The sequence below is a fragment of the Corvus kubaryi genome, unplaced genomic scaffold, assembly GCF_017639235.1.
Source record: "Corvus kubaryi isolate FWS band 111438036 unplaced genomic scaffold, C.kubaryi_AGA036_p1.0 37391, whole genome shotgun sequence".
Lineage (NCBI taxonomy): Eukaryota > Metazoa > Chordata > Aves > Passeriformes > Corvidae > Corvus > Corvus kubaryi.
In genome coordinates this window covers 1,419,763-1,708,120 of record NW_024581130.1, presented here as the reverse complement: position 1 = coordinate 1,708,120, position 288,358 = coordinate 1,419,763, and the positions used below count along the sequence as shown (strand labels likewise).

The 288,358-nt window shown below is 39.7% G+C and overlaps 4 protein-coding genes, 1 long non-coding RNA gene and 1 pseudogene across 8 annotated transcripts in view; 2 read left to right on the top strand and 4 right to left on the bottom strand.

Moving 5' to 3' along the window:
* ROBO2 (roundabout guidance receptor 2) overlaps positions 1–55,124 on the bottom strand; it is a 1,044,190-nt gene extending 989,066 nt beyond the window's left edge. Inside the window, exons 1-2 of the mRNA XM_042038141.1 lie at positions 54,906–55,124; positions 40,576–40,692 (exon numbers count right to left, since the gene is read on the bottom strand). Of these exons, the coding sequence (XP_041894075.1) occupies positions 40,576–40,678 (103 nt within the window). The 5' untranslated portion in view covers positions 40,679–40,692; positions 54,906–55,124. The remainder of the gene's footprint in view (positions 1–40,575; positions 40,693–54,905) is intronic.
* A 33,502-nt stretch (positions 55,125–88,626) lies between these two features.
* LIPI (lipase I) lies at positions 88,627–105,919 on the bottom strand. 2 transcript variants are annotated; one of them, XM_042038097.1, is made up of 10 exons: positions 105,650–105,919; positions 101,775–102,151; positions 100,116–100,224; positions 99,360–99,461; positions 98,245–98,334; positions 97,000–97,167; positions 95,495–95,587; positions 93,469–93,580; positions 92,941–93,114; positions 88,627–89,445 (listed from the first exon to the last, which is right to left on the bottom strand). In XM_042038097.1, the coding sequence occupies exons 1-10, from the start codon at positions 105,696–105,698 to the stop codon at positions 89,358–89,360; spliced, it is 1,362 nt and encodes a 453-aa protein (XP_041894031.1). In that variant the 5' UTR covers positions 105,699–105,919; the 3' UTR covers positions 88,627–89,357. The 2 variants fall into 2 exon arrangements, with proteins under 2 accessions (XP_041894031.1, XP_041894032.1); XM_042038098.1 differs by lacking the exon at positions 98,245–98,334.
* Positions 105,920–109,775: 3,856 nt separating this feature from the next.
* LOC121669226 lies at positions 109,776–137,029 on the top strand (annotated as a pseudogene).
* A 1,859-nt stretch (positions 137,030–138,888) lies between these two features.
* HSPA13 (heat shock protein family A (Hsp70) member 13) lies at positions 138,889–147,681 on the bottom strand. Its single transcript, XM_042037915.1, has 5 exons — positions 147,616–147,681; positions 145,840–146,180; positions 143,935–144,148; positions 143,188–143,355; positions 138,889–142,281 (listed from the first exon to the last, which is right to left on the bottom strand). Exons 1-5 carry the CDS (start codon positions 147,638–147,640, stop codon positions 141,611–141,613), a joined length of 1,419 nt encoding a protein of 472 aa, XP_041893849.1. The 5' UTR covers positions 147,641–147,681; the 3' UTR covers positions 138,889–141,610.
* A 672-nt stretch (positions 147,682–148,353) lies between these two features.
* On the top strand, positions 148,354–179,159 carry LOC121669291. Its single transcript, XR_006017695.1, has 2 exons — positions 148,354–148,635; positions 178,421–179,159. It is a non-coding gene; the product is annotated as an uncharacterized LOC121669291 (long non-coding RNA).
* On the bottom strand, positions 176,935–259,544 carry LOC121669290 (SAM domain-containing protein SAMSN-1-like). Of its 3 annotated transcripts, XM_042038030.1 has the most exons (16): positions 259,420–259,544; positions 250,189–250,326; positions 243,927–243,967; positions 241,436–241,473; positions 239,911–239,997; positions 236,051–236,118; positions 232,538–232,606; positions 228,855–228,978; positions 227,332–227,708; positions 194,602–194,673; positions 193,860–194,015; positions 191,760–191,880; positions 190,197–190,348; positions 187,872–188,078; positions 186,704–186,854; positions 176,935–178,184 (listed from the first exon to the last, which is right to left on the bottom strand). In XM_042038030.1, the coding sequence occupies exons 1-16, from the start codon at positions 259,441–259,443 to the stop codon at positions 177,979–177,981; spliced, it is 2,031 nt and encodes a 676-aa protein (XP_041893964.1). In that variant the 5' UTR covers positions 259,444–259,544; the 3' UTR covers positions 176,935–177,978. The 3 variants fall into 3 exon arrangements, with proteins under 3 accessions (XP_041893964.1, XP_041893965.1, XP_041893966.1); XM_042038031.1 differs by lacking the exons at positions 236,051–236,118; positions 239,911–239,997; positions 241,436–241,473; positions 243,927–243,967; XM_042038032.1 differs by lacking the exons at positions 227,332–227,708; positions 228,855–228,978; positions 232,538–232,606; ... (4 more) ...; positions 250,189–250,326; positions 259,420–259,544 and adding an exon at positions 210,587–210,829.
* Between the last annotated feature and the right edge of the window lie 28,814 nt (positions 259,545–288,358).

Below are 288,358 nucleotides of genomic sequence, written 5' to 3'. Positions count from 1 at the left end.
TGGTCACATTAAGTTATTTACTGTTATTACAGACTATCTTGCTGTTGCAAGTATTACTTTTCAGCTACTTGTTGAGATTCCTGAGTACAACAAGATGGAGGGTAAAAACATCCCACAAAACCTGACGCCCAAAGCTCACTCCAATAGCAGTGTACACACCCGGAATCAGCTAAACCAGCAACATCCCGTCTACCTTCCTCCTGATCTCCCTAAAAGGTCCAATGCAGGAAGCTGATTTCAATAGTTTTATTTTTCTCTTTTGTATTTTTGAAGCCTTCAAGTGTAGTCGTTAGGAAAATGAGCTCCCTGACAGCTAGTACACTCCTCCTAAGCATGGGAGCAGAAACAGCCCTAAAACACCCACTATGGTCCCTTCCAACCTGACCCATTCTGGGATTCTGTTTTTCTCTGAAATTTGTAGCTGTATACCACCATGTCAGGACTAAGTTCTTTGGGGGGTTGTGAAAAGGAAAGCTGATACTCACATACTCCACACAAACAGATTTATTTCAGCCTGGCTCAACATGGTAATTTTTAAAGTTCTCTGTCTACCCTGCTGAACTGAAGGGTGAATCTCTTACAGTCTTACACTCCATGAATATTCTCTGCTGGTTCCATTGTCACAAGTTCTACAGAGTGAAGTGAATGATAGTCTGCCATATTTAATTTGTAAATCTCTATATAAGGATGTAGATCATTGAGTGAAAAGATCAAATGTCAGATACTTCCCTTTCTTCATTAACACAAAAAATACCTGATTCCATCTGCATAGCCAGACCAAATGAGCATCCTACATTTTTCAACATCAAGAGTTCACGTAATTTTAGGAAATTTGCATAGAAAGAAGAATGCAGTGAGCTTTTCACAAATCAGAAGGACTCTTAATATTACAAAAGCCATAGCAGATTTCTTTTTAGCTGAAATCAGGTTAATAACTGGCTCTCCTCTCATGCATTTTTATCAACTGTAAGTTTTTAAATATCTTCCTAATCCCCTAGTCATCATGAAGGTGCACTGACCCTCAGCTTTACCAAGCTGTAACTTCAATTACACTAGTCTGTGACAAAGTTAATTAGAATATACTTCCATAGCAGTAGAATATAAGTGGCAATATAAATGAGAACATAGAAAAAGGAGTTAGAAAAAAGAGACAGCAAAAAGGACTTTAAGAATTAATTAATCTGAAAACCACACAAAACAATCCATCATTGTTACAATATCAAATCCTTAACATTTCCATCACTTATTTCTGTAATGTCACCAGTAAACAGCCTCCTGGGTACTCAAACTCAGCCGTGTCTTGGAATGCAGCACGTTGCATTCATATAAGCCATTCTTTATTTCTACCTATTTATCAGCCCTTCTCACTGATCTAAAATAGAAACCCTCATTCGAAACATTAACAAAGGATACCTATCATGTGTGGCTGATTAAGCTGATTGCTGAATCCAAATGAACAGCCAGCCAAGGCTCTGCTCCACCTAACTGGATGAATTGGATAGACTGGGAAAAAGGGGGTGCACAAGTAAAAGCTTTGGGGATTTGAGCCTCTGGACTCAGATGGTCTAAATTCAGTTGTGTTGCCAGCAGATTACAGACAACAGAGCCTAGAAATAATGGTTAGTCACAGATTTAGCAAAAAATATTAGCTATTCCTGAAACACTATAGCTACAGACTTCTACGAAATATTACCTATGTTGCAGAAAATACCATGTAATTTACAGAACTCCAAAAGTGTGCTTTAATAGTAATTTCACAAATTTTGACAACAGGTAATTGCAGTCATTTTATTCCCCCTCTTCCCCCTTTTTTTCTGAAATTTTTTTTCTACTCTCATAACAGTACATTTGTCTCAGGGTAACACTACTTTCACAAAATAACACTGCATTCTATAAATTAACTTTTTTCATTGATTTATGTTTTTGCAACTGTATATATACAGTACACAGTAATATGACTGATATTCCTATCTGGAACCCAGCTATATTATTAGATGTACACCATGTTGATATCACAAACTTTGGAGCAAACAGGCAGCTAAAAGCAAAATGGAAGAAAAAAGGAGAAAAAAGTATCTGGTGGAATGAGCAGGCAATGAGACAAATGATAGAAGTTTAGGGTTCCCAGCAAAAATATTTTAAAAGAATGCTATCAAATTGAATTGTTACTTCACCAAGGAGAGGAGAAAGGCAAAGGACACTTGGTGAACATTAGCAAAAAAGCTGGCTTTAGTGGTGGACGACAGTGATCTACAGTTCTGCATAATAGGCTCCTTGCTCTATAAATCTGCTCCACTCCATAGCACTTCCCCAAGTAGGTGATATATTTCTAAAAAGTTCCATCTAAATGTCACCCTGAAAGCTTGCCACACTGAGGACCATTCTAAATGTCAGAACAGTCTCATGCGACCTATGACAGAACTTAGGATTAGTCTGTGCCACATCTTCCTAAAATGAATTTCTAAGACTAAGTTATGCCTTTGGAATTTGGATTCTGATCTGTGCTGTTACTCAGTCTCCTTGCCTTCAAAAGTACAGACTTTCAGTTTATCTCAGTTTTCAAGGCTCAATACACTTGGAAAAAGCAATGAGGAATGTTACTGTAGAACACATTCTTCTGACATCCTTTGAAAGAATTAATGTGAATCATGGCTGCACTTTGGATTTTAATCTTTGCACAAATATCAATTCTTTTACAGCATGCACAAAAAAGTAAATTCCATTAGCTCCACTGTACACAGAATTGAACATGAAGAGATACAAAAAGGATGGATCCCTACAGCTCTCATAACACAGAATCAGTCAGAATCTTTAAACACCTTTAAAGAAAAAAGTGAGTGGAATTCATTAGATATCTAAACTTGACCTAACCAAAATAAAGAGGCATTAAAATGAAGGCACAAGTATATAAAAGGGAAAAAAAAGCTACAGAAAATAAGTATGAAATTAAAAACTTTCACAGTTCATAGTCACATGAAGGAGATTCATGCATTAATTTATAGGACACCACCACCTGATTTTCAATGGATTTATAAAATGATTCACATTATATTCACATTTTAGGACTCCATTATCATTTGCACCCATTTACTCTTTAGTGTCAACTCATTTTATGTTACTAATTGGAAAACCAAAGCAGGGAGAACCATTGACAGAGGAATGATTCATGGTGCATGTATAGGATACAAACACTAAATGTTTTCTGTGGTTTGGTGCATTCAAATATATTTCTTGATTAATTCTGTGGATTTTAGTAAGATGTAAGCTTTGGCTGAAGCTTCACCTTGGAGAAAATTGATGCTCTTTTACAAAAATATTTTCACATAGCTTGTAAGACACTCACAGCAAAAGTACCATTACCCAGAATGACAATCGAAGTTTAAAAGAAAAAAAGTTTCATTAATGAAGCTGACAGATTTAAAAAAATGCCTTCTGAGCCACATTGCACAAACATTTATATAGACTACATGAATGTTTTATTACAGAATATACGACCAATTAATCCAAGAGTAAATCTTGCATACCTCAAGGAGCACAGTTGGAGACTGCAATAGGCAGCTTCAGCTGCAGCAGCATCTGGCTCACAGCTACCAAAGTACACGAATATAAAGCACTTGGTTTTCTGAAGTGCTGTTCTTTCCTTGGAAAAAGTTGTTCCAACTGGACAAAACTAATACAATAATCTACTCTGAGCTTAATTATTGTACAAGATTTGCTAAATAAAATATCAAGCTCAGGCTTAAGTAGTACTTGAGGGAATCATAAGCCATGTGCTGGTCCTCTGGACCAAAATTGATTTCATCTTAAAGACTATATAGGTCATTGTCATAACAGTCTGGATGAGAAAATTAAATTAAGGGGGCAGTATTCATCTCATACTGCTAATAGTAGTGCTTACCACTTATTACTGCAATAAAAAGTAGCCCACAAACTAGAGAGGGTATATGAAAGAGGTTAATAGCACAATCATCTAAATGTACAGTTAGTACTCCGCCAAATTCACTGCATCAGATTTTATTTAGTGTTACTCTACTGCATCCTGCATTACCAAGTGTAAAATAAATTGCACTTTTATAGCACACTGTAACTACTTTATGACTTCTATTTATTAGGAATACTTTTACTGTTTTCAGATGAAACAAATACTCAAAAAATGCCTATGTGTCTTACTTTTGTTATCAAATACTTAACACATACTTTGAAAATCTTGAGAATTTGCTTTGCTTGTTCTGTTGCACACCTGCACTGGGTAAAAGTGTTAGGTAATTCCACAAATTTTACCTGGAAATTTCATTGTGTTACTACAGAAATGCTGCCTGTGGTGTTTCACAAAGCCTTCAAGATTTCATTTCCATACTAAACCATCGAGTAGCTGTTCCTTATACACTGTCACACAGTCAGCATACCTGATGGATTAACAAACTCCACCATCAGAACTCACGTTAAACACATGAAGCTTTAAGAGAAGCTGAAAGCAGCATTCATGTTTATGCTGAAAAAACACCACAAGGACAACTCAGTGGCTGGTCACAGCCTGCACAGATTCATAAGAGGAAAGTCCTTCTTAAAAAAAACCTAATTTCCTTTTATGACAAGGTAACCCACCCAGCTGATCAAGGGAAGACAGCTGATGGGATCTTTCTGGATTTCACTAAAGCTTTTGATACTGTCTCTCCCAGGATCCTTCTGAACGAAATGTCCATCCCCCAGCTGGATAAACACATCATGGGATGGGTGAGCAACTGGCTCACGGGTCGGGCACAAAGGGTTACAGTGACTGGGGTGACATCAGACTGGTGACCTGTCACTAGGGGGGTTCCACAGGGCTCCATCCTCAGTCCTGCACTCTTCAACATCTTCATGAATGACCTGGACTCAGGACAGGAAAGGACACTAAGTTTGCCAAAGATACCAAATTGGGAGGAGCTGTTGAATCCCTCAACAAAGACAAGTGCTGGATTCTGCTCCTGGGATGGGACAAGCCTGGATTTGCATCCACACTGAGGAAGGAAAGGCTGGAAAGCCATGCTGTGGGGAAAGGGCCAAGGGCAAGTGGAATCTGAGTTAGCAGTGCCCTGGCAGCTGTGTCTGGGGCCTTCTATCTACTGCTTTGATTTCTGGCAAATCTCAGCCATCACACTCCAGCAACCCTTTTCAGTAAGGGGGTGGACCCATGCAGAAATAGAGGGAGGGCAGGTTGCAACAGGAGCAGCCAGCATCCCACTGATTCCTATGCTTTCCTCTCCTGGACCTCTTAAAGTCCCAATCTGCATTTCTTCTAGGATACTGTTGGCATAGGCACCTACACATTAACAAGGCTACAATCAAATGGGAGGGAGAATAAATCTTTGTGTCTTTGCTCTTATTAACAGTGTCACAAACTAATTCTAGAAGCACAGAACTACAGCCATGAAAAAGCACATAGAAAGTGAGACGCTAAAAAAAATGCTCTCAAAAAAATTGACGTAAAGCTTGTACAGACTTTCACTGGGATTAGTTCATTTTCAGATATTACTTGACCCTCCTGATGCTCTCTGGGTGTTATGTGACAAGACACGCACAGAACTGCTCTAACCTGTCAAGTTTAAGTTGGGAAGATGTTACTGAAATGTCCCTGCTCATCAATCCATGGCATTCATCTACCTGGGGACCCAAAGTCTGAGAGTTACAGGTCACATTACTATACACGAGCACATGATCCATGCAATAGAAAGTGTGCAGCCAAACCTACCAATGTGCACACTGGAAAATAACCTACTCCCACCACCAAGAAAAAAACTCTGAACAAGTGACAGATGACTGACAGTCCAGATCATGTACCATATATTTAATACACCTTTTTTTTGTTGGATCAGCATGCAGCTTCCAAGTACTTGCAGGTAAAATCTTAAATACTTTTGAAAGCAAATAGCTAAAAAATAGGAATCCTTACAAGGTAAATTTTCAGTATCATACTGGATGTCTAACAGGAGCTGTATAACAACTGATCTAGGGTCACCCTAAACTGTCTTTTTTTTAGCACTATAAAAACAGAACACAAACACACACACACCAGGTGACTGCACACTTCGGTTCAAAGCAGCAACTTCAACCTCACTGCCCCAACACAAGCCACACTGGTCAAGCTATGGGCTGTAGTCTGGTACTTTCCCCCCTACACCGCTCCCCAAGCTTCTCCTGTGAAAAACCTAGCTTGCTCTAGTGAGGAAGTAGCCTTTTTAAAACATACTGATTCACACCAAAAGGTTTTTCATTACTAAACCTCTGTATTTTCTATTGATCTTTAAGTTTCCAGCTGGTTCGGGGGCAGAGGGGTACATTTGAACTAGGTACTTTTGATTTGCAGGAAAATATTTGAATGCTAAATTAAGGATGGGCTTTGGAAGAGCTGGTTTTGTTGGGTTTTTACCCTGCAGGAGCTGCCAAGACTTGGAGAGACAGAAGACTCAGCTCAGGTCTATACTTCATCATCTGTTTTTAAATCCAAGGAACTCCAGTACTTAGTTAGGAGGAATATTTTTACTGGAGAACAAAGGAGAAAATCCATGCTGTTTTCAACCAAGGAAGCAGAAAATCCTCTTTAGCAGAGGCTGATGGCTGAAGAGTAGTAACTGCATTTTCTTGAGAGGTTAATACTGCCTGCTGGCCATGTTCCTGACAAAGTAGCAACTCCAGCTTACTCAAGAAAAAACCCAAACTGTGCCAAGATACCAATAATTGCAAAACGGAGATAACTAAAGTGAGGGGGGATGTTTCTCCATCAGCAGTAATGGGAAGACCAGAGAGATGAAGCAAAGCCTGGGAGAGGGAGCTTACCGCTCATTTCCCTGCAGGACATGGCTGCTCCCATCCCTGGCTCCCTGGTGGGCAGGGCCGGCCTCAGTGGGCACCCCAGCACCCTCACACTGGGGCACCCCAGGCCCATCTCAGCCTGCTGGGCACCCCCATGGCACAGCAAGCTACCTTTGGAACCTGTCTGCACTCATGTGAAGCAGAGATGCTGTCACCACCACCATCACCTCTCCCTGCACTTCAGGATTTCCCAGGAGAGAAAAGCACCTTTTCTACCTGCATAAAAAGTAATTTCATCTCAAACTCTTCCTTTAAAAGTAAGTGTAATATTTAAAATCTGTCTTTTCTTTTCTCATCAATTTTTATATTCCCTTAACTTCTTTCTATATTCCTCCCAGGCTTTTCTTGAATCTTTTCATGACACAGTTTTTTCCCCTCTTATCAGCATCACATTTTTCACTTACTTGTTCATCCACCTTGGCCTTTTTTCACCTGCCTTTCTACCCATACTGTAGTTACAGCCCCATGGCACACAGCACCAGTGAGCAGCCATTAACTCATCTGTCAGTGCTTTGTTTCCTTCTGTGTTCCTTCTCTATGTTATGTTTCCCCCTTTAATTTTACCCAGCTCTGCAAATATCCATTCAGCATTTCCTCTCAAACTTCATCTGTCTAGTTCTTTATATTACTAAATGAAAAGCAAAACAGGTTTTGGTTACCTCTCCTGTGCATTCCCTGTCCTACAAAACATTGGTGTGACATTTCACTGTGCTCACCAGTCAGCTCTGTGCTCACTGCCTGGGCAGGATGCCTTCAGGAGCAAACTTCTCTCCACCATCCCTTGCAACACAAAGAAAATACTACACTGGCAAGTAAAAGCACAAGAAAGCAAAGAAAGGAAAATGTAGAACAGTAAATATAAAGAACAAAATGGAAGGGCAAGAAATACAGAGAGGTAACAGGCTCAGCAATATTATCCTACAAATAGGACACACTTCTACCTTAAAGCAAAAACAAACAAAACCCCCCACACAAAACCCAAAAGAACCCACACAACCTCAACTATGTATGAAAAAGCAAAGCCTAAAGAAAATTCACTGTAGAAATTCATGATTCAAAAACATTTTCTATTTTAAAATTTGGTTATAACACCACTGAATATGTGTCATGCCAAGCTACTACAGTACCTCATGCTAATGACAACTGGGTCTTTACACCTCATTCTATGTTATGGACTTCTTACACTCTGCCAGCTTTTCCCAAGGGACACCTCTGACCAACAAGGGGCTCTGGCCTCTCTGGGCACCAGCCTGGAGCATCACCACAGCTGTCACCTACCATAGCAGCTGTGCTGACCCCACCACCATGTGCAACTCCCCAGCAGCCAAAGAGTCAAAGCCAATCAGCTCTGTCTCTCCTTTTAAGTGCTGTGAGAACTATATTTTTACACTTCTAAAGAGAGTCTTTTATACCAATTCATACATTGTCTGTGTGGGTAGAGCTTGGTCATATGCTCAGATACTAACCAAGCTTCCAGTGTCTAGCAGCTCATACTTGATTCCTACTGTTGAGGCAGGGAGGAGCAATGAAAAACTGAATATTCCATCAAATCAATTAGATAAGTACTCTGGTTTTGCTTCTCTCTACTTCTAATTATCCCAGTCTGCCAATGTTGTCAGTGTCAGCACAGTATCACATACGAGATCATGATAATTAGCAGCACAAACTTCTGATCTCTGATGTAGGAATTTCCACCAATTAACAAGTTAACAGTTAATTAGGCTTAAGCCAAAAAAAAATCTCATCTGGTGCTTGTGCAGTCTGAAATTCTCAATTACACTGTGGTAGCTCAGTTGCAAGGAGCAAGGCAGGTGAGGAGCTATGAAGCCAGGCAGATTGGGAACTCCAGCATCTGGGAGATACTGTGAAACAAAAGGCAGGTGCTGGCATTACAGCTGATAATGCTACCACAGAACTAATTTTCCCTTTCCTTAAAGGAAAGCTCCATCCAGGATTAGCATCCAAGTCATATTCTGTGTTTTGTTATATTTATTAAATCAACATCCATCTAAAGGAACAAGCCATCTGAACCAGAAGTCACTTAAGACAACTCTTCACAACCAGAAGTTATCTAGCTGGAGATACCTCAAAACACCAAGTAACTGTAGTGACATGTTTAAGGTGCTATGCATTTTTGCAGTAGAAGTCAGGGTAGGCTAAATGAATGCAAATGGCAAACATAAAAAGGCTAATTATCAGAAAAAATAAGATGCTTTTGGTTTTACTTATAACTTGAATAGTCACATTTATCAAATATTCAAAAAACAAGGGAATTTTTTTAGTTTGTGAAATCTATCCTCTTTAAAAAAAAAAATCAGTTACAAGACCACTTCTAAGGTGAGTGGAGAAAAACAGCTCCACTACCAGCTCACACCCAAGTCACAATAAAGGAGACAAAGCAGCAGGCTTAGTCAATTCAGCTTGGGAAACAGCTGTTCTCTGTTGGGTTTTAGCAATCTGAAAAGTAAGACAAAAACAATGGAGCAAATAATTTGCTCTAACTAATTATTTCTTTCCTTCATTAAGAAATTTAGACATGTCTTTCCCTGATAATGACTGATTTCCTCCAAATTCAGAAGGCTGCCTCTCAGGCACCCTTTCCTTCCCTTTCAGAAGAAATAATGGGTTTACATATTTAGCCTAACCTTGGTATCACTTTACAAATTTGGTAACTCCATAACACAAGCAGAATTTTAGTAGTTCACATGCAGATCCCTAGAGCCACCACGCTGACAAACCCCTGCACCATCTGCAAAGGGTCCTCAGCTTCACCAGGACTGCAGTCACCTACCTGAACTTCTGTCTGTGCTCCTTAAGTCCTCTTGCTGTGTTGCTAGAAAGCCTATGAGCACTCCTACATTTTCAGAGTCTGTTTTGCCAGTGCTTGACAAGTACACTTAAGTATAACGTATACATAAACAAGTATAACCCACCGGAAAAAAAAAACCAACATGTTCATATTGTATGGTATATTTAATGCCCGTTTCTCTCCTTAAATAAAGAGCTAAGTATCACATGATTTACAAGGTACTACAGGCATTAAGGCTTTGTTCCTTAGGACAAAAGAGGAGGGAAGATCTCTGCATGTCACCCTGCTCCATGCCAGCTGCTAACCACCCATGAATATGGTCTCCCCTCCATAACACCTCTTGACACACATGTGAGACAAATGAATATTTCAGGACTCCAGTGTGAGTACACGGAGCTTGGGTTGCAATGAGATCTGCCTGCTGTCACTGCCTAGGGGACGATGCCATAATGAGTTTCTATTACCATAGTTTCATTTCCAAGAGTGGCAAAAGGGTCTGTTTTACCACAATACACATGAATTTATGATTTTTATTTTAGCAAATGCCTTGTTAGCAAATTATAAAAGTAGCTTTCTAGTGTAAACCTTTCCAGCTATCACCACACAAAGTATCTTGGTAAGGATCTGAAATTATACAAATCTGTAAAAGTTTCCAAATACAGGAACTAATTCTTTGCATGCAAACTGCTGATCAACTAAAATGTTCATCTCCGGAGGTCCCACAGTATTATGACAGCAGCTATCATGTCCATCCAATCAAAATAAAAGGCAAGAGAAAATAAACCCCATAATCTTAGCTCCAAATTAACTTTCAACTTCATTTGGAGGGGGGGGGGGGAAAAGGGAAGAACTACTCCCTTAATTACAGACTGACTTTCTAATTAACCAGAATAATTGAAGCATGACTTCTTAAAAGCCTTTTGCCTAGCATCTCCCACAGTGGAAGCTTTTTGCTATCTGCCAAACAGTATTAAGTCTTGAAAAACTTCTGGCTGGATAATCTGCTGGCTAATACTACTGCACAGGGTACACAGTATCTTAAAAGCCCTCATGACTTCAAAAAGTATAATTAAAGTTCTGTTTGTTTTTCAACTCTGAGTCTTCCAAATAGAATAACTACAGATTGCAAAAGAGAAAATATCCTCTCTTGGTAATTTGAGATTATAGAAGTACTATTTTAAATCTGCTCTCTTTATGGCTTTTATACTTTTTTTTAAAAAATCAAACATTGATGGTAATGCCATTATTTAATAAAAGGGATTTTTTAGGAACACATATTTCAGTCTCGGCATGGTTTTGCATCATCCTGTTAAGTAAAATGTAATAGTTCCATCCAGTGGTCTTGCCCAGCATTGCAGAACTAAGATCAGAAAATAAAGTGAAGACATCTTTGCACCAAACAAATTGCAAAAATGCCCTAACATCAATGGGAAAGGCAGAAGTGACTTGCTGAACTCACACAGTAAGTGCTTGCTAGTGTAGCAGCATGATCAGATCAGTTATAAAACAGCTTTCTATTTGTACAACACAACTGAAAGCGGATTTACCTGGTAACAAGTATTTTGAAATAGTAATGCAAAATAAAAATTTTACTTAATTTCTTAATTAGTCTAAAAATTCCTACTTCCATAGTGTGAGATTATAAGTAAATCTGAATGTCAAAAACCTGGCTTCCCTTTTTTAATTTTCATAATATTCAGCATCCAGAGGATCCAATACAGAGCTTACTATGCTAAAAAATACAACAGCACAGACAAAGAGACTCTCTCCTAGGAGCTCTCAGCATTGTTTATGCCCCCCAAATGTTTCAGCTGGAAGTGTCAGTTCCAGATGTATTGGTCACAGATGACTGACAGCAACTTCTGTATCACAGATACAACTGGGAAAAATAAAAATCCAAACTTTTTTTATCGTCGCTCTGACCCACTGTTCCTTCAGCACTTGGGAAAAAAATAATGAACAGACATGTCAGTGGAGTCCATTTGGCATCTTAAATGACAGGGAAAATGTTTGTCATGTGTGTGCGCACACAAGGGTCACAGAAAATACCAATGAATTCTGCCAAATTGCCCACGAATTAAAAAGGCAGAGCAGGAGCTGACGATGAGGTTCAGGTAGCACGCTGCACATTTTGGTGTTGTGTTAGCAACTTTCACCACTGCATTCATAAATATTAGATTCTGTTAACTCTTCCTGGTGTTCTGGATAACCTTCCTCTGACAGCGACAGTTTCTGCTTGCCCTGTTCCAGGTCATTAAGATCAGTCAAATTCACAAGACAGATCTTGACCTTGTCAAATCCAGTCATTCAAAAGACAGCTTCAGTTTGTGAAAAAGCAGAATGTGAGCTGCTATTTTCACGTTGCCTGTGCACTGCAGAGACACAGTGTCTTTGTTACTAAATAAGCATAATGCTCCCCACCCACAACTGGGCTTCTCTATTCCAGCAACCCATATGGTGCCGCTCATCTTTCCTCCCTCTCCTCTCCTTTTGTGCTGTTTCCAAATCCGTAAGATCCAAGCACAGAATGCATTATGAACAAAGCTTCCTTCACACTCCTTTCTCCATGTAAGTCCTGCCACTAACTTAGAAGCCATTTCTGTATTCAAACATCAGCAAAGTTCCCCAGACAGCCTAACCCTGCTCGTGCTCCTGCTTTCATACCAGCACCTCAACGTGGAGCAGTGACAGCAGCTGCTTGGCTTACAGGGCTGGAAACACTTCTCTTTCAGAAGAGAACCATCAAATGAACAGCACAGTCTGCCCCTGGCTGCTCACTATGTCTCTGAGGCTTGCCACCATCCTAGATTTTACACTAGGGGGTACAGCAGACCAAAGCAAGGAAATATTCAAGGCTGCTTAAAGTTCAGTGCAAGTTTTTAGCTTGAGAATCTAGATTTGCCAAGTTCAGCCACTGGGAGGAGTGTGTCAGTGCAGGCTGGAGCAGCAGGGAGACGGAGAGAGAGGCTGAACTGCTAAAGGAACAAAATTGTACCACAAAAGCCATTAAAAAAATTACCAGTTATTGTCTCCTCTAGAGTGAGTGGCTTATTAGGATTTGAACAAAAAGCTATACACCTATACCAACAAATCCTTATCAACAAGCTGAGGCAGGTGGATTCTTGAAATTCAGAATTGGAGGAAGATCACCTTAGGACCTAAATTGTCCTACCAGTAGCACACCCCTATAGGAGTAGCTTCTCATGGCCCAAAACTCCAATTCTTAGTTCATTCCAAACTCCCGAGGGGGGTCCCACAGCTCTGGGATCCAGGTGTACCAAGCAGCCTTTGCATTTCTCATCTTTGTGCACTGCATCCCCAGCCCAGCAGCTGGGCATTTTACCATCTCACAACTACCTGTGACAGAAATACCTCTACCAAGCAGAGTATGAGGCACAGAGATGTTAAAGTGACATCCACAAGGGGCACATTCATTAAAATGCTCAGATCTGACAAGTCTAAGTGTTTTAAGCACATAGACACAGCACTGAAATGAGAGATGGTCAAAAAGCAACACAGACTTCAGCAATCAGTAGTCTGAGCAGGACTTTACCAGATATAGCTGATAGGAACCTCTAGTACGTGTGTTTGAGCCCTCCAGATGTTAGCTTGCACATCTATTTCTGCAATACTGACCTACAGAAGCGAACCATGGACCTGTCTCTGAAAAAAGGCACATAAACACTTCAAAAGCTTAAAAAGCATGAAGCCTTTAAACACAAATCTGGGGGAAGAAAGGGGACACATAGACTTGTTAAATGCTACCACTATCACTGGAAGCAATCCAATAAAAATGAACTAAACATGGGACTAAACTTGAAACAGGGACTGAAGCTGAGTATTTCCCAATATGAAAAAGCCCCAAGCCATAAAGCTTACTATCTTTACTCAATCTCACAGCCCAATAAATATTTTCAAATTCCTTTTTATATTAAGCAGAACAGCTTCCATAGGCCTAACAGAGGGGTTAGCCAAAGAGTCCACCTGAAGCAGCACCCTGTGAGGGGAGTAATTTTTGGTGCACATGAGTAATACAGGGGAAGTAAACTCTGGGCCCCAGCTGACAAGATGGTGAACTTCAACCAAGCTTGAAGCTTTACCACCTATGATGTTGCCTATAAATGTTTATGGTTTCATTTTAAATTTAACTTGGTACATTTTGGTAAATGCATAGCTTGTCCAAAGGCTTCCAAATATGATTTTTATTGGTAAATCAGTAATGACTCAGCTCTGTAAGGCAAAAAGCTGGATTTATCAGGCAATGAGCTTCACACAGGAAGGTTCCATCTTATCCAGGGCAGAACAGGTATTCCGAGATGCTTCTGGAATTCAGTGGGTTGAGTAGTTAACCTTTCTGTAACAAGCACCATAATTTAATTTGCTTCCTTGGATTAAAAACAAAATCCTTCTGTCAACATCATGAAAAGCATTTTTGTAACAAATGCTTCCTCTGTAGTCAGGACTTCTTTTAGACAGTTGCTCTAGCTATGACACTGAAAATTAATTTCTGTTCATACTGATGCTTTGTGTTCACTCTAATTATTTGATTTAACTGGTTCAGAGACAAATTACATGTTCCACAGATCAGTTTTTACCTTCTTATCAAAACCTGAGTGAACAGCCTACAAATAGTTAGAAATTGGCAGTGTGCGGTATTATAAATATATTGGCATATAAATATCCACAAATTCATAACCTACTTGAATTGGGGAGCACTCATTTTTATTTCCTTAGAAAATGTGAAATTCTAGATTATTTTATTCTTTAAACAAATATGATTTAACTAGTGTTAATAAATCCAAACAATAGTACACCAAAGACTATTACTTTAACTTGAGTTTAACCTCTCCCCACCATATAAATAAACACTAAAATTTGGAAATAAAGGTCCAAAATTTAATAGTTTGTACCTAAAAAGAAACTTAAAAAAGTGACCATCCTGACCATGTCTTGGATGTCTCAGACTTGGCACTCTGAAAAGAGAGGGGATATTTCATCTTGATCTCACTCTTCCTTTATTGCTAGCTTGTAAAAATAGATAAAACTTGCACAGCTCAAGGGTGTTGTGAAGGTAAATTAATTATTTTGAGAGAAGCTATTCAGATATTACAGTGATGAACATCATGAAAATCCCCTGAGGAAAAGAATCATTTTGACTTCATGGTAAGGGTCTGAATATAATGCAGGAAATGAGGCCTGAGGCCACATGTTGTACAAAATAGTGAACATCTGTTCATTAAACAAACTCTGTCCATCCAAAAATCTGAATAAGGCAAGAATAGTTTGGAACAAAAATAGCACAGGATAACATAATTAAGGATTACTGTACAGCATACAACTGGAGGCAAACTTCTGTTGCAAGACTCATTAACCATACTTAGACTAAACTCCTCATTTTTCTGTGAGCAGTATTTTTACTGCATGCAACACCTTTGTTTACTTCTTCAGAATTAAAACCAAATTCCACTTCTTTCACAACCAGTTTGCCCACTTATATTGTGTACAATATAAATAGACCTATTCCCCTTGAGCTGGGCGAGTAAATGGTAGGAGTTGTTACCCTGTGGGTTTTCAGGGATAGAATTGGCCAGAACAATTTCACACACTGGCTGACAGAGTCAAGAACATGAAGCATCGCTGTGGGCTCTGGAAGCCCACGCACTCTTGTGGCTACAGACTTGTCAAACTACTCAACTCTCCCAAATAAAACTACCTTCTATCACAAATCTGTATCGGTCCTGTGTTGTTTTTTTCCCCCTTCTCAAATCTCAGTTTTCCAACTCTCTGCTTCCAATTAAAAGTTCAGGATCCCCTTCTAGTCTAACTCCATCCCCACTCTTTTGACCTACACCACCTAGCTCTCCTGTGAGATTCTTAGTTCCCTCTCCTGCGTTTCTCAGGCTAGACACCTTGTATCCATCATTTTAACCTCCAGCAGTATCTGTTCTTTTTTCGTAGGCACTAGCTTGCTCTGAGGATCAACACTCCAAACCTCAGTCACTCAAGGGCTTCCATTTATCCATGTTGAAATCAAGACACATTTCTGGTTTTCCCCCCCAACTCCTGTGCCTGCATTACACCTCCTTATCCCAGATATCTGACCATGCCATCTGGCTGCCACTGTTTATGGACATGTCAGATCTAATTCAGAGTCCATTACAAATTCCTTTCCAACTCAGCTGTCCTTCTCCTTTCTCTAGATCTGTTTTCTGTAGTCTTTATTTATATGGAGATCTCACACACTGTGAGGTGATTAAAGATAAACATCTTCCACCTAAGTACTGAAGTCAACTATTAGCTCACTACCTTCAGTATTTAACAAAATATTTAACTTCATCTCTGAACTAAAAAAAAGGCAAACATTTAAAGATATAAAATTAAGCTAAGAAGTGAACATATTTCCATTGTGGAAGCTTAAAATGCATGGGACTGTTTCACCTATACATACAAAACCTGAATTTTACTGATAATTTTCAATTCATGAAGTGATGTTATCCCAAATTATCTGGAAATGTTAGAGCAGTCGAATTCACAATACTTCATCATTTCATGATGCTAAACCAGGCCTCAGAAGGAAGATGCTGCCTCAAAAACAATGCTGCAGCATCTCCTCAGGTGTGCATTGCTTTCACTGAACACCTGACCTTGTGAAAGGTGTCTCAAGCAGGTTCATGGGAACACCCAGCCCAGGTGAAAGGACTGTGCACTGCCTGAATATGAACAGGCACAAGACAGTGTGCCAGGACCTTTTGCTTAAGGACAAAACTCAGTGCTAAAAGCTGGTAGGAGCAAGGGGAAGCAGGTTTTGAACTCAGCAGGCAGTGGGAAGGTCCTGAGAGGTCACAGCCCCACACTGGCCTTCCCCCTGACCATCCTTCACTTCCTCAATGCCTAAAGCCCATTTTCCAAGTTAAACACCTCATCCCTTCAAGTGGAAAACCCTCAAGAATCCACTCGAGGAGACAGCTATGCCTTCTCCATGCCCCGGCCTGGGGCAGAGGGAAATTCCTGCTGTTCATCACTGTCATACAGCTGTGACAGCCAGAAGCTCCCAAACAGAGCCCTGGGGAAAATCAAAGCTCCTGAAGGATCTTCAGACAGTGCAGCAGAGGAGTGTTGATAGGGCATATCAACACCAGCTGCTGTACTGCAGAGGCAATAGCAAGTACTACCTCCAGGAAACTCCTTCAGCTCTTCCTGGGGATTCCTGAATTTCAGAGGACTTAATTCACAGTAGAGTCAGGCATGACCAAATCAGATTAATATTGTGTTTCAGAGCATTCTAGCATCTTGCAAACAGACTTTACGCCTTTTAAAACAAGAACCTGAATAATTTAGAAGTTATTTAAAGCAGAACTTGGTACAGAAAACCAAGCCAAAGACAGGAGATTTTACATTCTACAACTCATACAATGATGTCAGCAGTTTCTCTCTAATTTATATGAAGAATTTAGTTTTAGAACTCAGATACATTAACCCCACATTTCTTTTCAGGTTCTCAAGCCAAAACCTTGTAAAGTACTGGTTTGTACCTATGGAAACCTACAGCTTCAAGTGGCCAAGTATTTTTGGTCAAGCATTTAACATGACAGTGTGAAATCTAGGCAGATAGAGAAAAATTTCAGTAAGAAAAATTAAGAAGAAAGACTGGGCTCACACTTGTACTCAAAGTTCACAGAGACTTCTTTTATCACAAAATTAGTCCCCTTGAAAAATTTGAACCTCAATTTATATAGCACATTTTTTACAGCAAACACCTTAATTTTCACAACCCCAGACTTTGGTAGGTTTGGTCTTTTTCCCCTCTTCCTTGAGAAGTATTCCTTTTTAAAAAAACTGGCTGAGAAGGCTGTCCTAATTAATATTCAGTTCAGTGATTAAGCACTCTCCCAAGTGACCTATATGTGTAATAGCATCAAGTACCACCTGCTCAAACTGTTGTTTCGCAGCGAAATATTAATCCCTTGTACCTTCTGTTACCAAGCTTGGATGCCATCTGAAACTCAAATGGGAATGATTCATTGCAGATGCTTTGTAAACTCACTGAAATTTATACAAAAATGTAGCAATTATGGACAAATAATTTGAAATAATGCAGTTCAAAAGGCAGGTTACAGAATTTTAGATAATTTCTCCCATTTGAAGTTCATTTCATATCATGTGATGTATAAAGTACAAGCAATTTTTAAATGGAAAACGATTTTTTCAGTTTTTTCTTTTAAGTAATCATTCCATATTTTCTGCAAACAAGTGTAAGGAATATAGTTCACTCCAATTGCTTGTCTCTGTTTTAAAATGTGTCAAGATAATATTTCATAAAAACCTATTGTTTCAAGAGTGCCGGTATGGAAAGATGCACTTTACACATTTGAATTGGTACCCAGAACAAAATACATTAATAACTACAGCATTTTTTCTATATACACTGTGAGTAGAAAAAGCATTATATTTCTGCCGACATTATACCTCTCATGCAAGCAAAATTGCACACTTCAGGCATGTTTGTGCTCTCGATGGCACACAAGTACAAGGCAGAAAAGAAACAGATTCAGATAATTGGCAGCTTAACAAATCCAAAGGTCAACATCTGACTTCACTGACTTCAAGTGAGAGGCTTCCTATTTCACACAAGTGTTTATTTAAAAACAAAAAAAATCTTCACATGCTTTCTGTCTTTTGTCTACATATCTAAGGGACCTCTAGAATTCAGCTTCAGTAAATGTTGGTAAGCAACAGATCATACAGAAGATCTGACAGCAGAAAGCGAAACAGTTACGAGTACAAAGGAAATTTTGCAAGCAACCTAAGGAGTTCATAATGTAGAGAAAAAAATACTGTAACTTCTTTGAAAGTGTTCTCAATGTATTCATAAATATTTGTGCAACAACAAAGCTTTCCCTTGTCCTGTGTAAGCTGGGGGTCAAACAGAGGTAAATTAACTGTACATAAATTATACATAAACAGAATTTTAAAGACCTCAAGTTATTTGAGCCTGAACAAACTAGCAGCATAAAGCAACATATTCTACAGTAAGAGAACATTTATTGCAATTAAATAACAAATTAAAAAGTAATCCAACCTTTGAAATAGTCCCATTGTTTTTAAGATGACTCTTAATATGATGAGAGGAGGCTACAGGGCTCAAAAAGAAAACCAGACTGTCCAGGGCAACTTGCAAGTGGGCTCAGTTTTGGGCTTAGCACTGCCAACAGCATCAGTGTACCACAGTACAGAAGACAGGCCTCTAAAACCTGTACCAATATCACTTCAATTACTCAGCTCTCCTCTGTAAAATGGGTTGTACTGTACTTTGCCACCTTATGGGACAAAACCTTAAATGTTTGTGGTGGATTCTGGCATTGCAGCAATGCATGCAGTATAAGCACCTGAGCCTTGCTGTATAAATGCCATATACAGAGGACATGTTTTCTTCTTACAGCTTTATCTCTTAACAGCTCACCTTTGAGAATTGCTGATGAAAGCCAAAATCTTGAAAAGCAGAACAAAAAAAAGCAAAGATTCTATGAGTGCCTTAACTAACATTATCTTCCCACCATCCAACTAATGTATATTGACTTGCGTGTTCATAGGGCTCTAAATTTACATGATTTTATAGAGGAAAATTGCAGGCTGGTTGCAAAACACCTGAAAAATAAAACTGCCCAACAGATTTTTAGACCCACGCATTTAAACACATTCTTATCATTTTGAATAGAAGCAACTGAATCAAATTATTGAGATGTAAAAAGACTTCTTTTTAAAATACATAAATGAGAATTACATAGACAGCTCTCAAAGATTAATTGCAGCTGAATCCTTAACTATTTTGCCTTTCCTGAGCTGTGAATGGTGGTGACTGTACATTTCCACAAACTAAATGTATAAGGAAAGCAAAGGCTCTGCCCTGCTACCATGGCAGAGAAGACTGGTGGGGTGAATTCTCCCAGCCATCCCCACTCTTTGCTGAGCAAATGGACAAACAGCTCATTAAACAACCCTCTCATTTTGACTTTTGCTTATACCTCAAATATTCAAGGTAAATCATACCAGCTTCAGTTCAGCTAAATAGTATGTTTTAAACCATGAAGGTTGAGACAATACAATCCCTTACTGCCCACAGTAATTCCAGCAGAAGGGACAGTGAGACCCAAATTTGTTCCAAGATTCACTAAAACACTGATTTAGGAGTGTATTTCTTGTCATCTCAACATGGACTCATTTTTGTAGAATTTTTTTTTGCCCCTGAATAGTAGCAATGTCCTCCAGCTACATAAATAGTAGACATTCTGATTTCTGCATTAATAGCTAGGCAAGCTTATTTTCCACGTAAATAACACCACAATATTTGAAGTCTCCAGGCAGTACTGGCTTACGGAAGAGGAGAAAGTTTTGATCCGAAGAAGCCTCCAAACAAATTAGTATTAAAATAGACTTTATCAATTGCTTACCATTATGGACTGAAACTAAAATCTAAGATAAATAAAAGTATGTATTAAGTATGTATTTAGTCAATGGGTAAAAATTAATTTTCTTCCCAAGATACGTAAAATATGTACTCTGGACTTCCAAACTTATTTTAGTAAAAACTTGTAGTGGGTTGAACCTGAGTTGATGGACAGTCTTTTAGACTAATGACGCTTCTCACAATTTACATACTTAAACCGCACAGAAAGGCAGGATTTCCCTTTTGTTGGAGCTCGCCTGCTGGAAGGTGGGGGGGCTCTGAGCCTCCCGGCCCCGCCGGGCCAGGCCGGGGCCACTGCCCCTTTCCCCCTTTCCCATCACTGCGGCACGGACCCTGGGTCACTGCAGGGAGACTGTCCCAGAGCCGCAGGCAGCTAAAACCAGCCATGGACTGCTCACAGCTAAACCCATCCAGCGCGGCTTCTGGGGACAGGCGGGTCCCTCTCCTCTCCATGCGGAGCCGGCGGAGTCAACGGGAGCCGGCAGAGCCTCCTGTCTGCAGCCAGCACACTTCGTGCTGAACTGAAGAGGACACCATGCAGCCAGCAGCACAGAGGGAGCGAGGCTTTCCCCACCGTAAAGCCCGAACAAGAACACTCTTCAACATGGTGGCTTCAGAGTCAGAGAGAAAGAGAAGTGAGTCACGTGGGATGGAGCTGAGCATGGCGACGGGAGAAAAGAGGGCAGTGCCGCGATTGTGGCGCACAGCTTAAAAAGCTTCTTGCATGCTGTGGTAAGAAACTGTAATACCACAAACTGTTTGTCTCTTTAATCCATTTGAAGTACATGGGGGGATGGAGAATCCACGTGTGGCCTGTGAAGATTGTGAAGAATGCCTATGCCAGGCTATATAGAAGTAGTAAGAGGCTGTTAGAGACTTGTGGCGAAGAAAAGCCTTTGTGTGCAGGCCAAAATAACTTATCCTTAAAAAGATTAATAACCCCATGTGATGGTCCATGTTTGGCAGTGTGAAGGAACTGTGAGATTTTTCATGGGAGAGATGTTCTACACACAGCAGATTGTTTGTTTCCGGGTGGATCTGCTGTTAGTGGCAGTTTGGGAACCACGTGCAACTGAAGGAAAACCCTTTTTTCCTTAAGCATAAGAGAGAGACTTTTCAAGAACTGGAACACTGACTAACATCCCATGTTCTGTTACCCTTTGTGCAAGTTGGGTAAAAGGAGAGAAGTGCTGGAAAGGGGGGTGGGGGAGATTTGCTTTAATTTCTTGTGATTTCTCTTTACTTTTAATTCTATTAGTAATAAAACTCTTTCATTGTACTGCAACTGTTTAAGGTTTGTGCCTGCTTTGCTTTCTCCTAATTCTTATCTCACAGAAGGAAAATAAGTAAGTAATGAATATTTTGAACCAAAACCACTACACTTAATTAGTGTTTCCACCCGGTTTCAAACTCAACCCGCTACGAAACTAGAACTTGCAAAGTACATATTTGCTAGAACAAGATGAAAAGAGATGGGAAAGAAAAAGATCAGTTCTTATGTATTAGCTCATGCTGCATTCGAGTTTTGTCTGAAAAACTTGTTACAACTCATACTTGTTAGCTATCTGCTAGTTTTTATGAATACTAATTCAAGCAAAAGGCTTTACTTTCAATTAAATTTTCCCTTCTCTGTATATTTCAAAGAGCCAAAATACAAATAGTTCCGTTTTCTAATAAAATTGGATGCTAGAATGGAAGTTTCTGGAATATCTTGCCAATGCTGATAACAAGACAGTTCTGTTCAAATAGTTCTAGTAGCTCACCAGTTGTCACCCAGGTGTATAAAAACCATGGCAGTCATTTAAACAGGTATTACCTTATTCCTGTCCAATGCAGCTATTTATATATTTGCATTATCCACTGCAAAGGCACAGGACTATCTTAGGGATAGCTCTAAATATATCAGACTATACAACCAATTTTACCATTCAAAAGTTTGCTATGTTCATATTTCAGTTTTAGCAATGACTGAGGTAGAAGTATTTTCTGTGATTGAGTCTGTTCTAATGCTAGTGTCAACCTTTCCCATCCAGTAGTGAAATCTGAGCAAAACACTCAGTAATGAAGTAGGAAAAAGGCTTTTCCTCACTCTCTGGCTTTCGTGGAATGCTGCAAACATTTTAGGAGAAATAAGCATTATCATAAGAGAATTACCCACATGCAACCTGACACTACAGAGCTGTATCAAGCCCTACTGTGACTGACTTGAATAAAAGCTGAAACTTCTTCAAAGAAGTCTACATTAGGAAAGGGGGGGGGGGAAGTCTGACAGTCACTATCTGCTGTGTAGATATTACAAACATCATGTAGGAGACAAGCTTAGAAGCACTGAAGAATGGTCTCTTCCCTACAGTTAATGCCTGACAGCTTTCTGTCCTTTTTACCTTAAACCACAGCACAGATTGGATCCATAGGATATATAGAGCTTCACAAAGATGGATAGACTAATATTCCTCCTATTCCTAGTGCCTCACAATAAAGACTATAAAGTTTAGATATGTATACTTACATAATATTTTCCTGTATGGAAAATATATCCAATAAGAGGGCTTGAATTTTTAAAAAAAAAAAAATATATATATATATATATATATATATAATTATTTCCCTGCAAAAAAGATCCATACCTCAGGAACGCTCACCCTACCACAGGGTACGTGCTTTAGTGTCACTGACATGGGGGTCAACCAAAAAGCTGGTTGCTGTATTTCATCTATAAGCCTGTAATTTGAATTCATTTTATGCTGATAAATCCTAAGTCTTATTATGCTAAATCACATACATTAAATGCAAGAGAAGTCACTGTGACAATCTGCCAAAATTCTTTAAAATCAAGGCCACAAAGGTAACCCCATTTTCATACTTTAATAATTTTATAGTGACTCTAAGTGACTATTAACTGAGTGAAGTCAACAAAAAGATTCAGCTTAACTACATGGGATGTTTCCATACCTGACAGAGAATCGTTAGACTCTTTCAATTAAAGTGGTTATCCCTTATTCCCTCCCCTTTGTAAAGATAGGTCTTGAAAATAAAGATGACCCCATCAGTCACTCAGTTTTGTGACTATACTCTAAATAAAGATGATCAAGTTCAAATTAAAATAATAAACTTACAGAAAAAGATTTTGGCATGAAAACATATTTTTTGAGTTTTCCCTCCAGTTCTTCACCACTTTGTAACAGGCCATTTTCATAACACTTTGTACTTTCCAAGCACTTGAACACATATAATTATGACAAAAAATGAAGGTAAAAAAAGGATGTGTTCAGCACTGCTTTTTCCACCAGAAACACACCAGACCACAAAGAGAAGAGGTAACTTCAAGACAGGTATATTCACCCAGTAACCCACAGTATTAGATGGCATCTGCCAGTTAATAGGACCTCCCTCCCTGCCTTATTACATCACCACATTCACTACTGAAGTCCACATTTAATTCAGTAACTGAAGGCACCAAATAATGCATCACCTTTCCTTGCTTACAATCACTTTTCATTTTCCAAATCAACTGGACCACTTGCTGTCCAGTGAATGCTGAACTTGTCTGTTTTCCCTCTTTCTGCAAAGGAAGCAAAAAACTCCAACTTCCTCCAAAATTAGGAGGAACCAGTGCATCATAACATTGAGCTGCTACAGATCACTTTTGCATTCATCCCTCAATTATCAAGTGTCAGGAGAAAAGTATTTGCCTGAAACAGGAGAACTAATTCAAACCAGCATAAGCCATTTTACAATCAATTAGCCTGCACAGTTGGATTTATGTAGCTATTCCTCTCAAGGCTTCTCAACATTTTCCCATCACTTCAGTCTGAACACCTGCCACCTATAAAAATCAACAACTGAGCAGTGCAGGAGTCCCAGAGCCACATTCACTGCATGACTATTATGGACCAGCCACCCATTCAGAGATAGTGAGCTGTGCTCATCGTGTTTACTGTTAGTAACACAATTTGGTTTGACTTCACTGTCTCCAGAGCAGGTCAAAGCAGATGGTGTATAAACTTCCCAGCACTGAAGGTGATCTTCAGAGGACGTGTCTTTAAATTGCAAAGTATTTTGATCACAACACACACTAAATGGAACAAGTTTTAGCATTCCTAAAGCAACTCTTGAACATCACTCACTACAGTCATAAAGACCCATTTTCTACTTCAATCTAAAATTCCAGACAATGCACATATTAGAAGTGCATTAAAATGCTCTTAACCTGATTGGATTTTTCAAGGGGGTGAAAGGTGAATAAATGGGTAAAACATATTACAGAGAAGTCTGAAAATTGAAATTCCAAATTTTGAATTATTTATGGGAAGTAGCATAGCAAATAAGTTGAGTAGCATTTCTTTCTAACTTGCAAAATTAATCTTGTTGGCAGTGTTCACAACTCAAGTCCAAGCCTACGTTTCCATCAAAGCAACTTCTCACACAAACTTCCCACAGCTCCGATGCTAAACAAAGAACAATAGCTCACAAAAAACAATGTCCTTTTGTTTGGCATTAGAGTTGGATACAGATCCTTGATGGGGAAAGATTCCCCCACGTTACAACCAAGGCCAGAGGATACCTCACAGCACAGCCACCAAAAGAGCAAACCCCAAGAGGTATCAGGCCACTGGGGGAGACAAATGCCCTAAAAATCCTTGGGGGTTTATATCAGGTGCAATAGTTTCTAGCAGAACCTTCAGGGCCCCCACTTGCACTGCTGATGAAAATTAAGAATAACTAATACTAGAAATTATTTCAACCTTTTCCAAAAACTGGATCTTTCTATTTCTGAAATAGTATTTCTTATGTAACACCCTCTAGGAAAACATTTTCAAGGAACTTGCTACCTAAAAATACCCTTATTCATTTAAAGAAAAAACAGGCCTTACTTAAAATGTACTGTGTAACACTGTACTTAGTTTTTATTGAGAAAAAATGTTGTAAGGCTCTTTATCTGGAAAAGTAGGCACACCATCTAAGTTCTGCATTTTGCTTCCACGACTTGTAAAGCCTTTCTTTGCAAAAAGGATACATTAATAAAAGCCTGTGTTAATTTTTTCATCAAGTAATACCACAAACTCTGTATAAGCTACATTCAAATCCAAGTACAATTAGGTCCTTAGACACTTAAGATTTTTCTTTAAGTTCACTACAGCCATATTCTGAATTGATCATAAATGAGTCAAGTCCTTTTCTGTTAGATTCTGCCATCAGCTCCAGTCATGTAAGAGCATATTGTAACTATTAAATCAAGCTTTACATAGCATGATTCATCAAGAGATAATGTGCGGAAAGAGAATAACTGAGAAAATAATACAAGATATGTGATATATGGATTCAATTCTCCTCAACAATAGTTTTTGTTCTACTCAAAGATAAGAAACTCCACTCAACTGCTTTATTGTGGACCTGAATGTATGAAGACCATTTTCTACTGTATTTCAAACAGAAAGGAAGTATCTATAGACACACATCCACAGCAAGAAAGAGAGGACACCCAAGGGAAATGCTTTAGAAATGAATGGGTATTATCAGCTAGTGCAACAAGCTAAGTAAAAGCTGAGTTAAATAAATGGATTTTCAATATTTGTGGCTAGAGGCTTCTGAATTAGAATACCTCAGTAATTAGCTCAGATGAAATTTAATTACTCCTAGAATTACCAATGTCTTCATTAGTAACTGGCCCTTTGGTATGGATTATCACATAAATCTTTTTCCATACCATCTCTAATTGAATGTAAACAAACCAAAGCCTGGTGTAAACCCAGTCAACATACACAAATTAAGCCAGTATTTATGCTAGATCTTATTTTCTCTGAACTCCAATACCCATTTAGAGTGCCTAATAAAGAATCAAATGCGACAGTAATGCTTAGCTGGTCCCCTGCCAAAACGCTTGATGGTGAGTCCCTGCCTAACTCAAGGATATAAATTGATACAGCAGATCCTCCAGCTCCAAACCTGAGGCAGCTACTTGGCCCCCTAATCGCAAGCTTTGTGTTACGAATTAAACATCAAGACATTTTCGAGATGTGCATGTGAGCAAAAGAGCTAAGGAAGCTCCAGGGTGGCGAGGGGAGCAGTGGTGCCACGGGATGCAAGGTGTCACACTGCCCTACAGTGCCAGCAGCCCTGTGCTATCCCAAGGGAAAGCCCATGCACAGGGAGATGTCCTGTCGGGAAGGTGGTCACACTGGCAGCTGCAGCAGGAGCTAAGCCACTGCCACACCAAGAGCCTTGGTCTCCTCAGGGAGAGGAGCTTCAGACTGCTGACGGATGCTGCTGTACTTGGGCAAAAAATCTTCAGAAGTTTTGCACCTCTCTGTTCCCCCAAAATAAACACGAAACCCACACAGGGAAGAAAGGAGTGCAGTCCCATGCAATGGCTGGAGATGCCAGGTACAGGGAGCAACAGTGACATCCCAGTCTTAGGTACCACAGAAGGCAGCCAGCAAGGTCCTTCTGCTCCAGGAGATGGTACTAAACACCCAAGGCCAGGAGTCACTACTTTCAGACTGATTTGGTTTGAGGGCCTGGGGAGGAACAAATGCTGTGCCTTATTCATAACTTGGCCAAGTTGTTAAAACAGCAACTTAGGCAATAGCATTGCCCCAGGCTCTTCTAATACTGTGCGTTTAGGAGACAGGACACAGCACTTTGCATCCTCCCACAAATACAAAATCATTTCTAGGACTCTAACTTCCTTAAGAAGCAAACATACTTCCTTACCTTTCTATTGTAATAATATGCAAATCCTGTCCACTGCATCCTACACATTGCACATTAACGGAGGAAGACAGACACATAGAAAATTTACCTTAAGATTATTTAAATAATGAAATTCTTCCTGTTCCTGGAGCTGTCTACCATTTATAGCACCTGTGCAATGCAATAAAATGAATTTTGTTTTATTATATGTGGGATTTCTCAGCATGATACAAGGAAAAGTTCCCCTGAAGAGGGGGCCTGCAGCCAATCTCAAAATAGAGCCATAGAATGGTTTGGGTTCAAGGGGCCTTAAAGATCACCCAGTTCCAACCCCCCTTTCATGGACAGGGACACCTTTCACTAGACCCAGTTGCCAGAGCCCACCCAGCCAGGCCTTGAACACTTCCAGGGATGGGGCATCAGTGATTTCTCTTGGGAATTTATGCCACTACTTATTTCAGTTTATAATCCAAACATTACTCTTAAGGCAAACCATATTACCATAGTTACAGAATTCCTTTTGCCCTCTAAAGAAAGGAAAATCCCCAAGCAGTACCTTGTACATCATGGAGGAGTGCTGTATAATGATGTGATGTTAGCACAACACACCGGTTGCCTCCATCCACATGGAAGTAAAATTTGTGTACTTCCACAAGGAAATTTCTAAGATGTGAGAAAAAAGTTTTAAAATACCCATCCCCATCCTTTATATGTACTTCTACTACAAATCTGACTAACTTATGTCTTGATATACTTACAAAGTACTTGCAGCTTCCTTTGATAATAATTTGATTCCTTGTCTGCCTCCTCATCCTTGGAGCAAAGTCATTATTACCTCTCAACAAGCTAAGCTAACCTAATACAAGTGCTCTAATGGAAATATCTGTTTTAACCTATGACAGTTATTACTGTGAAAACAAGAAGAATTAGAACCATTTGTTTTCATGCTTTTACAGTGAGAGGAGACTGCTGCCTTCAGCAAGCTTGTAAAGCGTCCTCACTGAAATGCTTTCTGGATTTTTCTGTGGAATTCAATTAGAATGCATTACTTCCCAGCACCACCTCAGCAAGAGCCACCTCTTCTAACAACTGCTTAGTAACATTTTCACAGTATTAATGTATTTAGATGATCTGTATCCAAGTTAAGCAAAAAATCACACACTGGAAGTTCCATACACTTTAAAATACAGACTCTGTTGAAGAAGTGTCCTAGAAGCTAATAATTTTATGCTGATTCTAGAAGTGTTCCCTGTGTCAGATCTAGAAAACACTGAGGAATATGCAGAATTTCTTCTTTTTAAGAGGAAAAATAATTCAAACATATGCAAACTGTTATCAGAAAGTCACAGGCCTTTTCAGTGGCTGGCCTTGTAAAGTACAAAGGACTCTATTAGACAGGATTCAAAAATGGTAAAATTTATGAGCCAGCTGGGTGGACAACATAAATCGCTACTTTCCCTCAGAGCTGATGTGATGACTGTGCACAACAGAGGGCCCAAAAGTGGTCAAATGCTTTGCTATTGAATTACAATCTCAGAATTGTAGCCAACTTTACACATTTAGGCTCTATTAATAAAAGTGTAGCTGTCCATCTTATTTGAGGGCTTACAAAGTTAAATCTTGCAGGTGCTCACTTACATATAGCCTGTGTTCACAACACCCTTCATCATATTCCCTGCATGTCACCCAGTTGCAGCTTGAAAACAGTAATGAAATTAGCTCTTTAGAAGGGTTTAGGTGAAGGAAAGCAGAATTTCTCAGGTAAAAATATACCACCACAAATAAAGCAGACAAAATGATAAAGCAATTTTCCATAGAATAAACAGATGCACCAACTGCACACAAGCGCCTGTTGAAGGCAGATTTAATACTTATACTATGAAAAACAGAAACAACACAAAGTCACACACAATAAATAGAGAAGATAAAGAGACCTTTTGCATACAATTTAATTTTTTTGACTTGTGGTTGTAAAGCTTTTTTTGACCAAGCTAAAATTCCATCAGATAGGGTGCCAATCTGGCCAAATATTCATGCCTACAGAGATTTGAACTGAGCTAGAACACCTAACTTGCCTGTTTTGCTGAGCAGGGGAAGGCTGTATGTGCTATGAATTCAGAATGTCTAAGCACACTGGAAGCTAAAACAAAGGATTCCTCACAACAAACACCTTACTCCACACACAGGGTCTATAAAGACAACAATTTGGAGGAGTGGGGGATTCTAAAGCTTCCACTGCATTTCAAGTCGGAGATAATGACAGTGACCTGCCAGATGAAGTTAGCAGTTTCACAGGAAGCCTGTCATGCTTGTGTTTATTTTTCTTAACAGACATTTATGAGCCCATGCTGTGTACAGTGGCACTTCAAGCACAGCATCTGCCTCCTGATTTGTACAAGAATGAACGTATTTGTTAAGCTCATTCTCCTGCTGATGGACAGCCCAGTGAAACAATCACAGTTTGCCTGTCACACACATGCATAAATTAATATGCAAAATTACATTTAGAATTACAAATGCCCTCCCCCTCATATTTTTAAGGTAGTCTACGGAGCAATAATAATTCTACATCTCCCAATTATTTGTATTGCAGAGGTGTCTGTACATGTTCCTGGGTTCCCTCTGCTAACTGAGCCTCCTTTGAGCAGGGAGGTTGGCACAGATGACCTTTACAACCTCAGTCATTCTGAGAACACCTGACCACTTTCTATACACTGCTCAACATCATCTTTGCTGCTTCAGCTGAGAATTAAAAAAAAATGTGAAACGACTTTACACAGGACACTTGAACCCTTAGACTCAAGTGGACAGTGCTAAGTACAAACATTGTGAAACCTGAAGCCCCATGTTTCTCAAAATTCTCCTGGGAACTTTATACTAGTCTAAAGCAAAACATCTAAAAGTTTTATAGCATGTGATTTATGAGTCTTACCAGTGAAGACAAATTTTCAAAGTGCACTTCACTAACAGATCCCTCATGTAAATGGGATTACGCATTCATTTCAAATTAATAAATAATAAAATCTTGCAGCAAATCAAACAAGCAGGAAAGTGCTTGGCACATACACATGTATCTGCAATCTTACAATATACATGAAAAAGAATTTCCCTAGGCTACTTCTCTATAATAGAGAAATATCATAGGATTTATTACTGGCAATGATCAATGCCAGAGTTTTTTTAAAGAAACAGATTGCAGATAGATCATGAAGAGCATGGCATGCTTTGGACTCAAAATATGCAACACAGTATTTCTTTTCAGCAAAATAAAACTTCAGTTCTTCTCAGTAAGGTTTTGCTTTTAACTTATATGGTTGAAACATTTCTGTATTATTTGCCTGAACTTAGCAACAACAACAACAAAAAAATCTATCACATGGTATTATCCCCTGCTTTTAACACAGACTGAGAAAATTGAGAATATTCACTTTCATAGCGATAGGTTTAAACAGATAAGAAATAATCTGCATTTTCTACTACATATTAAATAATGGAAACAACATTCTTCCCCATGTATTTTTAATGATATGACCCTACAACTATGAAGCATAGGCACAAAGCAGTGAAACATCATTTAGCAAGATGAGAAAGCTGTGACTTATTTTATCTGATCCAGAAATGAGCTGTCAAAGTTAAATTGTTATGTAATTAATTGTGCATTTGCTGGCAATTTTTAAACTGTGAATGAAAGACTGTTCTGAAATTGCAAATCACTGAACACTTTCATCTAATGCATGAGATAACTCTTTGAAGACCACTTTCCCTGAACTGAGTGTTAATGAGAACTTCCTCACTTTAATAAAATGTCACCCAATAAGTATAACCAAACAATTTTCTTTTATAAAAAAATAGTATTTCTTAGACAGCCTTCACTGGATGGATTCCAGAACTGGTGTTGAGGTACAGAAAGATTCAAGACCTCCAGATAATTCCCCTCCAGGGTGAGCACTGAAATGGCCTACTTAGTTCTAGGCACAAATTGCAATTAACCGATTCACATGCAAGGCACTGCATAGGACACTCTGCCTTTATAGTCCTACAGACCTGCCATTAAATAGTCTTTGGTTGCTCTCAATTTTCTTCAAAGCAGAGCTAGAAGGGCTAAGTGATGACCTTTTATCTTTGCTTCACTCTTCATGAAGAGGATGCCACTTTCCACTTCTCCTGCTCTCTGCCCCTCCTTTATCCTCACATGATTCAGTAGTTACTGACCATCACTTGTTCTCATACATTTTGACAGTTCTCCCCAGCTTTTCTCTTCTGGAAGGTGAGATTTGATGTCCCAAATACCAAAAGTGAAGTCAGCTTAAGATGACTTTTATTGGCTTTCTTCCAGCGAAGATTTGCCATTCCAAAACCTTTGCTGGGATTTATTTCTCTTGGAGAAGTGAGGATCTAAACAGAACAGCAAGTGGCAGCAGGAAAAAAAATGAGTATCTGTTCCCAAACATCAACCACAGGAGCTGAAAGATGGGAAAAGGTTGCATTTGTAGGAAAGTAGCCATTAATGCTGGAACCCAGGCTGGGCATCCTCACTCTAATAAACCTTTCATAGCACTTGCTTATGGAGGGATCTGTTTTTAAAAAGGCTGAAATGAATTTGCTGTTGGGTTTGTTTGGATCTTTTTTTGTTTTGTTGTTGTTGAAAGAAATGAACCCCAAACAGCAACTGAAGAATAAAGGAAAACTTGGCTAAAAGCAAATATATTTCAGCTACCAAAGATACCAAAAAAGCCTGTTTGAACTATGAGCTTCCTGCAATATCCTTTTAGAGGTTAATTTTAAGTCACCAAGATCTGACAGTTAATGGTTATGGTAACTTTTACAAATAAGTGTATAAAAAAATGGACAAAAAGACAACTGAATCCTAAAATACTTTCATTTAAAATGCAACATAAATAAAACTCCAAGCTCTATCTCAATAAATATACATTAGGACACTTAGTACTTGTACACATTCCAGGATAAAGTGTTTTATACTACATGCATTGTATCATTCTCCTTACTGCCAATTCTTATTATTTTTCATGAAGCTTACTACCACAGCAACTGCCAAGAACGTTTTTGAAGCCTCATACATTCTGTTAAAACATCAAGAACACCGTATTTTCCAAAATGAAAGACTTTAAATTATATAAAATGAAACATTTTAAATTGTATCACGTGGTGGTTTTATTCATATCCTGTCAACTAATAAGTAAATTTGCTCTTTGGAAAGGAAAATAAAAATTGTGTTTGAGTTTAATGATAGGATAATTATTAATTCCTACACAATGGGAAGTGAGTCCTGGTCCATCTGGAAGAAAAGTTGCCACAGCAGCACCACCAATTATCTGCATCATCAAAGCTTGTTTCCAGGTGATGATATCTGGGGGTCTCAACTACACACACATTCATTAGAAAGTTCTCATTATTCAAAACTAAAGCTTCCTGGAAAGCCGTTCTTAAGGATTTAAACTTGCAAATTGTAAACACTGAACTTTCTACCTAAAACAAACTAACCACATAAAGCACACACCTGATCTCAGAAACATTCTTCCTATATAGCTATTTATGGCCCAGTAAATAGCATGATGTTAAAAAACTTTATCCATCTTGAATTGCATTAGGCCATTAATTCAAATGTTCAACATTGAGATTGTCTCAGTTTGTCTTAATTTTCCATGTAATAGAAACAGAACATCTACTTTTGCAACTCAAGTTCTACTAAGAATGTAAAACTACACTCAGTACCTGCTCTCATTCTTTTCACTGATTTCTGGTTTGCCAAGCTATGAGAACTGAAGGCTAACAAGAGTTACCTGTGCTCTTTGTGTATGGAAGAGGAGACCTTTTATTATTCAGACATTCATCTCCTACATCAGGTCTAATTTCCTATGCATTGCTCCCCAATACGGAACAAATCATTTCCTGCTCCCCACAGAACCTCTTCAGCAAAAGGTTTTTCACCTCTCAAAGATGCAGACTAACAATCCTGGGGGAAAACAGCTACAGAAAGCACAATCCACAGAAGAGAGATACTTTTCAGGTCATAAGAGAGTCATGTAAATAACCTCAGGCAAATTAATGCAAATTACTCATGAGGAAAACCTAAATTTATTCTTAGATAGTTCACATTTTTTCATGAGAATTCTCAAGCCCTTTTATCACTTTCTACCAAAAATTTCACAGGTTTTTGTCACCTCAGTAATAAGAACCATTTTTCCTTGGCTGCTTAGCACTATTACCACCAATTTTTTACTTCCTCATTAATAATAGGTACTCTGCTTAAGTTATCTCCTCCTGTACTTAATGCTAAAAGTAATCTTACTGTCTGTTGCATGATTTCTGAGAATAACATTGCAGTGAAATCTGTAATGATGAGGTCTTATATTTAATTGTTTACTGTTTGAGTTACCTTGGCTCTCTCTGAAATAGGCAAGACACAACATATTTTTTGATCATTGGCCACAAAGAGCAAAGTCTGCATGCTTAATAACTTATATTTTTTGTGAAAATCCATGAAGATAAATTCTAAAGAAAAACGCAGTATTTGTAGGTTGCATTAACTGTGCAGTGTCTTTGCCTGCAAGAAGGATTTATGACAAATGGAAATATAATTGATTGAAAGTAAAGCATGCTTTGTGATCGAATTTACATCCCATAGCCCATGCAGAAGTTCGGCTGCATTACAAGGTGGTATGTGCAGTGGCCTTTTTTCAGATTTCACTTTTCAATTAGCCAGTACCTGTGGCAGGTACACGCACAAGGAGAGAATACCCAAAAGAAACACTCTCCTGGTTTCTTTCCCATCAAGAGTTTCTGCAAAGGGTGTTGCCTACACAAATTAAGACCTCTTTTAAAAAAATGTAATCTATTATTGATTAACAGCCTATTTTTTTAAAGCTACTTGCCAATTTTAAAGTGGCTACTATTAACCATTCCATTAAAAACAAAACAAATCCTCCCTTTGAAATACAGTGTTGCTATCCATTAGCAAAGCTGCATAATGTATAAGAGAGAAAGGTTAAGTACTAAATCATGTTCAATTGCTATAAAAAACTACTGGTACTTTGGTAGGGTAAAGGTACAGGCTGATACTGTGCTTTCAAATGTATTTTGAGAACATTATGATGAGACAAGCAGCAGTCACTTTGCATTAAGGCTGATGTTTCTTTCACTAAAGCTGAAGCCCTCCACTACAGGCTGCTGAACCAGAAATAAGACTTTGTTTTGCAGTTTGAATTTTTTTATCATGCACAGGTATAGACACAAACCACCTTTCCACCTATAAAATGTAGCATCCAATTTGCATGGGCAGAAGTGAGAACATGAGTTTTAGGTGTGCCATTCACACACATCTCCTGTTCCTTCCAGCACAGTACATCTTGGTCTCAAGAACAAAAGTTTTGGGCTTGGTGTTTCCAAGAACTCACTCAAATGTCTCTAAACGCCTTCACACACCTACAGTGAGGATACAGACACAGGTCTAGCCCCATCATTACTCAGCTTCTTCATCACTTAACTCAAATATCCACTAGAATTCCACAGTGAGGAAGCATCAAGATAGAAGGAATAACTGCAATGTAACATAACCTGCCTGGAAAGCTTGGGTTGTTCTATCCCGAATTATTCTTACTATACCACCTGAACTTAAAATAGCTGACAGTGTGCAAGCAAAGACTGTTTAAACTTCTCATTTAAGTTTAATCTAGATTTGGATCCAAGCACAAGTCTGTCAAAGACTCAACGCAGGGGACCAAATGAGTGCTCACCAGCTCTCTGCAATAGAATCCTTCACAGGAGAACAGTACTGCTAAGTTTCATTTTGCTGGAATGAGCTTTGTTTTCATTCACAGGATATGAACTGATTACCTTAAAACAATTTCATATATTCTGCAACACATCCTGATAATCTTTGTAGAGACATTAAAAGTACTTATGTATTTCATTAGTATCTTCTTACCTAAAAGGAGATATGAATAGTAGGAGATTGTTTCCTTTAAATTGGAATATTACAGTATACTTAAATAGCATTGGGGTGTGATTAGACGGAGGTGTAGAAATGGGTACAGGAGTTTCTTCCAGAAATACCTTCTCCGCAGTTCTCATATCCCAAATGCTTGCTTTCAAGAGAAGAATTTTTTCCAGCATAAATAACAGAACACAATATTAGGGCTCCCACCTTGCCGTGGCTGTTGTGGGTACTGACTGGCTCCACAAATTTTTTCTTCTTGTGATAGCCTCATTTATACCAGATTATTCACAGGACACCTGCCCTAGTACACACATTCTCCAAAATGTGACATTTTTAAAATACATATCACATATGCACGGAAGATGTGTTCAAATATGCCAGCAAATGCATGTATCATTTTTAATGAACAATTGCAACTTTTCTTACTTATACTGCCAGGCCAAAAATATGAAATATTGTTTAATATTTCAGGGTGCCAGCATAGAGAGATACTCAGACTAGGAATGGAACTTTAACTTGGTCTGGTCCAGGAAGTCCACAAACCTATTCTGACTTTTTTAAATGTTTTTATCCCCCAGTTTCTGACGGTGTTTATCTTGTATTTGCTGCTCCTAATGAGAGGAAGTGAGGCTATTTAGAGATTCAAGAGGAATCACAACAGAGCCTTTTTTTGCCTTTCCCCTTCCCCATTTTGCCCAACAACAGTAGTGCATTGCCTTCTCACTGCAGTGCCACAGAGGGATCAGGAGACCAGCTTCAGGGTCAGCTGCTCTTGTGTGTGTTATGTACAATCTACTGCTACTCCAGCCCCACTGAGAGCAGAAATTCCAACCAACTTTTCATCTCAGAAAATTCTGAATGGGATTTCACATGGGATACACACATGCACAGTCTGAGAAAATGCCAAATCTCAAATGTCTGCTAGAAATAGTCAAGGTGGGACAATTCTTTCTGGGGAAGATGTTGAGCAACGCTAAGTATAAACTTGCCCAGCAGCTGATGTTCTAATCTGATGACTTGCCTGTAAATTGCAAAAAACAAACAAAAAAAAAGTTTCTGCTTAAACATAAATGAAAAGGTAGCTTCTTCCAGGGAGTTACTGGGCTAAGATTTTACTGAATTTAGTGTAGTTGATGGGAGTTGCATTATATTGGTGGAATGTTAGGAAGCATATAATTTATCTTTTTTTTTAAAGGGGCAATTTTTCTGTAGTTAAACATTTTCATATCATCATGGAAAATGTTCAGGTTGGAAGGGAGCTCTGAAGGCTCCCAACCTCCTGCTCAAAGCTGGGCCATCTTCCATTGTACTCTTTTTAAAGCATTCATACATTACCTGCAGCTTTGCACATTTATTTATTTAAAGGTGAGTTCAAAAGATTGATGCAAGACAAGAGGACTGATTTTCAGATAGCAGAAATCACCATTAAAACAAAAGCCTGCAAGTCAGCTCGTATCAGACACCCAGAACAGATCTCAGCTTTCTTCCCCTGAGCATGAAAACCCATCCGACCCTGCTGGGCTATGCCACAGGCTCTGGATGGGCTCAGTGACCTGGAAGCCGGATGTGCACAAGGCTGGTCTGGGCAGCATCTCTGAGGCAGCAGTGCCACCTGGATCCCATTCCACGTCACCATGGGGCTGCTCCTCTTCCCATTGGGAGTCACAAGCCAGGTTACACACATGCACTTGGCAGATTTGGCAGTGCTGGATGCAAATCATGGCACCACAGCACCCATGTACCATTTCAGGATTAGCTGAGGGGTGAAATTTGGAACCAGTTCTAAGACTCCATTTCTACAGCCAGTTTTTATTTCTCTGGTGTTTTACATTTTTTAATGCCAAAATCACTGCCAGTCATTTAGTATCATAAACAACTGTATATGTGCACACATACACACTCTATATATACAAAATACTTTCCTTTACCTTGTCAGAGAGACAGCTGAGCTAGAGAAAGACACACAGCTGCTTTAGCCCACAGCAAAGTACACTAGCTGAAAATAGATACCACAGCTTAGTATTCATAGCCAAAACATGTCACTAAGGATGGGTTCAGGAAGAAATCTCCGGTATCCTCAATCTGCCTTCCTTCCCACTACTAGCAAGCCACAATAATCTCAGGATTTCAGGACTGAGTGAAGACATTGTTATTCATTGCTTTTGGAGTATGCTTTGGGGAACATTTGGGTTTTCTCAGCAGCACAGACAAAAGAAGGTGAAATTGAGGCAATTTGAATGCTTGTTCTCAACTATAAGCTGCCACCTGACTCTGAAATCCAGCAAAGACTCCCTTTTTCTGTTCCTGAAGGTATATTGACATACACTCCTGTATATTCCAAGTTAGCCATAATTCTGGCTGAGCATGACCTACTTTACCATTGGTTAAAGTTACAAATATGCAAAAAGAAACCAAAAATATTACATACTTACATACAATACTGTTTAAATTCAAACATGTTTAAATTCTTACTAATACATACAACATGTTTAAGTTTTTCCCCCATTAGGCCTGTGTTGGGGGGAATAAAGTTCCTGCAGGCAGGGGGTCAGAGCTTGGCTAGCCAGCAACACCCACTGCTTTCTAGCACATTGTTTGAAGTCTCTTGGCTGTAGCACATTGTACAGCCTTTATGCTTGATCATTAAATAAAGCAACCTGTCAACACTGTACCCTGACAGCTCTGGGAAGAAAAAAAAAAAAAAGAAAAAAAAAAAAAAAAAAAAAAAAAAGATTTGAAAGGCTCTTCTTGGGCAGGAAGCATGCATCCAAGAACACCAGCATTACTGCCATGTTCTTCAGAGAGCAGACACTCTTTTATCCAGCAACTCCAGAGCTTCAAAGAGAGCACCTGCTTCATCTATACAGCAGTGAAATTCCAGATATTAAGCAACATCCACTTCTTTTACAAGTCTGAACATTATTAGATTCCAGGACTCCTTATTCATCTTCTGTCTTAAATATCAATACTAACACTATTTGTGGATATCACTGAACAGTAATTGCCTGCTTTTTGTTCAAGTAACTTCAGACTTCCAGATATATGATTTCTCCAAGTTCACCAAGAGAAACAAGTCTGTTTCAAAATACCCTTTAAACTACTCATGGCTCAATGTTAAAGAGGCAAGTATTTTTCTAAAGTTACTTATGTCTACAAAATATAGCCAACATATATTTACTCCTCTGAATACAGAGGAGTAAACCTGCAACATTCAGGTAAGTGAGAAAAGCAGAATGGATGCAAAACTCTAAAAATTACACATTTCTCTGTTGTGCAAGAGCGCAAAATAAATTAAAACAGTTTCTTCCTTACTCCAGTCTCTACTGGACACTTACACTGGGTAGACTGAAGTATCTAGTCCTAAGCTACACATGAATAGAGCAAGGTGCAGCCCCACAGAGAATTCTTCCAGAACCAGAGAATTCTTGGGTTGGGTTAATGTGTACAAAGAGACAGATAGAAAGAGCTGTTGAAAACAAAGGGTTTTCAATCTGAGTTTACTATTCAGATTGGAAACGGAGGTGGAACAAATGTTGATTTCTTTCTAACTTCCATAGCAACCCACTCACGCTGAAGTTACGTGACTCAGAAGCTGTTTGCTTTAAATGCAGCCATATGGCTTTCAAACACTTTTGGTTTTATGCCCAGACACAGAATCATTATTTCTTCATTTTATTGTCCTGATAGACTCCAAATAACCAAACTTTATAATTAATATTAATTTTACTCAAATTAAGCAGAAATTACATTTCTCACGTTCCTGCAAGGCATGGCCAAAGGGCTTTACTTTTTACTTTAGAAAAATAAGGTGTTAACAGAAACCCACAGCAAAATTACAGCTGTATCCAGAAACCTAGAGGTTCTGCATTTTTTTAATACCCTGCATATATAATTATGCCAAAAAATACTTGTTCCTTGTAATAATAAGAAAGCAGTAGATTATAAACAAGTTCACATTTCTCAAGTGAAGGTTCAAACAGTGCACAGCAGTTGCAATAAGTGTATGCTCAAAAATCAACACTACACATCCATCAGAGTAGAGTACAAAGTCTATCAAGACTGAAACACAGCCAGTTTTATTACACTAGACTTGCTTAGAGGTATTTAATATTCAAAAGCTTCATTACAACCTAGCAAAATTATTTAAAATTAAAGCAAAATAACATGATGGTGGTTCATATCCCTTTTCCACTAAGGATTACTGCTAATTTTAGGAAGACATTTTGCATTATAGAATGGTTTGTTTTACTAGTTTCATTTTTCTACAATCACGTAGTTATTAGGTAGTTATAATTTGGTAATTATTAGAAAACAGAAACACACAGAACTACTTGACTAAAGGTCAGTTCACAGATCAAGACTATCTTGTCATCAGCCAGGAATTCACAAAGGGTTTACAACCACATAAAGAATATTTCACAGCACAAGTGCCCTCACATCACCCACTTTGAAAACAAACTCTTTCAAGATGCTGTATCTGTGTTTCTTTCCAGTGCCATTCACCAGTATTTCATAAAACTGAAATTTACCACACCCATCACATTTTAGCACAATACCACAAAATAGTCAGCCTTCAAATGTATCTGGTTTTCCAATTCAAAGACCATAGTATCAAAATGGACACTTTAGAAAAGCAGCACCCCTTTTTGTACAAATACAACTTATATCACAGAACAGCTGGTGACTACCTGCAAAACACTCAATTCCCTGCTCAAGTCCTATACGGGCTGCCAGGTTGGCTTTGAGGATCTGTGGCATCAACACACAGCATTTCCACAGAAGTTTCCAGCAGAATTGCAGTGCACAATTTACAACCAATTCCTACCTCTAAAACTGCACCAAGCAAGAGTGAACACCATTATCCTTCCAACAGCCAAGAACTCTTCCTGCAGCCCAAACTTCCTGAGAAAATGGACCTAGCACAGGCTGCACACACTAACCAACATCATGCTTGTAGCCAGTGACTGGACTAAGTGGGAACAGACAGGCTGTAGCTGAAAAACATACATCATTTCCCCCACTTGAGAAGTAAATTAGGATGTGGAAATCTCAGCTCACATGTAACATGCATTTCCTGAAGGCCTGATAAAGGAATTACTCAAAAAGGAATGCCTATCCACTTCCCTTTAATTCAGTGCCTCAAAATTTTCAATGAGATTTTTCCCCCTTCCCAGTTTGACACAACACACAAGCGTCTGTCATTCTAGATATATATTAAAAACTACAACAGCCTGGTTTTACCTCTCTTGTTAGCAGCCCTCAGATACAGCCTTCAGATCAGAAACATGCAATAATGCTTCATTTTTCAAAATTGAAAACCCAAGAAGACTTTTTCTTTTGCCTGTCTGCATCCCTAAAGCTGTTATTATGCACCACCATCAGTGAGTGAGACAGGAATGCAACAGGGAGATTATTTATAGCATGGCCACAAAAGCCTTTATGAATATTGCAGGTTCACTGCAGATATCACAGCCAAACAGCACAAAGCATCCGTGCCTATAATCTCTTGAACAACTACTTCTCCACACCTGGAGAGCCAACAACAAATACAAAAGGAACACTTATTTCAAGGCACACTTCAATCACTGAGCACATGAAAACAGATTCAAGCACCTGGATAATCCCTGAAGGCATCAAGACATCATTTTCCAAACAGCATTTGACTTCTCAACTGAAGTACTTCAGATTTTTATAATTTCTCATCAGCTGTTCACAGAAGTTCAGCACTTGATCACACACCCTTGTTCCTCCAACCAATACTCTGCCAATGGCAAACTGCAGTAAAAGATCTTCACTTACCTTGTCCTTGTCCACTGATCTGGTGACCCCACAGCATCAGAATTATTGCTAATATCCAGTGCATCCAGCCAACTACTCCGCCACTTCCTTGTCTTCCAGCCATTGCATTATTGGATGCTACACAAAGAAATATTATTTAATGTTTCAGTTATACCTCTTGGGAAATATACTTTTGGATGAAGGAAAGCAAAAAATTGCCATAAATTTCCTCAGTACACATCTTCTATAACTCTACTTTAATAAATACTCATTGGCAAAAATGCTTTTTCATTCAGATCCTCCCTGACTGTTTGCTCAAGACTGTCACCTCATAGGCTACTACAAAATCAAAATAAGCTGCTTTGAAATGTTTGAACTTTTCTTTCATACAGAAAGCCCAAACTTCACCAAAAAAAAAAAAAAAAAAAAAAAAACAAATCCAGCCAGGTCTAGAAGTCCTGAACAAGCAGCACTTCACTGAATCTCTTAGAAGTCTTATTGCATAGCACAGAAAATTTCCTGAGGCAAAACCCCACAATTAACTTAAAACTTGATTTTATTAAAATCTTGGAGTTTACAACATTGAGATGTGTTATCAGTTGCTTTTAATTGTGGGTTTTTAGGGACCAACTGTGTCTTCCAGTTACCACATTTTTCACATTATAGAATGATTTGGGTTGGAAGGGACCTCAAAGCCCATCCCTTTCCACCCCCCTGCCATGGGAAGGGACACCTTCCACTATCCCAGGTTCCTTAGAGCTCCGTCCAACCTGGCCTTGAACACTTCCAGGGATGGGGAATCCACAGCTTCTCTGGGCATCGTCACTGGCATCAGCAACATTTACCTATTTATTACTCCCCAGAACACCTCCCCTTATAGCACTCTGACTCAGACCTGCTCCTTCAGAAGATCTGTTTAATCAAATACAGATTTGGCACAACTGTACCAATTACACAGGACTGAATGGAAAAAATAGAATGTCATTTCTAGTCTAAAGGCAACTGTCACAGAAATTAGTATATGAATATTTGGGAAATTCATCCAACATGTGAGAAATCTTGCATCAATAAGTAGTTTTTAAAAAGATGGTATTGTAAAAACTTCTTGTGCTTTTCTCCATTATAAAGAGCCATAAAATTCTTGTCGATAGAACAATTTTTTAAAAAATCAACATAAAAAAAGAAAGGGAAAACACTACATAAACAGAAGTATATATTTACATATTGGCTGATTAAGCATACTTTCAATATTGCTATTACAGTAACTTTTCTTTTTAGAAAAGCTATTTTCCAAACTCATGGATGCAGCACCCATCCATAACAAAAGGTTCAACTGAAATTATAATTCTCAATTCTGATTGATAATCTCCAGTGAAAAATATCTCTGCTTTGTGAAACCTAAAACCCCAGTATTATTTACAGAATAAAAACCTAAGGAATGCTACAAAAGCAGACATGTAGAATACTATACTTCAGTTTCTCCCTTTCTCACGTACCCCTCCCCCCCCCATGGAAGGAAGGCAGGCAGTGGAAGCTCCTACAAGAAGGGGCTTTGGTTGATTGGTTAAAGGGGAGGGGTAATTTTTCCTGTTTGCTGTGACTCTCAAACCTCCACTTTTGCATTTAATCAGTGCTCTAACCACCAGCCCAGATCACAAAATAGCTGCCCATGCACTTCTGCAGCTGCTCAGAATGAAAATCTTCCTTTGCTTCAAAACTGGGTGTGGAGGATAACCCTTTTGCACAGGGGAACCTCTCCATTGTTACAAACACCTTGATTTTCTTGTGAAGAGCTTGGTGGAGGCCCCCTAGAGCAGCTGTTATTTCAGCAAAACAGTGCCCTCCCCATCCAGCACACACAGTTCCTCCCTGTCCCCTCTCAGGCATCTGGAGGGAAGAAAGGAAAGGATGATAAAAAGCTTTATTTGTTTTTGCCTTGTCTATTTTTGACTATTTAACCCCCAGAGGAAAGGAGAAGCAAACAACTGAATATGGGAACTCTAAAGCAAAAATGTAGAACGACAAATACAAATAAATGCCCTAAAAATATATGGACATTACCACTGCAAGGTCAAAGAAATAATTTTGTAGAATCAGGATCTTGGAAAAGAGATATTCTGTTTCATGAATATTCTTTCCTCAAACTAACAGACACATCCTTGATTCTCAGCCCAAGCAAACAGATGGTATTCAATTAGTTATTTACCTACTTTACAATTAATTAAAATGTCCAAAATAATTTTTGTTTTGACTGTGTCTACAGAAAGCTAGAGTTCCACAAAGAGCTGGCATTTGTAACTACAGCCCTACTAGCTGTAATATAAATATTACAACTAAGAAGGCATTAAGATGCTTTCCAGTACCTAAAGGTTTTTTCCAAGGGCACGTAAGGATAGAACAAGGGGGAATGGCCTCAGTGATGCCATGTGATTTTTTGTCTTTTCTTTTATACTCTTTTTATAACTTCTGTATTCTTAGTGTTTTTTAGCCTACATTCTTAGACTTGTTTGTCCAAGACTTGTTTAGGAGACTAAACATTTTAGAAGCTTTGTAGTTAGGGATCAGTGTGCCCCAGACACCATGGTCCTCTCCAGAACACATTCTGTAAACTAAGATAGAACCATCCAGGGGAAGATTCCTTGGGGAGAGGGCTCACTCAAGCCTCTCATTGGGGAATCTTTGATAGACATGCTAATTAGCAACACCTATAATGTTATACTCAATCTATTGTGTGGTGTGCATTGAGGTGCATTCAACCTGGACATGGTGCACCTAAGGATCCTTAAAATAAATACAAAGGTAAAATCTTTTTTTCCTTTCTAACCGTGTTTGATTCTTGATTTTAAGACCCAGACTGTAAGAGAGCAGGTTTAGATTAGATATTAGGAAGAAATTCTTTACTTTGAGGCTCTTGAGGCCCTGGCACAGGCTGCCCAGAGAAGCTGTGGCTGCCCCATCATCGGAAGTGTCCAAGGCCAGGTTGGATGAGGCTCTGAGTAACCTGGTCTAGTGGAAGGTGTCCCTGCCCATGGCAGGGGGGTGGAACAAGATGATCTTTAAGGTCTCTTCCAACCCAGACCATTCTGTGAGAACATCAGAACCTCACCAGGAAATGTGTACATTTTAAAAAAGCCTTTTTGGCTTGAAAGTTCATAACTAGTAGACAGAAGCAAACAGCCATCTTACTAGGAGGGAGCCTAGACACCATATCCATAGTATTCCAATTGAAAACAAAAGAAGCAAGAAGTGTAAGGTTTTATTTTGGATCCAGGAGCCATTTTCTTCTCAACACAGGAACCATCCCTGAAAGAAAGAGTGAGGCAGAAGAGGCTGCAGGGACTGGGTGAAAGCAGTGCGCTTCACAACACAAAACTGCAAAGAGAGTGGGGGAATATAAGCTTTATAGATATTATTCCTGTCATAGTTCTTGTCTTTTATTTGATAATTTGTAAAGGAAAAGAAGCAAAGAACAGTAACTGACACATATGTAACTGAAAGCTCAAACTACAGCTTCCATTTCCCAAAGAAAATTCAACAGGAGTCTTTCATTATAGAAGCAGAAAACTGCCTTGGATTCAAAACCATTAATCCCCTCTGAATCCTCAGCCTCACTTTTCACACAGGTGCAGGCAAACAGGTTTATCTCAAACAAACACATTTTTTAATTAAAGAACACTTCTTTTAATAGAGACTACATCACAGTAAAAAAGCTTAACTATCAAGTCTGTAATTAACCTTTACAGCAGTTGGGTTTACACCAGTGCTGCTTCAGCCCCTCAAACAGAAGAATAAAATGACCAAGGACAGAATCAAGCCATAAGTATGTCAAAGCAATAGGAACAGCAGGTGAAACAGGTCAGGAGACACAGAGGACAGGAAAAAGTCCTTTTCTTTTTCACCATTTTCCTTCAGTTATCTTTTGAAGAGGTGAATAGAAATTACAATTATACAAAAAATAATTTTAAAAGCAAGTTTTTGGTGTTGCAAGGCCTCTTGAAGGAAAAGCAAGATGCACAAATAACAATCTCAAATAGCACAAAAAAATTTATTAATTACTCTAACTCCATAGAGAAGAGATTATTTTTATATTACCCTCCAAAGCTGCTACAAGAGAGAAAAACACCAGGCTAACAGGGAAATAAAAACTCACCTGGAAGGCTTTCTCTCTCTTCCTTCTACACCAACAATTCTCCCTACACAAGTAGAAGAAAAGCCCAGGCCACCTCCCTCACCCTTTATAGCCCATCGAACCAGGCCTCAGCTGAATTAAATAACATCTCAACCTTACTGCAGCTGTGCTCACACATATCCTGCACCAAGACACACATGGGGAAAAAAAATAATAAAACAATTACCATCGCCTTCTATTTTACTCTTTTCTTTCTCCTCTAAACTTGCATGTATAACTCCACCTGATAAATAGCCATGAGACTCACTAGCTTCACAGCCAAAAGAAAATGGCAAGAGGACCTTCTTCACATTTATTGACAATTAACTGTAAGTAATTTAGAGTGAACCAGGTGCAGTCAGTTGGCAGGAAATCAGGGAACATGGATAAATCTGTCATATAAAGGACTATAACAAAGTCTGAAGTTTGTTTTAGATGAGACTTCTGTTGAAGTAGTGTTGGCATGAAAAGCTGGGAGGCTTTCAGCTGTATTTCCAGAGATTTGTTGCCATCTCAATGGCACAATCCACTAAAACTCATGGCTTTGCAGAATTTGTTTTGGGGGTGGCAACAACTTACATGTTTTTTGCTTTCCTTCTGTTACTGCCTGGGTTATTTTATATGCTTTTGTCTTGTTTGAATCACTGAGTACATCAACTATGTAGACTTAAGTATCCTTTTTAGTATAATCAATTTATAAGTTTCTCTACAAAGATGTATTTTTAAAAAATAGTATTTATTCTATGCAAACATACACTCCATAAATCTTTAGCAAATGACAAAAAAAATATGCCAGCTTCCTGGCAAATCATGGGAATGTCACTTGCCTCATAAAAGTGGAAGTTACCATTGCAGATGAAGTAGAATTTAGCCACTTAGCTCTATATTTAAAGAACAGCTTTCCTTTCCACACAGCACCTATGAAATACCTGGTATAGACAGTAGGAAGCGATAAATGGCTTCTCTGGCCATTGTTAATGCCGCCAGCCTCACATATCAGCTGGATCTATCTCTCTGAAATGGCAACATGATACAAGAGTTTTAGCAGGTACATAAAATGTTTGGAGTTTCACAGTTGTGAAAAGAAAGGGGGAAAAAATCAAACCCCAAAATACTGTTTAAAAATCACCAAACTCAAAAAATATCCTATAAGTATTTTGAATGTTGATGTCTAAGGAAAGTCCGAGGACAGACTAAATTTTTCTAATACAGATTATAGTCTAAAGTGGATGTATTTTTACATCCCTGAGACAAGATTCTTGTGGAAGGTATCTTTTCAGCTTTATACCGGCTAGCGCTTGTATTTCAATGCCTTAGAAAGCCTCGAGCAGCCTTGAGAGGTAGCAAGGGCGATCTAGCACTTTAGTAGCTCTAAAATTGGTACCTGAATCAGCTGCAGAGCAAATACCATCAGCAGAAGCAAAGACGGAGAAATATAGCTCCCTGCTCGCTCAGTTCCCTGCAGTTAGAAGCTTTCAAATGAGACAGACAACCAGAGATGTTCACAGGAAAGGGGCTGAGCTGAGAGAGAGCGTTTGCCTCCCCTTGACCATCTTTATTAGGAGAAGGGGAAAGGGGAGGACTGGGGGCGGACCCGGGGTGACCGGCCAATCAGACACTGCAAAAGAGTTTGAGTTACATTTGGCTTTGCCCGCGCTTGGAACAAAGGAGCTCGGAGCACATGGGCAGGAGCACGTGTCTTTGGGAGGGGGAGGGGAAGCTCAGAGCAGGCAGCAACAGATTCTGACATTCCTTGCATGCACAAAAGTCTGTGGTACCAGCAGGCCTGTTTATATCCACGTAACTGAAATCAGAGCCTGGTCTGATGCATTTAAAATAATTGAATTTATCGCTGATGTCTTACTTTGCCTGTTACAAATACTGTATTTTTTAACCTCCTTTCTGTTAGTACATTACCAACGACTTATGAATACAAGCTCCCTCAGAGGGCTATCTGTGGAACCAGATACTATGTGATAGGACTTCCCAGCAGTATCAGGATTGTTTACACAATGTAATGATAAAATTTTGCCTGCTTAAATTCAGAGCCAGTACAAGAACAGCTTAACAAGGTCCATACCACACCAGAGGTTTCCAGTGCTGCCCTCGCTGGGCCAAAGTACTCCTGCTCCTCAATCCAAGCGGCCAGACACAACCTTTGTGCATAGAAGGTGAAAAGCCATGAACTCCCATGCAGAGCTGAACAGATAGCCGAGGACATCTGTCAGCTTGGAGGCATCCATAGCTCAACTGAGATGGCAAATCCATTGCTGGAACACAGATTCTTGTGACATTAGAAGGGAGGCCTCTGCAATTCGTGGAATCATAGAACCTTAGAAGGGTTTGGGGTGGAAGGGACCTGCCATGGGCAGGGACATCTTCCACCAAACCACATTGCTCACAGCCCCATCCAACCTGGCCTTGACCACTTCCAGGGATGGGGCAGCCACAGCTTTTCCTGTGCCAGTGCCTCACCAAGCTCACAGCAAAGAATTTCTTCCTAATATCTAATCTAAACCTACTCTCTGTCAGTTTGAAGCCATTCCCCTTGTCCTGTCACTCCAGGCCCTTGTAAATAGTCTCTCTCCATCTTGCAGGCTGCCTGCAGGTACTGGAAAGCTGCAATTAGGTCACCCCAAAGCCTTCTTTTTTCCAGGCTGAACAACCCCAGTTCTCTCAGCCTTTCCTCATGGCAGAGCTGCTCCATCCCTCTGATCACCTTGGTGGCCTCCTCTGGGCTGGCTCCAGCAGGTCCCTGTCCTTCCTGTGCTGGGACCCCAGAGCTGGATGCAGCACTGCAGGTGGGGTCTCAGCAGAGCGGGGCAGAGGGGCAGAATCCCCTCCCTGCCCTGCTGCCCACGGGGCTTTGGGTGCAGCCCAGCACACGGGGGGTTCTGGGCTCCCAGAGCACACGGCCGGGGCATGTCCAGCCTCTCACCCACCAGCACCCCCAAATCCTTCTTCCAGGGCTGCTCTGGATCTGTTCATGCCCAGCCTGGATTGGTACCAGGGTTTGCCCCAACCCAGGTGTAGCATCTTGGACTTGGTCTCATGAGATTCCCATGGGCCACTTCTCAAGCTTGTCCAATCCCTCTGGATGGCCCCGTCCTTCGGGAGTGTCAACAGCACCCCTCAGCTTGGTGTCATCTGCAAAACTTGCTGAGGGTGCTCTTGATTCACTGTCTGTGTCATTGATTATGTCTTCTTCAGTTCAGCATGCCTGTGGTGTAATTACAAACTTTCCAAAACATATTTAGTAAGAGTGATTCAGAACATCAGATAGAAATTATTGATTATCCAGTAATGTACTAAATCATTAAGTCACTAACTTATAATCAGGTTTGCTTTCAGAACCTTTCAAAGTAACCTTTAAGTAACTATTGATTCTTCCATACTCTCTGATTAAAATTTAAAGGGAAAAATGTAAGAGATGCAATATTTTTAAGATAGAATTTTTTTAACATCAGATTAATGTTATAAAGAAAACAACATATGTACTGCTAGGAGAAATAAAAATTACCTACAGACACACTGTAACTCTGAATTAATGATTCCTGAATGAAGGCAAATATGTTTCAAGGCCTTTAGAAAGATAGTTTCTTCCATTCTTTTGTGTATAGAAACTTACCAATTTCAGTTTTATGAAACACTATGAACCTTCATGGCAATTTCATTATAACTAAAAAGGGTTTTTTTCCCAAAACGAAAAAGAATACTTCCTTTGCAATAGAAAGTTTAAATATTGGATGACTTTAGCTTTTAAGATTTTTCATCCACTTGTTCAGATGACAGGCTCTGATACAGGAATTGGCTGTACCACTACAGATAGCAGAAGATACTTGTGGAAACTGCAACCGTTTACTTTGCAGATGGTTAGACTAGATCACGTGAATGATCTGACTGGGGAATATCTGTGGGCTGCACTGGTCAATCTCACTAGGTTTGTATAACTTTTGTAACAATCCTAAAGGGAGAATATCAGCCACATTCAGTTGACACAGATATTTCAGTATTTAAGTCTGATTCACAAAAGAGAACAAATCCAAGGAGTAACTAGAACTGTGACCAATAAACATAAGTTCCCTAATTACAATCACTCATACAATCTGCTTTTACATTAACAGATCAAAATCAATATAATTGACGTGTGTTCCACACAACCATTTGTTTTGGTTTTCTTTGCTATCTCATACACTGAGAAGTAAACTTACAATGCATTAAGAAATTTCAGGTAACTGGCTCTGTCAGTGCAGCATGAAGGATGAGGAAAAAGTGAGTAGAAGAGTAATACATTTTTCACAAAGTATTGGATCCCATGAACAAGTTAATGATGTTTTAAAGTGAGAAAATGTGTGGACCAAAAGTTTTCAAGTTACTGAGTGATAATAATGGGGCCATCTATTGTGCATCCATCACCTTGAAGTGCCTGACACATATTTTGGACTGTTTTCATGCATTTTCTTTATGATGATTAATAGTGGCATTGTACCCTCTGAAATAGCAGCCTATCACAAAGAGAAAGATGTACTAAGTTAAATTCAGATGATAACTATTTTGATCTCAAACACATGTGGAGAATAATACTGGAAGATTAGAAAAAAAAAAAACCAAAACCTTGTGAGAAACACTCATGTCTAAAATGAGGGTCCACAACAAACAAAGAGCAGAGAAAAAGGAGCAGGGACAAAATCCACTGTTAAAACATCAGCACTTCTCGGAAGCATTCATTATTCTGATCTCTTTTCCCCACTCTACATTTACATTAGAAAACAGTGAGGTTTAAGATGTATTTTCTTGTGTTACACTTCAAAGGAGAAAGGGGGGCACTACAGTAGATAACTAAATTTCTGTAAAAAGGAATAAATAAAAGATGTTGTGTATCACTTGCCCACCTTTCATGTCCTGGACAAGCTGCTGTGGTCTGGTTTGTCTCTAACGCACATCAGAAGCACTCAGAGGTTGATGTAACTTAATTTTTTCCTTACAGGATTTTGAACATTTTGGCTAAAGCATTTCTTCACTTTTTTTGTGGTGGATGGGGAAGGAAAATTAGAATAGAGACACTCCACCAGTGTGAGTGAGGCTGAAAGCAAGACTTCCAAGCCCCCTAAGATGACCAAAAAAACATAAAGACTTTTCAGTGCAGGTGTGCTTGTGCTGACACATTTTAGCCTACTGCTTAGAAGGATGAAGATACTATGCAGATACTATGGCTCAGCAAACAAGCTCTAACCCAAACTTTCTCTTTTCAGTGCTTGAATTTAGCAGGGGAATTTTCAAGGTGAGCCCTTTGCTCTGACTCAACAAGAAAAAATAAGGGGAAAAAAAAAATCTCTGTTCCCATCAGAAGAGTAGGTATAATGACTCTCTGCATGAGTGTCGTATGTATATTTAATGACTGGAAACCACTCTGAAATATCTGGATGCATCATACACAAACGGGAATGGTGAACTGCTGCTGGAACTTGCTCAGGAACCATGCAGTCCTGTGTTCTCAAGGGAGTGCAGAAGCACAACCACGTTCCAGCTCCCCCAGCATGGGAGCATGGCTGCAGAAATCAATTATTCAGTCTCTTACAGCAGCCAACAGACTTGCAAGTCTTCATGGAGAGCAGCTAAGGGATGGGAGATGCCAGGCTGACCTGGGGATCTGCTCAGGTGCATACCAGCAGGGTAGTAAAGTCTGAATAGGTTTGTCAAAGACTGACACCTCTCCTAACCACCAACAAATGAGTACATCCCAGTTGTGCTGTTTGATATGCACAGGATTTCCTAATGTGCCTGAGAGCAACTTTGGTTCCTGCTGGCTTTTTTTGTATTTTATTTTTTTTTGTACAGTTACAAATGTTTGCAATAATATTGTACAGGACTGTTTGGAAAAACTAAATTAGCTGGAGGTTGATCTATTGAATACATTCCAATGAAGCATCACATAGTATAGCTAAGAAATCGGATCATGATTTAATGAGTTATTAAATTACAGTGTTTTCTATATACTACATATTTTTACATTATTACCACTAACAAGGAATACTAGCGCAGTTATTCTTGTAAATCCCCCCTGCCTGACCTAAAGTAATTTTGATGGACTTGGAAAAAAAAAAAAAAATCAGGGCAGAATAACTGTGAAGAATGGGAAAAGTCAAAAAAACACCTAATTTTTTGATTGGGAGTACCAACAAAGATGGAAACAGTTGGTTAGGGCTTTTTTTCCTGTTATGTTGAGTATGCAAAATTCAAGTAGGCATAAATCCCAGGGGAATGAGACTGGTAATGTTCCACCCGTACCAGAAATCATACCTTCATATGTTCAGAGAGTGCATAATTTACCAAAAAGCGTTTGGAGAGTAGTCTAGAAGTTTTTAATATTTATTGGAATTTTGCTTACATCTCTTTCAAAGGATCTCTCCACAGTTTACCTATCTGGGCTTCCATAAGATAAAAAGCACGGTGGCTAGTAAATTTTAAAATCCTCAAGAACTTCTTTGAATAACTTTCCTATGCACAACCATGTTGCATCTCATGATTTTAAAGACCTGATCCATGAGAGCCAGAAATTTGTACCTTTAAGGGCAGACACCCTCTGTGACTTGAAGAGGTCTTTATTCTGACCAAGCTTCCTGAGAATGTGGCATCTTAAATCCATTGTTCAGCCAATATTTTATATCCCTGATTCTAGGCTCTAGCTAAGTGGGGTTCTGTGACAGAAATTTCTTGTTTACGGGGTGAAGAGGGAAGGAAATACAGCCATTAGTTTCAATTTACTGCTGTGGGGCTTTTGTCTTCTGTTTAAAAGAAAGACTAGCATTGTTGGAGGCCTTGGGTTTTGAAAGCTGTCTTAATGAAATAAAAAGCAAAGCTACTTTCCAAATCATGGTTTAAAACAGGTTAGAAAAGAAGAAAATATTATACTGTGAAAATCAACATAACATTTAATATTGGTTTTCCCACAGCCAAGGGCATGCTACCTTCCAGAAGCCCAGTCATGACTCCCAGTCAAACACCATGAAGCTGTGAGGTGCAGGGTAGAACTGATGAAGAAATTCTGCTGATTGAGAAGCAGACCAGCAGATAAAAGAAAAATCAATGCCTGAGCATCAGTATAGTGTAATAAAAGCAATATCTCATTTTGACACCTTGACTGAGGGGATTTTTTGGACAAAGACTGCCATTATTTTTCTACTTTCACCTAAGTTTAACCCCTGATGTCATGTTATGCTTTTCTGTGACTCCCGCCTCAGCTCCAATTGCAGCCACAGTGCTTGTTTCTGTCTTTCATAAAGGCTGATACTGTTCTGTCTTCTTCCAAGATTTTTCTCTCCCTCTAGAGTAAGCTAAACATACACTAGGAGATCAGTGTATGATCTCTAATGAGTGGAAACCACTCTGAAATATCTGGATGCATCATACACAAACGGGAATGGTGAACTGCTGCTGGAACTTGCTCAGGAACCATGCAGTCCTGTGTTCTAATAACTTCACTAAATATTGTGACTATGACACTCAGATAAACAGATATTTGGGCTCCAGGTGGTTTCCCTCCAAAGGGGCAGACTGCTTTGTCCTTCTCACAAAATATTTTATCAGTACAGACTTCATAGGTGGTCCTTTGTTGTTCCTTATAACTTCTAGCTGACCTTGTAACAGGTTCTCTTCATTCAAGGTTTAAAGACAAAGCCCTTGAGCTGAAGGCACTCCTAAGTTTTTTCATGGAGCTGAACTGTGGGTAAAGATTTAATCTGATGCCAATTCCCCACATTCATTAAGGTCAGTTATTCCACAGAAAAACCCAAATATTCCAAGGGAATTGATGTCAGATAAACTGTTTCTCCACTGCCCAGATAACCAACAAAGAAAAGCACCACTTCAAAACACTCTTTAAATAGATGACTTGGCTTTCAGCTTTGTAGGCGTGTTAAGAGATTTCAATTGCTACTTGTGAAAATGCCTGATGATGTCTCACAGTTGGGAAACTTAATTTTAGCACAAACAAGAAGTCAAGGAGGGACAAAGGAAGGTAATATCGCCCACCTAGTACTTGAACCTGCACAAAAATTCGCATTGGAAACATTAATCCAACTAAAATTCAGTTAAAACATAGTAAGAAATAGCTTTCATCCATAACGTTACTTCTTTTTCTTACTGTTTCTTTAAAAAATAAGATTGGTGGGATTCTTGTTCATATTTATTCTGATGCTTACAACCTACCTAATTAAGGAATTTTGGAATAAAGGGACTTTCAGTATAAGCATTTTTTTCTGTTGATTTTGAGAACCCTATTTGACATCAAAACAGATACTTTTTAATTAATTCTGAAGCCAGAGTAAAATGTGCAAATGAAATTCATAACTACTCAGAGAAACAGCAAACCATAACTACACTATAAGAACTCCAGCAGCTTGAGCAACACACGGATCACATGACAGTCCTCTGCATACAGGCAAAGGTCATTTAAGAGAGGAAAGACACACACTTACACCCAATTGCTACATATTAACTAAAAAGAAACTATACGTCTGGTGTTTTGAGTTTTCCCCAATGGCACATGGGTTATTAATGTTACCAAGACTGACACCTAAATGTCCACTGTAACTGTTGGTTATGGCAACAACCTTGTGAATATCCTGTGCCCATATTAATCATTCTCATCCATTAATCATTCAATCATTTCTCTGACTGACGTTGCTGATGGAGCCTTGGATGGGAAGATGCAGGTAAACACCCCCAACTTGCACCAGATTTGAGCTGCAGTAGAGTGCACCTATTTCTCACTGCCCAGCAGGAGACATGAGACAAGGGAATTAATACTTTTAACAATTTTGCCTCTGTAGCTCTGGCTTACACTTTGTGTAATGACCAAAAGCAGCCACCCATGTACTTGCTATACACTACACTTGCTGTACAGTGTACACTTGCTGTACACTATATCCAGCTGTGCCAGAGAAATAGTGAAATGTGTACCAGGTATGAAGTACCTGAAATGTAACAAGTAACATGTAAGTCCAAAATTAGTTTCCATCATTAATTTCTATAACATTAGGAATAAAATATGGTTGGTTTTCCACAACTGTTTTAATTCATGAAGTTTATTTTATGTAGGTTATATCAGAAATTAGTAACCCAGTATCAACAACTTTAAATAGCAGGCCATAACTTTGGCTAGAAGGATAACTTCCCTGGATTTACAGCTGGTACCCTGCCTATTCTTGGCCCAAGATTTTTAACAATAAAGTTAGTTAGAGACTATTTTTGCAATCCTAGAGGCCTTTGTAAGGACCCATGTGAGTATTACTATTCCTTCTTGATCATAAATGCTTTATCTATAAAAGACATATGTATGCAGTGGATATATTGCCACTTATCTAAACTTATGAGAATGACCAAAAAAAAAAAAAAAGCCTCATTCTGAATTGGTTGCGCAGAGCTTAAATTTATCAGGCTGGGTTTTCTTTGGTGCAACATGCCTGTACTGAAGTGTCATCACACTCATTTGCATTTGTATTACTTCTCCCAAAGCTAATTGCAACTATCTTTCTTGCCTAACTTTTTTCTTACTATTAACTTCAGCAAAATTTAATATATTATGCTAGTTCCAAATTAATAAAGGAATTCTGCAATTTCCAGTTTACATACTGCACTCTAATACCTTTTATGAGCTGAACTGCTTGGTATATTGTGAACTATAATTTGAAATAACTGACATTTTTATGCACTAAATTGTAGGTAAAATAGGATAAACGAGCAAAACTCCGATGCTCTTTCTTCATGCCAGCACGTTCCTGACTGCTCCCTTAGCTTTGGCATTAGGATTCTGAGGGATGCCCAGAACAAGCCGAGCTGGAAGCGCAGCTCAGCTTTGCACCAGGTGTTATCCCCGCTGCCCTTGAGCTCCGCGCCCCCGGCGCCCACCGACCTCTCCCGCTTTCCCATCCCCAGCCCCTGCCAAACTTGGGGAAGTGACCTGGCGGGAGGCACCTGCCGAGGGAGCAGCCGGCGCCGGGCGGGGCGGTGCAGGGACCGGGGGCTGCCTCTCCCCGGAGAGGCGCTGAAGGAGGAGGATGCTCCGCCGCGCCCGCCCCCGGGGTGAGCCCCGGCCCGGCTCGGGCTGTGCTGGGTCTAGACCGCAGGATTCCGCCCCCATCCCCTTTTTTTTAATCTCTCAGCTTCTGCCCCCACCTCTTACCTGGGCGGCGGGAGCCCCGAAACGCGGTCCCGGGAGATGCGGGAGGCGCCCGAAGTTTGTCGGGGGAGGGAGGGGGCAGATCCCGCTGGAATTAAAGCCCCCGGAGTGCGCGGTCCGCAGTTTGCACAGCCCAGGAGGAGGAAGCTCACTTGCTCTGTTTAAAGAGGGTAAAAAAGAAGAAGGGGAGCGGATGGAGAGCGAGGGGAAGGCCCCCGTTCCTACGGGCTCCTGCAGCCGAAGGGAGGAGTTAGTTTAATTAGAGGCCGCGCTCCCGGGAAACGTGCCCGAGTGGGCGCACGGACGGGCGGGGCGCGAAAGTTGCGGCGCTCCGCAGCTCCAGCACCGCGGACAGCGGCACCCGGCCCGGCCCCGGGGCGCCGGCAACAGCACATGGGCCAAACCCCGCCTGCTGGACCGTGCTGGAAGATCGGGCAAGCTGCTCCAGTCGTAAATTTTTATCATCCTTTGAAGATGGCATGCTATCTCTCCTGGGAATATGCCAAGTGGTTTCTGCCAGCAGTCTCTGAAAACAGGGATCAGCTCATGAGTGCCTGAAGAATCAGTGATATCCCCCCTAATACACAGAAATCATACTTTATTGCATGCATTCTGACAGATGAGTGATCCACTACCACTGGCTGGCAAATATTATTAACCTTATTCTGCAGCTGAGGACATTGGGATAGAGAGGTTAAGAAATGACTGAGGTTTCACACATAGAGCCAGATCCCTGTATGATTCCAGATGTGCATGTACTTAAATTGTAGAATGATTTTCCTCTTCAAATCATTCCTTTCCCTCCCCCTTGCTTCTTGTATTTAATCATGGAACCAAGAGAATCACAGAATAGTTTGGGTTGGAAGGGAATTTAATGGTCATCTCGTTCCACCTCCCTGCCATAGGCAGGGACACCTTCCTCTAGACCAGGTTGCTCAGAGCCCCATCCAGCCTTGGACACTCCTAGGGATGGGGCAGCCACAGCTTCTCTGGGAAGCTTTAAGTGTAGTGCCTCAATAACACTACCAGCTACAGCTTGGTTATCAACACTTGAAGTGTTTACAGAGCTTCTCCAAGCACTATTTCTCTGAGAAATATGACTTGAAGTCCTCCAGAAAATTGGTATTGTGAATGTAATGCCCGAAAATAAAGCAGCATAGTTTTGTGAGGAACAACCAACAAGGAGCATGAGACCAGAACCAGATTTTTTTTTCCACACAGAGATGTCCATGAAGCAATTCAGATAAGAGTTCACATTTTAGGCACTCTCAAGCAGAAAGGGAAGTATTCACCTTTTGTAAATCGCAGCAATAAAAATTTCCATAATTCCATAAATGCTTTTTATCTCAAGATTATGTTAAATATTAAGTAAACATTCCAGGACAACAAAAAAGCTGTGTTTCAGCATTATCAAAAAAACATCGCTAAGTTATTTTGGAAAAAAAAAAATTATATTTTACATTGAGAAAGGAAATTTTCATTACTAACAATTCACATAAAGTGTAAACAAAAAGAACCCACCACTTGCTGTTTGTTGAAAATAGTTTGGTGATTGAAAAAAAAATAGAAGCAGACTTGGGGAAAGTTCATCAATGATCAAGAAAGACAAGGGGTAGGTAAGGTTATCTTAGAAACAATATGCATGACCCTTCAGTTCATCAATATTTATACTATGTACTTTTGTGCATGTCTTTTCTAAATACCTGTATGGCGTGAGAATACAAATTACAGTTGTGGAAATGGAAGAGAGTATGGAAGGCTGGACAGACGGAAGTAATTAAATAATTATTTAATATGTATGCCTTTTATTTTAAGTTATACATGCAATTCCTCACAGCCTGCCCAAGGTGTTTACTGTTTAATGTACATTTAAAAATGTCTTCTTTTTCTACTGATCTTCCTTTCGTTGGCTAAGAAAATATTTTAAATATATGTATTTACATACACACACGTGACAAAACCTAGAGCCAGGCATTTACAACATTTTGCAAAATGGAGCAAAACTGGAGGAAGGACAGACCTTGAAATCTCAGGATCTGAGATGTAGACAGTAACATAAGCTTAGGAAAGGGCGTTTAGATCGCAACACACTTAAAATTGCATGGTGCAAGTTTCCCCAACAACAGCCTGAAAGCAGGTGTGCCAGTTAGGCTCCTCACAGATTGCACAGTGAAGACACAGGCCTCTTTAGTGGAAGTGTCTTGGAGCATATCCAGTACTGATCCATGACTATGGATATGACTGTGTCAAAACTCAGGCTCCTCTGGCTTCGCACTCAGAAGTCACCTTGCTGTACAGATGGTCTGAGAGATGAAGCATGGAAGAAGAGAGCTAAAATGCTGGTGGCAGAAGTCATGAACTGAATGGGACCAACTGCACGAAGCAATGTATGAAATATCCTGCTGTGGCAGAGAAGACTTTCTTTGCTGCCCTGGGCTAGCCACTAGCTCCCAGTTAGGAAGCTCATTTAGGGTAGTGTCCAGTTTGGTATGCTCATTTTACGGGGCAATCAAAACCATCCTCATGGTTAACACCTGGCAGTGTGGGTAGCGCTGCTCTGACATGGCATGAGTTATTGGCATCCATGGCCTCAGTGCAGTTTCCACCAGACAAAAATTTTTCTCAGATAGTGAAAAATCAAAATCAAACAAGGGCCAAACAGTTGCTATGAGAAATTATCAAGGACTGAATAATGATCAGCTTAGAATGGAATTAAAATTACAAGATGCATATACATATTTTGAAGACGAGATCTTTGGCCTCCTCCGCTTTTGCTATAGAGCACACAGGGTCCTCTTATGTCAGACACAAACAAGTATGGGACAGCAACAGCAAAAATCTGCCTTCACTGAAGACCTTATAGTCTATTAAGGTAAAAGTCTGGAGAAGAATAATTACTGTGTGGGCAGCATAAGTTCTATGTGTTCTTAATTATTCATTTCTTTGCTGCTAAGTGCTTTGATTTAAAAATGATGTGATGTGTACATGCAGTGTTGATACTCAGATAACTTAATTGTTTTGGTAATATAACAAGGCATATGATGTAATGTCAATAGACTGCACCTTGTGTGCATTACAGAGCTTTTCCATGTGGATGCTTATCCTCTACTGACAGCTAATGATTCCTAATACGTGCACAGGGTAAAAAGAGACTGCTGTGATAGACACTTAATAAACAGTTAAACAGATTGCTGGGAGAGCCAAGAAAAAAGCCTCAAAATTTTGGCTTTGAACTGGTTTTGGAATTATATAAACAGATGCAACAGATTTGAATATGAAGAAAAGGAAAAGCCTGAGGGAGAAAGATACTGAACTACTGCAGATATTTGTTCATAATTACAAACCTATCATCTTCCCTTCCAAAAATATGCTCCAAGCAACACCAATTTTACAGTGTATTCCAAGGAGTAATCCAAGCTCAAAAATATTAGTTACTATAGGGCACAATGAATTTTCTTCTCCAGGTGTTTCAGTAAAGGAGTACAAAGTATCTAATTAAATGTAAACATCCAAGTGGGTATTCATGCCTTCCATCTGAATTACTGCCTAGGAAAAACTCTCTGTTGACTATACAGAAAAGCTACATTTCTGATCATATCACCTAAACAGTGATAAGTAGATGTCTTTCATTCTCTTTTTTTCTTTTTTTTTCCACATCCATTTGTTCTGAAGCAAAATAGAACTGGAAATACACAAAAGAGAGAGAAAGGGAAATAAAGTCTAGACAATTACTCTCATTATGGCTCGGCCACTTGGGAGTAGTAGCATTTATTGCTCAGGTCTTGAAGGAAGAGGATTTACACGGGACAGGTATCAATAGCTCACTGTTCAGAGCAAAGAGGAAATGCTCACCTTTATGCAATAACTGTGTGCTATGCAGTCTTTTTAAACACATATCGTCTATACTATTTACTGTGAGGGCAGTGAAGCACTGGAACAGGTTGCACAGACAAGCTGTGGATGCCCCATCCCTGGAAGTGTTCAAGGCCAGGTTGGATGGAGCTCTGGGCAATGTGGTCTAGTGGAAGGTGTCCCCACCCATAGCAAGAAGTTGAAATGAGATGAGCTTTAAATTCCCTTCCAACCCAACCCACTCAGTCATTCTATAATCCAATGCAAGAACATTCATGTGAGAGTCATTCTAGTTCTGCTGTAAAGTGTGTCTTTCTGGACAGCTTGTGGGGTTTTTCTTGGTTTGAGTGTTGTTGGTTTAGTTTATTGTTTGGCGGGGGGTTTTTTTGTGTTTGGGATTTTGAAGATGTTAGTATTACTGATAGGTAGCAAAAAAGAGCAGGAAATCACCTCCTGTAGTCAAGATAGGAAGATTTATTAGAGCAACCATCTTTCTTCTCTGTCTCTATGAATATTTGTCCCATTGAAATTAGTATTTTGGCAGTAATTTCAGCAGAATTGGGATGTCAGTAAACAATTTTAGTAGGTATGAGGTATGAAGGCATCAACAAAATGAGAGGAAGATGGAGAATAGGCTGTAAATGTAACATCTCTAATTAAACCTATAATGAAATATAAGCAAATCACTATCATAACTACTGTGATTCACATTTTCTTTTTAGAAGCACATCTACTAATCCCTTTCTTTTCCCCAGTCAGCCTCAACTTAAGAGTCAGATTTACATTCTACTTGCCCAAAGTTCTTCACCAATTTGAAGGATTTCTGACACAGAAAACAGATGTGACAAATCAGAGCAAACCCATCATTGTGTTATGAGACACGAGTTCAAAATAAAGTATTGGATTTTCAGGATGAACTAAGAGGTCATTCACCTTTTTCCAATTGCTCATCTTAACAATTAAGACTTTGAATGATAATTTAATTTGAGTTGTGTCAAAAATAGTTGTACTACTATAACAGTGCTGCAAAATTACAAGTATAATCATGCTTTTGAGTGAAAATTAGCTCCTGAACCCCTTGTAGGGTAGAAGGTTAAGCACTTTGATTGCATCCTACCTAGAATCTGACCCAGAATCTCAGTTTCATAATGCCAGACCAATTTCTAATTGATTTTATATCACCATTGATTATTACAGCTATGTAAGACTTCATCCAATTGAGTTATAGAGGAGGGGAGGGGGAAAAATCTATCACAAAGATACAGAAGCATCCATCAAAGATGCATTTAGAGCAAATGGACAATGCACTTTTTTTTTTTTTTTTTTTAAAGTTGTAATTGTATTCAAGGGAATGACATTTAGCAGCCATCCACTGTAGGTTATTGAAATATTCTGTGACCTTGGCTCCACTTCCAAATGGAAAGCAAAACCACAAGCAAAACTGCAGGGAATATAGAAATCAAATTTTGGTCTCAATTACATTGTTTTGAAAATGTTCAGTAGTATGTTAATGATCTTAATTAGTCTCAGAGATACCAATTTTGGAATCAGTGCTTAGCCAAAAACCACATGTTGAATAAGCCCACAATCTTTAAATGGACAGAGTTCAAATACATGAGTGAATCTGTACATATTTACTAGAGTAGCCCAACTACTTGGTGAGAGCAGAGTTTTTTCCCAAATAGTTGTACCAGCAGTCTTGTATAAGCCCAACACATACATGCAGAGCACATTATAGCTTAGTTCATTACTTTGTAAGATTAAATCATGGTGATACAGCTGCAGTCACATTGGATGGGCATTTTCCACCCTCCTATATCCTGGCAATTAGAGCAGTAAGCATGTGTTTAGCAGTAATGCTCTTTTTTTATTCATGTCACTACTTCTTGGAATCCAAAATCAGAGTCAAAATGAATTTTTTTTTTACTTTATTTCAGAAGAGACAGGAAAGTGTAGAAGTTGAAGGCCATCCCCTCAAGTGCCAGTCTCTTTAATAAAGAGTTATTTATTACAGCTTGGGTCTGTTCACTGAATTTAGCTGTTAAGTAAAGGAGTAGGAAGAGAGGAGAGAGAGAACAGAAGCTCTTTGCCTGACAGCAGTTGTTAGAACAGCACTCCTGATTATTGTAACGGGTTCACTTGCCAAATGCCTTTCATACCAAAAGCAAGGCTGTTAAACGTGAAGTTGAGATGGTGGATGGCTTTTTCCCCAAAGTAAAAGTACTCTCCATATCAACCCCCCACCAATGAGCATTAAAAGCATTTTGATGCATGAGGGAGTCTTATTTGCAGGGGGACATCACAGCATCTACCTGTCCTTTGTGGCTTCTGAACACTTTGTTCATAACAATGACTCAGTACATAGGAGTCCTTTTAGACTTTACTAAAAACTAAAGTTTAGTTTTATCTCTTTTTGATCAGTAGCATTCATAAATAAGGTCTATTTCTCACCTCCCACTCCCTGGAAACAATGTGACTGACTGAAGTGAAAGCCTTTGCTCATCTTTTCAGCTCTTTAGCAGCAAAATTCCTTTAAAAAAATCAAAGGTCAGTGCTGGTTTTTTATCAGCCAGTAATCTTCCCCCAAAACTACACAGTACTAAATGAATATTTGGATACTTTAAAATGAACAAACAAAAACCCTGCACTTCAAACACTTCCTCTACTGACTGAGAGGCAAAAAACTTTGAGCAGCATAGAAGAAAGCAAGCCTTTAATTCCTTTTAAAGGAACACTTCTCCCATGCCTTCGTCAGGGCACAGCTGTCACAAGTGGGGCTGCTGCAGGTTAAGTGACAGAGCACAGTGCTGGAGCAAATGCCAGTGGGAGGGAGAGAACTCCAGAGCTTCCCCCAGCCTGGGAGGTCTGGTGCTGGGAAAACACATTGCGAGGAACATATGGATAGGTGGGGAAAATCATAGCTGAAAAGACTGATGATTGCTCCTACAAAAAGTGCAGTGGAGGCAAATACTACACCCTTCTTGTCATGGAAGTGGAGTGATTTTAGACATCACAGTAGAATTGAAAACATGAAGATGCATCAAAAAGGAAGGAATTCATGGTCTTGCTGATCCTTTTCAGTAGGAAAATGATCCCTCAATGAAGGCAATTATTCACTGGGTATGTGGTAACCCAATTGGAAAGGGATTAGGAAAAATGAATCACCCCAGTGACTGGGATTCTGACACATAATTTTACATTAAAAACAACAATTAAAAAATCTGCTTTTCGACTCTTTATTTTAGAAGGGGTGTTCTGACACCTCGGCAGTGTTGCTAGGACCAAATTCACACACACAAGAATGTAAGGACAACTGGAACACTCAGTAAGGGGAGTCAAAATAGACTCTTCTTTTTTTTTTCAGACTATCATTGGTACAATTATTACTGCTAACACATCCAGATAGGTGAAACCATGTTTGGAGAAGGGGGAGTGTTCTTTACCTTTCATGTTAGGCTGGGCAGATTGATTTTCTTCCTTTGGTGCAAAGCAAGTCATCTGCCTATATGCTGACTAGTTTCTTTCAGTCACAGAAAAGAACAAGTTTTGTGTGCCCCATAGATTTTTTAAAAAGCAACAATAATATTTTAGTTTACTATGTATGAAGGGAACAATTCAAATTGCATTTTAGAGCACAGATGAGTATACAGATGAGTACCTCAGCATTGCTTGAGCTTTATGGGAAAATAAAAATTATAATTATTGCTCCCAGCCTACCTAATTTATTAAAGTACCAATTTATGAGGCATTTATGTTGCCTTTTACGCCATCAAAACACCTGCAATTCACTTGAGCCGTCACAGAACTGCAGTTGTCTTTGCTGACACATTGTGCAAAGATTTTAAGTATAATATTCCATTACAGATGCCTCAAGCCATCAGCCTGCTTGCAGAATTTAAAAGAAGTAGAAATAGGAATTTTAAAGGACAATTAAGAGGAGGAAGAGAACTCTGCGTGGAAATGGCCCCCAAAATTGAAGCGAGATTTTTCAATTATTTTTCTAAAGCACTTTTAGGCAAGGAGACAAAGAGAATGAGCTGGTATATTCAAAGAAACCTCAACTCCTTTTGCTACTGTTCTGTAATGGATGTACTCAAAAATCAGCAATATATGTCTGAAAGATGAGGAGTTGGAAATACAGCACCACAGTTATTGGTTGCCCTTTATTACAAAGTCAATGGATTGCTCCAGGTTTTCTTACCATCCATATTGAAAAAAAAAAAAAAAATGGAAAAGCTGCAAAAAGGATTAATTCTGAAAAATAGCATACAGAAGTAGAAAAAGAAATCAATAACAACAGGAATCTAGGGAATAGATTAAAAAAAAAATCACAAGGACTGGAAGAGTTACTTATAAATGACAGATGAAAAGCATAAATCAATAGAAGGCTCTGAAGAAGGTATCACAGGAATAAATGAATATATTCTCCAGAAAAATGAATGGTTTGTGTATGGCAGACAAAACCAATGGAACCAATCATCATGAAATGGAAAAACGCCATCACATCCCACAACATTTTGTGATGACCTTGAGAGGAAGAAACTGGCTGTTGAGAAGTTACATCTCACTTAATTAGGCAGGATTTTGTGCAGATTTGAAAGCCTTTACTTGATCCCTGTCATGGTTTATCACCGGTCAGTAACCAAGTACCATGGAGCTGCCAGCTACTTTAACTACACCTTATTACCTGCAAATTCTTTGTAAGTTGACATCATGTCTTCCTCTGAATCAAGGCAAGACAGTGATAAACACTCTAATTCTCATATTTGTTGACTACCCTTTTACCACTTGAAGTGCATCATTGAAAATAGCACGTTGAGACAAAAGTGGTCAGAAAGCTACTGAGTCACACTTTCTGATCTGGAAATGATGATTCAACATTTTTTCCTATTATATAACTTCCCAGAAAGTTTCATGACTATATCTTCTTTGAATTCCAAAGGGAATTTCTACTGCCAAGTATGAATATACTGTAAGGCAGCTTAGAATAAGGAGGAAGCCAGGTCATTTGCTCTGCTTAGATTTGACTCAGCAATGAACCTTTCATTCCAAAGCACATGAGAAAGATCCCTAAGAACAAGTGATCGCTATCATTTTGTTCCTGTTCCTAATTACATTTGTGTTTTAAAGGACATACAGCTAATATGGGAGAGAAGATGCTGCGTGTTGCTAATAAAGTTTAAGTCTAATGGGATTTAATGCAATAGGTTTTGTTTAGTTTCTTAAACCCCTCTTTTATATATTCTTGTTAGTTCATGTTAAAAGAAGACAAGCATATGTATAGCAACACATTTTCTGAAAGTTTCCCTTTTGTGGCACATTAAAGGACCTTAAAATGTGTGTAAAAATCACTTTAATGACTTTGATTTTGGTGCTGTGGTGTCTTGGTTCTTGCCTTGATGTTAACAAACAAAGGCAGCATGCTCTTCTTGCCTTGATCTGGCCCAGTGTCAGGACAGGGGTGATGACTGCCAGACAGGCCACCTAAACAAGGATGCCTGGAGCTAGATTTTGTCCCATAGCACCTGTTCTTTGTCTCAGTATAAGTATATATAAACTAGACAGACAAAAATATAAAAAACAAACTGGGGATTCTCCAGGTACTTATGATGCATCTAGAAACTTTTAGTCCGGAGCAAATTGCTCTCCAGCAGTCCTTAGCTGGGAAAGCAGCCTTTCAGGGATGGTAATTTGAGCAATTTAAATTAGACTGGACAGGGAAGCCTCCAAAAGGGTAAATGATAACACAGGCACCATGAAAAGTACCTCAGGATCACATACTTGGTGATATCTGTAACTCCTGAAATCTTAAATGGCTTTTTGGAGAATGCCAGTGTGGAGGATGCATGCTTCATATGCATGATTGTTGTATTTTTCTCTTCCTGAATCCTCTCTTGCTTTGCTGACCTCCTTTTCCTTGCATCTGGCTGTTTTATCCTTGGAAAAAGCAGAATTGGAAGTTCACATTTTGCTCTGGGGAAAGGGTAGAACTCAACAACTTGTGAAAAAATTCAGAAAATGAAGCAGAAAATTTTTTTCGTCCTCTGATCTTCCTTGGTACTCACATGCTCAGCTCTACCCAGCAGCCACTTGAGTTTGAACCACTTGGTACCTTACAATCCATTCCGTGTATTTTTGAGAGGTTTGAGCTTCTTCCATTCTCCTCCTATTAAGAAATGGTTCTGGACAAGCAAGGAAAGGAACCACAGAATCTTCAGATTTTACTCTTATTTCTTCTGAGTGTACACTTAAAAAAGATTGAAGTCAGATGATTCTTTATGGAAACCTTGCGAAAATATCTGCAGATTTCCAGTCTGACAAGGAAAAACACAAATGCTATTTCCTCAGTTCTTTAATCCATTCTTTATGCTGCTCTCACAGCTTTCTTTTTCATCTTTTAACATTGGTTCATACCTATATAATCTATCTATAGCTAGTATTCAGCTATATTGTACAAGCCTACAATATTGCCTCCCCTTGTTTCAAAAAGAATTCTGTACTACTGCCTCAGGCAATCTCTCTAACCTTCGCTTTCACATCAGTGTTTGAGAAGGCATTTTTCTCTCCTTTTCCCAACAACTTCTCAGCTGTACCCTTGACATATTTTAATCAGGGTTTCTCTCCGACCAAAGGACGGACACCTCTCTCTTCCAATTAGTTAATGGTTTCCTACTTTCTGCTGCTGCTGTTGTTGTTTCCATCTCACTTGCTGTCCTCCTTGACCTCACAGCAGCTGGAACTCTGAAATTAGATTAGACAGGTTCATGCAAACTCTCTCAGCTGCACAGAGGCTGCTAGAGTAGTTTTGCTATTTGTGTCTAGAAATGTGACTGAATTCGTATTTTTTAAATAAATTGCAGCAATGGCAGGTGTGTATTGATGGATATGACTATTTCAAATGAAAGTAGAAAAATACAAAGCAGAAGTAGGAGGCAGGTGCACTTTCTTTTGTAGCACAAACACATTTAAGACATATAAGCCTTCCCAAAGACTGTATTCAAAGCACTGTTCATTCAACACTGCCCTAGACACAGCCTTACAAAAGGAGAACTACTAATGATAATATATTCCAGTGATTAGGAATGGTTTATTATTAAAAATGATGTACTGATATTAGGACTGTTAAGGAGTTTTAAGTATGCTGTCGTTGTACTGCAAGGGTCATGGTAGTACCAGAGTCAAAGTGTAGGGGAAAAGGATTTTACACAGACAGACAAATCTCTGTTTTTCTAATTCCTGCCTCTTGTGAAGAAACATTAACTCAGTTTGACTCAAGTATGCTCTCTAATTCTCAGTGCTTATATTTTACAAAAAACTTAAAGAGATGTGGGCTTTAGCAGAAAGTACTCACAAAGAGTCCTTTTCTGCTGGTCATTTGCCCAGTTTTGAAAAAGTGGAGTGAAGGTCATGCAAAGAAAACATCCCCTGAAAACTACAGACAGCAAGAGAAACAGAAGATAAAGCCATTGGTTGAAAATGCAAGTGAATGTGGTGGAACAAATTAACTGCTGTCCAGCAAGTAGCTGTCACTAACTAGAGTGCATGTGGCAGTGTCCATACTGCACACCATAGAGTTGTGGAATGGTTTGGTTTGAAGGGACCTTAAAGAGCATTTAGTTCCAAACCCCCTGCCATGGACAGGGACACCTTCCTCTAGACCAGGTAGCTCAGAGCCCCATCCAACCTGGCCCTGAACACTTCCAAGGATGGGGAATCCATAACCTCTCTGGGCAACTTGTTCCAATGCCTCAGCACCCTCATATGCACATTAATCATTGACCTATTAATTAAAAAAAGGAAAAATAATCAAGCCAGCAGAGGAAGAGGTAGCTATTTCTATTGTCTCATCTATTTTCTTCCTGCATGCTGGGAAAAAGGAACCTGTTGCTACTCTTTATAGAAAAAACATGATGGTGTGCTAAAGCTCTTCTGCTGCTTTTCTTAAGGAGCTGTGTGATTTAAGTTTTACACTCCTAGCAACAGTTCCTTTTTCACCTTGATGCCTCTCTGCTGTTGAAGTAGGGCAGGATCAAAGAGAGATGTTTGTTAAACAGCTTCTCTAGCACCCTCATACTCAGTTTCAGTTCCTCTGACTGTGACATTTCAGTTTCATAGATAGAAAGGGTCAAATACAGACTGCCCGAGCTCTTTCTAAATGCTCAGGAAACATCCCACCATCCACACCTCCTCTTACTTCCGTTACATTCTGCCAAACAATGAGGAACCCACGCCTTAAATCAGCCAAGTGAGCTCTGAAGGGTGCATATGGTTGAATGTAGGAAAAGTAGGTCAGATGTTTCAACTCAAAGAGCCTAACTGCTATGCTAATTAATCTTTCTGAATCCTAATGAATAATTAGAGACTTCATTTCTATGATGTCATTACTTTCATTATTATAGTAACATAAAATAATTTCCATTATTTTACCAATGCAACACAGTGCTTTATGCATGTTAAGGATTTCATCCTTACAGCAGTCCTGACAGATACACGTTACTATACAAGAAAGTGAATTACAAAGCTGTCGAGTTACAGTGTAAGTTAAGGGGAAAAAAAACCCAGAAAACCCAAACCAGACAAATAGAAAAAAAAAAAACAACAACCCAAGCAATAATAGCATTCTATGTCATAGAACATAGAATTCCTGACAGCTAATCTGCCACTCAGGAAACAGGAACTGATCTGAATAAAACACAGAAGGACTCTCTCCCATTGTCAGTCATAGCATGAAAGATATTCACCGAAAAGGCAAAAGTCCAGAAGTTTATATCTGTGTGACCAAAGAGGTACAGAATTGATCCTGCTAATTGTTTTCATCATCCATTGCAATGAAGCTAGGAGAAATCTATCCACTCTGTGGGCTGCAGGACCAAACAAGTAGTGTCAGGTCAAGGCTACTGTGCATATCAAATGTTACTTGATAGAGTCCATAAACATCAATGTTATTTCATCACAAAAATGAATAATTGAATACATAAAGAGACCTCAACTCTACACCAAGATTCAAATTCATTAAAAATAACTGCAAGGACTTAACTTTGAGAGTACATGTAGACAACCCTTCCTTACTCAGAAGTATCTATGGTTAGTAAACATAACATCATTTGGATTTATATCACTCTCCTGAGGTACATGATTATGTCTCCAACAGAAAATCAGTATTCCATTCGCTGCAAATGTATTACTGCTTGTTTAGGACCCTCCCTTCACTGCCACCTAACCCTTAATATGATGTATTTCAAAGCATTTTGCTGAGTTCAGTGCATTTTGATACTTCCTTTAAGTGTTTTGCACTTCCTTTTCAATTCTCTCCTTGCAGTGCATCAAACTTTGTTTATTATATTTCAAATACTGCAGCAGATAAATAGTGTCTGCCAAGGTATATTTTCAATTGAGGATTGAAAGTGCCTGCTTAAAATTCCCTTTGAATAAATTGTTGTTTATAAAAAAGAAAGCTTTTTGGTAAGCCATTAATTATCACATAATTATTTGTGCTAGACAGTCATAGGAAGTGGATGTAGCACACACATTTTGTAATTAAATAGCAAAAAAGGTACTGACCATCTTTCCCAGTGAAGAATTTGTTGTGCAATCCTAAATAAATAACCTACATGTCCTATAAAAAGGATTTTAGGCACATTTTTCTGGACATACACACAGCTATAGGTTTGGTTGTTTCCTTTAAAACAAAGAGGCAGGATAAGCCATACTTCTTAATAGTTTGCACCTGTTGAATGATCAATTCCCAGGAGAAATTGTGAGGGATCTGCTGCTCCATCTGGATCCCTAAAAATCTATGTGGCCTGATGGGATTCGTCCAAGAATCCTCCAATCGCTGGCTGATGTCGTTGCAAAACCTCTCTCGATAAATTTTTGAATGGTCTTGGAAATCCAGAGAGGTCTCAGCTGACTGGAAGCTGGTGAACATTGTCCTGATTTTCAAGAAGGGGGACTTTGGAAAAAAACTTCTAGAAGCTTGTCAGTCTCACTTCAGAGCTTGGCGAAGTTATGGAGAAGATTATTCTGGGAGGTATTGAGAAGCAACTGGAAGACAACACAGTCATGGGTCGCAGCCAGCACAGATTCATGAGAGGAAAGTCCTGCTTATCAAACCTGATCTCCTTTTATGACAAGGTAACCCACCCAGCTGATCAAGGGAAGACAGCTGATGGGATCTTTCTGGATTTCACTAAAGCTTTTGATACTGTCTCTCCCAGGATCCTTCTGAACGAAATGTCCATCCCCCAGCTGGATAAACACATCACGGGATGGGTGAGCAACTGGCTCATGGGTCAGGCACAAAGGGTTACAGTGACTGGGGTGACATCAGACTGGTGACCTGTCACTAGGGGGGTTCCACAGGGCTCCATCCTCAGTCCTGCACTCTTCAACACCTTCATAAACTATCTCTGCAGATAAATCCTAAAAATATTCAGAGAACTATTGAAAACTCTGTCCAGAAGCATCTTCAAGATGCATTTCAATAAGTCATCTTCAATATTTGACAATTAAAATTCTGTCTGATTCATACATTTGAGGTAGAAAACATCAGAAACTGGGCTTTGAACTTCTCTTATTCATACAGAACCCAATTAGGGATAAATATTGCTGAGTTTCTCCTACACTAGGGACATCAAAAAGTCACCATAGATACCCATCTTTGCTTTTTGTCCTGATCATGTTTTTTTCTGTACTTGGTTTGGCTGAAATTGAGTTAACTTTCTTCAGAGCAACCTGTATGTGTTGCTATGTTTTGGATTTGTGACTGAACAGTATTGATAACACATCAATATTTGGACTATTGCTGAGCACTGCTTCCACAGAGTCAAGCTTTTTTTTGTCTGTGTGTGTGTTTTCCCTGAGCAAAAGAAGATGGGTAAGAAGAGTGGGTTGGACACAGCTGGGGCAGCTGACCCAAATTGGTTGAAGGGATATTCTATGAACCATAATATCATGGGATACACAAAGAAAGGGCTGGACAGTTTGAGGGGATGGGGAGGGCAAGGAGAGTTGGCTTTCAAGGTGTCTGTTGCTCAGAGGTTTTTGGGCATCACTGCTGGCAGCAGGTGGTTCATGACTACTTTTCCTCCGTTTTTGTTTGTTTGTTTCCCCTGCCTCTTTCCCTCACCTATCAAACTGTCTCCATGTTGACACGTGAGCTTTCTCATCACAGGGAGAGGGAGCGAGCAGCAGTGTGGGTGCTTGGCAGCTGGCTGGGATCAACCCACAACACCTGCAAAGTTATTCCATGTATTTTTTCTTTTCCTGTATCCTTTCTTGCCTGCCCAGCAACCTGTTGCCCAGTCTTGATCAAGGTCCTTGCTTAGGGACAGAAGTGAAGGACACCATATGGAGAGCAATTCCCTCCTCTCTTAAGCTGTCTCATACTACACAATTCAAATAAGTGAAATGTGCTACACAGAACACCGAGTTTTTAATGAGGCTGAACATTTTGCAGCTGGAAGTATATGATGTAAACGGATCCTAGTGTCACCTTTTTAGTAAAGAGTTTTAAAACCAACAGAATTGTTTCCCTGAGAAAGGCAGTTGCACACTGCTCAATTCACACAATTAATTTCTCTTATATAAACTGATATTTCTAATGCAGAAACCCATACCTAAATCCTTCTTCCAGTGTCTGCCTGAAACAAAATCCAAACAGGAATTGCACTGTAACTTTAGTCTAGTTAATTTGGGTATTTGAAACAACCTAACCATAGGAGAGCAGATTTAAGCTTTTATATTAACTCACCTGGAACCTCAGGGGAGGTGCTCAGCCAGGCAAACCCATGTCTGTGCTCAGCATAGCCAGACAAACCCACCACAAAGTGTCTGGGCTAGGGGAAATTTCACTTTTAAAATCTCAGTGAAGCCATGACCTATATTAGATGTGATGACGCTGTATATGGACTTTCATAATAAAAAATACACAATTTATTCTACATATTTGCTCTGTTTGAAAGAATCTTTTTTTTTCAGATCACAAAGCAAGAGAGACTATTTGCCCTATCCACTTGCCTGCGAAGTTTCATTAAATTCCTGGAGGAATTATTCAGATATTTGGAGAAAGAATATGATCATTGAAGACATTTCAGGAAAGACAGTCTGTAAACACTTATTGGCACAACATCTTCTAAAAGGTCACAGATTATTATCAACCATGTCTATTAAAATCCAATTTTATATGACATTTTAAGAAGTGCATTGGGCAATAAATTGCTGGATTGAAAGTGTTTTTCCAAAGAAGAGAAGGTAGCCACAAGGGCAGACATACATTGCAGACCAGTAATATTGCAATAAACTAAAGAACACCATCAATCTGCTGAATTAAAGCAGGGGGGGCTGATCCATTGTATTTGCTGAAATTTGTTGTCACAGAAAAAGTACATTGTTACAAGCTCGATAACTATTATCTTGATGAACACTAAAGGACAAGGCAGTCCTTTATATGCCCATGACACAGCTGATATCTAACTTGTTTCAGATTGGCCTGAAAAATATTTTTCCATTGCCCTTTTTTTCTTCCAAAGGGTTCTGGCATTATTGGCCACTGCCATAAATGTAGGCCCAAAAAAGAGGGGTGAAGTTTCTCAGGATTCTTCCCCTACCACCCATCCTGCAACGAGCCTCATCCTGGTGCTGCTGGCAGCTGGGAAATCTACTGTTCACACATTAGAACAGGGAGAATTTTACAGGAATGGATTATTCAAACAGTCCCCCTGCAATTTTCAAAGATCCAATGCCTCTCTGGTATGCTTTTGTTTTCCTCCAGCTACACAAGGGAAATAATATTAACTCAGAGAAGTTCCTATTTACAAATCTGCTGATTTTCAGGAGCAACAAAGCTCAAGAAACCAGGTGTTGCATGATGTTGAACTCCTTGATGTGTAACAACGATATCTGAATTCTGGGAAATGTCTTCCTGTGAGTGAGGCACCGGTAACATCTTTCTCCCTTGTGGCTTCCCTGACACTTAGTAAGGACTAAATTCACCCCACAACCTTTCTTTCCCTCAGGGTGAGTTAATAGTGTCTGTCTCTTCTCAGCACTTACTGTCAGAAAATACAAAACTACTTTCTCTAAGACCACAGTATCCTCCTTAACAGAAGACTTAGATTTTTCAAAGGAATGGCTGGATGGAAAAGCAGCCTGATACCATAACCTGCAACCTCCTAGGAAACCCAGGTTTCCTACTACCTTCAGGGAAAGAAACATTCTTGTTATATTATTGTTTATACCTGATTTGGGCAAGTTTTATTTCTTTGAAATTTAATTGTTAGAGTGCTACTAAGGCTAAATAATAGCTATTCCATATTTTACTAGTATAGAAACCGTAGGAATGGGGGAGTGAAAAAGCAAACAATTCTAGCAAATCACGTCCCACTAATGGCAACATAAATCTGCAGCTACCCAGTGGACCTCAATGAATCTACTTTACATTTATGCTGCTGTAGCCAAGCATGAAATTCATCCCAGTGATTTATTCCACAGATAGGGGAGATCTAGGTTGGACTCAGTTCTGCACTTAGAAAATGGTCCGTAGTTGAAAAATCCTGGTAATTAGAGATAGAATTCATGTTTGAGGAGCATTTCCAGAGAAAAAACTTTTAAATGTGTCAGGGATGGAAGTATGAAGGGCCAGATGTATGCAGCCACCTGCGACATCAAGTGTACACGTTTCAGATATGAAATACTTCTTAGCACTCAGATTTAGGGGTAGATCTGTAAAAGTGATTGTTCCTCACATTTTAATGAAGGCTTCAACTTCATGTTGCATCATTCCTGTGTCTGTAATCAACTTCATACACCAAAACAAAAGTTATACCTAAAAAACAGAGTTGAAAAAGGAAATGGAATAAAACCGAACCAAAAATCTGTTGGTCACCTTATTCTCTGATTTAGAGATACAAATACTTAAAACCAGCTTTATCTTTATTACACAGACATTAGGGGCATAAAGAGGACAGAGACAGACTCTTCTCAGGGGTATCCAGTGACACAAGAAGAAGTAATAAGCAGCACAAATTGCAATACAGAATATTCCACTTAAACATAAGGGGACTGCTCCAGCTATGAATGTTTAAGATTCCTATTAAGTTGTTGCAAGTTACTCAGCTACTCTTGATGTAAAGCAGTATTTTGACTTCAACAGAAGTCAAACCTTAATTTTTTTTTTGCCTCACAGTTCACCAGCTTGGGGTTGTTGTTAAAATAGATCCATCTTTAGGAAATGAACTTTTGCTGTCCAGCTCTTACTCTGCTTCTGCAGAAAAACTAGAGCAACACTCACCGTCTGACATTGGTGGATCAGAGGATCAAGGTCATCTATAGCGAATCCTCCACCTCTTCCCCAAGAAATGCCTTTTAATTTATTGAATGTGGTTTATTATCTGAAAAAAACTGAATTAGTAAGAGTGTTGGACAATGTCTACTCTGACAAAACTTGGAAGGAATTTTCTGCCTCTTCCAAAAATTGGTCTGATCAGGAACTTATTTAAAAATAAAAAAAATATGTATTTCCGCTGATTTTAATCACTGCATTTGAGTAGGATACCATGTCAGAATCCATGAAAGAACTAGAAAAAAAATCAGGACAAGGTAAATTAAATGTTTTCCACCTCAACTGACTACACTCTTCACCCTTTTCAGTAGTTGCACAATAGATGCTCTGTAACAAAGTTCAGAAGGAATTTACATACCCATCTGGATAAAATATAAAATTCATTAACACCTTATATTGTAGATGGAAATTGCAAATTTAAAACCTTTCTTCTTGTGACAAACTGAAGTCTTTTTTTGTCAGTAGTGTGAATTGATGTTTCCCATCTTTTACTTCAAGTGTTTGGTGGGAAATGTACAATTTGCACTTCAAAGACTCACTCCAGATTAGTCCTGTGCTTTGTGGCTGCAGGAAAGTCTTGCAATTGTATCATTAGAGTCAAGACATTTTCATATATTTAAGGTGACAGGCTTATATTTATTTAATTCCATAGGAAGCATTAGGCTGCACATCTGAGAAGCATTTCCATGTATTTGGATCACTGATCTATTAATTTAGTCATATAAATGATATGCTGGATGTCCTTTGCAATACAAAGTCTCATGTGTGTAAAATAGTTTACCAAATAAGCCTAAAACACGAGGCAAAATTAAACCTGGCTCCATGGCCCAAAGCAATCCTCTCAAAACTATTCCTTCTTCCTTAGGCAATTATTTGATTGTACAATTAGCTTTTAAATCCACGTGGTACCAGACTGAACCCTGGCAACTTTAGTCATTAAGTATTCCTGACGGGGAACGTCCATCACAAAGATTTTGTGTGAGAGGTCGTCAGGGCACCCATCATATCCTTCAAGCACCAAAAATTATTCCTGCTATGCATGTTTAGAGAAGCAGCTCTGTAATAGCATGGAGGCTCTGAAATGTTCGTGCTTCTGATTTTTATCTTGCATGGAGAATATTTCTTCACAAAAGGATTTGGGAAATGCATGATCCATAAAGCACTGCCACAGCAAGTAGCTGAGATGGCCCTGCTCTCGGGGCTGCATCCCTCTGGAGCTGGCAGCCAGGTGATCCACACCCTGTGGCATTGTGCTCCTGGCACTGGAGCACCTGTGCCTCATGGCAGGGCACACACGTTGCTCCTACCAGCTATGGGCACGCTGAGCTGCTCATCTGCTGCTCACTGCTGTCTCCCCCTACATGGGAGTATATCAAAACCATAGAACTCAAGACACTGCTGCCTAGGAAGTGGGCTGAATATATCCTCTGGAAATGATCAAACCCTTGGGGGCACTATTTGCAATGAGTCTGTGACATTACATTTTATGGGAACTGTATCAAATTTGCCCAGTAGATAAAACTGTGCCAGGCACCCTGGGGGCAGTGACTGTGGTGCCTCCCCAACCAGCCACCTCCTCAGCAAGGTCCAAGAGGCCAGGGGAGGTGGCTGAGGCCAGGGGAGGTGGCTGGGGTCAGCCACAGCCCATCCATCCCCAGGCACTGCCTCAGGGAGAGATCCTGGATGGGATGGGGTCAGCTGCTGCTGGCATCCCCCAAGGCACTCAAGGCCTGGACACCAATATTTCGCCCAAGTGAAACCAGCTGATGTGTAGGGTTTTATTAGGCTTTTAAAGCTTTGATTCTGTGCTGCCTATGACAGCCTAACACCATCACCCTCCCCAAAATGGCACCCAAGTAGCAGAGACAGGGAGAAACTGCAGAGCTCTTCCACCAGCTCAGCAGTGCTGGTTTGAGTCCAGCCACTCTTCCAGGGTGGGAATGGCCACATTCCTGATCTTCCCATTACCAGGGCTGATTAACTTCCTCCTTGTAAAAACTGCAGCTACACCAGCAGCAGACAGAACTAGCCTCAAGCTACTATTTCCATTGGTTCCTAAGTATAATGTAAAAAGAAGTTAAATCCATGCTCTAGTGATGGTCAAGCAGTATGTCCATTCACAATAAAAGGCTGATCACAAAACCAAAGGAATCTTGTAAGGTAAAGGTCTTAATTTGCCATCAAGTCTAGCACAGCTCAGTCTAACTTGGAAATATTGATGGCACTTGTAATAAAAAAATAATAAAGGAAAAAGCAGACCTGTCTAAAATCTCTAGTACTAAAACACTGTCAGCTACAACTGATTGTTAAACTAAAATAAATGCTATGGAGAATTCTTCAATAGCAAAAAAGCCTGTTTCACAGGGCATTCCATCCCCTATACTTTTGCATTTCCCATCACTAAGTAGCAAGTTCTTCACACGACTTAGAGCATTTATACCATTTCTGGAAGGCAGAGGAATACCCTTATTTTTCACTTTACAGATGGAGAGCTGAGACAGAGGCATAATTTTTTGGCTGCCAACATGTCAGCAAGGAAGGAACAGATTCTACAGAGATTTCTTCTGCAGGATTTGCCACAGAACTGTTCTCGGGAGCCGCCAGAAGACATGGCTAAAAACTCTTAGTTACTTACAGTTTCTGTGGCCAAACTGTCCTAAGCCACCACTATCAATGAAAACTTGGCACCAGCAGTAGGGAGAATCAGAATATGTCCATGAAATACTGCTTCTTTTTTCTGGACTTTCTTAAATGAGTCTGAATTCCTTCCTTCTTCCAGACACATATTACTTCATTCCAGAATACATGAGAATTTTTTCCTCTACAGAAGAAAATAATGCAAAAAGATTACACAAACAAAATATTGCTGACTTTTCCACTGCCTTTTCCTGCAGCATTTTCTATGGAATGTTGTTCTCCCTGGACTTACACATTCACATTCATGGTGTAGCTGCATAGATAATATTTCTCCTATGCTCCCAGATTCTAAACTCTTCCTTGGTTTTTCTGTATTCTGTCATCTAGTCTCCTTGTCTGTAGGTTAAAATATTTTATTTTCAGAAGTCTGTTTTTCTAGTACAGAAAAATCATATAGATTTAATGAATTAACCACATTACTTTTGATAGGAACTTATTTAGTTAAACTGTTCATGTTCATAAAAACGCATTGCTTATGAATCCTTGATACAAGTGGATGCAATCAGAGGTAGTCATTGCTGCATTGATAATTTTAGCACTTCAGCTTCAAAAAAACCTGATTATAATGATCAGTCTCTTGGAGTTTGTTTTATAATTTCTGATCCTTTTGTTTTAACACTCTGTATGGCTCTAATAAGATAAAAGGAATGCCTACTTTAAATAGAAAACCATGTTTTCTGCTTTCTTCCTCTTTCAGAAACTGAAACTCCTCCAATGTATGACAGATAATTGAATAATGAAAATGATGTACTCGTTTTTAACTGAAAAAAACCAAACCCTCTTGCAGAGCAATTCAATTGGGGAAGTGAAAGATAAGAGGAGCTGTTATGCAGCATTCAGATAAGGTCCTTCCCAGTGCTTTGCAATCAGACAAAATTCCTACTTGTTTAGTAGAAGTTTGAAGGAGGCTAAAGTTCTTGATACTGAAAGCTTTTACATATGAAAAGCATGGACATGAGAATGGAGGCTCCTTATTTAAAAAGAAAAGCACCTCATAAAGAACTCAACTGGAAAGGATAAAACTCAGGGAGAAGTAGATCTACTGTGATCTCTATGAGCTGTAGTGCCCTGAGTTTGAAAAATGTCATGAGACCATAACTTACACAGATTACTTTAGTAGATAACCCAGCTGATCACTGATACCTGCACAATGAACAATTCTGAACTGAAAAGTTCCAATTTCATAGCTGAATGATGGTATTTCCTTATACATATCTTGACAGTTTACCTGCTGAAAAGTGTTTATAGTAAACAAATATTTATCTGCTTATATTGGCTTCAATAAGAACAGCTACAGATACGGGTTTTTTAAGTCGGAATTTGCTGACAGTAATTTTTAAAATTTGATCCAGAAAATCCTAAAATGTTGCAGTAGACTGAAAAAAATTAATTTTTTTTTCTGAGTTTATCTTCTTTTTATGTTCTTTTCCTATCATTACATGACATCTGAGCAGCAATAACTCCTACTGACATGTCATAATAATTGAGGTGTTCTGTTAGTCATACTCTCTTTCCGAAACCAACCAAACAGTTGAATATTATCTTCAGATCTGAGGACAAGAAGATTTATTATATTATTCGGAAATATGCCTCCTGTGTCTGATGTAATGAAAACACTGCAACAGGCACATACTCAGCCCCTTTGTATTGATTCACCAAACTACTGCTATTTGTCATCTTGCTTTAATGATTCCAAAGAAAACCTAAAATACAGACTAAAGGAGTGCTTTAAAACATGTTTCTTTCTTGCAGTAGAAGCAGACCATTCTCATACTCACATTTTATTCTCTCTCCCCTGAGTTATCTCATGTGATTGGTTGGAAGTCAGTGCAGTGAGACGGTGTGTCTGTAACTTACTGGGTTACAAATGTTTGAGAGATGTCTTTTAGCTTATTTTACCTCACAGGTTTTTCCACTGCTGAGTTCACCCTTTTGACAGTGTGCTGGCAGAAATTAGAAAGCAATAGATCATGAGGGTAAGGGAAAAAAAAATAAAAAGAAGTGGAGAAAAGATGTTTCAGAACATCTCAATTTAAGACAAGCAGTCAGACCAGAAAGCTTAAGTGCTGAAGAGACTGATGTGCAGAAAGCCTGACTCAACAGGTAAGATGGAAAACTGCTCCAACCACAGCAAGAATTTCCCAGATCCCAGGAGGTTTGCAGAGCATTCAGCAGCTGTGGTAGCATGACTCAGAACTAGCTGGCTTTGGGACAAGTAACTGGAGCCACAGCAGCCAGGAGCTCAATTCAGCTAGAATTACTGTGTATGGGAGGATTCTACAAATTGAATCTGGGAATTGGGCTCTGCCAAAACTTCTTTCTGCTTTTGTTGCTATTATTTTCAAGCTTGTCTGTTCCCCGATTGAATTCAGCCATGTAGTGAAACCATAGTTTGAACATCACTTAGACAGGAGCTTCAGCTTTTTTCATTTTTAATTACTCAAAAAAATTAGGTGAGACAAGATCCAAATTAAGCAGATTGATGCAGGCTCAAGAACATTTCTTGAGAAAAAGATTTTGTAACCCTACATGCTTCTGAATAAGCACACATCCATAAATCTTCAAAACACTCAGGATGGAATACTTCACACCGTAAGCATACAAAGTAGGTAATTACTGGCTTGCTCACTCTTGCCATTCTGCAATTTTCATTTCACTTCGCCAAAATGCCTGGCAGGGAAATATGGAATGACAAAGAAAACAAACTTGAAGTGCCACCCTCAACAAGTTAGAAAGACATTAAGGATAGTTTTAATGATATTTTCTGGAATGACTGCAGTGTCAAAGCATATTGAAAGAAATTCATGAAGAGCTGTGGAATGGGCACATAATCGACACTCAAATCCCTAAACTTTGGAATGTGCAAGCATATAGTTAGGACAATGCTACATAACAAACACCAAGTAAGCCAGAATAATCACAAGGGGAATAACAAAATGAATAACAAAGCAGGGAACACAAAGCTATCTGCACACTGAAAAATACCATTAATTCAAAACAGTCTGTGTATGACTGCATACCTGAAAAGCTATTTATTACCAAACTGGGCAGAGAGGGGGGAAAGGATGTAATAAAAACAACATCCTTGTTATAAACTTCTCCAACGGGGATGAAATTAATATATAGGCACTACATGACAAATTGTTTCACAAAAGACACAAAAAAATAACAAGAAAATAGAAAAGAAAAAAAGAAAATAGAGTAAGATTACCTATAATCAATTGTTTAAAATAAGAAGTTTAGGTCTGCTCACAGCCAAGATTGAACCTAAATACTTTAACATTAACCTGATGCATTAACAAGAAAATGTTTACTTTGCCTATGGAAATTCACTAAAAGTCTTCTTCCTGTGACTCGCTGATCACAGGCATCCAAACCATGGAGAGCAACAGCCTGCATCAAATAATAGTTACAACACCCTTTCTCTAACCAGTATCAATCCACCTTCTGCACATTCCTTTCTGCTTACATTTTAAGTTCTTAATTACTCTATCTAAAACAATTACGGCTATAAAAATGTCCTATTTTCCCAAACATGGAATGTTCTCATTCCCTTTGCCTGGTAAATAAAGGCCTCATTCTCACGAGGTCTTAAAATTAATTTCACAAGGAATTTACTATATCAGTAGTAAAATTCACATCAGTTGGGATCTGTCCTGAAGAAGTACCCAGGTAGTTAAATTTAGTGCTGTACTTGTCACAGGAAACAAAACTTTAACCATTAATGAAAAACATGTGATTTTAACTGATTGCTTTTCACAGGGGAGTTATTTATAGAACAGAAATCCTTCAATTTCATCCAGCATCAGTGTTGCAACGTGACATACAACCTCTGGGTGCCTGTGAGTGCAAGGAGCCAATGAACTGGCAAATTCCCCTCTCTACAAAGTGATGGCATCAGCAATAGCACCGAGAGGGAAGAAAATAAGGTAAAAGAGAAGGACAAGATGCAAAGGCTATAGTTTAATTCGGCTGCAGCTTCATTAATTCTGGGATCATTTCTCAGCAGTAAATTGTTCCAACCATGACTGCCCCAATCCATTTGGGAGGGTGCTCATCACCCTGCTGACATGGTGGCAATCTTTCAGTCCCTCCTTGTCTAAAAATCAAAGGAGAGCTGATCACTCTTATTTGTTACCCTGTGACCTCACAGAAAATAGGTATTTTAATGCCCTTCACCCTCTTCCTGACAGCCCATTTCCAACCTGGCTTATCAGATAACAAGACCTTGTGGTTCTTCTTCTACCATGGATACAGTCAGAGAAAAATCAAAGCAGAATAAACCAAAGAAACTTGACCAGCCCAGTCTCCTAAGAAGAGAAAATTCCCCCGCTGTTGACTTTCAATTTCCTGCAGGGTGCAGCAGTCCTCAGCACGAATTTCTAAACACACAAACAGCAAGGTGGGTGCTGGTCACTTTTGCCATGTCTCAGGTGAAAGGATAAGAGGAAACTGCCTCAAGTTGCGTCAGGGGAGGTTCAGATTAGATATAGATAAAAAAAAAAATCACTGAAAGAATGGTTTTGCATTGGGATAATTGCCCAGGAAGATGGCGGAGTCACTGTCTCTGGGAGTGTTCAAGAGGCATCTGGATGTGGCACTTGGGGATACTGTTTAGGGGTTTATTGTAGTGCGGGGTTGATGGTTGGGCTAGATGATCTTGAAGGTCTCTGGATACTCCTAAATATTTACCTGTCTATTGTTTAAAGCTAGATGATAAATTAAATGTTGGAGTTCTATATTTTTGACAATGCATTATTTCTATAAAATGAAAAGTCAGAACAGAAAATAAAATACTATACTCAACAATATTGATCAGCATAAATTATGCATGACTCATTTTGAATTACTTCTATAACCCAATATTCTCATCTTGCTAGTGGAAATAAATTAATTATAACACTAGGAGCCATTGTACAAAGGTTAAAAACAGGCATGCATGCATTCATCTACAGAAAACGAAAAAGTTTAGGTTAATGAAATGTCTGAGGAAAAGAGTCTTATTAATTAGCAGGTTCACAGCATTCTTCACAGCTATATTTTAGAGATGCCAAACTGCAATATATTAAGGCTGTGGGCAAAATCTGCATCTCCATCATGAAAATCATTTCAAGCTTATTTTATTCAATCTTGGATCTTTCTTCTAGTCATTTGTATGCCTGAAAGCACTATCTCTTCTTCAAAGTCTTGTGTGAGACAGAAACCAAGTGCAATGTTTATAGCCCTGTAGATAATGGGATAAAACTACTGAAAGAGCTCTAGTTATAGTTATTTTTTAGAATGGATTGCATTTCCAAAGTTTCATTAACATTGTACCTCATGTAGGTAAGTGTTTATAGATTTTTTCCCCTTCATTGGTTTTAGATTTGATGTTGATATTATCACGCCTTTTTTTTTTTTTTTTTTTTTTGGTGGGGGGTAGTTGGGAGGGGGCTGGTCCAAACTCATTGCAATCAGGAGGAATTTTTCCACTGACTCTGCTGAATACTTCAAGACCTAGTAAACAAAAAAGAAGTACAGTACTGTGCAACTTAACAAATGTGGAGCTTTCTGCATAACATGCAGAGAAGGCATGGAGTGAGGAGTATTGGCACTAGCTACGATCCTGCTCCAGTCCTTTAATTGCAACCCAAAAGCCATTCAGGAGCAGATAATGTAATGCTTCATTTTTTTCTCTTTTCAGCCATTGTGCTTTGAAGAGTGTCAATAATGTTATTGTTTATTGGGACTGGTTTTGTGTGATAGGTGTTTCTGTTTTTTAAACACCAAGGTTACTCTGTCACTGAGCATCACCTTTAAGAACCAAGCAGTGGAGTAGTGTTTGTGGTCCTGTGGGTTGTTTTTGTCGGGAGGAAAATTTGCTGCTGGAGAGAGGAGCAGGAATGGGTGAGTTGCCAGACTCACAGGCAGTTCCAGTGATAGCGACTTCTTGTTCTGGGCTTGAGTGGGCAGGGGAAGCAGGAGCTCACAGCTGAGCCAAGTTTGGGTGGCATGGCTCCCAGAAAAGAGTGTACCAGCATGGAGAGCTGCACTTTTTCAGCTGACAGACAGCTCAGGATCCAGCTCCGACTTTAAAACCCACTCATCTGAACTAGAATGAACCCCATCTGGCTCAGCCTGGTATAGAACTATGTCTAGCAACAAAATCCCCAGTTTTTAGCAATTCAGAGTTATTTTCCCAGGTCACACTGTATCCCAAAGTCTCCCTCTTTTAACCTGGGCATGTTCCAGACCTTGTTTTTGTCATTTTGACTGTCTCCTTCTGAAAGACTTCCTTGGTCTGTCTTTATTTCTCTCACTTTACACAGCTGATCAGGTTGATGATTTGTGTTATTTTTCACCTCTGTTCTTTAAGACTTGTCACCCCTGTCCTTCTGGTAGTTACAATGTCCTCAAAGCTGTAAGTTTCCTATCTATCCCAATAAAGGTGACACAGTTTAGCTGAAGCAATTGAAACACAAGGTCTTTGACACCAGCCAGAATACACTGAGGTAGATGGAGCAGTAATAACATTTGCAGGAAAGGCAGATGGATTTACCTGGATATAAATCAGCATAAGCCCTTCACTTGATAGAGCTAAACATTCACCATTATATATTATATCATATATTAACTATATTTATTTTTAAAATGGTTCTAGTTTATGATTTTTTAAATGTAATCTTTCCACAACAAGGAGACATGATTTCAGAGTGGGCGAATTTGCTGACCAGAACAGTCTTTCTCCTCTCTTTGTCCAGAAAGAAGGGAATGGAAAAATGAGAATGTAAAAAAAAAATAAATCCAGTTATTGATAATTAAAGGATGGCCTAGGAATCCTAATGAAAATTTCTATGAGGGGAGAAATTTTTATTGTATTGTATTGGGTTTGTGTAGCCAGGTGTGACCCTGTAGGAAGCCCACACTGGAGCAGGCTCCTGGCAGGACCAGTGGCCCTGGGGAGAGAGGAGCCCACACTGGAGCTGGACTTGTGATCCTGTGGAGGACCCACTCTGGAGCTGTTTGTGAAGAACTGCAGACTTCAGTTGGAGGAGTTCATGTAGGATTGCCTCCCATGGAAGGGACCCCCCACGGGATCAGGGGAAGAGTGTGAGAAGCCCTCCCCTGCGGAGGAGGGAGTGGCAGAGACAACCTGTGGTGGACTGACCAGAGCCCCTGTTCCCCTTCCCCCTGTGCCAGTGCAGGCAAGGAGGTAGAGAATCCATGAGTGAAGTTAAGCCTGGGAAGAAGGGAGAGATGGGGGGAAGGGTTTTAAGATTTTGTTTTCTCTCTCATTGCCCTACCCTGATTTGATTGGCAATAAATTCAACTTATTTCCCCAGGCTGAGTCTGTTTAACCTGTGACAGTGACTGCTGAGTGGTCTCCCTGCCCTCATCTCGACCCACAAGCCTTTTGATGTATTTTCTCTCCTGTGTCCAGCTGTGGAGGGCAGTGACTGAGCAGCTTTGGTGGGCACCTGGCACCCAGGTGGGGTCAACCCACCACACATACATGTACAGAGACAAGGATAGAAGTCTGCTAACTCCCACCAGGCTCAGAAGGAAACATTTTAACTAACAGATAAAGTCATACTGTTCCTGGAAAATTTCCAATTTATATGTGTCTCTTCAATAACGTGGACCTACCAGGAACCCATGTGTTTTGCTAGTCAAAGCATTGAGAGATATCCAAAATTCAGCTATCTTGAAGTAGGGTGATATACTGTGTTTGTTTCTTAACTGGAACAATGGCATAATATGCATATTATACACAAACTAAATATTTTATGATGTTTTTAAGTACTGAAATAATCTTCAATCTCTGAGAAAAAAGCACTTAATAGCTTGAGACTGCAATTAGGTAGGCTTCTGTTAAAGTGCTTAACTCTTATCTTAACCAATCACTTAAACCACTAGCATTTAAGTGCTTTGCTGAATCAAGATCTAAAAACTTCATTAACTGAGGTTGAGTCCTCACTCAGCCCAGTGTCTAGACCCAAATTCCCAGTCTAGATATTTGGCCTGGCCTGGCCTGGCCTTCCATTCGGAGTTCCTGATCCGTAGTCCAGCCCTGCCAGGAGCCAATTTACTTGCAAAGAGACAAGTTACTCCTTCCACGCAGGAACAAGAAATTAAAAAAAAAAAAACAAACCCCAAACATCTACATAATCTCTTTATCAGTTCGCAAATGATGCTCATTCAAATTTTGGCACTTTTCCCACTGCAGTGACAAATTCACTGGAATTGTTACAGACTAGTTGTAGCTGGAGCCTGCTGACAGCAGTGAGTTCTGTAGGAAACCAGTGTAGTCTGCCAATTGTTTATGACATAAATTTCACTATTTGAAACAGTCTTAATGAACTACATATTGTATTTGAATAAATACTGAGACAGATTGATATGATTAAGAATACATTAATAAAGCATCATTCATTTAATTTTCTAGTTCTTTGTTCATTCTTAATCTAAAGATTGGCTTACTTCTCTGCAGTATTTATGCAAGCATCTTTTGTCCTTAATACCCAAAGTATTCAAAGTTCATTTCTCTTTAAACACAAATAAAACTAAAGAGAAGGATGATTTCGTTCCATTTGTTGACTCATCTTACAATCACTTCTAACTCTATTGTCTGAACATAACAGAAGAAAAATATTTCTACAAAGCCAGGCCTATGCCCTTTGAAGATAGCACAAAAGAGAAGCATTCTTGTTGCGTTCAAGTTTTGTGCATGTTCCAGTTTCCTTAACAAGGTTAACCCCACAGTGGCATGCATAACTCTAGTGAAAGGAATAATTTCAGATGTTTTCTCTATTTTGTTGGTTTATAGTTTATGTGAAAAGGCTGCCCTCTTCTGACAACTTTTCAATTTCTTCGAAAATCTTGACACATTTTTCTAATCTCCGTTTATGGTTTCTCCTTTGTTTCTCTGTACACTGCATCAGTAGGGCCGTTATCCCTACTCCTTATGCTCGTGTTCAGAATGATATAATGTAGAAATGAGATTAAATACACCATGCAATTAATGTGTAAACTGCATGTATTTGATAAACATGATAAAAATCCCCACCTCTTCATACTCGAACAGTCAAGCAGGAAGCAAGAGGATGTCTGGTATTTTGAGCTGTGGTAAAATACTAACTGCCACAGTGTCACACTCCCACTTTTTAAACAGGTGTCATCTTCCCAGTTTTCAGACACACTCATTGCATGGATCTCTTTATCCACAGCAGCTTGGCAGTATCTGCATAAGCCTTTTAGTCTGAATCCTGGCTTCCCACATCCCACTTTGCGTTGCAGACTGGTCTCAGAACAGGCAGAGTGGGTTGCTTCCAAATGAAATTAAATAGAAACATGCTTTCCAGGAGCACACCTAATGCATTCTGACCAGTGCTGGGGAGTCAGCTCTTACATTCCTACAGTACACAGAAGGATGCAAGGGCTGAAAATAAAACTCGATTTTGACACCACAGTGCAGAGCCTCCTCAGCAGCTGCAGTAAATCCAGAGCTCTGTGGCAGCAGCCATGCAAGCTGCTTCTTACCTTGTAAGAAAGGACAGACAGTTCACTTGAAATTGACAACTGAACACAGAATTTTAGGAGTTACACATTGACCATTTAGTATGAAAATTATATTTACAGCCCCTGAAGTAAGGCCTGTCACCCAGGAGTCCCTCTCCCACTGCATACTCCAATTGCTGGGCTATCCTCTGCTTTCTCTGTCCCAGTAAGTCTGGGATTCTGGATACGCTCAAAAGAAAGCTTGGAAACTTCAAAGTGGAAAAACAAGTTGAGGTACCAGCTGAGTGCTGTCAGTGGCAGCTGTCACATGCAGAAGATGACTGTGGACTTACCCTGCTTTAGTACCTCTTTAGGACTCCATGTCTGAAACCTTCCTTCCTGACTCATATCAGCTGGGCTGTATTGACCCATCACTTTCCATCCGGACATTAATGCCTCATGTGATTATTCATTACCCTGAAATGCTCCTTTAGAAGTAACCTATAACTCTATTTACAAAACTTGCATAAAAAGAGTAATGTTTTTACAGGGCTTTCTTCTTCTTAAAAAGATACCTGACCTCCTTTCAGCATCTCCTTATTAAATTGCTTTCCACTTAGCTGCATATAAACTGAGCCCTGAATTCCACCATCATATATCTGCACTTCACCTTAAACAAATAAGTAATTCCAATGTGTAATCAATCCTTATCTGAGAGATCATAAACCACAGCCTTAACTCTATATAGCATCACTGAAATCAATAAAGCCATCCCAAATTAAGCTAGCAAATGGTCTTGTCCTACATGTCTTTGATCTAGACCATTTCAGCCTATAGTGAATTAAGATAGCAATGTAGCAAATCTCCGGATGTAGCATCTCCTGTCTTATATCCATTGTTTTTCATCCAAGTAAGCTCCTGCTTGCTCCAGTGACTCCTAGCACTTAATGAGTTCCTTGACATATCCTCCCTGTCATGCCATTCCAAACAGTATAAAGAAAAGATGAATTTATCAAATACTAAACAGGTCTTACACACACATAGGAAAAACAAGTTTTTATGAGTTTTTTAAACCTGCCACTTAACAATTTAATCTCCCTGTGACTACACACTAAATATAGAAACTGCATTAAGTCTCCCAAGCTTGTTGCATCTGATGGAACCAACTTAGAGCTCATTACTGCAAGTACACACTAATGAGATCCCTTTGGTGTCACTACAGTACAGTGGTTAATTACAGAGCCTATATTTACCCACGGGATACATCTTTCTTCCCACGTATAGAGATTCTCCCGTACTGTTTAACAAACTAGATACAAGCAAATTTTGAAAATAATGTTAACAAATTTATCATCACAAATTGGTAAGTGTTTCCCTTTTACAGGTGAGAAAATCAAAGCCCAATGGCAAATCACCAGGCAACCCAACAGGGCTTATTGCCAAATACTGAACCAGGAGAAAACTGGAGCATTTAGGGCAGTTGTATAAGGCAAAAATTTAATTTCAAATCAAACTGGTCTGAAGTTACCTAATCCACCATTTGAGATTTTCTCAAAGGAAATGGATTTGGTGTTTTCAGCCGCTTTTGAATTTCCCCAATGACACATTTTTGTATTAAAATGAGCACTGTTAGTGGGTATTTTGTACTCTGAACACAAATGCTCAAGTGAACTGCAATGAGTCCAGCCTCTCTTCAGCTCTGATGCAGAAGTTTGCTCCACTGAGCCACCACCACCACTTGCTTCAGAACAGGGAACTCCCTGGAAGATTTTCATTTTCTGCCTGACTGTGGCATCCTCTGCTGAGTCTGAGGGAGCTGACACAATTAGTACAAAGTAGCATATGGCAGAGAGCCATAGAAAGCACTGCATTTCTGAACAATTACAGCCCATTTTGTTGGTGCTGGGAGACACAAGGCTACAGTCCAAGTGCTCAGCCACTTGAGAAGTGCAATTATGTGCTGGAAATGCACTGCCTGGAAGAGTCCCTCTTACGAAATAGAAATTACCAGCTAAAATTGGAAATAAGGAAAAGAAAGTTTCTTTCTGTCTCGCGCTGTTTCTTGGAACCTCCAGAGTTATCAACCCCGCTGCTTCTTTCCTTTTTACGCAAAGCTTGCAAAAATCAAGGCAAATAAATCACTATTCCTGTCCCACATATTTCATATGGATGTTTAAAATGTGTGAAAATATAATTCCCTTTTTAAAATATTACCATTCCCTTATCACAGCACTGAGCAAAACTTAGTCATGTCTGTATGCCTTGCTGTATCAACAGGGAAAACATAAAAATTTTAGGAAGGTATCTCAGTCCAGTATATTTTTATGCTTGAATATCTATGTCACACATTGAAAGATTCTATTTCCAGGCATTTTAAATCTAGTCTCAGGTCTCTGTCATTGTTTAAAGGGGTAGAAGTAGCAGGTATTTGGAGGCAAGGTGATGAAAGAAAGGAGACTCAGAGACCTGTTAAGGTCAGACTAGGATAGAGGAGATAAAGGCTGGACAAAAACCTGCAGAATGAAAGAAGAAGAGCAACAGTAGTTTCAAAAAACAAAAAAGAGGAGAAATTTTAAAAATCCACCCCTTCATACACATGCATATAAGCAGACAAAAATGTCTTTTCCTGTGTGTCTCCTAATGACTCCCTCAGAGGAAAGGAACAAAGAATTATATAGTAAAATGCTAAAGCTGAGAAAGACACCACTTGACTATATCTATAGTAATTGCCTACAGTAATGTAATTACTATTTCTATCAATTTTTTTTTTTTTTAAGAGTCAGTCCATAAGCATGTCTGTCCACAAGTCTGTATACTTTTGGTTTGTCCAGACAAGTAAAAGCATGTGCAGTGGCTGTTTCAGAGCTTTGCATGGACTCACCAGCATGCTGGAGCTGCCTCCGGCAGTGAAAACGTGCCTCCCCTGCCTTAGGACACTAAGTTCCATCTTCCTTACAACCCAGCTTTTGACTTGCAACAAAACATACAATTCACAGGTTTTGGACATCCCACTCCACTGACATTCAGATGAAATTGGTTAATAGGTTCAACCAAGCATTGCTGTCAAGCATAGGAACAGAGAGGGCACAGGAAAGAAAGGAAATGGATAATGTGTATAGGATGCATTTGCATGAGAAACTAGTATTGAACACATAAAACAGCCTCACAGAAGAAAAATACACCCATCTGTCCTCCAATCAGTTCCATCAGGAAATGCAGTCTGGGACAAGAGAACATTTTTTTCTGAACTGGAGGAGGGAATCTTTATGTAGCATTTATTCCTGCTCACATCTCAATAGGTGGAAAGCTGTCATCAGTCTCAACCCGAGCAGCAGCTCTAATTCCAAGAGACCCAAACAGAAACAAAAGGAAGGTACATTTATTTCACTTCTAGGTTATTCTCCTCAGAATAGACTTTAGAAATACTTTGTATCTGAAACAACACTACCCTGTCCATAGCTCTCCTTTAAAAAAAAATCCGAACGTCTGCAATAGCATTCCTCTACGATGAGCATAAAGACAACAGATTCAAATTGGAAAATTTACAAATGTGCTCAGAAATGTTATTGTTCCACTTCTCACACTGAGATATTATATAAAGAGAAAATGTGAACTCGTTTATCCAGTGAATACAGCACAGCAAAACTGTTGTGTATTAGATCCGTAGATCACGTGTACAGTATATTAAATTCACTTAGTAGACAGATCATTATGTTTCCATGTAAAAGCCATTACAAATAATAAATATTTAAATATATATATGACAAATAATGTGCCAGGATTATGCAGATAATTCATATTTAGTTCAGTAGTTGCTTCATTGCTAACAAATAGTAATGACCAGACCACTGCATGTTCTCCACCATGATACATTTACTTTACTCAAATAATTTTCCAAACACATACATGTCTGAATTTTTCAATTAATTTAAGCCTAAGGCACTCAGAGCAAGTAATGCATATTATCAGGTAGAGTCTTGAAAATAAATCTAGCTTATCTCATTTCCTTTCTCATTGCAGTCTTTATCCTGAGGAAGCATCAAAATGTCACTGCTCTCAGAGAAATTAGGTTAGTAGTAGCTCTCTTTTCATGCACCCCTCTCAGAGCAAGGGATAGGTTTGAAGGTCAGTTCAGTGTTCTCCATCAGTACAAAATCATATCTGCACAGCTTCAGCCTACAAAAGCAGAAAAAGAAAAAAAAATTACACAACAGAAAAAGTTAACTTTAACAGAGAAATATTCTAGTGTTTGAATTATTAAACCTCCAGTATTTATCAGCTCTCAGAGACAATACTCAGGACAAGAAGTGTCTCCTTGTCTAAGTTTATACCCTATTTCATGCATTCCTAGAGTAGCTTTGGCAGACTGAAAAACAACCAAACATCAGCTGGATGGTGCAAAGAAGTGTATCACACTACTCTAAAGTACAAAGATGCAGAATTTCATCCATTACAGCTATTAATCTTCAAATTAACTCTTTAGCAGAATGACCCAATATCTGCACAACTCCTGTTAACTCCTGTTAAGGGCCTGAACAATTTATTTTGAATTCCATAGGTAGGAAAATTTCTCTGCTTTTATTTCACAGAAGAAAGTAAAGAACCACATCATAATATTTTCTCTTTCACTTGCAATGACAGCATGTGTAAGAAAGTTTAATGCAAGAAATTTTTCTTCTAAACATCCAGAAAACTCACAGCTGACTAATATTATATGAACAGTTAAAGAGGTCACAAAGGGAGCCATATATACATGAAAATCGTGCTTTTTGAGGTCAACATAAATGCTCAGCCTTTTAGGGCAGAGGCAGGTCACAGACCTGCTTTTCGTGCACTGTTGTAATGTATGGGGAGAGCTGGTTTGAACAGGCAAATGACTGACATACCCTCTGATGGCACCTCCATAGCATACAAGATATGAGATTTATTTTATTTAAAATTATCTTCTCTACTGCTCCGAACTCACAGATGTGGCTATACCACACAGTTCACCTCAGCCTGGGAGGTAGAATACAGTGAAACAGAAAAAGGAGAGAACAGCCCACCAGGCATTTCTGCTGTTGCCCATTATTATGAGATTTCCAACCTGTCTGTATGTGAAAGGACTGTCAGATTTCTACTTAAGAATATGACACCTTCTAAGGTCTCCCAAAGTTATGACAGTAATTTTATGACTAAGAAGATCAAGACAAATTCTGGTGTTCTGTATAACGCAAAGCATAGAATTTCATCCAATCTTTCATCAACAATTTGTTTTGATTTGAATTCAATGTTTCACTATTATAGTATTTTTGTGTTATTATTTATATCTAACCACAGGGGACAAAACAGCCAAACCATAATGCTGAATTCTAGAAATAAAAGCTTGTGTTTTCCAACATATTGTATCTCATTTGAAGTGCAATCCATCTCCATCATGATTCTTGAGTAACAGGAAAGCCTCACAGAAGAGTAGACCTGAGCAGGGGGCAGATTCACCAATAAGGAGCAAAACACAAAATAATGCTTTTGTTAGGTGAGGCTTTTTTAACCCCTCACCCCATATGGCTTCTCTGCTGTCTACTAAAAAGCATGAGCATGCCACACTTGTTCAGTAGAGGTATTTACAATGTCTTCTTTTTATGATCTCTGTTCTTGTTTTGGTCAAAAAACCCCAGAGGTGTCTGGGCTAAGTATCTTTGAGACATTCACCTTCCCCACCAATTGAGTTGGAACTGACTGACAGATTCACAAGCTTTTTTAGGATGACTGACACATGGACACGCACAAGTTAGCAAAGCTTTCTGGTTTTATTGGTGAGCAGAAATTATTTATCTCAGGGATCAGAAGAAGAGTATGAAAATTATGTGTACCTTTCAGCACTCCCATTTTCACACACCATATGTGTGAATAGTGGACCAGCCCAGCAGACAATTGTCAGTGATACTCCCCAGACTCCCACAGTTTGCTATTAACCCAGACCTGGGGAGACCGAGACTCCTATTGTCTTTTATCCCTGCATCTGTCCCCCGGCTTTTATCTACTTCTTTGTAAAGAATAATTTAAATGTAGTTTCTGGTTGATCATCTTGCATTCAAATAATTGCTGTAATTATGTGTAAATAAGGTAAATATAGGTAGTTATATGAGCAATTAGGTAATTATACCAACCAATAGCGCTGTAACATCTGCATTTAAGTTACGTTCACATGCTGATTCAATAGAGTATTTTCCACTGCTCTCTAAAAGTATCTAACATGCCTCTACAGCTGCAATCTGATAAGGATCCACATGAAGGACTTTAGTCCTATATTAAAGCATCTCAAGTGCATCTTACTTTTAAACTAACAAGAGGCAGACTAACAGGAATGAAAACTCAAACCCAGTAAGGGCTGTTCGCTGAAAATCTCTCTTGTTTGCTTGCTAGATCATTATCTGAGAAAGTCCCAAGTGCTGACAGGCTTACATGAAATATATCTTCTGATTTATCACCATTGGGCTGAGAAAAAAAATTGGAATATGATTTAGAACTTTTCACCCTCTCTCATCACCAAATGCTTTCAAATAAAATCATGCCATTTTCACCTGAGAGCTTCAAACTTATGGCTTTCAATAAATTAATACAGTCAAATGTAGGTACATTCTGGGGTACTATTTTGATTACTGAGTGTTTTGTTTCTTCCTAAGTCTCTCCCATACACCTCCTCCTCTTTCGCAGTAAATCTAAAATAGATTAATTTAAGAAGGTTTCATAAGTTTTGCAAAGTATCATAGCCAATTCCTACTAGGCTATTATCATACACCATATAAGGAATCCTCAAATGTTATATCTCAAGTTAATAAAATATACTCACTTAAGACTTACTAAGTATTGTAATATTACTCTCACTCATTACTCATTTGTTATTACTTATTTGATAAGCATTTTTAGGTTTTTATTTTAAATTCTGAATTTCTTGAATCTCTTTTCATAAGAAACAAATTAACAACTCTCAAATAAAGTACTCTTGCTACTCCTGTATATTTCTTAGCTATTCCATGTAATAAGATCTTTTCACAAGATGCAAATGCAAAATTTAATTGCTAGTATTACTGTACAAGTAAATTTGGAGAATTAAAAAATGAATGTATGGCAACACTGCTGAAATATTTTAAACTAGAATTAATAAAAGCTTATTAATTACACTCAATTACAAAAAAAAAAAAGCAGATTATTTAATTTTAAGTGTAAGCAGACACAGACTGTGTTCTGGTTTTAGAAGAACTTTACCTTCATCAAGAACAGATAAAATATTCCAGCCACACAAGCAGCTGAAGTGCTCCATTTCACACCTGAGTGTGAAAAGCTATGTACCAACACATGAGTAAAATCAGAAAATTGCTTAATAAAATTTATCCTGTGGGGGAGAAGTTGAGGAGGGGGAGTTACACCATGCAGGTGTAAGTCAGGCTGGTCCTTGAAAGCACAGCTGTGACAGTATATGTGACACCTCCATCTACAAGGTGCTGTGCACTAAATGCTAATGTACACAGCAGCTCTTCCACAAGACAAATTTGATCATCAGGAGGATGAGAAGAATATTCATGCACTTAGGAATATGCAATTTAAAAAATTAATGCAGGGAAATACACGTTACTGAGAAAACATCCTGAGTAGCTTAGTTGATACCCAGCTGTGATACATAACACTCACCTTTTTGGGTTATTGAGAGATTTCAGCTTCATCTGAAGAATCCTAAGCTTGTGTTTTGGGCCTATCAACGTCTTCGTAGAAAAGGTCAAGGAGATTTTTGCTATTTTTTCAATGTCTTGGTGAAATCCAGTTAGTATTTTGACTCTTTTATATTGCTGAAATGTTGAAGCTTCACTAAAGAAAAATATTTAGTCAGGCTTTTGTTTTCTGAGTAATATTCATTGTTGCTAAGCATTATTATTGAACTGGGAGATCTTGTGAGATGTATCAACTTTGAGCATTCAGAACAAGGACACCTGGAACAGGATTCAAACGAGTACCAAGCAAGGACCTGGAAAAAGGATCATTTCAGTGTGAGGGCATTGCCCTGACACTGAGCCACAACCAGGAAATGATGCCATGGCCAAGTCTTAACAAATTCAGGATAGTTTTTCAACTTACAAGCTAAGAAGCTAAGAGGTTTAGAAAACTCAGCAAATTAGCCCTATAAAGTGATAAAAAAAGATTTGAAGACAAAGCAAAACATACCTATTCATCTGTGACTCTACTGTGTTTCCAGCATAGTCTGTTATTTTAACTTTAATGAAACCTCTCCTAATGCTTTTATTCCAGGTAGTAATGTCCAGTAAGTAGTTATACACTGCAGAAAGAAATAGGAAATCATAAGCATCAAAGAATGATCTCAACAGGAAACACTTGGTATTACCACCCTGTTCAACTTATTCACTGGTAGATGATAGGAATAGTGACTCTACTTTTATGCTACCAGTTTCAAAGGAGAATAAAAACTGACCTGCTCCTGACCTGCCCTGTGCCCTCAGAAACCCTGACCTGGCCTTCTGTAGCCATCACCAGTATAGGAACCACACACCTTTACCACTCCCAGTCAGGACACCAATTAAAACTTTCTTTATTTTTTGGCATATTGATTATTACCATTCTCTCCTAAAAGACCAGCCTTCATATGAGGCCTTGTTTTGCTCAAGTTTACAATTTCACTTCTTTTTAAGACCTTTTGTTCATTTCTGTTTCCTCAGGTTTCCAATTATCTAAGAATTAAGGCTTTAATTAATAAATACACATTTTTCAGACTGGTTTCTTTTCCTTCTTGACTTTGCATACTTTTTTCTTCTTGATTTTGCATATTTTCCCTTAAATTTATACTGTCATTACAGTATTTCTTATTCTGCTCCATGTGTCTCCTCCTATCTTTGATAATATTTGTCTCCCTCTTTCTTCCCTTGTATCAGCACCAGAGAGGGGCAAGGGAGAACAATAGTAACAGTTTGGGTTGAGTTGAAAGACACTGGGAAGAGGAGTTATTTTATGTAAATTTTATGTAAAAAAATGTGTGTAAAATCCATCACTTCATTCACCCCTTCCTTTGGAAGATACAGTGATGACAGCAAGCATGACTGGGACCATGTGTCCCTGGTCACAAAACTTGCCAAGATGGTGGACAAAACCAATGGGAAAACCTAATTTCACACAAATTCCCTATAAGCCTATCCCCATATCTCAAATCAAAGAACTTACACATAACTAATTAGAAGTGTGTATTGCACTTGTTCAGGGTGCTGAAGTCTTTTAATACAAACAAAAATTGGATGAGACTCTAGGATGGACCTGTATGGATAGGTAGATATCTAAACTGTGCAGCTGGAGTCCCTGCCATGAGAGCTCATTCCCACAGAATATAACTCTGAAGCAGTCAGCTGAGTTTTCCCTTCACTGTTTTAATCCTGGGGAGACATGGAGTAGCTTTAGTTGACTTTGGGGTGATCTCCTCCGGGGGTGGAACATAGAGGAGTCTCTTTTTGTTCCCCACCCTGTGGATACAATATTGCTGCTAGCAAGAATTTCTCTTGCTTCTTTCCAGTCCCGTGAGATACTTTTCTCTCTCACGAAGATATTAGCAGAGTTCTATAAACTATGAACACCTCTGACCTTGCAAAGCCTTGTTTATGGTACAGTAGAAAAATATTTTGACAATGGATGTTTTAGGATTTTAGCCAATTGTCCCAAGGGGTGGCTGATCCTTTGACCAATTACACTGTGAAGAAAAAAGCCTATAAAAGAGTTGTAAAATAATTAAATAAATCAATCTTGCTGCACAATTCCTGCCTGCTGGACCTCTCTTCTCCTCCCTACCACTGCGGGACACTGTGATACCACCCAAGGCAGTCTCGGTTCCCTTTCCTGCTCTCTGAAAACAGGAGCATCAATCCCATCTAAGCAGGTTCTATCAATCCAGCTTTTGCCCTCCCACTTTATTCTCATTATCTGTCTTCCTTCTTCCTCTTGGCAGTCCATCCCACTACTTTTAAAGTTACATTTCTTTCCCAGTTTACACAGTATTACTTTTTCCTCTGCCACCATCATTCTTCTTCCAGTCTGTGAACTGACCCTTAGCTCATGTTTTTTTACATCATTTTACACAGTGGCTCACACTAACTTGCTACTTTTAACATGCCTCAGATCACTCCAGATCAGCTAAAAAATAACAGTCATAAATTTTTATAAAGAGGTTTTATGTATGTATTTAGTCACTCACTGCAGAACGGGTCTTGGTCTGAGGTATCAAAATAAGCTTTTGTTGGTGAACTATATGGTATCAGCAGTTTTTTCCATCTATCAGCATGATAACCTGAAATTCAAAGTTTAAATATTTCATTTCAGACATTTAGTAAAATCATGATACACATATAATTACACAAAAATAATCTCACACAAATTTGGCTTTAATTTTCCTAAATATCCTCTAAGAAAGAAAACTGACTAGAAAAACGAAGGAATCCTCTTAGTATAACAGACTGCAAGTACTTCATTCTTCTAATATATTAGTATCACTAAAATTATCATAATGTAATAGTAACCTCTTTAGTCTAGATACTAACTCCAAAAAGTAGTGCTTTTACACAGACTCCTTCAGAGGTAACAAAAAAAATCCAAAAATGTAGCCCACATATTTGCAGACAGCACTTACAGGACAGCTTTCCTTTCTTTCTTTTGAATCATTAAATATTTTTAAATTCTTTAGCCTATTTGTAGATATTGTTTAATAAAATCTAAAATACTCTGCATCACCCCTAAGCTTATGGATTTAATGTAGAAAGAAAATTATACAATTCCATGATTATTGTCTTTGGGGCTTGATAACAGTCCTTGTTCCTAGAATGGATGATGCTATTCTCCCCCTGTTAATCTCTCTACCTAGACTGGATGAGGAGGGCTAATTCCAGGCTGCACAGCTGCCACTGCAAAGCAGGAAGCAGGAAAGATTGCAGCAGAAGGGTGTTGCATCCCCACGCAGTTCCCAGACTCAGCAGCTGACTGGGGAAATATTTCTCGACCTCTTCCTTGGGAATTCCGTCCAAGTGCATCAGGCATGGCTAATAAACATGCTGGGGAAGTCCTGGAGTCTTTCTGTCCTACTGTAAAGGCTCATTATGGTTGGGGTTTTTTATAAAACAGCACACAGATCTGTCTATCTATGCTTTTTCTTCAAAATTGATCTAATTAATATAGGGCGTACACCCTTGTATAAGGATGTAAAAAAAGACAAGATACAAGTTGAAAGTCAGCTTCTAGTTATGTATTTTTAAAATTTCATTCTAAAGTAAAGCTTGCCAACAAAGAAATGCTCAGAAAATTGTAGCTCTTTTCAAGCTGCACCCAGATCCTCCCTAAAAGCAACAAACCCCCAAAACAACTAAAATCCCCTCCAAATAAAAGCTTGATGCCAAAGGAAGAGCCAGAGAAACCATGAAGTTGCTGTAAACATTATTACTCTTAAATAGGTACTCTAGGGATCATAAGACACTCTTAAAGCCTGAAGTGATGAACTAAGTACAAGCAGTTTCTCTCTAGAAAGGGGAAACACTGAGTCCATTCCACACTGGAAAGCATAGAGACCAAAGATTAGGAACATTCAGCACCTGTGCCTAGCAGAGGTAACTATAAAGTAGACAAACCCATGAACTTTAAACTACTTTAAAAGTAGTACTTTGACTTCCCAGGAAATCTCACCCAGCCCAGAAGAGATATGGTAACACTTACCCAGTACTGGGCAGGACATTGGCTGGAAAGCATCACAATCAACACATTTTCCTCTCTTGTAATCCAAGTAAGAGTCACAAGGATATGTTATTATGTCACACTTGGTTTTCAAAGATGATAAGAAGAGGAAGACAGATCTTTGATGGTCACATTTAAAATAATGTAATCCTTCAGGGAAACAAACAAAAAAAAGAAGTATAAAAAGAATATGTAATAATTTCTATTATTGAAAAAAAGGTGTTGTAAAAGTAGAATCACAGAATGGTTTGGGTTGGAAAGGACTTTAAATGTCATCTTGTTCCAACCCCTCTACCTTGGGCAGTGACACCTTCCACTAGACCAGGTTGCTCAAAGCCCAATCAAATCTGGCCTTGAACACTTCCACAGTTCATCCTGTGGTACATCCACAACTTCCCTGGGAAACCTATGCCAGTGCTTTACCACTCTCTGAGTGACAGTCTTGGCAAAAAAGAAATTACCATGAGGAACACTTCTCTCTAATTGTCTGGGAAAATAAATTCCTTCCTTTCCTGACAAAGCAAACTATGGGAATTGTAGAGATGAAGATGATGCTGGCTTCAGGGATTCTCCCATACACACACACACACAAGTGGAAGTTTTATGCCTTTGCAGCAGCTCTAACTGGTAGCAGCACTGTGCAGATTAGTAATGGGAAACACTGACAGAAACAAAAGAGTAAACAAAAATAATTGCCAGCAACCTTGCCTGCGATTCATGGAGGTTGAAATAAGAAAAATTCTGCATCAAAAGATCATTTCATAAAACTGTTTTCATCCTAGAACCTAAAAGACATTTCCAAAACCAAAACCTTGCTCATCATTGCCAGCCAGGAGGAACCTAAAACATAGGGGGGATGTGGAAACCTTGCCTTCCATGTCATATGCAAGGAATCCTGCCCAAACCACAGGGACACAAACACCTTCCCCCATGCCTTGACCTACATAACCATGGAAAAACAATGATCAGTATTTTCAGGTTGTATATATAATACAATAACATAATTCCATCACACCAATATTAATGATATGATGGGATATATATGTTATAGCAAGATTATTTTCAAATATCTTTATTATTTTTCTTTTGCTGCATAGGGATGGAAAAGAAAGAATACAGTCTCAGCTCCCATATCACTGACGAAGTGCAGTGTACATTCAATTCAATTTAACCTTTTTTTTTGATCTCAAACTGTGTTTCTCATTAAATAAACACAATTTTATTTACCACTAAAAAATGTTTTTGGACAACCAGGCTGATCCATTCCTCCATTTGGATAGAAATCAATGGTTCCTAAAGGCTTCTTGAAACCTAGTGCTAAAGTAAAAAGATAATGAATGAAAAAAACCATGAACAGAATTATGAAGGCAATTATTTATCATCACATTCACTCCAAAAACCACAGAGGTCTTAAAGAAAATTTTTGCAAGTATACCATTCTTTTTGTACTGTAAATCAAAATTTATCTCATACTATGAAATAAATTCAAGGGTTTTTTTCTTCTTAAGAATATTATATATATGTAAAATACTGTACACAAATGTATACAAAATTGTGTAAGATTCCTACTGCTACAAAAGGGAAAGAACAGAAACAGCTGTAACTGAGATATTATTTACATAAATAAATTTATGAAATTCATATTCTCTCCAGGAACCAAAATTCTTTCCCAATGCAATTTTCATTAGAGTACAATTTTCCATTTTTTGCAGGACATTGGATTCTGAATATTAGCAAATCAAAGTAAGAAAATCTGTATCTGTCCTATAAAAGTAAGCAAAATTCCATGAGTAAGAATTAATTCAATCTGACCTACCTTCCTTTTTACCACACATTATCTTTATTCACATAATAGGAACATTACAAAAATTGGTACTGTACAGACTCATACACAAATTTGTAAACTAAAATGCTTAATTTTTAATATTACTAAAGAAACTGATATGAAACTATACAAATAATGGGACAACTGTGGTGTGAAATGTTTACTTATGATTTTTAAAGAAGAAATGAAACCAGATTAAAGTATAGATGAAGCAGATTTTCCAATGATCCTCTTTTTAACCTTACAGTAACACACTTTACAATTTTAAGCAGTGGCTCTGTGGTGTACTAAGCTGATACAGCAGAGCCTGGCTGTCTCAGAAGGGATTAATTCAGTGATAACCATGTGCTTGCAGCCTCTGTGTTCATACACACTTGCACAGCAAAAGAATGTTCATGGTAACACAAAATATACTCCTGCAGCACTTCTTGGATGTTACTGAGATAGCTTATCCCTTCTCTTTTGCTTTCCTGCTTTTCCTCCAGCTGAAATAGGCAAGTCAAGGCTATGTCATTACCATCAGTATCTGAATGGATTACATCCACAAACTGTGCATCAGTAGCATCCAGTCTCTGCTCTGGTGGTTGTCCAGTGAATGAAGGGCCTGCTGGATCCAGACCTAAATAAAAACAATATTTGCATCATAAATCCTGGGCTCCTTCTGCAGATATATAAAAGACCAACATCTGAGCATTATTCAGCAGTGATTCTTCATTTTCCTGACATAAAATTTAAAAAATAGCACATTTCTTCTTGTTAAATTGTTAAGAAAAGCAAAGATTCCTACTACAAGACTGATCAACCCATATCTATGACTTTCTCTCTCTCCCTAACTAGATGTGCTCATATCCCATTTATTCAGATGACTATAAATCAACAGCATTGGGGATCAAATCAAGAGAATTCATTTTGTCCCTTTCCCCAGAAAATACCAGATCTATGATACACTTCATAAAACCAAAATGCACAATATAACTGCTCTCACCACCAGAACACAACTGTCAGACACTCAGGTAGCATATCATTTAACTTAAGTGGCTTTTAGATGTAGCACTCAATTTTCATTTGAGAGACTAGAGGTAACCAGGTTGGAAAATTTAATCTGTAATTTATTTCCTGAAGGCAGACTTTCCCAATTTCCTGAACTGCTATCAGGGCTATATTTTTCCTCATGTATGTCATTAAATATTCAGTTCTCGTTTGTCGATGTCTCAGTGCTCTGACAACAATACAAGGTACAATAGAATATGTGCACTGGGATTAAAAGCCTTACCTGTAATTCTGCCAAGTTTGCCATTATACTTCTGGCCAACAAAACCAGCTATATGAGCCCCAAGACTGACTCCAATCATATACACAGAGTCAAGAGAAGCTCCATCCACCTAGCAGGGGGGAAAAACACCAAAGCCATAGTCACACACATAATTAACTGAACAGAAATCACTAGAATTATTTATTTTTCATTTTTTCTCAGTACTGTAAGTTATATTTCGTACCTTTTAGCTCTAAAAACAAATGGAATTTACAAAGTTCCTTTCAGTTTGCAATTCTATACTAGTTAAAGTGTAGTAATTATGAAATTTTTTAACTAGAAAAATGTAAAAAGGAAGTTCAAGTCACATTTCTCCTGAAATGTCGCACTAGTTAGAAGGGGAACAGGGAAGGGAAGAGGAAGACATTTATCAGATATAAGAAAGGTGACCCAAAACTATGAATGAGGAAACAAAAATCTTGCCCTGCTTTATCCTTCCAATAAAATAAACTAAAAACATAATACCATTAACAAATACTTATTCCACACAACTGCTGAATAGTGGTACCAAATGCACAGCTCAAAATGCCCGTTCTACAAAGCAGGCAGTATTCAAAAAAACCCAAACCAAAACCTACTGAAGAACTCTAAAACAATGTCAGTGGACCAAGTTGGAATCCCTGCAAAAGGATGGGGTGACACACAGGATCTGGAATATTAATATGCCTCAAAATAAATTAGCAAAGGCCTCACAACAGCTTGTAAGTGTGAAAGCGATAGCTGTGGGACACTACAGACACTCCTCCCACCACTTTCAGGACTCACACTGTCACTTCTGTAAACAGCAATTAACTTGGAGACTCTCCTTTATAGTCCTATTTAATTTTTTTTATTCCATAACAACAAATCTACTGTTGGCATAATTGCAAATTGCTATCACTGTATCTAGTCCCAGAGGACAGATTCTGATAGGCCTTCTCTCCTTTCACCTCAGTCTTTCTCAATATGCTGGATGTTTTTCTCAAATTCCACGTGAGTATTTTTTTACTGCACAGCATGCAAAATTTCTGAGAATGGCTGAGAAATAAGCGGTGAGAAAAGATGAAAATTCAAGTGACAAATCAGACAATGACATAAATAACATCATAACATGGTTTGTTCATTTGGTCAAGCAATAAATCTGAAGCCCAGTTAAGACCACTGGTATCAACTATTGTTTCAGCAACTGCCTCTAGAGACAAGAGGTTAATACCACTTTGGAATTAATATTTATATCTTTGCCAGTGGTTTACTTCTCATTTAAAATCTTTATTTATAGTAGATTAACAGTGAAATGAGTAGTGCAATGCCTTTGTAAAATGTTAGCACTGCATACTATTTGAACATCTCTCCCTTCCTCTCCCCACTGGTGAATTTACTCTTTCCAGAAGACCTAAAACTTCCAGCTGGTTCAAGAAATAAGATGCACTTTCAGGCACATTTCAGTGAAAGGCAAGTAAGAACTCAGGTGAAGTTAAATATGTGCAATAATAACTGCATATAAAGTTAGTAATACCTTTATAAAGAAATGTGATTTGATATTGTTCACTGGACTTCTCTATAGATATATTTTGAATATCCACTCCCACTCAAACCGTGCTCTTTAAACTTATTCAGAACAGATGCAACGCTCTGCCTTACCAGCATCTGGTCAACATAATTCTTCAGTATTTCTGCAACTTTTCTGCAGTTTTCCACAGCAGTTATGTAATTCACAGTGGTAGCACCACGATTCCAATCAACTATAATGAGATTAATATCCTCTGAAGACAGTAAAAGCTTCTTCATGTCACCCAGCCATGCCGGAGGAGATCCTGTTGGCCTGAAGCCATGAATAACAAAGACAATTTTCTTGGTTGTATTAAGGTACTCAGATGCAGTAACATTGTGTTCAATGAGTCTCTCAGAACAATTTTGATTTGCCCTTGTGTATAGGAGCAGCTGAACATGGAGTTCTGTTCCAGACAAAGCATTGCCTATGTTAAGATCTGTAAATTCGGGACATTTTTGTTCCTCATCTGAAAAAGATGAAAATGTTAAGACAGTCATTTGATGAGTTGGACTACCTGAAATACCACCTCTTCACTTTTCATATCTCCTTCTGCTGAAAGTGGACAACTTCCATTTTCTTCACTCTTGACCTTTGGATTGAGGTGTCAAAACATGCACTGAACATGTGGCAAGGAGCCACAGTTTAACTAATGACTCTGCAGATACCACTATGCTCCTCTGAACCCTTCAAATGCGAAATTACCCTAATTTTTCCTGAACAGTGTAGTTTCTCCTTATAGGTACTAATTAGTAGTCTGTGTTGATAAGATCCTTTACTTCACCATAAAATGCAGGTTCTCAGAATTTTTTCACAAGTGTGTGTTATATAAACAGGAAGGCTGTTGTGGTTGTTTCTTCCTCTTTGGGCCAGGGTGGCAGTGCTGCCAATCCTTAGACCTTATTTGCTTGATCTAGCAATAAGAAATAGCTGCGTGACAATACAGGGATAATCCAGAACCCTTTCCTAGCTTTGGATCACCATAATGACACCATTACCAAGAAACAAAGACAGAAGAAACAAAAGATCTTGTTCTGAGGTGGAAAAAATAAGAATTAAGGTCAGTGTACATAACGGCACAAGACGAACAGTAGGTTTTAGAATTTCTGTCTGTTCTTGGACAGTTAGGGTGTACCAGGTTAAACTTGTCAACAAGAGGATGGAGATTTCAAAAGAGTCTAAAAAGACGAAACTTCTCCCTGTCTGGTTATCAACATCCAAAGTTCACACTTTAAAAATATCTTTTGGCTGCTGAGGTCACATGGTGTGGATAAACCACTTCAGGACTCTGGGCAGAACACCAACACCTGTCACAGTTCTTCTGCTGTGGCCTCTTCACCTTTGTTATGGTGTTAGCTGGTTTTTGGCCAGGAAAATCTGGGCCCATCTCTTGCCTTCTAGTGGGCTATGTTATTTTACACAAGACTTTTGTCTCTCTGGTATTTGATGGCACCATTCTCAAGTCTTCTATCATTAAAGTCTTTGCAAAACAAGTAATATTCTAGAAAGCAGAAGTGAGAAGGAAAATAGTACCTTCTTAGTTCCTTAAAAATAATATAAAAAAATAAATTGAATTTCTCGGATTTTTGAATCGTAAGAGAAGCAGTTCTAGCTCTTCTCCTTTTCCCAATGGGCAGGTCACAGGCAGAACCAAATCCACCACTTCTGAGATGGACAGCAAGCCTGCACTCCTTTCTAAAGCTGCAAAAGGCAAGTGTGGGTGGCCTACAAGGTATCTGAAATATGTGTTCATATTTCAATATGTAAACGACGTGAATTATGGCACTCCAGGTGCAGTAAAGATGCTGCAAAGGCACTAAAGGCAATAATTCACTAATTTAGGGAACTAGACCAATCACCTCTAATGCCAAACCATGTATCTCCAAGTGATGCCTTAGGTTTTAACTTTCATGTTTTTCAAATCCTGTACTGCCTGGTGTAACTCTGAAGTTTCCTGTAGCCTGTTAACTTCTGCTCTCTCTTGCCTGCTCTCCAAGGACACCCTAGACCGTCCCAGGCCCAAAATGTGTAAACCAAAGCCCCTAAAGCAGGGGTCAAGCTTGGGGAAATTACATCATTAACTGAAGCTTTAATTGGAGAACTAACTCTGATATGCAAATGAACCAAACCTATAAAAGTGTGAAGAACTCATGACCTGTCGTCCATCTTGGGGTCCATTTTGGCAATGGCCTCTGGCTCCCCAGGGGTACCTTTGAAGGCCCTTCAAATAAATACCTACCTTTATTCCCTTATTCTTGTCTAGCTTCTGTTTTTAAGTGGCTGCTTCAGTCATCACAAGGACTAGATTGGTCACCTCTCAACAGGACATCACAAAAAACCATTGGATATAGTCCAAACCAGAGCAGGCTTGAAGATACAGAGTGTTAAAAATAGACTGAAACTCCCTGCTGCAAATTGACCAGAAAAAACTTTCATGCCTATCATCATGTATGTTATGACAGTAACTGCAAATATTACATGGAGAAAAAGACAGAATTATATTTCAAAATAAATACCATTGTTTTCCTCATTTAAACACTGAATAATATACATAAATTTTACTGAGATAACCAGACAGGTTATTAACTAAGTAGTGACACAAGAAGGCAACTCATTTCATCACTTGGACTTATCCAAGAAGTTCTGAAACTGAAAGGTTTTTGGCTGAAGTGGACTTGAATTTAGTGAAAATAATAATCAAGAACCTGGTAAAATGTCATGCATGTGACATGATACTAAGATATTAACAATATGTGTCCCATTTGATTTCTAGTTTTCATATATTTATATATGATGATAAAACTAGAATATAAATTACATTACACTAACTTCATCTACAAAGTGGAAATAAAACCAGTCACTTGATTATATTTTCAAAGGTACAACATGAAACTCTCAATTTTTCCTGATGTGGTCTTTAAATCCAAGTTTAATCACTGATCCTTAAAATTCACTCCTTCATATCTAACATATAAAAGATTCATGCTAAAATATTGCTCTGTATCCCTTTAAATATTTTGATTTTTTTTTAATCATTTGAATGGTAGAAATAAAAGTTATTTCTTCTAAAACCAGTGAAATGACAGTGAAATAAACCAGACACAGTCTGTTCCATGGGAGTGAGAAATCTATCACAAGGAAATCATTTTAACTGACAAACCTATTTACTAGCTGGCGAATGTCAAAGGAAAGCAACTCGTTTACTCTCGGCTGTGCAATGACAGAAGTTATTCTTTCAAAAGTAAATAGAGAAAAAAATGAAATGACTATGTCTTTCAGTGGAATTAGATAAGACCTACAAATAGATTCATTTGAATTGTTTAGCAAGGAGTCATTGGGGGAAGTTTTTCAAACTCCTGTTTCTCATTGAATACTGGAAGCAATACCCAGCTGCCCTTTGTGCACCCTTGTTGGAGTACTCACTTTTTTCTGTACAATCAAAACATACATGTAGGCGTTGGGATGTTACACATTCAGTTTAAGCAAGTTAATGGATAATTTTAACTTTCCTGTGCACATTTGTAAGCATTTTAATCGTCTTCTGTGGTTGAAAAGGGGAAAATCTTAAGTGTACAGTCTTTTTTTTGTAACTAAAGTTTACTATTTAAAAATGTAACACATAACTTGAAGATCTAAGCACCTATCAAATCAGTAACAACCAATAGACTCACATTAGTATATTAAGACTATTTCATGATTACGTCTACTTTGTACAAAGTGCACATACCTGAGCAGGTCTCTGGGCAAAGTACAGCCAGAGATAAAGTATCAGGCTTGGTTCTATTTACTTTAAAATGAAAACATGTCTCAGTTTCAAAGTTATTGAATTCTTTTTACTAATAATCTGCCCCATTAGGCATAATTAATAAGATTTTATTTTAATCTTTTGGCCAATTTAAATGAAGGAATATTAATGTTTTTAATGTTTGATTGAAGCAAAGATCACAAGTAAGCTAATGGTTCTTACCTGATTTCACCCAGTATATCAAACAGATGAAGAAACACAATTTCAGCATGTGGAAGTGGAGAAAAAGTGATGTGCAATATCCACAGAAAAGTGGCAAATTGAGTGTTTCCTTATGCTAGATTTCTAACACCACTGAATGACACCAATGAAGTGAGTAGGAAGCAGAAAGTAAAGCTGTAGTCAAGCTTCTGCAACTTATGACTCCTCCTATTGAGTGACTTCAGTGGGTAGAGTGGTTTCTGGGCTTTGAGGGTTGGGACTGATTTTTAATCTATTTCCCTGTCTGGCTTTCAGCAGATTTACACGTAAGCAAGTGATGTCATGTATTACTGACAACTCCTGCATAGGTGGAGTTTAGGAAGTGGGGTAACTAGTGGTGCATCCCATTAAAGATCATAGTGTGGGGGGTTTTGATTGTGTCACTGTATTGCAATTAGTGGCACTGAGATGGGCAAAAGGAACCTAGAAGCAAAAGTCGTCCTGGTGACAAAAGGATATTCCTGTCAGAACTTGAAAATAATTCTGAGAACTGTGTCTCCAGAGTTAATTTTTCCATATAATTATCATCTGAGCTTTTCCAAGGATTCATTCTCTAATCTAGATTCTGAGATGATCTGCAAAAGCATCTCTGGCAGAGAGATGGAGCTTAGAGCCCCACAAACCTCACCCGGACACTGATTTGCTATGTGTTTTTTAACCTCATTCCCTCTGTATCCCAGCTGCAAAACAAATGAAGAAATATTTATTTTTATGAAGCTCATTTATTTACAAATCACTTCCCTGGGTAAATACAAGAGTACAGACTACAGGTTTTTAAAGTTTATGGTGAGGCAAAGAGGCAGATAAGCCCTGCATTATTCATGTGTGAAGTGTGGATGCTCAGTTTGCCTATATCTGTGAACCAACTATTTCCAGTTCAGGAGAAAGAAAAACATACCATAACCATTCAAGTATGATGTAAATGCACCCTAGGAAGGTTTATTGTATAGTGTATCCTTCACAGTTCTTCTAAACATAAGGTCTAGGTTTCCTTTGTTTCCTTCCACTACAATTAAGGGGATGTTTGTGTATGTGTTTCATTACTTAATTTTGAGTGATCAGTCTCTTCAGCTTTATGAATCTGAGCAGCTCATCAAAGCTGTGCTGCACAAGTTTTTGCAACAGACAGCCTTTAGGAGGTGTCATCAAAGGTGTCTTCTCCACTTTGAATGCAGTCACAAGGAAAAAAAGACGCAGTGTATGTGCTGGTATGAAAATCAACTCAGCTCAACAAATGACCTTTAATTAATTTTTTGCTTCCATTTCTCAAATATGTCGCTTTGTTTGGAGTAAAGTTCACTATAGCAGCTCTTGTAATTCCTTTGCACTCCCCTGTTGTCTCAAATCTTTGACACTTTCTCCAATATTACTACAAAAGCACAGCTTTACTGACAACACATACTGCTTAAAACAAGTAATGGCAGGGTCCTCCCTCTCCCTACTTTTTAATCTAGGTTATTGTTACAACAAAAAACTTAGTGCACCAAAGAAACCTCCAGTCAGGGAGCCTCAGCATGCACTCCACCTACAGTACACAAGTCAGAGCACGGAGAGATCAACACCACTAAAACCAAACAGGTAATAGCCCTAGTAAAACATTTACTGGGCTTATTCAAGAGCCAATCACCTGATCTCAGAAGAAAATCTTACATATGTACTTTTACATGTACTTAATGCCACTAGTTGTGAATAAACTGCTAACATTTGTTCTTTTACACAGAAACAGGGAAAAGAGAGGAAATTTCAAGTTTCTCTTGAACTGAAAACTGAAATAAGTCCATCTCACAGTAATGTTTATATAACCCCCCACAAAATGTTTTCAAAGCCCTCTGGAATCAGTGTAGGGAAAGGACTCCCATACCAAATCAGAAAGTTTTGTGGTATTAATCAGGGTGTTGAACTGCGGTGAGCTCATGTCTCTGTCATGTGACAAGGGAATTGTGCTCATCAACAGTGGCGCTTGTGCTTCTGAGAAATTCATAAATCTCAATTCCTGTTACTGGTTACACTGTAGGTTCTACTGCCAGCCCACTGCCAGGTAAATCCTTCATGGTGACTCCGAGTTTCAGGTACACTGACAAACAGATGCAACACTCCAAAGTTCAGCTATTTCCCATCCCGCTTCGCTGCATTGTTGTTATGCCCACTCATTATGCCTTGTGCTTTTCCCACAAGGATGCACTCCTTCTCCCGCTGAAATTCAGAGTTATCTGCTTCAAAAGTGCTTTACACAAACCAGTGGAGGATGCTGGCACTGCTTCTTCAGGACTTTGACTGTCCCCCACAGTGCTCAGGACGGTCAGAGTAGCACCTGCTGAATGAACCCTGATACTTTTAGGGGAGCCCACAGACTGCCAGCTACTAAAAAATTCTCAAGACTGGCCAAGTATTCAAGCTGAAAAAAAGATATAAAAACTTCATTTTACTACAGTACAAGATTGGTTTATCAATAAGAGAATGTCACTATTACAACTGAGTTTATCCCCAGAAGTTTTTGATAAAATAACGTCTGGAAACATTAGAGTATGGTTTTCAAGATTAAGATCAAATTCTTACACAAGCCTTGATATGCTGATGTGTGGTCACATGCAAATGGTATTTCCCCTTCTAACCTTTTCTCTGCCCCCAGGGATTCCGTAGTGTTGGGAAATCCCATTCTCAGAACAACTCTCATTTCTCTTACGTCTCAAGCCACTTCTACAGAAAATTCTTCTCTAACCGCTAAGTTTAAGAGCACTCCTCCCCTTCCAGGCATCAGGAAATCCCACCAGGCTTTTGCAATGCAGTATGTTTAACTATGAAAATAAGCTGTCTAAAGATTGCAAACAAAAAACTCTGACTTGTTGGAAGAAATTTAAGAGTTACTGTCTTCTAGAACACTGATGTTTGCAATTCCTGTAAATTGATAATCCCTTCCTTAACAGGCTTGAGAAGTTGGTAACTAATCCTCTGCTAGAAAATAATGGGCACTGAGGCAATGCACACCATTAATGCTTCGGAAAATAAATTCTTTAATGATTATTTTTCACACTGTTGTCATCAGAATGACTTCTGAAAACGCACTTCTTTGTAAAATAACACTTTAAAAATATACTTGGAATGCTGAATATGTGTACATGATTGAAACCTGTTTGTAGCAATCCGGCAGCTGTGGGTCATAAGGCAGGTGTAACTCCAGCTTTAAAGATCTCAATCATACTCCAGTAATTTTTATTGAGAAGTGAACAACATCCAACACTGTATATGTGTATTTTGTCAGAAACTGTCACAATGCTTTACCATCCTGATGAGGGTGGAACGTGGGGAGTGCAGTTTCTCAACCCGATTTTCATATAATTGTGTAGTTTCCCACTAGTTACTCACTGCTCACTTGCAGTTTCACTCAGAGGAAAAGGAAATACCCTGTGGCACACACAATTCTTCCCAGGGCCTTGTTCCTGTGCCATGCATGCTTCCGCTGCGAGGCTTGACAACATCAACATTTTTCTCCCGTCAGCAGGGGAAATCCAGGAAAGCAAAACTGAACTGGGCACCTTAAAACATTGAAGTGTCATGCAACCACCACAACACAGCCCCCAGCTGGACCTGTGCCCACTGTGTCACTCTGTGCCCTCACGTCCAGCACACCCACAGAGTGTGCACCCCCTCACATCTCACTCTTTTCTGACCTATTTCTTTTTCCAATTGTACTAGTCGTTGGAGTAAAGTAGATCAGCTTTATTTTCAAACATGCAGTGGTTTTTTATAGTTTGCCGGTCCTGTAATTGTCTCAGCCATAATGCATGCAAAATTAAACTCTTCAGAACTTTCACAGTGTTAAAAACTCAAGTTTCTAATTCTCTAGAAGTACCATTTTTTAGCGTGACAGCACATGGTTAAGCATCCATCAGGTCAACAATTTCCTTAACAGCAGATGCCTCCACCAGTGCCTCCAAATTTATAGTTTTGTCCTTACCAGAATCAAGGTGCAAATATTAAGATTGTACAGAGCGCTCCTGAATTGGCCATGCCACATTCAAGTGAATGTGAAAGGCAGCCAGTGATGAAAGAACCTCTGAAAGAATGAGAAAATGGCAAAGTTGTGACAATGACACATGAAGTACCAAAGATAACAAAAGGAGACAAACAGATCGTGGCTACAAGTCAAGAAAAAAACACGTTAATACTGGATAACTGGATTCATCTTTTCTTGTTTTCTATTTTGAGAGAAACTTTCATATCTTTGAACTTTATCAAAAAACGAATGTTCAAGATTCATATTATTTTTTAAATGTATTATGCATACAACAGCTACAGAATCACAGAATCTGCTGAGTTGAAAGGGACCCATCAGGATCATCGAGTCCAGCTCCTGGTCTTGCACAGGACAATCTCCAAGAGTCACAGCCTGTGCCTGAGAGCGTTCACCAAACCCTTCTCGAATTCAGTCAGCCTCAGTGCTGTGCCCACTTCCCTGTGAGCCTGTTCCAGTGCCCAGCCACCCTCTGGATGAAGAAACTTTTCCTGATATCCAGCCTAAACCTCCCCGAGTCAGCTTCAGGCCGCTCCCTGGGCTGCTGTCACAGGGTCACCCACAGCTGCCGGGGCTGGCGAACAGGACGGGGCCGGGAGGAGCTGCCCGGGGGAGGCTGAGGCGAGGCAGCGGCGGCAGCACCGCCCTCCCCTCCCCTTCCCTCCCCTTCCCTCCCCTTCCCCGGCGGGGGCTGCGGGAGCCATGGCCGCCTCCCGAGGGCCGTGGCGGGGCCTCTACGAGCCGCTGGGGTCCCAGGACGGAGGTGACGGGGCCGGGGAGGAGGGAGGAGGAGGAGGGAAGAGGGCTCTCGGTGAGGCTCCGGGCGGCTGCGGGACCCCGAGCGGTGCCCGCTGCCTCCCACGGCCGCCTCAAACCCGCCGGGATTCCGGGCTGGGTGCCTGATAGTCTGTCCCCTAAAAACGCAGCTGATGTCCTGGGGTGTATCCTTCGCGTGGATAAGGAGGGAATAATCTTCAGGCCGCAGACAGGAGCAGGGTTTAAGCAGAGAAGGGCACGACCATGGGTGTTCCTCCACAGCCAAGCGCATCGTGCTGTGAGGGCGCGTAGGTGCAGGAGCGGGTGTGTTTGTCAGGGAACGGGGACATACATCTTTATCACCTGTTTGCAATCATTTGTCGCATTATCGTGTAACCATTCGGCATTTTACTGAAAGCACACCAAAAATTATTGTGGGAAACCAGAGGAGCGCCGGCTGTGTCGGTGGGTGTTTCCCGGCACCTGCTGGAAAAGGCTGCAACTGCGCCCTCGGGCTGGGATGAATTTAAGCAGGTAGTGACCGAGGGGCAGGACTCACTCCTTGGGTGTCCTGCAGTCACTCCTGGGCGTGGATACACACCCATTCCTCGGGCACTACGGGAGAGTTCGTGTTTGTTTGCCTCTGTTACTCTTTATCTCCAATGCCTTATGAAATTGGCAGCAGTGCGCAAGCCTCATACTCTTTCCATTTATGTGCACGGCTCGTGTTAGCGATGCTTTGTTTCATCGGGTGTCCTGAAAGGAGCCTGCTGTTCTTTAGGTATTAGTTTTTGATAACATCCAATAGCTGCATTGTCAAATAGGGGAAAAAAAATAAACCCTGCAGAAATTTAACTGTCAAAGATTTAAGGAACCCAGCTAAGTTGTTCTGTTAATTCATGGAGCTGTAGACCTCTCTCATTCTTCATACATTGTGTTAGAGTGTGTTGGTGGGAGAAGGTGACAGGCAAAAAAAAGTTTTTGTACGTGTATTTCTAAGCCTTTTGATAGCTCAGAAATAAATATTTTCTAAAAACTACATGTTTAGAAGAGAACAAAAACACTGACAAGAACATCGTTCTTTCAAGTATCATTGATACTTTTTCCTTTGGTCTTTTTTAAACAGAAGTGCGACCCTGAAGAGAATGCTTCTTTCTTCAGTAAATTACCATATTCCTGGTTTAGCAGGTGAGAATTTATTAAACTGGTTGTGGTTGTTCATCGATGCTCACAGAATTGTAGACTGTGTACTTATATTCCACAACATCATTCTGGCTTGAGCCTGACTATGAGAGTGCTGGTAGCTTTTTGCACAAAAATCGAAGTTTGCAACATTTAGAGATCATATTCAAATATTTTGTGGAGTATGGTTTATACATAGTAACAGTCATTTTATGCATTATCTAGTGGCATTATTTAACAATGGCATCATAACAACTTTCTAGATCTCCAGGAACAAATATTCAGTAGTACATGTAAGGTATTTTCTGGGTAGCCAATTTCATGCTCATTTTCCTCCCTCTTTTATGGCAGGCCACAAGTTGTTATTGTCACTCACCCGCTCACATACACCAGGGACTCCCTCTGCTTCTTGGGAAATTTTCCACCAAAAAATAGGAACTGAAAGTTCAGCTCTATCAAGTCCTGCAACTTCCTGTCACTTAATATGTCCAGTGTTATTTCAAACAATTTTGTGCATTGTGTCTTGTGGCCATTACTAAATTTTAACACTTTTTTTCTTTGAAAAATTATTTGAGCCAGATGATATACACACTTCAAAAGTCTATGAGTGGGAAAAAAAATGTGAAAAGTGTCAGAACTGTTTCTTGCTTTATTCAATATTCTTAATTCTACAGATAACTGAAACTGGTATTTGCTATTAATAAGCTGATTCAAAACAATCAGACTGTTTCAAGGATTCAGAGTATTCAGTTAAACTCTGGTCCTGTTGAAGTTAGGAGTTCACCTTTGTATTTACCAGTCCTTATGTTCTACACCTTAAATACAAATGTTCCGTTTTTCTGGAAAGTTCTGCCGTGTACTGATTGCAGTGTTTTTGTATGACACTGATGCATTCTCTATGTCATGGTATTCACCCAAATTTTCAAGGCAGGCTATACTTTGTATCTTTTAACTAATTCTACAATGTCTAACAAAAGAAGAGAAGGAAAAAAAAACACCAACCAAAAAAGGTTTTTTCATTTCTTTAGCTATGAAGGGAGGTTGTGGATGCCTCATCCTTGGAAGTATTCAGGTTGGATAAGGCCTTGAGCAACCTGGTCTAGGGGGAGGTGCCCATTGCAGAGGGGTTGGGACTGGATGGTTTTTAAGATGCATTCCCAGCCCTTAACATTCTATGATTCGGTGAAATTCACTTTGTATTGATGTTACAGCTTCACCCTTGGGGATAGCAAGGTCCACCCCCACCAGAGTTTTACAACCTCCAAAAAACCATTTCTGAGTCTTGTGTGCTGGACAATGCACCCACAGTAGCCCCAACACCATCATAGGAGTGACACACACTGGAAGGGCACACTGTGGAGATGGACACTGTGCTTGTGTCACAGCCCTCAAGGGCTTAGAGCTGACACTGGATGCACGCTCCAGTGTCCATGCCTGTGCCTGTGCTTGAGTCCCAGATGTTTGGGATGTTCTTTAAGTGAGAGTGCATTGTCAACATGAATCTTTTGGCATTTTCACCACCTCAGACATGGTATTGCACAGTTTGCTTTGAGTTGTCACAAAGCTGACATGCTTATCGAAAATTCCAAATACTTCTGTCATTGGGTCCTTTAGGCTCAGTGTATTCCTCAGCCCCGTTCTGCTGATTTAAGACCAGGTTTAGTTTTTGTTGACACTTAAGTGGATAAAAACACTTCATCAGAAGAAAAATTTAACAGCTGAAAGTCTGCTGTAAGGAGATTCTCATTGTATTTGTGCTGAAACCCAGCAGTGTAATGTGGTTTACCTTGCCTGAAGATGAGTTGCAGTGTAGTGAGTCGCCATCTCTGGGGGTATTTAAAAGATGTGACACTTAGAGACATCCTTCAGTGGTGGAGTTGGTAGCGTTAGGTTATTTATATCATCTTAAGGGTCTTTTCCAACCTAAATGATTCTAAGATTCAATGATAATGCCCTCCTGTGATAAAAAGGTATTTTATTCCAGATCAGAATAGTAAGTGGATTATGATACCACATGGGTTTTTTATGAAATAGTATATTTTTCTGTAAAAAATTACGAGATCAGAAATACAGACGGATTCTGAGGTATAAAGGTTCTTCAGAACCCTCTGTTTAGATGTGACAATCTCCATGGACTCTTCTTACTTCAGGTGAATTTCAGTGTACTGAAGGTAACTATTTAGTCTGTAGCTTTCATAGGATTACATCTATTACTTTGATTACAGAGTGTATTTATATGCACTAGATTATACCATTAGCTTTTTGAGTTAGCAGTCCTGCTTTTTTTGCCTGTTGTATTTCAGGATGTCTAAGTTAATTCCTTTCTTTCAGAATGATATCTCTAGGCTACAAGAAGCCACTGGAAAGGGATGACCTGTTTGAACTCAATCAAGGTGATCCACCATACAGTGTGTGTCCTAACTTTGAAAAGCAGTGGAGCAAAGAAGTCCAGAAGTCTGCTCCAGGATTAATGGTAGCTATAATTCTGACAACAGGCAATATCCTTTAATAAAGTTGAGTCTAGAAGCTGGAGAAGATTTTAAAAAATCCAACTGTTTATTGAACAGCCTACATTTTGTAGGATACAGAGGCCCCTCAGTGCTGGGATCAGTGATCTCTTGTATGGCTGTAGGATTTTTCTACAAATTGTTTAAGTTCAAACTTGCCTCTTAGAAAGACACCTGTTTACATTTCAACATGTAAAGAAATAAAGAATCTACTGTGATAAAGAATCTACTGTGACTGGTACAGAATGTACAGTGACTTTTACTTGATGATGGATTATCATTTTGTCAGAACTATCTAACTCTCTTCTCTTTGAACTTGTCTGTTTCCCTGTGTCTTTTCTTTGCATCTGTATTTCAGGTAGGTAGAGAAATCCATTATCAGTTTGCTGTCCATCATCACCATGATGATTAGGAAAGTGGTTTTTTTTTTTTTTTTTGAGCCCTTTTAAGAATCTTCTCAATTGTTTGAGCTAAATTCAAACTGAAAAAAATTGTTGCTTGACAACTGAAAATATTCTGAAATAACAGAAGGGTTACTCAGCCTTAAAGTTGCTGTAAGCCTGCTATAAATAAGAAGGCATTTATATTGAAGCTTATCTCTATTTTTTCTGATACATTTTGTTTTGACCTGTGATAATAATTTGAGGATTAAGTATATTGTAATTATATTCGTGGATGATAGGGGCAACCTTAGGAATTGCATTTATCCTTTCCTGAATAACTACTAGCCAGGCTAAATAAAACCAGGCTTAATTTCTTACCCCAAAGCTTTTCTTTTATCTGTAGGAAATGTTCTGTTTCAGATAATAGTACCCTGATGGCTTTAGATGGACACTCTAATATTACATATTTTATATTGTAAATGTGGGTGAAGCTCAAAAATATTTTTTCTCTTAATTCTCTCTGTATTTTTGTAATCTGTCTTCTTGCGTCCAAAAAGTGCTATTTAAGAAAACAAGTTTCCACAAACCATCTTTGATTTTGCCATTATGGCACACGTTTAAATATTTATTGATTAAAGTTTCATTTCTGAAAGTTACAGCTGACATTCTGGATTTTAGGAGTCCTCAAGTAATGAAGTAAGTTTTTAATGTGTTTCATTTTATGTTCAAAGAACAATATTAATAATAAACCTAAAGGGTTACCAGTATCTAGACCTCCCTCCCCATGATTAGCTAAAAATGATCTAATGAAGGAAAGCTCAAAGAGATCAGGAATTTCGTAGCTAAAGAACTGAGACAAAATTAGTAAAAGTTCCACAATATTGTTTGTAAGTATTTAATATACAAATATAAAATCAAATGCTAAGAAAAACTGACTAAAAACTATACTTAACTTTCCTTCTGTTTTGTCAATTTTTTTTCCCTCTCCACTTTTAAAAAACTCACATAAATACATAACATTTAATGATGTTTAATGGGAAACTGAAATGACTCTGTTATCATGTTGCTGGTACCGTGAGGTTGATAGAAGTGGTTTTTAGAAATTGTGCTTACCACAGACATGTTAAGAGATGGTCAAATACTTGAGTGATTATAAAGAAAAGAGTTAATGAGCAGAATTATTGTTTACCTCCAAAATATGTACTGAATCATTGTAATCCTGATCAAAATGGCTAACCATAAAATCTGTTTGAAGACATCATGGCTGATGGTAATTTAAGATAATCTTTTACTAAAAAAAAAGTCAGAATTTTCCTACAGATTTTTTTTCCTTTTTGCTCTCATGGTTGGTAGTTACAGTGTTTCTAAGTACAAATACCTTTTTTTTTTCTTTCATTAAATTATTTTCTTTTATTCTTCATTCGTACTCCATTGTCAAAGAAGTCAGCAATAGCACATGCATGTTGAGATTTGTATTTGAGAATTGCTTCTGAGCGAACAGATTGGTAAACACAGGTAAAACCTGCCATTTTTAACATCAAATTTTGTTATCTTTCACCATATCTGGACCCAAGGTAGACTCAATTAAACAAGTTGCCAGTGTCTTGGTTTATGAAATGTTTATTGTTGGTAGTTGATTTAATGGATGGAATTTAAACTTAATTTTCTTTTATTTTCAGAGCAATGATAGTGGCCAGTGAAACCCAGCCTAGCTCATATGGGAGTGGCTGTGGCTATGCTATTGCCTGTTTTTTGTAGTTCCCTCACAAACTCTTCCCCATCAGTTATACCATCAGAACAACATCCTTACTGCAGTCAAAATCAAGACTGCAGTTGTTGGCCTGATCTACAAAAAGGTAATCATGTGTCCTTCTCTTTCAAAACAAAACCTAAAATACATACAGTGTAAAAAGACAACATGCTTACTTAGCCTGATCAAAACACAGGATGTTACACACTGGTGACAGACTAACAGATTGACACTGTATTTTGATGATGATTTATTTTTAATAATTTTGAATTTCAGCAGAATTTCTCTTGTAAGACTGTAATCCTGAAATTACACACTTTTTGTCAGCCACCTGTGCAGACATAATATTGGAAATACATGTAGAAACTAAACTCTTTCTATTTTGATTATGGGTTAATTTCCCAAATTTACCGAATGACATGGGAAAACTGTTTGGGTTGGATGTCTGGGAAAAAGTAAGGATATGCAGGATCACTGTTTTTACTATGTAGTAGTAGTGAATATGAGAACCTGAATTTTGCCACACTGTCTCCTTCAAAGGTTACAGTTTCCCCTGATTTTAGTGAAATTGCTTTTGAGTTCAATACCCAGTAGTTTCATTGTTTTTCAGATGTCTAAAAGACGACTAACCACTGTGGAAATCTATCTATAACTTATCCCACCTTTAATAAGATATGCTGAGGCAGAAGCATTATTAGGTACAGGAAATGCAAGTGCTAATAACATAGAAGTAAAAGTAGTTGTGTGATCTATAAAAAATATTTACTATCATCTTAATATGTAGCACATAATGTGATAAAGAGTTGCAAGTCTGTTTCAACCGGTTCAGCTTTGCTCTAATTAATTGTTGTCCTTTTAGCAATCAAGGTTTTTGATTTTTGTGGCCTCTGTATTTTCTGGTTGCAGGCCTTTACTCTAGCAAGTTCCTCATGACAACAATATACAACTGGGCAGATTGTTAACCTGATGTCAGCAGCTGCTCAGCAGCTCCTGGAGCTTGCCATCAGTGTGAACCTGTTGTGGTGAGCACCTTTTCAGATCATAATGGCTGTTGTCTTCCTCTGGAAAGAACTCGGCCCCTCAGTCCTAGCAGGTGTTGCACTGCTGCTTTTGGCTATACCTATAAATGCACTCATTGCAGCCAAAGTAAGAAGACTGAAGGTGAGCTATTTAAATACATATCACAAGGAGAGGCTAAGTTGTCATAATAATACAGGAGTGAAGGGGGAGGTCAATTATGCATTTATTAGAATAGTGTTGTTGCATCTAAGCTAAACTCCAAGCAAATAAACAATGCCAAGCTGCAGCTCTTTCTCCAGGAGGGAAGAAGCGTAACTGCAGAAGTGGAGCCCTATGTTTGATAGCTAATCTAGTATGTAGGTTGGATACCTACAATTTTCATTATCCTGAAACAATACTTTTGTATTAATAAAAATCACTGTATGACTCGATTTAGGAAACAGCTGTGGTTTTGGATGTGAGCTAATTCCATTCAGTAAGGGATTTTGTAGGATTATGCTTCTCTTCCAGTTTTCCTATTCAGGCTAAGATGCTCACTAAAATGTAGCACATTCTCCTGAGATTACAGGAATTCCCCTGGAGGTACTGTGTGTGTAGTGACTTCTTTTCTGCTCCTCTGATGCTACAGATCTCTTGACACTCTATTGCCTGTTACCATGACAATTTCCACTAGAAAAAAATACTACAACCCCAAATTTTGCATTGCTATCAAGGCAATTGTCTTATTCTACCTTTGATGGTGTAACACACAGTGAAGAATCTGGGTTCCCATTAATTCTTTTGTAAGGCTGTGACTGTTTAGGGACGTTGAAAAAGCACCAAAAACCTCTCTCACATCTTCTGCAGGTGAGGTGCAGCAACTACATATGCACTTAGATCCCTACTGTGATATGAGAGAGAGAAGAAATACAAAGGACTAAAAGTTTTCAACTTCCTGTCGTATATGAATAAGCCTCAAAACACTAAAGAGGATGGTAATGACTATTTTAGAAATGTGAGATGCATAAGTGCCTAAGTGTAGTATAGGAGTGAGAATTTCTCTCTTAATTTGGTTCTTTAAGTAAAAATGTATTAATAACAGAGGAAAGCTTTATACTAAATCCTGTATATATACATATATCTGTTGTATATATACATATACAGTGTTTTATATTGTATAGCATTACATATATATTCATGTGTGTGTATTTAGTGTTACACTAAATTGTTATTGAGTCTGTATTTACCTGCTTAGAGATTTTGAAGATTAAAACCATATTATATTTCCTGAACACCCTGGGAACTTGAAGCCTATTAAGATTTAAATTTAGTGTAAAGGAAAAAAAAAAAGGAACAAAAATTGAAATGTGCTCTTTATGATATTTGAGGGTAAAATATTTATTTTAATGCATTTAATCCTTTGTGCTGTCTAATGATTTTTTTAAAATACTAAATATGTATCTGAAAATGCTGTAATTGTAGTATTAGTGTGTTTTTCATCAAGGTAAAAATAGCATTAAAGGTATTTATTGCCTCCAGTACACTGCATGTTTTGCTTTCCAAATACATTTGTTCATTGAAAAATTAAAACATTGCTGTCCTTTAACCAGAAAAGCCAAATGAAGTATTTGGATCAACAAGTCAAGCTACTAATTGAAATACTACATGGAATAAAGGTAATGCCACAACTAATAAGAGGTTTGGTTGTAAAGCTATTATTATTATATTATTACTATTATATATTATTATAAAGATATGGAAGTTATTTTAAAAACTAAGGTTTTATGAGTAATATTTCAGCTGAAAATAATAAAAGTTTAAAGAGAAAGTGTTTTAACATAATGTGCTTAAAGTGTTTTTGGAAAATATTTACTGGTTTAATATGATTTGAAAAGCTTACTAGCCATGATGCATGAATTTTACTACCACATTTTAATGAGAATGTAAAATATGTTAATAGATGTTCAGAAACCTTTAGCAAAGCAAGATTGTAGCATAGAAGTAAAGCACTTTTAAAAGTTGTCTTACTTTTGTTATTTTGCCGGTTTTGAAACCAGCTCGTCCTTTGTGATACGTAAGGGACACACTGAAATCTGAAGAATTAAGAGTGACTAGAGTACAACCTAATTTAGAGTTATATCAGGTCTTTCTTTCATTTGTAAAACATTCAGATTTTTGTAGTTTGGCATTGCTGAATACTTGAAAATGACACTTGGATATTAAGTTAATTTCTGAAACAGAGTCACTGCTTTTTTGTTGCATTAAAATGTGCTTATTTGATTATCTAGATCCTGAAACTTCACGCATGGGAACCTGCCTATCAAAGGAAGGTCATGAGGATTACAGAACATGAGGTGGATGTTTTGAAGTCATCTGGCTATCTGACAACTTACTCCATGCTGACCTTGATGTGTATTCCTTTTATGGTTGGTTTTTAAAATTTATTTAAATTTTAAATTTATTTCTATTTAAATTTATTGTAATTTAAATTTATGAATTTCTGCTGGACTGTTTCTTATGTTCCCTGTTGCTTTAGCAGCTCGCTGGGTCACAAGTGTTGCCTTGCAGTACCTCAAAACAATAAATTTCTCAACACAATGTATTTGAATTTTCCGGTTCTAATGCTATGTGTATGACTAGAGAAGAAGGAGAAAGATTATGAATTGACCTGTGTTAGAAAGTCAGAAACCAAACCCAAAGCTCCTGAACCTCATGCCCTGCTTTAATCACACTGTTTCTTTTGCATAAAAATCAGCTACCTTCTTTATACTCCTTTTTCAGGTTTTTGGGGAGTGCATTTTCCATCTGTATTTTTTAGCTATCCCTTTTTAAACACTGAACTCTAAATACATGAAAGCTTTGCTTAAAGAAGGAACTCTTAAAGGTGCATGAACAGGCCATCCCCATGTGCTAAAAGATGAGCTGAACAGACAGCTTTGGCTGGAACTTGAGGGAAAAAAAGAGAGTTTAAGACCTTTGGAAGAAGACTCAGGCAACTTTTGAGGACTGCAAGGATGTCGTTAGGGAGGGAGAAAATTAGAAGGGCCAAGATCCAACTAGAACTTAATCTGGCTACTGCCGTAAAAGACATAAAAATATTTCTATAAATACATCAACAGCAAAAGGGGAGCTAAAGACAATCTCCATCCTTTGTTGAATGGGAAGGATACACAGTGACAAAGGCTAAGGGAAAGACTGAGGCACTTAATGCCCTCTATTCCTCGATCTCAGTAGTGTAAGACCAGTTGTTCTCTGGAAAACAAAAATGGTATCTGTGTATAAATTTTAGTTTCAATGTAATTTTGCTTCTTAATATATCTTTTTCATTTTTTTATTTAAAAGGTTTCACTGGCTACATTTGGAGTCTTATCTAGACCAAGAGAATGTTTTAACAGCAACTAAAGTGTTCACATCTATTTCTTTAGTCAACATTTTGCGACAGCCTTTGTTTGATTTACCATCTGTGATCTCTGCTGTAGCTCAGGTAAACCTATTATGAACAAGTGCTATAAAAGGCTCATTTTGTACTCTGTCGTATTTCAGCCATTTCTACGAGTGATTAAGTAGCTTAATTATTTTAAGTTACATTTTATTGAGGTGAAACTGCACAATTTTTTATGGAATGCAAAGCATGAAGGCTGTTTAAAGGATGTCTCTCAGCCTTCTAAGTAGAAGGAAAATTGGGTAGCGCACCTAATTGAGCTTTCTGTCTCTCACTTTTCTTCCTTCAGTGGGCTGGACTCAGCTTCTGCTCCTACTCTCTCAACCTCTCTTCTTCATAGTCCACAGAAGATAAAGCATGAACACTTTGGGCTGCACAAGCCTAAATCACTCAGCCACTCTTAGATATTGGAGCCCTTGGTACCAGGTAGGGGAGACCTGTGGTGGACTCTGGAAACGGTTTTTGTCAAGTCACCACTGAAGGAAGTGGAGAAAAAAGGACAGAGCTGCTGAGGATCCCATTTCAGCATCCTTCAGGCCTAATGGTACAGCAGTAGGGTTGCCACCTGAGTTGGGAACTCGTAGATTTTAACCTTCTTGTATGGGTATATCATACAAGCTCATGAATGTACTCACAGCAAAATGTTGTCTTTCTTCAGTCTGTGAAGAAACATTTATCATTCACTATTTCTTAACAAAAAAAAAGCTAAAACACAGGTTTATGAAAACAAGCCAATTGAGTCAAAACTACACAGCAGTAGATCCTCAGGGAAAAAAATACACTTACTGATCACTTTAGATTGTTTAATACTTTAAGGAAAATATTTTTTAAACACCTAAACACCTTTTTTGTCTGGCTTCAAATAAAACAAGGAATATGTTTTTCCATATTATCTAAAACCTTAAAAATAATATTTAAACATTTAGGGAGCCCATGCATGTTATAAATACTTACATATATGTGTGTGTGTGTGTGTGTGTGTATATATGTACGTGTGTTCATTTTGTAGGCCAAAGTTTCTCTGAGCTGTTGAGAGGATTTTCTGTTTGCTGAGGATCTTAACCCTGAGGATGTCACTACAAACTACAGTGGAAGTAAGCAGTAGTTATTAATTTTTAATTAGTCTTGATTTTACGTGGAAGATCATTAAGAAATGCAACTGAGGGGATGGATAAACAACTCTTTGCTCTATTTTCTTTACTGCAACAGATCATCCTGTTGGTTTTATTGGTGCTTCTTTCCACTGGGAAAAAAATGGCTTACCAATCCTGAAAAAGTAAGATATTTGTTATTTATTTTTATGAGCTCCTTTGGCAGAATGTGATGTCTGTAGAGATTTTGATCAGCTTTGATGTATTCTGATTCAGAGTAGTTCATGATGATACATACCAAAAAGAACATGAAGTATTGTTTCTGAAGTATCCCATGTGATCAGTGTGCTCTGGAAAGTCTATGCAACCAATTTTTAACTTGTCAATTTTCCTGAATTGCATTTTGGAAAGAATTAATTGGGAAGATACCCTTTTGTTGGTGTAGCATTTTGTATTGCCTGCAAGTAGGCTAAGGTAGCTTATGCAGCCTTGCACTGAATACTAATCTTAAAATTGGGCCATGGCTTCCTTTGGAGAAAACTAACTAGCAAGAAGTTTGCTTTTCTCACAGTGGTCTTTCTTACCTGAAACCACCCCTCATTTCGTTTGTCATTTCTTAACAAGGGTTTTCTTAGGTGTCAATTCAGGTATGTTTAAACTGCTGTGCAATGAACACTTTGGAGGGTTAGTAAGGAAATGATATAGCCAGGTCCAGGGGTATAATGGAGAACTGTTTGATAAGCTCTGTACAGCTGTTAAATTTTAGTAAGGCAGCTGAACAGGTTAAAACCTACCCAGTATAACCCTCTCACTACACTGTTTACACTGGTCCTCTCAGGGGTGGGGGAAACTTTCCATAATGTAACAGTGAGCATCCATATCTCAACCACCACAGCCTGCAATTTAGGGGCCAGGAATGAGCTGCCTTCAGCAACCTCTAACCTGCAGACAAATAAGTTTATCCTTGAAGTCCTTATTGTAGTTCTTGAAATGGTACATGGTCAAAAGATGTGCAAACTGAAATACTAATGTCTCATAATTCCACGGGTAATACAGTCTTTCTCTCTTACAGTGACCATAATGGAGTATTTGCAGAGAGGATAACTAATTTGTCTTCTCAATATTTCCAGCTTGAGTGTCAGCATTTCTAAAGGCTCATAAGTTGCTGTTGTAGGACAGGTCGGATCTGGAAAGTCATCTTTTCTTTCTTCTTGGAGAAATGGAGAAACTTGAAGGAACAGTTCAGAGAGGAGTAAGATTGTCTGTCCATGTTCCCCTGCCCTTCCCACTCCACAATACCCCAGTTAAGCAGAACTAATGAACAGATTTTCAGAGGGCATGTAGCTTAATGTAAGAAAATATTTGGGAGCATTTCCAGCTATCATTCCTATCCTGCAATCTTATATTCTAAAGCTGACATGTTCCACATCATGTTATGTAAAAATACAGACCATCAAACTGTATTTTGATGTCTATTTAATACAGACCCAGTTTCCTGCGTATAGATATTACAATGGATGCATGTTTGTCACTGTGATCTTTCCCTGGAAAACTTTGCTCTATATGTGCCCCAGCACTGTCAGTTTTATTTAAAGTCATATGTGCTTTTATGATAATGATAGGCTAGCTGTTATGGTGTAATATTCAGCAGAGTGTTTTTATTACCTGACTTAATAAAAATTTTAACAATGCTCAAATCATTCGTGACAAATTTTAATAGTGCTCAGGTTTGGAAGGAATTACTGGTTACATTGGGGCAAAGCTGGAATTTCAAATTTATTTTTAAATGCTGTTTCTTATGTTCAGAAAGCCCAAGTAAACCAAATTATTTCCAGTTCTTTTTAGGGTTCAGTGGCCTATGTTTCTCAGCAGGCCTGGATTCACAATGACAGTTTACAGGAAAATACTGTCTTTGGTTCCAATCTAAACAGGCCATACTACAAACTTGTTTTAGAGTCTTGTGCTTTACTGCCAGATTTGGAACAGTTACCGAATGGAAATTGAACAGAGATTGGAGAAAGGGTGAGAATTTGAGGTGTCAGAAATTGTACAGTAAGATAAGCTATGGCTTCTATGGTTTTATGATTATCTGTTTGGTAATTGACACTGATGACTAATGTTTAGCCAAGTACATCCTGCTGATCTCCTTACTTAGGTTACTTACTTGGAACTTAAATTCTGATTGAATTCTGAACTCTTAATAATCCTGAACTCTTAATAATTTTGGAATAATTTTGGCTTTTTTCTATATAGAAGTTCACATCTGCCCTGTCCTGTTCTCCAGGGGTTTCCTCTATGCTGTAAAAATGCCTGTATGACTGTAAATAAAAGTTATTTTTTCATTTTCCAAAGTAACCTTGCATTTGCCCATTTTGGTATGGGAATAATCAACAGGGCCCAAGCTTTGCTCTAATTACTTGAAAATACAACTGTTACCTTTCTATTTTCATATGTAGTATAAAATCGACTTTGATTATCTGAGAAAATTAATGCCAAGACTGAGTATGATACACAGGTCTCCTTTAGGTCTTCTTCTTATTTCCTATTTAAATATGGATTGTTTTGCCTTTCTTTTCTTAGGGTGTCAATATAAGTGGAGGGCAGAAGCAGAGAGTGAGCCTTGCTAGAGCTGTGTACAGCAATGCTGACTTGTATCTCCTGGAAGACCCCCTGTCTGCTGTAGATGTACATGTTGGAAAACATCTTTTTGAGAAGCTAATTGGCCCTTCAGGTCTCCTAAAAAGCAAGGTAACATAGGATGGCTTCCTTTCAAATTGGGGATGGACTGCTTTTTACAGTCGTTCTGCAAAAGCTCATCTTTTACCTAACAGGTTGATGACAATTATTCTGAATAAAGAGGCTAAACAAAAAGCAGTACAGGGTACAGCCAGTACAGGTTATAGCATAAAAGGCTTCTTGTTGAACAAAGAAGTTCCTAAGGGAAAGTGGAATCTGAAGGAATAAATTCTCCCATTTAAAAACCATTCATGTGGGAAGGTAAGATTTGTTAAAATCTCAATGTTATGAATTAGTACAGATTATTCCCACTGCTGCTTCAAAACACATATATTAACATGAAATACCTACTATTGGGTCAACATTACTTACTTCACAGTTGTCTTTTCCTCTCTCCTTTCTCCCTGTTCTTAATTTGCCTGCTCCATGGCTTGTAAGTATCTGGCAGAAGCAAGAACTTCAGTAATGGTAGACTTGTAAGCAGATTTTAATATTGGGACTGTCAAACTGCATGTAATATATTAAAAGCTGGAGTATCTAAGTCTTTTCTTTACAACCTATTCTGAGCCATTCCTGAGTAGGGAACAGGTAAGAAACATTAAACATTAAGGAACAGGTAAGTACAAGTAATAGTAAGTAGCTATAAGCTTATAGTTTGACATTACAATCAGCAATTAAAGGACTGATCTAGTAAAGTAGGCAATAAATTACAACAATAGCAGCAATAATAATAATAATGATAAAGTAGACAAATAGAGCAAAGTCACAGAAGAATTCTGTTATATTATTCCAGCTATCATAACAGAATATCTACTTCTAGTAAATGTTTATATTAAATGGCAAAATAGAAAATGTTGTGTTTCAGACTCATGTATCGGTGACCCATAACCTCACTCTCCTACCTCACACTGATCTAATAACAGTGATGGAAGAGGGCAGAATAAGTCAAATGGGAACCTACCAAGAACTCATTTCAAGGAGAGCTAATTTTGCTGAGCTTGTTCAAGTCTTCAGTGCAGAGCATACAAGTGGAGAGACAAACTCAGTGGAAGGTGAAAAAATATGAATACTGTGTTTTGCTTAGTGTTTTACTTTTCCTTCCAGCTTCTCAATATATTCCTTCTTCCTTTCCTGGAAATGAGTAAAAGAATTGCTGGAAAATTTCGAGCATTCCTTTCTACATTCTGCTACAGAATTATAGGCTATAAGCTGAAAAAGAAAACCCTTTTCAATTTTGGCTTCTTGTACTGTATGTATCTACTCATGGTATATGAATGCTGAAAGTACTTTTTTGGTTTTTTTTTTCCATTGTAGTGAGTTCTTCAAAGGAAGAGGGTCAGCTGGGCAGGAGTCTGCGACAAAAAGGGCTGCTGAAACACAAAGAGCAGGTATTAAAAAGCCCCGAGCCGCTGCTTAACTGATGCAATGCTAGGACAACCCCAAGTGCTGAAGGCTGTGCCACCATGCTTTGCTGTGGAAACGTGGGTTCAGCCTGAGTGCACATTAGCAGTTGACTGGAACATGTTGTGTCTGGAACTCATCTTCTGGATTCCCTTTATACCAAAGAAATCCAGTGAATGTGCCACATTCTAGGGGTTCAGTTCATGGGTTGCTTCACTGTGCAAACCAAAGTATGTTAAGCAGGAAAAATTTATGTGATTTCATAGTATCCTTTTTTTCTTAGCAATAAATGCGTGTATTTTTTGATGATTCATAAGAAGATTTGAAAGTGCTTCTTGTTTGCAGCTCTTCCCCTGATCAGTGGAAAATATTCACTAACAATAGAGAGAAAGTTGCTGCTGGTGGTGTAAGTATCACTGAAAGAAAAGCTTGGACATTTGTTTTCATAAAAATGTCTTCTTTTGCAGTTGCAGTTTTTTGTTTCTTACATCTCTCTACTGAATTTAAAATAATACCTTACGGGTTTTTACCAAATTTTAAGTGTGTTGTCCAAGACCTTCTATTTTGATGATGTGCTACTGGCTATAATTTTCTATTATATCGTAGTCCATCTAGTTTTGCATATCTGAGAAAGAAGAATATGAAAAAAGCTTTTACCACTGTTGGAAAAACATTCTGTCTTAGGAATTTTAAATAGTTTTGTGCTAGAGCACAGACTAGAAAATTTGCATGGTAATAGTGCTGCAGGATTGTCTTGTTAGAAGCACACTTTCTGCAGTCTCCTTTAAAAAAATCTGCCACTTGCTAGAGAGATGGAAAAGAGCAAGTGAAACAGTGTAGAGAAGGTCAAAACTTCTGGGAGGCTATAGTTTAATTGAAATAAGAGCAGTGGGGTGGAGAGGTGAAGAAAGTATGAATTTCTAGCAAGGTGGTAGAAATAGATGCTTGGAAAAAAGTGAGTTTACAGAAGAGACAGAACAGTTTGTGCCAACTACAACTCATTTCACTCCAGACCTTGTAATGAAATCCATGAACCTGCTTCTACCTGTTCTGCCTTTTAAGTGGCCTAGCTCAGTTTGACCCCATTAGTCCTTATCTGCTCCAAGAATGGGAACTGTCTTCTGCTGACACTAATTTCCTTGGCTCCAGTAGCCCAGAGTGGTAGTTCTAAAGTTTCTGCTCCTATTGATAGGGTAAGATCTGCTTCATACAGCCAGGAATTGCACACTTGGTTGGTTCATTGGTTGGGCTTTTTAAATTTTCTTTTTCTTTGTTTCTTTTGTATAATCTACGTATATGGAAGTCTGACACTGGAAGCAAGCAAGATTGTCTATGTATCATTAAAGAACATTCTAGTGGAGGAGAGGAAACCTTTTCACAGCACAACTTTATATACCTAATTTATCACATTTAATTAAGAAATTCTTTAGATTGATGCTGAATTTAATATATCCAGTTCCCATTATATAATGTGTATTTGCTTTCAACAATGGTAATTATTTTACAAGTAACTCCTTTTTCTTTTTTTCTTTTTTTCTTTTTAGATGAAAATGTCACTTGTTTTGAAATACTTGCAAGCCTTCGACTGGCGCTGGATGTGGCTGACCATAGCTGCTTATATAGGCCAGAATGCACTGGCCATTGGCCAAAATCATGGCTTAGCAGCTGGACTGTAGAAACAGCACAAGTTAGTGATTTCACCGAATGGAAACAATCACAGAACTATGAACTTGGTATCTATGGGCTCCTGGGATTCATTCAAGGCAAGGATGAGCATATATGACTGTTTTCTCACCATATGCCAAGTTTAATCTGCCTAAATGTTTTGGTGAAGAAATAATGCCGGTTGTTTTAGGGTGTGCAACACAGTATAATAGACCTGGGAAGAGCATGTATATACAGCCAGGTAGAGAAAATAATGTTTAATTTAATGATACTTTGGGAATTCTGGGAGCATCCAAGTGTAATGTAATGGCATCTCATTGAGGGGGGAAGCAGCATTGATACATAGTGGTATGTTTGCAGGAGAGAATGGCAGGAAAAACATTCTTATCAAGTAGTAAGATGTATGAACAAAATGCAAATACGTACATTTGTAAAACTGAGAGAGGAAGTGCACCTGTTGGACTGCTGACTGTGGTCGAGAACAGGGACAGAAACATGCTCCATCCCCTTTCTCACCCCAGCCTTTCATCCTGTCTTTCAATTTTTCCCTTCCCAAGGGCTTCTGGTTTGCTGTGGTGCCTGTGTGCTCACCAGGAGCTCCCTGTCTGCTTCCTGGGCCTTGCATCACCAGCTCTCGGACAACGTCTTGCACCTTCCTCTTCAGCGGTTTGAAACCAACCCAGCTGGGCAGATTGTCAGTAGATTCACAAAGGTAAAACTTATGTGTATTTTCAGTTTTATCAAAATGAAGCTTGAGTGACTCAGTTGTAATTTATTACTATTAGAAAATCTCCAGGCTTCTTGAAAGGAAATTTGAATACTTCCTGAATATATCCTGTAATGCTTGGTAAACTTTAAAAACCTATATGTTTCTTTTCATACCTTGCTTTTCCTCTGGAAGATACAATATGGATATAGATCCCAGCAATAAATCTGATGAGGTTACATGAAGAAGTGAGGTGTATACAATAGTGAAAGTTAAAAGTTGAAGGGTAACCCTAAAACAGCATAGGAATGATTTTTTCAGTGCATCAGTTATGCTACTGAAAAACCAAAAAGTAATGTTTCAGAAAGACTAATGGCCGCATCTCTGTTTCTTGATGCTCAGAGTATGGTCTGTGATTAAAGAGCATAAAGATTCTTAAAATCACAATATAGAGGAAGGAAGAGAGTGCCTGGATTCAGTCTCTGCTGAGGAGTTGAAATACAGACATCATTACATTGAAGAAATAAAGGCTGACTTGCATCTCAAAAAGACACAGGATATTTTAACTTGAAAGTTACATTGAAGTCTTGATTGTTATCTACCTCTTGTGATACAGCACATTTTCAATAGAATTTGGAGATAATGTTATTTTATTTTAACCTTGCCAGTAATTTATATACTGCACTTATGTCATCATTACAATGTTGGTGTGTCCCGAGAGACAGTAGGGTTTTTTTTCTATACTGTTTGTGAATACCTTTTTTCTGTGTAGACACTTTCAGCTTATTCCATATTGAAAATTTAGAGGGATTACTTACCAGAATCCGTGACTGGAACCTGTCTGTGCTGTTTCACTAGCACTACTACATCACGAGTTCCCGGCAAATCTGACGGCTGGCAGGAGCATCGCAGTCCCCAGTGATCTCCCACTTCAGTGAGACTCTGGCAGGGAGATTGACAATTCGAGCATTTGGCCACCAGGAGAGATTCATTAGGAAAAATAACGATGTTGTGTATGAGAACTTGGTTTACTTCTACAACAACGTCATCTCAAACAGGTACTTGACAGCAGGTTTGTGTTTGTGACTAAACCTTCTTTTGTGGAGTTCAACAAGTCACTGTTTAGCTTTAGTCAGAGTAAAGCCGCTGAGAAACAGAGAAGTGTTTGGACAATACTTTCGGGCACATGGGGGGATTCTTGGGGATGGTCCTGTGCAGTGCCAGGAGTTGGACTCGATGATCCTTGTGGATCCCTTCCAACTCAGCACCGTCCGTGATTCTGAGACAAGAGCAATTTATCCACCACTCTTTGTAATGAATGCATAGATAATGTTTAAGCACTAGGATTTCTTCTTTATCTGCCAGAAATTAGCAGGTTTATAGAAAATACGCATATGCTGTCAGGGATGAGACTATTTAAAAAAAAAAACAGAACAAAAAAGACTTTTACCAAGAGGTCATAATCATGGACTATGCTGCATTTCAACTAACAGTTCCTCTTGCCAGTTTATGAACAAATTGAATTTATATTTCAGTAGTTCATGTGGAAGTAACCTGCTGTCTGTACTCACAGGCACCAGGGAGTTCTTGAGACTGAAATCTTGGGTTTAAGGAAATAAAGTCCATTTCCTCACCTTCCTTTGTGATTCAGTGCAGTTACAGTCACAGATGAGCAAAGAGATTCCTGGTCTGTTTTTCAGTCCTACATCTGAATCTTTTTCAGATAGGAGGAGCAGGAAAGCAGTATGAGGAGGGAAGGGAGTTGAGACACATGCATTTTGGTTTTAGTGGTGCTACCAGTTCCAGATATGTCATATTGACCCCCCAGTTAATCTGTAAAATGGGAATAATAGTACTTATCTATTTGTGAAGTGGGTAAATTGCTAATATAATGGTCTCAGAGTTCAATAGGCTATAAAAAAATTGGTGGTTAATTCCATTTTTTCTTTGCCTTGATTTACTACAGGTGGCTCAAGCTGTCAGGCTTGAGTTTCTGGGAAATGTAATGGTGTTCTTTGCTGCATTGTTTGTAGCACTGTCTGGAAATACAGTGAGTTCTTCTACAGTGGGTTTATCAATATCCTATGCTCTAAATATAAGTAATAGCACAAATTCTTGCTGTTAGCACATTGCATAGAAAAAGAGAATTATAATGGAGTCGAGTAGGTGAATATACATGGAGGCAGCAATGACACCACATCCCTTGGGTAGGACAGAGTTTCCCTTTTAATTCCATTAATTCTGGGAAGCTTATGATAAATTACTTTCCAATTTTGAATGTAAATGGAATAATAATTATTAAAACATATTTTAAAATCAAGTTAATGAAAGTAGGTTTGTTTTTTAGTGTTTTGTTAAACCAAAGAAGCAGCATAGTCATGTACAATTTACTTCATATTTAATATCTTGTTCTTGTTCATTTACTGAATGTTATGTAGGAATGTTTACTTAAAAGTTCAGTAAAATAATTTACTTTGGCATTGCCCTTGCAAAGGTAATATATGAGAACCACATATTTGAAGTGTGTCTTAAGTAAGGTAAGTTTTATTGATGAGTTGCTAGTTAGAATAAATCTCAAGTATTACGTAGACAGAAACTAAGCACCCAATTTTCTTTATCCTTGTGATCCTTAGGAGCCAGTGTTGTCCAGATTCTCACTATGGTAAGAGCTTCAGAAACACTGCTGACAGATATGAATGAATTAAAATTTTGAAAAATATAGAGCCTATTATCTGTCATGGCATATCCACACCCAGCCCAGCTTACAAGAGTTCCATTTGCTGTTCTTCAGATATAGAACAATCTCCTTTATCTCATCCTGTCCTTGGACAGTCACAGTTTTTCACCTTCATCTGTTGTCCGACTGACATGGTTCTTTCTTTAGCTGCAAACTATATTTCCAAAAGGCTGACCTTGAGAATCAGTTTGGCTCACTCTTTTCCTATAGAAGTGGAAATATTTAACCATGGGGGGTTTGGAACTAGGTGATCTTTAAGGTCCTTTCTAAACCAGGCCATTCTATGATGATCCTGTCTGCAGAAGCATCCCCAGTGCTTGAAGGTGACAAATTTGGCAGAGCCAATAGATACCTCCATTACAAATCCATTGTTTGCATTGCTGTCTTGCTTTACCTAGGGAGTAGTACAATAATTGTAAACACAACATGAGCCATATATGTGTTTCCTTTCAAAATTTCATACAAATACTGCACACTTGCTGATGATCCTGAGGTAGTTTCCAGTATCTGGAGCTTTTACGTCAATGTAAATTACAAGAACCATTGGGCAGTTTGAAAGCAGACAAGAAGTGCTCAGAGGAACACTGAGATCAGGGATTTTCTAACCATTGGTTCATGTGATGTGCCAAAATGTTCTGTCTATCTTTTGGTTTCTGTGATTAACCATCCAACTTAGGAGCTAAGTTCAGGATAAGTTTTTGAATTAATGTTCTGAATTCTAGTGAGTCGAATTTTTTGTTCCTATTTTTGTATCTATTTCCCCAGGTGATTCAGATTCTAAATGTTTGGGTGCGTAGAGCATGTGAAATTGAGACCAATGCAGTTTCAATTGAAAGAATTTATGAATATGCAACAGTGGATAAAGAGGTGAGCATTCTTCCTGAATACTGAGCATTCATTTTGAATATTTCATTTCTGTGCATAGAAAATGACCAGTTAGATTGACTTTAATATTGGTGAGCGGTAATAGCAGGTAATTGTTAATAAATATTTTCTGGGGTTTGTGGGATTTTTATTTGAGAATAATATGTAGCTTCTTCATTACATTTGTAGTAGTTTTATAGCAGTTTTATTCCTATTTTGACCAGTAAATTTTTTGTCATCCTTCGTAGCAGTGGATTTTGTAGTTAGACTAATGCAGGTGCAGCTCAGGTGAACTCTCTGTGCTGTGCAACCAAGAGGAGCATTTGAAAAAGGGAAGAGAGGAAGAGAGGCCTGTCTGACCCATAACTCTTACCTCATGTGTGGGGAGACATGTCTTTCTAATCACTTTACCTTGGCTATTGTGCTTTTCTGAAAGTAGTGCCCATGTCAAACACAGAGGCATAAAAGCCCTTGGGAGCAGGACTCTTCTATTTCTTCATTCTCTTTTAGTCTTCTGCCAAGTTTATGTTTTAATTCCAGGAACCATGGATATTGTCTAAAAGACCACCAGTGGGCTGGCCTGATAGAGGAATTACAGAGTTGGTCAACTACAAGGCTCAGTATGGGAAGGATCTTGGTTTAGCCCTGAATGGAGTTTCTTTTCAGACACAGAGTAAAGAGAAGGTAATATATGTAATAAGAAATAAATCAGAGGTATAAAATCCTGTTTCCCAACTTTCTACTTCAAAAATATTTCAGATAAGGAGACTCCAATACTAAATGCAACATCATGTTGAACAGGGAAGATGTTAAGTGGAGAATATAGTAAAGAAAAGACAAATGAGAAAAGGAAAAGTATTTTATAGAAATAAGTAGAAGTTCTTATCCCTGCAGGATACTGAAGTAATGTTTTATGAATTTGGCAGTTCTAAGGAAGAAGATCCAAATTTTAAGTTAAACCTCTTGTCCACTTTGCTGAATGTTTGTGCAGAGAAATAGGGTGCCAGGTTAGTGCTGATCAACACTGGGCTTGGGATCAAGGAACACCAGGTGAGACCTAGTTTTAAGTCATTGGTTTGAGCTGGGGAGTGCTGGACAAAAGGGAGAGGAAAGGGAAAGGATTCCTTCTGAACCAGGCATGGGCTGTACAGCTGCTGGGAGAACTGGACTGGGAGCTGTGACACTGAATTCACTGTATCCTATAATTCCCTGTATCATTTTTCATTTAGAATGTGTAGCATGGAAAGTTACAGTTTCTATCATAAAACCTTCTGCTTCAGGTTGGAATTGTTGGAAGAACAGGAGCTGGTAAATCAACACTCACAAATTGCTTATTTAGAGTTCTGGAGGGGTGTGAAGGCAAAATAATTATTGATGGAATTGATATATCAACTATTGGACTCCATGACCTACATGGAAATCTTAACATTATTCCACAGGTGAGATGTGGTTGAGAGATAACTATTTTTTCTTTTTTGGCTAACATAAGACATTCAGTTTTTGGGAGAAATTATAACCTCAAAGTCCACAGGCTGCCGAGAGACAGAGGTATAACACTCCAGTGGAATTTTGGCAATGATATGGAAGAAGCTTCAAAACATGGAGACCACGTGTATGACATTAGGTTTTATAAGCTGTGTTTAGTTTAACAGTCTTACCTGGAATAGCTAGATTGGTGTTTTCAAGTCCCACCTGAGGGCTAAAATATTTTAAGATAGGTCCAACTATGTTTGAAGCCTCTAGGGAATAAAGTGATGTATACACAAATTATGTATTATGTATTTAAACCAATCTGCTATGATCTGTCACGTAGAGCTTACTTCTTACTTTAGAAGAGGGCAGGAAACTCAAGATTAGGTCGCGTATCATTAGGATTGTCTTCATGCTGGTAAACTGATTTATGTTGAAATGATCTAGTATAAGGTAAAACCTAGGACACAAATTCAATGGTCACCTGAAGTCTTTTTGCACATTCCCTGAATGCCATTCATACAAACATTTTTGTGAATGGATGATGTTAACATCACTTGCAATAAATTTATCTGACATTTTTCAAAGGGAGGGTTTGGTTTTTTTCTAGCCTTTTTGGAGCTTTAACCTTGGTAATACTTCCTGTGAGTCTCTACCCACAGACCATGCATAGGAATGATGCTAATATTTAAACCAAAATAGCTTGGGTCTTTCCAAGAAAGAGATTATTAAAAGAAAATACCTATAGATTCCTGCAAATCCTTAGCTGCTTTTCCTTTGAGAACTGTATTTGCTCAGGGGAATAGCAAATTCACCATTTATATAATTTCTAATTTTGATATAGCTTTTTGATATAACTATATTCTCAAAAATGAGAATCCATGACCAAATTTGATTATGCCACAGGTCTTCAGAATACAATTCATACATACTTGGTTGTAACATTTGTCTTGCTTTAAGCAGCTAAAACTCTGTAAATCTGCACAACATCTGACAGATGTGAATTACACAGTATTTTCTCAACTGCAGCTGCAAGTCTGGTTTACTGTGGATGGAGTATATTGGATCCACAGCAGACAACTGAACTGAGAGAGGAACCCAATAACGCAGTGAACTTACAGGCTGGGATCAGAATAGAACTGAAAGGTGAAAAAAAGGGACTCTGAAGCTTACCATCTCTAGGAGCATTAGTTCTGTCTATAAATCTCTGCAGGTATTCTCGTTGCTGAATATGTCATCTTTCCTATAGGAAATGAAGGATATTTAACTTAGAGTCATAGCCTCCTACATTTTCTTAACAGCGCTCATGAATGTGGTAGCCAGTGCTTCACAAACCTAAGTACAGTAATAATTCATGTGTTGTGGCCGTTGCCACGTGCTGGACAGGTCTTTAGTCACAGAACCAGAGCACAGAGAATGCACAAGAAATCTCTTGCTCTTTATATTTCACCTTAATGAAGAGCTGAGCTCACAGAGACCACACGTGATTTTTGTCCTCCCATTCACCAGCTTCAAACTGTTACAGTTTCCCTTGCAAAGCTCCATTTCCAAGATTATTTGTCTCAGTTCCTTCTGCTAATGTAAGGACAGGACTTATGACAGCCTGTTTTAGGATCATGTTGGAATTGTGCATTCACATTCTGGTGCTATTTAAGACCCCATCTTGTTTTCTGGGACACTGCAGTCAAATCTGGATCCACTTGGAAAACACTCTGATCTTGAACTGTGGGAGGTGCTGGGACTCTGTGACTTAAGTGATTTTGTCCAGTCACTGCCAAAGAAGCTCCTCCATGAGATTTCAGAAGGTGGTGAAAATCTCAGGTACATAATCAAAAAAGTGCTAATGGAGTTATTTTCGAGTACTTTAAAACTATGTGTTCCTTCCAGAGAATTTACTTCAGAAGGTATCAGCATAAAAATGACACTTCTCCTGTCATTCTTAATAGAACTATTCTGGTAGTGCAAGTTTCTTTGAGGTGATCAACTGGTCACAGTGGTATAAATTCTGATGGCCTGTGCTGTATGGGAAGCCAAGGGAGTAGGCTATTTTCAGCTCAAGTATATAAGTAAGTGTAAAGAAGGGAGGCGTGGTGCTGCAATTCATGCAGCACCTCATTAGATTTGGGTAGAAAAGTGCTCATTTATTTAAATTTAAAAAATAAATCAATCCAGGAAAAAAAAAAAAAAACAACCAAAAAAAAAAGAAAACCCAACAAATTAAAAACCTACCAAAATGCAGAGAGCTTATTCTTTTGTTGTATTTGCTTAGGCAAAACAACTCAGTTTTAACTTGTAAAACATTAACCATAGTTATGCAGGGAGGGTGACACTTGAAATAAAAGAACTCTAAACTGAGGAGACAAATGTTGAAGCTTTTAGCAGCAAAGGGGCAGGTTTTAAATAGAGGGTACTGAATATCAACCTGGATTTTTTTGACAGACCATTTTCAGGAGGAGATTTCTAGAAGGCACACACTACAGCTAACATACAGAAGCATCCAAACTTTTACACTGAACATTATTAAAAAGTGGTTCAGCATTCAATCTGGCTCATTCAGAGTGCCCACTATAATGTGAATATAGAAACTGAAGACAAGGCTAGGTTTAAGATTCAAAGTTCAGCCATGGGTGTTGAGGAGTCCTACCTTAACTACTACTGATATGCTGAGCAAGAAGAAAGAAAATTCCAAGACAGGATGAACATATTTCAGTAGTCTTTGCAGAAGCATAAGGTGGTGTTAGGAAAGTAGTACAGACAGGCTCCATGGTAATCTCAGCTTTATCTTGTGTTCCCTTTCCTCCATGTGCCTAACTTGCCCTTCCCAAATGTATTTTTAACAGTGTTGAGCAGAGACAGCTGGTCTGTCCAGCCCGTGCTTTGCTACGAAAGACAAAAATCCTGGTCCTAGAAGAGGTGACAGCTTCTGTTGACATGGTGTAGTGGTCAACATAGTGCTAACCTATGGCACATGGAAACAGATAACTTTGTGCAGTCCACCATCAAAAGATTTTCACAACTGCACAGTGTTAACTATAGCCCACAGGTTACACAAAGTCATGGATTCAGAAAGGTAAGTAAGTTTTGATAAGCCATTTGAAAAATAAATTACTTCCTTGAAATGCATTCCCATAATCCAGAGATACCTGTAGTAGAACTGGAAAATGTGGCTGAAGAAGCTGATTTTTCTTCTGTAATCTTTTTGCTCTTGTATTTTAGAGTGCTTGTTCTGGATGCAGGAAGGATTCTAGAATATGATACACCACAGAATTTGTTACAACAAAAAGGTGCCTTTTCTGAAGTGGTTGCAGAGGCTGGGATAAGAAGATAAAGAACACTAATGAGTGAATTCTTAAGGAATGCTCAAGGGACCTCTGGCATTCCATATATAAAGGTGCAATATTTTATATTCCATATAAAACAACTAGCTTACTCAAGAGCTCCTCACAGCATTGCTGTTTACTATATCTACAATCTGTATATATTGATCAGGTTTCTTCCAAAAACTTCTTGATTTTATACAAATCACTTGTTTTTATCATATTGGCACTGGGACAACATAATGAAGCAGGGATTTTCATGGCATTTGTTAAAACTGTTGCATTAGTAAAGACTGATGGAAAAATAAATCTTGCTGTTCACATGCTGGTCTTAATTAACTTGAACTACATTGCTCTGACATTATGCTCAGTTAATAATTCTTACTATGATTACACATTCAGGGAAAACAAAACTGCTTGTTGTGTGGACACAGAGACAGATGTCACTTGGGGCTGATTTTTAGGATACACATATTCCCATGTATACTTAGGTAGTTCTTGAGGCAATAAATGTGCCCCATTTAGTTTTCCTTTTATGATTTCTGAATAACTGAAAACCACATCTTACATATCCACTTGAGCATTACAAAATCCCATTGTGAAAGAATCCCAAAAAATGCAGTCAGGTGGAGTTGCCTCTTTGCTACTAAATATTAATGTAAACCTCCAGACTAATTACAGCAGCAGGACAGGTTATGTACACTTACTTGAAGTGTCAGCTAAATGTATCTGCTTCTGTAGGCCACATAAATAGTAATTTCCATTTTTATTGCAGTTCCTGAAGCTCCTGAAATTTAATACTAACACAACCAATGTAATCAATCTTCTCTTAAGATAAGATCCCCATCAACTGCTAAAAAAACCCCAACAAACTGAATAAAGTTCCTGGCTACAGTCCTGTTACATTAGTTTAGCATTGACACCTGGTTTATATCAAGTACAATCTTAATTTCTTGCCCAGTAGAAAGTTTCGGGCACAGAGGCTAGGAGAGGTAGCCTTCAGTACCTCAGGGACCAGTCCCTTTTGCAAGGTCCAGAGAAAACTGTCTGAGGAGAGGCATCAGTGCATGGTAATTTTTACTTTATTTACTTTTATTTGTGAGGAGGAGGGTTTTCTGTGTTTACTTCCAGGCCAACATAATCTTTCAGCTTCAAGATACCTTCAGACTGCAGCAGGGAGAGCTGCAGACTGAACAATGCCAAAGTCTGAGAGGAAAGAAGGTGCTGGACTAGCAAAGCCAAATAGCCATTCCTTCTCTTTCAGCAAGCTGTACCCCTCACATTTGACTATAACTTCAGAAAAGGGGGTGCAGAGGAGGCAGGAGTAGCAGGAAATGCTCCTGCTGTGTTTCCATGCAGCAGCAGCTTACCAAAGCAATCCCCCTAACAGGCTTAGGGTGGGCAAGGAAAGGCACTTTTGCCTTAAGCACATCAGCCAGGGTCTGTAGCCTTTCCTCTCCTCACACCCCTGATGTTGGAGACTCAGTTTAGGAAACCAGGAAGGGCCACTTGGCTGCGTTCAGAACTGACTCAACCCACCAAACACCAGGGCACCAGCCAGCACAAAGCCACGTGGGAGCTCTGCAGCTCCGCACACACCTCACCCCCCTGACCTTCCTCCTCCTCCAAACAGGAATGCGATGAGCCTCCTTGGTATTTGGGGATCAGGTTCCAGTCTTGTCCTGTGGGACCACTCATAGGAAGAGTGGGACAGGCAGGGGACCAGAGCAGACCTGAAGAATGAGGCTCATAAGGGCCCAGGACTCCAGCGTTCCTTTTCACAAGGAATGAGCATGGAGCAGAACCCACTTATGCTCTGCTCCCACTTCATTCCCCACAGCATTAAAAAATCCCACGTGCACCACCCTCTCAGGAGCTGTTTCCCTCAGCCCTGCTTGTTGCCCTTGTTTTACATTTTCCTGGCAGTGTATCACAGGAGAAACTGCAAAGAACTTGAGCAGGAACTCCCCCTTTCCCTCATAGGAAGAGACATTTCTGCTTTTTGCCAGCTTTGAAACATTTATGAAACACTGTAATTGTTCAGGCTCTCCAGACTTTACAACTCTCCAAGACAACACAGATCTAGAAACTCTCTCACAGCTGACACAACCTCATCTTCTACCCTTCAAAGGAATTTGAGGAAGACACAGAATTTCCTTGAGAAAGTGAAAGAAGACACATCCAAGGGATAGAAATTGCTTTTATTAAAAACATTCTAAAATGTTATTTATAAAATGCATTTCATCATCTGCACTGGGAAACAATTTAGGAACACACAATTGTTGAGGCCTCTTGATGCTTTCAGAATTTCAACTTGCTAAATAAGCCTTAGCTAGAGAAATTTGTTACAGACCTACCACCACAGGCAACCATAAGGATTATAGAGAAAGATTTCAGCCTTCAAATATCAACTTTTTTACAGAGAGACTTTTGGTAAGCAGCCCATGTGCATACCTGGAAATATCCACTTAGTGCAGTGGACTCATCTTTAAAATCAGTTGTTTGTGCCGAAATACAGTATTAAAAGTTACAAAATAAATAATTCAGAAAATTTAATAAATAAGGATGTATTGTGATATCCAATGTACACAGTAACTTCTCTGCTAAAAAATCCAACCTGCATAGAAATCTGAATAAATACCCTTTTGTGAATTTTTTTTTACAAGTAAAGAACCTGCCCTTCCCTTCCAGTTCCCAGATTAACAATGAAGCAGATTTAACTCCCCCAGCATGAAGGAGGATGTGAAAGAAAAAAGTACTTCATTTGTTTTCCTTGAGAGTTTTAACAGCTCCTACCTAACTTGCCCCAAAACTGCAAAAGCTTTTAGTCATTTAACTTCACTGTGATGTGGTTCTGTTTCTATCCAGGTCTGCTTGTTTTACACAGTGCATTGAAGACATGAAGACCAAAGTCCTACTGTAACTCCAGTGGATTTTGAGATGAACTTACAGCAGCGCAGAAGGAAAGGCCACAATGACTCTAAAGACATGGGTACAGATGTTGAACACACACACTTATATCTGCAAAGCAAAGGCCCCAACAGCAACTGAGGATTGTACTGGATATTGGCATTCATCCATGGTGTCACTAAAGAGGCACTTCTTTCACTGCAGGAGTTTTACTTACTGGAAGTTCCATACAGACTTAGTTGGGGTCACTTTCAAAGAGGCACAAAGGAAAAAAATAATCCTCAAATAAAAAAATCACTTTGGTTTTCAACTCAGGGAAATTAAACAGATGTTAGCAGTACCTTGGGAATTGTCTGTCAAGTTAAACAATGCTGATGGAATGGCTGTGTGCAACTATGATTCAATTTAAGAGGTTTTTAATTGGATTACTTCAAAGGTGCATTTAGACAATAGCTATGCAAACAGCTGAATCAGCACAACTGATTTATGGCACTGCCATAAATCAGGCCTACTGCCAGGAGAGTAATAAGCCTATTTTAATATAGTCATAGGTTAAAACAATAAATCTGAGCCCCACACTTCATCTTAGCAAGGTTAATACAAACAAAAGGATTCTGGAAAAGACAAGAAAAATCCTTAAAGCCACCTGTTACTAGAGCTTACCTGATAAAGACTGGGCTGATGGATGTTGAAACCAGTCTTAGCTGAATGACATGTTTTTTTTGTAGGAAGTTCCATGGAGGTAACAGAATTAACTGGTGTTTGATTATTGCTTAATCCCTCCAAAGAGAGAACTGTCACCAATTCAGGTTTTTTTCAGATCAGTGACTTTGTTATCCTCACACATTTTCAAGATACCTGGATAGCAACCTATTTGCCTAAAAGAGAGTCCTAGGAAGTGCCACCTCAAACCCTGAGTTACACACACTGCTTCTTTCCCAATAGGACAGCTACAACCTCTGTTCAGTTTAGAGTGGGGATGTGACAAAACTTAAATCACGTAAGAGCTAAAAAGCAAAAAGTAGTTGGGTCAATTTTCATTTACTGGGACTACAGGAACTCCATTTCATCCAGGCCATCCCTTCTGTCCCACACTTTCTCCCTGAGGACAGTATGGCTTGGGGTACTTCAGGGAGAAGATGTCACTCACTTGTAAATGCACAATGATGAAATTCGTGTTGGTCAAATTCAAGGGAAGACAGGCAGGTGTGGCTTCAAGATACATAAAATCACCGCAGTTTTAAAATAAGGCAGGGGCAGGTATGAATATTTGGCAATACACCCTCGTTCTCTGTGGAGAACATCAGTGGTAAAACAGCAGCACCTGTGTTTAACCATCACAGCCAGGTCAGGAATGCAGCCCTTGGAGACCAAGTAACTGCATTGGCAAGAGCTACGTTTTCAATAAGGTTTCCTAAACATGGGACAATTTGCCAGAGGCTCAGCAATACCATTATGCTGTTATGAACAGCAGAAGAATCAACTGAGTGCCTCAGTCTCATTTAAGCTGCAAGATGCCTTTTGGAAAGGTGCTTAAATGCTCAAATGGCTCAATCTAGTAAGTAAGTGTAAGCTGAACACTGCCAGTGCTCTGTGCGTTAACGCTGCTTCACAGTCCTTCCAAGTAAATACATTGGACCCAGGAATACCACAGTACCACATCATCTCAAACCTTTGGTCACACTCCCTTTATATTTTAAACACACACCACTCCAGGATTTGCTAATAAAATTTAGCAAGAAAATGTGGGTGTGTCATCACTGGCACTTTCATCATTTTCATCCAATATCCCATCTCCAAGTAAACACAGCACACTTCAGAACTCGTTTGTACCTTTAAAGTAACATCAAGCTTTAGCACAGGTAGGTGTCCAGTAACACCTAACTGCAACAGGTGAAAATTGAATAGAATGCAGCTAAGATTAGGTTCCATTGCCAGTCAGATAAGCATGGATCCTTTTGGAGAGCTGGAATGCAACTGGGAAGAGTTTCTTTTCAGTTAAAATTAGTCTTCTGTAAATGCTTGTTAGGGATTTCTACAGCACTGACTTGGAGAGGCCAGGACCCAGCAAGAATTCCTGCTTGGATGGCTACACCCGTCACAACGGCCAGGTCGGGATCTACAGAGGTGTTGGGTTCCTTTCCAAAGAAGTCCCGAATAACTTTACGTATTTTGGGAATCCGTGTGGAGCCTCCGACTAACACAATCTCGTCCACTTCTGCTTTGTGCAGGTGGCCTTCCTGCAACACTTGTTCAATGGGCACAAGAATCTTCTCAAAAAGGTCCTCATTTAACATCTCAAACAGCTCCCGAGAGATTTCTGTTTCAAACACAACTTTGACAAAGTTGTCATCTACTCTGGAAGTGTCTCCAAGATTTTTCAGGTCTTTTGTGTTTTGTGGGACCTCGCCTTCTACTGCACTGCTTGTTTTTACCTGGCTTTGTCCAAGTTCTTTTGTAAGCTTGTTTGCTGGCAGAGTCAAGAGCACCCTCAGTGTAACTGCCTCGTGGACAGTCAGGTTTAATTTAGCTGCTTCCACGGCCTGTCTGAGGCGGTGAATCTCCTCTTTTTGTGTTGGCAGAGAACCATACGTTTGACGGAGCTCATCATATAAATACACCATCAACCTCTGATTGAAATCCTGTCCTCCAAGTTTGTTGTTACCTGTAAGATGAGAATAGAAAGCATCAGACAGAGCACCTTCAAAGCCTCAGAAAGCAGCACACTGATTCTCTTTCACTGGGAGATGGTGCTCAAGGGCCAGAACAATCACAGAAGGACCACAAGCACATGAGCTCTCAGAGCTGTGACAAAAGACAAAATTGTCCACTGCACACATGCTGGATAATAATTTCCACTGTTTTGTTTCGACTGAAAACAGTAACTCAGTGGACCTCTGTCTAACTAAATCAGAGTGAAGCTGCTGAATCTTTCTTGCTGGTCCACTCTAACTGTACTGAGCAGCAACAGCAGCTCACATCAGAAGTTGCTCTCTGAAGGCAACACAGGCAGCTGGCACTGCACTTCAGGGCTGTGTGCATGCAGGCCAGCTGAAACAAGCCTGTGTCTTCACTACACTCTGACCCAACATTGCTGCCAGAGTTCTGTGCCCAATGATGAATCATTCATACACCAATCACAAAACTTCTGGGTTAACACTCTGCCCATTCCCAAACCCTGCTCAACTGAACTGGCACCAAACATAAGGCAAGGATACACCAAAGCACTGGTCAGTGATTTGCCAAGTATTCCCAGTTTGGAAAAAGGTGACAGGAAGTTTTTTAACAACCCCACCCTGCCAAAAGTCCAGTGAAAGTAACTGTAATATGCACCAGCACTTTATTAGTGGGCACAGAAGTTAACAGCCGTGGATAAAATGAAACCACAACTTACCCCTCTGTGGTCTTAATTGCTGAAACCAGCCACAAACCTAATTTTGCATGAAAAGCAGCTGAGAATGCATTGGGGAAAACACTCTGTGACGTGGTTGGTATGTTTAAACAGCCCCTCTGATGGCAACTTCAGGCACCTTGCCTCCCACTCCTTGAGAAACAAAAGCGTCTTTCTCACCTGCCATGGCTCGTGTGATGAACATCCCTCCCATCTTGTTCAACAGAGACACATCCAAAGTTCCTCCACCCAAATCCACCACCAGAACATTAAACACATCAGCTTTGTGGAGTCCATAAGCCATAGCAGCAGCTGTGGGCTCATTGATTACTCGCAAAACGCTGAGCCCTACGAAGAGCAGAGACAACAAGCAACACTCAGGTACACTTCAGAAAACTGCAGTTCTTACATCAGAATGACATCTGCCATTACTTGTTGGGGTTTTTTAACCACACTCACCTTAAGTGTCAGATCTAAAGGAAGTAGTTTTCTAAGCAGTAATATCCAATGAACTCTTTTCCTTATTTAATCCTAAAATAGTACTGCTTCAACATCAGGGTGAAATCACGAACCATGATTTGCCCAAACACACTGCTTCCAGAGAAACCTTGCTAAGGAGATTTATTTCATGCATTCTATTTCTGTTTAAATTATTGTCCAAGGGTGTTCTATATAGTCTCCCTATTTGGAGATTATCAAAAAGACTATTTTCCCTTGAAGTAAAGCTTACTTCTTCCAGCCATCTATGTCTGCATTAGCCAGCTGCACCTGTTGGTACTCAGAAGTTCTCAGCTGTTCCTCACAATAAATCCATTCTAAGCTTCTCTGTCACTTATTCACTGTTTCTGTATCCTCCAAAAAGACCTTACTGTCAGTGAAATAGACCTGAAAGTCTCCAAGAAAAACTCTGGAATAGAGAGACATCACCTGCAAAGTTAGCTGCTTTAATGGTAGAATTCCGCTGCCTTTCATCAAACTCTGCTGGCACGGAGATGACTGCCTTGGAAATGGACATGCCAAGGTTGGCTTCTGCCATTTTCTTCAGTTTCAGCAGCAGCTTAGAGCCAATGCGCTCTGGAGTGATGTGAAAGGTTTCATTAGTTGTCACAGAAAATTCAGCTAATCCATTGTTGTTGACAATCTAGAAGGATAAAGCGACACAACCTCCAAGTGAGAAATCTTTTTCCTATGCTACCCCACCCTGCTCCCACCAAATGTTTATTTGCATGCAGTCTCTTTATTCTGGAAAAGTTTAAATGTGCTTTTGCCGTTTCTGGATCATTCTTATTCCTTGATTAGGAGGATTGTGCAAAACATGCCACTTACAGGGTCCAAGTATATCCAAACAAGTGACACCCACTGTGCCCCAGTAAAACACATCAAAAAAAAGTTAGGACCTAGAAACTGTGCAATCAACTTCCAACATCACATTCAAAGACAGAAGGGATGCTTTTTTAATCATCAGATTACCTTTCAGGTTTCTGAAAGGAAACAAACAGCTTGGTACTGGAACAGCTTCTCTTAACAATATTAAAAAATTAAAAGGACTTCAAAGATCACTTGCACTACCTGAAATTTTTTATTTTTTCAACCAATTCTGCACCATGCTCATATAATGCAGGTTATTTTTTTTTAAAGCAACTTCCGAGTTCTGCTGCTGGTCAAGTAAGTAGTAAAGTGCTGAAGGAAAAAACACACTGGAAACAGAGAAGATGTGGCTTTTAAACTTGTCTGGGTTTTGGGTTTTTTTGGGGGGGAAGGTCTGTTGATTTCTGTTTGTTTGTTTGTGTTTTTATTTTACAATTTCAGGGAGAAATAAAGTTTCAGAAAAGCACAGTTAGCATTTCAAGTTGAAATTTATCCTTTCAGAGAAGGCACTAGAAAGTTACCCAGAAACACATTTCTGAGTAGGAAAACACAGGGTCCTCTGGAAAATCATAATCAGCTCTCATGCAGAGGTACACAACTTCCACAACCATTTCCTTCCTCTCTCTGGATACCTCTTATGGTTTTCAGGCATATCAGATTGAGCCAAATGACTCAAGGTCTGACAAGCCAATCACCCCCACAAATTTCAAGTGTCATAGAATTGGGTTGGAGAGGACCAGGGTCATGTAGTTCAACATCCCCTGCCACGGGCAGGGACACCTTCTACTAGACCAGGTTGCTCAGAGCTCCATCCAGCCTGGCCTTGAACACTTCCAGTGATGTAGCATCCACAGCTTCCCTGGGAAACCTGTTCCAGTGCCTCACCACCCTCACAGTAAAGAACTTTCTTCCTAATATCTAAACTAAATCTACTCTCTGTCGGTTTGAAGCCATTGCCCCTTGTTCTGCCACTATATGCCCTTGTAAATAGTCTCTCTCCATCTTTCTTGTGGGATCCCTTCAGGTGCTGGCCACAATTAGGTCACCCCGAAGCCTTCTCTTTTCCAGGCTGAACAACCCCAGTTCTCTCAGCCTTTCCTCATGGCAGAGCTGCTCCATGCCTCTGATCACCTTGGTGGCCTCCTCTGGGCTGGCTCCAACAGGTCCCTGTCCTTGCTGTGCTGGGACCCCAGAGCTGGATGCAGCACTGCAGGTGGGGTCTCAGCAGAGCGGGGCAGAGGGGCAGAATCCCCTCCCTGCCCTGCTGCCCACGGGGCTTTGGGTGCAGCCCAGCACACGGGGGGTTCTGGGCTCCCAGAGCACACGGCCGGGGCATGTCCAGCCTCTCACCCACCAGCACCCCCAAGTCCTTCTCCCAGGGCTGCTCTGGATCTGTTCATGCCCAGCCCAGGTTGTGTCCTGCACCTTACTGCTTGGAGGGAACTGAAGGGGGTGGCTGCTTACCTTAAAGGGATACCTGCTGCTTTCACTTTTCAGTTCTTCTGAAGTGAAAATTTTCCCAATGAATCTCTTGGCATCATATATGGTGTTCTGAGGATTGGCATCAGCCAGTTCCAGGCCTTCATAGCCCACATGCACCCCTGTGTCTGTGAAGGAGACGACACTGGGGATGCTGTTGTGCCCGTTCTCATCCGCGATGACCTTCACGTCCCCGGTGCCAGGCAGGAAGACGCCGACGGAGCAGTAGGTGGTGCCGAGGTCGATCCCAATCACTCTGGGGGTGGGCATGGGCAGATACTGCTGTGCCAGGTAGCTGGCTAAGAGCAGGGCCAGCACAGCAGAGCCTGGAACACAGAGTTGGGAACAGCAGGGTTAGAGGACGCACTCTGCAAGCCTACAAGTCAACACAAGTGACACCGTGTGACACCCTGCACCTTTATTTCACACTCCGGAGCCTGCTTAGCTACCTAATTAGTTTTTAATTTCTTTCTCAGTAGAGAGTGGCTAGAATTCAAGAATCTTAGGCATTAAATATTAAACTGATTAAGAAAAAAAACCCCAAGAGATGGCAAAGCTAAAAATATCACCACACTGTAATAATTCTATTTCTCTCTGCATGTTACTGCAATAACACAGCCTAATTAGTACTTGTGGGGGAGCTCCCTATGAATGACCCTGAAAGGACATCGAGTTAATGGGGCTGCACAAAATCGCAGTGAAACAACAAACTCCCAATTCCAACACCTCCAGCTTCGCCAGAAGTCTAAAAATAAGGGGAGACAAACCCATGCTAATTCATTCTGTTTCAGCCATAGCTCCCAAAAAAGTATCTCCCCACACCTCTGAATCTTTTCCATACCTTGAAATCAAAGGGTAGACCAGTTTAAGTGCAGAAGAGTTCATTGATTGATTTTGTTTTAATTTTATTTATAATCAACACCCAGCATCAAGTAACGCATCAGACGATTAACAAAAAAAAGCATCAACAAACAAAATCTCAACAAGAAATGTAAATAGCTTAAATTTCAAAGAGTGGGTGACCTCTTTTTTTCCCAGCAGGGAAGGGTGGGTCAGAAAGCCCTGGCTTGCTCTGGGCTGCAAATCTTTCCAGACATTTCTGAGCAATGTGCCACTGAGCACTTTGGCTTTCACAGAATCCCACGACGGGTTAGGTTGCAAAGGACCACAGTGGGTCATCTGGTCCAATCCCCCTGCTCAGGCAGGGTCATCCCAGAGCACACGGTACAGGATTGCATCCAGACACTTCTGGAATATCTCCAGTGAGGGCCCCCACACCCACTCTGGGTGATCTGTTCCAGTGCTCGGTCACTGCACAGTGAATTTCTTCCTCATGTTCAGGTGGAACTTCCTGGGTATCAGTTTCTCCCATTGCCTCTTGTGCCATTGTTGGGCACCACTGAGCAGAGCCTGGTCCATGCTCTGAGCCCTCCCTGCAGACACTGACAGACATGGATGGGGTCCCCTCTCAGTCATCTCTTCTCGAGGCTGAAGAACCCCAGCCCCCTCAGCCTCTTCTTCTAAAAGGTCCAGTCCCCTCATCATCTTTTTTGCCCTCCGCTGGACTCGCTCCAGGAGTTCCATATCACTCCTCTACAGAGGAGCCCAGAATTGGACGCAGCGGAACACACCGAGCACGGGAAGCCCGTGCCACCCTGGAGAGCCAATCCGGGGCGACACCGGCGGCAGAAAGACGCGAGAGCGGAAGCAAAATCCCCCACAACCCCCAGACCCCCCAGCCCAGCCGCGCCCCCGCCTCACCTAGCACAGCCATCTGCCCCGCCATGTCTGCCCGTGGCTCCTGCCGCTGACGGCTCTTTCCGGGCGGCGCGGGGCACGCTGGGAACGGTAGTACGCATGTCCCGCCCGCCCCGCTTACGTCAGCTGCTGCTGGGGGCAATAAAACCACAACTCCCGAAGCGCATCGCGGCGCGGCCGGTTCCGGCGGGTATCAGCCAATGGGCTGGGAGGCGCGTTACCCGTTAGCAGGGGAGGCGGTGTGTGCCCTCTCAGGGTCGCATGCGCGGGCCCGGGCGGGGCGGTCGCGGTGGCTGCTGGGAGCGGTAGTCCCGGGCCGCGGCGCCATGGAGCCCTGCGGCCTCCCGCCGGCGTGAGGCGTCAGAGACCGCGGCTGTGGCAATGCCGGAGCAGTATATCTTCCTTTATCCCCCTCGGTTTTCAGCTAGAAAGTACCACCGAGTTCCCTCTTCTGCAAGGGTTTCGAGAGAGCCTGCCCGCGGTGTCTTTTACACGGACAAGAGCCAGGTTCGGGAAGGAGACACTGTTTTTCTTGCACACGGTGCAAGCTTTCCACAAATCAAGCACACCGATTCTCACAACTTTACACTAAATATGAATTTCAGCAAACAAAGACATCACAGTTCACTGGATACAAGTTACGTAGTTCTCTTTATTAGTCAGAATACTACCTTCTCTTGGTTAAATGATTCTGTCGCGCTGCGTGCTAATTATCCACACGTTCAGTCTTTTCCCCTTTGGAGTCATTGGGATTTTTGAGTCGGTGGCCCGTGAGCCTGAGGTGACAGTCCCGCAGCCAGACATGAAGTGCCACCAATCCCTTACATTATGGAGGGCACGGGGAGCTGTGGCACCAGCCGGATGACAGGGCACGCAGCAGGTGACCAGGGACAGCCAGGGGACAGCGACACTGCAGGCAACAGAGCAGGAGGCAAGAGAGGACAAGAAACAACAGGAAGACCCCAGACTCTGCAGTGAAAGCCCAGGTGGTCCTTTGTTCTGGGCCCCTCCTCTGAGGCTGTGGTAAGGCCGGACCCTGTTGCATAACCCCCTTCTCATGCTCTGTTACTCTCTGGGCAAATTGTTAACTACTTCTGACTCTTGGAATGTCAGCATTACTCTCTTACCCTGTATCAGGAGAGAGCACTAAGGTCTCCTGTGCTGAAGGTACACTTTCCCCTTTAAAAATATTTGACCTCCTCTCTCTGGAGCTCTCTGATGCATTTTTGCCACCTTCTGGTGTTCTTTCAGTGCAATGGTTTTACAGTGACACAGCCACAGCAGCTTTTACCTCTTTATGCCAATGGTGAAGGGAGATTTTCTTCTTGCCCAACCTGGCATTTAGACAAGTAAGGAGAATGCAGGTGAAATCTGCCCCTTATATACATCCTGGAGGGGCAGAATTGGTAATCACTCCAAGAAATGCAGTGTGAAGTACACTTCTCATCAGTTGTCCTTCTCCTCTGCTCTGCTCTCCTCTCATAAGGAGTAATGGACTTTCAGGTTCTTGCAGCACAGGTTTCTGTTTCAAGCAGAAATTAGTTGTGAGAATACAGTGTTTCCTTAATATAGTTTAAGTTAGAAGCTTTTTAATAGAAAATATTCATAGCTGGGAGCAAATAGCATAGTGAAAGAAAAGTTAGACTAAGTCCTATTGCAGTTACCATCTCCAGCATCTCTGTTTCTCCTAAGCGATGGAAAGACACGTAACCCAAAAGTAATTCCCAGGAGCTTATTTCTTAAAAGCTGCTTTTATATGCAAAGAAAGTGGCACCACTTTAACTTAATAGTAAAAAATGTATTCATGCTTCACTTATGGTTAACATATAGTGATGTGCTTCATTCTCAGAATGAGAAGGTAGGAACTCTTTGGAAAGTGAAGAGAAGGTTAAACCATTCATCCTCCTTAATGACTCATGATCTGACTGTTTTCTAATTACTTAGGTAACTTAATTTATTTTTTAAATTCCTTTTGGATACTTTAATCATGCTTCTTGAAGTCATTGTAATTGTGCTCATTCTTAAGTAGGGGGAAACTCATAATCATTGTTTACAGTATTTCTTTGTCCCTGTAACTCATGAGCAGGCACTTTGTATTTTATGCCACTGTCAGTAGATGGTGAGCAGAAAAAAAGGTCTAGTGCAAATAGGGTGTGAAATCAAACTGGATTTGGCTCATGATTTGGATGTTTAATAGCAGTCTTTTTTAATACATAGGGACCATCTGAAATATGACGCTGCAGAGTGAAGATATGTAGGGATGTATTTTAAAAAATACTGACACAAACGCCTCATTTCAGGGATTTCTTCCTTTCCTGAAGTGTAGGCCAGGCTTTGGTTTTTGTTCTTGAGGTTAAACCTCTGAAAGCCTTTGGGATAACTTGGTACCATACCTTCCGAAGGACAGAACTCAAATGCCCTTTCCTCTATAATTTCCGTTCTATTTCTCCTAAGCAAAGCTGCTTAATGAATTCAGTGTGTCAGTCAAGGCCTCCCCACCTGACTGAGTCCCTGGAGGCCTTGCTCTTCTCTGCAGGATTACACAGCACAGGCCACCTGCCTGGGAGTCAAATCAAGGGGAGCATCTCAGCAGGCTTTCTGCCCTGCAGCAAAGCTTCTGCCAGAAGCTTCTGCAGAAGCCTCTGAATTCCCCTGTAGCTGTTTCAGGCTGCTGCAGAATTTGAAGGCTCAGTCCACCACGCATACTCTGTAGTCCCTTGAAGGCAACGTGTGCAGAGTCCAGAAGTGCCTAACTCTTTCCCTCCACATCTTCTCCATGACCTATTAGGACCTGCTCATGGATACTCCTGGACTCTGCACAGAGATGCCAGACTTGTCTTGCATCTGTGAAATAGGCAGAACTAATCCTAGTGATCTTTCCCTTGTGGTTTTGGGCTTTCCCACAGTGTCTTTTGTATCAGCTTTTTTTACCTACTCTTGTTTGTGAGAGAGAGATCTGTCTCCATTTTCCTCCACTATCTGAGGGAGTGCTACACTCAGGAATGGGTTGTTCAGGAGCAAAAGGGAACATTCAGTGTTTCTGGAGAAAACGGCTTGATTTTGCCCAGCATAATTCAATATTCATTGGGCAGTAGAGGGAGAGGCTTATTTGACTGGGGAGAAAGCTGTGGGTAGCCACTGCCCCACATACTGCCTCATGGGGAAAGCATAAATGTGGTTAGGGGCAGACACTGGAAGGCTGGTCTTTGTTTTCCTGGAATGCTGTGCTTCTGCCACTTCCCTGTAACAGCAGGCAAGGCACGTACGCCACGGTGAGCACCCTCACCTGAGGGTGGGCAGTGCAAGTTCAGACCTCTACAACTCCTCTGCAAAAGCTCTGATAAAGCTTCCCTGGATGCCCCTGAGTGAGGGGGCGTGAGGTGCTGCGGTGCCACAGGCTGCTAGCCCTGACCAGCCTCTGCTGGCTGCTTGCCTTGGATACCTGGGCTGGGCCACATCAAGTGGCCCTTGGCCACCACACACCGGGGCTTTGACACCCACCTGCCTCTGGCATGAGTGTAAAGGGGGTGTGCAGCCAACTCCCTCCGATGGGCTGGGCAAATGCTTGTTTATCCTTCTTAGAGCATCTGTTCGCTCTGGTAGTAAGCTGTTTATAACATTTCAAATGCTTTTTGGGGATTAATTTCCTTCAAGGGGCTGTTCTTTTCCCCTGGTGCTTTGATAGGTGGAGGTAAACATGTTTTTGTCTGCAAGTAGCTTGAGGGAGAGAGTTGTCTTACAATGTAAGAGCAGAGGCTGGTTTTAAAATAGTCTCCCATCAGATGTGAACTGGTGTCTGCAGGAAGAATCCTGCTACACCGGGGAGTATCGCTCAAACCCTACACCTGTGATGTGCTAAACGCAGTTCAAGCATTCGGGGTGTGTGGAATCAAATACAGCTTGTTTTCATTTGCAGGATGCCTTGCATCAGCTGTATCCTTGCATTTGGAGAAAAGGGAATTGAGTTGCAAAGCATCCTCTTTTCTGCTGTTGTACAAAACAAGGCTTCCTCTTTCTAGGATTTACTCGGTGAGTGCTTTCTGCATTGTCTCAGTCATTTTAAAGCCAGTTCTAAAACTGAAACACAGGGTGCTGAGATATGGTCAAAGCACAGTGCCATCCCATCAACCCAGGATGATCAAACTATGTTTTCCTACTATGAACAAGGAAAGGAGAGAGGGATTGAGATCCACTTTATAGGTAGAGAGTAGAATCAGTGTCTCTCTGAGAAGAGAGGTGATTGATGCTAGGAATCCAGGAGATGCTAGAATCTGAAATCTCATTTTCAGTTTTTAACTTAGGAAACAGTGCCTTAGTGCGAGCATGTTCTCCAACTGCAGAGATCACTGATAGTTCCTTTCCCTAATTAAAACATTGATCTTCTCCTGCTGTATATGCTCGGGCAAGGGAAGGATTTCACCAGTGCCCAGCCTTCCTCTGACAGTTCAATGTCAGGCAGCTGGATAGAGGAGCATAGCCTTCAATTTAGATGCAAAAGTTTCCATTAAAATTCCAGCACACAGCCTAAAGATTTCTGGCTCCTTGAGTGGCTGACTGGCCATGGCTGGGAGGGATGTGCTGAATTCTCCACTAGCCACAAACTCACTCCCCAGCCAGAGGCAGCAGGAGCAGTGCAGGGCTGCTCCCAGGATCCACAGCTCCGAAGAGCTGAACCACGAGGTGTGGAAGGAGTGCAGGGAGCTCCCAGCAGATGTCTCTGCCATGCAACATTCCTTCCCCAGATCATTTTTGGTTTCTGACAGACACCTGCAGATTCATATAAAGCATATTAACCTTTAGCAGTAGTTATCCAAAGTCTTGTAAAGGAGTAAGTCATGAAAATGGTGCCACATTTTTCATTATGGTTTGTTTAATTGGTTTAACATACCCATTTCACCAAACCCTCTTGAAATAATTTTGAGATTAACAATGAAATTACTACTTCCCCTTTCATGAATACAGTTGCAATGATACCGGTATAATGTAACCCAGTAGATGTCTAGGAAAAACAATCTGGAAGAGAAAAGAATTTTCACAGATTTTTTTCTCTGTTCCACTTCTCGATTTGAATTTCAGTTGGTCTGCATGATGATACAGCTTTCTGTGGTGTGAAAAATAATCATAAAAGCCAGAGACATTTTACTGAAGAGGCAAAGCAGTTTGGCACTTACTGGTCTGGTAACTGAGAGTTTCTCTTCCTGCTCAACCATGGTGAAGTGGGTCGGTGTTGCAAGGCTGAAAGGCAGCTGTGAGATTGGTTGAACTCTACCCAGCCACAGCAGTCTGGAGTAGTGGGCCTGAATTGTGGCTTGGTGTCTGGAAAACATCATCCACCTTCTGCTCAGCTTGGGTGTCCTGTGTGGGAGCAGGGAGAGTGGTACTGCATGGGGTGACAGGAAAAGTGATTGCTCATACCAGTGTTTGCAGCACCTTGCTGTGTGAAAGGCTGCAGAGCTCAAGGATGAGATCACTGGGAGTCTCATCATCTGCACCAATCATCATGGTGATAATGATAATGAACAAGAGTCCCAGCAGTCTCCCAGGAGGCCACTTTACCTCATTCATGTTGTTGCTGTGTATATGAAATCCATACAGATGTCAGTCAGGCTTGTCAGTTTGGTCTATTGTAAATGACAACAAAAGGATAAACACAAGAATGCACTCAAATATAGCTCAAATATGAACAGCGAGCTCCCCAGGCAAAGGAGAAGTTTTGCAATATGTGTGGATAGAGAAAAGTCTTGCTTTTCCTTTTTTTTGTAGAGTATTGAGGCTGAAGCATCAGAGTATCTGGTTTACATTTGTTCTTTTCCTGGAGAACAGTACCTCAGTGTGTTGGTACACTGGATAAGAACTTTTGGGCCTTTACTATGAATCTTTTGACTGGCACAGATGACCTGTTTCAGTCATCACTTAGAATTAGTGTTATGGTACTCCAGGAGCAACTATGTGCTGCCTATTTCCCTAGAAGACCTAGTTCTCTGGCCCATATTGTTTCCAATCTAGGAAGAAATAACAGGTAAGAGCATGTATTCCCCTTTACACTGTGAAGCAAAGGAACACTGAAGGTCAGTGACTCAAGAATAGATAACAAGCCTAGAGGGCCAATACAGTTTGAAAAAAAGATGTCTCAAACACTGTTCCAGAGAACTCCCAACATCAGCCTTCTTCCATTATTTTTAGGAATCTGTATTAAGCAGTATCACCAAAGATGTGATGGGAGAGAAGTGTCCTCATTTATAATTGCTCATTGGGCAAGGTGATAGGGGCATTTCCTAATGATCTTTATAGTACACATCTGTCCTGCAGGAACCAGAGTTGTCATTATTGTGTAAATGCCCATCATACTTCAGTTTAGTGGATTCATGGTTCAAATACAACTGAGATGTGAGCAAGCTCATCCAGCATTATACAAACTCAGTGTGGCGTCATTCTTGGGTGCCATATGTGAAACCAGTAGCACTTGACAGCATAGCCCACCATGCTTCCTTCATACTCCAGACCGTGTGAAATAGGGAAAGAAATGTTGAGAACACAGAAGAAAACTGTGTCATCAGCCTAAGTCAAGGTCCTTGGTGTTGCTTTGTATCTTCCCAGAACCTCTGGTCAATTGGCAACCACTTCGCATTAGTTCTTCCCTGTGCCAAGGCTTGCAACCTACCTGGAGGGCTCGTAAACCTCTTTCTGACAGTATTGATGGAATCATTCCGACATTACTCAGATTACTCCTACAAGACAAGCGAAGATGTCAGCCCCACCATGTCTTCTTTTTTCAGCATCACTCCCCCGTGCACTGGCGTGTGAGTAGCAAGTGTCTGTTTAGCCTGGAGAGAAGTTTGTTGGAAGCAGATACTGTAAAGTTAGAGCCATTCCAGAAGAAGCGTGCACAGCTAGGGAAAACGATCCATCCACAGAAGCAGAGATAAGCCTTTCTGTGCAATCACAATAAAATGAAAGTCCCATGCCAGTTTTCTCTCTCTTTCTTGAATGATTGCACTGTGTGTAGGTCTGCTGGACTGTATCAACACCTTCATTTAGCCCATAATTCATTGCCATGCTTTGGCTTGGTCCTGCTGCTCAGATATGCAAGTGCTTGAAAAATCAGCTACTGCTTATGCACGCCCAAGCACAGGCGCAGACTTTACAAGATATGCAAAATCTGTGTGCCAGCATATTTGTGGGCACTGAGCCCTTAAGCTTCAGAATATTTTTACCAAATACAAAATACTGATAAAAATGCAACAGTATGTTTATGTCGTGGCTCTATGAAACATTTCTGACTGTGTGCAAACAGTCTCATTGGGCTGGACGGCTTTTTTTTATTTCTTCTGTTTGCAGTACACAGCACATGGAGGGCTCTGTGGCTGTCATCTTGCTGAGGTGCTCCCACAGCACCCACAGCTGCAATGAAACAGTGAGGGAGGGATTTCACAAGCTCAGATAGAGGTAGTAGAAGTATATCAATTTCTGCTGAATTGTTGGGACAGAGAATACATCTCCTCACATGGTCTGGAGAAGCCCCAAATATTTCCCATCTCAGTATAATGCTCTTCTCTTGTCAGTCAGTCCCAAAGTGAGCAGAGCTGACAGATGTCGATTCTTTCAGATTTTCCCTTTCCTAAGGACCCTGACAGCTTCAGCTGCTGAACCACAAACTAACTCCTTTTTTTTCTCCTTACCTGTTTACTGTTACTGTAGCTGTCCTCTCTCTCACAAGGAGATGTAGATTCAGTTCACATCATGCAACATCAATACTTTACCCTCACTTGGCTGAAAAGGATCCAAGGAACAATACAACAAACTACCTGTCCTTTTCTGTCTGCTGTTTATTGCAGTCACCATCATCTGTGCTTTCATTTCAGAAGCAGTTAAGGTATGACAGAACCACTGTAGGATAGACACAGATATATTGTGCTGTGCCAGTCAAAAAAGTACAGTTAAAAATCCTGCAATATGCATATCAGCAAAATAAATACAAATGGAAAAGAAAGGCGTTGCAATTTCAGTAGTGATGAATAACCCAAATTGCAAGATCTGTCTGCATCCTTGTTGCTATTACATTCATTTAAAGCAAAACAATAGTTATTTATCATGCTCTATATGGCCACAGTTACTAATACATAGCTTTTTGAAGTTGGATTACACATTCTGGCTCAAAATACAGCATATCTGGATAGTTCCAAAGTGTATGGGATTGGGAGAAAAATAGTTAAAACTCTTTGATTATTTGATTTTGCACAGTGGATCTCCCATAAAATAACACTGAGTTGTTTGTTATCTGCAGTCACTGAGGGTTAATAATTCATTGCCATTTTGTTTCTTCTTTCTGATTTCTGTGTGTGAGTAAGAATTCTGTGGATAAGCCTCTTTCTGTGTGACTTTTACATATTTTAGTTTTGAATTCTGTGACCCTAAAATCTGAGCAGGACAAGCAAAGACTTTTTTTTTTTTTTTTTTAAATTAGACAAAAAGCTCTACTAGCTGAAACCTTTCCCCAGTTCTCAGAACTCCTCTTTACTTTTTTTTTACTGCAAATTGATATATTTTAGTTCAAATATGTGATAAACAGGAGCAGAGCTCTTCCTGTAAAAGGCAGTCCTAAGAAAAATGCAGTTTAGTTTGCAGCCTGCGATAATGAGATAATTCATGGAGGGCCTGTCAGGAAAAGCAGCTTGCCATCTCTATGCCATTTGTAAACAATGTGTATTATATTTCTTTTTTTCCTCCACTTTTACAGAAATAGGAAGCTTTCTCTATCTTACACTGAGGGATGGCAATAGAAATGGGGGGAAAAAAAGCACTTTTCTTTTTAAACACAAACATTTTAATCGACTTGAGGGAAGTGATTTTTGTTGGATAATGGATTCACCTCTCTGCTCCTCCTGCTGCTGATCCCCATCCAGCTGGGTGCTTTGTAGCCTCCCTTGCACTGATGTTGTGTGGCAGCACTGGTGTGTGGCACCACTGGCTTTTCCAGCTGGTGGAGCATCAGCAGAGCCCTACACACGAACACAGTGACTCACGTTCCTGCCCCTCTGGGGGGAGTCCAGTAATGCTGTCTGGTAGCAGAGTCTTCAGGCCTCCTTTTCAGCAGTTAACCCCAAAGTCCATTGCAAACCCATCTGTGCAACAATATTTGGTGCTAAAAAACCTGAGAAAGACAGGACTGGGGAGAAAACTTTTCCTGATAGAAGAAAAAGCCTGCATTTGTTGGGTAGTGCTTTAAACCAGCCAAACTGTCTGGTTCAACCTGCTTTCTCTGCTGTTACGCCTTTTCCACATCTATTTTCCAGCTCTTATTTTTTTAATATAGAATAAATGTTCTGTCTGTAATTACATTTAAGTTATTCTATGAGATTATAACATTCTGCTTTTCTATCTGAGAGGGGTCTGTTCCATCTGAATTGCAAAACGGATATAGGATTGCAGTTAGAGAAGGAAAAGCCGTATTAGACTGGAGTCCATCATCCTGTAAGGGTATGATATAACACTGTGACAGAGGCCATATCAGATATTAAATTGCTATAATACAGAAGTGTTTTACACTTTCTTAAATTATAATGAGAAAGAGCAGCCCAGGAGTGGATTTTTTATCAGTGCAAGACCTGGGTTTCCCTAAGAGCAAGAGGTAATGCAGAGACTATTAGAAGAAACAGTCTGCCAGGTTGGTTCATGTTATTAAACCTTCTCCAGCCTCAGCCCTGCACATTTGGGACCGTAAGGTCGTGAGTGACCTGTTCTTGTTCTTCCAAGCAGAAGGGCCTGGTTCTGTTCTTGGGTCTTGAAATAAAATATGTGAAAGCCCAGTGGGTCTTAGCCTGTTGTTTTGGAGCAAAGCAGTTCCCAGCTCTGCACTTCCCAGAGGCAGGAGAGGGCTCTGTGCCATGGTAGATCCACTCTGTTCCCAGGAAGCTGCGTGCCCTCACAGGAGGCACTGGGCAGCTGGAAGTGGTGGGTTTGTACCTTAGCACCTGAAGGCAGCTCTGATGTTTTGCTGGAAGGATGAGAAATCCCATGGCTCGTTTGCACAGCAAGAGATAAAAACCTTTTGGCATCCTGGCTGGTCCCAAAATTCAGTGGCTCAATTCTGCTTAATTTCTCCTGCATTTCAATTGATGCAGCTGTAACTGGTACCTTGTTTCACCCAGACTGAAGTGGGCTTTGAAACAGCAGTCACCTCTATCCCCCCCAAATGCCAAGTAAAACAGCATTTTAACACTTCTTCTTAACTGGTTCTGCACATTAATGCAGTTGTGGAAACTGTCACTGTACAAATATCCTCTTTCATAACCATTTTCTGTAGATTTGTTTTCAGCAGAGTGTGAAACTATGGAATAGAAATGCTTTTGTAGTTTTTTGCTTGTGGAGCTATTATTGAGAGGCAAGGAGTATCTTTAGTGCAGTGCTTTAAACTCTCACAACAGGTTTTTTTTTCTCTCAAAACACTTGTAACAAAAATACATTGCACCAGGTGCCCTGGTTTCATTTCTGCATGCTCTCTTCTCAGAGGTCTCACATAACTCAGAAATGGAAAGTCAAGCTACACAGCATGCATTTGCTGCTGATGGGCATATACACAGGGGCAGACTAATAAAAATACTGTATTTTTTCTCAATACAGTGTACATTTCCAGTGCTGAGTAAATACTGAACGCAATGGCTGAAAGATCCTGTTACTAAGGCAACCAACTCCCATGTTATCCTTAAATATATATACATAGTCCGTCTGCTACTTGAAAAGAAAAATTCTTGTCAAGATTTGCTGAACTGAATTCTTGATGAGGTCTGTCTTACAAAAGGCTAGATGTTGTGGGTGCCTCAGACCGGACTTTGAGGTTGACAGTAAGAGCAAGAACAGAAGCTGATGGAGAGGATAATGATTTTCGAGTTGCAGAGTTATGACCAACTTGTACAAAATGGTGGTAGGACAAAACTTTTCTAAGGCCTATGCATGCCGTAAGTGACTTCAGAGAATTAATATATGTAAATATTTCATAGCACCTCCTTCTGACACAGCTTTTGTAGCTTGTTATGTTAGGCAGACCAGTGTATTTCTGTGGTAATTGCTGTAAGGAATGAGCCTAAGCAAAGCAATTCCCCATGGTGTGGAGGTGGTGTGCAGCCTGTACATCTTGCTGTTACTATTTATTTCCAAATACATGCTTTTGATATTAGAGCACATCATATCCTACAGCTGGTAAGAGTTCATTATTCAGTGCTCCAAAAGAGTGAAGAGTATCACTGAGGCACCACATGCACAGTAGAGCTTTCCCAGATTTCTCACCCATGACTGACTTTTATTTTTGCCATAAATGTTGATTTTGAGGGCCACTCAGCTGTAGTTTTTTACCCAAAGTGAAGAGTTCCCTCACTGAAGGTTTAGTTCTTATGCAGGTGCAGTTTACTTCAGGACTGAAAATAACTCAGCAGCAACACCTCTGCAGAGAGGGGAGGCTGAAAGTCCGGAACTTCATGGCCTGACCTAAACCATCCTTGGAGGCAATCTTTGGTTTCATGCCACGGGGCCACAAATACTTTGGTGGACCACAAATACTTCGGTGGACCTTGGACTGGACAAGTTTGCAGCTTCGTATCCTCATCATGCTTTCAGTGAAGCACTACGGGTATGAATAAGTTCTGTATTCAGGCTTTAGGAGTTACCATAAAAAAAAAGAATATTTAAATAGCTCCAGCTTATTGCCTTATCCCAGTAGCTTGGGATACTAAATGAAGTTATCTATGATGGTGTTAATCATCCCATGTGTCTGTGAAGAGCAGGTATAGAAGCAGAAATAAACGGAGTCACAGAGTAAGCTTGAGGAAAAGTGAAATGCTATTAGGTGAGACTTTCCCCTCCTAGTGAAGTCTTAACCCTCGTCTGTCTCTCAGAGACATAACTAGTGAGGCAATTCACAAATACTTTTTCCATCTTCTGTGTTAAGTCTAAGAATTTTTTGTCCAGAACTGGGGAAATTCACGTGTGGGGCACAAAGATCTCTCACTGCTTTGCTTTCCTTTTTTAACACTGAAGAAGTGTCTGTGCCTTCTCTCAAATCATGTAATAAGGCTAGGAGGTCCTTATCCATGTCCCTCAGCTGGGTTGTTCTCTCTCCATGGCTGGAGTCCAAGTACTTTCAGGTCTTTTCAGCATCTCAGAAGTGACACCATTCTGTTCCCATTTTTAGAAAATACCAGGGATACTCTGAGGCTGAGAAAAATCCTTGCTCCTAAATAAGCTGTTTTGGATAAAACTTTCGTTGTCTCATTTCTTTCCCAGTCTTTTCAGAGGTTTCCCCAGTGTGGTCATAAAGGCGGTGCTTGTAATTAGGGAAACTCATCGTTCCAAGCACAATTGATCCAGTGCTTTTGTCAGTTATCCCCCAATAGGGATAATAGTATTTTAGCCTTAAATCCAGGGGTTAAATGCGTTTTAACCAAAGTCCCTAAACCCGATGCTTAACTGCAACGTGTATGAGGTTCATCCCATACAGTCTTTCTGGCTCACCAGCAGATGCTCAAGGAATGCACCCTCCCCTTGGAGACCTCCATCCATCTGGAGTTCCCAAGCAGCCCTTAGGCCGCACTTCTCCCTTTTCATCAACAATAAGCTCCTTGGTCTCAAAACCTTCAGGGGATGTGGATTACACAGGCATGGAAATGGGATTTTTAGTAACAAGTGGCCAAATGTTCAGACATCTCCTCTAAAGACATTTGTGCTTCTAGTGAAAAAAAAGAGCCTGATCCCAATAAGGAGTCTATTTCTAAATTAATAATAATTTTTAAACCCCCTCAAGTCTGAGGTACATTAAAATACAAGGTGACATTTGAGTATGTGCTGTGGGTCAGACTCTGATGCTCTAAGGCACACTGAGTAGTGTTTTACTTGCAAGTAGTTCCATTAATTTCAGTGACCCAGTTACGGAGTAAGACACCGCTCAGCAAGAGAAGAGATGTTAAAAATCTGCCCACAATATCTGATGATAATTTGATTTCTGTACTGCCTTCCAGACCCACTCGCCCCATTCTGCTTTCACCATAGTGCAGCATCTCTTTCATAGATGCTGACATCTCTAGATGGCTGTCAGCCTTTGTGATGAAAAATATTAGAATAACACTGCAGCTGTGTCGAAAAAGCAGATATGCATCCATTCATGAAGAGGATATTTTTGAGCAATTCTTGTAAAATTCCTTGGTTTTTTCTCTTTTAAGTTGATATTCAGGTTTCTGTGACTATGGTAACTTCTGTGCATTTGCATATTGTAGGCTGTGCAGCCACAAAAGGAGATAATTGATTTTCTCCCCAAAGTAATTTGGTGCTCTTCACTTCAGAGATCATCCTTTGGATTATCGACTCCTTATTATTAGTCATTTGCAAAATTATTGCTGTGGCTATGAGGTTCATAGCCCTGTCAGACTTTTGGCTTCTTTTCCTCAGGGTTTTCTTCCTGACCAGGAAGGTTTTAATCCTCTTGTACTTGGAAAAAAGGAAAAAAAAAAAAAGAAGAAGAAAAAAAAAGCCAGCCAGCTGTACTGGCACCTCCTCCCATAAGGCTGACATTTCAAATCAGTTCTTTATCAGCACATGCTTCTTGCTTGCCTTTATGATAGCCTCAAAAAAATGTTGCAAAGAGCTTGGTCAGTGGTGATAACCTCTCCAGAGCACTGACCTACAGCAAGGAGAGGAGTGTTTCTGAGCAGCTGTAGTATAGTAGCAAATAAGTAGTTTGTACTTGACTACACTGTCACTCTTTTCAGTGTTTCACATTTGGACTTACACTGTGCCTATGCCCACTTTTTTTTTTCCTGTTTCAAATATATTTATAAAACTTCAGCATAAAGCCTCACTCCAGGCTAAATGGTACATCAACATTAATTGTATTATTTAGTCCAAAATTTTCAAAATTCTCAGAATAGCTTTTGAAGACTCAGACTAGACCTAGTGTGGAAGCCTTTTTGGTTTGGGTTGGACATTCTTTTAATGACAAAAGATGAAGTTAATGTTTTAGAAAAAATTCTCCAAATCTATTAATAGCACAGTGTTTACTTGTGTAATTTTAAAGCATTTAGGACTTCACAGAAGTGGTAGGGATAATACGAATTTAAGGTAATATTTGAGATTCAGACACAGATATTTCTCTGTTTGCACTCTATTTTCATAGTGGCATTTCTCAGGCTCTGCACTGTTCTAACACTGCAGGTAGCAGTGGGAGTGACTCAGTGCTTCCATTACCATCTGCGGTTCCCCGCCTGTGCCTTTGCTGATTTCTGGCTTGTAGTTAAGGTAACCACTGAGCAGAAAGGACCTGGTTTTGTGCAGTTGTATCTGAATTAGGCATAGAGGTGAAATGACAGATCTGTCACAGTAAGCCTCTGTGGCAGTGGCATGGTTGGCCATCCATGGCACTTCCATATCGTGTGTTATTTTGGTTGTAAATCAAGCTCTATGAGCTTCCTGCAAAGCTCATCCTCCTGTGGGAAAAATAATGTAGAACTGGAACCCAAATATGTATGTACGGTTTTACTGATGTCCCAGTCATGACTTCCTTAGTGTTGGAGAAAGACTGATGTGGAGAGGTGGTGTTTTGGGACAAAACATGGAATAGCAATAAGGGCTGTGACTACTGATAGCATTTCTTTTGTTGTATAGTGTTAATTTCAGCAGTATTCATAAACATGCACATTCATGTGCATACACACATACCCCTCATTTTCCTTTCTGTTTGTTAGGACCCAACCTTGTCTGCCCATGAAGGGCTCAGGATCCCCTCTGTTCAGTGGAGAAGAGCTCTGGATTTCCTTAGTCTTAGCCAAGCCCTGACAGACAGGTCTCTTATCTCAGCCACATATTTCTCCAGTAAAGATGATTCTGCAAACTTTACTGTAAACTTGTTCCGTAGCCTAACTTCTCCAATAGTTACAACATTTGCCTATTATTTAATCTAAATTCCCCCTTGCTGCATCTTAAACCCATTGCTTCTTGTTCTGTTCTTGTTCTCTAATGAGAATAATTGGTCTATGTCGTCTCTGTAACAGCCCTTTGCATATCTGTAGACAGTAATGCTTCCCCTCAGTCCTCTTTCCTCCAGACCAAGCAGTTCCTGCTCTCGTAACCTTTTCTCAGAGGTCTTATTTACTAACTCTTAAATCATTTTTGTTGCTCTCATCTGAACTCTCTCCAGTGTCTCTGTCTGTTTTAAAATGCAGTGCCCCAAAATGAGCGTTGTTCTCCGAATGAGGCCTAGCTGGTGCTAAGTAGAGCAGAATAATTATCCTGCTTGTTTAACATGAGGTATTCCTCAGCATGGCTCTCGCCTCGGCTGCCAGAGCTCGGTGCCCCGGCCTCCCCATCCATTTGTTATCCTCTGCAACCCTGCAGAAAACAGGAGCTTTCTAATGCAATGTTTTTAGGGCAAAAAGAAATAAATTAAATCCCGATGTCTTAATTATTCCCCTTTTCAAAGGGGAGGCACTCCCCTCTTCATCTGCTCACAGCATGGAGGGGCTGGCAGTGTCTCCGCTGTCTCCCCACAGTTCCATGTTGGCTCTCCGATAAATCCAAGTGCTGAGCCCAGGGTGGCAGCTGCAGGCCCACGGCACAGAGCTGTGTGTGGGCAGTGCTGACCCAGGGCTCACCTTTGGCTGAGATGCACCCCATAATTTTTGGTGTGGATGCACTGTTAACCTCTTGGCCAAGCCTTGTGACTCAGCCATTGTGTTTTCCCAGTCCACTGCAGCTCTGGAGACCTGCACAGGGGCTTTGTGTAGGTGGGAAGGACAGGTCTGGGGAGTGGGGAGTGGCTGCCCAGAAATAGCAGGGTCAGAGGAGGAGGAGCACATTAAGTTTTTCAGTCCCATTCAGTGAGTGGAGGATAACTTTAAAAAAAGTTATCAAGGCAACAGGTTTTATTTTCTTTTCATGTCCATACCAGGAACAATTTGCTGGAGCATCATTCCTGATATGTGTTTGGGCATGTGGTGTTTCACGCTTGAGGAGTGAGGCTGTCCAGCAGTATGGGAACTGCAGGGGCCTGTGGCCTCACCGGGGTGGCTCACTGCTGGTGACAAGCAGGCACTGATTCAAAGCTCACTTGCAGATAGAAGCTAAGAGGTTATTTCTGAATTCTGTGCTGGCTCACACCTGTGAGATCTGAGGTGCTGATACCCTCAGAGGTACATCATCCAACGAGAACATGGACAAACACAGGATATCACCCTGATCAGCCCGTACTGGCCACCACCATTTTGTGTAGGAGCCTTTAGCAATACTTGTGTCACTTTATGTTACAATTTACACCCAAAATACAGGGACAGTGATACTTCCAATGAGTGCCATGTGACATACTTAAAATGTTTGACAGGGTTTGGAGCTGAATCCAGAGCCTTCTCTTTCAAACATCCCCTTTGACTTTGCAGAGCTTGGAGTCGGCCCTGGAGACCCTCTGACTGGAAACGCTGCTGAAGATGATTACTTCTTTCAGAGAGCAAGACAATACCTGCTGACACACTGTTTTGCCTGCAAAGAATTAAAAACTCAGTGAATGAATTCTGCATAAATGTTCCAGTCTGACTTCAAGAGAGAATGTGAGTGGTAAAAATACACCCACATCTCAGGTTCTGTGTTCAGCAAAGGCGCTGGGCCAGAGCTTCAGCTTTGCTGAGTCCATGTTTGTTGAAGCAGAGTGAGAAACTGGTTATGACTTCCTAACTCTGCGTCTGGCTGCCAGCCCACACCAGGCTGGGGAAGCCGAGGAACTGCTCTCGTGTAGCATCTAACAGCATGTCCAAGGCCTCAGTCCCGATGAATACGGATGGTATAACCTGGGCACATCCCCATGCCCTTCTTTCCCTTTCTTGTCTCTGCGTCCCCTGCTGACAGGGCCCTTGGAGCAAAGGTGGCAAAGGAGCAGCAGCACAGTCTGAGGGAATATTTCAGTGCTGGCAATCAATTGTGCATGCAGGTAGCACAGCTTTTTTACCTCAGCACCTCTTAGGTGATGCAGAGAATGTGCCTGGGATTTACGAGGCTCGTGCTGAATGCAGCCAGCATCACTGCCTGCTACATTTTTCCACCTCGGTGCACCAGTATGCTGCTTAATAGACCTCTGGCATAATGTGCAAGAGTACGCAGCTCTGCACCTTAGAGCTAAAAATGAGGAGACAGGAAGAGATGAACAGCATAGCTGTTTTTCATGCTGCACAAAGGGAAATTACACAGGAAGTAAGTCACCTCCTGAAGAGACTAGACACAAGAGGAGTTATCTTTCTCCGTTAAATTAGAAAGAATGATTAAATGCCAGATAGTTCAAGCATGTCGAGAAGATACTGCACAAGCACTTTTCTTGCTAAGAAAGTACCCACCTAAGTTACTGACTTTAAAACAACTGAGAAATTGTAGTTGTAAAAAATCACTACTGCTAATTTACCTTCTGGCAGGTGTAGGAACCAGCTTTGGCTCGGAATAGTACTTCATGCAGTACTACAATACTGCAGCTTGTAAAGAGTGCGTGAACACGTGAGGACATGGTGTCTGGGTTGCTCCATGCTTGACTGCTGAACTTGAATGGCCCCACAAAAGCTTCACATATTGAGCAAAGAACTGTGAAACCCAGCCCCAGCTGAATGCATAGTCTGCTGTCTCTTTTGACTTTGCAAAGGTATGCAACACTGGATTCACATAAACTGACTGAAGCTGGGGACACTGGAGCAAGGTATCCTCAAATCTCTTATCACATCCAGCATGTCTTTGGCATTTCTTGTTAGCCAGGGTCAATACACCTGCCAGAGGAAATCCTTTTCTCTTGCTGTCTCAACACTAACCCTGTTCTGTCTCAGTCACAGCAGGTAAACTAAACCAGAATGGTCCCTCTGAAGTGTTAGAGGTTTTCAGCACAGCCTACATAGCAAATATCTTCCTATCAGATCTTGTACCCAAGGAAAAAAAAAATTTTTCATCTTTCTATTTTCATCCCTTTTACTTCTCACCAGCTAGCACATTAGTCATATTTAAAGGAAAAGTACAGTTCATTTTAAAGACTGTCCCCATCTGTATGAAAACCTTTCCATTCATCTCAGCAGATGTTGGCAAGTTGTAAACCTGACTACTAAAGGACAGTCCCGTAGGGAAAGGGATTCATCCTGTCTCTAAGCACTCTGATTCTGGGGTTTAGCAATTTTCTTAGTGAAGATTTGTTCCCACCAAGAAATATGTGCAAGGAGTTTGTAATTGGGGTTTAATTGGAATTGATCTGTACAAAAACTTCCCCTTACAACCCTGGTTTCCTCATAAAGAGGAAAGAATTTCTACAGCAGAATAAAATGGTCTGCACAGAGACCTGGCACGGTACTGCTACCCCACATTGGCCATTTCATGCAATCAAGCCTTAAGTAACATCTCCAGGCCTTTCGGCTCCCCACGCAGCGGGAAATTTGGGGGAACTTCCTCATAGACTCCTGCTCTTTCAAACTCCCAGCATTACCAAAAAGTGTCTGACTCAGTGGAATAGTAGTAAAAATAAAGTAGGGGGGGGTGTGAACTTATCTCTCTAGTGTCCCAGGCTGGAGAGAGAAGCAGAAAAACTTTTTTATTCAGATCAGCTGCTTGTCTTTGGGTGTGGAGATACTCACAGCTTTTTACCGGCTAGGCCCATAGTTCAATGCCTTAGAAAGCCTCGGGCAGCCTAGAGAGGTAGCATGGGCAATCCAGCATTTCAGTAGCTCTGAAAGCGGCAATAGTAGCTGCAAAGCTGATACCACCAGCAGAAGCAAAGAGGGAGAAATACAGTCTTCAGCTTGCCTAATTCCTGCAATTAGAGCTCTCAAACAGAGACAGAAGCACACAGATGTTTGCAGAAGGATTGCAAACCAAAGAGGGTGGGCCCCCTCGTGGGTTCTTCTTTTATTCGGAGAAGGGGAAAGGGGCGGACCCGGGGTGACCGGCCAATCAGACACTGCTAAAGAGTTTGAGTTACATTCGGTTTTGCCCGCGCTTGGAACAAAGGAGTTCAGAACACATGGCACAGGCAAGGTCTGGCTTGTCTTGGGGAGGGGGAAGGGAAGCTTGGAACAGGCAGCAATATTTGGGTACTGCTCTGACTGCAGTCTGAGGGCAGTAGGGGAAGGAGAACAGCACAACCTATCATTTGCAGTTCGTGTCAAAAGCTGACCAAGCCAACTCAGCCTCTTTCTCCCCCATCCTTGTAAATGATAGTGACAACTTTTATGGGATAGGATGAGAAGGGATCAAACAGTTGTTATTATACCTTGCTCCTTTGAAATATATACTTATAGTTGCGCATATATACTTTGCTACTCAGCTCCTAACAACATGATGGGCTATCTATAACCCTTTTTAAAAATAATCTTTGAAGGATGAGTGGGACAGAAAGCCCCCATATCTTTTAGAGACCAGCCCTAAAAGAGGATTCCTTCTAAATCCATCTATTCCAGTTAATAGGGCTTGGCACAGCCACTATGTCTACTATTCCAGACCTTAAAAGATAATTTATAACAGAACTTTGAATGTTTCCTGGCTCAATGCATTTTTTAATATACTGGATCATTTGCATTAGTGTCTCTGTTCACCTTATATTTCATGAGTAAGTAAATTGTGGAAGGTTAACCTCTTCTATAAAAAAATAGGACTTTATGTGGAAGTCAATATTGGCACAGTCTGGAGAAGAACTGTGTCTCAGCTGTCAGGGTGAATGTTTTGTCTGGCCTTTATTGCAATTCTTTTGGTTTTACTTAGTCTTTCTTTCCTTTTACTTTTTATTTTCTTTTTTTTTCCCCTAAAGCTAAGAAAAGAAATTTAATAAACCAACATTAGCATCAAATTCTCTAAATTGCCAAGTCATACTCTGGCTAGCTTTTCCCCCATGCTGTGCACCACGGTGAACATTTATGCTTACAGCATGTCCCTTCTTGAGTAATTTATAGCATTTAAAAGCTTAGTTGGTCTTCTGGGCTGCTTGGTTCCTTGGTGCTTAAGTGGACTCTTGGCTCTGAGGCAGTGGCTCTAGGTCTAGCAGGCAGCAGTGCCCCCTCAGTGTTTGATTGCTCCCCTACTCATCCAAGGACATAACTAGCAGTATGAAAGATTTCTCCCAAGACTGATGCACACAATTAACTGAATTACTTCAACAGGGTGTAGATAGGATAGATTTAAAGTGGAACCTGTTACTGTGCCAGTGGCTGGATGAGGATCCTGCTGTGCCAGTCACAGGGGAAGAAAATCTTTCTCTGCCAGTTCTCAGGGAAAAAGTTCTTGCTGTGACAGCAGATCCAGCTCACACGCTTGATATAATGCCCTCAATTACCATATCTTTGTAATTATCATCCCTGTCTGATAAGTCTTGTGGAAACTATCAGATCTTGAGTAGAGGAGCTGGGAGACTTGTAAGAATATAATGTCTTGAATTGATCTGTCTGTTTAATGTTTCATCACTCTGCCACCAATTGATCATTCTTTGAATAAAATGATAGCATAGCTGTATGCCAATACTTGTGATTCATTCTCACTTAGCTAATCAAAATGTTGTTTCACAAGACCCTGATGATGTTCAGGATGCCTTTTAGGAGGTATTACCTTACACCAAGCTGGCTGACTCAGGTGGTCTTTTTCTTACAATGTTACCCAGACCAAGCCCCATGATTTATGAGGCATGCTTTCCTCTAGCAAGTCCCTACGAGGGTGCAGAACTGTTCGATTGAAAAGTTTTTCAGCTAGAGAAAAATCATAGTAAACAGGATTTTTTTTGAGTTGAAGAAACTGCAGCATCCCCACATATCCTGGATCAATAACTGAAAATTTCCTCTTTTTGCATGAAACTTAAGGATTATCTGAAGATTTCTGCCAGGTCTGTACAGATCACCCATTCATCATTAGCTAGACAAGCCAAGCATCTCTTTTCACTCCATCTCATGCTGAAACCACAGTGCTAAGATTCAGACAATGACTTGTTTTTAGGAGGTCTTCTTTTAGCAATGTGAAAAAATGAAAACTTCTTGCTGCATCTGTAGTCACGAACTGTGTTCATGTTTGTAGCTGAGCTTTGAAAGCACGCACCCATCAGCCAGGGAAGTGACTCTTACTTTTTTATGAATGCTAGTTGTTCTTTTTACTGCTGTAATCCTGATGAGTGAAACAGTGTAATGCATTTTTGATGTTTGGTGTAACAATGAAGTGTTAAGTAAAAATCACCTTTAGGAAGAATTAAGCACTCAAGTAGGATGAAGCCGTGAGTCAGGATACTGTAATGTAGTTAAGAGTCTGCAGTTTTCAGACTACAATTGTAGGCAAGTATTTCATAAGCCTTAGGGACACAGGTGAATTTTACCCAGAAAACAAAGCCTTTTCCCACAGGTTTATGTCTGGTATAATTATGTTCTAAAGTTCTGGCTGTTTTTTGGTTTTTTTTGTTTGGTTGGTTTTTTGGGGTTTTTTTAATATTCTGTGAGCCTCAGTAGCAGTAGCACTGGAAAAATTTCTCTGTAGCACTGAACACTGTCTGCCTACAGCAAAGGCAAAGTTCATAAAGGACAGAGAAAGCACAGAGCCCGTTAACCTTCTGAGAAGGAAGGTGTGTTTGTACGCGCCGAGAAAGCAATCTTTTTCCGCCTTAGGTCTTTGTACAGTCTCCTATGATTTCCTTCTAAAGAGAGAAGACACCACTGTAGTCATTTTGTAACTATCATCAGCTTCAAAAAGGCTGTAGAAGCATCTGGCAGGGCCAGAATTGTGATTCATCATGTCAGCCACCGCCTTGCCCATTATTCTTTAAGAACTGAGTTAAACGGCCTCTCAAACACTGACAGCTTGGATAGAAGCCTAACTCAATGGCTGGTGGCTGGAATGGCCACTGGAGAATGTCCTGCAAAGTGATCAATAATCCATATTGGTTTTTTGGGTTTTGGTTTGGTTTGGTTTTGGGGTTTATTTTTGTGTGTGTTTCTTTTCTGGTTTGTTTGCTTTTTTTTTTCCTTTAATTTTTATTAACAATGTAAGGATTAACTTCTGAGAAAACCAGCATTTCTCTAAGTTGAGGGATTCACCTGTATTTTCAAGTGTGATTTATAATATTTAATGCCTCTCTCACAGACCAGTATGTCAGACTTCTAACCACTTGCCTTTGCTTTCTACAACATTGATGGCCTTTTGAGTTAGTGATGCTTGTGCAATTCCAGATGAGAGCTCCCAGTGCTCACGGGGTACCACTTCTTCCTGATTAAGCAGAACAAGTGAGCACCTGATTGACTTTTACCATAAATGCTGACATTCTGCTGCCAAAGGGGAGAGGAAGGAAACAAACCCCTTTGATAGTGTTTAAAGCACACAGGCCATTTTCAGCAAGGATTTCCATTTCAAGAGATTTGTTAGTGTAGTCTTGGATTAGTGTATGCATCGAAAGCTTTACTTAGGAAGATTTTCATCCTTTGAGGCACACACACACCAAAGCTCTTTGTTGTTCTGAATCCATGATTATGTGCTGAATAATGAATATTTTTAAAAGCCTTATGCAGCCACACTGTGATACCTTGACAATTTCAGCCAATCTCTTGCTCTTTTTTTTTTTTTTTTGACATTTCCTAACATAAAACTTTTAGCAAAGACTTTTAGCAATTTAGAAGTTCTTTGGTGCCAGGCAACCAAATTGCTGAGATGCTGATTTAAAAGAAAATGAAAGGTATCTTACGTTGATTTTGTTTTAGAACAAGCTGACTAGCTGCAATTGAGGTTAATTGACCTTTATAATGGATACACAGGACAGTGCTAAAGCTGTATACATAAACTGCAAGTTTATTTGATAGCAAATTGTGTTAATTGACATTCATTGTGCATCTTTCTGTTGTTTATTGCTAGTTGCTCATGTGAATAGTTTGTTGATATTATAGATAGGACAAACATTTGTTTCAGATAAATAGGATTTTCAGTTGAATAAGTTTTAATTAAATGATCCCCTGTATTCAATTTTGAAACTATGAAGTAATGTACAGTATGTACCTAAACCTCTTATCTAGGATCTTAGATTGTTGAATCATGTCTCACACAAATTTGTTTATTTATGTCAAATAATGTCTAATTTCTCTGCCAGTAGGGCAAGATTTAGGTCTTTTGCCAGAGTAAACAACAAAATTACAGTGTTGGAGAGACTGAATTTATTCAAGAGCTGTAGGTGACTGGTTTGCATATGCTCATGCACAGCTCCTGTTCTGCTGGACACTCAGCCATCGTTTTCCTTTCACAGACCTCACTAAACAACTGTAGGGCTGACCCATCTAGCTACAGTCTTCATGCTTTTGACAACATACAATGGTTCTGATACCTTAACTACTTGTTAAATATATCTACAAATTCAGTCCAAACCAGTCAATTTTCCCTTTTTTTTTCCTCTAATGAAACTAGCTGACAAAGTCACTGGTAACACAGCCCCTTCCACTGATGATGGCTTTCTCTCCACTCTGAAAGCAAAATGAAAAAGCAACCCCTCCAAAGCCTTTTCTAGGTCACAAAGCACATTTTTCTTAACCAAGCTAAAATAAGCAAAGATTGCTATTACATTTTGTCGGAAAAATAAAGCAGAACAAAGGCAGGTAGATGTCCTGCAGGCATGTACATACAACTGAGTGGTGCTCAGCTATTAGTTAGCTGTTGTGATCTTTTAGCTCCTTCTGATACTTCAGCGCTCTCTTTAAATAGCCATGTAGCTCAGAACATGAATAAGGAAGTATTTGCTGTATATTTTTACCACAGAGACATTTAAAGAGAAATAACTGTTCTTGAGTAAGTTACATTTTATTTTAATATGTTGGTGTAAATAATAATAGTCATTCACCTCTTATGTTGGAGATGAGAACAAACTTAGGAGGCAAAGTAGTTAAGTAATATACAGAGATTTCTTTAAAAGAGTGCAAGTTTCAGTTTTGCTGTATTCATTTTTCTCTAAAGTGTTTTTTTTCCCCACGAGTGGCTTTCTATTTCCACTTCTTTTACATTTGCACTCTCTAAAGTCTAAGGTTATTGCCAATAGTGTTTTGAGAAGTGCCTTCCCTGGAGGATATTTATTTGATAGGCAGCAAGGGACTGCTCTCAAATATGATGGTAAACATTTTAGAGAGATTTGTGATACAGTGTGCACCACAGGCACAAAGACCTTGTTTCTTTTCAAAGATAAGTGGCAAAAGGCTGGGGCCTGATTTTCAGCTTTGGCTGAGCTAACCAGCTGCAGGAGCAGTCACTGAGAGCTGCACTGGGTACTGGGCATCAGAGCAAAGCAGGCCAGTAGTATCCAGATGAGGTGCTTCAGAAACTGGGAATAGAAGCAGCACAGGCTGTCTGTCCTGGTGGCAGAGTATACACTGTATTCAAACTCCACGCCAAGTCATTGAATAACCCTCAACACTTGTATGTTTGTTTGCATTCAGGGTAGCTACAATTCACAGTTTGGTTCCTTTGCAGGAAAGCTGAAGCTTGGGAAGGATTCAGGCTGAAGCCTTCCCGTGCCCTCCCCCCCACCCTCAGTCATGACATGGCTGGTAACCAAAGGATGTCAACCAGCTTGGCCACAATCTGTCAAAATTACCTGATGGTCCTGCACAGTGCTGACCTGTCTCCATGTCCTAATGCTGAATTTTACAACACCTTTGATGTTCCACCCTAAAAACCTGTGTATGGCACACAGCACGAGAGCTCCTCCAGAAACCATGACTGAGGAAGAGAGGGAAGTATTCTGGATTGGCATGGGGAAAGGACCTTAGGAGCTGAGGACATGTGTGCTCTGCCCAGGGAACACACACATTGTGGGACACTGGCCAGGCTTAAATTAAGCAGCCAAGGTATGTGAACTGTTAAGGAATACCACTTGCCCTCCAGCCCTCTTTTCCCTCATTTGTGTACGACTTCTTGGAACAGGCAGATTTTCTGCGCTCTTGCTGTCAGCAGACAGTTCTCATACCTTGCAGAGATTTCTGTGTGTTTCAGACCTAATTCTGCCTAGCCACAAAAAGTAAAATGACCATCTCAGACCCTCCAAGCCTGTCATAGATGTCCTCCCACCTGTGTCCTCCTTCTAGAGAATACATACTTCCCTGAATACATAATTCATGTTCATTGAAATGACTATTTTTTATGCATACATGATGAAACTCTGTAGATTCAACAGCTGTGTTTCCCTGAATTTGTTAGTTTTCCAGTCCCTTTTGCCCATGTGTTTGTAGTGGCGTTTGTTGGCCTTTCCTAGACAGGAGAAAATAGAAGGTTTGACACCTTCTGTTGGTCTTGCAGTGAACAAACCAGCCCTTCTTCTATGATCAGGTAATCACAGAATCATAGAATACTTTGGGTTGAAAGGAACCTTACAGATCATCTGTTCCAACCTCCAATCATGGACAGGGACACCTTTCAGAGGAACAGGTTGCTCAGAGCTCCATCCAACCTCACCTTGAACACTTCCAGGGATGGGGCATCTACAACTTCTCAGGGCAACCTGTTCCAATGCCTCACCACCCTCACAGCAAATAATTTTTTTCCTAATCTAATCTGAACCTACTCTCTGTCAGTTTGAAGCCATTCACCCTTGTCCTGTCACTCCAGGCCCTTGTAAATTGTCTCTCTCCATCTTTTCCTGTGGGCTCCCTTCGGGTACTGAAAGGCCACAATCAGGTCACCCCAGAGCCTTCTCTTCTCTAGGCTGAAAATTCTCTCAGTCTTTCCTCACGGGGAAGCTGCTCCATCCCTCTGATCATCTTGATGGCCTCCTCTGGACTGGCTCCAACTGGTCCTTCCTGTGCTGGGAACACCAGAGCTAGGTTTAGTTTAAGGGTTGTCAGCCTGCAGGAAGAATTCCAGCCTGTGCCTCCAGCAAGGATTCCAGCCTGTGCCAGTCCTGTGGTGGATCCTCAGGACAACAGAGGCAGATGAGGAGCTGCAGGCTGATGGGTTCATCAGGTGATACTGGGGACATACAAACTGAATGCTCCATACAGCCATATTATAGCCTCTTCCACATTCTCCTCAGTCGTAGGCAAAAATCTGCTCATTGCCTACCAGGAACTGAGGATCAGGGACACAAATGAACATCTCATGGCAGGAACTCTTAAACCCAAGGAAGTACTTGTACCATCCTACGTCACCTATTCCTGGAGCCGCACAAGGAGTGTCACTGCACAAAGCAGTCCTACAACATACACAGCCAGCACACATCAGAGCATGATGCAAATAATCTCTTCAGAGGCTAACATAGCCCAAATCCTCGTCTCTGAGCTGTGAAAAAGAGGCAGAGTGTTTGCCATGCTGTTACTAGACACGTTGAGACCATTTCTCTCTGACATAACAAAAGGCTCAGGCATCTGTAACACTGTGACTCAGTTGCACAACTGCCATCAAAGCTGTTTTAGGACAGATACCAAGCTGCCATTGTGACCCAAGGCACTGGGTCAGTCTGTGGCATGTCTTCCTTTACCTGTTGACCATGGATCTGTGCATGTTTGTGTGGGCAGAAAGAACTGTACTGACCTGGACTTGATGGAAAAGCTGATTTCCAGGCAAGGGGCAGGTTGTACTCATCCTGTGAACACAGTGACATCTAGAAACGTGCCTGTCTGTTTCACAGCACCCTTCTATCCTTTTTTTCTTTCAATATTGCCTTGTTATCTCTGCACCAGCCTTCTTTACAAATGGGTCTACCAGTGTGATGCAGCTCCATGACAATGCCAGAAATTATTTCAATTGCCACTGCGTGGGAGAAAGTGCTACGGTATAAAGGCGTCCTTTATATCACAGCAGGTGAGCTGTGGGCTTCCTCACATCACAGACCAGACACTCAGTGGAAGAATTGGTGAAGTGTGGGATGGAAAACTGAGTGGTAAGGTGGGTAGAAAATTGGGTGGACTGCTGGGCTCAGGGTTGTGTGAGTGCTGCAAAGTCCAGCTGGCGGCCTGTAGTTGGTTGAGTCCCTCCGAGATGAATCTTCTCCAGAATTTCCACAGAACTGTCCATGTTCTGCCTTGTGCTGCCTGTGCTCACAGGCACCTCAGCAAAATGAAAGCAAACCTCTCCTTGTTGGTATCCCCTACATGCTGCATTTATGCACTCTGACTTTTAGAAGTGTTGTTACAAACTCTGGAGAGCAGGACACTGTCTCCCGGGATCTGCAGGCTCATCCACATGGATCATAGGGCTGTGGCCTGGCACTCAGCTCCCTTCTTTGATGGTAGAGCAGCCCTCCTTTAACGTGATGCCAGCTATGGATGGCAGTCAAATGGGGCTGAGCATGGGGCAGCACTGTTAAACACTGCTAACTTTGACCAGAAATGGTTTTGCTTTGGGAGGAAGGGGCCTGCCGCCACCTGAATTTTTTTTTTTTTTTTTTTTGGGGGGGGGGGGGCGGGCCACCAAAGTCTTTCTGAGTTGTGGCTTTCTGCTGTGGGCAGCAGCAGCACACGTGTCAGCCCTGGGGGAGTCTGCTGCACCTGCACTGCAGCCCTGTGCAGCCAGGAAATCCCCACTGCCTAAAGGCTAGAAGGGCTGCCCTCCTTAGCTTTGCCTCTGCTGTTACTGACTGGTTTTGCACCTCTTTGTAACTGCAGGGAACAGGCTCCAAATAAGAGATTCACCAATGTTTTAGTCCTCCTTAATTGTAGAAGAAGGTTGATAAAAATGAAAAGGCACATGACACTCTTGAGCAAGTGACAGAGAAGAACAAAACCTCTACTGCTTTCCTCTCTTCCCTATCTCAGGGAAATTTTAAAGATTACTCAAAAGTCACTCAGATCTCCACCAGACTTTTTCCAAGAGTTCCTAGAATATTCTTTTATTCAGACTACCCAGCACTTAAACCAGTTGGAGAAATGCTTCTGCTTTTACTAACAGTTTAATCCATGATCAGTGTGATTGATGAGACCACCAAGAGACGAAAGAAAGTTGGGTCTGCTTCTTGTAGGAAACACTTCTTTTTTTCTCTGTGTCACAAAATTTCCTCATTCTTTTTCTCAGAACAGAGAGGAAGTGTCTCAGTTTGAGATCTAATCTGCTCTGCCTTTGCAGGAAGTTACAAAAGTCTCAAACAAGCTTTCAGTTGATATATTTTTCTAAATAAGAAGCCCTGTGGACAAAGCCCTACTGATTAGAGACTGGAGGTGTTACAGCTCATGCCCTTCATTCCCAACTGCTTAACTTTACATCAGTCCAATAGGCAGAATTTAATTCCTGTAAAACAAAGCACCTGTTGGGTATTTCGCTCAGCTTTGCCTGTCTCACTGCAACTAGCTAGGGAGGCCTATTTTCATTTGCAAACCTCTGCAAATTAACATTTCTCAGAGTATTTATATCATGGTACAGCTCTGGTCTCTGTGGTTGTTAGTCCTTGACCCAGCTGACTTAGCTGCTTCTTGACAGTCACAATTATATTTAAGCTCACCTCAACATACTTTTACAGGTTCAGCCATTTTGTAGATGTCTAGGTAGAACCTGAAGACTAAGTGCCTCTGCCACAAAGGCCAAAAGGTAAGGCCCTCTCAGAGGAATTCAAGCTGCATTTAGTCCTTCTCTTGAATGAGGAGATGATAGAAGCCAATCCAAATCCATTACTTCAGAAGTCATATTAAGTAACGTCAGTACTGCATGTCATGACACACTACTGGCTGGAAAAGCATTAAGAAACAAATATAGCTGCTTGAAACAAGTTCTCACATCCTTCATCCCACCAAGTGTTCTGCATCCCCACCATGCCTGGCAGTATGGGGTCATTGCTGCTATATGATGACATTTGTTGCTGGTATGAAAAGTACATTAAAACCAGAAACAAATCATAGTAGCTCCCTTTCTGGTTTATTTTTCTAAACACCGTTTATTTACTCCAAATCTTTGAAACCTTACTAATGCAATTTTCTAAAATTGCAATGTTTATACTACAGCCTTCAAAGCAGATCTGTGCATTAAGAGTCTGACAGCAGTAGTCATTTGAGAAGTCATGAAAAGTACAGAAAACACACTGGGGAAAAGAAAAAGAAAACAAAAGGGAGAAAAGCTTTCCATTTGTTTATAGCTTCTTCAGAAATACTCTTTTCGGGGTGGAACTTTCTGTGTTTCATCTCTTCTGAAGGTGATTTTCTTTCAAGCTGTCAGCAATATGTGGAAACTTTTTAACATAAATGGAAAATGCCTTAAATTATAAAAATTGTGTGGCTAATGAGTGAGTAAAAAGTCTCTCTATTGATTTGATACACAGATTATTATGCATGCTAAAAATGCTCAGTGGAGTTGCCATTTACTGTGTTAGTCTTAGAAGAGAGCAGTCTTTGAAATGTAATGACCACATTAAAAATCAAGTAGTTTTTAATCGGCTTAAACACATGATTTTGTTTATTATTGAAGGAAGTACTCTAAAAGAAGATAGGCAGTTAAAATGTGTATTCCAGTGTGAAATATAATGGGAAAAGACAATAAAATCTCATATGAAAGACAATCATGCACAATAACCATGTTAGCTTCCAAGTTTTTGTATACAAACAAATACTCTATTAACAAACTTCACACCACACACAAAAGGCAACATCTTCACAAAAAGTTATCATAAAAGCCTAGCATTGATCCTGATTTTTTTTTTTTTCTCTGAGGTTGCATTCTCTGTATAATGCTTGGGACAAATGAGAACAGGTGTGAAAAGAACCATAAAAAAAAATTGCCACTGCATAGGCCATTCGGTTGGCTCTGTTCATCCACAAGATAAGGAACACAGAGAGCTGAATTCAGATTCACCCTGCAGTTCTCTCATGCTTCCAGGCAAAAGTACAGGAAATGACAGTCTACTTTGGAGCTCGTTTTGGAGAAAAGTGGTGTGAAACAGCTTCAATATTATAGAGAACTGGCTTGGTACTTTTCAAAGTCGGGTGTGACTGTATCCACCTTTTTGTTATGATGATATAGCAGTGAAAATACATTCTGTATATAAATCAGCAAAACAGCTGAAAATAGAGACAGTGTGATTAATCCATATATTTTTAAAATAAATATGTACAATATTTACATTTTGGACAGTTCCAGAAATAACATCTCCAGATTATGAACACTACCTAAAAAAATTCTTTATTATTATAGAAAATGCATTTGCTGTACAAATATTTATAAATACTTTTGTATAAACTTTTTCAGGGAAATACCTGTGGATTCATTGAAAAGAAAGACATGAAAAATTCTTATTATCAGTTAACATTGAGCTATCAAGTCTCCACATATTAAACAGTTTAGAGCATCATGAATCAGACAGAAGTAGATTTTCAGTGTTGAGAATATTTTGTGTCCTGCTTCTGTGCCACCATACTGACAAATGTGATTGTTTTTTCTGAAAATCTGCAGAAAAGCAGCAGGACCAAATCAGTTTGACTCACTGATTGTTACTGACTGCACCATGTCAGACAGGGCTTCTGGGTCTGCTTCTTCTTTACCATTATCTGAATTTTCTGATGAGATGTAACAGCCGGAATCTCTTGGACAGTCATTTAACTGTGATTTGTCAAAGCTCTCGTGAGGGCTTAAGTTCTGTGTCTCCTCACCACCCTCACTTTTCTGCTGCTGGTCAACTAGAAAGAACAGAAAAAGAAAGAAAAAATTGCCAAAATAAGTACCTTGGGAAAGAGTTGAGATAGCAGCATGACTGATCTTGAAGAACTTTGGAAACAGAGCTGGTAATCTACACATGACTATATCAATATCTTTTGTCCATCAGAAACAGAAACCTCAGCATGAGAGAACTAAAAATATGATTACACGAGTGTAACATCTGAGTTGACATTGAGGTTGGTCTTTTTCCTTCTAGGTGTTTCTCAGAGATGAATGCTGGAGGCTTTGGCCTGATCCTTTATGCTGAGGTCCTTCAGGCTGCGCACAGGTGCAACAGTCACCGTGCGTGGTCACCGTGCCCACAGCAGAGACGGAACCTTTCCACCTCCCACGCTCATATATCCCAGAGCCTGCTGTCTGAATTAATCATGGAGCCCACTGTGCCTTGTTTATAACACACTGCACTATAGATCTGTGTCTTTTGAATGCAACCCCCAACATCTCATGTGCTCTCTGCAGGGAGAGAGAATGCGCTGGCCTTCAGAAGTGCTTGGCACCAAGATGTGGTAACGAGCTTTTCTAAAGCACTGAGCATTTCGGCAGGAGTGGGTGGCTGATGGAAACTTCCTAAGCTTAGCTTGATATCCAGAAGGTTATTTTCCAAAACACAGAGACCTCAGAGGAACCTAAGATGCCTAATTTCTGCTATATGGTTTCTGAACTCTGCTCCAAAACTAAGTAGAAGTAAATTATCTTGCACATAATTTGTCCTTGTTTAGCCATGGTACGACTAATCTGTTCAAATTCAAAAATCTGCAACTCAGTGATAGTATCAACAGACCTCTCAAGAAAAGCTCAGCAAGACAGGACATACCTGTATATCGTGACTCTAATATGTACTGGTTTAAAATTTCCTCTTCCTGTTTTCTGGCTGTGAAGTACATGTTTACTCACAGTAAATTTCTTAAGAAAATAAACTTTAAAATACAAATCTTTCCCTTTCCAACTTCTTTTCTTGTGCTGTTATCAACCTCCTGTAGCTGTAGTTTTACTTCAGACTGTGTCTGGCTTTCCAAACAAAGTATAGGGAACACATCTCAGAGGAAACAGATGGTTTTGCTCCAGATTTTCAGCTCTTCAGAAAAATGGTACCTTTTTGCTTTTGCAAAGAAAGTTCCCTTCTTTCACTTGATTTGTTACTCCATGGTTAAACAGTCAGCTTTGGATCTTTAGTCATATTTAAACTGTCTCAATTCAAGTTCAGGCAGAATGGAAGTCCTAAGATATTAAGGATTTAGTGCTGTGTCAAAATCTAAATCTATTTTAGTTCCTCGAGTTTTAAGATTTCCACGAAGAACATTCATGCCAACTTTTGTTTCAGTTTTTGAGAATTATAACATCTGGTAAAATGGGAAAGATTTTAAATTTGATTTTTTAATCTTGTACTGAATAAGAAAGAATAAATTAGAAATGAAAACCTGAAATATTTCACTCTTTTAGAGCAAAATGGAACAGCTGGAGAGTTTCTTCTAGACTTCTTTCATTGTGTGAGATACCAACAAACTTATTTCACAAAGCATTCTGATATACTGAGAAACAGTTTGAGGTCTTGAGGGAAGTCTTGTACATTTGTTTGGCCTGATTAAATCTGCTTAATATTTTCTAACTTCCAATTGCCTAAATAAATTGAAAAACTAAGGCGATATTTGAAAAAAAGAATCCAAAGCCTCAACTTCATTATTTTTTAATAAAGTCTGAGGGTATAGGCATAACCAGATGTATTTAGAAGAATAATAAAAAAATATTACTTTAAATATTTTCAAAGGAATAGCAGTTCCACCTTGTTCCCAAATAAATTAATGGTTAATTGCACTTGTGTGGAAGAGTACACGTTGGAGCAAATTTAATTGATATCTCTAACTGTTTGATCTCCTTCTCACTTTACAGAACACAGTTTGTCATGTCAAGTGTTATCTCTCTCTTTGCAGGGAAAATATTTGATCATGTAGGGTCCAATTGATTTCTGATTGAAGTCAGGAAGGAATTACAAAGGCATCACACTGGTGAAGGTATTCCCACTGCTACTGGCAGCACAGAAGTAGTTCAGCACAAATAACAGTGATGCCCCAGTAAAGCCTTGTCCTGAGTGTGTCTTTAGCAGCACCGTCCCACCAGGGCAAAGGGAACCAGGTCTTGTGCAGCACTGGGAGCCCTCCTGCTCTGCCGCCTCCCCCTAATCCCCTCAGCCGCCTAATGCCGCTTGCTGCCTTTTCATCTGCTGCTCCAGCATCATCTGCTGCCCTGGCAAGCACTGACCTAAAAAGTGCTAATCCTGTTTACATTTTCAAGGTCAGAGAGGAGCCTCCATCCACTTTGTTTGTTTTACAATGGAAAGAAGACCAAGTAACCAGTGGATTAAAAGGAAAATGCAGTCTCAGTCACTGTATTAGTGCCTTGTAACTGGTTGTCTAGATAATCTGAGAAGTTCCTACATGAACAACAGATCCTAAATTTTTTTTTAATCAATGTCTCCCTAGCGCGTTTCAGGGGAAAATGCACAGACAAGACTAGAACTGAGATTTCTTTTTTTTGAATCTGAATTTAGGTCAGTTAGGAAAATAAGAAATTTCTATTTAGAAAACATAGATATATGTAAAACTTCCTGTAAAACTAGTTGAATTTTCTTACATGAAAAACTGAAAACTGAAACTATTCAGGTGTTTGAGACAGTAAAAATGTTGTATTTTCTATTTTTCATTCTAAGCAGAAAAAGTTGGAAGAACACCCCTCCCCCTCCATTTTTATGAAGAAAAGACTGAAAGCAAATTTTGGTGCCTTTTTTTCTCTTTAAAGCAGCCTGAATATTATGCAGTAACTACTAAACCACTTGAACAGGATGCTGAGTATTATAAATATACATAGCACGCAATTTTAGATATTGCTGCATGAGAAAAGCAAAGCAACTTTTGCTCTTTTTTTTTTTTTTAAGCTTTTGGCTCTTCTGTTCTACGTAAGTCCTTTCTCTAACACATACATGCTCAAGTTCCACATTAGGAAAGGTAGGTTTGCTGCCTTAATCTTTGGACACCAGAAGAAAGCTACGCTGCACAGAAACCAGGAATTGATAAAATTGAACTGCCGTTAGATGTTGCGGAATCATCAGAAATAACTATCTTATCAACAAATGGAAGTCCTATCATTTTTCTACTGTAAAGCAGTTTCACATAAGATAAATGGCTCTCAGTCACTGTTGTCTATGATATGGCCAGAAGAGCCCAAGATATGCATCATTTTGACACATGTATTCCAGTACTCCTTTAGATGGTAGGATTATATTCAGACTTCTGAAAAAAATGTGAGGCCTTTAGCCTTGTAAGAGGTGTGTGATGCATCTCTTATCTTCCTCACTATTTGGACCTTTAAAATGAGTTTTTGTTATTCAGTGACTTAGATATGCACAACACGTGCAAGGATAGGTTTCTTTTTTCCTTCACCAGCACCTTTCCCCTTTCTAATGAGGTTAAAGTCCTGATTAGGGAAGCACTTTAAGCTTGGGTTTAAGGGAATTCAACTCAAGAATGCACAGAGGTCACACTGACTCCTGTGCGGTTATGTCAGTTTAAACCAGATGAATGGCAGGAGGCTTAGATCTTGTCTTGGACAAAAAGAAGGTCACCCAAGAGCAAACCAAACTTCACGAGTGTGCCCTCTGAGAGTTTGCCTTTGTGAGTTTTGTCCAGAAGAACTGGGCTAGGAGCACCGTGCTTTAGGCTGAGTCACTTGCCTGCCCTCCTGGGAGGTGCAGCGGTGCTGTACTGAGCAGAACCTCTCAATAACTAAAGAGAATCACAAAATCACAGAACCACAGGCTAGTTGGAACAGACCTCTGGAGGTCATCTGGTCCAACTCCCCTGCCAAGGTAGAGTCACCTGAAGCAGGTGATGCAGGAATGTGTCCAGATGGCTTTGGAATGAGAGAGGGAGACTCCATGCCCTCCCTGGGCAGCTGCTCCACTGCTCTGCCACCCTCAGTGTAAAGAAGTTCTTCCAAGGTGAGCTGAAACTTCTTCTATTTTAGTTTATGGCCACTGCTCCTTGCCTGGTCGCTGGGCCCCACTAAACAAAGTGAGTCTTGAAGGATGAAGCCAGACCTCACAGGCCATGTATCACCTGTACCAGTTAGACCATCTAAGTGTGAAACTGAGATGAGAACTCACAAAGCATCAAACTCAGAAAGGAACATTTTGAACCACTTAAGGGCAATAATTCTTGAAAAGGACACAGAGAAACCTGAAGTGGTTTGTGCAATGCTTTGGGCATTGAAAAGACTAAATATTTGTGGATATTTACAGACATGCAACTTAAAATGCTGCATTCACTGAAATCAGTGGCATAGCTTTTGTGGGGGGGAAAAGTTACTGAACTGATGTGAGAACTTGCGGTGAGAACAGAAATGAGAAGCTTCTTTTTTTATCTAAAATCTGGAAACAAACAGATGTGCCTGAAAAAAAGGTGAAAAATACTAATATTCATGCAAGGATGAGCTTCCTTGGGAAATCTGGCAGTATTATGTCCAGGCCAATGAGTTGTACCACAGTACAGAAAGGGAGACTGTCTTTGAGCACTGTTTGACCTTGACACGATACTGTGTGATCCCATGGATTGAAAGGGACTGCCCAGTGTAAAATGACACTCTTCGTGCCTGATTCTCACATAAGGAATGTGACTGAGAACTGAAAGTCGAGTCCTTATCTATCTCCTATCTTGCTGTCCACGTACGATAAATAAAGAACAAACCTTATCTGGTATTAGTAGTGGAATTTAGAGTATGATCTGCACTTAAATATGAAAAGTAAGCTAAGGAAATGGATTAGGGGAGATAAGTATAAAATATTATCCCCCAAATTGCACATATTCACCTTTTGGGGTTTTTTCCATAAAATGAACTGTATGCACATATCCAATGAAGTCTCATTTTTCTTTAGTTCAGAATAGCTTCGGACTAGTGTCACCCACTGGACTTCAGGGATGAACCTCTTGATTTAAATCATCTATGTGAGAAGGAATCAAGCCTATTTTGCACACACAAAAACGTGTGTCCTGGGAAGCGGTCAAGAAAAGAAGTTCCAAACTTCTTTTTTTACTTTATTCATTAACCATCCAGCAACTGCTTCACTTTAAAAATAGCATCATACAAAAGCACAGACATCCATCTCCTGTCTGGAAGCCATCTGGGAGAAGAATGGAAAGTTATTAAGAAATACTTTATGAAAAAGCCTTTTTTTTTTTTTCTCACAGACATGAATTAATGGAAACCAAGAATTTTGCCCCAAATATATAGGTCTGACCAACTTCTAGAAAATCTAAAAAGATACCTGAGAAGGGGGGAAAGGTCATGAGGAGCTTACAAGTCCTTGTAGTTCTAGGGTAGCCTTGCTGCATGAAGTACTTGAAGATGATGAATTTGGGCCTGGACTCCCAGGAAAGTTAGAAAGAAGATAGAGCAATACTAGGAAGGAAAATTCTGCTTAAAAAACACTATGTGGTAGCATTTGCTAAATAAAAATTACTTTTTTAAATTCAGGGTATAAGATGGGTAAAATTTTTTCTTTCAAATTCATTCACTGTAAATCACATGTAAGATTAAAAAAATGGCACTGCCAGAAATCCTGTATTTTGCATGGTTGTAGGCAGCACATAATGTGGAAACTACTGCTGCAGGTCTTTTGGTTTGAAAACTCAATAAATGTTTATTCTGCAAAATGAATTATACACCACAACTATGTGTTATGAAGAAATTACTTAGTATAACATACAATAAATATCAAGAAAAAGCCAAGAAATGAAAAATGAATTTAAAGCCCTGTAAAAACCTCTGGACATCTCACAAGATCAGATTTCATATGAAAGAAATATGAAATCTTGTTTTACTACATTTATAGGAGGATCTAGTAAAATGAGGCTGTGTTCCAGCACACTTGGCTGTTCTGAATAATAGCAGAGTCACAAAAACTCAGAAACCCTTGTATTTCAACTCTGGGCCATACTTGACACTCCATCCATTAATCAAACACGTGCTTCATGGAAGCATGAATGGATTGCAGAGACATGGAAGTCTTCCAAGCTCTGTGAGAAAGACAGGCTTAGAACAGTAAATACAGTCTATGGCCTTAGCTTATTTTTTCATAAAGCAAGAAAGTGAACTTTTTACCCAGAAAGTGCTGAAATTCTATCTAGAATGCTCTTGGCCAGTAAACAGATTACTTTGTAGCTGTGGGTAATTATGCAGCTCACTTCTAAGCAGTGCACAAAATCAATTTTAATTAAAAAATCATTTATGCTGGGCTGAGCCCTGCCCATTTAGGAAAAAAAAAAATATATTGACCCAGGAAAGTTCAGTCCAGATGCAGAATTCACTTTCACAGTAGCACCCAGCTCTTTCAACCCAATTTTCCAATCTGATTGACAGAAGGACAAAGAGGTCAAATGATTCGTACGACGCATGTGGAGCTTATCCCCAAGATCATCTTGACGCCCTGTCTTTCGTTATAACAACTTAACAGATAGCTTCTATCCATTTTGGTCTTTAGTATCCTCCTTTCTAGAACAGGTTGTTCAATTCTGCCCCTACCAGTCATGTGACAAATGCTCTGATCCTTTTGCAACCAGACAAGGCAAGGATTCAAGAATCAAACTAGGTCAGTATTTACTCATGGCTTACCTTAAAGTATACACGAGTCTTACAAAACTCAGCTAGACTTAAATGAATGCTTATAGCTGGTATGACACAAAAAGATGTTGTGGTTCTGGTCACTGTGAGCATTCATAAATTCTGGGAAAATTATTTGATTGAATTTGAGTACTGGAAAGATTTGCTATACCTATCTAAAGGGCATGTGAAACAAATATTCATTTCATCTCTTGAAATAAGGCTACAGTGCCATCACTGATTTTGAAGCATGGACCACTTTATAAGATTTAATGTTATTATTCCCAGAACTGTTACAAGATTTTGAACTATTAGACTACCATGCAGATAACATCAGGGACACTGTTTTGCCTGGAGAAGTGACTTAATCGTATGCTGCCAATGTAAGGAGAACCTGATTTGGATAATAAAGGTAAATTTATTCATTTTCAGTGTATGGGACATGTAAGGACCTTGTTAGGTTTGGTCCTTGCACAGGTGTATGTAGAATATTAAGTGTTAAGACACCTTCAGAAGAAAGGTTCAGTACTGAAAGCTGCTTGCCCTGCTTTTTGTTACCCAGCAAATATAAACAGCAAACCATATTCTCACCACTACAGAATAGTTTGGCTCTCGTGTGGTCTGTTAGAAACCACTGTGTTCCAGTCTGGCTTTCACACTCATGCACAAGTGCAATCTTGCATTTTTATTTTCTGTATTTCTGGTTTTAAATATTTCAACATTCACAACAAAAGGTGCAGAAAGCACAGCAAGGCTGGTTTCCACAAAAAACACACTATACTCACTATATACATTTTCAGAAGACTTCCAGGTTGATCGCTGCAATAAAACTCCTGCAAAATGTAACCCTTTTTTTTCTGGATTCACTCTTTCAATCGCTGCTTCTACGTAGACAGCCCTTCAAGAGTTCTTTTCAAACCTGTCATCTCACAAAGCTATAGACCAGAAAGAACTTCTGAACCTGGAGGGCAAAGAAAACCTTTCTAATGCCACTCCAACATGTTTGCAAGAGCCCTACCTTCCCCTGGAAGCTGAATAAGAACAGGAACAACTGAATGTACAAATGGGGCCCAAAAAAGGCCCAAACATTCAGCAAAAAAACCTGAAAGCTGCCTACATACTGAGGAGATAATAAGTGGATGCCTGACAAAAATTGGTATTAAAATATCTCAGGAAGACATTGTTTTTGCTTCTCTCTCTTTCCTATCCTTCTCAACAGGAAGCACACATCTGATGACATGACTGCTCGGCATAGGGGGAGTATGCACAAATGTTAATGAAGACTAAACACCTCCTGTTTTAGCCGAATGTCTAATTAAGTAGATGCTTAGCTGTAGTTTCTACAGAATTGACATCAATTATTTAAAAGTCGAAGTCAGACTGGAAATACCATTAAAATATCATGAGAAAATGTTTTTTTCTGTTCTGTATCCTAGCTTTTCCACTCCCCATGAAAGGAACAAGTAAAGAAAACAAAATGGTGATCAATATACGTGCATATACACATCCTGTATGTTCAGCTTTAGGAAGCTCACCAGAAACACAAGTTAGATTAATTTTGAGAGAAGAATGCAAACCAGCTACAAGTGTGTATATATATATATATATGTATATATATTTTTTTTTTTTTTACAACACTTTCCTACCAAAAAAGCTAATTTGGATAAGGATTTAAGTGTGGGATGAAGTGAGGGGAGAAAAAAATTTGTAATTATCTGCAGAATGTTGTGTAAAAAATTAAAGAAAATTCTTTACTGGAGCTGTTTGAAATAAGCTCTGTTTTGGTTGAAATATTAGTGCATATGACTTTTAACAAAGCTTAAACACTTACTGTCACAGTCCTGGAGATTTTCAATTGCTGATAACAATCTTGCCCTGTCATCTGGGTTCGAAATATTTAATTCAATCAGGTGGCTTTCCTGTAGATCCTTTAAGTCCTCTAGAGTTTCATAGCCATTTAGCAAGAGGGTTGATGCATACTCCTACAAAAAGAAACAAGCAAATTCTCTCATGGAAACAAGCACTATGTTTACTGGAGGAAAAGGCACAATTTCACTTTTACTTTCTGGCCAGGATGAAATGGGCTCCGTTCTCCAGTCCAATTGACTCACCTTTGGCAGAGATGGAGAGCAAGAGGGGACAGAGGCAGACACGCCTGGGAGTCCTCCTGGCCATGCCAGCATCTGTGCCTGAACTCCATAGCACAGTCCAGCAGCAAACAGGACCAGGGCAGAGCTCTATCAGAAATTATTTAATCTGCTGAGTGTCTGGACTTTTGTGGGTCACTCCATGAGTGTCTCCCACGCTGAACCCAGGAGGGCCTCTGAGGAAAGGAGTGCTCTGCCCTTTGCACAGGAGGAGCCCTTCGATACAAGCAAGGGGAGAAGCTGAGGGAGCCCTTAGCCCTGCTGTGTCACACATGGTCCCCTTGAGCTGTGTGTCGAGTCAGTACAAACCTCTGTGCATGCTCCAGGGAAAGGAATGTTTGCATCAGCAGCAAAGCAATTACCCTTATTAAAAATGTTACTTGTAAATCATGACCTCATTACACTTTGACACTCAGTCAAGATCTAGGGTTGCAGAGAGAGAGAAAGGCACAACCTGAGCACAGTGCAAAAACACTATTGCTCCCTAAAGATCACAAGAAATTAAGAGCACAAATTCTCAATTTTGACACTGGAGTCAGACTTCAGCCTTGTCCCTGAAGTGTGGCCAGAGCCACACATCTCCTATGCTTAGGGACACGGATGCAGTCAGGCTGACCTGACAAGTCACCAGTGTCCCTCTGAGTGGAGTCTCCTAGCTCAGCCACATGATAAGGTAAAATGCAGTTCTATAAGCCACTCACATCAGATAAAAGACAGACACGAGGTTGCTTTGCTTTGCTGACATCAAAACTGCTGAAACCTTCCTTTCTCCTCCTGCCTGTAAATGACATTCAAACCCGAGCGCACAGAAAGGGAACGTTTCAAGTAGAGCTGGGAAATGCGTTGGCTGACCTGCAGGTGGACACATTCCAGGAGCTCTTGCAATGTTTTAGGCTTGGTCCTTTTGCTTCTTCTGTGTGGGTTTATCTTTCTGGGTGCAGCTTCTTCTTCCAAGATAATATCCACGTAAATGAACTTGAAATTTCCTACTTTGTTGTTCAGCATGCCTGTCCATATGCCCATGGGAGTTTTGCAGATGATATCTATGATGTCTCCTTTCTAGAACAATAAAAAAAGCACACCACTTCTTGTAAGTCTGGTTTGTCATATGTAGCTTTTCCTCTATGGACCAAAACCAGCACTAATCAGTGAGAAGTAACTTCTTTTACTTACCTAGATTTAGTGCCTCTACTTTTATAAAATCCCAGGAAATAATTACAGAAAATGGAGCTATTTCTTGTCTCTAAACCTTTGCAAAGGAGAGGTGAGCATAAGCAGCCCCTCTCACTATTTTTGTGCTCCACTTGGTCCCTGAAAAGGGATATGGTTTCATCAGCAATTAACTTTTGTCATGGCCAGTGGGCATAGATTTGGCAAAAAGCAAGGGATTACTGTAAGGTTATTTTCAAAATACGTGCCAAAGCATTTACAGAATAATCTTATTATCTAGCCTCTCAAGGGTTGTCAAAACCAGATAGCTGATCTATGTGAAAGGTGGACTCTTATCCATTTTACAGTAAAAAGCACTGGCTACATTTCTCAAAGGTAATAACGAACATTAACTCCCTTAACAAATATGAGTGCTAAAAAGGGTGACAACACAGCTGCTTCAAGAGGGCTTTTTGGTAAAAGTGTTCACAGCCACGCTGTGGGAACCAAGGTCTCAGCTCAGCAAAACGATCATTCTGAGTAATTCTCATAGTAAAAAGGCTCTTACAAAAAGTCATACACCCTACACAACTTGCTCCCAGGACCTCAAAAATGAGCCCTCTCTTCTTGGCACATACACAGAAAGATGTTGAAAGCCTTTAAAGAGTTATCCAACAAATGCCTACTTAATTTGGGATTCTGTTACAGTTAGAAATCAAACTCAGTTTGTTAAGATGTGTTCACAGCTCCAAGACTTAGATCTTTTCTGGTCTGGTCAAGGAACAGCAAGTCAAGTAGTCACCCTAGTTTTGGTACAAACCCAAGTACAAAATTGACTGTGAGCTGGTGACCCGGTTTAGTCAGAATATGGGGCTCAGAGCTGTGAGCACATTTGAAATGGAAACTAAAAAACATTTGTTTAAAGCTCTGTAAGCACATGTTATTCTACAAACTCATTCAGGCTCAGGAGCTTCAGATGTGGATGCAGATCAGGATTAGGCAGTGGCTCTAAGCCAAGCTGAAGATACACTTTGAATTCAGACTCAGGGTACTGAAATTTTGTGTGATAAGTATGGGGGATTTCAACCCTAAGTACTAGTTTATAATTCCGAAATACACTACCCTGGGGACTAAAACAGAAACCTACATGAGCCAGCAGATATTTGCCATTTCATGACCAGTTAAATAGTTGAAACAGTTAAACTGTATTAAAAGAAATGCCCTAGATGTGGGTGGAAGTGGGGGGCAAGTGCTGAAGACTGCAAGTACCAGCAGAACAACAGCTCTCATGTACGCCAGAGACGAGGGGAGCAAGTCTGTGTGAGATACAGGTGAGGATTTGGCAAAAAGAAGAAGCTGGGAAGAAGAAAGGAGTCTGAAGTGTGAATATAATCTGGATATGGAGGTACTTAAAAAGAGGGAAAAGAAGTCCAGATTACAGACATGAGTAGTCTGAAGGGCTGGGCTTTTTTTAGTAATGTTTAGCTGGGCCCCTGTTTGTTGCTCGTCTTCCTCACTCACACAGCCCAGACACCCCTGCCATGTCTAGCCTGAAGAAAGTTCACAGTTCAAAGAGAGGCTTAAAGAAAAGTTTAATGGAAAAGCAAGCTGTTTATATTAAATGCAATGGGTGCCACTGAGCTTTGGATATAGCCTAACTGTGACTTAGAAAGCTGGGGAGACATCTTCACATCCCATGAGACTTTACTCTTTCTTGCTACAGACCTGGTATGTGGGAAGCAACATACAAGGTTGCTTCTGAGGAAAGCTGGGGTATGTAGATAGATACTATGAAGAGGTTCCTACCTGGAATCTTTGCCTTAAAAAGCCTTTAGCAGCACTTGGCTTTGCAGTCTTGTGTGAACTAAGTCCTTACAGAAGCATTGTGAAACCAGATCGGCCTTACTTTTAGAGTGTTCCACATGCTTAAGCAGTTAAAAATTCATTATTAAATGTATTATTTACATGTAAAAAATGGTCCCTCTGGCATTGTTAGTGGGAAAGAAGGAATTCTGGTGGTTGTCTTACCTTGATTTTCAGTGAGTCAGTGTCATAAGGACTCGGTGTGAAGTCGGTGTGGACTTTGGCTCTGCCGCAGAAGGGCCCGTTGTAGGGGACCTCGTCGTCAAAGCGGAGGCTGTCCCTGTTGCTCGTGCCATCGGAGCAGCTGGTCACCCCACCTGGGAGAGAGGCAGCTTGAGAGACCCCTGCACCAAATGCCCAGACATGCAACTCTGCACAGCAGCCAAGAGGAAAGTGTTCAAAACCACAGAATCAGAGACAGAGCATATTCTGTGTGGGTTTGACACGTCCCAGGATAACTACATTCAATAAAAATCATGCTATAAGAGACAGAAGAAAATGGGTAGGACATCTTTCATTAATATCTTCCCTACAGTAATCTTTTTCTGGTGATGATGCTAATAGACTACACATTTTACTTACAGACTTTTTGAAATATTACCTCTGCAGATTAATAAAATGTACCCTAAAAGTGCAATTTAGGGAATTAATTCTGCTGAACTTCTCCTGTTTATTCAGAGAAATGAAAACAAGTGTTGTAGAAGTTATTTCATTTCATTCCAGAGCTAGCTGAAACATCAAAGGAACCTGCATTGCAGAGGGAAATTTTAATCTTATCAACATTTCTGCCTGTCATTTTATCCAAGTTGAGCAATAAAATATCAGCAGAGTAATTCAAGCAAATTTGAGCAAGCTCTGCAATATCCCATCCAAATATGTTTTTAGATAAGAGCAGCAGTGTGTTGGAAGTAAACTCCCATATACGATTTTCACAAATCACGTCACAGAAAATGATCATAAAAATGGTTTTGTTTGAGGTGATTGCTTAAGTGCACAGTTCCATCTCAGGGCCAGATTAACTCTAAGTGCAAATGGTCTGGACTGCAGCTCCAGTCTGCACTCAGGGCTCGGGTGGTGCCTGCAAGGTGGCACAGCAGTGTCACCAGGGATAGCTGTGGCCTGCCACCCAGCAGATGTCCACAGCAGAGCAACACAGAGAGAGGTGGAGGCACATTTCTCATCAGAGACTCCTCTGCCCTCCGGCTGAGACCACCCTGATGGGGGAGGGTTTTCAGTGGGTTTCTGGTGGGCTGTGTCTCTCTGCATCATGTCCCAAAGCTGCCAGGTCAGACCCACATCCCGCACCATCTCAGAGAGACTTTGTCTGCCTGACATCCCCAGGGCAAAGGATGAACTCACAGCCAGTCCACCAGGAGAGGATGCTTGAGTGGCTGCACACAGTGATTGCAAACCCAGCACTATAGCAGTGATAACCCCACAAAAATTTATGGCATATATACCAGCAATATCCCCTATAATTTATGTTATTTTTTTTCTTCAGTTAGTATTTCCACTCTTAAAAACACTCAAGTTATTTCTGGAGAGATGTATATCTACCTTAGCTGCTACCCATTTAACCAAATTACACTTTCGTCTGCCAGAATGAAGAGCTCTCTACCATCACATTTTTGATCACCAGCTCTGATTCCACAGACATAAGCAATAACTATATTGATCCAGTGACTCAATAAGATGACTCAATAAGAAGTATAGGTGTCTTGTACTTACTAGATGAGCTCTGGCCACTGTTCAGACTATAGAGACTTTCCAAAGAGTCACTGGTTTTCAGGGAGACCTTCTCAGTGTGCGTTCCACCACCAGGATCACTGTCATCTTTTCCCTCTTCATTCTTTAACACAAAAATAAAATGTTAACCCAAGAAACATATTTTAGAGAAATATTTTTTGTTTGTTTGTTTTAAAGCATCACTGGAGATTATCTCATCATTGCACTTTATTAAGAACTACTTTGTGAGAGAAAGCATTTTAAAAGTTGATGCCTGCTACTAACCATACCCAACAATCACCCCCAAGTATTTTATGATCTTGGAGAAATTCCCTGTCTTGTTTCTGTCCCACTCACTTCATCCCATCCTTGTTCAAACAGATAAACTAGTAAGACTGCAACACACCATGGGAGCTGAAAGCTTATAACAGGAAATTAGTAGGCAGCCTGGTAAGATTTTGTCTGCTTGTCTCAGAGAAGGAAATATAAAGCTCATTTCTGAAAGCAGGTGGTGAAGAGCTGGCTGACACAGCTGTGTGTTACACTGAACTTCTGAAGATGGTGGTTACTTGGTGGCAGGCTGGGGACAGCATGCACACATGTAGGGCACTGGTGTGTTCTAGCAGCGTGCTCACCACGCTATCCAACATACACCCTGGCCTCAAAATCCAGTGCATTTCAGAATTAACAGGTGCATGTTTCTCTCACAAAGTCTAATGGTGTATGAAATTGGCCCCTTGAGTTTATATCAATAAATCACACCTCAGGAATCACAGCCTATTCAAAACAATAAGATCCATATTTCAGTCACATTTAAGTTAGAGACGATGTAACAAATGAAATAGGGATGATCTTTTAAAGGGAGGGATTTTTCAACGGAATTCATCATGTTGCCAGTGGGTGTGATATCCTGATGCAGCTGAAACTTCCTTCAGCACATTGTATTTGGGGAAAAATTAATTATTCACCAGTTAGATGATGAAGTGAAGCAAAGATAACAGTGCTTGCATGAAGCAGAGACCCACTTGGGTACACATCAGGCAGAGCACTGAAATGAAGAACTATACTGGTTTTCAACAAGAACTGTGCTTGTTACACCAGCCAGCAGCATAACCCACTGATTAATCAGGAGGCTGCTATTGATTGTCATCAACTCCTGCAGGAATGAAGATCATGCTACATGTGTGTCCAACCAGATAATCCATTGAATTTCTGTCATGGGAATTGTGGCTTTAAATGTGCAGAAAGTAAATATAAAAATATAACAAACATAAAGTTCATTGATTGCATTTTAGAGAGAAAAAAAAAAAGCAAACTAAACTAATGAAATAGGGATCCTTGTCTTGGACCTCCAAAAACTATTTAAGGGTATCCTGTGAAACATTATTTTCTACTTGTGAGGTTCCTCATTTATGTTCCTTACTTACTTGATATTGACACATGTGGGATAGGATGCAGACTAGCTAGATTTTTTTAGGATTGTTAAGTGTGGCAAGTTTTTTCCTTATGTTTTTAAAATTTGGAACTTACACAATGTACTGAGAAAACAGGGTTTGCAGTATGTGCAAGATTATGGTTTTTTATGTTTAATAAAGATGGTTTCACTAAGATTAGATAAGGTAGAAGGAGATAAGGCATATGAGTTGGAATTATCTAGGATGCTGGCTGACCTTTACAAAATGGACTTCAGAAATAATTCTTGAATTGGAAGATAAATTCTTCTAATGAAGCTTTTTGTAAACTGAGTATCAGATTGATGATGAGGTTCAACCAATACTCCCTTGTGTCCATATGAGGAGGTTTTTTTTTTATGCTCATACACACATGCTCATACAAATGTTCCTTGAGGAAAAAGCAAAATTAAATGATGCAGAACTCCTGTGACTCTCTTGGGCCCTTACTACGTGATTTGTGTGTACACTAAAATGCACATGAAGGAACAGGTACGTACCAAAAGCTGGCTTAATTCAGTATGTGTTGTTACCCTGGTTTTATGGTTTGTCACAACTGAGGACAGTTGAAACATGAATAGAAAAAAATGCACATAACATGTTTACTTCACATGTGTTTTCAACAAACGCGAGGCTCTTAGGCTGTATTTACCATCTCCTCAGAGAGTGCCTTGATGTATTTTTTACCCATCTTTTTCTTCATGGTAAGTGAAATGGCTCTCATCTTCTTACTCAAACTTCCTCCATTGTTTGCTGCTTTGGTTGGTACTGCTTCCCCAATGTCACTTATTGTCTCCAGCTCAGATACCTGTTTTGAAAGCAAAAAGTAATCAATAACTCGGCACAAAAATAAAATGCAGGATATTGAAACAGGAATTACAGGGACATATTAAGGACACTAACACAGTTAGCATGACAAAATTCAGTCACGGCCATTTGCCTTGGAATTTGTGTACCTAAACAGGTTGGCAGCACAATACTCTATGTGTGAATGAGAGAAAGAAAATATATTTTATGGTAGGAAATGTTGTTACCCATTATTAATTGTCCCTAATGCAAATTAGAATTGAGGCAATTTTTGCAGAGGTCTTGAAAACAAAAGTGAGACATCTGTGGGTTACTTGTAAAGTGCTGGTTACTTAGGGCATGCACCAAATTGAAGTGCACTTCTTTGTGGTTTTTTTTATAAATCGTTTCTAATTTTCACATCAAAGTGCCAAACTTTAGGTGTGAATCTCTTCTTCATTTTGGCAAGGCCTCAATCACTCAGACAGATCCAGGTACACAAGCAAAGTTCTCAGCATTGTAACATTTACACAATAGCTTCCCAGTGCTTTTGCATAACTGTCATGGGAAAGTGAACAGCAGAAATTTAAACTTTGTGTTCTACACACCTCAGCTGAATCATCTGTCTTTGATATTGAGTGATGCCTGAAACGGTCGAAGCTTCCAAAGCTGCTCGTGCGCTGTAAAAGAAGAGAAGACAAACCTTGACTCACTGGTGGTGTTTTGCTTTGTTCTAAGAATTAAAACTGTCAAGCCACCTGTTGGTGTCAAAATCCCTCCCGTATCAGTGGTCCATGAACTGCTACATCCAGCTAGAAACAAACTAAGAGATGACTGTAGGGCAAAAGAAATGGTGACTGCACAGCCAGAAGTAGAAAAATGAGTAAGAGAAACAATATTGCTTCAAATACTAACTAGGCAATGGATATGATTATGAGTTCTTCTACATCTGTTTCACATCACTTATGTTATAGGTATGTAAATAGCCATGCATTATTTGCAGGTAAGAAAGACTGTTGTTTATGAGTTTCGAGGAAAAGGTATTTTCATAAATATGATACAAGCGATAGACTTGGGTTCGGTGGTGTAAATTGTGGCAATTTGTACAATGTACTTTTTCAGCTGGGGAGGCAATTTATGGTTCTTTACCATCAGGAACCAGCAAGGACTGCTGAGGATTATGAATACATCTAGTCCAAAATGCACACAGAGGGAGTAAGTAACAGAATAATCAGGCAGGCCTCATGCTTTTCTTCCCAATTTTCCAATTAGAAGGTCTGATTTTTAAACATAAATGGGTACAATTTTCCGCTGTGCCATAGCTTTATTTTGCATAACAAAGCTGCATCACCTGAGCTGTGCATTAAGAGACAGTGAATGGATTGCTCTGACTTCCTTCTAGTTTTTACTCTTTCTGCATGTGGATAAATAACATGGGAAGCAGGGAAGTGGCACAGCAGATTTTGACGAGTGAGGTCATACAGAAATAGCATGCCCAGGCAGAGCTGCCTGACACTGCACTGCCCATGGTGGCAAAATGAATAAAATTGGCATTGATGACAAGTCAGGAGTCCCTTTAAGTGTGGCGCTAATAACAGCCAGAATTTGGACATCTATCCACTCTACAGCATCTTCAAGAGCTTGTTTTTATGTCTTCACCAATACTCACAGCTAAATCCAGAATGACTTGGGGTTTTTTAAGTACTTCCCTCTTCTATCCTAAATGAAAGTCTTTAATGCAGTATGAGAGTTCTTGAGCAGGGTTCACTATTATATATGAGGCAATATAATCTCAGACTATTTTTGAGTATTCAAAATCCCCTCTGGAGGAAAAAAGCACTGAACTAAAATAGCAAACCACAAAATAAATACATTCTGTCTAATTTAATAAGTAATTTCAGGCTATCTGGGCTACAGCTTTCCCTGTACTTATTCATCCTTTTACCTTGCCTATGTGATTTCAGCCAAACTAGTTCCTTGTTCCATTGATTTCTTCCCCCACCCCCAGCCACATGAGTCATCTTTTCATCTCCCCCAGGTTTCTAAAGCACCCACTGTGCACTCTTCACCTGGCATCTCCAGCTCCCTCCTTTTGCTGTCCATCCAGGAATTTCACAAGCCTCAAAAGGCCTGTGAGCTCCCAGCTTTCCAATCTTCTCCACCAGGCAAGAATTGTCATGAGGCAGCCTCAGAAGGAACAGAGGTAGATCATCCTTTGGGCAACAAAAGAGGAGCAAAGGAGTGTTTTGGGAGCCAGTCCCTTTGCCTGCCTTCACACTGCTGGCAGACTTAATGGACCTGCTTCCAGAGAAGTTAAGGAGAAATTCCTCTTTGATATATTTCCCTGTTTTCCCAAACTTATTTATTAAGCAACTCTGCCACCTCTCCCAAAAAATGAATGTGGACATAGCAGTGGGAGAGGCCTGAGGACAGTCAGATGAAAGAGGAAAGTGTACCCATATTTTTGCTCTCTATTCTAAGCAGTGCAGCTTAAAAGAAAAATAACATCCTTTTTCTTTTTCTTTTTTTTTCCCTCCTATATTTCTGGGCATATCTAACCTGAAAAATATTTCCAGCCAAAGGTTATTTGAAGAAACTGACCCAGATTTGTGAATATTTTTGGATAACTAGAGTGACATTTACTATTCACTGAAGGAAGAGGAAAAAAAAAGACAAAAATCACACAGCTTTCCTCTTAATTGTTTGTAAAATCTCTGTTGGCTAAATATTGTGGTTTATTGGTTTGTTTTTACATTGTGAAATTGAAAATTACAATCTGAATTGTACACTTAATTTTATCTAAAATTCCCATCAAGAACTTTGCTATTAAGTAGATGAAGAGCATCCTGTGACAAGGGGTTAGCTCAATAGTATGATATAAAAACACAGCCCTGAGGATTATGGTTCTATTAGACAGGATTAACACCTTTCACTAGCTTGTCAACCCAGCCAAATGTGCCCTGCAGCACAGAGCATGAGGGAGAAGAAGGGAGCCTGGGATTCACAGCAATATTTGGAAAGTATAAGATTGTCTCAGCAATCCCTAAACATACACTGACCTTTCTGTTGCATTCCATCACTTCAATATGTCTAGTAGGAATAAGTGTATATTAAAGTGCATATGTGCTGGAAATCGTTTAAAAGGAACAAGAGGGAAAACATTGTTTAGTGTTGGTCTTACCTATAAACAGCTTGAGCACAGGGAAATCAGTTATTCTTTTTTGACCCTCGAAACAACCTTATATCCTACATGAGCAGGAGCCTTGGGCTATTTTGTAGTGTACTTCAATGTTGCTTCATCCGTATTAAATATTAATAAGGGTTACAGGATGATTTCCACTGTTCTAGATAATGGTCTTGCTGCACTGGAGAGCACTGAATAGGGCTGCTTCAGCAGTTCTCTACTAACTTTTTCCATTAAGTAATCAATAGGCACCACCTTTTAAAAATGTATCCAACCCCATTATACTGATAACGAAAAGCAGATTTAGGAGCTCCTGGCTGCAAAGGGAATGGGACTATTACTTCCCATAGTGTCAGTCACTGCATTAGTGTCAGGGAACACCTACTTTGTGAAGATATGGACAGGCCTTATTTCCAGGTGAAGGGAAGCTTTTAAAGTAAATGCAAAGCTACTATAGGAAAATTCACTGTTGACTTTTGATAACAGGATTCAGCATCCTATAAAGTTAGGTGGTTTTTCTGGCTCAATTCATGCAAGAGCTACTCAGGGATATGTTAAGCAAATACGAATTTGCTCAGTAAAATCTAATGGAGGCATGGGCAGAGAGAGAAACAACTGTGTTTTCTCAGACAGGGACTGATCAAATAATTTCTATAAATCAATGCATTGACTTCCATCTCTTCCCGTTCAGTATTCCAAACTAACTTAATAGAAAATATCAAAGATATATTTAAGTATTTGAAAACCTTCTTCCATTTTCTCCTATATCATTTATTCCCTGAAATTTAGGAACTTTAAATAATCCTTTTAAAGGGATAAGTGCTATGTAATTGTTGTTTATTTTAATTTGGACAGTCTGCAGTTGATTGTCTGGTTTGTTGGTAAATAGCCTATAATTTTCCCTAGAAAATAATATGCTATGTATGCAAATAGTAAGACAACAACAACAGGTTCTGCAATCCATGTCTTTCTGTTACAAAACATCCTTCCCTTGTAGGACATATCATAGGAGAAGTAAGTTCTTGTCCGTGAAAAATTAGTCAGAGCTTCCCTGTGTCTAAGGACAACCCTTGAGCCAAAACTGACTGCAGTTATCCTGCTAAATAACCATTATGGGAGATATTCATCCCATATTTTTCTTTGGACAATTCACACTGCTCAGCAATCTGGTTCCCTGCTGTCAGAAATTCCGGCCCATTATATTTTGCTTCAAGTCCTATTCAAAATATCTTTCAAGTCCTGCATGTTGCAAAGGCTTTGTACTGACCCTCTCACACAAGTAAATCTCTTCAAATTCCTCCATGCATTTTAATTTTTAGCTTCCATTCATCCTTAGACTACCCAGACCATGTAAGCTGTATAGGGGCAAACGTGGTCACTGGAAGTAATAAAAAGGGAACTCAGCATATTGCTCAATTTTCTTGACTGCCACAGACACTTGTCTTCTTCCCTGTTTTTTGAAAGCAGCCACAGCAGCTCTCAAAAGAACAGCCTGTTCTTGCTGCTCTGATTGATGGAGATAAGTGGAGATCAGGATTTGATTCATTTCTTCTATTCTCTGATGGTTCTACTCCCTTCAGAAGGTGGAGACCACTCTGAGAATGAAAGAGTTACCAAGTAGGGATGAGTATTTCCACTCTGCTATCTTATCTTCTTGCATAGATAATCAAAAGAATTGTCTCCTACTTTCCCAGATGGCAAGATAGCAATTTATAGCTTTTGGGATGTTCTGTGGAAAAGAAAAACCCTCAAACCAAACACCACCAAAAAAATCCTCACTTCTGTATGAAGAATGAGAATTTGCATAAAAGATTAAGCAACTCTCTGAAGGGTAAAGGAAGCAATGAAAGAGAAGACATCATGACCTCTCTACTACAGGGAATTTTTTCTATTTACACATTAGTTACACATATAGAACTTCTGACCACTAACCGACACATTAATATAACTTTATAGCCCACATGAAACACGGCCTAAACCTTGCACTTCACCAGTCAAAAGCAATAAAAAAGATACAGCTTGTTCCTGCTAACTCAAATAGATCAATCTACTGAAATGGCATTTTTAACTGGCTTAAAAACGACTCTATAAAAGACTGGTTGTTATTGTGGCCTGGTGTTCAGTAGCTGCATGGAGGTGGGGAAAGAGGGGAGCAAAGTGGACTTTGAACAGAACTGCTGCCATGAACACCCTAATTTTAACAGTGAAAAAGGACTGGAAAAGAAAAGCTGAATTAAAAAATGAGTTAATCATACCTAACACTCCTCCAGGTGAACAAACCACGGTCTCCAAAGTAAACACTAAGCAGCTGTTTTATCAGTTCCTCTATCTGGTACCAGCCTCGGTACCTACTGACACAAGGCACGTAGTTCCCAATAACCCAGTCATGCTTGCCAGGGGCACCTTGCACTGGGCAGATGCTGGGGCAGCTGAGAGCAAGGGCAGAGCTGCTGCTCCTGCAGCTAAACGAGGGTGGGATCTTTTGCAAGGTCTGTAAGTATTCCTCTGGAAGGGGGCAGCCATGTAGGACATCTGAGCAATGAGGCAATTTCGTCTGGCAAAAAATGGGCTGTGTTGATTAAACAACTTTGTGAGGGACTAAATAAGGAAGCAATTTAGGAAACGCCAGTCTTAACACTCGGAAAGTTTTGTGCAAGTGAGTGTTGCAAAATGTGCGAGGGGGGGAAGGGATCTGACTCCACTTTCTTTAAATGCACATTGACCCTGAATTTTGAGCACTGTCGTTCCTGCCCAGTTGCTGCAGAGCACTCTCAGTTCCCAGTGAGAAAAGTCACTCCAAGTGCTCTTCTGGCAGTCTGTCCAATTCTGGGAGTGTGCACACAGGTATTTGCAGTAATTATGTAATTAAGACTTTATTATTTATATGACATTTAATTAAAAGTGACTTTCAGTGGCACACAAAACCATGAAAAGAAAATGACTTTAAAAGAAGGTTAAGGATGTGTGACAAACTCAGAGGAGCTATGAAAATGACAGTTAAGGATTTGGCATGATGTGCACTTGCACCTCCCTGCTATCCTTTTTTTACCCTTCATTTACACATGGGCCGAAACACCGAGGGATGAGCCTTGAAATCCACCCTCCACAAAACCGTCTCTGCAGTAGAGGGGAGCGCTGCCTGAGTAAAGGCTGGTTAAACACTACGTAAGCATTGCAGGCTTTGATCTTTAATCTCTTAAATACCAACTTCTTTCCTCTCCTGAAACTTCCTCCTCTTCAAAACAGCTGAATTCACAGACGAATTCTCACATTTTAAAACCATATCACCTAGCAGCTTCAATTAAAGTCCTTTCCCTGCTTACTTATATAGCATGATTTTAATAATGCTGTGTGTTATCTAGGTCCTGACCTTGCAGGGTTTGGCTGGATTTCCTGTGTAAGAGAAATTACTCACAAGCATGTTTGTTTTAAGTGAAGACAAAAATACATATGCCCAAAGAGGAGCTGAGAAGAATTCAGCCCCAAGGGCTCCATTTTACCCCCACGCCTGTCCAGCACACCCACAGTGGGGCAACCAGCGTGCTCCAGCAGAGGAGGTGGGAATGTGGCTGTTCACTGGAAGGTGCTCCTTCGAATGACCTTCCAGGTGAAAACAAGATTGAAAAAATAACCTCTAAGTCACAGTCAAGTCTGACCATCCCAAAAGCTTGTTTGTTTTTTTTTCTGAAGAGTAAGCAAACTTCAGAAAGCCCTTACACGAGTTTTACTGCCCTACTGCAGTCTTACCCTTGATAACACGTAATGACCAACAATAAGCTAATTCAAAGAAACTTGGGGGAGGGGGGCAGAAAGAGAGTTAGTTTTTATTACTTTTAAATGAGTGTTTGATACATCATCTTGGTTCCCCTGATTAATGTTCTCAGAAAACTCAGCCATTGGAGTTGTAATGTTTCTGCAAGCTTCCCTACAGCAAAGCCTAGCCATTAATTCAGTGGCATATGTCAGCTCAGCAGAGCAAGGTCACTCTTCTCTTTCAAGGGGAACCTTTTTAGAAATAATAAAACTGACAGAAAGTTCTTTTTTGCATGCTTTATGTCACCTGAGGTTGAGTGCTGCAGTTAATATCACAGAGCTTATAAACATTCCCATCTTCAGCAGCCTCCAAACCCACTGGGCTCTTAGAACCTCAACATTTTTTTTTTTTTAAGTAATGTAGTGACAGCTTTATGTGGGGCAGATATACAGTATGTAATCCTAAATGAGTAAAAAGTAAGTAAAAAATGAACAAATCTTTTCTTGGGCATTTTAGAGGAGAAATTTTGGAAGACGCTAAGGACTGCTGATACTGCAGGATGTTAGTGCTTAGAGAAAAAGATGTAGGATTAGGGACTTTATCTCCATGGATGCTTGCATCTTTGGATAAAGGGAGGAAATTTTAAAATGCACCGGTCCACCTCGTTTCCATTTCACTGCTAACTGATAGTGCAGGCTGGAAATCTGTATAGGCATGTGATGTAAAGAGAACACAAAGCTAATTGATCTATTTATGGAATGATTTTGAATTTGCAAGTAAGGATGTCCTAGTCATCTGTTATGATAACTAATTGCAACTGGAACTTATTTATCGGGGTACAAGTACTATGGAGCATGATAAACAAAGTAACTAGTTGAGGAATAAGATCCAAACAATAGGCCATTTTTCCCCCTCATTATCTCCCTTCAGACATCCTGACTACACTTGATTAATGAATCCATAGTGAGATTAGCTGAAATTGCCTTAATGGAGATGCACTACAGTAGAGAAGCAAAATTCACTGCAGTATCTATCATCAGTCACTGTGAATTTGAGTGCTTCTTCAGATCTATATGTCCATTTATTTAAATTATTTTTATCTTGGAAAACAAAGCAAAAAAACCCAACAAAGAAAATACTGTGCTCATTAGAGTGGGTTAACTTTTGGCTCCTTTGAAATGTAGATCAGGGTCACCATTTTTTATCTTTCTCATGTCCTCCCGTGTCAAACAGCTGTGTTCCAACGTTGCCTTATTGTCATCCACAGGCCAACATTATCCTTATTGTCCAGTTGAAGAAAGCACATGTGGCACTTCATTGCAGCTTCTCAGGCTTCGAAAACTGCACATGCTCGCACAATTTATGCCTGGGAATCCTAAATATGCTCCTTGTAATTTTGAACTCATGAAATAAGTTCAGCAAGCTTTTGGTTTTGTATGGAAGCTGAAGGAAGGTTGCCAGCTCAGGGTTTCCTCAGGAATTGGGACTGCATGAAAATCCTTCTTAGTTTACAAGTTATAATGTATTAAATTCCATGTTTGCTTTGTAGTGTAAGCCCTATAATTGCAATCCTAGGGAAAAAAAAATCTAGGAATACGAAGATATCATCCTGATTCTGTTCAGGTCACTCCAGAAAAGGAATTAATACAATCAATAGCTCACTGGGGTACCAGTAAGGGCACATCAATTCCTTTCTCTCCATTTGATTATCTCTGTGGCATGAGTTGTTGTGATCACAGCTCAGTGGAAAACTACAGCTTCATTTCATGAAAAACAAATGTACCAGGTGCATGAAGTGTGTTTTCATTCTGACACATGAGAAAAGTGAGACTGCGCTTTTCCCGCCTTCCCTGCTCTCCCAACCTCCATGAAACCCACACGTAGCTGAGAGACACTCACCAGTGAGATGCTGCTACTGAGGCAGCGACAGCAGCGAGGGCTTTGAGGTGTTCTTTGAACCCCAGATTTAAGGACATTCTCCAAATCCGACTGAAATCAGCCCTATCACTGCAAAGGGGACTGTGCCAACTACAAGATTTTAAGCTTTCATGAAGGGGTAGGAAGATGTTGCCTCTTCCCATTCCTTCAGATACTGGCTAAAATCCCAAACACAAATACATTTTCGAACATTTTACAATTACCAGCATATATTAGTCAAGCAAATATAAACTCCGTAACAGAGACAGGAAGAAAATAATGTAAACATGCCAATAGCCAACATGAGAAGAGCCCTGCCATGTGCTTGTGCTAGAGCTGAATGCCTGCTCTACCATCATCAGTCATTTCATGCACTCTCTCCACAGCTTCTTGAGCTGCTCATCCATCAGTGAACGATGTCCCCTTTCCAGCTTTTTGAAGCGGTTTTTGAACCTAACATCTGATCTTGAAGAAGGAGGCAGGAAGACAGAAGAGTAAGAGAAAAACAGCACAACTGTGGCAAGTGAAACAGTTCAAGAGTGATAGAGCCAAGCATCCCCTTTGCACAGGTGGAGGCAGCAGAGAAGCCGCGTGAGCTCACTCAGCTGTCTCGGCCACTGTGTCGTCTCCTCTTCCCACATCTGCTTATGGCTGTGCCGTCGCTAAGTGAAGCTGATTTCTTTATCTTATAGCTGCAGCCTGTCAGTGACACAGCTCCATCTCTGCCTCAAACGTAATGGTAGAGGGAGGACATGACACTGCACCATGTTTTCTGGTTGAGCAGAACTCCTCTGGTGTTTATCTTCTCCCTGAAGAAGCCACGAGGAACACTGCAGAAAAACCTAAAGCCAAGTACTCAAATATTCAGGGACTCATATCCCACTTTGTCCTTCAACATACCTGGAAGAACAGCAAACCTACCACACCTTCTAATGAGGTCAGCATAGACAAGTAGAGGAACTTTCACTTCTCACAGTTCTCAAGGAAGTGACCATTCAGCACGTCATGGAAATCAAGTACAGCAGTGTTAGGTTACGTGGTTGGTCTTGAGAAGATGATAAAAGAGATGAAGACATAGAAGGGGAGGAAAAGGACTAAAACTCCACCCAGAAGACATAATGGTGCAAAACACCAGATCACTGGAGCTTCTTCCCAGAGAAAACTTGTCAGGTTCAGTGATGGGTGATGATTAGAGGTAGAAGACCCTTTGCTCTTGACATTCATCTTTCCAGAAAGGGGCCAGAAGATGTTATGACTGGCAATTAAGCAGTCTGAAGAATTCATACAGGTGAAGTCATTATCCAGCTTTCTGTGTATCCACAGAATAAACCAAAGAAAGTATGGAGAGGAAAAGTGGCAGTAAGGTGTATATTATAGTCAAAGAAGTAACTTCCCTGAAGCAGTTTCCAAACTTTTCCCTAGGCTGAAATTTCACCCTCAAGTTTAAGAAGAAGAAAAATAGTAAGAACATGCTCTTGGGTGAACTGTAAGTGGAATAAGATTTTAAAAAGCTACAAGGGTAAGAGTAAGCACAAATACAGAAGAGATTTCCCTTGGGAAAAAGGTGGTCATTCATCTTCCTGTGGAATAACAACAGACATACAACACACCTCTATCTGATTCATGAAACAAAGCCATTAGGATGGTTTAAAGGATATATGATTTGCTGAATATTCAGAGCATATGTAATCTGTAGCCTGGTGCCAAGCAGCAAATGTTGAGCAAAACCACTGACACTGCCAATTTGTGGAAGAGAGTATAACTGTTTCTAACAACTGGAGTAACTCTGCTGTCTTTGTTGCAGCCTTTCAGAAGAGAAAACTTAAGGGATACTGTGATTACAGAGACCCAGAAGACTTTTTTTCCCTTTTCAGGAGTGGGTATTCCCAGCAGGTTCTGCCCACACAGCAAGGGGCTGGTTCTTCCAGCTGAAGTGTTTGTAGCCACCCTGAAAGTGCTTATACAGCTGCCAAGGGACGACTTTGTAACAGCTTTTGTCTGAATTTATGCTGTGACACAGATTACTAGAAGAATATTGAAGTACGGGAAGGATGTAGGCCACATCCTCTGCCAGTCTTGCCCATACATAGTTACTGCTTTTTCCCAGCAGTGACAGATATCCTGACCAATGTTTACTTTGGGGTATTTTGGTTTTTCTAGAAACACAGTACTGAAGTAAGTCAACTGCTCTTAAACATCTCTTAAAGGATTAGGAGGCAACTAATGCTGATTTATGTCACCTTGGTAGTTGTGCTACGTTATTTATCAGAGAGCACAGTTATAAATACTGTAGCTGATAGTCTGGTTTCTAAAAATGGCTGGATAAGGTGGTTCAGGCATACTCCTTGAAATGCCCCTACTTGCTTAAGAAAACAAACAAAAACCTGGATTTGTTACTCTAAGCAAAATGAATATTGATGTGTAAATATTCCCTTCAGCAGATTGCTCTCACTTGTTTTAAAATATTCTGCTTTTAAGGAATTAAGCCTGGCTAGTGAAGGAAACCAAGACAGGGAAGAAACAAGAAATTAAATGAGTATTGTGCAAAGCTGATGAAAATGTAAAAGATGTTGTAATCAAGGGAATACACAAAATCCATCAGTACTGGAACAAGCCACAGATAAAATTTTTACTTTGAAACAAATGCTAGCCATGAGTTGTGTGAGCCCTCAATGAGACTGTGTCTTGATGTGAGCATCAAAATGGAGAGTCTGGTCATCCTGATCACCTCCTGCCAAGAGGCAGGTGAGAGATGGCTGTTATTTCCTCACAAACACTCTGAATCTTTACTTTCTCCTGAGAAAACAAAATTCCTCAAATTTCAAGACCATTCTGGAAGAGATATGTTAACAGATATGTTAAGACGCAACTTTCTGGAGGTGCTCTTGAAAAGAAAGAATAATTAGCTGATGATTGAGAAGCATGATGATAATGTAAATTAAGAAAACATAGCAGAAGTAAGAGGAGCAGTAACATGCTTGTAGAACCGCCCACTCACACAAGGAAAATAACCCAAGGTTCACTCTAACCTTGTTCCAGTATTTTATGAAGCCTAGGGGAGACAGGAAACACCTTCTGAAGTGACACCTGCAATCCCTCCTATCCCCATCTACACACACATGTTTTTTACAAGTATCATTATTTCTTCCTCTGAACATTCCCCTCCTCCCCCACCCCCATAAAGGCCCACAGGTATTTACACCATAAACCAGGTTCTTAAAAATACTTCCCAGATGTTGTCATCTGTTCCTGCTTATTTACCAGAGTTCAAATGGATTTTGACAAACAGTCTTTCTTCAAGAGGCAATGCAGTAAAGACCTTTAATGACAGAACTATGTGTCATCTTTGCCTATAAGCATAAATTTGCACAGCGGGCAGTACGGTGAAAACAGCTTATCATCAACTCATCACCTCTCATCATTGTTAGAATGAAATGCAAATGGAAACGAACATCACTTCAGTCATGGTCGTGAAAATTAGCATCTGTGACATTAGCAGTGGCTCATTTATTATGCACTCGAAATTTCAGGGGGAAAGAAAAGAATATAAAACTTCAAAACTCCACCAGTCTTTACCTTTGAAATAAAATTAAAACCTTCAGCTTTCCCCACTCAAGGATAAATCCTAGTTAATATTCATTAACACTGAGCAATCTCTTCACTGCAGATCTTGTCCTACAGAAGATCTAATTATGTCTCGAATTATTTTTGGTGTTTAGGTTTGCTGTGCCTATTTTCTATTTTCTTTTCTTTAATAAGTATTCCCCATTGGTGAGGCACGAGCCACCGTCTGAGAAAAGTGCAGCGCCAAAAAACTTGCTTATAGCATCTGTCTGCATTACAGGCTCCAAACACTTAGGCAAGCGATAAACTTTACTCAGATAATCCCACTGAAATCGATGGGATCGCAGCTAATTTATTCATTTAAGTCAGAATCAGGATCAGGCCTTCTGTGAAGAGTATATAAAAAGGTGAAATTCTGGCCTCAAGTCTATGGCAAAAATGTGCATTGATTTCTGCAATGTCAGGGTTTCATTTTAAGCTTATAAAAAGTAAAATTACTGGTATGAAATTGTACTAGGGAATAAATTTGAATATTAAAATGTTTCTTCCCATTGGATTTGCCACTCTTTTCTCATAATCCTGAAAACAAATAATGGTTACCTAAGTAAGCAAATATTGATTTAATTAGAAGCTTGGATGTATTTTTGCCTAAACAAAATGCAGAGGCATTGACCCTGAATTGTCTTACACACCAGAAGTAAGCTGAGTTTAAAGCACCAAGTGCATTCGGAAGCAGAATAAGGAAACAAAAACGTCTCAAACCTTTAGCATAAACATAGATCAACTGTCATGTAGAATAATGACACAAGACTTTCTTCAGTCAAGCCAGAAAAAATGGCACAAAGTCGTCTTTGCTTCATGTTGAAGTAAAGCCAAGAATCATCAAGGAGTTCTCAAGTTTGCTGTGTCCGGAGGAATGGCAGAGAGACAGAAAGGAGTAGGTTCTGCCCAGCACATTACATCGTGTGAAGTGGGCAAGACAATGCAGGGATGTTTTACAGATTATTTGCACCTGGACAAATGTGTAAAACAGTGCAAAGTGGAACGCAGAATAGCTGTGAAGTGTTTGAATGGGATTTTATCTGTATGGTGCTGCCTGAAGAGTGTACCCAAGAGAAGACTAGAATCTGTATAATTTCTTAGAGTGTTTTCTCTTACCATTATTCTAAGTTGCTTCATTCCACTCCCCAGATGCAGTGACATCTCTAACATCATAAGGCTCAAAGAGGCTAAAATGCAGGTGATTTCAGGGCTCTTTCCTTCATCCTCCAAGTCAACTGCTCTCCTGCTCCCCAGCTTTCTGAGGGGTGGTGGGACAGACAGCACAAACCCATAGCTGAAACACATCTAGGACAAGCATCCTTGCCCCACTTGCTTTCCTGCTCTGCAGTGCTGCAGGAATGCAGGAGCCACACACTGTCCCTGCAGTGAGCCACTCCAGCCATCAGCGTGACCATGGACCTCAGGGCTTTGTGCAAGACCTACTTTGTCTGACCTCACCTGCCCACAAATAATTCCTCAGCCCTGAACAGCTACACCATGTGAACCAAGCCATGTCTCATCTGGCGGAAATGAAAGGAGGGCAGGTAAGGACTCCCTAAAGGAAGGATTGGGAGATGCACATGTTCTGCTGTGATAGAAAGTCATTTAAGGTCCTGGATAGACAGGTTAGATTAGATAGGCTTGAAATAGAGAGCTTAGCCCTTCAATGTGTTGAATTTCTTCAGCATTAAGCAGGGTATTTTTAACCTTTAGGAGTTTTCCTTTATAATTCAGCTACCTGAGCTCCTCAGATGACGTACAAAGTATAAAAGTACACTAGTATGTACAGCTACAATGATAAACATTTATAAAGGATTAGAATCCTTCCAGTATCTCTTTTGAATGCATTTCTCTCTCATTTCTCTCCCAGTTTTCTCTGGGATGACACCAGGTTTAGATGACTTTTTACCTAACAATGAATGTTTATTTCTATAAATGCATTCAGTAGTTATATGCATATCCATGAATACACAAAAGCCACCAGACATTCAGAGAAGTTATTAGCAAGGCTGCAGCACTACTGAAATCTTGCTGCATGACACTGCAACACTATTCTTTGATGGAATAGATGAACTTTTTCATAGTGTACACAGAATAGATTTTTGTCTATGCAGCATCTAACACATCTGCAGAAGTCCCTTAAGCACCACAATAATAAACAAGGTAAATGCATTGCACACAGTGAACAGTGAGATCCTGAACCTGTATTACTCTTGCATTGGTCATTGAATTGCCCATTGCCATGAGGGGTTTTCTATACAAACAGCAAATTGCCTTGACAAAGGCTTTAACACCAGCCTTGTGTGATATTCATTCATCTTTATCAAAAGGCATCAATTCATGCCAATATTCTTCGCATTAGAAAGTAATAAAACCAAAAGGGTTAAAAAGAAAATACTGGTGAAACACTCTAATTAATACACAGAAATTTGTACAGTTGTGATAGTAGCCACCATGGTTAAGATTCAGCTACCAAAAAAGGTCTTTTTGGTGTCCTCTTTGAGGGTCTAAGGCTGCAAACCTAATCTTCATTTAAGATTAAAAACAGGCCTTATGGCTCTCGCACAGGCCTGTGTGGCTGTGTTGGAGACACTGGGATGTCTAAGTGGCCTAAAGGCAAGGTGAGGTAGCCCAAGACCTGCCCAGTGGCAGTGGTACTGTGCCCTGTGAGCATGAGGAGGTACCAACTGTTGCTGGCACAGAGCAGGGGCAGCCAGGATGTGATCTACAGAGGTCACTTGTGAAATCCTGTAACTTGTCCAAGAGGTGAGGTCCTGTGTCCCATCTTACCCGACTCAGCATTAAGCAACTTGAGTATTTACGTTGCTTCCCTGGGACAACTTTCGAAACATGCTACAACAAACCAAGATTCCTATTCTATGCAACGTGGGGCTGTCTTCTCCCCTGCCCTGACTGTGAGCAGCACATTCAGAAAAGGTGTTCTCCTCAGGGAAATTTTACACAGTTCTGTGCAGAAGTGAGCCTTTAAAAATAAAAATCAGACTGTTGTTAAGGAATGCCTTATTCTGGAAGAAGAGAGTGGCCAAAACTGGCTTTTGAAGATATTTTACAGACAGGGAAACAAAGCCCATCCACAGAGTCTTTTGTGCTCATTTCTTGTTTAATCGATAATGTAATCAGATATTAATTATAATTCTTCCCTTCCATTAAAACACAGTGTAATGGTTGAGCAGAAAAAAATGCATACCAAACCAACCAGTGCAATGCTTAAAAAAATATTAAAATGTGGGGGAAAATGGATTCAAAATCACTTCAAATCCATGAAAAAAGCCTTTAATTTTAACTGTTAATGAGTCATAGTCTAAAAGTGCAAGCACAATCCACAAAAGCCAATGCTGTGTAAAACCAGAAGGCATCCTTGCTGAAACAGTGTCTGCAGTAATCTCTCAGGACACAGAAGTCACTAAGGGAGGCGTATTCCCAAACAGTGAGAAGGTGGATCTGTAAATTGGGAGACACTGAGCTGTTGAGAGCAGAGAGATACTAAAAGGCTTTTCTAATCTCTTTGTTAAATTTTCAGCGCAGATAAATTGAGGCAGAAATGGAGACTGAAGTGCTCAGGTCGAGCAGTAGCCGTTGCACTGCAGCTTTACAATACTCTACAACACTTGTACAATACAATGCACAGAGGTCATTTTGCACTCAGTCCAGGGACTGAAAATAAATTTCAAGCACTGGACACATCCTTATGCGTCTTGCAAAACTCTCACTTCCTTTCTTACAATTCCAGATTGTGGAAAGTGTCCAGTGTAGCACATAATCAATTTGTTAGAGTATTTCTTTCAGGCTGATATTTTAATAATTCCCAGAGAAATTAAGATGACGAACACTGATTGCCAAGTACCCTCTTCTCCTGTGGTTATGGTGAAGAGGGTACAGCACCAGAATTCTTTAGCACAGCTACAGCAGTTTCACAATGATGATTCCTTGAATTTAATCTTTATTATTATAAAGTGAGTATATACAAACAGATTCCTGAGATTATAGTGCTGAGGTACTTGCAAGCACATCAGGAAATCCTGAAGCTAGGATTTAAGAGGAAACCCTCATACTAAAAATTGTTAAGAATTCTTGTTATTATTAACTGATGACAAAAATGAGACATTCTTACCTTTGGCTTTTGACTTTTCTCCTTATCAGACACATTAGATGGTTTTCTCTTCAGCATGTTTAACTCCCGTTAATCCACTGGATGTGCAACTGCTATGAATTTGCAACCAAACTAAGTGCAAGGGAGGGCAGTCCGGACGTGTACTTTGGTTATGCAGTTCCTTATTCTATCAGGATGTGACTTCACACGGCTGCCCTGTTGCATGGGGGAGTAAACTGAATTCTTCCTTTGGGGAGGGGGTGAGGAGGGAGGGGAGGAAGTGACGGGGGCAAGAAAGACAGAGGTGCACCAAGAAGATAAGCTGAAAATTAGGGCAGGCGTCAAAGTGAGAAATGCTTTAAAACTTATCTGCTGCTGGGTCACCATCAGGTCTCAGTAAGACTTTGGACAACCTCAAGAAAATCATCCTCTTTTCCTCTCTCAACTTTTCCCTCTCAGCCTTATGGCACTAAGTGGACCTTTATTTCCGCCCGTTCTGGGACGTTTGTGTGAAGAAGGTGTTGATATTCAGAGAACCAAGAGATAATATTGGTATCAGATGTGAGCTGCCCTGTGGGTGTAACTGGCCCCTAACTCCTCCATTCCTCTTGGCTTTCCAGCAATGCAATAAAAGCAATGAGATTAAAGGTTGCTGTTTGGTAGAGAAGGGAATTAGCTAAAGCCATCTTTTGCATGGTGGAATAATTTTTTTGCCATTCATCACAGAACTTGGACTCCCTGAAACAGCACTTTTCAGTCCTCCATTTTCCTTGATTTGCTGACAAAGTCACAGAGAGAAAAGGCAAGTCTTACAGAGACTTTAAACAAAGAGGCAGAGGGAAATGGCAGAGGTCCTCTACAAGCTCTTGAAAAACAGCCCAAAAGCTAAAAGAAAGTAGAGCTATTAAAATAGCTTGAATTCCTGCTTCATTTTGCTTGAAATTTTTTATCTTAGAGAAACGAACAACAGTCTTGAGCATCCTAAGTATAACTTATTTGCTGTAAATCATAGGTCACACACCCTGAAACTATGAAATATTCCCAACTTTATGCTGAGTGATGGAGGCAAATTCTCAGTTTCAAACCCCAAACTTTCATGCTCCTCTCAGAGCTTCAATTAAATCTTAATTTATGATTACTACAAATGGAAAAGAAATATATTTCTTAGTAAGTTACAAGAAAAAGGGTCAGGAGTAACTGTCAAGAAAAAAACTTTGGTAATTTTTCTTTTCAAAATTTTGATATTTTTTCAATTTTTTTTTCCAAGCAAGTGTATTCTAAGCAGCCTTTACTGACAATCTTGGCATAAATAAAATCTCTTTTAAAAATACTCCTCTTCCTCCCCTACCATATGAATACTCCAAGGCAAGAAAAGACATGCTCATCAGATGAATTCCCATTTTGCTTTGCTATTTGGACTTCTCTTTAAATGTTTAAGAGAAGTTTTGGATGGTTTCTTGGATTCTGATGGATGGGCAACTGGATGGACTGAGACTGAATGATAAAGGAATAATTGTTATGTACTAATGGTATTATGAGATTTTCTTTTCCAGGCTAAGAAGAGGCTTGATAAGAAGAGGAGAAGGAACAGGGGTTAAGGTACTGAAATTCTGTCAAATATAACCCAAAACTCTCTAGGCTAGTGGGTTGCAGTGGAGTTTGTTTTGAATCTCAACCCAGGATGCTTCTCTTCACATATTAATCAGGACAAAACTAATTTAAACTAAAGCTGATTGTGGGGGTTTTATTATTGAAAATAGCATATCCATCAGAGTTCCTTATAATTGATATTATTAATAATAATTAATTAATAATAACGGTGAACTCGGAGATTTTTTTCCTGTATTTGGAAACACCACCTGAAACATCAGTGTAAGTTTCTAAGCAGAAGGAGGTTTTACCGTGGATATTTAATCCACCTTGGTAGTTCAGTAGGGCCATAAGTTGTTACAAAAGCTGTATGTATGTTTAATAGTAATGAAACTTAATTATTATCTACATCGATTTACATTGCAGTATATTGATTTTCTTTTTAATCTGATCCAAACGTGAGGATTAAATCAGCCTCTGCTGATCATTAGACTGTGATTTCCTGTCTCAGACCGCTGTTAAAATCTTCATGATTAATAAAATGGGAACTCATCTGAAGTGTAATATATGAGCTTCCTTTCCGTAGAATATTTATTGTTAAACAGGAAGAAAGAGGCTATTTCAAGAGATATAGTGCCCACCCATATCTATTTCCTTTTCTCATTCACATATCAGAAAAATTATAGCAGCTTGAAGGCTGACCTGATTATGTTCTTGCCCTTGGAAGGTTGACCCACCAGTTTTAAAAAGTAACAAAGTGAAGAAAATCAAACATATATAACATTAAGTTCATTTAATTTAGTTAACCATTACCTTTCAAAAGGAGGTCTTTTGAATTAAAAATTAATAAGCTTGGTGCTTATATCCTCTGTATTTAAAGCTAATTTTTCAAAGGGGAATGACTGCCTGTGTAAAATTTAAAAAAAAAAAAATTCTTATACTTAGTTTTCTGTTGGACATGACTGCATGTAACTTATTCCACTTCCTTGCTGGACTTTCATCCAAATTCCAGTGAAATCAATAGAAGTTTTTCAGGTGAATTTTATGGGGCTTGGAGTGACTCCTCTATCCTGAAACAACCAGGCAATGTCACTCTTTTATATGGAAAGTCTTATGGGTAAAAAGGCTATCCACTTAAAAATAATTAAGATGACCCCATGAGAATGATTTCCATTGTCATTATATTTATAAAAGGCAACATGCCTTATAGCTCATTATTACCATTACTCAGTTTTAATGAATGGACCGTGATGAATGGTCCTGGATGTTCAAGTGCTTTATGTGCCTCCCTCCCACATGGTATCATATTCCCTCAGGGGCTCCATCCAGTTACCTTCTGAGAGGAGAGATCACTTCTAGACTAAACTACAAGAGTAAATTTGTCCTTTCAATATTTGATGACTTTGATAAAACTAGAAAGTAGGGTGTGAAGTAGATTGACGGGTTTAGCACACTGGCCACCTGTCAAAAAGCAAATGAAAGGAGACTTTCTCTGTTTTAGCAGCTCGTTTTTCTTTGTCCGTCAGACAAATCTGGTCCAAGTTTAACTGGAGACGCAAAGATACCTCGGGGCTCTACATTGCTTTCCCTAATGCTAAGCAAGCCCAGAGTGTCTTAGTCTGTTTATTTTAATTAAAAGAAGACATATTTTGAACAAGAAAGGAATCCTGCCTTCAGCCTGTGATTTTATGGCCATGGCTCTCCCTGTGCCATCTAACTCACTTAGATATTGCAGAAATCTCAGAATAGCAAGTGAAGCTGAGTGAATAATTTGCAGTGAATAATTTACTCAACAAATTTAATCTTTATTTCCTCAAGGAATGTTCGTGAGCAGAACACAATTTCCTCAAATGTATTAATTATGGGCCAGAATTTAGCTAGATACTTCCCTCTCCTGGTCTGATTTGAGCCAGCCACAGTTACATACAGTCTCTGTTAATCCTCAGCAGAGCTCTCTCCATGAACTACCACAGAAAAGACTCTTCAGAAACTAAAAAGAACAAGTGTGGAAAAGTGAAGTTAAGCCCTCCTTCCCCTGACAACATCCCGTGAAAGAAGACAGAGGCTGCAGGCCGGGCTGTGTTTGTAACTATTTAAACAACACACTCTAATTTTAATGCCAAAGATCAAGGTTGTGAATTTCCACTGGGATGCTGGGGAATGGAACTGGAGACCCTTAAAGTCCTACACTCTTTAGGATCTTTAAGACTCCAACACCCTCTACAAACTCATCATCCAGAAGTTAGCATTGAAAATTGGTCCAAAATACTTAGGGACGTCACGCAACAAGGTGTGTATGATTGCCTATTGAACAGGCTCCCTGCGCCTTTCTCATCAGGAATAGAAAATGGAGAAGTTACAGAAACTCAGTCTTAGAGAGACAGGATATGATTAAAGAATATTTTAATCTTACAGTTTCGATTTGTGGCTGTGTTGAGCCTATATCAAGAAGACTCCTATCCCATACAAAGTATAATATTTATAAAACCTGGCTATGCAGCGAAGTGAATAACTAACACCTGAATTGTGCTTCAAAACCTTAATTTTTGCTAATTAATTTATATTGGGTGGATTTTTAATGACATAAATAAAATGAAAAGGCATAAGGCACCACAAAGAGTGGGAGTCTAAGCTTGTTTAAGGAGGCGTCAGGGTGCTGAGCAGCAGGAAACCCTCATCATGCTTGGTCCCAGGAAATGTGATTTTGGTCTCTCAGACTCTTGGGCTTTGTTCTTTTCCTGAAAAAATGTTACTATGATTCTTCTTTCTTTTATGCTAATCCTTTGCCTGTAAGGTCAATGGAGTCATGAAGAATTATGGCAGGGACAGGCTATGGAACACCACTACCAGAGCTTTAAAAGGTGTCTGGTCCAAAAAAGTGGTTGCTACTCTCTGAGTAAGAAAAAGTGTCTCATTGCCAGGCCCTCAGACTGTGTCCTTGGCATGTTCCCAACACCACCTGGCCTAAAGGGAAATTGAAGTACCAGGAACTTACCTCAAGCTTTGATCTCAACACATTCTCTTGCATTAGCAGTAGATGAACAGATCAGTCATACCTACACTATGTCAGGTTAGCACTAACACTAATAAAAATCTATACCACTGTGACATAAGGATTCTCAAGGAGATTGGCTTTCACCTATTGAACAAATCCCTTCCTTATTAGCTTGCAGAGTGAGAGCCAAAGTTGTGTCTATATCTTCTAGGTATTCCTGTTGAGAAAACTTGGAGTCAGCAAGGTTGGTGGTGTCTTGTAAAGCAGAAGCCACAGTCTTATCCAGCATCTGTGTAATAATTTCCTCCAGAAACGTGCGTCACTGGTGGTTTTGTGTGCAATTCCTGTATTCTGCAGGCAGAGTACACTTTACAGTCTGTGATGAACAGCAGAAAGCAACTGGCAGGATGCTGCTGCTGTGAGTTCAGACGTGCAGGGGAACAGCCACACTGTTTCTCAGAGTGAATGTTAAAATCAAAGGTACACTGCAGTGGTCATACCTAGAACATCTCAGTGGATTCCATTAGTGAACGCTGTGATTACTAAACAGCTACAAGGGCATTTTATCCCACGGAATTTGCAGGTTTGTATGACTTGCTTTATAGTCATCCAGCTGAAGCTCAGCCTCCCAGAAATGCATTTACAGATAAACAAGGACGGTTGCCTTGTACATCTTTTAAAAAAGTTCAGATATGAGATTTTCAATAAAGGAAACTGATATAAAAATAAATTTAGGCTCTCTGTTTTAATCTCATACACAAAACATGACATGCTTCATTTGGTATTTAGAAGACCAGCTTAACACAGGAGCACTGACAGTGCAGCTGGGGATTTTTCAAGGTATGTACATGATGTCTGCCAGACTATCTCTGATTAGAATCAGGATCAACAGAAGTAAATTCTGATTAACTCTAATACCAGCCTGCTATCAGTAAACTCTGCAGTTTGAGCCATCTTTTACCAGTAAACATCTCCTGCTGAATTCTTCTCTGGTGTCAGAGTGTCACATTGCTGAGCCATCACAGAGTTAGGATTGCTGTGCAAAGGCTAACAGGAAAAGGAATAACACAGCACACTGCATATTCATTTACTTGCAGGGCTTGGATTTCATACTGATTCTAGAGGAAAATGTTGTCCTCCCTTTCTCCTTTAATATGGTTTAAAGTAGGTGAAAATCATAATTTGGAAGTCACAGAGAGGGACAAGATGTCTTTATTTTTAACTGGTTTTAAAAATCTGTTTCTACCCATCTAAATGATAGCCATCAGAAACACAAAGAGTCTTCATCATTGAGAAAAGGCAATCGTTTGCAACCTTAATCTTCCCTTCCCTCCTCTCCTCCCCACATTCTGTACCAGACCTGTGGGCTTACTATAGCAAAACTTAATTCAGGTGCTAAAGTTAATGGCAATACCTTCAAAATATGGCAGGATGTGGATCAAACTAGCTCCATCTTCAGACCTGCCAAATCACACACACTGGGAATGAGACTTGAGAGAGGCTGATTTTCTCTCACTTCCAGGTCTGAACATCAGTGTAGGGTGGCCTGGCTCATGCTCTGTGCATGTCTGGCAGGTGCAGGAGGTTAACTGGATCCATCAGCCACTTGCTCCAGGGTATGGGTGAGGGAGGGTGGGCAAGCTGCAGCCATGCTGAGCTCCCTGATGAAGAAGAGGAGATGCTTTTCCTGCTGGATTTGGGCACCGAGGACTGGCAAGGTGATTGCTGCACTCTGTGCTGCGCATGGCTCTGTGCCCCTCTTACCTCACTCAGGATTCCATGGGATGCTTCAGGCTGTGGCTGAATGGTCCCAACTGACTAAGCTGCCCCAGGTCAGCTGAGCCTCACTAGCAGGGTGGGGGCTTGCTCTTAGCCCATCAACAAGATGAAGTGAAGCACAGTCACATAAGTTTATTTCATTAAGGGTTTAAGATAACATGCTTTATCTTGGGCTGTAGGCTAAAAGCACTCACAGGGACAGTCACGGTGCTCAGTATGTTTAAGGTAATTACTTATGTGTCAGTAACTTGTCTTTGGGGAGACAAGAGAATGGAAATGGAAGGCTGTCTCCAAAACTGTGCTCTGTAGAAAGAGATTAATGCTTTGCCTCTTCATAAATATCCCACTTTTCTTCCATATTCCTTCCACCAATCTTTACCTTTTTCCAATCTATTATCAAACTCCTTCCCCTCCCACTTCCCACAAAGTGTGAGCTTTTGACTCACACCTTGCATACCTCTTCTCTAGAGAATTTTTTTTACCATCTATTCTTATCTATATGATCCTTTTTTCTTCTGTCACATGTATTATTATGTGTGGTTTCTGTCTCCTTTGCCTTACTGCTGCCACAGAAAGCAGAGGCTGATGAAGAGGGAACAAACCTTTCCCCTCCAACAGCTCCATGGTCTGCTAAAAGTTCTACTGAGCTACAGACAGCAAACTGGAGAGGATCCTCAATCCAGGAGGAGCAAAACTCTGAAAGCTAGATTTAGGCCTCATAGTTTACAACAACTTTTGGGTTTTTTTTAATATATGTACAAACTGATGGAGAGAAATATTAATATTATGCTGCTCTAGTTTGTGAGGGGAAAGTTCACAAGAATCTTTGAAATATCTTTGGGTTCAAACACCCCTAGAAGTGGAAAAAAAAATACCTAAACCCCTAAAAAATCAGCACCCTTATGTACCATACACACCCAAACTCATTAGATGAGGAAAACAGACTTTCGAAGCCAAGGGAAGGCAGAATTATTGCAATCTATGATACCTGATTCTCACCCCTAAGCATGTGTGTTTCATGGTGCAGTTTTAATAAGACAGCTTTAACATTTACCACATTTTCTCTACTGAATGTCTGTCTAATTTAGTGCAAACAATGAACCTGAATGAAAGTGTCAGAGCCTGCAAATAAACTGTCTGAACTGCTGCCCTTCTGGGGCACAAGCTGGAATGTGTATCCTTGCTCGTGCAACAACCATCTGATGTGTACAAGAACACACTCTCCCCATTTTGCAAATGAAGCCTGAGGCAGACAATTGAAGTGATTTGTCTAATTTCACACAAGAGGTCTGTAGTAGTGCAGGGAATTGAATCTGCATTATCTACGTCCTTAATCACTGGATCATGATTCATGGGTTTAAAGAAGCTGCGCTGTTATAAGGAACTTGAATAAGGATTTATTTTGTCATTCCAGTTCAGGGGAGCACTAAGAAATTGTGTTAAAAGTTATTTACTTTGCAATTGATCATTGACTGCATGTAATTCTGAGGGTGTCACCCTGTGGTTAGATGTGCAGATAATTTGAGCAAATATAGCTGCAAGCAAAATTTGGGGAGTTTGATTTCAAGTCTTTCAGACTGGAAAATCTGAATAATATCCTGCCATAATTTTTAGGGGAATTATGTCAAAGCCTAAAAGTGAAGAAGGAAATCTAGGTATTAAAACACTTACACAATCTAGAACTAAATATAGAAACCCTAAAGATAATCTGCAAAAGTTTCTGTCTCATGATCTTAAACTATCTGAACTCTTGATTTTCCTACTTCCCACACAGTTTGTCATCATTTCTTGTGCTGTGCTATCAAAGATAAGTTGTAAGTAGACGTGAACAAGAAGTTTCATGTCATTTAACCTAATTAATTTGGTCCTTTTGTGAAAATTATTCAGCCAGATTTCTTCGAATGGATTGGAGTGTAAGCACCTCCAGCATGAATTATGTTATGTTCAAGTTTCCAATTTGCTTTCCTTGTGTATTAGGGAAGGTGAACTTCTTCAATCAATTAAATTTCTACAGAAAAATGGTTCATAAATTTCATCACCATAGGTGAATTCCTTTCAAAATAAAAGAGAATACGCAGATACAAATCACTGTCCAGTTCTTGCTGAAAAGCCCTGGTGTTTGTCTTTCATATACCTGTCCATATACCTGAAAGTATTTAAATAGCAGAATTATAGGTGTGTCCACTCTGTGTTCATTGCTTCATTTCCAGTCTTATTTTTCAGGCCCTATTCTTGTTCATTTCACCCACAAGTGTTTTTCCAAAGTTGGACGAACACACAGTTTTCACATTAAATTTTCAGTTTCTAAAAACAGATTTGGAATTATGCAAGACATGCCCTGCTTTTGGAGAATGTCACAACAGAAGTGCTTCTTTTAAAGGACTTTGAAATACATTCATTACAGTAATGCTCCTGCCCTGGAAACCTTAGTACCTTTCTGGCACTGGAAATCCTCACTCTTCCATTTGTGCCATTGCCGAGCACTGATATTGTGTGACTTTCCCTTCACTTCTGTGTGAGGGAGATGAAAACAGAACTAATTTATTCTGATTTATGAAAGGCTTATTTCACAAATAGGCTTTAGGGAGCACTTTAAAGCATACAAAAGTGACTTACCAAAGAGAATAACAAGTTAATCTACACTCACAAAAGAAGCAAGCAAACATAACCAGGTTCTGAGCCAGCTCAGGACTTCCAGAAAATCGATGTCCCCAAAAGAAGAGCCATTTGAATCAGCTAAAGGAGAAGACAAGGAGTATCAGGCATTAGGGTATGCACTGCTAGCCACCACTTAGGTATTCTTGGAACTTAAAATCAGTAAGGATCCTTGAGTCATCTTCAGTCGTGGTTTCGTAACCAAAGCCTCAAAATCCTTGTCTAATTAACCACATGGATAGCAATTTAATTTCAGCTTCATCAGGGACTCTGAGGAAATCTGAAGCTAAGCTTGCTCATTCTCCTGAATGAAGATGAGCACACACAAAGGGTGCACTGGGTTCATGCAAGCACAGTGAAGATTAAACATTTTGGCTACAAATGGGAAGCTTGTCACCAACTCAACAAGCACAAGGTCTAGAAAATGTTTGGTTCCAAAAGTGAATCTACGCAGAAGTAAAACTGAGTTTGTGTGAGGAGATAAATTGCACTTTAAAAGTTTTAAAAGTTGCCTGATGGCTTTATTGGTCAAAATGTCCCTGCCAGCATTAGCACAACACAGCACGAAAACACAGCCTCTATTAGCTGATTCATTCAGCAGGAGCACCGATCAAGCAGAGTAATGTGTAATTTTTTTTTTGTTTTTTGCTTTGTATGGTGTGTGGGAAGAAATTATAGCCTTCAATAAATATATTTAAATTAAAAAAACCAAAACAAAACAAAAACAAGAGTCTTTTATACTGGAGTGACAGCAGATCCACATAAGGATGATATTGCCACAGAGTAAGTACATAAAGCAGCAGACAGGCAATGCAATCTATTTCCTTCAGTATGCGAAAGTGCATCATTTTGGCAATTCTAAAGCAGGCTAACAGGAAGTCATCCTTTCACCAGGCAGTTTGTTACCAACAACTTCACTTAGCGTAATTATATTTTGACTCTTAATCATGTTTCATGAAGCAGGTAGCATGCCTCTTTGTCTATTGAGAATTCATATGCCATTTACGAAGAATAAGTCTAAGAAATGCACAGTTTTCCCCGCAATTTCAACAATCATATTCCCCTTCATACTACATTCATGACAATAATCCAAAATCTTTCATTTCTCTCTCTAGCTGTAGCTCTGCAGGGCCTAGCAGCTATGTCAGAAGCAAACCCATGAAATCTGCTGAGGTGAATTGCAAAGTTCTTCTGAAGTTGTCTGTAACGATATTAAAAATATTGTGGTATTCTGAAATATCTTTTAGTGCAAATAAATTCACTTCATGATCATTCTGCCTCATGTATACTAGCAAGTACTAGCAATCCAAATTCACAGAACAGCCCAGAAGTTTGTGGCAGAAAAAGTTGGGGAAGCTTTTTGGTAGAGTTAGGTATACATGCCTCTAAGATAAATGGAAAATATGATAACATTCCCTATATAGCTATGAAAATTCTAGTAAGGTATTAAAAATAAAAAATAGGACAAGAGTTACCATAGTGAAGAATAACAGCATCAGATTTTTCACATTTTCTAAAACCTGCTTTAAGACTGCATGGTCAAAGTCACCACAGATGAGGACACAAAATGTTTCACTATGCAGGGAAATAGCAAAAATCACTGTAGGAAGCAGAATGGTAGTGGCAGATATTTGCTATCAGCACAGTGCAATGGTGCAGCTTTAGAGAGGCTGGACACCCTCCCAGGCTCCTCTTTTCCCAGCACAATGCTTGAGACATGAAGCCTTGCACTTTAGGAGATGATTTTCTCTCACTTTTTGTATGTAAATGAAGCAAGCCCTATAATATTTACCAACTTGTTGCTCTAATTGTTTCTTGAATAAAGGTCCCTGTGACAGGAGACAAAGTAAAACTCTACGGACTCTGAAGCATTAAGAAAATGAGTGTTCTTAAGTTCACTAGCATTTGTGTCTTTTTGTCTGAGTCCATATTTTTCTTGGTATTTCCAGGAGAAGTAAACACTGAAAATTTAGTCGTGGCTCTTGGCTTTTCACTAGTTTAAAAAACAAAGCCATTCAAATGTCACCGGCACTTTACTACAACAGATTTGCATAAATATATCTTAATCCCTACCCACTCACAAATCTTAAAATTCAAAATAAGTTTTCACGAGGTTCTGGAACAGGGTTTGAAAAGGGAAAAAATGAGTGCCTTTTTAGCACTGTTCCTTTTTGTCTATCAGTTCTTGTATATCTGATGTCTGCAGTCTGGGGAGCAGGGGGATGTTTCTAGCTGTCTCTTTACCTTGCAAGAGAGGTGCTAAATACAGAGGGAGAAAGGCTGAGCTGGTGGACTGATGGGGAGAGAGCAAGGGTAACAGCTGAAATTAGCTAGAATATTATAAAAAGCAACAGGAAACCTGTCAGCAGCCTTGTAAATGAAGATATGGCAAGATGAAAGAGAAGCAGCTGGGGACAGTTTCATATCTTAGAAAACAAATCCTGTTTTCGTGTCATAGCCACAGCTTGTCACCTGAACGTGCATATCATGGTCTTGATTGTTCTTGTTTATTGCCTTTCAGGTGCCCTTTATCTCTTCCCTGGGCAAAAACTTTGGGCTTCAGCTTGGCTACAGCTGAGCAGGACTCTCTAACACCCGTAGAAAATAGATTTATACTTGGTGAGGATCTGGCTTCCTACCCTGTCACTGAAATAGGAACAAGAGCTATAGCTTTTAAAAGGACCACTTATTACTGACAGTGAAGCAGCCAGAGTGACCAGAGCAGTTGGAAATTGGTGTCTCAGAAAAGCAATTTGGGGATTTCCAGGCATTCTTTTTAGTGCTATATTTGTGCCAAATGAGGACTCAAAATGCAATTGAGAAAGCTCTTCTAAGGCACGTTGAGGTGTCTCAACAGAAAGACATTAGCTGAAGAAAGGAAAAACTGCAGAAAACAGTCAAATTGCTTAAGAAAATTGAGCAGTCAGATAGTCCATTAAAGCCCACAGCATTCTGGTGCGCAGCAGAAACTTCTGGCTGAAGTGGAGCAGAAATCTTCCCACAGCAATTCTCTGGGCAGTGCAAATACAACTTTTGGCTTTGGAGCACATTTTGCTAGACAAGAACACTCTGCCCTGTTTATTCATTACTGGCTGTCAGTATCCTTCCTCCCCACTCCACTAATCCAGGGAGCAGCAATCAGCCACTGGTATCACAGATACCCAATGCCTGCATAAACCTCCAGGCAATATGCAGCACGTTTTGGAGAACCAAAAGGATAGGAGCAGCAGGGAAGGTGCAGAGGGCAGGGTAAGAGCAACCACAGCAAGGAAGCTAGGCTGTCATGGGGCAACCCAGAACCAGAACCTATTATGTATAATGTGTCAGGAAAAGTTGGGGTAAGAAAATGTCCAAAAGCAGGGTTGACAATTAGAGTGTTTCTGCAATGAAAAAAATTAGTGTCAAGCTAGACAGGTCTCCTATGGGTCAAAGGGAGATGCTGAGAAATAACTTGTCTGACTAGGAAGCAAGCCAGACCAGGAGGAAAGGGAAAAGCCAGCATGTCACTGAAATGGAAGAGAACCATGGCCAGTAACAGCAGAGCAAATATAATCATGATAAGACCATAACACTTTCCTGAGAGGAAGATGGAGAAAATGAACACAGGCATTGGCATAAAGTCTTTTGCAGTTTTCCCCAACTTTTTGTTAATTCCACCACAATGTAATACATCCATTTCAGATAGAAACCAATCTTCTGAAGCCTTCTAATCTCCTCTTAACCTGAAAATGGGAGAGAAAATGTATCTTCCTCTGCAATATCTTTAGATTTTTTTCTTTCTTTCTCCTCGTCAAAATCCCAGGTCTTTTTCGTCTTGGGAAATGTCCCTTGTATTTCATTCTCGCTGAATGCCAAACACAGGTTACACCAGATAAATATTCTTATGGTATCAATGACTAAATCCTTCTTCTGTAAAACTTAACCATGATGTTAAGAGGTGTGAAGAAGAGAAACCCACTTCCAGTAACTCTCTGCTGATTTGTCTCCAATAGAGGATGTTGTCTCCTCTCTTTCCTGTAAAGGAAGCCTGCGTGATTCTACAAACACATCTTCCATATTTCACAGATATTGGGAGTGGATGGGTCAGCCAGTGATGTAGCATGTTAAAGTATTGAGGGAGAGGAGAAAGGGACTCATTTGCTTTTTTTCTCTTTGTCGTAGACTGTCCAGGATAGTCTGGGAACCCTTTTGTGAAGAGGGCCTCAGTTGTGACCTCACTGTGCTCCACTGTGCCTTTCAGGTCCATTCAAGCTTAGCAGGCTCCTGTCATTTACAGCCTTCTGACTGTAGATTTTTCCTGCCTTATGAGGTTGCAAAAGTCTCATGGGATTGCACAGATTGAGAATACTACTTTGTTAGGACAGTGAGGGTCTTAGCATACAAATGACAGATGGGCAGCTCTTAGTAAACACACAAAAAAAAGAGAAAACGTAGTCTGAGACAGACAGCTTAACTGTTTTCTGCAGGGCTAAGCCTGAGGAATAAAAAGAAGTATAAAAACCCAATAACCTTTCCTGTTGGGGTCAAGTGGTTGTTAAACTGGTGTCTGGACAATATTTTCTTCCATCCTCTGCCTGCTTTTCAGCTGATTCATAACATCACAAGCATCACCCCAGATATCCCCAATGTACTTCGTGGTAATAGAAAAATATGCAGCATAGTAGTTACTTTATCCAAGCATACAAGAATATTTTCTTTATTTTTTTTTCTCCTCAAGTATCCTGTGTTTTTTAAAATACATACTTCCACTTTCTAAGGAAGAACTGTTTATAAATTACATATCTCTGGAAAGAGTACCAGTAACAATAATTTCACATGGCAAGCTTGACACACCAAAAAAAACAGTGCTCTATGTTGCCCTTAGCAAAAGTTTGACCAACCACTAATTATATTTTTAAAAGCTGAATGATAAAAAAAAAAAATCTATATATATTAAGACCTGTGGCTAAGTTAACTGCACAAAGAATCTAATGGTGGCACCATGGCATGATGGGTGAAATGTGAGTGGTCTGAAATATCCCTGTGCCAGAGGCAGTCCAGCTAATGCAGGTGGTTATTGAGTGCTTAACTGGGGGAGACTGAAGGAAGAGTAGCTGGAGGAGCCTGTTGTAGCTGAAGATGGATATGGATTTTTGAGTCTGTTCTCACAGTCCTTTCCTAGATGACCTCTGCCAGCCTTTTTATTGGTTTTGGTCACAAAAAATGGCGATATGAAGCACCACAAGGGAGGCTGTGTAAAGTGCTGAGGCTGAAGAAAGGAAAAGGAAGAAAGGAGTCAAGGGAAGAAGATGGAGGAAGGGAATTAGGATTACTCATATTTTGTCTCTCTAAACAGCAATCTGTCATGAAGAGATCCATGTCTTTCCTTGTGATTACAGGAGAGCACTGTTTAATTTACTATCTGCCATCCAAGCTTTAATAAAGGCCGGGCTCGATCAGCTTTGCGTGCGTTACCGAGATGCGTCTGGATAATATTTGTCTAATCTAGATATTTGTCTGTCCCCCAATCCAGATTAGCAGCAGTTTTTTGATGGAAAACAGACTCTTGGATCTTTGTCTTGCATCTACCAGCTTAGCCTCAATTCAGGACATACCAACAAGCATTTTGGTAGCCCATCTCCAGCTATCTCCTCCATACCTTGCTGCAGCAGACACAGCAGAGGAGTTGCCAAGTCGAGAAAATGAAACCACACCTTCTTTCTCACAGGATAAGGAAGAGTAATATGGAATATATTGGTTTTACTCTAATAAGTAAAACACCAGAAAGATCATCTGCATCATCCCCTCTGTCTGATCCTCTCATAACAAAACCATCAGTGTCTGCTTTTTGATCCTTAAACAGCAAAACTGAAAATCCACTTTGAAAAAACTTTGTAATCTTCAATTGAGCCAGTTGGTAGAACGCAGATGCAAAGAATGAGATGTCTTGCCATTGGCTGTAATCTAAATCTAAAGACACTAATCCCACAGAGATACATTAAAGTCAGAGAGCCCATCAGGAAGGCAGATGGCAAAATAAACAATTCCAAAAAAAAAAAAGCACTAAACCCCTTGCTGGCACCTAACAGTAACATGGGTAGGACAAATCTCACCAGGGTGGGGAATGTTAATAGCTGTTTGTGACAAAGTGAAATAGAATGATTCGAGTTGACACTTATGCTCCCATAAATCTGCCCAACACCTCTGTTACTGTTTTGACCTGGGACTTCAGCCTTTGCTTGGGATGCTGAAAGCTGCTTGCATTAAGGAGTCTGGCATGTGATGGAGCCCAGCATCCCTGACACAATTCACTTGCTGCAGACTCCTATTTCCTGGCAGGCAGGGGGACTCACCTGAGAGACCACAGCCTTTGTTCACAGCTCCCAGCCCATTTCTGCCAACGCTCTGCCCTGCAGGTCTGTCTGCAGGTGCTCTCCCTGGGCATGTGCAGGGCTGAGGCTGTCCACGGTTTCATTGCTGCATCTCCCTCAGCTTTTTTGAGGGGTAGTTTCCTTTCTTTCTTTTTCTAATTATCCATCAATCAAAGTTTTAGACTCTGTTTTCTACATCAAATCCCAGGAAAATCTGCAGCTAGATAAATCCCGTGTTTCAGGTCCTGCCTGATATGTCAGCTACTGTGTCATTGAAAAGGAACTGAATTGCTGCCTCCAGGAATTCAGAACTATGGCTGCTACACAGACCCACATCTATTACCTTTCTAATGCTATATGGGCACACGTTGCAGAACACGCTGTTCTCAGCAGGACACTCTCTGATCTAAGGTTGTTCTTGCTCAGGCCTCCATTTGAACACTCAGCTGGCCGGTTTCAGCAGGTGTCTCACCACCTGTGGTTTAGGTGCACTTTCCTGGGAGCTGGTCTTACTTCACAGTGAGAGACAGCTCTGTCCCTGGAGCACTGTAGAGGGAACAGGCATAAAGGGAAAAGTGTCTACTTTTTACTGCTTCTCTGATGTATTTCACTCAACCAGTCACCCTCCATGTGCTCACCAGTATGTGGAGTGCCAGAAGACCTGCTGTGCCCAGTGAGGAGAGGGAGAAAAGCCTTGTTTCAGTGTCTATATTTTATATATCTCACCAAAATAAGTTTCTCTTGATTTTGTTCTTCTAGTTTTAAATATCCCTTTAAAAAACTGTCAGCAATTAAAATACTCCAGGGAGCTATCCAGGAAGATAATTTCAAACCAAGATTAAACTCTGCTTCTTTGTTTCTGTCCTTAAAATCTTCTTGCTGCCACAGGTAATGGCAAAAATAGACTCCACCAGCTAAGCTAATCAAGAAGGCAGAAACAGATACCTCTGCAACCTCTGACAATTGCCTAAATAACTCTAGTGTCCTTTACTAGTATTGCAGTGACCTCTAGAAGCCTACTCTAAGTCCATTGGCTTCATTGTCCCTTACTGATTTATCCCAGACTTCCAGAAAGTTTCCTAAGCCTGAAAGGATGAGTACAGTACCGATGAAAAAACCGAAAAAACATGAGTGTGCTGATGAGAAACAGAATAGCCTAGAGCCCTCCATCTCTAAGCTGCTGATGTCTGCATGGTTAAAAATGGACTACCTAGGGCTATACGAACCCCTGGTGTTAGCCTGAACAATGCATTCACATCCATTTACCTGAAATCTAAATTTGGTTTATAGCATTTCATAACCACACAGAAGACGACAGCATCTCTTTAATGCTGAATCAGAGCAAAAAGTTTCCAATTTTTATGCATATCAGCACAAAAGAAACCACTTCCACTTACCCAGGAGTACTGTAGATCCATATCAGTTAGGGAATATGTAAGATGTGGCTGATGAGAAGAGCAAGTACAGTTTTCCCATTCTTCTATTTTTGAAATTAAGAAGTCACAAGGGCAGAGCTGGTTGTCAGGAAACGGCTTCCAGTCACTCCACAAGTGAAATTCTGTTTCGGAATGAATTGAAATAGTTCCTAAGTTATTGAGTCTGGAAGTGTATGAGCGGCCCAGAGACGCAGAAATAAAATCCGTCCTGGTCTCAGTCTCTTCTTTTCTCCTTGTGTTTTCTTTCCATGTCTTCTTGTCCTGAGGTTTTGTCAGCTTCATGCAAGAAGTTAGCACTTCTTCATCCTCTTCAGAGAGATAAGCATCTTCTAAGGTATCTTTAAAAATGCAAATTCTTGTTATAGTATGTTGCAATTCATAGAGAAAGTAGCACGCTTTTTAAAAAAAATTCCTTACTTCACTCTATATAATGAAAAAGCCAAGGACTCTATTAAAAAAAGAAATTAAAAAACCAAAAAAGCTTCCACAAACAACCAACCCCCCAACAAACCCAAAAGCAAATAATTATGATAATTAGGGAGATGGAAAGGATTTTGTACTTGGTCAGGCATCTGAGCCAAAAGTGAGATTTATTCTCCGTTTGGTACACTCATCTTGTTCCCTCAAAAGTGTAGAAAATTTTATTAGTTCTGCCCATGAAAATTTGCTAACTGAATGTCATATTTCTGATAGTTGCAGAGAGTATGAGTTCAGCTGGAAAAGTTCTGTAAGTTTTTTGGACTATTGTCCCCCGCCCCTTGTATGTATGTTGTAGTCCCTATTCCCTCATGTATTTCAGCCCAAGCAGTGATTTGGCTAGAGCAGTAGTTCATCAGGTAGTTTAAACTCATTTTGCTAACACTGCTTCATAAATAATCATATAAACAAATGCATTGTACAACAAATGCACGCACTGTTAAAATAACATTGGCAAAACAAATTCAGAGGAAGAACTGCTGCACAGTCAGATCAGAGATCTATAGGAGACTCCAGAAAATCAGCTGAGGCCAGAATCAGTTCAGAATTCCTAGCTCTTATGGCCCTAGGCACTCAGGTATGATGACAGACGGACTCACTTGTCATACCTCAGACCTTCCTGCACTCGCAGATGTTACTGACTCATGGACTAGCGCTGGAAGTTATCTTCCCATTCGTGAATTTTGCCCTTCTGACCTGAAATGTGATACAAAACTAGGAAACCCAAAGTGTCCCCAGCACGGAGACCCTGCTGTTATACAATTCTATTTATCTAGAACCTCCACTTGCGAGATGCACTGTTACAAAACTCCAGCTAGTGTGACAGGAAACAGGTTTTCACACTATGAGGAAGTCAGTGCTGGAGTGGTATCACGGTAACATCTCAGTTGGGGGTTGATAGTCGTGGGTGGTGAATGACAGACCAGGACAGGATTGTTTACAGTTATGTTCAATCCAGTGTCATTTGCCAAATGTTGGAAAGAATGCTGATGTGATGCTGTACTTACTGAGAGGGACCAGAATGTGCTTGACATCTTCCAAGCTCTGTGTACTTGTTTTCTTTGTTCGGACCAATTTCTGCAATCGTTTTAATGTTCCTCTGGACTCGGCTTTATTGTCTGGTTCTGTACCCTGACCCAAAAAAAACCCAAACCAAAAATAAAAACAAGAAAGACATAAAATTATTCAAACCCTACAAATGAAAACTAAGGGTAACATGGTGTTTATCTTGAGAATGACAAAGTATTGGATTCAAAGAACTGATCATTGACACAATGCTTGAAAAGTTAGGCTCTTCCTTGCTTTGGACTAATAGGTAAAAAAGGGAAAAAGGCAACTCACAAGAGACATCAAGCTTAGGCCAGTATTCATATTGCTGTTTACATATTACTTTTCTTGAATACCTGAGTATTACTGAATACTTAATTCCAGAATTGTTCCAGAAAACATTTTAATATATGCATCCACTTACATTATCTAGAAGCATTTTAAGTGTGCACAGAAATCCCAGATGTGGAGAGTTACTGCATTTAAATGTGTATGGGAGCATGTTCTGAAGTACTGGTGTCTTTCTCCAAGACCTTATTTCATGTCCTGGATTAAATGACAATAATGTAAAGGCCAATTCAAATCTGCAATTGTACACACCAACAAAGTCCTACTGAGAAACTCTGGGTTTAGATACTACAGTCCCCTGGAGCAGGAACTTGGTGAACATGCAGCCATCTCACATACTTTACATACTTACATTAAACAAGCTGCCTGAAAATCACTCCAGAAACACTAAAGTTTCCTTCTAACCTGACTCTGAACTCCTCTTTGAGCTTCAGAGATAAATTTCATACTCTTGACAGCAAGTAAGTTCTATTCCATAGTCATATGCTCTGTTTCATATAGGGTATGTGCTTTTCATTGAAACGAAACAAAGAAAAGCAAAAGTAGAAATGAGGAAGACCAAAATACACCAGTGGCTGCTTTTTGGAACAATACTGTCTGGCTTCCCTGCATATTCAGATGTTTGATTTCAAACCTTGAAAGGGTTTGTACCAAATGATTTGCACAACCACTTCATCTTGCTCCAGCTATAAATTGGCATGTAGGTTTAATAGCTTACAGACTCTACTATATCCTCCTCATTTAAGAACAATGCACTAACACAATATTGGAAATTATCTTGAACCAAGCAGCACCTAGCGAAATAAACATATACCCACATGCCTAAAATTACACCCAAAAAAATCTGAAACTATTTTATTCTTTCCGGCACTGTTATGATAAAATACTCTTAGTTGCATAAAAACTTAGTAGTAGTAGTAGTAATAGTAATCTGTGTCTAGATACACCTTTCAGGGTTTCCTTCATGGGTGATATAAATCACATTGATGCTGATGGAGCCTGTGCTGACATCTTTCCTTAAGGATAGGACCTTAGGGGTCCTCCTTCTTTAATCACAGTAATGCAGAAGTTCCCATAGTGGATGGCATTTGGGTTTAGACTCCCTCCTTCTTGGCAGCATGTTACATTCCTCGAAATCTGCAGTGTCCTGGAAACTGGGAACCAACTGCAGGGACAGAGCAGGAAGCCAGAGAGTTGACACCTTTTCGTGTGTCCAGTGTCTCTTGTAAGTCGTGGCTCGATTCTTGTCTTAGTTTTGCAGTGAATTTCACAGCTCTCCCTGTAAGCTGCACTTCGCTCTCAAAGCGCCACAAACTGAACTCGTCACAGATGAAATTAAAACAAAAGACACTTTCCAGAATTTCAGCTGATGAGCTCCAGCTTCTGGTTGGTGTCCAACAGAGAGGATGTGAACACAGGTAGACCTCCCATAAAACACAGTGTGGACATCAGCTTAGCAGCACCAACTGTTCTGTTGTGCTTTTGCTGTCCTTCATCTGTGTGTAGATTTCTTTCCTCTTCCAAATTCAAGATAGCAGGAGTGCATTTTTACTTTAGCTAACGAGAGAAGCTGAGGTGCAATTTTTCAGTCTCTCATTGTGAGATGTCTTTGCAAAATAAATCACAGTGGTTTAAAATGCTAATATTGCTCTCATATTAGATCTCTTGTAGCAATAATAATTTGTTCACTTATAAGTAACGACACGAAAGCAACATGATGACTTTGATTTATGATCTGGGATTTCCATCATGGAGACATCAAGATAAATGGAAGATAATCTATTCAGATAATTTCATTAATGGCAAACTCTAATCCTCTTTTCCTTAAAAGCACTCATTTCATAGAGGCTATTGTTAGGGAAAAGTCATAAGTGCTTAAATAATAAATGCAGTAACCCCCTTTCATGGAGAAAAGAGCTCATGCAGTATCAGCTGGTGGTGAGACAGCTTTTAAATTTACAGTATTTTATTTTGGCTTACCTAAGCATTCAAATACAGAATTTTATCTGCCTAACCAAACATTCTTTGCTGTAGAAACCAGACAATCAGGTGAACTGTGCTTTTCCTCAATCTATAAGCAAAGCTATCTATAAGAAAAGTATTCCCACATGAACAAGAACCAAGAATATTATTGATTTCCCTACTTAATGGGTTTTAGTGATGAAAAATCATGTCACATCACAAATCAAAATGAATTGTGTAAAAAAATAAATCACAGGCTGCCCTTTAGTTGCAAATAATTTGCATGAAGTGTGCAGGAATACTTAAGCACAAAAATATACATTTGAAAAATGCACTTCTAAAATGCATTAGAGAAGAAAGACCTAAATTGTGTCTGATAAACTGTTTCCAGTTTATCCGAAGGTATTTTAAATACCTTAGAAATCTTCGCACAGTGAGATGTTATGAGGATTAACCTGGTGACAGAAATACAGCAATTTGGGAGCTAAGTGTAAAACACTGCTGGTCAGATTCCAGGAATCTCAGTCCTGTTGAGTACTCTCTTTCCTGGGTGTAACTGCATTAATTTCAATAAAACTACTTGCACAGCATGTCACTTCTCAGCATAAAGAATTTAGTCATGGCACAGTCTAATCTCTGTGATTTTTCTTCAACGGCTTTGCCTTTCCCAAACAAGTGCAATGATTTAATCATGACTACAAATGCACTTAAATTCAGAGTACAGTGTAATACTGAGAAGACAAAAATTAGTGTGCGTTTACTGTGTCCACAGTGCTAATTGTTATGGTATCATAAAAATATTTGGAAAGTTTCAGTAATAACCTGGCTGCACATAATGAATATTAAAATAGTATATGATGATAGACAACTTTTTGCTCTGTTTAAAAGAGTTCTGTAAAATGCACTGAATTTGGATAAATCTTTTGTTAAAAAATGTCAGTAAAGCCATGGTCAACCAGTGTCTATACAAACTTCTTTCATGTGCTCCTGCCCATATACATCTGACCTTTAAATATTCCCATGATGCTGGTCTGGTACTCTATCTAGTTTAAAATGAGTGCAGAGTCAGACTAAGCAGCCTAGGATTATAGGCATATTCTGTCCTGGGAACCACAGCAATAACACAATATTCTATAAATGATAAAGAAATACCATGATTAGTAGCAGAGCAATAAAAGGTATTCTACAGAAGACAAAGTTATATCATGATTAATAACATGGATATGGAAAAAGATCTTTCAGCTTTTGGAGAAGGAACATATAGCACAGGAAAAACCAGCCTGTTGTTCTCACTGCTGGTGAAAAAAAATGAACAATTCTCATGGCAACTCACCATTTCACTGTTACCAGGCACACCTGGATTGTGAACTCGTGGTGGAATCCATTGCTCATAGTTTATCACCTAGACAGTAAGAAAAGTAAAATAAAAAAACCAAATCAAAACAAAAACCTTACATGAGATAAATAATCACAATTAGTATCATGTAATTAAATATAGATGAGAGCTCAGCCATTTTTCAACCCGGTACTGTGTGGATATGAAAGTAAAAGACTGACATACACCAGCTGATACCCACTGAAATCGTTTTGGTATTGAGCTCTCTTGATTTCCTCAGTTTTCTGGGACTCAGTAACGTCTTGGAGACGTTACAGTCAAAAATGGTACCATGGCAGAGCTGTGCATTATAGTATGGGATCCTTGGATCTCATCCTAGATCTTGGCTTTCCTTGCTCAATAAGCAGGAAAGCCAGAGAAGACTTCCCTCAGCAGCAACCCCCAGCTGAGGAGCATCACTGATGCAGTTCTGAAAAGGCTCTTGCTTAGTTAACCTCATTTTTCCTGGGATGTTGAGCACCAGGGGTGTGAGTTTGAACTGGGTTAACAATGTGGAGAAAATGGGATGATCCTCAGAACTAAGACAAGACTATTCACACTCTCATCTCCTGCCCATAAGCCATTTGTTGGTCACAGCATCCTCAAGAGAGGAACACAATGGGAATACACCTTCCCTGGGGCACTGCTGCTAGTGGGCAAGCCTGAGAGTGCCTACAGCTTATCAGGAAAGTAATGAACACTGGCCTTTTTTCTTCATGAATATGAATGACACGTTGAAGGCTGAATGCAACCTAAGAATTTACGTGAGAAATGAGGCATGAAACATTTCTGAAAATGTATTAGCCCAAAGACTGCATTACTTGATATTTTATGTCCTTCCCAATATGCTACAAAGGCTTCAAGCCATCAAGAGAGCCCTGCTAGACATGAGTAAATAAGAATAAAGGTATGAAAAATAAATGCAGAAAGTAAAGGTACTTTTTATGGTAAGGTACAATTATTGCAGTGGTGCTCATGCTATATCCCTCAACCTGTACTTCTGTTTCAAGCCCCATTTTCCAGCACTTACAGAATGAATAGAATGAATGAATGTCAATTTAGGAAATGGAGAAGGATTAAAGCTTTTGTGAAGCACTCAGGGAAACTTATTTTCTTTCCCTTTTTTTTTTCCTTCAACAAGAGAAAAAAATCTAATCTGTGCTATTTACTCGTGCTTGTGAATTTGCCTTTTCCATGGCCCACAGAACCACATACTCCCACAGACCAGCTGAGGCAGGAATGCTGAGGATTGTCTAATGCAACCCCCTGCTCAGAACTGGTCACCAGAGCAAGTTGCATGGGTCTACCTCCTGACAGGAGTGTCTCCAAAGATGAACTTCTCTAGAAAGCTTCACCAGTGTCTGACCTCCCCTTATGCTAGAAAAGTGCTTTCTTTATGTTAAGTGAAATGTCCTGTGTCTCAGTTTGTGCCCATTGCTCCATCACATTCCTGCGAGTAGCCGCCTGTAATTCTCTGGACTTTCTGGGATTGCTCAGTGGTGTGACCTATCCCACCCAGTTCTGTGATCCTGAGGCTGCAGTTGTGCAGCTGCATGCAGAGTTCAAATTCCTCCTGTCTGTTCCCCATGCTGTGTGCATCAAAAGGTCACTTATTTGTGCTGATTTTGCAGAAAAAGCTTTCCCCACAATGCTGTTCTCTCAGCATTTCCTTGTTTGTGTGCATAATATAGTGCAGCAAATGAATACGGCTTTAATCAGACTATTTTGGAAGCTTAAAGGAGAATTATATCAATGGTACCTTGATGATAATGAAGGCAAGAGGTAACAATCACTAAAATTCAAAATAACGTCATTAAACTTGAAATTTTTAAAAAAGCAAGTGCAATAGGTCTTAAATTGATACCAAAGTTTGGAGGGATCTAAGGCCCTGTAGTTCATCATTCATGAACCCCAAAAAAGCATCTTCAAATGCTTTGAGAAATCAAAAATAGAACTTTGCTTCTAAAATGAGGCAAGTGGTTCATGGGGAAAAGTTTTAAGGGATTTTATGGGAACTCATACTTAAAGCAAACATAGGCCTTATTCCCTTTTTCCCTCCAGAGTCTGTCATGTCTGAGGAATGACCTCCAGGATCTTTACCAGGAGCCAGTCCAAAAGCTGCCGTGGTAGGATATGGGCAAAGCCAGAGATCCCTCACACTAAGGGAAGAACTATTGTAGGAAATCAAAGAATAAACTTTCTCCACAATACTTAGAAAATGGGAGGAAGAAATCAGAGAAAGAGAATGAGAGATGTAAAAGAAAAAGAGCTCTTTTCTCCTTTCCTTTCTCCTCAGCTACTCTTTTGGCAGCTGGGAGAAGAGATAATCATGGGAGCAAACTAACAGCGTAGGGACAGATAAAACCCCGAGGGAAAGCAGGAGAAACCTGGGACACACTGACTTTCAAGGCACTGGTTTCCAATGCAGTTGTCTGTCCCCCGATATGCAGATAATTTGACTCTTTTTTTGACCCAGATCTTGACATTGTCCTATGCTGGAGCTGAGCACTGCCTAAACATTGGGTCTTCACAGTCCTCTGTCTTATCTCAGATGCCTTCAGGGTGATGAATGTACATTTTTTTCTTGTTTTTAACCTAAACATCCAAAAGGGCTCCTGACATTGTATAGAAACAACAGAGGAAACTCAGCTCGGAGCCTTTTCTAAAGTTTAATGCTCGCCTTGAATTTAAAACTTTTCTGCAACGGAAAATGTAATAGGTTTTTCAGCTTCTAAATAATTTTATAGTATTAATTCCTCATTTAGAACACACACATATATACAGGTGTGTTACACATTTTTAGTCCCAAACTGGGCAAACTGTTATGTCCTGTTATGTGACATTAGCAGAGCTAAGCTGGTTTGCCACAGACAGGAACTGAAGTAGCACATTATCAGAGCAAACATTGGACTGGAAGTGAAATAAAACCCAAACACCAGTCATTCAAATTCCAGAGCTGCAAGTCTTTCTCCTCACCTCTGTTGTTCACCAGCTGATGGGTTGTTACCTACTTTTATGTTGTTGTTATGATTATACAAACCCAAGGGTCAGAATTCATTAATTGCCCGTGCCAGTGGGATGACTAATACAGATTTAGGAAGAGGAGATATGGTATATGTTTACAGAAATTCAGAAAGCATTAGAAGACATATGCCAATATGGATCATGCAAGACAGATCTAAACACTTAGTACAGATCTCGCCAGACACAGTTCTAGCACATCAATTTAGCAGAAATGTATTCATTCAGGGAAGGAAAAGGTTTTCTAGACAATGAAATCCATATGGCCTGCATAAGAAAAATCATGAACAACTTTGGAAGTCAGCTGAGTCTTCTTTTAAAATCAGTTTCTACAATACAGAGGCATACTGAAGTATGAAGTTTAGGCTAGGTAAATGATGAATGGAAACAAGGAATGAAATTTTATTTGAATGAAATTTGAGATTCTGAATAAAAGAGTAGTTGTTTCACCTGACATGCTGTTTCCTCTATCTTCTTTCCTTGCAGCAAATGTATTCCATCAGCAATAATATTATCTTCTGTGAATTATGACCAAAAAAGAGAAAACATGCTTTAAAATGTCCTGCTTTATGTTTTCATGAGGAATATAATTTGAATTGCACTTGATGTTTTGAGCTGACATTTTGACTCTCTGAAGTTAATCTTTTATCATTTAAGCATACATTTTATCTTAAACTGCTTTGAAGTGAGACTGCAGAACAAATTGGCAAACTGACTCACAGAAAGAAAACTCATTCATGCTCATTTCTGCTTCTGTACTTACTCCCGTTTACTAACCCAGAACCCCACTGAGATTTTCCTCTTGCCCTGCTAATTTACAGCAGCAAAGTCTAGAATATTCATATAAAACTTAAGGGCAAAAACGATCTTTTCAACTGAGATCTGTTTACCTTAGATTAGATTAGAAATTGCTTTCAAAGGATGGACATCCTCCGATCTCTTGCAATGAAGGAATGTTTGGATGGGAAGAGTATTAACCTTCGCTACAACAATGAGCAATAATAGGTCATACAAGTCTGAAAAAATTATTTTAAGCAAGCCTACTTTGAAAGATCTACTTTTACTCCCAATCTTAAGGCAAAGCACCCACCACTGTACAACTGTAGGACAGCCCTAGTGATTAGATTCCATCAGAACAGATATTAGGATCACTCAGATACTTTGCAGGGAGAAAAAAAAACATGAAGAAAAATATCTGCTAATCACACCACATTTTTGAAAGTCACTAGAAAACAGCAGGATTATGTTGCTTTGGTTTGGTTTTTTTTTCTCATTAATCCTAATTTGGCATCCGTACTGCTTCTGTGGAATACCTTACAGCATCAGTAGTTCTCCTGTTTGCAAAAGAACACCTTATTTAACATAGAGATCCACAAAAACTAACTGTAGGCAGGCGAGACTGATTTCATTGTATTCTCTACAATTAACAGAAAAAGAGAGAGTAATTCAGTGAATAATTCTGAGTGATTTATATTCTTTGGATATCACATGGAAAAGTGTCTGAATGTGACCATTAAAATTTCTATTTAAAGAAGCACATAAGATCCTGTTCCAGATTTTGTCTTAAGCACCTACAAATCTCCCTGAAGTTACTGAGGGCTTGGTGTCTGACAATCTGGTTGTTTATTTCATTATATAGCTAGCTGGACTTCCAGGAACGCCATAACTCATGTTAAGCAGTGCTCATGCAACACCAGATTAATATAACTGGGTTCTTTCTGGTCCTCAGGATAACTTGTTTTCATCTCCTGCAGGCATCTCTGTACACTGCAGCCCCATGCTCTGTGAGTGTACTCTGGAAGTTAAATCTTGCAGTGTTCAGCCTTTTGCCCAAAGTCCTCCTGCAGTCTAATCCAAAATACTATTACTGAGTAGATGTGTGCAAATGAACCACAGAAAACTGTGGGGCAACATATATGTCCTTAACCTGAAAGACTACCCACAGTGACACTGCTTTGGACGGAATATTGTTCAAACACAAATTAGAACAGCAAATTATTAAAGCAAACCTTAGTGGTTCCCCTCAACCACTGTGTCTTTTGATAGCCATAGTAACCTGCACCCACAGTGCTCTTACATTTGGCTTAGATCAGCTCTCCAGCCCACTGAATTATGGAATAAGGTATTTGTGTAAAAAAACAACCAAACAACAACAACAACAAAAAAACATGCAAAAGATATAGATGAACTACAAAGAGAGCTGCAGTGTTCTTGTCTTCCTAGTCTGGCCATGGGTACCAGCCACCCTCCTGTGGAACGAATTAGGAGCAGTGGAGAACTACATCCACTGGCTCTGAGAGGTGTCAGTTCTTTCCTGTTTGTCTCCATAATGTTTCATGGAAGCCCAATGACTGTGACTGCCACAGTCAGCTTTTCAACAATGATGCTTTTAGGCTGGCAGATCTCATGCTGATGATTTGCGTTTGGCCTTGTGAGCAAAGGCAGGTGCTCCCACTATTGTGTCTGTGGGATAGATACATTTTCACTGCATTTTCAGCCTAGAAAACTTGGGTTTGTAGATGTAATAGTACACATGCTGTCATCAAGGGCTTCATCCAAAGGCTGCCAGTGTCTGTGGATGTCTCTACATTGATTTCAGTGGGATTTGAGACGGGTCTGTGGATACAGCTCTGAAGTAAGCAGAGAAGTCTATGCCGACCACCACACGTGGCTTTTTAAATCTAACAGAAATTCATATTATGCAACAGACTTGCAGACCTTGAAGGATTATCTCTGCTAAGAGAAAAGTTTGATCAATAGTGACGAATTATCTTGATCAATAGTGATACACTGTAAATCTCCTTGCAAAGGTTTTCACCACTGTGTGAAGGGGACTTCCCTTGAAATAATTTTACTGCAGTAGGGGAAAGGGAGATTTTTATTTAGCTGCCAGCTTTGCTTTCTGTTCCCTCTGGGCCCCTGCCCTTCAATTACAACACTTGTCAGCTTTTAAAATGTGCACTGCTTCTTTTGCATGCTTTGGATATTTAAAAGGGTAGAAAATGCCTGGAGTAGAAAAGACTTTGGAGGAAGGTCAAAAAGTTCTGCTTTCTCATTCAGCCTCTCCCCACTTCCAATCTGGTAACCTCTGGAGTATCATTTGAAGAACCATTCCAAAATGGTTTTGGTTAGAAGCAAGACTTGTGCAGAGAGAACTGCCTAATATTTCTTTCACCTGTCATTAGAACCAGTTCCTTGCAAGCCACTGAGACCTACTGAAGGTCCCTTTTCCCCTCACTAGTTCAGCAAAAGATCAGAATTCCTCTAAATCTTCCTGTCCTGTCTTATTTCTGGTTCTGGTTCAAGAAATCGAATTTGCCCATAGATGGGCAAATGCAATAGGTATTGAAATTTCCAGATTTCCAAACATTTAAGAGTTTAACTTCAAGTGGTGAACTGAAGAAAATCCAGAAGGAAAGTTGGTACCCTGTCCTTTGCTTTCTTTGACATATCCAGGTAATTGTGGAATCTTCTATCAGTGGATGATCTCTAGGCTATTTGTGCAGGAGATATTTCCAGTTTTTTGGTTTAAGTTGAGAACAAAACATACATCCACTTTAATCTCACATATCTTTGTTTTTGCTTCTGCTGAGCCTTGTCTGGTTTGGTCTGATTATGCAAGAGTAAGAGATCTACCTTAACTTTGAAAAGTACAAATATAAATGCCATTCCTGGAAGCAACATCAAGCAGATTATCAAAGCATTTTGATTTTTGAACTCCAGTTTGTGTTTAAATAGGCGAGATGACTGCTCACTTGTTAACACTCGATGTTATTTTAACGAATTTATATTGGTACTCTCTTAAACAGTGTCATTAGCAACTTCCCATATATTAGCTGTAAGGTTGTTTTAATAAAGTTGGTAAGAACAGGTTTAGAAAGAGAATCAAAGTACTTGCACCTAAAATTTTGCCAACTCTCCTTTGCACCTGCCACAAAAGGTTTTCTTCTGAGAAAAGTTGCGCCCTTTCCCTGATGGATATCTGGAGCAGTGTAAAATATCCAGGAAACATGGATTACTACAGCTGGCAAGCCCTGTACAACACAGCTATGGCAATTCACTGTAGGGAAAGTCTCCTTTGGCCCATGGACTACAGAGTGAATTGGTCACAGAGTGTGTTCTTAGCTTCCCAGTTTTGAGATAAGCCTTATTTTAACTACTTTTTCCCCCCTTGAGGACAAAATAAATCTCTAAAACACCTGACAAATTATTTAGCTGGGTTATTGGTGAAAAATGAGAAATTTTCCTAGGTGCCCTTTTAAATACTTTGTGGAAAATGCAAAATCAGCTGAAATATGTTTAGCAATTACCTTCAAGCTGACAGTGCCTTCTGATGTACGAATCATTCTCCGGCTTCTTGGAACCCTGCCAAAGTGTGCCATTCACATTTTTCCTGTCTAAAGCAAAAGCACAGAGAGCAGTCACCTGAATTCATAGCAAACCTGTGAAATAACAGGAAATTCCATAAAAATAGCATCAGAATGCAAATCAAACAAGCTTGCAGAACCCTGGAGCATCTGCTCAGATATGGAAATGAACTGATGATTTTGCAATATAGGAATTTGGATGGATGCATGGATAATATTTATTATGGTCAGACTTCAGGTTGTATCATCTTTTGCTGTGGTCTAATACATCATTTAGCACTGTTAACACATGATCAGAATGATTGTTATCTTAACCCTGGATTTAAGACCTATGATCCCACAGAACATCTGTGCCTTTGTTTTGCTTTCAGGAATTGTGTAATTATTATTATTTAAGTCTACCATTAATGAGCTAGGGTTTGCAAGGAATAGCATCAAAGATGCCCACAGTGATGCCCCATGGACTCCAAGGCTTGGACTGTCTCAGCCTGGATGGCAGAACTAGGCTGGCTTTGAGAAGGAGATGGTCATTCTCCTGCTCCCTCAGTGCTCATGCTTCACAACGTGTAGATTACTATTAGGGGTTTGTGCTTTCTGGGTTTGCTTGGTTTGGTTTTGTTGAGTTTTATTTAATGTTGGGTTTCAGTTTGACTATTATGCCAGAAAATTTTCTTTGTGAAATCTCTTGTTGATCCTGTCAGGTGCTGGGGATTCATTACAGCCTGTTTGCTGTAGACCAAATGATGCCATCCTGCGTGAAAGTCTTCCCAGTGCAGGGCTGCAGAGTGAAGCCTTAACACAGGAGAGCTTTCATCTGCCTGAGACACATTGTGAAATAGAGCCACATCATTACAGGCACACACAATAACCTTTTTACTCAGCAAGGACTAGATACAACAACTCAACAAAAACTCCAAAGAATAAATGAAAGTATGATAACAGGAAGCTCTCACTGAAAAAAAAAAAAAATTACTTTTAAGAACCTGATAATTATTTCCTATAGAGGATTTACAGAATAGAACCCATTGAAACACAAGTGTAGATGATAATACACAGTGTTTAACAAAACCCCTGAATTTCCTTCTTGGTGAACTTGTTTGTGAAAACTCTCACAAAGTAGTTTAAAATGGGAAAGGGCAGGCACCTGAATTTTCTTAGATCAGAGACATTTCAGGGTTTTATTGAAATGATTAAAAGAAACACTGGACATGCTGAGTATTTCTAGTGCTGTGCCATAAAAGGTTCTTTATCTCAAAGTGGTTTCTGTGTTTAACAAGTTTGTTTTCAATATCTACCTACAAATGTGTGTGGAAAGCAGGGAAGAGGGGAGAATATATTGATAGCTTAATTCTATTTTTCCCTTTCCTTTGTATTTGCTCCAACAGCTGTAAAACAAATCAGACCCTTAATTAAAGTTGGCTCTCTGAGATTAGCAAGTAAACAGTAAATTATTTAAGCAGCTACTAACCAAATGCTTCATTTTCAGACATGGACTTCTGGATGGATCTAAAAGAATTAAAAGAATTTACCATTAGCTGAAAGTCAGAATGAAAAAATTAAAGCGTGTTTAATCAAATATGGGTATTTTCAAACTAATTCTTCAAAGCAGGGCAGAGGGATTTAGCTGTGCTATTCCCACTGGCTTTAATTGGAGTTACTTCTCTCACTCACCCAATCATCTACTCCCACATGCCACACAAAGCTCTGAAAGCATCTGAGGTTTCATTCTGCAGGAATATGTGACTCAAGTGTCTATTTGAAATTAAGAATTCATGCTGGAATCAGGGGAACCCATCAGGGAGAAAAGAAGAGATACTTTCCTTTAGATATGATCTGAAGTGTCCCACAATTTTTAGAATTATTGCCTGAACTTTGGTGACATGATAATGGATTGAAACAAAGAGCTACATATGAACATACCATTCCTAGGACCTTGAGTGACATTTTATTGCCCCAGTAAACCTTGAGTTTTTTGCACATTTACATCAAGGATTAGTCCTATTTCATGCTTCCACCTGTGGTCAGTAGTTTATAGAGGAAAGCTTGAAGAATAGACTAACTTATCAGAGGGAAAAAAAAAATCTTTGGATAAAGCTTAATTTGTTTCACTTTATCCATTAAAAGCCCAATGGAGAGTAGCTTATGAGCAGTGGATGAAGCCAAAAGGCAATAGTAGATGAAAGCAGGGAATCTGTGACAATGATCAGGAGCAGGGAAAGAGCACAAAACCTTGGATCCCTCTCCCATCCTCACTCATGTAGGTGCTGAAGGGTTTCCTGAACTAGAGGGTGCAGCTGAACAGTTGTGGGCTTTTTAAGGAACTGGTCTGGACCCACTAGTTCATTTAAAAATCATTGGATTTTTTGATTCCAGAATTCCACAATTTAATTCTCATTGTCTAAACAAGGAATACTTCTGTTATTTCTGCTACTTTATATAATTTGGTGCTTCCTTGTTGCCCCATTGAAGGGAACAGAGAATGATCAATTCTTCACTCACTTCCTGCATATCTACAAGGAATGTCAATGGGAAAACTTCTGCATTATCCCTGGGAGTGTTGTGCCAGGATAGTGATGCCTGGACACAATGAAATAGTTTTCATTACAAAATCTTTTCAGGTTGACTCAAACTATTTTCTTCCAGCTTGCTCTTTTTTTTTTTTTTTTTTTTTTTTTTTTTTGTTATTGATCAGTCAAATGATCTCAACAACCCTTCTAAATTCCTAAATTCTGATAATTTGTTTAGAATAGGATTAGGTTGCAAACAGAATAGTATTATTTACTTTGCAAAATTTGACATTTTAGCGACAGACTGCTCTTTTTATTCCTGGGGCAGACCTAGTTCTGATCTAAGCAGGACACTTCTAGGCCTCCAGGTGATTTCATCATATTTGATAGAGCTTGGTAAGGTCTACACAGTAGTTTGACTTCCTTTAAAGTGTAAAAGAATGATGAGAAATCCATGAGTAAGAGAGTTATGTCCATATCTTAATTAGTGAAATTTTGGGAGGAGTTTCACAGAGCCCTGGTTGGTGACATACAGTTGAGATCTCACAGATGAGTGCACACATCTCTGTGTTTGCAGCTGATAAGTTACTAGTGTTTTTATCAGATGACCAGAAATAGATTAAAACTCTTGTTTAAAACAAAAGAGCTCTTCATTTTCCTAGAAATCTTTACCCATTTTGAGATTTTTTAGCAACAGACACAGATAACATTGATGTTCTGAATTTAGTGGGGCCCCACCTACAAATGAAGAAAACAAAAACTGACAAAAACTCCAGGGATTTTCATGTCTGTCACAGCAGACAGATAAGATCTGTCTGTATCATTCCATTAGGCAGGATTTCAGATTTCATCTGAAGGGGACCATTTCAGTAATGCAATAGCCTTCAACCTGAAGCAAAAAAAGAATTTTCAAAATGAATTCCTCTGCCTGCTAATAAATATTGATCATTAGCCCAAACCATAGCATTGTGTCCATGAATGGATTCAAAACATGCTGCTGTCACAAAAATGATTCATAAAATAGTGGCTGACCTGCTTTATCCAAATCATTTTGCAAACTATTTTTTTTACTTGGATTAAAAACACAAACAAAATAAAAAAATGTCTTCAGGAGATTATCAGGTCAATGGTGCAAACATGCTAAAATAGGTTACCACTTCAATCTCTCAGAAAAGCAGACATATGGTTAAATCAAGCTCAGATTAAGTGCATTTGATTTTAGCTGTCCTGGTTCAGATATTTTGGAAGAAGGCTTTGTGGATATGAAAAAGGCATGGCAAAAGAGCTTCAGTAAAGCATTACAAGCTTGTTACGTGCTCTTCAACTGCAACATTAATACATGTACTCTATGAGAATGAAAGCAACATTGGCAAACATTCATAAAACAACAAGGATGAAAGGTACACACAAATATAGTGACACTGTGTAGACCTTGAACTGGTCTCAACTTACTTTCTTTTTTTGGTCAGTGTGTTCTCAAAGTCAGGAAACTCCTTTTAAAAAGATAGAGAAAAAGGTCTATGTAAATCAAAAATGTTTAATCCAGATATATTACTTTTGTCACTGAGAAGAAAATGAATTATATAATTTTGATGTGTGATTTTTAATATCCACTAACATTTCAGCCACATGAAGCTGTGGAGGACACAGTGCAGCAGAGAATATATGTAGTTATGTGTCCTGATTTCAGGAGGCTTCAGTTATGCACGGCTCCCAGGAAGCTGACAACCATAACACCCCTGAAAAACCAGAGAACCATGATCATACCCCAAGAATGAATATCGTATTTCTTACATAATGTGATTCCTTTAGAACTTCATGGGGATTAAAATACCCACACGTTGCAAAGGGATGTGGTTTCCTGACAGACACAGGACACAGACTCTGTAAACCCAAACGTGCAGGGGAACGTGGAAGAGGAAAAGGAAACTGGAAATAAAATTGAAAGCTCTGAGGGGGAGCAAATCAGAATCAAACACTGGCCTGGAGGCAAGATCACACAGCCCCCAAGGCCCAGACAATAAATATTTATACCCTGACAAGGTGTGGGAAGGAGGTGAAGTTACGTAGCTGCTGAAAGAGAGAACAAAAAGGTGTCTTGCTGGGCAAATAATGCCAAAACATGTCAATGCATGTTTGCTGTGCAGTTAACCATGCACTTCAAGGTTGATTTTAACTGTAGGAAAACCTGAGATGTCACGCTAGGACAGAAGAGATCTCTGTCCCTATGTTATTGTGATATCTCCTGAGACAGGATATCAAAGCACTGTATCAGTTTTGCATTTATTTCTTCAGGCCTGGAAAGCAGGAACTCAAATAAAAGTGTCCATGATGATACCACTTCAATCTGTTGTGTAACAAGAGGCACTAAAAAAAATAATATAACCATTCATTATTTTATAAATCTTAAAACTTAGTGTACCTGGGCCTATTTCACATAATATTATGTTTAATTTATTTCCTTCTTGTAACTCTAACTACATCTGCATGATTCTGGCCATAGTAAGTTTAAAATGTCATCCAGGTTGCATGATAAAAACCCAAAACCTGTACTACATAAAACCATGTAAGTGCATAATTGAGCATTTTATACTTCTCCCCTCTTCTCAGTAAAACCCATCATAGATTTTTTTAAGCTTTTTCAGGGAGTGCATTAAGAAAAGGCTGTTTTCCTGCACTGAGTTATTTTAGCTGAGCGTAGGAGGTCCTTTTAGCATGTATATTTGTGAATGTTAATAATTGTATGCAGTTTCCACATCTTTTTCTTGCCTGTGTCAATTTGTTCACAGATGCAGATCAAAAGAGCATACAGAATTTGTACCTCTCTTTGAAATAATGTATGCAATGTAAGATAAATTTCCTGCTGAAAAATTGTCAGCATTTTAGTCTTGGGACAAGTCTTTTTGACAACTCAAATGACTTGATGAGGTGCACAAACACAGAGAAGTTAAAAAATGTTTAATAAGTGATTTTAAGGCTTATTTTAAAGGGTAGTTTCAAAATTTCATTGAAAAATATCAAATATTCGATTTCGAAGAGGTTTGTTAAAGGAAGCATTGTGCATGGAAGTCAGAGACCAAAGGATATTGTAACTTAAAATCTCTTAAAATGATCTAGAGAAAAAATTGGAGACAGCCCCCATTGTAGCCATACACCTAGAAAGACTCTATTCACATCTTCACATGCCAAACACCTGGTGGGGACCATGAAACAGGATTTAATCTTTTGCTCCACAACTTGAAACCTGAAATTCCTAAAGTCCAGCAAAGTTGCATTGATGACAGTACATCATTTACTGAAGTGATGACTGATGTGAGTTCACAGGATATCATGGGATGCAGTGCCAAAATGAAATATGTGGTGGACTTAAATGACCATTTAAAAATGGCACCTTTCATTCAACACACTCTTCCTGCTATTTCTGAATTGGGTGGCTACACTGGGGTACAAGAATAAATAACTGTGGTTTGTAATTTTTACAAGTATCTTTTCAGTATTGACTACATTTTAAATTGTATGTAACTTTAATGTGAAACTAGTTTTTAAAAACGTATTTTATCTTAGGATGTAAATTAGGGTTCACCTAGACTCTACTCTCCACATTCTCCAAAGAGCATAATTACCTTGTTTATGGGAACAACTCTTTCCTTCCTTATCCTAGATGTGTTTCCTCGAAACAAACTCCACATGGGAAAACCCAGCATGACGAAATTATTGATAAAGTCCTTTTCTTCCTGATTTTGTCAAATAACCCTGAATTAAGGAATAGAATTAAACTCTCTGGTGTTTCCAAACCGGCTGAGAAAAGATAGAGCTCCTGTGCTGCAAACAGGGAAATGATCATTTCAGATAATCAGCCCTCTTCTTGCCCTCACAGGAATCAAAGGCCAATTATAAAATTTCAGATTAAGGCAGGTATCAAAACGGATTGTGATTTTCCTGGCAACAGCTTAGAACGACTGATAAATTTTTTGGCACTTTTCTGATACACAGGACAGTCAATCATATCATGGTCAGCAGTTCAAAAATATGTGGATCTTATGATGATAAATTTGGTGATTGCAGTCTGACAGGATATATATGAAAATGGTTCTAGTACTGAAGAGACTTTTCCTGAGAAGCTGGAGACAGCTCATGAGGTAGAAGACTGTAACACCAGGTGACAAGAGGTGGAAATTCATTTAATAGCATAGTTACAGGCAAAGAGTACCTGTATGTGATTCATTATGTGCTCATGGCTACCAGCTGTTTCTGAGGGAGGTCCAATTCAGATTTGCTATGCATGAAGTACAAAAACAACTCCATAAATCTAATTTTTTCTTTCTTTCTGAGAATATTACTGAAGCTGAGCAACAGACAAAGTAACCACAAAGTTAGCAGGCCAATTCCCCAAGAGGATTGAAATCAAAAGGCAGGTGTGCATAACAGGCCCAGGATACTACCACAGGAACCCAGAGTGGAAACATCCCTGGCAAATAATTCAGAATACTAAACAGTATTCAGAACAGTACATCTGGAGTTATGTGAAGGAGAACAACAGTGTACATGAAAGACAGATTTTTCTTCATACAAGATGTGTCATTTGGGCAGATATTTGGCCAGGAGCAGAAAGAGCCATAGTCCAAAAAGGAGTGTCCAAAGAGTATGTTCAGTGAATGATGTCCTGCACAGCTCCAGTGACCATACTACCCTGCATTTCCCACGTCTCCAGAAGAACTTCACAGCTCAGCTATGATTAGGACAAATCATAACAGACAAGTTCACTGCAAGAAAATCACTACCTTGTTGCAGTACAAGGAAGAATTTTCTGTAGCCCTGATCACCCTTTTTAAGTGTGAGGGGAGCTGATCCTGGATCCCTACCCTGTTGATTTTGAAGTTGTAGAGGAAAAAGGAAGGGGCAAAGCCTCCTGAGGAGGAAGTGTGCCGTGCCAGGCTGCTCCACCGTTTGGAGATTTAACAGCTCTGTGGAACCCGCCGCACTTCAGCCAACCATTTAAACATTCACTTGAGTCCATACCTACTCAGCAGCGCACTTACATCCGTGCATTACTGGATAATGATGGATGGCTAAATGGAGCCAATAATGTTCTGAATTTATCATGCTGAGGGGGCTGCCCCGCAGCCTGGAACCGAGTGACGGAATTAAAAATGGAGAGAAGTACAAATGGGCTCAGTTAATAAGCTTAACGGCTTCATCCAAGGTGTAGCTCTAATAACTCACATGCCAGAAATAGCAGATAACATTACACACAGGCCTCTGGCCTTAGTGATATTTTTCCATAGGTCTTACTGCTGACACGTCATCACTAATCTTGTTTTCCATTTCTAGAAAGTATTTTATAAATAACCGTGTTGATTCTACGGCCAGCACAGTGACACAGCATCCAGCCGTTATTTTTAGTTAAGTGTTGAGCTGAATATTCTCTCAAACCAGAAAATAAAACCCAGAGCCAGCCTTGGGAAGCTTCTTGTTAATACCTAGTGAGCCAGGTGTGCTTAACCCATTTAGTGTTGTTTTCATTGAGGATGAACTTTATATTTAATGATGAATAAATGGGCCATCACCATAATATCTCCTTTAAGAAAACAAAAATATATGACAAGACGTAGCAGAAGCCAAAGAGCTGGATTCTTCTATTCACTGTTATACATGTATCTCCATGGACCATGCAGTGCCATCCCACAAAACACTGTGCGGTGCAAAAGACGTTTTGCTACAATTTGTTTAGATTAATGTACAGGATTTTCTAATCCTACACTAGTAGCAAATCTGCTTCTGCAGGCTGGCTCAAGGAAAACAAAGTTCTGTACTGGATAGGTTGATTATTTTTCTCTAGCCAAATAATTTATGAAGCCTAACTCTATAGCAGTAAAATGAAAAGTCTGAAGATGCTGCCAAATAAAAAGCAGACTAAAACAAGAAAAAGGAAGAAACAAAAAGCCTGATGTAAACAGCCACTGCAGTTTTAGTCTTACACATTGTGAAAACCATAGCAGAGCACAGTGCTATGGATGTATCTTTGCCACACCTTGAGAAAATAAATTGCTATTAGTTTTCTATTGCAAAGTTCGTTAGGCTATCATATGTCCTATTCTGGGTACAAACCAAAAAAACCAAATCTGCCTTTTTCATTTTCATTTTACTTTGTCTAAATACTGCTCCTACCAGATGAACATCTGTTGGCCAACGAAATATTAGTGTAGCAGTCATTGAATATTAAGTTGGTTTGGCGTCACAGCAAAGGGGGAAAAGACTGAATGGATGCCGGAGCTGTAGTATCATGTTCATCTTTAGACATTGGGCATGTATAACGGCATGCAGTACACAAATAACTAGAGCTTCCCACAATGAAGACACTACAGTCATGCTAGGAGGAGGTCCCACAATGAAGACACTACAGTCATGCTAGGAGGAGGTTCCAGCCTTATTTCACAACCACAATTAAGCTCTCTTAACTGGAACACTGTAGAGGTGGCTCATTCTTAGAGTGACAAGGTCACAACCTGGTAAGGGGGAAAAACGCTGTCGTTCAGGAGAGCATCTCCCACCTATTGCAGGAAAATTATAATGTAGGGACATTTCAGAGCCCAGGCTCATAGATCTGTGCTGATGCTATGAGGAATCACCTTGAGATCTCTGCGCTGCTACCCTCTCAAAACCGGGACCATTATATAAAGTCTCAAGGTGATTATCTGGAAGAGAGGGACATGCACAGAGTGAGATGGTTACAGCAGAAGGGTCTAAAAAGAACAAGTTGTTTTCAGTCCTTTAGCAATTTAACAAGTGCATGCCACAATTCCCCAGCCATTCTTCTATCCCACCAGCTCCAGCACTTTCTCCAAGCAAATCTTGTGTGCAAACCTGCTGTGTGATATTGCAACACCAAAGGCCCAGCAGTCTCATAGGTACATGGTACCTAATCCAGAGAGCATGTGGGTAGAACCTGGCACAATATCTGAAGGGAGGCCAGTCTCCTCTGAATGATGAACATCCTGTTTTCCCCTTTATTCAATCACCACACTGCATCATACATTGAAATGGAAATAGTAATTATAAGCAAAGGCACATTGCAAAGCAGAGAACAGAGATTATGAAATTAATAAGATTATGAAATGTAATATACCATGTTAAATTATTTGTCAAAGCATCATATATTATACCAATAACACACAAATAAGAAAGGATTAAGTAGGGTAACATCATTTAGGAAGGAAAAAACCCCCAGAAGACAACCTTCTTCACATGTTTGCCTAATGAGGTCTTGTAAAATGTCAGATTAATTCCAGAGGCCATCAGATACAAAATTCATGCAACTCATGCTTTAGAAATGCACTTTTTTGTATTAATAAAAAGGACAAGCAAAGACACCAACAGTATATTCTTTAGACACAAACCATACCAATATGTGTACCCAGAGTTTTCATATGCTGTTACTTGCAAAGAGAAATTCCCTTGTCCAGTGCAGCTGCACTAATCTCCCTTTGCTGCTCGCAGTAGAGGAACTCATGACCTGCTTTTCAAGTGTGCTTGTTAAGACTGGACAGAAATCAGGTCATTGGCTACAGAGATGAGATTTGAACAGAGGCATGGCTCTAAGGAGCCTAAATAGTTGAAACTGGCAGATAAGCCAGCAGAACACACATGTGCCCACGTAAAGAGCAACAGTTTTTTGCAAAATGCATTGCATGCTTTGCAATTAAATGTTACTTACCAAAGACAGAGACCTGTCAGGTGGCCCACAGTTTACATGTGTGCTCACTGGAGTGTCAGCCTGGCTGTCAGGAGTAGTTGTATCCTTGGCTTCCTGATGTTCTGGGACAGGCTCATACAAGCTGTCCATGGAGCCCTCCTAAAATACATTTAAACGGAGTTTCAAAGATGAACACTTGCAAACATATTAAATTAACAGTAATTTTAAAAGCAAGACATTTGTGTGATTTGCAGAATGGAGTGTGGTTTTCCTCCCCTGTCTTTTGAAATCCTTTATTTAGTTTTTTTAGAGAAAAAGGCATGCAGGAGCTGATTTTAGTAAGTACCCAAATGCTGGAGTTCCCAGTATCATGACTTAGATGCCACAGGTTGCCATGTGTAAAGCTGAGGGTACAGCAAAAAATGAATATTATCTGCCCAGAAGGAGTAAAACCAGGTGTATATTTCCAATGGAACACTACATGAAAATTCCTGTGAAAACTATGAAAAACATATGCCATGAAAACTTTTATATGAACCACAGAAATGTTTTATAGTTAGTACTTCTATACAGGAAAAAAAAGTTAATTTGATGCAGAAGGGTAACCCCATTACTTAGAAACAGACTGAAACAATGCTGCCAGCTCCCAGAATTTCACAATGATAGTTTAGGCCCCCAAAATAATGATAATGGCTAGAATTAAAAATTCCATTTGCATTGAAAATTTTTAAGTGTGTTTAAATGCACATGTAAGGTTCTTTTTCTCCAAGCACCAAAAATATAAACATTTTAATAGAAACGAAGATTTTCACATTTATCCCGCAACTCCAAGAGCCAGGATTACATATACACACTGCCATTTCACAATTCAAGAGTTAAGTGAAAGCAGATGGCAAAACTAAAGACACTCTAACTGATGATCCCAGATTTTAGATGTTGCCGTTTTGATCTGCACTGAATATTTTCCCAATGAATTTTGATTACTAATTGTAACTGCATTAATTAAGGAATAAATCAAATTTATAGCAGTGTGACTTTCAGCAGAGCAACACCATTGAAATTAACATGGTATATTATTATTTAAAGGCATTTGTTCCTTTAGTACAGAAGATAAACACAGATGTATATTTGAAGCTATATTATTAATATGTAAAGCTTTACAGGCAATATTTTTGACTGGTGGAGCAGCAGTTCAAAGACATCACTAATTTTTGCAAGCACAATGTTTATCAATGGATCTTTATTTGCCTCAGTCTGCTAGATTCTTGATAAACCAAAATAAATATTTTGGGAGAAATATTTCATGGTGAACTTCTTGAAAATACTCAAGTTACATACTTGAGCCTATTCTAGGAACTAATGAGTTAATGCTTCCTGGGAAATTGGTGCCTAGTTTATGATACACATGGAAGCACTGAACATCCAGCTGAGCCTGGGTTTTGACAGCAACTGCATTTTTTTTATTACTGCATTTATTTTTTATCACTGTAAGTATTTTGCCATATAGCAGTGATGGTTCAGCCTCCCCATCTGAAGTTGTGGATTGAGCACTTCTAGACAAAAATGATGAGTTTAAAAACTTGTTACACACTTCCAAGATTCTGAAAAGTGAAATACAACCATTTACTTCTCCTTCAATAGGGAATAATACACAACTTTGGTGAAGAGAATATTTATGAAGAGATGGAAGCATAAAGGAGAACTCATGTGAGAGTATGAGAGAGCTAAAAAAGGAGAGACAAGATAGGACAAGGAACAGTGAAAGGAGAGAGTGGTGGGGGGGAGGAAAAGGATACACCAAAAGAACACAGAAAGAGAGAAGGGAAGAAGTGGGGAAAAGAGCAAGGATAAGAGAGGGAGGAGAGGGGGAAAGAGAAGAGGTGAAACAGAGAGAAAGGGAGAAAGAGCATAAGGGGGAGCATGTGAGAATTAGTACATGAAAAAGGAAAAATGTGAGAAAGGGCTCAAGCAAGAAAGAGAGAAATCTTGTGTGAGAAAGATGGAGCTCAAGGGTGTGAGAAAGGGTGGGCACATAAGAAAAAGCAAGTGTGCAGAAAAAAAGCAGGTCCATGTGAAAGAGTGAGGGCACAAGGAGTAGGATGTGCATGAAGAATTATGAGGGCGTGAGGAAGAGGATGCATGCAAGTGGAGCACATGGGAAGGCATGACTGCTGTGAGGAAGAACACAAGAAAAAGTGAGTGCACAAGGAAGAGCCAGCACGCAAAACAGGGAGTGGCTGGAGGAGACAAAGAGATGAGGTAGCAAGGGAGAGAGACAGAATGTGTGAAAGCGAGAGGACCTATGAATGAGAGTGGGAGAGGACAAGAAAGAGAGCATGAGATAGAGATATGGGATGAGAAGTAAAGTTTCCCTGAGGAAGAGTGAACATAAGGGAATGGAAAGGGTGTGAGTGCAGGAGGAAGCACAGGAGTGTGTGGAGAGTAAGCACATGGGAAATAGCAAGTGTAGCTGAAGAGCCAGGGAATGGCAAAGAGCGAACACATGAGAGAGGGAGGGCACCAAAAAGATCAAGTGCAGGGAAATGAGCAAGGGTGTGACAAAGGAAGGACATGGACAAGAAAGCAAGCAAGAAAGTGAAAGCATGGGAAAGGGTGACCACAAGAAAGGAAAGCAAAAGGATGGGATAAAGCCCATGGTGTGTGGGAGAATGGCTGCAGGAGAAACTGCCAGCATGTGCAAGGAGGGTGCTGGAAAGAGGGAAGGCACATGAGAAGAGAGGCCACAAGAAAGGGGGAGCAATCTGGAGAGGGAATGCACAAGAAATAAAGAGGGACAAAGCACAAGGAGAGGGGCAGAGAAATGGAGTGAGAAAGCAAGCATCAAGATGTGAAAAGGATTAAGCACAAGGTTGTGAGGAAAGAGTGTGAGGGCACAAGAAAGGGAATGTGAGGGAAATCAAGGTGTGAGAAAAGGAGAGGGCATGAGAAAGTATCCCTGCATGCAAGAGTGAGATGTGAGAGAGGAAGTGTGCACGAGATAAAATAAGAAAGCAAATATGACTGTAAGACAGAGCAAGCCCACATCAGAGGGAATTCTCACATAAAAGAGAACACTCATGAGAAAGCAGGAGGGCAGAGGAAAGAGTGGGTACAAGCAAGGGCAGGGTTGAAGGCAAGAGCAGGAGAGCACAAGAAAGAAATCACAAAGGGTAGAGCAAAGGTGCAAGAAAAGCACCATCATGACAAAGGGCACGTGCTTGAGAAAGGAAATGTGTGAAAAAGCACAAGCATGCACAAGCAAGGCTGCAAGAAAGTGCATGTGAGACAAAGACAAGAAAGAGAGTGTGAGAAAAAGGAAGAAAGAATGTGAGAAAGAGCATGTGCTGGGAAAATATGGCATGCAAAAGAAAAAAGCAGACACAGAAAAGCAAGTGTGGGGGCATGAGAAGAAGAGAGTGTGAGGGTGCAGGAATGGATGTGAGGTCACAACAAAGGGCACAATGGTGCTAGAAAAGAAACACTGGCACAAGAAAAGATGGAATGGCCTTAGAAAAGGAGTAGGCACAACAAAGTAAGTGAATGGATGCTAGAGTGCCCATGAGAGGAAAAACTCAGGAAACAGAGTGGAAGAGCCAGAGAAGGCGAAGGGAGAATCAGTAGGAGAGGGAATCAGTAGGAGAGATCATGAAGCCATTTAAAAGGAGGGAGAGAGGTCTTGTGAATAGCACAGAGAAGGAGAATGAGGAAGAGATGGTGTGCAGAAGAGAGATTGCTCAAGAGAGAGAAGGTATGTGCAAGAAAGTGAGTGTGCAGACAGGAGAGACAGTGAGAATGATTTGTGAGGGAAGGGGTGAGGTCATGAGAATGGGGGAGACAGTGCAAGGCACGAGAAAGAGAGGCTGTGAGGAAGGGGATAAGACAGAGCAGGATAACTTGTGAGAAAGAGTGAATATGTTAGAATTGGTGGACAGGGAGTCCTTGTGACAAACACAGCTCTCAGGAAAGAGGGGGAAGAGTGCAAGAAAGTGAGCACCAGGGCATGAGATTGAGTGGCCATGAAGTATTAAGAAAGGGCATGAAGGTGCAGAAAAGAGAGTAAGGTCATGAGAAGAGAGAAAATGGGTGAGAGAGCAGAATCATGTATTCGAGACAAAAAGGATGAGTTTAAAACCTTGTCACATATTTCCAGGATTCTGCAATGTAAAGTGTAACCATATACTTCTCCCTCAACAGGGAATAATACATGACTTTGTTGAAGTAAGAGAGAAGCATAAAATGAGAGCTCATGTGAAAGAGAAGCATGAGAAAGATGAAAAGGGAGAGAAAAGAGAAAGCAAGGAACAGTGAAGCAGGGAGGAAGAAAAAAATAAAGAGCAACAAAACAATGGAACGAGAGAAGGGAGGAAGGGAGGCTTTTGTGGGCTCAGGTGAGTGCAGACACAAGAAAGAGTGAGCACACACAACGAAGAGGGAAAGGATGTGAGAGACAACAACCAGGAAAAGAAGTGCAAGAAAGAAAACTCACACCAAAAAAAAAAAAAAAAAAAAAAAAAAAAAAACCAAAAAAACACAAGAGTGAGAAGGAGAGCACCCAAAAAAGAGAAAATACATCTTCAGTTTTCAAAATTGATTTCTTTGCTTACCGGTTTTATACTTTATAAGAGTATATTTTCCTTGTAGTAATTGACTTTCTTTGAGGGCAACTCAAAGTATTTAACTGAAATTGAAATTTTCTTGCTCCCTTCTATTTTATTTTATAGTTAAGTCTACTGTTATACCAAAACCTGCCAAGTCAGTGAAGTTTTTTTATTTTATATGTTAATTCTTTTAGTAGTCCTGAGCATAGGAGGAAATGAGGATAATGAGAGGAAAATGAGAGATAGCAGAATAAAATATGAACTTAATTCTGGAGTAGTTAGCACACTTTCTTTATCCTACATGGAATAAGAAAGCTTTCTGAAACTCTTTGCTTCAGGAGTTTTATGGGACAAAATGTCCTAGTTCAGATCTAGAAGCAAATAATTGCCTGTAGCTCTTTCCTTTGCATGATATTATTATCATCACGGCATGCAGAGACTAGAGTGATCATAAGGTAGAGAGGGAGCATTCAGTAATGCAGTCAGGTCATTTTCCATCTGAGGTTTAAGGGTGGAATCCTGTGTATGGTGGGATGATAGCAATCCAGCTAAAAGGAACAGGGACCATATGGAGATGATTACACAGGAAGCACTACACTTTTAATCACACTCCACTTTAGAGGAAGGTCTTTCCACATTCAGCTAATCCTTCTTTGTTAAAACATATTTTTAAGTCCAGTCCACTTCTAAGTACCATCATGTCCCTATAGTCATAGCAGCATTAGCACCTTTCTATTTATGCCATAGCTTCTTTAACATAGAGGCTCCAGCTAATTCATAAGTTATCCACTACATCACTTTTATTAATACTTATTCTCTCTCCATTTTGCATCATTGAAACATTAGCTTTTAGTGCCAAGGGCTGCTTCAGTTTATAACATTAGATGTAATACGTTTTACATTGTGCTGTCAGCACATCTTTAAACCAACAACCAAAATAAAACATAACTAGTGCAATGCTACTGAGAATCACTAAGAGGATTAGGCTTTCACTCAGTACTTAACTTTACATTTTACTAGAAAAAGTGGTGGTTAGAAAGGCACCATATGGGAAAGAAATAGACAAATAAAAGGGATCTTGTTTGGCTTAAATCCTAAGACCGGTGCTCAACTTGAACAACTGGTCTGAACAACACTGTGATTAGGAGTGTCACAGCCTTTCTCTACTGGTGTTCTTATACAGGTTTCTGCTATACAAGAGGTTGACACTTCTTAACTATCTGAAATTCTTCTGTGTCTTCATTAGTTCCATTACTAATGCCATTGTTCACTGCCAAATATATGGGATGTACTTGTTCGGTATTACCTTGTGTAAGGAGTACCTCGTCTCATCTCCCTCAGACCCACTTTCTTATGGAAACTTTACTGAAAGGCAGGGGGTGTGAGTATAAGTCAGGATAGGTTTAGCAGGTACTGTTCCAGGTGAATTGGTGCTAACCAAGTGTGTATATCCTCGATATTGGAGAGCCAGTTTAGGAAAATAATATAGGAAAAATATGCTACCTTAAATAAAGGACTTCACAATTCAACAATAAATTTGATTTCTCAGATTTGGAGGATTCTGATATGTATTAGGCAGTGTATCAAAAAAGGTGGGTTGGCAGCATACTTTCTTGCATTTCATACAAAAGCAGTGCTTGATTTGGGGCCCTCTCTGTATATTGCCCATAATACAAAGAGTATTGTTCTGATTCAATTGCCTGACATGCTGAGCACCATGGGATGGAAAAGACACTGCAAATTTAGGGTCTAAGGTTGACCTTTTAACATAATATACCTACAAAAAAGAAAAAAGATACATTTATCCTGTTGATCATTTTGTAAATAGAAAAGGGGCACAAGGCTTTGAAGGCAAATCTAATTTGCCTGCAAATCTCTTGAGATCAAGGCAATGAGTCTGATGCAAAAAATAATCACAGTTAAGAAACCAAATCATTCTGAAGTCAACTCAGGACACAAAGTAGTGCTGGGGAAACACCCCATCCTGGAGCACTCACACTAGGAGATCAAAGGACTCCCAGGTGGTGACAGATTGGAGTAGTTCCCGTCTGCCTCCCTGGGAAGGGGAGAATCCAGTTCAGGCTCCAAAGCCCCATCACAACCATCTTGGGACTATTGTTTGTCTCCAGCCTACACATAACCACTTGCTACACTGGCCCATAGTATCGTGTCTCTCATGCTAGAACTATGTCTCAGTTTTATGGACAGGTATAAAAGCAAACCCGAATTAAAATTCAACAGTATGAACAGATGTTCCTCTAACTATCCTGATGTTTCACCACTTTGGATCAGCCAGAAGTCTGGTTAAACTTTGGTTTTAAACAGAATATTATAGTAATTCTCTCAGGTTGTAGATTACTTCAACCACTATATTCTGTAGGGTAGAAAACTATTTTCTGAGCTATAAACCAGTCTATTTAACAATATATGCATATGCACACACACATATACATACACACCCTCTTTGCAGTGTGAAATCTCGTCAGTCTACATGAGACAAATACTTCCATGAGAGTATTGTTTATTTTGTACAGCTTTTTTTGGTCTGTCAATAGTCTGAATTTCTCTTCCATGGTTTCAGGTTTAGCAGTTACTCCAGATGTTCACTTGATGTAAATCAGCCATGATTTCTATTCCTTGGTGGCTATTTCCATCTACTATGGAACTGTCTCCCGTAGCACCTTTAAAAGTTGCCTTTAAATCCTAATTATGCGGTTGCTGTTCATTATTTCTGGCTTGACTGTCTTGAAGGGAAAAATACCCTTATATTGATACTACAACTGCTTTGTAGCCAGCTTTTTCATGGTCACAGGGTGACAGAGTAGAAGTGGCCAGTGCACATACTTGGATGACCAGCTCATTTCCAAGCTGGACAATCTGATTACTGAAAGCAACTGTCCCATGTCACAGGCATAGGGAGGACTGCACAGGGCTCTTCTTTTTATGAAACACATTAATGACCTATAAATTATCTTTAGATGTTGATAACTTGTGAGGTGTTTTGCTGGGTGAGCAGAAGATTACCAAAGCGGACAGAATGGCTCCCATGTAAAGCTTGTAAAGAACGGAGGTTATCTTCTTAGCAGCAATCTTTAAACAGAACTAATTATGTCATTACAGAAAACTATTATGGCACCAGCTTTCACTTGTCTGAACCATCCATTATCACTGGAGTCATTACCTCTCCCACAGAAACCCTGGGTGCTGCATACTGAGTTTAACAGGGAAACTGGAACTTGACCTACTCTCACCTGCACAATCTACCTGACATTTCATCTAAATGTTGGTTTCTCAACCAATACAAGGCTCAACACCTTTTTCAAAAGTGAACTACATAGAAAACAAGAAGCTGCTCCAACAGAACAGGAGAATATTGATAGAACAGTTCTTTCCCAAAGAACTTCTGAAATGAGTATTTTCAAGCTGTTACAGATTGTACCACAAAGCCATTGTTAACTTTGTACAAATACACAGGCATTCACACTGAACTATGATAAAAACTGTCATTGAGTTCCCAGGGAATTATTTTTCTGAGTGACTCTTGTCACAGAATCCTGAAATACCACTGCATTTTACTTTAAGTACAAACCAGCTTTTAATCCTTATGATCTGGAAAACACCAGGACTCTGCACTAAGATAGTATTAGCAATCAGGAGCAACGATTTACACAAAGCAGTTGCCCTATTTGAGTTTGTATTAGTGCAGCTTGAATACTGATTTTTATTGTTCTTTCTAAATGTATGGGGAAGATATACTAAACATCTGCACAAAAGATGAAAAATGGGCAATCAGATCTACTGTGTTGTGTAAATACAGCAAAGATACTCAGCTAATTACCATTACTAATACTGAGCATTGGTATTGGCAGATGGTTAAGCTCTTAAAACAGAAACAGTTTCCGTGGATTTCCTATCCTGATTTACCTGTTCATTCTGAGCAGTTGCCTTGGGGCAAGGAAAGAGAAGAAAATAACAAACAAAAAAACCCCCAACAACAACCAAACAAACAGAAACCCAAAACCACCCCAAAACAAACAAACAAAAAAAACCCACAAAAAAAACCCAAAAAAAACCCACAAAAAAGAAAACTAAAAAAAAAAAAAGCAACCCCCAACTAAAGAGGATCTTAAATCAAGTCCTCTGTCTGTGTACAAATATTGCCATGACTAAATTACCCCTGATGACTGTGTTTTTATGTTTGGCTAATAGAAAACTATTGCTTGAAAAGTTCTAGCAGTTCTCCCAAACTACTGAAGAAGGAAAATGGATACTATTATCTAAAAAAGAGAAAACCCTATTGTAAACCAAATTAAAACATATATATATTTAGTAATTTTATCTTACTTATGAGCTGTTTTACTGTATTTGGATTAAATGCCTCATAACTAAATCTGCATGGTTTGAAATAGTTACAGATAGTGCATGGCACATTTATTACACATTCTCTGTGTTATATTTTTACTGAATCATATTTTGCTACATACAATTTCTTATACAAAAACTCCATCTAGGCTAGAGAGCCTCGCTGTTGTTATACAACCCTTGCACCGTTTGTGATATAAAACCTTCACTATTTTTCCGTAAAAGCACACCCACCAGTTCAGTTTATGAACTCAGTAACCCACTAAATAAAAACATGTCTGTGTACACTTACCAGAGAAAAACAGAAAAGATTCATGTTGGTATTGAGATCCACTCCAGCACCCTAAAATTCTGCTCCACAATCTCCCGCCGCACAATGCAGTTCCTTCTTGCCCTCCCAGCTGTTTGTACATTTCTCCCTGGAGATTACGGCAAGATAAAATCCCTGCAATAATCCACTGTATTCAGAGCCCATTATCAAGTGAGACAGGCTTCCCTAGGCCAGTAAAAACTGTTCTCTGAATTAAAAAAGCAGTGTTTGCTAGCAAAACAAAAGCACGGTCTGAATGATTTCCATGAACTCAGAAAATGCTCTCTTGCAGGCTGTTGTTTCCATTAAAGTTTATCATCTAAGACAAAGAAAACTCTTTCTGTCTGAGTCTACTGGCACATACAAATCTTCTCTTCTTACTGAGATTATCAAAAGACAGAAATTATATTGAAATGCTGGTTTCCTATACACATGAATTAATATACGAAATTCAGTAATTATTATTGACTACATTTTGAATGGAAGCTTCATACTTATAGACCTTGGGAAAAAAACTCCTGAGCCACAAACAAATTATTAAAAATATCCATAACCAACCAAACAACCAAAAACCAAGCAAAAACCTCAAACTGTACACCTGTACTCTAAAGAATAGTTATCAAACTGCTGCCTAACACATTGATTGCTTGATGATGAAGATTAGGATTAAATCAATTTTGCCATTCGAAAACATGGCAAATTTGGAAAATTAAAAAATTGGGAGTGGTCAAAGCTGATCCATGGGTTATAGTGAGAGTTATTACAATATATACTGATAAGCAAACAAAGGAGAAGTGATTGTAGCGAAAAACAGTAGTCTATGTCACCAGCTGATATAAATCAGGAAAATCCATCACCTGTAGTGGAGTAGAACTGTCTAAAAAAGAATTAAAGCTGAAAGTACTGTCAGCCTCAATTTTTTTTCAGATTATGAAATACCTGAAATTAGACTGTGTTTGGAATAATATTGCCTACCAACCCACAATTAATTTCCCATAAATTAATTTCCTACAGCTTTTATGTGAATGCTATGAAATATGATTTCATGAACAAGCAGCAGTTTGTACAGAAGAGAGAAGCTGAAATTCACCACAAATGGAGAGGCAGTGTCGTTTTGTGACAATGATCTTGATTTCCTTTCCTTCGGCCCACAGCTTCATATTTGTAAATGAGAGGCATCTCTTCCATCGCTCCTACTTCTGACTGTTTCAGTTTATTCTAGTAATTTTGCAGTCTGAATCTGCATCCCAGCAAATTCAAAATGTCTGTATCTTGGCAGGATAAATGCATTTTAACATAAGTTGGTTTCTACCATGAGCAAAACCCAAACAAGTCTCACACAAGCAAGCACAGATAAGATTCAGGATTTTAAAAGGAAAAATCCTTAACCTATACTTTTCCAGTTTGCTGTGAAGTATGTAAAAGTCTTCTTAAAGGTTTTTCCCAGGCCTCCTTTTCAGTTATAATTTCAGGTTGGTTTCACATATTAGTAAAGTAGGGTTGGCTGTGAAGAACTTTATGACAAAAGTTATCATTTAGAAGCAAATTAATTAGAGACTTCTCATTTACTCCTCCTATAAACTTGAGGAACAGTAACAGATTTTTTCAATTACCACCTAGTGACACAAAAATAGACATTTGAGACACCAAGCTTGCCACAGATGTGCTTGCATTTGCTTTATGGCTCACTTGCTAGTTTCCTTGTGAGGGAGCAAGTTCTCATCCTTTCTGTGCCTCAGGTTCTCCAGCTGGAAAAACTAAACTAAGAGCACAAACCTCATGTGCAGAGCACAATGAAAGTAATGACCAAAAGCACCCTTCCCCAGCTACAGAGAATGACTTTATTCTTTTTTTATGCCTGTTTACAGTAATAGTTATCTGGAAAACTCCAGAAAGACTGAAGAGGTAAAATGACAATAAGTTAACCCAAGGGAATGTCTCTTTCATTCAGACTGATTTAATTTCTTGATTTTGGATTGTAGCTTTCGAGGTGATTTGGCTATTTACTCTAAAACCTTTAGGAAGAAATTACTTAATTTTATGCCACAGATCCTCCAGGTAAGAGTAACTAAAAGGGCAGACCTTACACTAAGCTATTAAGATTTCATTTTGCTTGTATTTGTAGACATATGTGGAAAAGAGAATTAATTTAAGAACAAACATTAAAATAGAAAAAACAGCCTGAATCTACAGTTACAGATACACATATATGGCAAGCAACTGTGTAGGAAGGCAAAAATGCACATGTTATTACATGTTTTTTTTGGGTACTGTCAGTGTTAAAACTCCTCTTATGAAAAAGTAACACTTTAGATGTTTATTATTCACTGATACAGCCTTCTGTAAGGGTCAAGTTTGTTGATAGGCCTAAACTAAAAATGACATTAGACTACTAGATAAATCACAAACTGTAAGGAAATACCTACTAGAATAATTAAAATAGGAAGCATCAGCTTATTATCAGGATGAATAATATAAATAAAATACTCAGCAAGAGTTCATAATGCCATTTGATATCACAGCTGTCTGTGGAAAGAATTTGAGCTTTGAAAATAATTAAAAAACAGTAACTAAATAGATCAGATTTGAAGGTAACATCAGTGTTGTGACCTCTATGTATATTTTATCTAGTATAAATAGAGCACTTTGCTGCAGCAGTAGCATAACAGAACAGCAAACCCACATTATAATGAAGGGACAGGAAAAAGTTTTTTATCAAACACTTGAACCTTCACTTCCCAGCTTTAATCTTGCATTATGTTTAGCATTTAATTCTCTTTCTTCACTGTTGCGTGATTTCTACATGTTTGGGCTTTACACCCTCAAAAAAAACCAAAAAAAAGCTGCACAAATTGGGACTGTCATATATTGAGTTTTCTATTCCTGCACAATGAGTAAACTTCATAGCTGAGATCTCAAGGTATCCTTGGCCTTTTCAGGAGACTGGATTTCAGCTGTGCATTCATAGTAAGTGGCAATCCATAATCTAACGTGGCATACAAGCAGTAAAGGTCGAGCCGTGGTGCAGGTACTCACAATTGAGCCCTAGCTCCAGGCTCCCCTTCTAATGACAGCCACTCTACTGGTGCAGCTTCATCTGCCACTGGGAGAACTCATCAGCAGGGCTGTGTAGTTCACAGACTTCTTTGTTTCACGGACAAAGATAAAATACTGTATGAGTAGTTGTTAACTTGGATACCTTTCAGTAAATCAGGAAATAATATTTAATCCTATTTTCTTCCTCCTCTGTTTTTTTTCTCTTACAGCATATCAATCCTTAATTAAAATGTACATCTAATTCTCTTCTGATCATCATTTATTTGTCCTCTGAAAGTTTTCATACAGGTTTAAAACTAAAAGCAGCAGTGCTACTTCCTGATATAATCTGAGTGTTAAACATGTAGCTACTCCTATGCTGAGTGGTCACTTTTCTCTATTCACTCCACATAAAAGGCTGAATTATTACTTTATCATCATTTCAAGGTAAACATAGTGCATTGCTACTATGTTGGTGCAAGTGGGGGATTTAGAAATTAAGTCAGAGGCTTCCTCTTGCTGTCCCATTTATTTGGAAAGAACTTTCAGCACTTACTTTCAGCCAGTGCCTACTCCATACCCCACATATATCCCTAACACATGAGGGCAATCCTGTAGGTGCACACTGGATAAAACCCCTGCCTCCTTTCACCTCCTCCTGTTCACTTCCAACAGGCAGGTGACAAAGCTGTTCTGTGCAGAGCTGTGTGACCCACAGCCCATGGCCAAGTGCTCGATGAGAAGCCCCTTTTTGAACCTGGGAGACTGCTCCTATAAGACAAGTTTAACATTTTCTGTCATGCACATCCTCTGAAGACACTCCAAATGGTAGAAAGCTTCATTTCAGACCACAAACACAATAATGTCTCTGAGACAGAGCTACTAACATTTGATATTCCTGAATCAGATGTTCCAATCAGTGGCCCTAAATTACAGCTACTTAATAGTTTGGAAAGGACCCATGAAGTACCAACTAAAAAATCTGATTCCTTAAACGGTATTGATTTTTTTTTCTTTTAGAATCTCCTTCAATTTAGAGGGAGCGTCTCAATTTCCTTCTTTTACATTCAGCAGCTAATTAAAAATTGGTAAGGAAAAAGTTTCACAGTCCTCCTCACCTCTGCCAAATTGCAATAGTATGTTCCTCCTCTGAAAAGACAGCCTTACAGATGCAGGGATCAATTCAATACAGCAGTTTTTACACCTTTGCAACAAGGATTTTCAACAGTTTGGCTCAGTTAGAGATTATTTTAAGCTTACTCAACATAAAATGCTATAACATTTTAGCCCAGAAAATCAAGCAAATAAAGACAAGAAGAGCCAATATTCCCTAACTCAAAATCAAATAGGCAAGTAAAATGCTTTCACAGTTTCCAGCATCCAAGGGAAGCTCTGTGCCTATTAAAGCCACTGGCAAAATTCCCGTCAAATTCGCTACGATCAGAATTTCACACACCTTCTCCTGCTAACTGGTCACATTTAATCACAGCATCATAAAAGCCCATGGTGTTTTCCATATGATTCATTGTAACATTCAGACATTCCTTGAGGCTAACATTCTTTTTAGGGTAAATAACCACATTGTTGATTCTCTTGTTCCAGAAGATTTAATTTTGTTTTTCAGAGCATTTGTATTTTAATCAAAGGAAAAACTGCATCTCTGTTTTAGAGAGGAAATGTATAATTCCTTAATAAGAGGGTCAAATCCTCTGCTCTGTAATTTACAGAAACTCCGTGAATCAGGCCCACACATTCTTTATTGCTATCTAGCACTATACTGCAATTTAGAGTGAAAACTGCTAACTTCTATCATCAGGTCAATTTATGTATTATCAGACAAAACTGATGTCTACAGTGAATTATGGGTATGGGAGTCATTATCTTCCTGGAGCACCTTGAAAACGAGATGTCTAATCTCAGTAATGTAAGTTTCCTGGTTAAATAAATCCCTTGTGCTTAGTAATTCTGTGCATTTATAGAAAAGATGTCACCCCCCCACATACCTCCTTAGACTTTAAAAAACATTTTAAATCCTCAAGGGGATTTGAATCCTCACTAAACAGAATTGATTTCTGTACTTACTACTTAGTATTCTTAATCACACACTTCATGCATTTTTGTTATGTAATGGATTGGGAAATTCAAAGAACTGGCCTGTTTTGCAAACATTTAGTTTTCCATCACCCCACTTCCCTTTTACTTTGATGGCTTTTTTTTTTTTTTTTAATATCAAGATGACAGCACCCTGCTGGAAACAGCTCCAAACAATCAGTGCTGCCCTCTAAGTCTGCAGCTACCCAGGCCTGGTGTGAGCAGTTAGAACAGAATTTGGAAAGGCTAGCAGAGGTTTTCCAATCCACTCTGCAAGAAAGATTACCGCTGCACTCTTGCCTATGAGAATTCAGGTTAAGGCCTGTAGTCATCTAGCTCTTCCTTGAGCGTGTGATCCAAAGCTAAATGAAGCCAAAAGGAATCTATCTATCAATCTGAGCAGTTCTGGCAATTTAATTCAGAGTTCCTCTGAAATTTATATGTTATGTTGGACACAGCCTGAGGATTCATCTTTGTCGGCGACAGGACAGTGGAACTGAGTTCAATCTCAGCAGATTTGCTGAGAACACCGAGATGTGTGGAGCTGCGAACATGCTGGAGGGAAGAGATACCATCCAGATGGGCCTTGATAGGCTCAAGAGGTGTTGAACACCATGAGGTGTGAACCTCATGGAGTTCAACAAAGCCAAGTGCAAAGTCCTACACCTGGATCAAGGTAATCCCAAGCACAAAGATAGGCTGGGAAGAGAATGGATCCAGAGCAGCACTGGGGAGAAGGATTTGGGGGTGCTGGTGGATGAGAAGCTGGACATGCCCCGGCCGTGTGCTCTGGGAGCCCAGAACCCCCCGTGTGCTGGGCTGCATCCAAAGCCCCGTGGGCAGCAGGGCAGGGAGGGGATTCTGCCCCTCTGCCCCGCTCTGCTGAGACCCCACCTGCAGTGCTGCATCCAGCTCTGGGGTCCCAGCACAGCAAGAACAGGGACCTGCTGGAGCCAGCCCAGAGGAGGCACCAAGGTGATCAGAGGCATGGAGCAGCTCTGCCATGAGGAAAGGCTGAGAGAGTTGGGGTTGTTCTGCCTGAAGAAAAAAGTTCTGGGGAGACTTTAGAGTACCTTCCAGTACCTGAAGGGAGCCTACAAGACAGGCAGAGAGATTACAAAAACTTGTGGTGACAGGACAAGGGAGAATACATTCAAACTGACAGAGAGTAGGTTTAGATTAGCTTTTAGGAAGAAATTCTTCCCTGCGAGGGTGGTGATGCCCTGGCACAGGTTGCCCAGAGAAGCTGTGGCTGCCCCATCCCTGGGAGTGTTCAAGGCCAGGCAGGATGGAGCTCTGAGCAACCTGGGATAGTGGAAGGTGTCCCTGCCCATGGCAGGGGGTTGGAATGAGATGATCTTTGAGGTCCCTTCCAACCCAAACCACTCTGTGATTCTATGATTCTAGGTCAGTCTATCCTAACTTGCCCCCTCTTCCTGTGGCCATAGGCACCTATTCCTGTACCCAAGCACTGCCTTATCTCCAGGACATACCCACAGATGGCTGATGACAGCACCACGCTCCGAGTGAAACAGGAGCCAGCTGGTTCTCACATCCCACCCTCCGCCCCAACACCTCCATGAGTAGCCTCTCAACAGAATGTACTATTTTGCCCATAGCACCATATTTTCTGCTGTTTTCTGGGCTGGACCTGGTTCTTAGCCAGCCAGTTCAGATTTGCATCTGCCTTTATTTGTAGACGCAACATCAAATTAAAAATATTCTTCTGTCCTCAGGAATCTTCCCTGAAACTCTTTGACACTCTCATACAAATCAGGAGAAACTCACTGGCAGACAGTGAGGCTGCAGCAGCATCAAAAATAAAAAAAATAAAGCCTAACAATTACATTGGCGAGCTCCTGGCTTATATTCTCATTTTCTGATCAGGTTTGTGTGAGACTCCCCTTTTTGGAAATCAAAATTAGGAACTCAGAAATTCCCCATTTAGTTTTCATTTACCTAACCCATGGATTCTTAGCTGATTTAGATATGTACCTGCTGCCTGCAGCCTGTTCTTTTATGTATCATTCCCAAAAAATTCTGCTGTACAAGCACCACATTTTGATTGCACTAATTCTAACTTAGATTCAGGGGCTCTACAAAACCATTTTTCTGATAAAACAGCAACTCTTTTATACAGCCTGTGAAGACCAGCAATCCATACCAGTTAAAGAGTACAACAGTGCAATAGTTGCTATTGTGTCAAATAAAGCTCTTCTCTAACATTCCGCAACATAGATTTCCATCTCTACTTCGTAAAATCCAATGAGATTCTAATATTCTAGACCCCTTCCAAAATGTGAGTACCAATGCACCCAGGAAGTACAAAATTTGCTTGAAAGTGAACAGTCTAAACACTTAAAGGCTGAAAATATAGTTGTGAGCTGAAATAGACCATATAAAATAGTTCATGCTTCAGCAAGAAATAGATGCTGCCCACAGAGCACTTCTTCCCACCTTGCTGTTTTACACAGCTTAACAACTCCACACTGTTTGGATGGAACATTTATATTCTTTGAAGTTGCTCTGGATAGATCCTGAGCTGGTGGATACTAGCAAAGCTTCGTATTTCTCATCTGGGCTATGCCAGCTGATCCAGTGTCCCCAAGCAGTCACACCCAGGTAGCCAATCCTTAGGACAGTGTTATTTTTTAGAGGCAAGGAGACATCAGCTGACACGGCGGCAATTTGAGCTGTTTACATCCCTGTGCATGTGACTGCAGAGCCTCCAGCTTGGAGTGTCCTCGTTTTTTGACTATCCACGACCCTGCTACGCTGTCTTACTGCCTCTCCATGTGTTATAGCACTTTCCATCACTCCTACAAACATACTATGCCATGTGAGAGACAAACTGTATTTGCCTTTTATGGCCCCTTTGAAAAAATGGCAGTTCTCATGCCCGATGGCAACTCGTGCCTTTATGTACCTCCAAAATATGACCCGTCTGTACCAGCTATTACTGGCTTTTATTAAGGTAATCAAATATGCAGAAGAGGCCAATGTCAAGGGGAAGAAGTTCGTATACTACTGTCAGGACATGCTGTAAGAACAACACATGGTTGGCGTGTTCTAAAACATTTAGGGAAAACAAAATTTAAATTTGATTATCACATCCCATCAGTAAAAAATTGCCTCGGCTACACACTGTCTGCACCAGTCACATTAAACCAGGCTTATACAGTGGGAACAGTAGATGCCATCTGCAGCCCTAGAATAATCTTGGCAGCACACCAGCACATATTCATTTCTGTGGAGAACAGCCTTGCTTGCTGTAGCTGAGTCCTCATGGTACCTCAGATGGCCAAATTGTCTGAGAGCTAAGTAACTGGATATTATCACTCATTTAAATCATCCTAGTTTACCAAGATGCTTGGAGTTGGCAGTTCCAGAAACTTTATAAAGGTTGAGCAGCGTAACATTTCTTGCCCCCATGCCCTGATTTAGTAGAACATGATTACCTCAGGCAACTGACCAAAAGCCTGTGATGGATAACTTGAAAACTGGAACATACATGAAAAAAAAAAGTAGACAAAAAAGCCCCAAAACAATACAACCAAAAACCTGCTGCTGAGGAAATTTCAGTGTTTTTCTACTTTAAGTAGAACAGAGTCTTTCAACAGGACAATTAACATCATCCTAATGAATCACAGACGGATTGAGAGGGGAGACAGAAGAAAACGCAAGGCAATATTTCTGTGTTTGAATAGGAATTTCTACCTGGATAGGCTAACTTCTTTTAATTTATGAGAGCAAGGAACAACCAGGACAGTTCTTTAGGAAGACTGGCATCCAGCAATCTGCAAAAAGGGTGTGGACAACAGGCACAGTTACAGTTCAAAGGCTTGTACATCAAAGAGTGACCCATTCCCCTGTGACTCTCCCTGCTCTTATTTCACTCAAAGTCTTCAAAGTGGGATTCAGTGGAATAGATGACTGGTTTTTTTATCCTGGATAACCATGGAACAGCCAAGATTTACTCTAACTCTATTGAATCCACATGTAGTCCAAAACCCTGTTACCCTAATAACACTGAAAGGAAAACACTGCTGTATGCAGAAAGAAATGTTCACGAATAAACTCCAAATATCCATCAGGAATCACACACATATCGGTTTAGTGCTACAGACTTCTCAAAGCAGTTTTACCCAGGTGTGTAGGTGGGACTTCAGAGGTGGTGCTGCTGGCCATCCCTTCCCACCTTCACCACGAGCATTCCCATGGTACCAGTGGTATCAGATCTAAAACTTCACAATCTTTAGCACAGTTACCTGTTCAGCATCCCTATGGCAGGGAATGTAGCACTACACCAATGTTAACATACAGTTGAGCTTATTGCCTGTATCACTAAAAACCAAAATCCTATACACATCACCTAGCAGTCACTGATGAGGGGATGTCTGAAGCCAAAGTGCTGATTTTCAAATCTATAGTTTCAGTTGCTTCCTCACTCTTAAGATGCTTAAAGATACTTTGAAATGTGAAGTCTGTCTGTGAAAAAACTCAGATACTGTAGATTTCTTGACAATACTTAGCAGCTAGACAGCTACCCTACATTTAAGCTAAATTAGGATTTGTAATTTATGCATTCATGTTCCTATGATACTTCTGCATTGCTTTCTTCAGAGCAACCTCACCCAAGGAAGCTTTGTAGAGAATAAGGGTAGAGGAGTGGACAGGACTTGCCCATCCTGCTGCAACGCACCAGTCACAACATCTTCTCTCCCTAGGGTTCAAATTTTCTTCTTGTTTCTGTTCTCCTCTTCTGTGTGACTTTGACAACCACTAGGTGACTTTCTCCTTCTCCAGAACCTTGAATCAGCTGTTCTACTTTATGCAGATTAATTAGACACCAGTGGAGCTGAGGAGAGGTGTGTACATATGTGTAAGTATTCATGCATGACTCTTTGGCCTGGTTGCCAGCAGTCACTTGACAGAGGATACAATAAGGTTCCCCAGTCAGAGCTCCAATAAATATTAAATATTGACTTCACTGGAATAGAAATGAAAATTGTAGCATCAAGTAAAATAAAATGTTTTGGAGGACTGGCTCTGTGTGCTCAGGTAAGAAGTCTGCAGAAAACAGAAATTTGAACCACCAACCAGAGTTGAAGATTCGTGTACTGAGCATCCAGCAAACATACTTGGTCATCTTTGGAATAAAACTGAAAACAGTCTAAGTCTGCAGTTAGTTTGTAAACTGTGCAGTATATGTAATACAATTGCCAATCTCTTATTTTCTTTATTCATTCTAATGTGTGAGGATTCTCATCTAATTCTCTTGAGGAACAAAGGCTGGCATGCATCTTACTCTGTCATCTCCCTTTCCTCACTGCTTCCTTCCTTCCTCCAATCTCTGGGAACTTCCAGGAGAGAAACAGCGAGGGTGAGGAAGGAGCCTTTTCAAAAAGGCAGTGGCAAGGCCAAATACAATGAGCTGATTTTTAGTAGCTTGCTGCTGTGTGTAGCATTAACCACAGGGAACTCAGCCTATTTTGTCAACAGTGCCTTGCTGGAAAAACCCAGTTGGATTGAGTGGATACAGGGAATCTTACTTGAGAGAAAATGATGGCAGTATGTGAAAATTGAATAGCAGAGGATAAATGTGTGTGCACATATCCTAGCCCAGAACTGGAAACTTTTACTGCTCCTGCAAGTGTTGTCAGCCATGGCCAGTTTTTCTGGGTGTCAGTTTACACTTCCTTAAAGACAGCATATTATTTATCTCACAGACACCAAGCAAGGCATAATATATTATTAAGGGATTAGGTAGTCAAAAAGAAAAAACACAATGTGAGGGCTGGAATTATATTTCTGAATATGACTAGTAACAATTTCAGTTACTGCTGGAGATGGGATACTCATCTGTTCTTGACCAAAATCTCAGTACAGTGTGTCTGCTTGTGTGGTCTTGAGTACTTCAGAGATGCTTTCCCATTTTCAAATGGTATCCTAGATCTCCATGTTACCTGTAGATTTTGTACTAATTGTAGTAGCAGAAGATAAAATAAAGCCCAGCCTACAAAAAGCAACTGGGAGCAGAGATTAATAGAACAAAACCTAGTAGATGAGCAAGAGATCTGTAGCAAGAATTTTCAGTGGAAACCGAGACAAAAATACCCTGTAACAGGTTCAATGCAGATGTCTGAGCCATCCAGGCTTTCATGTAGAAATATTCCTGAATTTGATAGAAACACTTAATGGAAAAATTTTTAATCAACTTTCCACTTTCAGGATTAATTGCATACTCTTTTGGCAGATAAATCTTTGTGCATGTATATACACACACATATATATACAGAGAGAGAGAAAAAGACTGGATTCCATAAACTGGTTTGTGACAACATCTAGAAAACCCCCATGTACAGACCTGCTTTTCTCTTTTTTTTCTCTTTTTAAAAATTTTTTTTAATTAAAATGCATGCTATATTAATGGGTTTCTACAAACAGAATGAAGAACTACTCTGCAATGGCATCTTTACAGAAAAACCACTTGCCACTTGAGTATTACAACTTTGGATTTGTAGAAACCCAAAAATCATTGAAAAACTACTGTAGTCATAAAAGTCTGCTAAATCCAAGTGCACAGATTAAACAGGAGTGTCTAGAAAAATTGCCAAAGCATCCAAGTGAAAACAAACATGAGGGGGATATAATTACAAGGGATAACAAGACTTTGGTTGTAATCTCTTGCATGTATTGGTATTATCAGCTGAATCTTTGGAGAGGTCTGATCCAAAGGCTGCTAAATGTTAATGAGGGTATTCCTTCTGATTTTAATAGGTTCTGAACTAAATCCCAAACCATTTCAGTTGGGTGATGTGAAGCACAGTGTATGAACATAAACCTTGTGCGGCATTAAGTATCAAAACCAGGGTCTCATTATTTTTTATTTTTAATGTATCAAAAAATAGCCTTTTTAGAAATAAAGACTCCAGATAACAAATTTTTCAGCTGTGCATTTCTTGAGTCCATGCACTTAAACTTTGGCTTAGCTGTACTATGATCAATATTTCCAGGTGAAGCAATTAATTTCCTCTGTTTGGCAGGTGAACAAAACTCTCGCAATGCAACTTTGACTTTCATTTTAGTTGCAGTCTGTTATTGCTAATGAAAAAAAAGACTTCTTAGCTTTTCTAACGTATCAGCTGGATAAATTGTTAACACTTAAGAACTCCCCAGGCAGTAATGAATGACACAGTTTTCTGTGTTATCCCTGATAAAGTTTAGGATATGGAAAACAGCTTAATCCTCTTTCTATACTCTCCCATCTGTGCTTTAGAGCTACCACAGTAAATTACTACATACTGAAGCACTGCTTCAGATGCAATTTCATATTTTCAAAGCTGAGATAATTTTACTCCACAGTGTATTTTTTAATCTTTGCAAAAAAAAAGTAAAACGTTTAAGGAAGCCAGGTCAGATAAAACTGTTGAATTTAAGAGATGGATGGTAGTTTTCAGTGAAGTAAACCTTTTATAAAGGTTACTTGGAATACAGAGTTAAGCCAAACAATTCACTTTGTTTACAGAAAATCTGCAGTGTGAAGTGTTAAGATTTAACTCAATTGTAATCTGTTGTTAATTATAAAACAGGAATAGTAGCTGACAAATACGGCTTGAGGCACTCCTTATTGTACCTTAAACATGCTCTTGCCTGTGTCTAATGTCTGTGATCCTGCTTTCATTTTGCAGAATGATTTTACTTTGTACAGTTTTGCCATTAACCTGCTCAGTCACAGTTAGGGCTCATTTCTTTCTCTGTGAGGAAAGCTTAAGTTTTGTGTTGGATTTCTCCATGTTTTGTCAGATGTGCCTTTTGCTGCTGTCTAATAATTAAGGATAAAGGGACTGATTTAGTATCTATTGGAATAAATTGACTGACTCAGTTCAGAGGCTGAGCATAAGCAGCTGCTCCAAGAGTAGAAGTGAATGCAGTGAGAGATATTTTATAAGCTTCTCTATCTTGCATTTTTCTGTATCCACATAAAACCCCATATTCAGGAAAACTGCAAAAATCTGTTAGCCCAGTGTCTTGCTCAGGTCACCATATGGTTGTAGAACAGCTGGTTCATGTTAAACCTTCACAAAATTGAGATTATACTTGCAGGAAGCAGCAGATACTTTGAAGAATCTGCAGCCACAGTTCAGCATCTAAAGCAGCCAGCCACAAATCATCAAAACACTCTGACAGAGAAAGATTTCCTCTGTAACCCCTTGTTACTTTGAATTTCAAAACAAAATCTTACTACCTATCCTGTGTCCTGGGACTAACCTGAAGAATAGAGGCCATCCCATCTGGTGACCTAAACCCTGCTAAGCAAACATCTGTCACCTTACAACCGGATTATGGCAATCCAGAACTTTCTCTAAAACCTGTCAATTGCTTCTAAGACTAAAAGTTGTCAAACCCGAGTTTAATCTCCTAATTCAGGGTGGAGAAAAGGGTCCGTGGATTTTCTGTGGGGTCAGGAAATCCTGCTCTGGAGAGAGCCTCCTGCTGACACTGAAACAGAGCCGCTTCCCCCTGCATATTCTCGGAAGAAACTCCTCCGGCTTGTTTTATTTTCTTTAGGCCTTTGCCAAGTGCTGGCTGCTGAGATTGCAAAGGAACAGGGTCGCATCTCCATCACCCGACCCACACACATCTGCTCCTCCAGTGTGGTGTGGGTGGGTGGTGAGCAAAGAGCACCTGAGTGGGCAAACCTGGATTTGTGCTTGCCAGAGGAAGAAATGACACATGGGGTTGAAAGCAGCTTGGTAATGATGAAAAACTACCCATTGTGGCTAAATTGTAGTTGCATATTGTTGAAATAATAGTGAAGTGGCACAGCTGTGCTACTGTTAAGATGGAAGTTTCAGAAAGCTCTTGAGAAAATAAAAATACCTGAATATAAGGCATTCATGTGGTCTTAACTTTGCCCCTTTGGGTACCTGGTGTGATGTTATCAATAAAGACAGTAATCCAAGGGATCATGTAGGAGAAGCAGGGACAGGGTCTAAACCCTGCCTCCAAGAGGGAAGGAAAGCTCACTTCAAAGCTGGGGCCTCAAGAGGCAAGAAAATGGGTTCTTGAGCCAGACAAGGTCAGGGAATAGAGGGACCTGCTGGCAACATCCTGCCTCCCCCCCTGCTTCTCTCCACACCTCGCTCCCAACACTTTCCTTGGGAACCCCAACAGCAGCCTCTGGGGTCTGCCTCCCACACAGCCCTGATCCTCAAGGACAGCATCGGCCCCCTCCCTCCCCCGGGGGGCTCTGGGGAACAGCAGGTGGAACAGAAAAAGGAACAGGACCTGGCTAATCTTCTGCAGTTTCACCTGAACATCGGTTCACAAAATTAAACAACAGATGCTTCTCAAGGGCATGACACGTAGAGGCCTCCTTGAAGGAGGGGAACAGCTAAAGCCTTCCAGCTAAGGCTGACAGATTTTCTGATAACAGAAAATGAAGCAATCTAAAAATATGCTCTTCCAGCTACCCCTACAATCAGTTACAGGTAGATCATAGCATATTTCATAAATGTCAAAGCAAGCTGTCCTGACATCATAAGTCCTTTATTTTAGACACTGATAGAAGGAGATAAGCTAATTATTTATGACTATTCAAAGGAAAAACAAAGCAGAGAAGCAGATTGATACGAACTCTTCATAACCTGATCCAAAGATAATTCATAGCTTCCAGTAGGTTTTTGGGGATAATGTGGCTAAGATACTTCTTGACTATGTGTTGTTTATTGTACTGCTGTATGCAGTAATGACTTAGAGATATACAAACAGAAAGCAAGCAGGCTAAAAATTAGATAGTCTTTATAGTTTGCTGATAGAAAAACAGAAATACCATACTTGGTATAGCAGACATTAAGTTTAGGTCTTGGGTGGAAATATAGAGCAAGGCATATGGCTTTCTTAATGGAACAGTAAAATGAGTTTGCCTTTTAGTGAATTTGTGTGTGAGCTTGAAAATCATTGTAAACAAGGTAACTGAGATATTTTGGAACTGAGCATTCATATAAACTGCTAATGAAGTAATGCTGGAGCTTCTGAAGCGTGTGAAGTTACTGCTTGAATAACACTGTGATTCTGCAAACATCACAATATAGGAGAGATATAAATGAAACACTCAGCATCTCCAAAATAAGAAGTATTCACAGTATGTTGTGGAGCAAATGGATGGAAACTGGTAAACTGCATGATTTAGGCATAAAAGCAGCAGAGTTTCAGTTACAGGAGGATATATATCTTTGTCAAGTCTTGGGAAGACATTGAAATCCTGCCCAGATTGCAGAGGTCTTCTTAATTATAAAGAACATTAGTAATAAACAGTGTTTAACTTATATGTTGCTATGTCAACCACCAAGGGTACCATATTTCCTAATTTTATAACATTCATGGAACCATTTAGAAGGCAGAGCTGTATTCAGTAGCCATCAGAGAGATTCACCTGGTCTGCCATTATCTGACAATTGACACCTCTTCACTGGAGCTTGGGATACAACCAGAACCTCACTGTGAAACCAGGATCTATGACATGAAAAGCTGAGAGGATGTCTAACAATTGAGTAAAAAGACAAGTAAGAGGGTTGTAGTAAACCTATGAAGAGAATTTGTGCTTTTTTTAAAGGAATATTGTGCTTCCTCTCAAAATGCTTTCAAGGAAATACTTATTTCCTAATCAGCTTAGTCATAAGTTATTATTAAGAGTCTTTTTTTCCTCCTTCTGACAATATAAAAAAAGGCAATTATATGACACAGACGTCACTTGTTCTCATGAGTGTGTCTAACTGTGCCAAAATAGTATTACCCATAGTATTACCCATAAAAAACTGTAAGCAGCATTTTAAAATATTGGTGTAACCAGCCAGGGACAAATTACATTCATTCTCACAAAGAACAAGAGCAACAAGAAGGAAGGGGAGGGCAGGCGTGTTGGAGGAAGAAAGAGAAAAAGAGAACATGAGAGAGCTCAATTCATTCCCTGCCTTGAGTTTCCTTGCAGACACAAGGCCCAGTCTGGTTTTGCAGCTTTGTAGAAATGTCAAGTGTTGAGAGCAGCATCCATCATTTCAGCAAGGGGGACAGGGCTCTGACCCTATTCCCTGGCGCGCTGGCCCGCAGAGCTGGCTGTGCATGGACACTGTGCACTCTATTAAGGACACTCTGCCAGGGGCTACCCGGGGCCTCTCAGGCGAACTGTGGAATGTCTCTGATTCCCTCTGCTCCTTGGAGGTGGGGTAGCCAGCACAGACAGTCCCAAGAACCCCTGAACACCTTCCTGTCATTACTGCTGGGCTCTCCACACAGTGTGAGTAGCCAGCCTAGACACCAGGTTAAATAATTGCCGTTAATCAGTGGCAGCCTTAATTAAACTTTTGCCAAGCAAATTTAGTTAATCGTTCAAAACACATTTGTGAGATTCTGCAAAATGAACAGCTTACCCTCCACCTTTGTGAAATTATGGTTAATCATTCACTAATGTCTGCATCATCCTATTTAAACCTTCCCCCTGTGGTTTTAGACTTCTTTCTGCTTGCTAATCCACCACAGGGGAGTAATATGTAAACATGCAAATACATTATTGTAGGCTTTTCCTATTTGTGGCGCTGGGTTCTATCAAGCCATATTTATAGCCTCACCAAGAATGATTTATAATTCATTCGTCTCACATTCAATTGAATTAATTTAAAGGTATAATTCAATTTAACAAACATGCAGCTTGGTGTACTGAGCAGTGAGACACTGCAGCTGTTTCAGGCATGCTGCACTTCACCCCATCTTTCTGCTCTCAGCCAGCCTCCTGGCTCCTCCTATTCTTATTTATCAAACCAAGTACCACATCAGAGCTACAATGGACCATAACAAGTCAACAACAGCTTTTGAACCTCCAAGTTGTGTAACTATTACCTGGATGTCCCAAACTTCTTTAAATTCTCCTTCTCCATGAAGATTATGTCCTTTACCGTGCAGCTATTTCAAAATCCTCTTGATATGAACTACTGTGCTCTTGCTCCTAACTCTGCTAAGTCCATTATAGACAACCCTTTCCTGTGATTTATGCCTCATTATAAAAATCAAATTTCTTGGTTGTCAAAAGTAAATTGACTGCAGCAAGCTGAAGGCACTAGATCCCTAGCATACAAAGCCATCACACCAGTCTAAGGGTGCAACTTCAAGTGTGATGGAAAGATATCCTATAAATACAGAGCTCTCGTAGAGAGGAAAGTGAAAAACCGATTATCAGGTTGAGTGAAGAAAGTGCAAACTGTCTCTCTCCTAACCTTAACCCCAGCCACCAGGATGGGCTGAGACCTGGCCCACACTCAAAAGCCATCACCCAGATGAAGAAACTGTCAGCAGAGAAAATGTTCTGCAGGTTATTGCTCCTTGTGCCAACCCTTTTGCAGCCCCACTGGAGATTTGCAGCCCCACAGCTGGAGATTTAGGCATTGTGTTTCTCCTATAATTAAACCTTATCTTTACTGTACTTTTAACCATAAGCCTAAAATGAATTGTGCTCTCAGCAATAGCCTAGGTCCCCAATATATGTTTGAGATGAAAAAGTTATTACAAAAGAAATAATTACATGATACCATCTGAAAGATCTCTGTGAAAAACTAAGAAAATTATGTGCAACTATTGTAAGTTCTGAGATGGCATTTCCAATTTTACATGTAAATCATTGATTTTTATGGCTAGTTATTTGCTGAATTAAAATCAGAAGCACAGTACATGTTCAACAGACCCTTCATTATATCTTTGTTCATTGATCTAATCAACCATTCCTCATCAATGCTGAAACGCTGCTTATAATCCAAACTTCCTTCCAACTATTGGCAATTCTAGCAAAAGAACAATTTTTAAATTGACTAAGATATACTGTAGGTGTCATACACTTAAAAGAAAAGATTCAGGTTTATGCTTTTCCTTTAAAAAACAGTGATGTTACCATGAATTTATTTTCTTGGCAATTTCTTCCATTAATGTTACTGACATTATTTAATTTCATAAAGATATGTAGTCTTTCTTACACACACATAAATATTACAGATTCTATCCCTCCAGCATATTCCTTAGATTTTGTGAATTTTCCTCAGCTATTTTGCAATTTTTTCCCATCTATTGTCAGCTTTAAACCACTATTTTCTTCTACTTACTTCGAGGTTATGCAAGTTGGCTGTTTGAGTGCACCAACACTGTCAGAGGTCCGTAGGCCACCCCATGTATCCTGAGACATTCCACCAGCTCCTGCAGCTAATACCAATGAAGGTATCATACAGCCACGTGCATTTTGGACTGTCTTTGACTTCCACACACATGGCCAAGAACCTTTTGTCAGCAAGGTCACTTGTGGGGCTGGATCTGGACAGAAGTATGAACCCACACCCTGCAGTTCTGCAGTGTAACTTAGCTAAGTCATTAATTAACTTTGATTAATATTTTTAAAAGTCTATCCTTCTGCTGCATGCATTAAATGGCAGTAGAGGATGCAGAAATTTAGAATTTTTTTTTGCTACTGTTTACTATATGTAGGAAATCTTAGCATACTTACACTATCTACATCGTTCCCCTTGTCCCCATAAATCCTCTTCTCTCTGTTCATGCCTGTGCATGTAAAACCCTTACTAGTTTTACCTTCTTTCCTTTCTGCTATTCTTGGCCATTACCAGTCTACCTCAGAACTTGGGAAAAGGAACATATTCCAGTTACTGCTCTGTGCATCCCACACCAACAGAGCAGCCTACATTAACAAAACAAGCATCACCCCAAAATCCTGAATATTCCAAATGCTCTGCATGAACAAACTGAAAAAGAAAGCATTTCCCCCAGATTTTTCTATTTTGATATTTCTAGACTTGTCTCAAATAGAGGGGACCATATTTATACCCTGATATGGGATCCTTGTGTTGATGTGCCCCTTCAAACTTGGCCCTCTTAGCACAGATTCTGACTTTAGCAGAACCTGAAATTAGCAACTATACCAGGCTTTGGACAAAAATGGTTTATGAGTGGTCCATCCCCCACCCCCATCATATCTGAGGAATGTCATGGCCTTACAATGGCACACTTTTTGAACCCTTTCCAATTTCAGATATTTCCTTTCTCTTTTAATACCTCATTGCTTTTGCATCAATTACAGCCTGACCTAAAGCCACACTGGCAGTGAATGTGATATATAGTAGAATCCATTTAAATGAATTTCTGATGAAAGAATAAAACTGTTAAAAGAATGAATTTACTGCACAGATTTATACAAATCCTGTATATGCACTGAAATCCTCTTAAAGGAAAAACTGATGGAAGATTAAAATGTTAAATGAATTAAACCCCAGTATCCGAGTGAAATATAATGATTATTTGACCTATTAAATGAATAGGTCCACTGACCATATAATGGTAAGTATTCAAATATATGTCAATTTTAAATATGAAATGAAAAAATGTAAAGCAAACAGTGATCAATGAGAATATCTATTAAGACAATAAACCTACAGAACAGTAGGGAAATGTTCTTGAAAGGTCTTTGTTCACCCAGCCTTAAAGCTAGAAAGTCTTTAAGTTCTGTTAAGAAAGAGAGAATTTTAATGATCATTAAAAGTTATTAACTGCACAACATAAACATAAATTTTTCTTTGCTTAATTTCAGCATATTAAAACGTCTGAGAAAACATTCCCTTTCCTTTCAGCTGTGGTAAATTTTTAGGGGTTTGTTTTAAAAAAGATGTTGACCAACATCTGCCACTAGAGTAGTCTTAAAAAATACATAAAATGGAATGTATCTTGTAAAATTGTGCTATATCTATCATCACCAGCAACAACACACAAAACCACATATGTTGTGAACACTGTAATATTGATTTTAGCTTTTGTACTTTTAGTGTATGGTCAAGAACATAAAATATAGACATATTTCCAAGAAATATTACATCCATGTATTTCAATGCTAAAACAAAAACTAGAGATTTTGTCTTTCCCATCAAAAGCACTATTCTGGTAACACTAAAGTTCTGTGAGGTGATCCCATTTTGGAAAAAAAAAAAAAAAAGCTTTATCTGTCTATCTTGGTTTTGGCCAAATCTTCTAGTAACTGGTTTCAGGTTTAAATCCCAGCTTAAACTACTGAAAACGTGCACTCTAAATCCCCTGGCAATGAGTTGAAAACAGTTTTATACATCAGCTTCCTACCTGAGAAGAGTTGAGTTCATATTCAGTTTAGGTCATAGGTGAAATGAGTTTGTCAGTCACAATCCAGCCTGTAATAAATTTATATCTTGATCACAAAATTACTGTACTACCCAATTAAATATTGCCTGAAGGGACTGATCATTAGAGTTGGAGACCCAGCAATGGATATTAGGGACTGAAGTCCATTTTCAGTGCATGAAGAAGTGTAAAACCCCAAGAGAGTCCTGTCTCAGTAGCAAGAGACTATGCATGGAAAGGACATCCTTCCTCCTGTCGAGTCTTCACATTTGCACCATCTTGTGATTATGCAACCTTACAGATTTCAAAAATTCCACACGAAGAAATACTACAACCCTTGAGTCACAGCCTTCTCTGCAGAAAAGACTTTGCAGAAATTCAAGGGGGCTTTTAGTGACTCCTTAGCAACTGTGATTATTATCCTTTTGTCATTTAGCCCAAGTCCTGTATTTCTGAAGGATGCATGGATAAAGCCATCTCGTTGTCAGAGGGGTCTGACTGGCAGTGAAGCATCCTGAAAGCTACAACTTCCCAATATCGAGGGAACAAGGAGTGTGTGTGAACTGCAGGCCACCAGAGGAATGCACCTGGAAAGGTACAAATGTGTCAGTCCTTTCCTACAAAAAAAAGATGTCTTCTGCCTGTTCCCTTCCTGAAATCAAAACCAGATGGATGTGAAAGGTTAGGAATGATACTTCAGCCCCCTAGGTAGGTTAACTTCAAGTCCTTTGAGTTTCCCCCTGATTCTCCCATGAGCTTGAAAAAAAAATTGAGGAAGGGAAAATTTGTTTACCTGACTGGCACAATACAAGAAAAATATGTCTTAGGAGATTTAACAGAGGAAACCTTTCAAGGTAGAATTTCTCCTTGATTTTCCCTTGTTACATGGGCAATATTCCCCTGATCTTACACTGAGATCAGATACTACAGAGAAATTTTTAATTTCCCAAAACTCCATCCACCATTATGTTCTGATAATCAATACACTGTAATATCCATAGGGAAGAGAGCTGGAAATAACCATGCAAAAACTTTAGTAATCCCAAAATTGTGCTCTACTGTACCTTATAAAGCAACAATATACACTGAAAATACAAAGAGGTGGTAATAGGGAGACATGGGAGATTACTCTCCTGAATTAAAAAAAGAAACCTGGGTGGCTGGGCCCAGAGAGTGGCGATGAGTGGAGTTAAATCCAGTTGGCAGCCAGTCATTAGAGGCGCTCCCCAGAGCTCAGTATTCAGGACAATTCTATTTAATATCTTTACTGATGATCTGGATGATGGGATCAAGTGCAGCCTCAGTGTGCAGATGACACCAATTTGGGCTGGAGTGTTGATCTGCTGGAGGGAAGGAAGGCTCTGCAGAGAGACCTGAACAGTCTGGATCCATGGGCTGAGTTTCAGCAAGGCCAAGTGCTGGGGCCTGCACTTGGATCACAAAAACCCCAGGCAGAGAGAGCTACAGGCTGGGGCAGAGTGGCTGGAAAGACTCTTGATGGAAAAGGACCTGGGGGTGCTGGTCAGCAGCAGCTGAACATGAGCCAGCAGTGCCCAGGTGGCCAGGAGGGCCAATGGCACCTGGCCTGTGTCAGCAATAGTGTGGCAGCAGGACCAGGGCAGTGACTGTCCCCTGTGCTGGGCACTGCTGAGGTCACACTTCAAATCCTGTGTCCCACTCTGGGCCCCTCACTACAAGAAGGACATTGAGGATCTGGAGAGTGTCCAGAGAAGGGCAGTGGAGCTGGGGAAGGGTCTGGAGCACAAGTCCTGTGAGGAGCAGCCGAGGGAGCTGGGGGGGCTCAGCCTGGGGAGAAGGAGATTCAGGGGGAACCTTATCACTCTCTACAACTCCCTGACAGGACGGTGGAGCCAGGTGGGAGTTGGTCCCTTCTCCCAAGTAACAAGAACTGGACAACAGGAAATGGCCTCAAGTTGTTCCAGCAGGGATTTAGATCGGGTATTAGAAAAAATTCCTTCATGGAAAGCATTGTCAAGCACTTGAACAGGCTGCCCAGGGAAGTGGGGGCATCACCAAAGCTGGAAGCACTTAGAAGACATGCAGATGTGGCACTTAAGGACACAATTTAGTGGTGGACTTGACAGTGTTAACAGCAGAACTCGATCTTAAAGGTCTTTTCCAACCCAAATGAATACACATATATAGGGTCAGGGTTTTGCAAATTAGAAGTTTGATAAAGAGATGATTATTTTAAGTTTGACACTCATGTTAAGATAGTGTGTGAGACTGCCTAGTTGAGAAATGCAAAGTAGTTTAGAGCTGGGAAATGAAGGGCTTTTGTGGATGAGACAACCACTAAAAAGAACAGGAGATGGCTGCATAAGAACCAGAGTATCCAAGGCCAATCTGTAGTCAGCATGGCTAATATGAGAAGCTGAATGTGAGATATAGTCAGAGAACACTGTTTTGGTAAAGGTTCTACTGGGCCTGACAGAAAGAGCCCTTTTTCTTAATGATGTGATGATGACCTAGTTGAAGAGTGAAGCCCTTCAAAGCAAGGCAGGAGAGAATGCTACACATACATGCAAGGCTTAAATACCTTTTGAGAGATATACAAATGTTATTGGCTTTATGGGACAGCAGAAAAATATAAGAGTAAGGAAGGTCTTGATTGTTCCTTTGCCATACATAAATAACAGCTTGTAATAATCCAATATGCACACTAAAATCTTTGGCCACACACCAGAGAAAAACCACAGTTCCATCCTTGTCTCTTGGGAATCCTCTTCTGTAAGACTTCTCCTTTTTTAACAATTCAGCCCACATCTCTATTAGTCAGCTCACCACATCTGATTATCCTTCTCAGTGAACGCTCAGAACAGGTGACTGCAACCTGTCCTATAACCCTTTATTTGCCAGATTTTTCACTTACATCCTTGTTTTTTACAAAGACAAAAAGAAAAGACTGAATTAATAGAAGAAGAACTTAAAAGATTTTAGCTTCAGGAAAAGAAATAATTGTATCAGGAACTGAAGCTATGTTTAGTGGGTTAATCTGTTTTAATCCATGAAAATCAGACTCAAGCCATGCTCATTAAGAGGAATTTAATTTTGTTTTCTGATATTTCAACAACCTAGGAAACATCTGACCTTCCTGCCAATAATTTCTCTGTACTATTTATAAGCATTTTTGAAGGTGCTGATTACAGTGCTGAATGTCAATAGGATTCTGTCTACTATTAATGTTATTACTATTGCTGTAGAATTTCAGGCAGCAATTATGGAGCAAGACCTGACTGAGCTACAGGATACACAGATCCAGAGTACCAGACAGGTACTGCCACAAGAGCATTAGGAGTAACATTAAGAGTTAACATGGATCTACATGTGGAAAACTGAGACAGTGTTGGTCAGCAAGGCAGAGAGGAGCTGGGTCACCAATGCCTTCATTGACAAGAATTTTAAAGAAGATTTGAAGCATGATAAGATAATAAACATGACAATTTGCAGGTATTTATTGGGACTATCACCCAAGAATGAGAGACATCATGAGAAAGGTTTGATATATTTGATAGCTGATCTGAACGTAATTGATGTGTCAAAAAGAATAAGCCCTGAGTAACAGTCCTGGCCTTTTCTGGGAGAAAAGGTTTTAGTGACCTCAGTGGGATATCTCTGATGAAGCAAAAGGGAAAGAAACGTGAGGATATAATTGGAAAAGTAGACCTTCAAAGATCTAAATTGCACCCTCAGTTGCACATAAATGAGAAGGAGAAAGGAGAACACATAAAGGCACATGAAGCTAAGGGTGCATATACAATTTGTACTAGGAAAGACTGAAGCATGATTGTACTGTGAAGGGAAAAGCTGGAGCATTATAAGAGAAAGGAGGGAAAGGAGGGAAAACATAGATACAGACTGAAAACAAAACAGGATGGCTTTGAGACCACTGGAGATGATTAGAGAAGGAGCATGACTTGGGAACTTCCACCTGAATCAGGGGAGAAGACGACACAGAATCTTTACAAATACTGCAAAGCAATCTGGGAAGCTCAAATGGTCTTTTCAGGGAGGAAGGTATATACAGTTTTCACTGGAATAAACTGATGAAACTCATCCAGAGAAGTCAAGAATAAAGGTGTGGAAGGTTTTGAAACAGGATGCAGGCTGGGAAAAATGTGATTGGGATTGTAAGCATGGAATTTCAGCTGGAAGAGAAAAACTGGTCAGGAAGACTCTAGAATGGCAATAGGAGAGAAAGTATTTTGTAGCAGGAGGAGACAAGTGGAGAAGCAGATTTCATTGTAACTCTGCAGTGTATAGATGCAAGTGCTGCAAGGTGAGCACCAAAAGAAGTTCTAAACTGCAGCTTAATAGGGCAGACCATGCAATTAGAAAACACATTGAAGGAAATAATGGTAAAAAAAGAGTGAAATGAAAATAGTGCATCAATGTAAAAGTTAAAGAACAAGCAGCAAACCAGATCCACACACAGCCTCCAAAAGAAAAAAAAGCCAAAAAAAAATCTATCCCGAACCAGAAGAAAAGCCTGAGAGTGGATGAAAAATTATCTGCTATTGCCTGTAAGAAATGATGGGGAAAAAGATCAAGCAAGAAGGCCTGTGGGTGGCTGATCTCAGTACCTTGAGAATAAATACTTTCTTACAATGTGTCCTCCAGGGTGGATAAATTCCACACTGCAGATGAATTCTATTAATGCAGAACAGGCATGTGCAATGATTAAATGATTTGTGTGGGGTAACACAGAAATCAGAGCCAAACGTTGACCCCAAGACCCCTGAATCCCAGGTCAGAAAGCTTGTGAGCTAAGAACTGTCTCTTAGGTACAGACTGAAGTCTGATATCCCCCTGCTCTCTGCAGAGCCTCTCTTTATATGTCTGCTAATGGAAGTGCATCTTGTGAGATGCTGTTCAAGATAAACAGCAGATTATGTCTCCAAATATTTTAACTTTCTCAGTGTTCTGTAAGCACTATGAACTATTAAATTGTAGGAACAAAGGCACACCCAGAAATGGCTCACTTTTTAATGTGCTGATAGTTGGGCAGCGGGGGAAAGAAAACTACACCCCATCACATCATAGAATTTAATGCTTCCCATAGCACAGAGAAGCAAAAAGTAAAAATTCACTACTTGTGAAGCATCTACCTGTGCTGACAGCTAATTTAGGCCCAATATACATGCTATGCAGAGAAAATAAATTCTTATGACATGTCAAGTCTGGAATCCAAGGAAGCCTGGCAATGATCTTGAAGCAACACGCTGTTTGCATACTGATTTCTGTGGTACCAGTCTTTGTTTTGAAAAAACATATTTACGCAGTTTCACTGGGAACATAGGTACCGTATTCAAATAAATGAGAAAATCCAACCACAGTCACGAGTTTGTTAACAGTTCATCCTATCACTAGACAGAAATTCCTTCTAGGGTTTTGGGGTTTGGATTCTGGTTTGCTAAATGAAAATTAGAGTCTGTATATCCTGTAGACACATTTCACATACAATTTTGATCTACCAGTCATTCACTGAACATTTAGAAAGAACATAATTCACTAGCTTCTAATTTCTTTTTTGAATGATTTTTGAGACTTTTTATCTGCTTCTTAGCTAAGTGCTTCTTTAGCCCCGTGTGTTCAGTATTTTGAGAGCTTCTTTTAATAGACCTGCTCTTGCACGCACTTCATCTGCAGAACTCCTCCTCAAGAAACCTACAGCACAATAAATAAATAACAGAACTTCATCTCAGCGTATCTCCTTAGTGGTTTTGCGTGACTTTTACTTGACCTCTTGAACCTCTTCAACACACTGTCAAACTGACTGCTCTCTGCTTATCTGAGATTACTTTCTCTGCACCAAAATGCAGTTCATTACTTTCTTCAATGGAATTCCAAATCTGCTCTCTAATAGATTTCTAATCCTCAGCAAACCCATGCATTACGAAGCAAGCACTGTGCTCGCCATATGGTTAACCTGATTTTCAGTGACCCTGCCACATAATTTTCATTAAGAGCATGTGATTAGGAAAATACCACACCAACAAGAATGTGATTCCCATTTCCGGCTTCCCCTTATTGTTCTGGGGGGATTCTGATTATCACACACCCCTAAGTCTCTGTTACAGAGAACTGCAGTTGCTTCCCCTCAGAAATCTGTTACTACTTTTAGGTATATTCAAGAGTGTCATAGACTGCTTCTCAAGCTCAGAGCAATGGATGCACAGTTCCCTCGACATTGCACTTCACTTGCTTGTAGAAGAATCAATAGATCAATAGATTTGTGATCTCTTACAGCAAGGATGGTACCATACCATGAAGTGTGTTTTCTTACTAGCACACTGTTAAAATAAAAATGGTGGGTTATTTTTATCCCATTTCTGACCATGCAAAACATTTTGACCCCTTGTGGTCATTAATAATCTTGTGTAGCTTTTCACATCAAAATTTCCTTGGAGAATTCCTGCTTAAGTAACTCTATATCACCTAACCATATCCTTATTTCACTAACTGGGGGCTTCTAGCTCACATCCTGTTACAAGCTGTTCTGAGATCATACTGAATATTTTTCAGTAGCAGCAACCATTAACCTCCAAATTACAGGAGTTCTGGTGTTGGAAAGAGAATAAAAATACATACACATCAGAGAACGTGTAAAAATCAGTGATTTTTAAGTATCTGTTGCAATACGTAGGAAAGATTCTTTAGTATTCATAGCAACTAAAATACAAACAAAGCATGTTTAGATTGAGGGAGTTTGAGACTTTTGGGAGGAAGACTTTATATAAATGTGGATATTTTCATGTTTTGCATTAGGGGGGTTTTGATGATTTACTATGATGTGGAGATTTTTCTTTAATGAATTACTTAATTTTAGAGATACTTCCCAATGCTAGGCTGTATCAGGCACCTTGGGAATGAGGCTTGCTGAAGACAGACATTTAGAAAGTAACAACCACTCAGGTGGGTGAACACGCTGTTCTTTTCACACTTAAATATACACAACTTGTTTTCAATTAATATCCTGTCACCATGGCAGAACAACTCCCCTTGATGTTCTATACACACTGGAGTCATGACTGTAATGGTGGTACCAGCGTGACACAGCCCCAAACGACGATACAAACACGCGATGTCGCAGTGCTTGAGTAAACTCCTCTCTCGGCACTTTTTGCATCATCAGCTATTTATTTCAATATTCTGCAGGTCATCAGTGCTTTGGCAGCCCATTTTTTTTCTTTTTAATACTCCTTGTGTATAAACAGCACATATAAAAGTTCCGTCTTGGAACAGTTCATTAATCTTAACTTGTTAAAGTCTGGGCTGGTAAATGCCTCATTTGTGCTATGACATCACCCCAACTTGTGACAGTAAATGCCATAAGAATTTGTATCAAGGTGTTACAAGTCTTGCATTTATATGTTTGACTGATAATTTCACAGTGGAAAAATATCTGGGTCATCATTTTCCAGAGGCACCAGTGTCTGTGTTTCTATTCCTGGTCAACATCAGAACGTGTTCCAGTGCCTGCTCAAGTGGTGTTTTCCCTGCTGACACAACTAGATAGACAGAACTGTAAATGTTATTGTGAGACACAGCAATTTCCATGTGGGAGAAGGGCTGATAAGTTTTAATCTATCTTCTTTTGGCCTAAAGAAGCCTTGAGTGCTTTTATTATACCCTCTTGATTTAGCTGTTTCTGTTGAAAGGGCAGGCTCTGACCTCCTACGAGTGCTGTAAACAAGCTGCATACAGGATTTTAAAGATGCTTCCAGTTTGGGAGCATGTACGAAATCCATGTCAGCTGCTTGATTTACCTGTAACTTCAGTGGGTGAAAACCAGCCCCAGACCGTCTGAAGTGGCTCAGTTTCAATATCAAAGTGAGATTGAAAACTAGCAATGACGCATTTTTTTTCTGCACCTTTGAATTGACTATTGATCTCACTGACTGTAGTGAAGGAGGTGCCAGCACTGAAAGCTGGTTATGGAGAAACACCTCCTTAGAGAGACAGGAATGTTTCTCTGTCCCTTCTTGCTTCATTAACATTTCACTGAACTCAGCTGGGACAAGAGCCTCCAGAGCCCACTTCTCTTGGAAGAAATGTAGCCTTTCAGAACCTGACATTTCCCAGCTGGAACAGGATCTGTTTCTATGAAATTCGAAAAGCAAGTGTAGCTCATGGCTATTAAAGTGTAATTTTTTTGATGTGCATCCATCATTCAAGTTGGTGACCCAAACCCTGTAAAGTCAATTGGAGAGAAGAAAAGAAGACAATTCACAAGACCCTAAAAGACCCACACATCTGCTCAGAATTCTTCCACAGTGCTCCTTGCACAAGTTAAAATGTGAAGTACTGGCAGGAGGAATTTGACAAATAATTTAAAGTAAGGAAGAGTTGAGAAAACTGTGACCTCTTCCACAGACAGTTTATGAAGAAATGAACAGAAAAAGAAACATCCACTATTTACATAATTCAGAAATAATTACTTTTTTAGTTCTCTTTTCAGTCCATACACTACCAGGGAGGGACATGCCATAACCACAGCCATGTGTTTTTTCTATTGTTTAATGTTTTTATCTCCTGTGTTCTTCAGAAGTGTTGCCAGTTTTGCAACCAGTGCAAG

What these genes read in the sequence shown, in the direction of transcription:
- LOC121669290 (XM_042038030.1), bottom strand. Translation starts at nt 259,443, where the DNA reads ATGAATCTTTTCTGTTTTTCTCTG. An exon ending in AAGGCACTGTCAGCTTGAAG is followed by an intron (nt 236,119 to 239,910) that starts GTAATTGCTAAA and finishes CATAATTCACAG; the next exon opens with AAGATAATATTATTGCTGAT. An exon ending in CTGACTCACTGAAAATCAAG is followed by an intron (nt 188,079 to 190,196) that starts GTAAGACAACCA and finishes TTATTGTTCTAG; the next exon opens with AAAGGAGACATCATAGATAT.
- HSPA13 (XM_042037915.1), bottom strand. Translation starts at nt 147,640, where the DNA reads ATGGCGGGGCAGATGGCTGTGCTAG. An exon ending in GCAGCAGGTATCCCTTTAAG is followed by an intron (nt 144,149 to 145,839) that starts GTAAGCAGCCAC and finishes TTATCCTTCTAG; the next exon opens with ATTGTCAACAACAATGGATT. An exon ending in TAAAGCAGCTAACTTTGCAG is followed by an intron (nt 143,356 to 143,934) that starts GTGATGTCTCTC and finishes TGCTCTTCGTAG; the next exon opens with GGCTCAGCGTTTTGCGAGTA.
- LIPI (XM_042038097.1), bottom strand. Translation starts at nt 105,698, where the DNA reads ATGCTGAAATTGTGTTTCTTCATCTGTTTGATATACTGGGTGAAATCA. An exon ending in ATTATGTTGACCAGATGCTG is followed by an intron (nt 100,225 to 101,774) that starts GTAAGGCAGAGC and finishes CCCCCCTGCTAG; the next exon opens with GTGGATGGAGCTTCTCTTGA. An exon ending in TCCAAAAACATTTTTTAGTG is followed by an intron (nt 97,168 to 98,244) that starts GTAAATAAAATT and finishes GTTTCCCTGAAG; the next exon opens with GATTACATTATTTTAAATGT.